The sequence below is a fragment of the Enhydra lutris genome, unplaced genomic scaffold (assembly GCF_002288905.1).
Source record: "Enhydra lutris kenyoni isolate GAN:26980312 unplaced genomic scaffold, ASM228890v2 scaffoldscaffold1, whole genome shotgun sequence".
NCBI lineage: Eukaryota > Metazoa > Chordata > Mammalia > Carnivora > Mustelidae > Enhydra > Enhydra lutris.
In genome coordinates, this window is record NW_019154085.1 from 62,596,010 (window position 1) to 62,884,367 (window position 288,358).

The window sequence follows — 288,358 nt, forward strand, 5'->3', positions numbered from 1 at the left end:
AGAATGCTTCTCAGTGCCTATGGAGACAATCTTATGATACGAAAATTATTCTGAAGACATTTCCCGAAAGTGTGTCCCATTCGTGGCTTAAGGAAGCTTTGCAGTGAGCGGTTTTTTCCTCCCTGCCAAACCATTAGCTGATAAAAACACCAGAGGCATGTCTTGCCCTGTTTAACTTTCTAGGAAGTGTTCTTGAAGCAAAATTAATAGATACAATGAATCACCATGTGTCTTTTTTTTTTTTTTTTCCCCCCAATTCAAGTTTGTGTGATTGGGAATGAAGGGAAAGATGACGAAAGCCCGGTAAATTCCACAGGTTCGGAGAACATGGAGCTTTCTCTGAATATACGACATAAAATTTCATGTGGTGTCTTTTAATATGTACAATACAGTGAATGGTTTAGGAAAATAATTTTTGCAGGTTGGAGACTTTAAGTGCTGCATTAGAATGAATGATTTCGTGTGCGTTTAAGCGATTTCATTGAACTTTCTGCTCTTGATAAATCTCATGCTAGAGTAATTGTATCATTTTATTTCGTAAATCGTAAGCTTAGGTGATGATAAAGCGACTCTATGTTTAGCAACATGCATAGGGCTGTTTTCATTTTAAAACCTCAGAAACCTGTTTGTGAAGGATTAAACATTGCTGTAAAAAATAGCATCTTAATAGGCAAATTTCATTGGCAGTTTCATTTATCAATCAAACATATCTAGATAAGGGTTCCTTCGCAGTATTTGTATTGTTGGTAATATCCCTAGGGCAATAGTTTTTTTTTGTTGTTGTTGTTTTGTTGTTTTTTTTTAAGAGCTCAGAAGTTAAGATTTTACTTCACCAGTTGCTTGTATCTCTTAATACTGTCTTTGATTTTCCCTTAGGGAAAATAGGCGAGAGTTCTAAAAATATACACTAAATGACACATTTACAGTAAAAAGAAGAAAAATAATTTTACTACAAGTCATTTACTTTTCTAGTTATTTTAATTCATAAACAGGGAGCAGTTAAGGGAGGAGGGAATCTAATTAAAATCAAGCTTCTTTTAAGAAATATTTCTACTGACCTGGGCACATTGGCAATCAATTAAGACTTGTCGATTATAATAAAAGTATTTCTCTGATGTAAATGGTATATTCAAGTATTTTAAAAATACTTCTTTTGAATAAATCACAAACTAACAGGAATGAATATGTATCATATCTATGAATTATTTTGATCTTTGCTTTTTGTTTTTGTTTGAGAAATGGGGTTTGGTTTTAAATGAGACAAATGCAAAATAGTTCTTGAAAAAATTACGAAAAGAGAAAGGGAGAAAAACTACTGAATATTTGGAAAAGATCATCTAAATGAATGGAGAACTAGCTTAAATTTCCTAAACATACTAAGTATAGCTAATAATATGTTTATATGCTTGTGTCTTATTGACCCAAGCAAATACACTTGCATGGTTTATTTTGAACTATTTCTGGATTTCAAGAATCATTACACGATACTGCGATGTTGCTATGTTTCTAATTATTGATGGAATCTTCTGATCTTGGTTTTTAAAACAAAATGATGATAGAAATTAATCTACCCCTAGATTGGAATTTAGGTGATATATAAGTCCAGAGAGTTCTCACCTCCTAAAATGTGTTAGAAAAAAATAAATCAAGGCAGTTATTTTTTTTGGAAATTATAAATTCTGAGTAAAGCTACCTCCAGGAATGAAGGGGAATTGATGAAAATTAGAGAGCAGAGTTCCACATGGTTTTAAATTATTCTGTTTCCTTGGAAACCAGCTGCTGCAGATGCATTTTGCTTTCTTTGGCTAAAAATATCATCGTTTTAATAATCGCTAAGGGAAAGGTTCTGAATAAAACCAGAGTATATTGTTGCTGCTTTTTATAATTTCCTTAATGGTTCACATATTTTGGATGAAAAGTAGATAAACCCTTTCTCAATCAGCGTTTCCTATCATCCACTGGCAGACGTCTGCATGAGGCGTCTGCATGAGACATCTCCATGAGATAACTATGGTAGCTTTTACTGCAGAGACTATAGGAAAAAAAGAGTGTGTGTTGGTGGTGGTGGTGGGGGGGGCAGGCATGTGCACTGGAGTGGAGGCAAGAGAGGAAAAAAAAAGCATGAAAGAAAACAGTTAAGAGCTTACTGTCCAAGTGAAGGATGAAACAAGGCAAATGAAAACCATGTAAGGCTGTTCTGTGAAATGACAAATGCAGTATCATTTGTTTTTTCCTTTAGAGCATTTTTAAGACTCAAATATAGGTTTTTACATGTTATGTGTTTATATGTTACATATGTTCCTTTTGCATAATACTTTCCTTTTTCTTTCTGTTTTTATGGTTAGTAGTATACTGAATGAGACAATAAAATGATGAAATATATTTTAGTGCATCAGTCATCTCAGTCATAGAAAGAAAAGCTTGAGATCTATGTTCAGGCTATGGATAGCAAAGATCAAATTCATATATTTTTTTTTTTTTAAAGATTTTACTTATTTATTTGACAGACAGAGATCACAAGTAGGCAGAGAAGCAGAGAGAGAGGAGAAAGCAGACACCCTGTGGAGCAGAGAGCCTGATGCGGGGCTCAATCCGAGGACCTTGGGATCATGACCTGAGCTGAAGGCAGAGGCCCTAACCCACTGAGCCACCCAGGCGCCCCTCAAATTCATATTTTGACAGATGAAGACTTTTTTAAACTTAATGTCCATACTGTTTCTATACTGCAGTCCTTTGTAATCTGATATATAAAAAATTACACAACTTAAAAACTTTAAATATTAATAACATAATGTGATCGAATTTTTAAAAGAATTATTATAAATACACCTTTTTTGTTTTGTTGGAAGGCTTTTGCTTTATTTGGAAATAAAATTTCACTCTATGTGGCTTTTCAAGATCAGAAGTAAAAAATCACAATTATCATATTTTACCTGAGGCAATTTCCTAAATTAAAACACATTCATTATAAAAATTTTTCTCTCAGCAAATTGTTGAGAGGGAAAATCATCATAAAGCTGTTATAGCTTTCCTATTATTTTATCATAATTGAAATAAGATTCCTAACTCTTTTACCTCTCACTTCAATGTTTTTGACATATTGTTTATTTTTGTAATAATAACTTTAGTCTATTAGATTTCTTGTTAGTAATACAGCAAATAAAATACCACATGCTTAAACTATATTTTAATGTATTTAATATCTAGCCAATACATTACTTAAATTAATATGGTACATCAGAACATTATTTTTCACAAAGAGGGTGATGGGAGGTGTTTAGTTTTCATCTATTAACATGAGCAAAGCCCTTCAGGGGCAACACATTCAGCCTAAAGACAGATGACCTTAAAAAGCACACTGACAACAAAGCAGATGGATGAGGAGATGGGTCAGGCAAGCTTTCCAGATAACCCTTATTGCAGGCACGATCAAAGTTTTCAAGCGCATTTCAAGTTCCTGAAAATAACGCATTGCCTAGGCTCACGCGCACCTGCAGATGATTTTAAAACACAGCTTGTTAGTAGTGGCTCTTGACTGCTCCGTGGTTCTTTATTTGCTGCAAGTGGCTTGCCAGATTCGTAGATAAGTTTGCATGGGTCTCTTAAGTCTCACAAAATGTATTCAGGAAAATGAAATATTACTAGCTGCTCCTATAATATAGGTAGACAATTTTATATCTGTCATGGAAGTATGCTAGTTTGTCAAATAACATTGCATTGCCGAGAATGGAAGGGTGGGATTTAAAAGAAATGGAAGTTACACCCAGGTAAGAAAGCTTGGGTCTGGTTTCCCAATGTTCAAGTTGTGCTAGGTACTCAGGTAATTAAAACAGATGAAGAATTGCTTTAGTGTTTGTACAATGGTAGGCCATAATTCAAAAATATTATTGATCAGAAGTCAGTTTTGCCTTAGTATATGTTTAATACTTGATAATATAAGATAGGGCCTATCTAGGTATGGAAGGGGGGTTGGTCTAAAGCAGCATAATTACTTTTTAATTACCACTTTGTACATCAGAAAGCAAGAACTGGATTTGATTATCAAGCTAATGATCACATTTGGATGTTTTCACATATTCAGTCAATCAGTTGGGCAGATCATTTGATTTGTCAGTCACCTATTCAGATCTGAGTTGCCATAATAGACTAAATAGTTTGACCTGAAAATTGCTAAATGTGTATACTCTGAGAATACAGACTCAACGTAACTTTTCAAGCATTTAATTCAAGATTATGATGACCTTGATAAATGTCAATAGTAATTCTAAGAATAACAGTCTAACAAAAAAAACACTTGAAAGGAGCTCAACTTTGCCATTCTTTTTAATCTTATGGCTAAGAGGGGAATAGAAACTATGTGATTTATTTCCAAAGACTTCCTACTTTAGTGAGATCAAGAGCCTAACACAAGGGCTCTTGAGTAGCTCAGTCGGTTAAATGTCTGCTTTAGGTTCAGGTCATGATCCCAGATTCTGGGATGGAGCCCCACATGGGGCTCTCAGCTCTGAGGGGAGCCTGCCTCTCCCTCTTCCCCTGCAGCATCCCCTGCTTATGTGCATGCTCTCTCTCTCAAATAAATAAAATAAAATCTTTATAAAAACAGAGCTTAACACAATAACTTCTAATTCAACAATAAATGGTGGTATACACATCTTAATATTTCTCCTGACTCGCATTGCACATTTGTACAAAAACCAACCACCACACACAAGTAGTTCTTTTGTGAATTTTTGTATCTTTAAAGAATATTGACTATAAAACCCTTTGGCAAATACTCATTTTATTTTCATGCATTCCCTTTGAATATTTTAGTCTTCTGTTACCCTAGAAACATGGGACTGGTCTGTAGAGATGGTTTCTTCCTGGATTGCTTGTTTTACCTATGAAGAAAGAAGGCACAGAGAGGGATTCCCACAGTGATATTTTAGTAAGAAACTGAGCATTTGCTTATGCAAAATAACAACAGCCAAACACTATGTGTTTGTATTAAATATTGGATATAATGCATTAAATACTGGATGCAAGAAAAGCATTCAGTTTAGGAGGACTTTGGAAGAAGGGGAAAAAGCATGTTGTGGCCAGATGGTCCACAAAGCATAACAGCACAGGAATTTTAGAGTTACATGGAACTCTTCACTTTAGACCTGCCCTGGTATCCTTTTACTGATCTCTTTGACTTACTGTCACAGTCTCCTTGACTTTTTGTGAGCTTGCTGTCATGGTAAAAAATACATTTTAGTTTTGTTCTCTAGTAAGGGTTGATACAGTTAGCTGCTGTCATGTTGTGAATGTATCACAATATATTTAATAAATGAAACAAATAATTTCCCAAACAGGACTCCTGAATGCATTTACAAAGATTTCCTTTTCTCTCCCAGGTTGGGCTAGCCACAGAAAATCAATATCTGTCATCAGTCATTACCCAGGTAATACTGGTTGTGATGCTGTCAGCATATTAAGCCAGAAAGACTCTAGAAAAGGTTTTTGAACATTATTTTAAAAATTCTTTTCTTTTTTTTTTTTTTTTTTTTTTTTTTTTTTTTTTTATATTTTTTTTTTTTTTTTTTTTTTAATTTTTTTTTTTTTTTTTTTTTTTTTTTTTTTTTTTTTTTTGCTTTTTCAAAATTCCTTTCTGGTAGCTCATAAAACTCATCCTTAAAGTTTGAGATTCTTTGCCTCCTGTTTTACCTAAATCAGTAAGCATCCCACGTAGACTCTCCTATGCACACAATGAAGTCCTCTAGGGCTCAGTGTCAGATGGGAAATTGAGCGTGGGCACTCCCCTTTTCAGTTTCTATATTCAGAGATCTCCACAGTACTTCTGGACAGAGTCGATGAAAACAACCTAGAACTGCCTCGGGCTTGTCCCGCACTTTCTACCAAGGCTTCTTGATGTGGTTTGACAGCCACTTTTTTGACCTCTTCATAAATTTTTATTCAGCTATCTTAACTATAATTCTTGGTGGCAGGGGTGTCCTTTGTCTCTATCAACAACATCTAGTATAATGCCTGATACACATCCTACATGCCAAATTGTTTTGCTAAGGGAATAATTGTGTCAGATAGTCCTCTTACCCTTGTCTTATACCCTCTCAGTGACACCCATTCCATTCTGAGATAGTACCCTCCTTCCATGGGCTTCTCTGTTAAGGCTTTTCAATCTAACAATGTCCATGCCATGTAAATGTTAAGCCATGCAAAATTACGTATTGCAGAAATATTATTGTGCAAATTCCATTTGAACTCACCTATCCTCACAAGGGATCTCTTCTGCATGCATTCTGCATCTCATAACTCCCTGTTCTATGCTGCTTCATTATCTGTTACTCTGTTTTTGACACACACACACACCCCATCATCATATAGTAAGTGAATGGATTCATTGTAAATTAACATAGTTAATTATAATTTTTGCATTAACATGTAATAAATATTAAATCATATTTGTATAAGAAAATGTAGTAATATGTATTTTAATTAATTTATTTTTTAAAATAAACATATAATGTATTTTTATCCCCAGAGGTACAGGTCTGTGAATCGCCAGGTTTACACATTTCACAGCACTCACCATAGCATATACCCTCCCCAATGTTCATACCCCCACCACCCTCTCCCATTCCCCCTTCCCCCAGCAACCCTCAGTTTGTTTTTTGAGATTGAGTCTTTTTTTTCTTTAAAGATTTTATTTATTTATTTGACAGACAGAGATCACAAGTAGGCAGAGAAGCAGGCAGAGAGAGGGGGGGAAGCAGGCTCCCTGCTGAGCAGAGAGCCTGATGTGGGGCTCGATCCCAGGACCCTGGGACCATGACCTGAGCTGAAGGCAGAGGCTTTAACCCACTGAGCCACCCAGGCACCCCGAGATTGAGTCTTTTATGGTTTGTCTCCCTCCCAATCCCATCTTCTTTCATTTTTTCTTTTCCTACCCCCCAACCCACCCACACTGCATCTCCACTTCCTCATATCAGGGAGATCATATGATAGTTGTCTTTCCCCGATTGACTTATTTCACTAAGCATAATACCCTCTAGTTCCATCCACGTCATCGCAAATGGCAAGATTTCATTTCTTTTGATGACTGCATAGTATTCCATTGTGTATATATACCACATCTTCTTTATCCATTCATCTGTTGATGGACATCTAGGTTCTTTCCATAGTTTGGCTATTGTGGACATTGCTGCTATAAACATTCGGGTGCACTTGCCCCTTCGGAGCACCACTGTAGTAATATGTATTTTACCAATCTCTGATTGTTCTTATACATATACTCTTATTCAAGTATTCTTCACTCTCTTGAATTAAGTTGTTCAGCAACAAGTTGATTAAAATAAGAATTGTTCACCAGTATTTTTCTTCTGCTCTGGGCCCTCACTCTGCCATTTATATTATGTTCTGGTGAACAAGTCTAAGCCATAATGTTTGGCAAGTGACAATGCTGAATCAACCTCAAAGAAATCAAAGTTGCATGCTGAGAGTTTATATATCCATTTTGCTGGAGTTTAATATGTCTCAAGGTAAAGGTAGGCAGATAATATAATACCAGTGGAAGTCCCACAGTCTACCACAGCCAGGTAGAACTGACCAAAAAGGAAAAAAAAAAAGAATGTTATGCCTTGATGTGGTGTCTGGGAGTTTCAAGAGAAAGATTGATTCCTAATATACCATTACTGTGCTCATTTATGTGGGAACTGTACTGTGGTATACATATATACCCCTTAAATGAATAATTTAGTCAGCCAGTCAGCATGCCGCCTTCTAGAAATGCATACATTGAGCTAATGGGGTATTTTAACTTCGGCTGGCCCATTAGTTTTTTAGGTGGTATAGTGTAATAATTGATGGGATGCATATTGGACTTTGCCATCAGGGTGACTGTCATTCAGCTCTTAGACATGCCATCTTACTGCCTCTGTAAATTTGGGAAAGTGACTTAAGTTACCTGAGCCTCTGCTGCCCTTTCTGTAAAATTCGGTTATCAACTTGGGTGATACTGTAAAGACTGATAGATATATGTTGAACACTTTTCACCACAGAATGTGGAACATAATACGGAATTGTGTGTAATTTTTATTGTTATTGTTAGTCATCCTTTTCTGTTTATAAGCTAAGAATTGGAAACTAGGAATGGAAGAATGGAGCCAAACAATACCCAGGGCTTTTAATGACCTAAGTATTATTCTTCATTAATGTATCAAAAACCCATAAAATTCCTTTTTTCCATTTTATTTTATTTTATTTCTTTTCAGTGTACCAAAATTCAGTGTTTATGCACCACACCCAGTGCTCCATGCAATAGGTGCCCTCCATAAGACCCACCACCATGCTCACCCAAACTCCCTGTTAGTTTTTTAGAGTCCACAGTCTCTCATGGTTTGTCTCCCCCTCCAATTTCCCCCATCTCACTTCTCTCCATCTCCCAGTGTCCTCTGTGTTATTCCTTATGCTCCACAAGTGAAGCCATATGATAATTGACTTTCTCTGCTTGACTTATTTCACTCAGCATAATCTCCTCCAGTCCCATCCATGTTGATACAAAAGTGGTATTCATACTTTCTGATGGAGGCATAATACTCCATTGTGTATATGGACCATATCTTCTTTATCCATTCGTCCATTGAAGGGCATCTTGGTTCTTTCCACAGTTTGGCAACCATGGCCATTGCTGCTATAAACATTGAGGTACAGATGGCCCATCTTTTCACTACATCTGTATCTTTGGGGTAAATACCTAGTAGTGCAATTGCAGGGTCATAGTGTAGCTCTATTTTTAATTTTTTGAGGAATCTCCACACTGTTTTCCAAAGTGGTTGCACCAACTTGCATTCCCACCAACAGTGTAAGAGGGTTACCCTTTCTCCATATCCTCTCCAACACATGTTGTTTACTGTCTTGTTAATTTTGGCCTTTCTAACTGATGTAAGGTGGTATCTCAATGTGGTTTTGATTTGAATCTCCCTGATTGCTAATGATTATGAACATTTTTTCATGTGTCTTTTAACCATTTGTATGTCTTCTTTGGAGAAGTGTCTGTTTATGTCTTCTGCCCATTTTTTGATGTAATTATCTGAAAAACCCATAAAATTCTTAATTTTGGGGTGCCTGGGTAGCTCAGTCAGTTAAGTGGCTGACTTCAGCTCAGTTCGTGATCTCAGGATCCTGGGATTGAGTCCCACATCAGGCTCCCTTCTCAGCAGGGAGCCTGCTTCTCCCTCTCCCTCTACCTGCTGTTCTACCTACTTGTGCTCTCTATCTCTCTGTCAAATAAATAAATAAAATCTTTTTAAAAATTCTTCTTCATTTTTAAAATATTTTTATTAACATATAATGTATTATTTGCTTTAGGGGTATAGGTCTGTGAATCATCAGGCTTACACAATTCACAACACTTACCATGGCACATACCCTCTCCAATGTCCATAACCCAGCCAGCCTATCCCTTCCCCCTCACCCCCCAGCAACCCTCACTTTGTTTCCTGAGATCAAGAGTCTCTTATGGTTTTTCTCCCTCCCCAGTCCCTTCTTGTTACATTTTTTCCCCTCCCTACCTCCCACGACCCCCCACCCTGCCTCTCAAATTCCTATCAGAGATATCATATGATAATTGTCTTTCTCTGATTGACTTATTTCCTTTAGCATAATACCCTCTAGTTCCATCCATGTTGTTGCAAGTGGCAAGATTTTTTTTTTGATGGCTGCATAGTATTGCATTGTTTTATATATCTATATATCTATATATCTATATATCTATATCTATATATCTATCTATATATATATATATATAAATTTTTTTTCCCCATATATAAACACATCTTCTTTATCCATTGGACATCTAGGTTCTTTCTATAGTTTGGCTATTGTGGACATTGCTGCTATAAACATTCGGGTACATGTGCCCCTTCGGATCACTACATTTGTATCTTTAGGGTAAATACCCAGTAGTGCGATTGCTGGGTTGTAGGGAAACTCTATTTTCAACTTTTTGAGGAACTTTCATACTGTTTTCCAGAGTGGTTACACCACCTTGTATTCCCACCAACAATGTAGGAGGGTTCCCCTTTCTCTGCATCCTCACCAACACCTGTCATTTCCTGATTGATTTATTTTAGCTATTCTGAATGGTGTGAGGTGATGTCTCACCGTGGTTTTGATTTGCATTTCCCTGATGCTGAGTGATGTTGAGCACTTTTTCATGTATCTGTTGGCCATTTGGACATCTTCTTTGCAAAAATGTCTGTTCATCTCTTTTGCCCATTTCTTGATTGGATTATTTGTTCTTTGGGTTTTGAGTTTGATAAGTTCTTTACAGATTTTGGATACTAGCCCTTTATCTGATAGGCCATTTGCAAATATCTTCTCCCATTATGTCAGTTGTCTTTTGGTTTTGTTGACGGTTTCCTTTGCTATGCAAAAGCTTGTGATTTTTTTTTTAAAGATTTTATTTATTTAACAGACAGAGATCACAAGTAGGCAGAGAGGCAGGCAGAGAGAGGAGGAAGCAGGCTCCCCACTGAGCAGAGAGCCCAATGCGGGGCTTGATCCCAGGACCCTGGGATCATGACCTGAGCCGAAGGCAGAGGCTTTAACCCACTGAGCCACCCAGGTGCCCCCAAAAGCTTGTGATCTTGATGAAGTCCCGATAGTTCATTTTTGCCCTTGCTTCCCTTGTCTTTGGTGATGTTTCTAGAAAGAAGTTGCTGTGGCTGAGGTGGAAAAGGTTGCTACCTGTGTTCTTCTCAAGGATTTTGATGGATTCTTGTCTCACATTGGGGTCTTTCATCCATTTTGAGTCCATTTTTGTGTGTGTATAAGGAAGTGGTCAAGTTTCATTCTTCTACATGTGACTATCCAATTTTCCCAACACCATTTGTTGAAGACACTGTCTTCGTTCTGTTGGACATTCTTTCCTGCTTTGTCAAAGGTTAGTTGACCGTAGAGTTGAGGGTCCATTTCTGGGCTCTCTGTTCTGTTCCATTGATCTGTGTGTCTGTTTTTGGCCAGTGCCATACTGTTCATGATTGCAGCTTTGTAATAGAGCCTAAGGTCTGGAATTGTGATGCTGCCAACTTTGGTTTTCTTTTTCAACATTCCTCTGGCTATTCAGGGTCTTTTCTGGTTCTATGTAAATTTTAGGATTATTTGTTCCATTTCTTTGAAAAACATTGATGATATTTTGATAGGGTTGCTTTAAATATATAGATTGCTTTAGGTAGCATAGACATTTTCACAATATTTGTTCTTCCAATCCATGAGCATGGAACATTTTTGCATTTCTTTGTGTCTTCCTCAGTTTCTTTCATGAGTACTTCATAGTTTTCTGAGTACAGATTCTTTACTTCCTCAGTTAGGTTTGTTCCTAGGTATCTTTTGGTTTTGGGTGGAATTGTAAATGGAATCGACTCCTTAATTTCTCTTTCTTCTGTCTTGCTGTTGGTATATAGAAATGCAACTGATTTCTGTGCATTGATTTTATATCCTGATGCTTTATTGAATTCCTGTATGAGTTCTAGCAGTTTTGGAGTGGAGTCTTTTGGGTTTTCCACATACAGTATGTCATCTGCAAAGAGTGAGAGATTGACTACTTCTTTGCTGATTTGGATGCCTTTTATTTCTTTTTGTTGTCTGATTGTTGAGGCTAGGATTTCTAGTACTATGTTGAAGAGCAGTGGTGATGGTGGACAGCCCTACTGTTTTCCTGACTTTAGGGGAAAAGTTCTCAGTTTTTCGCATTGAGAATGATATTCGCTGTGGGATTTTCATACATGGCTTTAATGATATGGGTATGTGCCCTTTATCTCTACACTGTGATGAGTTTTGATCAAGAAAGTGTGGTGTACTTTGTCAGATGCTTTTTCAGCATCTATTGAGTGTATCATATGGTTCTTGTTCTTTCTTTTATTAATGTATTTTATCACATTGATTGATTTGTGGATGTTGAACCAAACTTGCAGCCCAGAAATAAATCCCACTTGGTCGTGGTGAATAATCTTTTTAATGTACTGTTGGATCCTACTTGGTAGTGTTTTGGTGAGAACTTTTGCATCCGTGTTCATCAAGAATATTGGTCTGTAATTCTCCTTTTTGGTGGGGTGTTTGTCTGGTTTTGGGATCAAGGTAATGCTGGCCTCATAAAATGAATTTGGAAGTTTTCCTTCCATTTCTATTTTTTGGAACAGTTTTAGGAGACTAGGTATTAATTCTTCTTTAAGTTTGGTAGAATTCTCTTTGGAAGCTGTCTGGCCCTGAGGTCTTGTTTGTTGGGAGATTTTTGATGACTGCTTTAATCTCCTTACTGGTTATGGGTCTGTTCAGGTTTTCTATTTCTCCCTGGTTCAGTTTTGGTTGTTTATATGTCTCTAAGAATGCATCCATTTCTTCCATATTGTCAAATTTGCTGCTGTATAGTTGCTCATAACATGTTCTTATAATTGTATTTCTGTGGCGTTGGTTTTGATTTCTCCTCTTTCATTCATGATTTTATTAATATTGGTCCTTTCTCTTTTCTTTTTGATAAGTCTGGCCAGGGGTTTATCAATCTTAATTCTTTCAAAGAACCACCTCCTAATTTCATTGATGTGTTCTACTGTTCTTTTGGTTTTTATTTCATTGATTTCTTCTCTGATCTTTATTATTTCTCCTCTCTTGCTGGGTTTAGGCTTTCTTTGCTGTTCTTGCTCCAGCTCTTTTAGGTGTAGGGTTAGGTTGTATACTTGAGCCCTTTCTTGTTTCTTTTTTTTAACCCCTAAGATTCATCCATTTATTTCAGAGAGAGGGAGAGAGAGAGAGAGAACACAGGGAAGAGGGGTAGAGGGATTGGAGGAGAGAATCTTAAGCAGACTTCACTGATGGTGAAGTCCGACACAGGGCTTGATCTCACGATCCTGAGATACGACCTGAGCCAAAACTAAGAGCTGGACACTTAACTGACTGAGCAACCTAGGCACCCTGATACCTTTCTTGTTTCTTGAGAAAGGCTTGTATTGCTATGTACTTTCCTCTTAGGATTGCCTTTGCTGTGTCTCAAAGATTTTGAACAGTTTTGTTTTCATTTTCATTTGTATCCATGGATTTTTTTAAAACTCGTCTTTAATTTCCTGGTTGACCCATTCAGCCTTTAGTAGGACCTCCATGTATTTGAGTTCTTTCCAATTTTCTTCTTGTGGTTGAGTTCTAGTTTCAAAGCATTATGGTCTGAAAATATGCAATGAATGATCCCAGTCTTTTGGTATACCGGTTGAGACCTGATTTGTGACCCAGGATGTGATCTATTCTGGAGACTGTTCCATGTGCACTAGAGAAGAATGTGTCTTCTGTTGCTTTGCGATGGAGTGTTCTGAATATATCTGTGATGTCCATCTGGTCCAGCGTGTCATTTACATCCTTTATTTCCTTGTTGATCTTTTGCTTAGATAATCTGTCCATTTCAGTGAGGGGGGTGTTAAAGTTCCCTACTTTATTATTATATTATTGTTGATGTGTTTCTTTGATTTTGTTATTAATTGGCTTATATAATTGGCCGTTCCCATGTTAGGGGCATAGATATTTAAAATTGTTAAATCTTCTTGTTGGACAGACCCTTTAAGTTTGATATAGTTTCCTTCCTCATCTCTTATTATAGTCTTTGTCTTAAAATCTAATTTATCTGATATAAGGATTGCCACCTCAGCTTTCTTTTGATGTCTATTAGCATGGTAAATTGTTTTCCACCCCCTCATTTTAAATCTGGAGGTGTTTTTGGGTCTAAAATGAATTTCTTGCAGACAGCATATTGATTTTTTTTTTTCCCCCATTCTGATACCCTTTGTCTTTTGATTGGGGCTTTTAGCTCATTTACATTCAGGGTAACTATTGAAAGCTATGAATTTAGTGCCATTTTATTGCCTGTAAGATGACTGTTACTGTATATGTCTCTGTTCCTTTCTGGTCTGTTACTTTTAGGCTCTCTTTGCTTAGAGGACCCTTTTCAATATTTCCTGTAGGGCTGGTTTGGTGTTTGCAAATTATTTTAGTTTTTTTTTTGTCCTGGAAGCTTTTTATCTCCCCTTCTATTTTCAATGACAATCTAGCTGGATATAATATTCTTGGCTGCACATTTTTCTCGTTTATTACTCTGAATATATCATGCCAGTCCTTTCTGGCCTGCCAGGTCTTTGTGGATAGGTCTGATGCCAAACTAATATTTCTGCCATCGTATGTTACAGAGCTCTTGTCCTGAGCTGCTTTCAGGATTTTCTTTTTATCACTGAGACTTGTAAGTTTTACTATTAGATAACAGGGTGTTGTCCTATTTTTACTGATTTTGAGCGGGGTTCTTTGTGTCTCCTGGATTTTGATGCTTGTTCACTTCACCAAATTAGGGAAATTCTGTGCTATAATTTGCTCCAATATGCCTTCTGCCTCTCTCTCTTTTTTCTTCCTCTGGGATCGAATTATTCTAATATTGTTTCATCTTATGGTATCACTTAGCTTTTGAATTCTTCCCTCATGGCCCAGTAGTTGTTTATCTCATTTTCTAAGCTTCTTTATTCTTCATCATTTGGTCTTCTATATCACCAATTCTCTCTTCTGCCTCATTTATCCAGGCAGTAAGAGCCTTCATTTTTTTATTGTACCTCATTAAGAGCTTTTTTAAAAATTTCAACTTGGTTAGATTTTAATTCTTTTATTTTTCCAGAAAGGGATTTTATCTCTCCAGAAAGGGATTCTCTAGTATCCTCCATGCTTTTTTTGAGCCCAGGTAGCACCTTGATAATCATCATTCTGAACTCTAGATCTGACAGCTTACTAATGTCCATATTGATTAGGCTCCTAGCTGTTGGTAGTGCCTCTTGTTCTTTTGTGTGTGTGTGTGGTGAGTTTTTCTGCCTTGTCATTTTTATCCAGATAAGAATAGATGAATGAGAGAACAAAATACTAAAAGGGTAGCAACAACCCCAGAAAAAATATGCTCTAACCAAATCGGAAGAGACCCGAAATCAGGGGGTGCAGAAGAAAGAAAGGAGGGGGGAAATTATATATATGTATTTGACTGGTGAAAAGAACAGCCACACACTTGATTTTGGGTGTATTTTGGTCTGTTTGAAGAAACTGCCTTCCAAAATTTTAAAGAGAAAAACATTTATATTATATATACATATGGGTGAACATGACAAAGGGATGAAATAGGATTGTTAAATGACAATTTAAAAAGATTCTAAAAAGGGAATTGATAAGATAAGAAGTTGGTTGAAAAAAGGAAAAAAAAAGGAAAGAATGTGATTAGGCTGGAGAGTAGAACAAAGCCTATTTTGATCTGTTAGAAGAAACTGTATCCCCAAGTTTTAAAGAAAGAATAATCTATATGTATACAAAAAATAAGGCTAAATACAATGAAGGGATAGAATAGGAGTATAACAATGAAAGTTAAAGATTTTTAAAAAGGTATTGGTAAGCTAAAGTAGTTAAGAACATTTAAATAGGAAAGAGAAAAATTAATAGAATAAGAAAAAAATAAAATTAAAAATATTTAACGTTGAAAGACTAAAGAATCATGAGGGGAAAAGCCATGAATTCTATATGCTGTCCCCTGTAGCTCTGAAGTTTTGTTGTTCTCGTAGATCAGTGAACTTGGTCTTGGCTGGATGTTCTTGCTGATCTTCTGTGGGAGGGGACTGTTGCAGTGATTCTCAAATGTCTTTGCCAGAGGCAGAATTGTACCGTCCTTGCCAGGGGCCAGACTAAGTAATCTGCTCGGCTTTGCTCTTGGGAGCTTTTGTTCCTGAATGCTACATATAGCTTTGGAGGACAGGAAAGAAAATGGTGGCCTCCCAATCTCTGGCTGGGAGGAGCCGAGAACTTGGGCCCCTACTCCTCAGAAAGCAGTCAATCTCTCCTGTCTCCCTGGTCTCTGCTGCACTCTGAGCTCACCCGGCCTGTGACTGAGTGTTTCTATCTCAGGCACATGGCCCCGTTTGGAGTCTCCAAACCTAGCAGATTTCTGCAGCATGCTCCTGTACCACTCCTCCCAGAGAAGGAAGGAGGGGGTCTCCCAGTATCTACAGTTTGTGGGTTCTCTGCTCGAAGAGCATTGGCCCAACTGTGCCGCAGATCACAGTATTAGGTAATCCCGAGCTGAGAGCTCGCTCCTTGGCTCCATCTCTGTAGCCGGCTTCTCTGCTCTGATACCTGGCAACTCTGCCACACTCGGGCACCCCCAGTCTTTCTGTGACCCCGTGGGACCTGAGACCACACTGTCCCCTCAAGGGCTCTACCCTCCGCTTAACCTCTGGAGTGACATCCCTCAGTGGAGCAGACTTCTGAAAGTTTGGAATTTGTGCTCTGCTACTCTACCTCTTGCCAGGAGCCAGCCCCTCCCCCTGTGGTCTGTCTTCCCATATATCACTTCAGATTTACTTCTCTGCATGTCTTACCTTCCAGAAATTGGTTGCTTTTCTGTTCCTAGAATTGCTGTTCTTTTCTTTGATCTGTTGAGTTTGTAGGTGCTCAGAATGGTTTGATAAATAACTAGCTGAACTCCTGGGACTCAATGATATTTACGTCTCCTAATTCTCCACCATCTTGCTCCTCTTCCCATAAAATTCTTGATTGGCAAGTTTTTCTACTCTTCCACATTAACTGCAATTAGATCATTGGACATCAGCTAATTAAGTTAGTATTGTATGAGATAGTATTTTTCCATGTTTTCATAATGTTGAAAACAAATCCTAGAATCATTAATGGATAACAGTGGTAAGACTTTCAAAATAATAAACTGGTAAAGCATTTTTCAAAGTTCTGAGAAATGTTATTGAATATTCCATGAAAAAAATATTCTATGCTTATAGGGTGCCTGGGTGGCTCACTGGTTAAGTATCTGCCTTTGGCTCCAGTCATGATTCCAGTGTTCTGGAATCAAGCCCTGCACCAGGCTCCCTGCTCAGCATGAAGCTTGCTTCTCCCTCTCCCACTCGCCCTTCTTGTGTTCCCTCTCTCACTTTCTCTCTCTGTCAAATAAAGAAATAAAATCTTAAAAAAATAATTTCTATGCTTAAATAAGTTTGCAAGAATCTTGACCAAATTTAAACAATACCAACTTCTGTATAGCCTTTATTAGGCTAATACACAATGAGATTCTTCAAAAAGGGTATATAGTATTAAGAATTTTCAACTTATTTGATCATAGACTCCCTTTTTAACACAAAACTTCATCCATTAAAATTTTATAGCTCAAGCTTTGTATATGCTACATTAATCATTTTTAAGACAGATGTATACCTATAATCTCCCGAAGAATCTCTAACTCCAAGGTCGAAACATGTTTTAATATTTTTTTCAATATGAAAATAGTTCCCATGTTTCCAAAATAAAAACATTTCCAAAATTACTCCATGAATTGCATATTCTTCATAAGAGTAATATATTCAAATTTAAATTTCTCTTTTTTCCCCCATGGTTTGTTTTTAAATTTCTACAAAGTAGCATATGCACTTATGTTTCAAAATATTTGCTGTCACAAAGGAGCCTTATGTCCAAAATACATAAGTTACATATATTCTAAGCTTCATGTTGCCCAATGATAATAAAGCAACAATAATACTCATTTCAGAGTCAATTTATAAGTGCAAATGAGATAGCACATTCACAGAATTTAGTTTCTGGTACCAAGTAAGGACTCAGCCACATTATTATGATCCATTTTTTTTTTTTTTTAGAAGAAAAGCATTTTATTAATTAAGAAAAAATAGAACATAATGGACAGTATGAAGGAATCCCAATGAATTAAATTTAAATTCTAAAGAGGCACTTGGATGTAAAAGTGTTTATGACCTATTTCTTCTATAAACGTAATGTAAAAATATCAAAAATCCCAAGCCAGAGTATGCTCCTAATAGCTATAATAAAATGTCTCTAAACACAAACTTAATATATCCTTTATTGAGAAAAAATATGTTAAGTAACTTAGATAAATGCACACAATACAAACACACAGAAACCCAATAAGGAGGGAAAGAATGCACATGGGAAAAAATAGTTCTAACTCACAAATATGCAGAGAAAACCAATTTTGAGCAGTAAGATACCATCAATAGTCAAGAAAGAGTGGTGATTGAAAGTGTGATTCCAAGTGCCAAAATGCTTGGATTCGAATGCCTCCTCTAAAGACTAACTCTATGACCTTTGCCTAGTCACCTTTCTCTATGCTTTGTTTTTTCTTTGGAAAATGTCCTTAATAATGCCTACTTCATATATGCACAATGAAGATTAAATGAGATGATGATATACTAGTTTTTTATTACTATATAACAAAATTACCACAAATGTAGCAACTTAAAACAATGCCCATTTATTAGCATATAGGTCAGAAGTCCTGCACTGTGTGGCTAAGTTCCTTGGTCAGGATCTCACAAGGTGGAAACCAAGGTGTCCGTTTGGCTGAGTTCTTGTCTGGTAATTCTGGGGAGGAAAAATCTACCTCCCAGCTCATCCTTTTTGCCAGAATTCAGCTCCTCATGGTTGTAGACTGGGGCCCCTGTATCCTGCTTGCTGGGCTGGAGCTGCTCTCAGAGCTCCTAGAGTCTGCACACGTGCCATGTCATAGCACCCCTTCCCTCTTCAAAGTCAGCTACAGAGAATCTTACTTTAAATCCATAATCTCACCCTTAATTTCTTACCTCTAGATTTAAAGTGTTCATGTGATTAGGTCAGGCCCACCTCGATCATCTCTTATCAGGTCTCTGATACAGGACTCTAAGTATATATGCAAAATCCCTTTGCCTTGTGATGTGAACATAATTACAGGACTGATATCTCACCATATTTGCAATCCTAGAGGTATACAAGGTATGCACACTAGGGGATAGGGATGCCATTTTAGAATCCAGTCTAATATATATGTGAGATGCTAGAACAGTGCTGGCATATAGTAAATACTATATGTGTGTAGCCCTTGTTCTTATGGAGTATCTGAAATACTCACAGATATTTTATTTTATTTTATTTTTTATTTTTTTAAACATTTATTTATTAGAGAGAGAGGGAAAGCACGAGCAGGGGAAGGGGCAGAGGGAGAGAATATCCAAGCAGACTTCCACTGAGTGCGGAGCCTAACATGGAGCTGGAGCCTGACATAGGGCTCAGTTCCATGACCCATGATATCAGGACCCAAGCTGAAACCAAGAGTCAGATGCTTAACCAACTGAGCTACTCAGGCACCCCAAAAATCACAGATATTTAAAAAAAATAGTATTGTCATAGTCCTGGCAAGGGTATGGTAAAATGATATACCAATGCACCATAAAAGAAACAAATTGGTAGAATCCTCTGCCAGGTAATTTGATAATGTATGTTGAATGCCCAGTACTTCTACTTCTAGGGCTTTATTCTAAAGATATAATCAGAGTTATACACAAAGGTATGCAAAAGAAAAGTTAATTATACTTGATTTATAATAATAAACACTTAAAGAGAAACTAAACATCTCCCTTTAGAGTTTTAGTTAAATATTATAGCGTAGCTATTCAATGAAATGTTATGTAGCCTTAAGCACGAAAGTATAAATCAAATAAAACAAACGTATAGTTTTTGAAAAATATTGAATGAGAAGGAAACTCATGACAGAAGTGGAGAAATTATAGGTTAAGATTGCATAAGCAATATTAATCAACTCATGCTTTTCCCTAGAATGTTAGGTGGCCTTTTAGCAAAGCAAGTTCACTTGACAAGGGAGGGAACAGACCCTGACGTGACAGCTGTATGTACTAGGTTCCTAGAGACTTCTTATGGAGTTTCACATCCTTCCTAAAGTTTGAGGTAAGTTTTTGGCTAGACAGGGTTACTTGACAAGGAAGAGAACGTACTCAGATGTCTGTTTCGCCGTGTCCATCAATCAGAACAACATGGGTTGTAAAAAAAAAAAAAAAAAGAAAGAAAGAAAGAAAGAAAGCAAAGAACAACATGGGCATCCTCAGAAAAAGACTGCATCATCTCTCTCTCTCTCTCTCTCTCTCTCTCTCTCTCTTTTTTTTTTTTTTTGGTCCTGTTGACATTCAATGCCTCGAAATGCAAATAGTGTGGTTTGGTCGCTCATTCCTAATATATAGCCCTGTTTTATATTAAAGTGGCTAAATTACAGTCTCAGTCAGGATTTTAGAGAATGGTTTCTGTTTTGTTTCAGCTATAATGCAAGATTCTGCAATACGTAATAAAACATACCAATGGAGGAGGTAGATGTGAACAGTTTTGAGGAGAGCACTGTAGTGTTCATTCTACCACATTCTACCACTATACCACAGCTGTTAGCCCTGCTTCACAGGTGAGAAAACATCGGCTCAGAGAAATTAATGACTTGCTGAAAAACTCCTATTTACGAAATGGTGAAACCAAATTTTTAAGCAACTGGCTTCCGTCTTTTCATAATCCGTGATTCCTAATGGTTCCTGGGACTCTATTTTTTTTTTTAAAGATTTTATTTATTTATCTGGCAGACAGAGATCACAAGTAGGCAGAGAGGCAGGCAGAGAGAGACAGAGGAGGAAGCAGGCTCCCCGCTGAGCAGAGAGCCCGATGCGGGACTCAATCCCAGGACCCTGAGATCATGACCTGAGCCGAAGGCAGAGGCTTTAACCCACTGAGCCACCAGGCGCCCCTGGGACTCTATTTTTTAAGATAGCTTTTGGAAATGTTAATGATTAGCCTAGTTTAAATCTTCTGCAGTAAGTATCACTGCTTTACTGTACCTGAAGGCCAATTAGTGGTGACGGTAGCAACACAGATTGCTTTTTTCTCCTAAGCTTTTTCCAGTGCTGGCCTCTCAGATGTTCAATTTCAAAGTAACAGATGTGTTTTTAATTGGAGATCAAGATTATCACCACAAATTCAGATTAAAGAAATTCTTCCCAGTTCCTTATCAGCCCAACAAACGGCTCCATAATCTTTGGAACTAGCATTTCTCCAGACTCTACAGCCCATGGAGTTTCTACTACCTCTTGCTCTCCGCAGTTAAATCCTTGATAAGAATCAATGCCCGGATCTCTCAAGTCACTTACTTGTCCATTTCTCTTTTGGGGATTGCTTTCTGTCCTCTCAGACTCTTGTCCTTTGCCCTACTTTCCCTCCATATTCCCAGGACCTTCCATTCATTTTTATTCACCTTTATTATGTCTCCATCTCTAGCCCCAGCAACCTATCCCACTCTTGTTCTAGTACTTGTCAATTAACCTCACTAATCAACTCAAGCCTACAGTTGTATTCTAGCTCTATAGGAAGTGTCCTTATTGCAGAGGAAATAAAAAGAACATAAAAATACATTTCTGTGATTGTGGAGCTTTACTACTAAAATATTTGTGCTCACTGGTATTCATTATCCAATCAAAAAATCAACCATTGGGTATTTTGTTCTGTAAAGCTTGCCTAATCGCAACAAATATTTAAGTCTGTACGGGAGATCCACATAAACTCTAAACTATTATTTAAAAAAAAATTCCATTTGTAGAAAGGTCAATGTACCCAACATTCATAGTAGTTCTAACCTCAAAATGCAATATATTTTTATCTTTAAATTCTCTTAGCAATCTGTCTTCACTCGGTTACTTCTCATTACAACATAAATTGAATATAAAAATTAAGAACGTACAGTTTTCTTCTCTTAAATGCTAATAATATCTTGCCTTTTCAGGGTCTGGGTTTGTATTAAAGTATTAAACTGTTTCAAATATTTTAATTCAAAATCTGACTATTCTATTTGACAGATAAACAAATTGTAAGTTTTTTCATATTAGAAGCAGTGTTAAGAAAATTGTGTTTTATATGCTTCTAAAAAGGAATCATTGGGTATAGGATCAGTAATAATATAGTATTTCCATTAAGTAGACCAAGAAAACCCAGAGGAAGGAAGGAAGGAAGGAAGGGAAAGAGAGAAAGAGGGAGGAAAGAAGGAAGAGGAAAGAAAAAGAAAGGAAGGAAGAAAAAAGCCAACCAGCTTAAGAAAACTTTACTTTTTTTGACCTCAGAAATGCCTACCTTTTGGGGGATCCCGAAGTAGAATTATAAAACTTTGACTACTAACAAATATACAAAAAATAGCATGATCTTTTTGATGCTTGCAGGTTTAAATTAAGCCATCTGTACTTTGCTGTTTGCTAACATTTTCTTCTGGCCACATACTCTCAAAACAGTATTCTGTGTCTTAGGGGTGACTTAGTATTATTTAGGACTGCTTCCACTTGATTATGTGGATGGGGAAAACTCATCCAAGGACATTCATAACTTTTCTTTGGTCTTCCTTCCCACTTCTTCGTGCAGAAATCTGAATGGGGGAGCATCTTAAAGTCACAATTTAGCTTTTCCTGCTGATCTCATGTCTGTTGCCATGGAAATAATTGTAGTATTTCAGTTTTAGTCCTACAACCAAAGCACACTCCAGTGGGATCGGATTGGCAGACACAATCTGTAGGATGAAATCTCTCTTTCAACAAGTGTTTGTTATGCTTTAGGACATTTTTTCCCTCTACACTTCGTTTCTTTGTGTTTCCTCTGCTGTCGAGTTCTACAGTCCCATCTCTCTTCAATGACTTTGCCCAAGATTCTTCAGGGCCACGAGGACCTAAAAGCATAAATATGAGCAAATCCACATAAATTATTCATATTGATTTCATATCAGCAAAGGAAAAATTTCCAAATAGTTTCCTAGAACTAACAAACTTAAGTTTTATCAACATTTATTTTTTTAAAGTATTTTTTTATTTTTTAATCTTATTTTTTATTTTTTTTAAAGATTTTTATTTATTTATTTGACAGACAGAGATCACAAGTAGGCAGAGAGGCAGGCAGAAAGGAAGGGAAGCAGGCTTCCCGCTGAGCAGAGAGCCCGATGCGATGCGGGGCTTGATCCCAGGACCCTGTCATGACCTGAGCTGAAGGCAGAGGCTTTAACCTGCTGAGCCACCCAGGCACCCCTGGAGATTGACTTTTAAACAGATCCAGAGTCTTATAATTCCTGCAGCAGCAGGTGGTGGTTGTATATCTGACTTTTTAAAAATCTTGAAAAAGTAACTCTAGAAACGGTGGTGAATAAAATAGTTATTAACTCTTTGTCTCTGTTTTCCCATGTATAATAACCATTGTCCATTTATTCTCTCTTTTCTGCCATACTAAAAGAAATATTCCTGTAGAGTGATAAAGGAAAGCTTACTTTTTTATGGTTAATTTTTAAAAAATATTTTATTTATTTGTTTGACAGAGATCACAAGTAGGCAGAGAGGCAGGCAGAGAGAGAGAGGGAAGCAGGCCCTTTCTAAAGTTTTTTTTTTTTTTTCCTATGCTCTTTTTTTAATCATTGAATGGTAAGATAGTCACTAGTTCGTTATAGAAGCATCTACTGAGATGCCGCTACTGCAACAGGAGACTGTGAGGTCAGTGGGAGGCCCTAGGAGGGTAGCCAGTCCCAAGGTCGCTACATTTTTACCAAAGTTACTCTAGTTAGACTTGTCCCGTGTTACCAAAAGACGTAGATAGGCCTGCCATGCTGAGATAAAATGGCTTCAGATGTTACCTTTCCTTGGTAGCATATGTTGTGGAATGTCTTTTGTAAAATCAGTTTGTTCCTCCAGCTGATATTTTCTAGCAAAGGCATTTCTGGTATTGTGCCAGGTGACTGGAGAAGGGAATGTTTTTGATTTTTTAGTCTGTGAGCACTTTGGTATCACCTACCTGAACCATTCTTTGTCATTCTTCCTGAGCCAGTCCAAGTTGGGCTTTAAATTACAATGTAATCTAAAAATTGCTCTTCTAATTTTATAAACAAGATTAATAAGGGAAAGGGGGATGGGGAATGAAAACGTAAAAAGTAAAGACTGCTTCTGAAAGTGAATGGGACACTGGCCAACTATTAGAGCAGCTTCAGTGGGGAAGGCGTGGGGCTGAAATGATTGGACCTGAGTAGCCGCTTCCCCCTTCGGCCTGGCTGTGCATCCGGACTTCACCACAATTCATGCTACTTACTACCCGCTCTCTCGTTGGTTGGGAGGCCATTTATTATTGTGCCTGTGCTATCAGAGTGATGTGAGCTGGTGGGGACTGAGGACCCAGAGGGGTCCTGCAGGACTAGCCAAGACAGTCCTTGGCTTACAGGATAGAGATCAAATGTGCATCAAGAGGAAGGGAGAGCAGAGTTTATGGAGAGAGAGGGCGCATACAGGCAGAGCATCTGGGAGACTCAGAAAGACAGGAGAACGAGTCTTGTCTTTGCTTGGGGCCTGGGGTTTTTATTGGGAATGGTGGTCTGGTGCACATGTCTTCTCAGGCATCCAGGAACAAAGAAAAGGGTTTAAAAGTGACTCCAAGAGTCACTTAAGACCTAGAGCCAGGGATCTTGGTGAGCTAGTGGACTTGGAGAACCCTGCCCGGCCCCTCGTTAGATGTTTTCTACTATGCTGGAAGACTCCAAAGAAGTCATTAACTCTTTGACATTAACTCTTTGGCCTTGTAAAGGAGTACATACGTTATCTGTTCTATGAGGCATGTGTGACGTGGAGGGTTAGGTCCTAATAAGAATAGAAACAGGAAAAGGAGCAAAAACCCCTCCAGCTTTTCATGGTTTCCCTTTAATTTTCTTGTCTCAGTAGGGTAGAGGAATATTCCTTGATACCTTTGTTACAAGTAACAGTAGACAAAAAAGAAGACTGAAATGACTTCATGATTTTATTACATCTGACCCTCTTTACTCATCGAGGTTATCTGTCACCAGAGGAACCGCTGATCATCTTAAGTTACTCTGTAGCTATGAAGAAATTATTACTCTTGGAGGTTTAATGACTCATCTAAATTGACATTAACAAAATTTTTAAATACATCAGGCTACCTCTGACTGGCTTTCACTGACCATGCTGTTTCAGAGAGTGAGCAGTCTCAAATTAATATTTTATCCAGTAAAAGACTTAGGGACTGTGGTTCACTCTGCCTAAAATCTATTCAGCCAAACCTCCTTGGCATAGGACTCAGGTACTCCCTGCAGCTCTGCTGAATTGACTAGAAACATGATAAGGCATCTAAATTCTGCAGGTATAGCCAGCCATTCCTAGCAACCAATTTGATTTTTGACGGACAAAGAGCCCCAGGAAAATAGATGCCTTTGTACCCGAGAAAAAAGAAATCCCAAGCAAGATAGACATGCCCTAATCAGTATGCTCTGGGTATGACAGCATGCAAGTGAGTGATCTATTTTGTTCTGAGCTCTAGCTCTATCAATGACAGTACACGATTTGCTAGAACAAATCAAATAAGTGTAATGGACTCCTGTTTTGATGTTTCAAAACAGTGAACCCTATTTCCTTGTGCAGTGCCCTGATTCTACCTTCTTAATTTGGACTTTTTCTTATAAAATGCCATTGTCAGAAACGAGAACGCAAATAACAACGAATCAGGGTAGGATTGTTTTCAACGCTCTCAAACATTATGGGAGGAATAATTTCTGCACAGATACGATAATGGGGTGGATGTAGTTCAAAAAATTACAGCCTCAGAAAACGATTTGAAGACTTGGACTCTGCTGTGGTCAAACGTCTCAGGGCTCTGTTGTTCCCATTTCTGTTACAGGTACATGTGACAGCATTGCAGCTATGAGAGGAATTTTAAAGGGGAAGTTTGAAGAAATTGACGGCTCCTCACGCCACTCCTCTGTGCGGGAATCAGATGATGAAGTTTTTAGCTGTGACGGTGCTGACAGTGTTGATAGTGTCAATCCGTCCACCTGTAATCTTTTCACTGGTGAGTATCTGAAGCTCTGTTTCAGGCTGTACTCTAAATCGTGTTGGACAGTTGGTTCCTAGAGTTTCTCTCTTTATCCACTGCCTTATATCTGCTCCAAGTTTTTTGTCCTATCAGACTTATTTGTAAAATGTGATATCATTTTGGTTAATTAAATCTCAGTAGCATTCTTCTGTTCATCTCTATGGAGTGATTCTGAGAGGCAGAAATGAGTCCAATTTAAGGCAAGCAATTGAAAATGATTTCCTCTGCGTCTTCAGCTTTCTGAAATCCATCTTTTTGAAATCTGATCAGTTGAGCTTTTTTGAACTTCTAATAATACTGGATAATGAGTTATGGAATTAACAGCACTCAGTATAAAACGTTTATTTCCTAGGTGAGAAAATGATGTTTGTTTTTATTTTTTTATTTTATTTTAAAGATTTTATTTATTTATTTGACAGACAGAAATCACAAGTAGGCATAGAGGCAGGCAGAGAGAGAGGAGGAAGCAGGCTCCCCGCAGAGCAGACAGCCTGATGTGGGGCTCGATTCCAGGACCCTGAGATCATGACCTGAGCTAAAGGCAGAGGCTTTAACCCACTGAGCCACCCAGGTGCCCCTGATGTTTGTTTTTTAGAAGAATGCTGCTGTGAAATCAAAGCCTTGAAATCCCTCAGCTTCTGTCACTGTTTGAACACTGGTAAACTTCAGACTTGAGGCCAGGTTCATGCCCTATAGTAAGTGCCACTTTCTGTACATATATACCTTCCTGAGCAGTTAATATGAACAACAATATTTGCCTTAGTATGGTAGTAGGTTCTAACTTAAAATTCTAGGCTTCCAACCTGCCTTCTTTGTAACTAATACACATGTAACTGATTTTAGAATAGGTAAAAATTTCCAACATCCCTGTGTCCATTCAATCCCAGTCATTAAGGAAAGAGGGATCTCTAAATTAGTTTTAGAAGTTAATCATCCAAAGCAAAACTAAACAAGGTCAAATAAGGTCCCAGAAGATGATGGATATCAACTTCCTTTTAAAGCTCCATTCCAGAAGTAAAAGTACAAATTATCCAATAGAAAAGAGAAGTTTTACGGGTTTTTTTTCCCATAATAGTTTTTTCTATATTATTCTTTTGAGGCATTTATGTTTGGGGATTTTTACCAAACTTCCCAAAATAACCTTTTCAAATTCACACTGATGTTCATGCATCAGGGCTCTATGACGCCTGAAACTCCATCTTTCATAATCTTTCCTCCACTTCCAAGAATTTGGAAGTTTGTTTGATATTCATGAATTCTCCCTCATCCCTGTTAGAAGCATTTAGAATAAAAATAGGTATAATTTTATAAGACTGTTTAGCCTTTGTATCGTTTATCTCTAAACTCATACTTCTATGAACTTGTGGGACGTATAAAAAGTGAGGAGGAGATAAAGGAACACTTGGGAGAAGGGAGAAAGCAAGAGCTCTTTTGAGAATGGGATTCTCTAGTTATCCAGAAAGGTTATTGTGAGTCAGTGGGTCTGGGGGTAGGTTTGTTTGAGATTTATCTATAAATAAACCTTTCACCTCCTTCCTCTGAGCGACTGTTGCCCTGTGGAGGGCACACAACTTGCTGTCACCCAGAGTGCTGAAGAGTACTAAGCATTGAATGACGCTTAGACTTCTTTATTGAGTGATTAGATTAAAATTAGATAACTTTTTCCTTTTTTGTAATAGTTTCCTTCTTCGACAATAAACACGGTACATATTTAAGGTGTATAATATGATATTGTGTTACATGTATGCATTGTGAAATAATCAGCACAATCAAGCTAATTAATATTTCCATTACCTCACATAGTTAGTTTTCGTTATTAATGGTGAACACTTGAGATCTAATGTCTTAGCAAATTTCAAGTAGGCAATACATTATTTTTACAATTTCAAGCAGTTTTTAAAAGCCAGAGAGGACGAATCTACTGGCCGTCTTTATCCTTACTCTATATTTAAATTCAAGACCCTCAAGAATGCTATTGAATACCCTGCATGTGTACCTTGGAGAATTTTCCTTCTCCAAGCCCCAGAACACCGCAGGAGCTGCCTGGAATTTTTTTACTTTTTCCCTTTAGCCACTCCTGAAAAACATCATCAGTCTAGACTCTCTTTCTTTGAGATACCACCTCACCAGGGCAGCAATTTCCACATGCCTGTGTTGTTGTTTTTAAACCTTCAATATGCTTTCAACCTCCCTGGTGTCTATGTCTCTCCTAAAGTTACAAATTGACTCTCTCCTGGAAAAATCAATTGTAGGACACTCTATGCAAGACATCTATTGATTTCTATAGCTTGTGAGTTCACAAAGTACCTATAATGTTCATTTAAACACCATCAGATCTTACAGTTGTGGCTCAAGATGCTTTCCAGATGAAAGTGATGTTCTGGTGGCTTTGAGGAGTTTGAAAAATTATAGGTCAGGCACTTGATATGGGCACCTGAGCACCCCAGAAAGGGAAAAGTTTAGGGGAGAGTGGTTTTATTTGGATAAAATAAACTATTTGGACATCTGTTCACCAGTTTTCTCATTCATCCCAATTGTGAAAGTCTGTGGAGGAGGAGGCTCCAGGAGGAGAAGTCAGGCTGATGAAGAAAGTAGCTTCAAAAGTTTCATTAACTGCCTTGAGCACTGTTGCTAATGTACTCTTCTTAGTGAATCTCCGAGGGTTTTGAGGGAAATGTTTGCTGATGTAAGGAGATGGTGTGCATCACTGGACAACTTGTAATTGAATGCATGATCAGAACCATGACTTGAGATGAACAGTGGGGAGGAGGGTAAGAAAGAATGGTTGGAAAATATGACTTATGGATGGTTTCCTGTTATTGTGAGATTCTTAGCTTAATCATCAATATAAAGCTTACTGATATTTCATAAAATTGGGCAAGTGAAGGAAGAAAACCCATTTTAATTTCTTTTGAGAGGATCCAACACAATGTAATGGAATAAGACCAAAACAACAGTAAGGAATCAACGTCATTTTGAATTCAAAGAATGTTAGGTCTACTAGGACCTTTGAGAACATCTAGACTGTTTCTTATTTTTACAGATGTGGAGACTGAGGCCCAGTAAGAGTAACTAGAGAAGAATCCACATGTCAGCTATTGGCAGAGGACTTTATTGTAGAACCTTAGGGTCTACCTTTCAATGAGACTGATGCTGCTGCTCTCTGGTGGGTCTGTTTTATCACTGAATACTAAGTCAGACCCAAATCACCAAGAGAGAGATTGGTTTAGCTTTTGTGCCAGCTCCTCTTAGAAATGGAATGAGTCTTTTGGTGAAAGGGCAATTGGCATTTCATCTCTTGTCTTTTTTTTTTTTTTCCCTTTTCAGTTGGTTTCTAGTGAAAGTGCTAGTATCTCTTGGATGTAATATAGTGTCATTGATGAGTTTTATGAATAAATTCAATGAGCGAAAGAAATAGTGGACAGAGAATTCAATTTGAGTGGGAATGAGCACTTTCCCTTCCCCTTTTCTGTAAGTAAGTGACAGGGCAGACTGTTGAGACTTCCCTTGTATGTCACTGACATTGATGGAAATACCTTAGAGCAAACATGTTGTTTTACATTTCCGTGAAGGAAGTTGGTTTGTCTTGGTGACATAATGCTACTTGTGATAATGTGAAAATGCAACAATGAAAAGAAGATGAGATGAAGTATGCAGTGTGCATCTTTAACAGCAGCTAGCAAATAGAGGGTTATTTCATTTACCTTAAAAGTAAAACCTTTGTACATTCCACTTTTGCCAGAGGGGTGAATGGGCAGCCTGGACTCCCTAGGAAAAAAAAAAAAAAGATAATGATATCTTTCCATCCCTTGAACTCCAGGACCCTACATTACTTGTTCAATAATTCAAGACTTCAGAAACCCACTTACCTTGCATTTCGATTAGACTCACTTAGTCACAGCTTCTGGCTGAATGCAGTAATTATATTTCATTTTGCTGCCTAGGTACAGAATTGGCTTTTATATTTGCTTGTTTGTTTTAAGCCCTGAAAAACTTAAATTTGGCTTTAAACTTAAGCACAATTGGTCTGAATTTCAAATACGTTTTTATATATCACTGTCATAGTGAATCTAGAAAAACAATGCTTACTGCTTGTGGTTTTAACTCTCAGTTAGCAACCATGAAAAAACAGAATGTAAAGGTAGTTCCTCGTGGGGTTAATGGTACTATTTCTCACAGTATAGAAGTGATAAAGCCCTAGTAGGATGGGATCCAAAATATATCATAGCAAATCTTCCAATTTTCCACATCCATTATTTACTCAGAATGTCTATAGGTAGAATTGATAGGGTAGCTGTATTTCATGAGTATAAGAATTAGAGTTGCTATTAAATTTTAAAGACACTATCTTCACATTAGTGATCAGAATATTTTCATCTGATGATGTAATTTCTTTACAAATATTTCATAGAATATTTGCATGTTTTATAAACCTCTTGATAAGAATTACATCCTTATTTTGGGGTAACCTAGGAGTAGTCACAGGCAATAGATAGATGATTGCCTAACTGCAAAATATCATGACTTCAAAAATGGATCCAAATGAAATTGAGGTGATTCAAATTCTACTAACCGTTTTCAAAGCCCCATAATCTTTTGGCTTTGGTTTGAATACCAAAGGTTGACTGGCTTTATACTTGTTTATGATGGTGATGATGAAATAGTGCCTGAAGCAAATGTCCTTGTGTTTCTCAGAAGATTTTAAAATTCATCATGCAGATTAGGCAATCTGATGCTTTCTGACAGCTCGAGGGAAGTATATTTGTGTGCATGTGAATACAGAATAGAATTAAATCTGGTCTTGCTTTAAAAAAAAAAAAAAAAAGAGCCAGTTGGTGCTATTTCTGAATTGGCTGCGATATTTAACCATTTCACTCTGGAAAGTACATGTTTGTACTCTGAAAATGTTCCTTTTTTTTTGTCTGAGGAATTTGGGAGTAAACTGGGAATGTTTTAGGGCCACAGAATTGTTGTAGCATATGTCTTATATGTTCAGCTACAGTGATCTGGCATGAAATAGAATTGTTATATATCTCAAGTTTACTGAGTTCATTTGACAGTGGGATTAAGGTTAAAGTATAGTTTTTAAATGTAATGAAGAATGAGCAATCATAATAAGTATAGCAGAAGACAAATATTTGATTTTTGAAGGTCAACACAAAAAATTAGAAAAGCATTTTTTGAAGTAATAAATATTTAATGTTCAAGTAGAAAAGTATTGTGAATTAAAATTGAAATGGAGGCTCAGTTTGTTGTATTTGGTTTTATCTTATCTCACAGATATAATAATAGAAGAGTAATAAAGATTGATTTATGTAATTTAGAATTCTAGGACTTTGAATGAAATGTTACGAAACTTGATTTACATAATGAACTATTAAATCACTTTAAGATCATTAATGGATAGCTGCAGTGGTCTTAATTAGCGTGACAAAAAAAGCAAACTCTATTAAAACAATTTACAAAGCAACATGAAAGCTAGGGAAGATTGCTAGACAGAGTGCTAAAAGCACTAGATATTTCTGGCTGAAATGCAATAGTGAGTCCCATTAGTTGTGATATTGTGAAGACCTGAATTGCATGTAAGGCAACACATTTTTGCACAATGATTGCGTGATCATGGTAATGGATATATCTTTTAAGATTAAAAATGTAAATATTTAGTATTAAACCATCTTATTAATAAAATTGCTTTTAAATATTCACAAAGAATACTTAATATATTTCATCTTAAAATTCCTCTAATGGTTACAATGTTTACATTTGAAAAAACATGTATACTTTAAATTTTAACAATGCTAGGGTGTGCAATACTTAATTCCATCCCTGAGAAACTTGGTTTGGAAGAAATGATGACTAATTAATTTTAAATATGGTTAATTTTTCTAATATAGCCGTCCCATTTCACAATTTCTCCAAAGATTTTGTCCACTATTTTCTTGTTATGTCAGATCTGACTTTTTGCTGTTTGCTGTTTCTATGACAACCGCCATTTTAGCTTGGAGAAAGTAGTACCTATTTTAAATATCTCTCTATATTTCAGACACATACACACATACACACATACACACATTTTAAGAATTTTTTACTTACATGGGGCGCCTGGATGGCTCAGTGTGTTAAAGCCTCTGCCTTCTGCTCAGGTCATGATCTCAGGGTCCTGGGATCGAGCCCCGAGTTGGGCTCTCTCCTCAGCGGGGAGCCTGCTTCCTCCTCTCTCTGCCTGCCTCTCTGCCTACTTGTAATCTCTCTCTCTGTCAAATAAATAAATAAATAAATCTTTAAAAAAAAAAGAATTTTTTACTTACCAAAATAATTGATCATTAGGCTGACAGTTATCATGGTGATTAATCAATACTAAAATTGTTATGCTAATTAGATCATGGCTACATTAGGACATCTATATCTTACATTTGTCCTAGATTTTTTTAAAAATATGCATAAAGCTAGAGAGGCTGCAAAAGAAAATCTAAGTAAACTTAAGTAATTTATAGGCACTAATAAAGAAGTATATATACTTAGAAATTCCCCGTTAATATGACGTAAATAAAAGTTTTGATGAAAAACTAAAAAATGAATGGAATCCAAAAAGGATAAATGCACCTTAAATAAATTCTGTTATATTTCAAATAACTTCTTTTCTTTTAGCATTCACTAGCTTTTAGCCAGAATATGGAAAATGGTTGAAATTAATCATTATAATTATTTAAACTCCTTGAGGATAAGAGCTGCATCCCATATTCGCCCCACATTACTTAATGGTAATAATCACAACAAGCTTTATTGAACACATATAATTTGCCAGGCATTGTGCTAGATGTTTTAAACGAATTATTTCATTTCATTCTGATGTTGGTCTTAAATAAACTTATTTTCGATTGCCATGTTCACATCTTTTTTTGAAAAAGGAAATGCTTAATTGATTAAATGATTTGTCATTTTAAACATGACGTGAGACAACTGAAATAAGTTAACTAATTTTAGAGAAATTAAGAATTTTGGATACAATTGGGGTGAACTTCAACAGGTGCAGACTCATAGAAGAAAACATATTTCTATCAAATGTTCATAAAATTTCCAATTTATGCACACAATTTTGCCAGTATAAGTGAAATCCCTCTCCAACCTCTCTACATAGCTTTACCAACCTTTAAGCTTATTCATTAAGTCAGAATATTCTAAGATTAGAACATTGAAATACTTTGAATCAATATATTTAACATTTACTTATTACTTTCAAAAACTGAATGTAAGGGTGCCTGGGTGGCTCAGTGGGTTAAGCCTCTGCCTTCAGCTCAGGTCATGATCTCAGGGTCCTGGGATCAAGCTCCACATCAGGCTCTCTGCTCAGCAGGGAGCCTGCTTCCCCCACTCTCTCTGCCTGCTTCTCTGCCTACTTGTGATATCTCTCTCTCCCTGTCAAATATATAAATAAAATCTTTAAAAAAAAACTGAATGTATAAAAATTTTAGCTTTAACAATGGTTTTTGCAGTATTTATTCTTATGGTGAAAAATTATGTAGAACCTATATACCACACAATTGTTTAAATAATCTATGGAAAATCCATATAGTCAATTACTATGTGGCCAATAAAAACAGTTGAACGAATGTATCTATTAAATAAAAATATATTCACATTAATAAAGAAGTTTGCAAAATTATATTTTCCTCGCATTTATAAAACCTCCATTACATTTCTACTCCTATTTATAAAACCTCTCATATCTGTATGAGATATGTATAAAATAAGATCTAGAGGTAAAAAGAGAAATATTTTCTGTAGAAATATAGAAAACCTTAAGAGACATCTTCTCTGGATATTAAAATTATGGATAGTAAGTTTTGTTATTTACATATTTCTCAATTTTCACAATATCTATATATTTTCTCAATTTATTTTCATACATTTTTAGCTTAATAAGACTTGTGTTCATTCATTATGATAGCTTTCTAGATTTTTCACTAATATGATTATTGCTATCATGACATGCTTGTAGATAAATCTTAGAATAAATCCTTAAAAATGGAAATCATAGTTCAAAGAATATAATTTTAATTGCCGTCCAGAAAACTTTACCAATTTATATGCCTATTTTGAGTAATTGAGTGCCTATTGCCCCAACATCTTGCCACTTGGGCCCACATACACCTCTTGGCCAATCTGGTAGGTAAGAACTGATTCTACTGGTGTTTTAACTTGAATTTCTCTGAATACTAGGAAGCCGACTATTTATATATTTATTTATTTGCTTTTTTTTCTGTGTATATGAATGTTCTACTATTTTATTATTATCATGATTTCTCTTTCATTGTTTTATAATATTAAGGATTATTTGATTAACACATATGCAATAATGTCTTTCCTATTTTGCCATTTGTCTTTTCACTCTATGTTTGCCATAGAAATATGATTATGTGGTCAAATATATCATGGATTTGGCTTTTAGGAAATACTTAGGTGGAACTTCTCTGCTCCCAAGATTAATTGTATACAAATAATTTCTTCTAGAACTTTTGTAACTTTCTATTATATATTTAAATCTTCAGTTGAAAATTGTTGGCATATTGTGTGAAATATGTAATTTTCCAGTTTTCCAAAAATCATATACTGAATAATATAGTTTCTATTAATATGAAAGTGTATTCTTTTCTTGAACCAAATGCTTAAAAACAATAGGACTAGTGTCTGTGGTCTCCTTTCTGTTTCATGATCTGGATGGTTATTCCAAAACCAACAATAGTGTTATGTTATGACTCTATATTAAGTTTTACTATCTCACATAAGAGTTCCCAATTTTCCTTAACTAGACAGAAACACCACACACTACCATACTCTTTAAAGGCTTTATAAGCTATTTCACATGAACATTATTTGAATTTTAAAAGAATATTGCCAAGTTACCAAACAAACCATTGCTATGTCATGGGAATTACATTAAATTTGTAGGTTAATTTGGTTCACAAGGAAGGTTGGTGTCTTTGCCATATTGCTTTTCCATTTTAGGAATGCCAGATTTCGGGGTGCCTGGGTGGCTCAGTGGGTTAAAGCCTCTGCCTTCAGCTCAGGTCATGATCCCGGGGTCCTGGGATCGAGCCCCGAATCGGTCTCTCTGCTTGGCAGGGAGCCTGCTTCCACTTCTCTCTCTCTCTGCCTGCCTCTCTGCTACTTGTGATCTCTGCCTGTCAAATAAATAATGAATAAAATCTTAAAAAAAAAAAAAAAGGAATGCCAGATATCCTTTCATATTTATTTTGCCTATAGTAGAGTTTTGTGCTTTTCTTCTTGCTGTGCATTTTCCTTGCTGAATCCCCAAAGTTTTTTGACCCTATTATGAATGAGACTTTTTATATATGTTGTAACAGATTACTTTTGTTACTAAAAAGACATTGTTTTTCTTTTTTTAATGGAAATGTTCCCAGGTTATATCTTTAGCCATAGGATATTCTTTATCCTATATGAAGGAGGTATCCTTCCATTAAGAGTTTTTAATTAATAAGCACTATGAAGTTACATCGTATTCCTCATTAGTTCATATCAAAACAATCCCATTTTTTCTATGACCTGTTAATATTATAAACTGAAAAATATTTTTCCAAATATAAAACTATTATTACCTTTGACTCTTTTACATAATAAGGTAACTTAATCTCACATGAGGAAGGGTACCTGCATGGCTCAGTTGGTTAAGCGTCTGCCTTCTGCTCAGGTCATGATCCCAGGGCTCTGGGATCCAGTCCTGCATCAGGCTCCCTGCTCAGTGGGTAGTCTGCTTCTCCCTCTACCCTTCTTCCCCACTCATGAATGTGCACACTTGCTCGCTCTCTCTCTCGTAAAAATAAAAATAAATAAAATCTTTAATCCCACATGAGGATCAAATTTAGTCTGGCAATGTGTATGCATTAAAGGGCCCTTAGAAATGGCCAAGGTTAATTTAAAATTCACTTTAAAACGTGTTTCATTAAGAAAGAACAAAGCTGAAGGCAACATTCTTCCTGATTTCAAACTATATTATAAAACTGTAGTAATTAAAGCAAAATGGTACTGACATAAAAACAGATACATGGATCAGTGAAACAGAATAGAGACCCCAACATAAACTCATGCATATATAGCCAACCAATGATTCACAAAGGAGCCAAAATATGCCGTAGAGAAAAGTTAGTCTCTTTAATCAATGGTGTTTTAAAAACTAGATATTCACATACGAAAGAGCAAAACTGGATCCCTATCATACGCCATTCACAAAAATTTCATTTCAATTTTGAATGCCTTTGAATCACTATCTCATTTAATCCCCACAAGACAATCTATGACAAGAGTGAAGGTGGTGATCTTGGTGGAATTTCCATGTTACAGATAAGGAAACTGAGAAGAAGGTAGCATAAACATGCCTAAATTCACACAGTTTGTACATGCTGGTGCTGGAATTAAAACAAGCTCAAATGCCAGAGACAGCATTGTTAACCACTACACTCTGAGGTATGTTCTAAAATCCATAAAAAAATAAAAACAATCATTTTGTTTCCATGCCACGTAACAGATACTTTGTTTCAAAATCCTCAATTTTTGAAGAACTTTCTACATTAAAGACAAGTGGTTCTTCAGTCCTCCTTTACATTAATACTAGTGAGAATAAAATGAAATACAGTTGAAAGTGATAGAAATTGAGATTCTGGTCAAGTTTAACCCACCTATGCTGATTGCCACAAAAATTAGCTTTGTTAAATGCTGAACCTCTGGTGTTCCTGCCCCTGGTACCTCTAAGACTGAAGGGATATAAATTCTTCCCATATACCAAGAGTCTATTAAGATTCTGTTCGTAAAAGAGAATCAATGGAGATCACTGTGTGTAGAAGACTATGCTGGAGAGTAGGCAGAGTAAAAGCGTGCTCCTGCCCTGGGGAATATTCTCACTAGATGAATAGATGAGACTAATAGACATGAAACCATACTGAGAAATATCATTTTTATCTGAAAATTATGTAGAATGGAGAAAGATCAACTCTGATCTCTAGGAAACTTTGACCTAGAAGAAGATGCATCACTGAATGGAAACATGCTTTGGGGAAGGTGGGGGTTGTTTTAAGTTCTTCAAACAAAATTACTTATTGGCAAGTGAGATCTGACTCTTTGTTCTAGGTACTCAAAGCAAACAAACTGCTAACCACCTTTAGGTTTCTAAGGATTTCTATTCTATAAAGCAAAACCTTTTAATTTCTATTTTCCACTTGATTGAGGAGTAGTAAAAAGATAGTACATATATTGATTGCTGTGCAAGATGGAGAAGCTAGAAATGATAGTGTTCAGCACAAGTAAACAGATACGGTAGTGGACCAGCTCTCCTTTACCTTTTCTGCAAATGGGTTAAAGGATAAATCATTCACGTACATTATTAAAAAAATTCTCTCTTGAATTGTTGAAGTAGGATAAAAGAGGATGAAACTGCTCTGTTTAACATCCCACATATTATAGCTGCAGATTAACTTTAAATACATTTTTGTTTCTTTGTGGCCAATTTTTGTTTTGATAGCCCCCATCTGGCATTGATCTGGATTCCTTTTGTAGTCTGATTACCAGGCATGAATCAAAGAAATCAACCGGCTCCTCTGTCTTAAGAGGCTGGGGGAAATTACCTTTTTAGATTCCTTTTTTTCCCTGTATTTAAATTCCTTATTTAAGATAAAAGAGAAAGAGAATTCATTCACTATTATGTCAGCCAAGGCCTGTCAACATCACCATGTTCATTTAATTTCTTTTACTGGTAACCTATCCATTCTTTGATTTCTTTTTTTTTTTTTTTTTACTAGTAATATTCGGCGTTTGTCCTCGAACCTCTTTAAGATATTCAGTTAATGGTCATGGTTATGTTAGTCAAGACTCTTTATTACAAGGGAAAAAAAGCCCTATATAGCCTAGTTTAAACCAAAAAGAGACCTCTTAGTTCATGTAATCAAGAAAGACAGGGGTGAGGTCACATCGGGCAAAATGGATCTGGGGCTCACGTGGCAAACTCAGTGCTCTCCCCACCCCCACGACTTGGTTCTCTTCTCATTAGAAGAAGGCCTCATTTTCTCTGACCGATATGGGATTATGGGTTTCCCTAATCTGTGGAAGATATCTGCCTGCACATAGACATAGATGTCTTCCTAGCACTATGTTCTTGAAGGCAAGGAAAAAATCTCCTTTCCTGGCTCCAGCAACTTAGATGATGAAATATCCTTTCTCTGTGAGAATTATCTTGGTGTGTCAACTGTGTGCTCATTTGTTCTCAGTCTGCCCTTCCTCTGAAAATTGTACCTTGTCCATTGATTTCCAGATGGATTCAACAGAGGAGATGCACTGGTGGGACAATAGAGGGCAGGATGAAAGGATAAACCAGCGTATTCCCCTGCACTCATCCATGCCTCAGCTGATACTTCCAGTGGCCACTGCATCTCTACCATATTTCCAGCCTTTGCTGTAATGACCTTGCTTTTATGGTCACAGACTCCATGGAGCAGCCCTTCCTCATATCTTGCTCCCACAAGGTAGCACCAGGTTTTGAGTTCTGGTGACGTCCATTCTTCCTTTGTGCCTCCAGCTGAAGGAGTGTTAGCTTTTTCTTACTTATCTCCGAGTTCCTTTGTTTTCTGTTTTGTCTGGCATCTCAACTCTTAGAAAATTATTATAACCAGTTCACCATATGAAATTCCTTCCATTGAACCATCTAGCATTGCCTCTGTTTTCTGAATGGACCCTGCCTGATAACTCTAGCCTGCGTCACATGCCCTTCACTGAACAAGTCACTGTGGCCAAGGAATGAGGTTCTTTGTTTGGCTAGATCTTGTTCATTTATCCACTCTTGTGGTAATAAGAAAGGAGATGTAGAGTATGTTAAGAGAGAAAAAAAAAATAGAAGAAAGAAAAATATGTTGGGTCACCAATAATAATGGCTATCATACTAGTAATTCATTTTGATACCATAGTGAATAAACATGAAGATCTAAATCGCTTTTGTTTAAACAGCACTATACAAATAAATTGTGAATAGTGGAAATATGTCAGTTGTCTTTTAAATTTATAAATACTCTATCAAAATTCTGCTCTTTTGCATAAATTATCAAGAATAAATATAAAATAAATGAGAAAATTATGGGAGAGGAAAACAAGGTAAAAACAAGATTAAGTCAGGAGTAATGTTAGGTTACCCTTTTTAAAATTAAGAGAACTAAGGGACGCGTGGGTGGCTCAGTTGGTTAAAATTAAGAGAACTAATATGTTAAAGATCTGCTATTAGTCACATGTTGTTTTATTTATTTATTATTGTTATAATTTTTTAAAGATTTCGTTTATTTATTTGACAGAGAGAGATAGCGAGAACATGAACACCAGCAAGGAGAGTAGGAGAAAGAGAAACCGGCTTCCTGCTGAGCAGGGAGGCCGATGTGGGGTTTGATCCCAGGAATACTGTGATCATGACCTGAGCCAAAGGCAGACACTTAATGACTGAGCCACCTAGGCATCCCTCACATGTTGTTTTAAATGCCTTATTTATCTTTCCTGAAAAATATGAAATCAGAGTTTATATGCCCATTTAACAGATGAAGAAACTGATGTTAAGTAAATTGCCCAAAGTCATAAAGATGAGAGCATCAGCAAGATGTTAATGTCTGTGTTTTTGATCCTCGAGAGCCTGAGCACTTTATATTACATTATTATGTCACTTATATCTCCCTTCAACTGTATTGAATCAGCATTTCCCTACATATATATATATATTTTTTTTAAAGATTTTAATTTATTTATTTAACAGAGAGAGAGAGAGAGATTACAAGTAGGCAGAGCAGCAGGCAGAGAGGGGAGGAAGCAGGCTCCCTGCCGAGCAGAGAGCCCAATGCGGGGCTTGATCCCAGGACCCTGAGATCAATGCGGGGCTTGATCCCAGGACCCTGAGATCATGACCTGAGCCAAAGGCAGAGGCTTAACCCACTGAGCCACCCAGGTACCCCCCTACTTATATATTTTTTAAAAATCTTCATTCAGGGCTCATTTATATTCACCTTCTGGTAAAGTCACTTTATTATAGTCATCTATCAAGAAGTCCAACAACAGACTTCTATAACCAAATTCCCTCAGATAATATCCCGAATGAATCCCTCTTTCCTTTATCCATACTTCGTATTCAACATTGGCACAATGTGTAGCAACACGGTGTTAAAAGCGGACCAGTTTGTGACCAAGTTAATTACATAATCGTTTACCCCAATTCTGCCTGCCACAACATGCAATGTTTCTGAAATCTGAAGAAAGTACATCAGCATTTATGAAATAGTAGGTGCTGGACACTTCCAACAGGGGCATATTTGTGAGGCTCCTTATATCTTATTGTGGCAGAAAAGATGAGAACGTACTTTATAATACAATGTCTCTGATTTGTTCCTCATTGTTCTTCAAGGGAATGCCAGTTGTCAGGGCAGCCCAGCAACTATTCAGCTATTTATTTGGGTGTTCCTCCCCTGTGGGACAGTTACTGTGTGGTTTCCATGAGGGACAGTGCCCACTATAAAAATTAAAGCAGGGGCGCCTGGGTGGCTCAGTGGGTTAAGCCGCTGCCTTCGGCTCAGGTCATGATCTCAGAGTCCTGGGATCGATCCCCGCATCGGGCTCTCTGCTCTCTAGGGGAGCCTGCTTCCTCCTCTCTCTCTGCCTGCCTCTCTGCCTGCTTGTGATCTCTCTGTCAAATAAATAAATAAAATCTTTAAAAAAAAAAATTAAAGCAGATACCACAGGCTGCTTTGACAACTAAAAGTTCAGTGAACACATTCTGTAAAGTTCTTCCTCTTTTCTTCCTGTCCATAGATATTGCTTTTTCTTTTTTTAGGTTTGATTTCTATTTTCTGCCATACACTGAAAGTACACTGACTAACATAGGCTGCAATTTAGCTGTGTTCCTGGGACCATCTGTAAGAATTTATGCATTTCCTGGGAACCTGATCAATTCTAGCAGCAATCCTCTATTTTCTCTCTGAGATTAAGAAGACCTGCAATCAATTTTATATTTAAAAGTTGGTTTCTGCTTGAGAAAATTGGGGGCCCAATGTCCAAAAACCATTCTGTGCTTCAAAATGGAATCTCTGAATAATTCTCTTTCATACAGACACACATGCATTTTTATGTGAAGTCGTAAATACTGTTTCACAAAATTTACTTAATTTCCTTCCTTGCTCTTTCTTTTCTTTTCCTCCCTCCCTCCCTTCTTCCTCTCTATCTCTTTCTTTCTTCATGCTATTCCACAGCATAAGTTTACCCAATATAGTCATCCCTTCTCCTGCCAGTTGTTTTTTAAGTTGTTCTCATTTTTTTATATTAAAACCTATGTTGTTCTAAATATTCATGTACATAGTGCATGTTCAATTTTATACATTGTTCTATCGATTACTGTTGAATTATTTTCATGATATTTTCTGGTTCCAAGATAATCCACAAATAATTTAACTAAAATATAATCTTATTTTGAGCTCCCTCCCTCTCTCTCTCTTTCTTTTTCTTACCCGTTTCCTTCCCTCTCTCCTTCCTCCCTCTCTCTTTTCTTTCTTTTTATTTTGCTTGGTTTTTCCTTTCCCTTTTTTCTTTCTTTCTTTCTTTCTTTCTTTCTTTCTTTCTTTCTTTTTTTTTAAAGATTTTATTTATTTATTTGACAGAGAGAGACACAGAGAGAGAGGGAACACAAGCAGGTGGAGTGGGAGAGGGAGAAGCAGGCTCCCACTAAGCAGGGAGCCTAATGCAGGAGACCCGATCCCAGGACCCTGGGATCATGACCTAAGCCAAAGGCAGATGCTTAACTGACTGAGCCACCCAGGCGCCCTGGTTTTTCCTTTTTCTTCCTCTGCATTCTTCATCTATATTTCTAACTCCTGTAGGTAACTCTTATTGTCCTAGTTTATATCCTTTCATTTTTTTCAATATCAAATAATCATAAAGATATTGTCACAAAAGATTTTTTTGTCAAAAGTGGATTATTTTGTATACATTTTTCTTAATCCTGACTCTTTTCATTGAACAATACCTTATGAAAATTCCCCAACGTCCTTATCATAGCTCTATTTTATTCTTTTTGATGATTGCAAAATATTGGATATATTCTATTTTTTTCAGTCTTTCCCCTACGAGTGTTCATTTGTTTCAGCTTAGTTTTTATGCAGCAAAAGCAAGGCTATAATGCATATTCTTTTGAAGAAGTCCTTATATACTGGTGCTTTACTGGAAAAGATTGAGGGGGAGTGGGGAGAGAGAGAATCCCAAGCAGGCTCACACCCAGCATGGAGCCATCATGGGTTTTGATATCACAACCCTGAAATTAGGACCTGAGCTGAAATCAGTAGTTGGTTGCTTAACTGACTGAGCCATCCAGTTCCTCCAATGCTTTACTTTTGTTTCTCTAATAGATGTAGATATAGATATAGATGTAGATATATTTATTTGTTTATGGTAGGGAGGAGAAGGAGAGAATCCCAAGCAGACTCCACACTAAGCATAGAGCCCAAAGCGGGGCTCAATCACACCACCCTAAGATCAAGACCTGAGCTGAAATCAAGAGTCAGAGGCCCAACCAACTGCACCACCCAGGTGCCACCAGTGCTTTACTTTTTTGAGGATAGATTCTTAATAGTAGGGTTAGGGTTAGGCCATGTAATATCTGGAGTGAGAGGGGACTTCTAGAAAGAATGAAGAGCAGATGCAGACCATTGGCAAAGAGCTTGACACTTGTGTGCATGGGCAATGGGGAATCAATGGAGAAGACATTGACCAGGTGGGAAACCACTGTTGAGTGGTAGAAGTGAGAGATGTGGGATTTGGTGAGAAGTGCTCAGATTGACAATAAATCTTGAAGGTAGAGCTGATGGGAGATGCTGATGTTTAGATGTGAGGTTTAAGAAAAACAGATAAACATGAATAATTCTGAGGCTTTTAAATAACTTTATATTTTGGAATAATTTTAGATTCATGGCAAAGTTGTAAAAATAGCACAGAATTACCTAAATCCTTTGCTCAGCTTCCTCCAGTGTTAACATCTTACATAACCATGGTACATTTGTCCAGACAAAGAAATTAACATTGTTACCACTTATTATTATATTAACTAAACTACAGATTCTTTTCAGATGTATTCATGGATATCCTTTTTCTAATAAGATCTACTCAAGAATATCATGTCGAATTTAGTTATCATGTCTTCTTATTTTCCTCTGTTTTTTTCAGTCTTCTCTTGTTTTTTTAGGACCATTACTTTTTGAAGAGCATAGTTAGAATGTTCGGCAATTTTAGTTTTCTCTGGTGTTTTCTCATTACATGGGGGTTGTGGATCTGGAATAAGAAAGGCACAGAGAATGAAGTGCTCTTCCTGTCCAAATATATGAGGGACTAGATGATACTAACGTGCTGTGTCACTGGTGGTATTAATGTTTGTCATTTGGTTAAGATGATATCTGCTAAGTTTCTCCAACTTATCATTAGTTTTTTTTTTTTTCTTTTTTCCATATTTTATTCTTTGGAAGCAATTTATTTAAATACAGCTCACACTTAAGGTGGGAGTGAGGATCAAACTCCACTTCCTGAAAAAGGATCTACGTATATATTTTGGAATACTTGTAAGAAAGATTTGTTCCTTCTTCCCTACTTATTTATTTATTTACATGAGTATAGACTCATAGATATTTATTTTATTTCTTGGTTATAATCTAATACTGTCATTATTATTATTATTACTGTTATTATTATTATTTGCTTAAACTATTCCAACTTTGGTCATTGAAAGTTCTTTCAGGTTTATTCTTTTATCTTTTTGACATGCCTGTGCCTGTTTTTTCTTTCTCTTCCTTTCTTTCCATCACCATAAGATGCTTCAAGTTCATTTTTTGTTTTCCTTGCCTGAGTCCTAGAATCAGCCATTTCTCTAGGAGCTATGTTTTTATTATAAGTCACTGGGTAAATACGGATGTCATTTGCTGCACTGGGAAAGACTGGAGTAGGAGGAGGAGGAGGAGGAAGCCTGGAGTATGTTATTTTCTTTCTTTCTCTCCCTTCCATCTTTCCTTCCTTCGTTCTTTCCTTTATTTCTTCCTTCCTTTCTTTTTATTATCATTATTACTATTATTACTATTATATTAACATGTTAACTTTCAAAAGCATATTAGCCATTCAAGCAGAGCTGTGGAATAGACTGGATATCAGAATCTATAGCCCAGAGAAGGGGTTCAAGCTAAAAGCTAAATTGGGGATTCATTAATAAATGGTGGTATTTAAAGACATAGAACTGGATCTGCTTTTGTAAGAAAGAGTCAAATAGAGAAGAAATATCACATCTCAATCTACTAAAGGATTTCAGCGTCAGGAAGATGAGAAGAAATTAGGCAAAGAGATTAAGAAAGGGCAGCAGATGAGGTAGGAGAAAAGCCTACTTCGTGTATGATATCCTAGAAGCCAAGTTAAAAAAAAAAAAAAAAAAGTGATTATCTGAATCAAACTCTCTTGAGAGAAAATTTACCATTTGGTTTGTCAATATCTGAGTTCACTGCTGACCATGGGAAGTGCTACTTCAGTGGAGTTGTAAAAATGAAGCCTAATTTGGAGGCGTTCAATACTTCTCTGGGGAAGTTGCTATTAAATGGAATTGAGAAATAAAGTGATGAGATGGGGAACTGATGTAAAGGGATTTTTTTAAATTAAGTTTTTAATTTTATTCCAGAATAGGTAACATACAGTGTAATATTAGTTTCAGATGTACAGCGATTTAACAATTCTATACATTACTCAGTGCTCATCAAGATCAGTGCACTATTAATCCCCTCCACCTATTTCGCTCATCTCCCACCCACCTTTCTTCTGGTAACCATCTGTTCTCTATAGTCAAGAGTCTGTTTCCTGGTTTTTCTCTCCCTCTTTTCCTTTGCTCGTTTGTTTTGTTTCTTAAATTCCTCATATGAGTGAAACATCTGGTATTTGTCTTTTTCTGACTGACTTATTTCATTTAGCACAATACTCTCTAATTCCATCCATGTTGTAAATGGCAAGATTTCATTCCTTTTTATGGTTGAATCATATTCTACTGTGTATATATACCACATTTTCTTTATCCATTCATTTTTGATGGACACTTTGACTGCTTCTGTAATTTAGTCATTGTAAATAATGCTGCAATATCGGGGTGTATGTATCCTTTTGAATTAGTGTTTTTGTATTTTTTTGGGGTAGTGCAATTACTGGCTTGTAGGATAGTTCTGTTTTTAACTTGCTGAGGAATCTCCATACTGTTTTCCATGGTGCCTATACTACTTTGCCTTCTCACCAACAGTGCATAAGTGTTCCTTTTCCCCTCATCCTTTCCAACACTTGTTGTTTCTTGTGTTTTTGATTTTAGCCATTCTGACAGGTGTGAGGTCATATCTCATTGTGGTTTTCATTTGCATTTCCCTGATGATGAATGATGTTGAGCATCTTTTCATGTGTCTGCCAACCTTCTGGATGTCTTCTTTGGAGAAATGTCTGTTCATGTTTTCTGTCCATTTTTAAATTGGATTGTTTTTTGGGTGTTGATTTTATCAGTTTTTTAAGTATATTTTGGATACTAATCCTTTTTTGGATATGTCATTTGCAAATATCTCCTCTCATTTGGTAAGGTGACTTTTAGTTTTGTTGATTGTTTCCTTTGCTGTACAGAAGCTTTTTATTTTGATGTAGTCTCATTTTATTTTTGCTTTTTATTTTCTTAGCTTTGTAATTAGAAAAATAGTGCTGCAACTGATCTCAGAGAAATTACTGCCTGTGCTCTCTTCTAGGATTTTTATAGTTTCAGTTTTCACAGTTAAGTGTTCAATCCACTTTGGGTTTATTTGTGTGTATACTGTAAAAAAGTAGTACAGTTTCCTTCTTTTGCCTGTAGCTGTCCAGTTTTCCAGGCACCATTGGTTGAAGAGACTTCTTTTTTCCATTGTATATTCCTTTCCTCCTTTGTTGAAATTAATTGACCATATAACTGTGGGCTTATTTCTGGATTTTCTTTTTCCTTTTTTTTTTTAAAGATTTTATTTATTTATTTATTTGTAGATCACAAGTAGGCAGAGAAGAAGGGAGAGAGGGGGAAACAGGCTCCCTGCTGAGCAGAGAGCCCGATGTGGGGCATGATCCCAAGACCCTGAGATCATGACCTGAGCTGAAGGCAGAGGCTTAACTCACTGAGCCACCCAGGCGCCCCATGGATTTTCTATTCTATTCCATTGACCTATGTCTGTTTTTGTGCCAGTACTATATTGTTTTTATTACAATAGCTTTGTAACATAATATGGAGTCCAGAATTGTGATATCTCCAGTTCTGTTTTTTTATTTCAAGATTGCTTTGCCTATTTGGGGTCTTAGCGGTTCCATACTCATTTAGGATTGCTTGTTCCAGTTCTGTGAAAAATGCTGTAGGTATTTTGATAGGGATTGCATAAAATGTGTAGATTGCTTTTGGTAGTATATACACTTGAACAGTATTTGTTCTTCCAACCATGAGCATGGAATGTCTTTCAATTTCTATGTGTCATCTTTAGTTTCTTTCATCAGTGTTTTATAGTTTTCAGATTACAGGTCTTTCACCTCTTTGGTTAAGTTTGCAGACAGATGGGACTAATCCAGTAAAATGGGAGGGAAGGGGGAATGGTGATGCAGGAACATGAGGGAATAACTGAAGCAGCAAAGACCTAAAATTGGTGAGAGGAAATAGAATCCAAGAGAAAGGATTGATCTTAGGTGGGAGAGAAGTTTCTCCATTATAAGAGGATTGAAGGCTGACTATATGGGTATAAATATCAAGAGTATGTAGGATATAGATAAGAAGAGGAAATTAAATCATTCTTCCAATTTTCTTAGAAGCAGTATCATAAACTGAGAGGGGGAGATGGGAAGAAATGTTGGAGAGTTGCAAAGAAGCAAAGGTGCTTCTGTTGGCGGTGTCATTGGGTTGAAGTCTGTGATCATATATCAATAGTCTTGCCAGGGATGCAGTATCCTACATTTTCTCTAATCATAGTAATCTGTTCAGTGACTACTGGTAGTTTCATAGTAGGAGAGCTGAATTTAACCAAGTGATTTTTTTTTTTTTTTTCATCACGCTGATCCGAAGAGGAGAGAGAAAAGTCCTGGAGGTGAGTCTATATGAAAGGATAGTCTACCATGTTGAATAACAGACCCTACACTGGGTGAGTGGCAAGTGTGAACATGAGTGGGGGGAGTGAAAAATATGTAAAGGTTGAGAAACACCTTTGGTGGTGGAGTGTGTGCTCTAAGCAACTTGCAACCTTTTGTTATAAAGGTTCATTAAGGCTTCCCTGTAACCTGTTAACCCTAACTGCCCCTGTGATCATAGAGCCTGAAACACCTTTTTAATCTCTTTTAATCTGTTTTACCAAATTTGTATGTCTTTTTGGGTCAATTTCACTAATTGGAAATTTTCTGGAAAACTATGTAATTCTTTAGGTTTTAAAATTTTTACCTAAATTTTTACCTAGATTTTCTTACAATTTTTGCAAATTTCCCATAATTATCATTATATCTTTCTCCATGTGTTAAACAGTGATCCATCTGAACAGTTCTAAAGAAATGTGTGTAAACTTCCGAGCACAGCTGACTGAGTGGAAGATTCCCATGGTGACTACCTGATACATAAACAGCCCAATTAGGACTGATTTAATTTGTTTTGATAACTCTTATCCACTTTACTGAAATGGAATGACTTAAGTGTTATCATTTTAGGAAACTTTTTTGGACACGTGATACTACCTTATTATAGTTCAACACATGTTAGGAAGCACTGAAATTCACTTTTTGTTGTTTGGTAAATGAGTAGATGCTGCATGGGTTTTGATAACTGTACTTCAACATGTGTTTGTGAAGACACGAAATTAGAGTGATATTGTTACTTAAAGAATTCTAAGTAGAATCAATGTGTCTCTCCATGGGGTTTTGTTCTTTTGGAAAGATAGCTTCAAACTTTACATGGCAGATTGGTCTTTCCTGCTAGATTCTTCTGCCCTAGGCCCTTTGTGTCAAGAAGCAGTCCTTCAGAGAGAATGATGCTTTTGCTGGTTGCCGGCATATTAATTATGCAATACTATATTTTAAGATGCAGTTGCAAATGCAATTAAACTATTGCACTGAACTTATAAGTCTTATTGTCACCTTAGAAATAGGGAAGAGCAAATTCACATTTCTTCACTTGTGTTCACAAAGTGACATTTCCTTTTGACATACTGAAACTGACATGAAGCAGGCTTCCAGACATGAAGAAATGGTTGGTTTGGGGGTCCAAATTCTGTGATCCTGAGAGGGTTAAGTTTATTCTCAAAAACTTGGCATTTGGAAGAGTTTTTTTTTGAAGAGAGGAACAAGGTAAGAGTGTCTTAAGCAAGTTATATTTACTTATAGTTAATCAATGAATCATCCATTACAAATAATACAAGCTGATCTGATAGCTCAGTTAAGGCTACTACTGAGATGTGACCTTCAGTAACCTCAGTGAAGTCTGCCATGACTATTGATTGAAACACCAACATGAGCTTTGTGCCTCACTGACCTACTAAAGGTGCCCTTTAGAGAAAATGTTGACAAACACGGGAGAGTGCTTTTACCCTTGCCACTACATATGGCTGCTGGGATTGGTAGGATGGTTTGCAGTAATGTCCTCGGGCAACCTGAAAACTAAGGAACCTGACACAAGGAGAGGTGGTACTCACCATTCCCTCTAGCTCCGCAAGATTGCAGAAATTTCTAAAAGTGAAAAACTAGGTCTCAGAAAATTTCTTAATTGAATCCCAGGTATTAGAAAAGATCAGATGTGAATCATGAATGTTAGGTACACATTCCTAAATGATAACATGGTTTTATGTCAATATTATTTTTCATAGAACTTATAAACCGGGGTTCTTTAGATGACCACCACAAATATTTATGAAGACAAATCATGTTGCATTTACTTTAGTGTACATGTTCCTAGTCTTCCATAAACTTCACTCTCCTTGAATATTTTACTTAGTGCCTGGGATGGTTATATTTATCCACAAATCAGTCCCAGATGTCACTTGACACTGCTAAGGCCATCCGTAGGACTGGGATCCAACCCTAGTACAACTTTAACAGGGTATGCTAGGGGTGTTCACCTTGGGTTGTGATTTTTCAAAGACATAGCATTTCAGGAAAATGGCAGTCTCTACCAAACTTGTGAACATCACCACTGTTGTGCCCAGAGGGCTTGCAGAGGAAGAGTAACAGCCCCTGGATCTTTCTGAGATACGTTACTTAGGGATTATTCCTTTACAAATTTGCCTGGGTCTCAGGGTGAGTGCTATTGATCCACAGATCTTAGCACAACTCTTCAAATTCTCTCTCTCACGTAAGTGCACACATACTTCCTTACACAGTGTCATACAGCCCATGTCCCCAGGTCACATCCAGCGAACAAAGGTGCGGTGTTGGAATGGTTTCCTGCGATAACTATTGCATGTTGCACCCAGAATTAGCACTGATCCTCAGATGCCCAATCTTGGAAATTCACATTGAAAATTACTTGCTCTTCCAGAATTATTTTTCTTTTGTGATGAACTCCTCCCAGGGGCTTGACTGGCCTCAGTTTGGGTCAATCCTGTCCGTCAAATATATGCTTATTTATTTGACTTTCAAACAGGTCAAAGTTTGGGTTCCTTTTTTCCATTACCAAGGGTCCTTTGTCCTCTTTTTAAATTATAGGGTAATTGCAGGTGTGTAAATTTAAATACTTTTGCTTTTCTCAATAGACAACCCTCAATGACTATAAAAAGTCTTTTATTTGGTTGTAAAATACAATATGTTTTCAATTCCAGTTTTAACAATATTGGTCAAAAAATACTTCGTCTCTTACTTCAGAGTTATCTACATGTCAAATACATAGCAATAAGTTTTCATACTTATAAAATAGGGAGACTGAACCAGGTCACAGTTTCCCCATTTTTTTAAGAACAGTAAATAAAGTTTTTATTTTTAGGATAAAATCTTGAACAATACCTCAATAAATAAAAATGACACTTAAATACTATGGAATTCATTTTCATTAACAAGAAAGTTTGAGTTGAGATTATGAATGACATTTATAGACATACTCAACTCAGCATCTAACCTATTTTTGGTGCTTTGTTTTAATTGCAAATAATTTTTAAAGTCTTTATTCAGTGGACATACTACAAACTGGTAGATCTGTTAATATACTTATTGTTTTTAAATTACTCGACCTGCAATCTTAGAATATGTATATAGGTATATATGTATATATCATTAACAGAAGACAGAAAAAGTTGTACTCTGAAATATTCCTCAAAATGAGTGCAACAGGTGATAAAAGTAATTGTTTCAGTGTTCTTTAGTATGTCATCATTTGAGGGTATAATGTTCGCAACAGAGTTTAAGATATTTAAAATTATACTTAAAACAATTTTAAATCAATGTCTCCAGAATTTCTCAAGTTCTTCTGCTGAATCTACACTTCATCAGAACCAAGCTATACCCAATAACCTCTGCTTAACTCTGTAATTCTGACCATAATTTGATAACACTTGTGAGTGAGTACCGTGGATATTCTAGTCTGTTCTAAATCGATGGATACACACAGATGTACATAAAGTTAAAGGAAGAAAGAGGCTCCCAGAGATACAGTGTTCCTGTGATCTTTTTTTTTTTCCCTTAAAGATTTTTATGTTTTAAGCTTGTCTGAAAAACATCAGCCCATGTCGTTTGCTCGGGCTATTTCTTCATTCAAGTAACTCATGTACGGTATTTCCATACTACCTATTTTCATTGGCAATGGTCTATGATGGTTCATTTCTGGCTGTTGTGGAAATACTAAATGAACCACCCTTCACAAACTTCTCTACCCCATCTTTAAGGAAAACTTTTACATTTGTATATGACATAATGATTTACTTCAGCATGTTAGAAGGGAAGGTTCATTAATTCTTTAGAGAAAGTGATTATATACATTTTAGTTTGAGAAAAATACGAGTGTATAATTATTGTGAGAATTTCATTACCTTTTAAAATTATGGCACTAAAAATTTTGAATAATGGCACTATAGTTTTAAAAATAAGATTTTTCTTAAAGCATGTTTCTTTTAAAGAATAATTTGTTTAAATTATTTTCTTAAAGCCTAAGGTATCTTCAAACCAGGACATATAACTGTTTGAATTAATTTTATTATTAAATAGTTTCCTTTAAACAAATAAAAAAACATAATAAATATTCATTGTGATTGCTACCAACTATATAGCTATGACATTCTGGTTGATTTTCCTGGATTCTTATGTGTCTTGAAGATATGAATCTCCTGGAAACCAGAAAGTTATTGAATCTAGTGTAATGGTGATTAACAAGATGGAATATCTTTAACTTCTTACACATAGTAAAATTAGTTTATTGATTAGAAATTTGCTACTTTCTTCTAGGATGGATATTGTTTCTGCTAAATTATATACACTGTGAATATTGAGTTCTATATTTAATGCCTTGTTTGTATTCTAGGATTCCTATTGATTTTCCTGTGTCACGTTATATTTATATCATGTAGCTAGCTGTACTTTTTGCAAATATAACCTTATATGACATATTGAGGTATGTTTTCTTTTTTAAGGAAAAAATAAGGAGATATCAACAGACTGAAAACATGTTTTCAGAAGCATAGAGTCTTCAGGAAGATCCTGGAGTTCATGAGATCTCAAGGTTAGCAGTTCACATATTATTATTTTCATGCTTTTACAAATCTGAGATATAAACTGTTCCAAGTTCTTCCTGCTAATGTATAATTGGATTCTAAGGACACACAGTTACTTAAAATACATATTTTAACAAGATCTCTTCAAAATTTTTTAAAAAATTCATTTATACCAGAAATAATAATGTTTAGTTTAATCGGGGATGGTAAAAAGAAAATATTGTTTCAGTAGAAAACCATTGGTTATTAAAATTTGCTTTGCTTTTACAAAGGATAGCACGTTAAGATACAAAAAAATAAATATTTGGCATCCTTATAAAATTTTATTTATGATTTGTTAAGAAATGTACACCTACTTTGGAAATTTTTCATTTATTTTGTATCTTTGGCTGCAATGTATATGTATATACACAAATAGTTTAGAAGGATAGCTGATTATCATTCCTTCTACAATCCTTTGAATCCCACTCTCTGACTTTCCCTAAGCACAATCAAATAAATTATGTTTTTGTTGGAAAATGTGGTCTCAATAAAATGACAATTCATATGAATAAACGGAAACATATTTGAGGACCCTTTCTATCTTGTGTAAAGTCCTAAGTCTGGAAAAGCAAAGCAAAATAAAATAGCTTATTAAACAACTTACTATAATAATAGCCTAATGTAAAATGTTCATTTGGAAGTTTCAATTAGAATGTAGGTTGAAATAGTATTTCATGGGATAGCTTGAGAAAGTGGATGATTTCTGCCTTTTTTATTTTGTAGGACCCAATATCAAATATTCGTAATTTAAGATGAAAAGTATTACTGATCTTTTATTATGATTGCCTTAGTCACTGTTTTCTTCTACATCTTCTACATCTTTTCCTCATTCATCCAAGGATATATTTGTTCAAAATTTATTTAGGACTTACTGTATGCACTGCAATGGGTGAAGTGCTTTGGTTGTTTCAAAATGAGTAAGATACGGTTCCTGTTCTCAAGAATTGCCCAACCAATATGTTACTCAGAAACTAATTTTATTATTAACACAAACAACAGATAATTAAAAAGACAAACAGATTTAAAAAGGAATGTAATGAATTCTAAAATGCAATGAGAATTATTTGGGGATTATTCATATTTTCACTTTATGGCTTTTACTAACCTAACATAGTGAAAGTTTATACCAATGGGATTGTTGTTACTCTATTCCAACCCACACTGGATAGATGTTTTAAAAAAATAGCTCCTCAAGTATAACACAAGTAATATGAGACTTTAAAAAAGAAGCTTCTTTTTTGCTACAGCTGCAAATTTAATGCTGTAGAAAGTCGTTATGCAAACACCCATGAAAAGAACAAAGGTGAGCATTACCTACTTGGTGTTCTTTTTTTTATTCCAGTACATTTGACTTCTTTTATTTTTTATTTATTTTTTTTATTTTTTTTATTTGACAGACAGACACAAGTAGGCAGAGAGGCAGGCAGAGAGAGAGGGGAGGAGGAGGCAGGCTCCCGCTGAGCAGAAAGCCCGATGCGGGACTCGATCCCAGGACCCTGAGATCATGACCTGAGCCGAAGGCAGAGGCTTTAACCACTGAGCCACCCAGGTGCCCCTTGACTTCTTTATTAAGAGAATTAAATCATTTCCCCAATGACCTAGAAAGGCATATATGTAGGTTTGAAAAGGATTGATCCCCATAAACCCACATGTAAATAGTAGTTGGATGAGTAAAGAATTTGCAGTGGTGTGGGAGTCTAGACTGCTTGAAATGGCATTGTGCAGCACTGTACTCCTCACAAAAAGCTTTTTAAGAAGGTGATATGGGAAGATGTTAAAACAGATTAAGTCATTAAAAATAGTAAAATCGTTTTTTGAAAAGTCAGTGAGGACATCTCTTGCTTAATTGTGCCCTTAGACAAGTGGTTGGATTAATTTATATAACAACCACAATTATTCAACAAGTATTTATTTATCAAGTGCCTACTAGGTGCATGTGAGCAGCAACAGTGAATAGAATACACCAATAGGTATTAATTCTTCTTTAAATGTTTGGTAGAATTCCGCTGGGGCTGTCTGGCCCTGGGCTCTTGTTTGTTGGGAGATTTTTGATGACAGCTTCAATCTCTTACTGGTTATGGGTTTGTTCAGGTTTTCTATTTCTTCCTGGTTTGGTTTTGGTAGTTTATATGTCTCTAGGAATGCATCCATTTCTTCCAGATTACCAAATTTGCTGGTGTATAGTTGCTCATAACATGTTCTTATAATTGTTTGTATTTTTTTGGCGTTGGATGTGATCTCTCCTCTTCATGATTTTATTAATTTGGGTCCTTTCTTTTTTCTTTTTGATTAGTCTGGCCAGGGGTTTATCAATCTTTAAATTCTTTCAAAGAACCAGCTCCTAGTTTTGTTGATGTGTTCTGCTGTTCTTTTGGTTTTTATTTCATTGATTTCTGCTCATCTTTATTATTTCTCTTCTCCTGCTGGGTTTAGGCTTCATTTGCTGTTCTTTCTCCAGCTCCTTCAGGTGTAGGGTTAAGCTGTGTATTTGAGACCTTTCTTATTTCTTAAGAAAGGCTTGTATTGCTATATATTTTCCTCTTAGGACCACCTTTGCTGTGTCCCAAAGATTTTGAACAGTTGTGTTTTCATTTTCATTTGTTTCCATGAAGTTTTTAAATTCTTCTTTAATTTCCTGGTTGACCCATTCACTCTTTAGTAGATGCTCCTTAGCCTCCATGTATTTGAGTTCTTTCCAACTTTCTTCTTGTGGTTGAGTTCTAGTTTCAAAGTATTGTGGTCTGAAAATATGCAGGGAATGGTCCCAGTCTATTGGTACTGGTTGAGACCTGAATGTCCAATGGAAAAAAGATAGTCTCTTCAACAAATGGTGTTAGGAAAATTGGATAGCCACATGCAAAAGAATGAAACTGGACCATTTCCTTACACAACACACAAAAATAGACCCAAAATTGATGAAAGACATAAATGTGAGACAGGAATCCATCAAAATTCTTGAGGAGGACACAGACAACAACCTCTTCAACCTCAGCCGCAGCAACTTCTTCCTAGAAACATTGCCAAAGACAAGGGAAGCAAAGGCAAAAATGAACTATTGGGACTTCATCAAGATCTCAAGCTTTTGCACAGCAAAGGAAACAGTCAACAAAACCAAAAGACAACCAACAGAAGGAGAGAAGATACTTGCAAATGGCATATCAGATAAAGAGCTAGTATCCAAAATCTGTAAAGAACTTATCAAACTCAAAACCCAAAGAACAAATAATCCAATCAAGAAATGGGCAGAAGACATGAACAGACATTTCTGCAAAGACATCCAAATGGCCAACAGACACATGAAAAAGTGCTCAACATCACTCAGCATCAGAGAAATGCTAATCAAAACCCCTCACACCAGTGAGGCTAAATGAAGCTAAAGAATAGCTAAAATAAATCAGTCAGGAAATGACAGGAGTTGGTGAGGATGCAGAGAAAGGGGAACCCTCCTGCATTGTTGGTGGGAATAAAAGCTGGTGCAGCCACTCCAGAAAACAGTATAGAGGTTCCTCAAAAAGTTGAAAATAGAGCTATCCTATGACCCAGCAATTGCACTACTGGGTATTTACCCTAAAGATACAAATGTAGTAATCCGAAGGGGCACATGCACCTGAATGTTTATAGCAGCAATGTCCACAATAGCCAAACTATGGAAAGAATCTAGATGTCCATCAACAGATGAATGGATAAAGAAGATGTGGTATATATGTATACAATGGAATGCTATGCAGCCATCAAAAGAAATGAAATCTTGCCATCTGCAGTGATGTGGATGAAACTAGAGGGTATTATGCTAAGTGAAATAAGTCAATCAGAGAAAGACAATTACCATATGATCAGTGATATGAGGAAATTTAGAGGCAGGGCAGGGGATCTTGAGGGGAAGGGAGGGAAAAGTGAAAGAAGATGGGACTGGGGAGGGAGACAAACCATAAGAGACTCTTAATCTTGGGAAACAAACTGAGGGTTGCTGGAGGGGAGGGGGTTGGGGGGGTAATGTGGGTGGGTGGTGGACACTGGGGAGGGTGTGTGCTATGGTGAGTGCTATGAATTGTATAAGACTGTTGACACAGACCTGTACCCCTGAAACAAATAATACATTATATATTAATTAAAAAATAAAATAAAATTAAATTAAAATAAAAGACTTTGGTAGGGAAAAAAAAGAATACACCAAATCCTTGCCTCTGTGGAAATTATATTCTAGAGGGTGAAAATATATAAGCAATAAAAAAATTAATTATATATTATGTTACGTGGTTAGAGTGCTATGAAGAGAAAGAAAACAGGAAAGTGAATAGATAATGGAGAGGGATGCAATTTAAAATAAGCCCCGTGACTTAGTATTGCATAATTTACACAAAAGAGAGAGATACTAGCTTTGCCCAAATAGTGCCAACTGAGAATGAATATGATGAAATACGACACCTACTAATAAGTATTCCAAATCACCATTTGTTAAAGTAAATGTTGTTAATGTATATAAAATAATGAGTATGTGTCTTCCTTAATTTAACCAGAAGGAAAAGATGTATTTTTAAAATGATAATACACTTACTATATGTACATAAAATGTGGTCAAAATGTTTGCAATAAGGAAAGGTATAATTGAACATGGATTAGTCTAATCACTTACTAAAGGGGTGAAGACTATAACTATTTATCTGTGTATGGGAGAAAATTAATCAAATTTTTTTAATTGAATAAATATTATGAACTTAAAAGTAGTTATAGGTATCTATGACAATACATATAGATGACACATAGTGTTAAAAAGTTCTATATAATTATCTTTCTGTTGTTTCATTATCAGTCTTCTTATCATTTTAGGAGAGCTCTAAGTACTGGGACTATAGATAGAAGGGAGTTATTTAAGTACCATCTCATTCCCATAGTACTAATTTTTTAAAGGACACATGTCTTCTTTTGTACATTTAATAGAAGATACATGAAGATTTGAAAATTAAATTAATCTATTTGTGATCACCAGCAAATGAGTCATCAAGTTTCTTTTGATGGTGATCTGGTTGGAATTTTTCTGTGAAACGTTAAGAAACATAAAATACAGAGCACAGGAATCTGGAGGTGTGTATGGTCCAGATGACCTGGGCATTTTTTGCAACCCATCTGAACTATAGATGACCAGGGGTAGAATTTAGTGATTCATTAGTTGTTTATAACAAGAACTTCTCATGTAATGTCACTGTGTTAGAGATAAATTCTTTCCAAACCAATATTGACCTTTGTTTCATTCATTTGGAAACTTCAAAGGAAAGAGCTAGAAACTCTTTTGTTTAAGGGTAACTGAAATATGAATTTCAAAAGCAAGTGGAAAATTTAAACTCCCTTTCTTCCATCCTCCCTGTATTTGCTTTATAAAAAAGTTAAACCCAGGAATCGTTTACGAATTTGTACCACAAGTCCAGTTCCCCATGGACTGACTCTACCATCCTCTCTCAAACCACCACCCAGAAATATACATTTTTGAATCTCATGGTACCTGGCATGCTCATGCCTGGGTGGGTCTTCCTTCACCTTTCTTCAATGGTTCTCTAGATGATTTCCTACCATTCTCATTCTTCCATCAGTCTTATAAATAGTTTAATCCAGGTTTCTCAACCTCATCAATATCAATATTTTGATCAGATAATTCTTCGTTGTGTGGGCAATTTTGTGCATTGTGGGATGTTCAGTAGCATCTCTGGCACAAGACACCAGGGGTACTCCACCCTCCCCAACATTGGAAAAACCAAAAATGTCTCTAGACATTGCCTAGTATCTCCTTGGGATAAAATTATCCCAAGATGAGAACCACTGATCAAATCTGAACTTCCACAACCTCAATAAACATACATTGCATATCAACCACAAAGCCTCTTAACCACCTTTAGCATCTTTCAATTAAACCTCAACCAAGACACTTGACAGCTTCTCTTATCAAAGTGAAACTCACCTCTGTCTGATCATCTGTGTGGTTTTAGTTTCCTTTTATTTGCTTACGCCTGGCCTTTTACCTAAAATAATGCCCTGTGTTATTACAAAATAATGAGTGGATATAAAGCAAGTGAGGAAAATTAGGGAAAAGGAAAAATACGGTAAAAACAAAATTAAGTCAGGAGTGATACTATGTTACAAATGACATAAGCGTTGGGGCACCTGGGTGGCTCTGTTGTTAAGCGTCTGCCTTTGGCTCAGGTCATTATCCCTGGGATAGGGGATCGACCCTGCATCTGGCTCCCTGCTGGGCCGGAAACCCGCTTCTCCCTCTCCCTCTGCCCCCGCTTGTGTTCCTTCTCTAGCTGTGTTTCTCTCTGTCAACTAAATAAATAAAATCTTTAAAAATTTATTAAAAACAAATGACATAAGCCCTTTCTTTTCCTTTTTTTCTTGGATCTCACTGAGACTTGGATCTTTCCATGTTCTCTGAGTCTTTCTTGAAATTTAGCTTGGACACCAGCAGCTTACTGTCTACATTTCTACAGCCTGTCCTTTCTCACACAGTACCTGCAACTTTCAATCCAAAGTAGGGTGTACCTTCTCTTTTACACCAAGAGTGCTCCAGGAACAAATGATTCACTCTGCAGATTTATGGTTTTCTAATCCTCAATAGAGTCCACTAATCCTTCACTCTGACCATGGTCAGCCACTATTTCAAAAGTTTATCACCCCACTCCAGCCATACAATCTCTCCCCTTCATTCTCAGTGCACCTGGTATTTTAACAAGAAAATTGAGGTCATTGTGTGGAAACTATGCCTCCTTGCAATTCCCTCCAGCTTCAAACAGCTACATCTATCAACATTCTTACTTTCTTTCCTCCAATCTTAAATGATCAGGAATCCTTCCTATTCAAGGCCAAGCCCGTGTTTGATTGTATTCCCTCTCACTGATGCTGAGGCTTTGACCATTAGTTATTTCCTTTTTGTCCTTTATCTTCAACTTTTTCTCCCTTGCTCACTCTTTTCCTTCAACCTGTATACATTCTTCAGACTTCTATCCAAAAAAGTAAGTCAGCAAACAAAAACAAACTGACCTCTCTCTTCACTAGATTTTATGGGCACTACTATTCAATTTCTGTCCTCTCCAACCCATTCAGACTCTCCACACAGCAGTCTACATTTATTATCTCTGCTTTCTAAGATCCAGTCACTCCTCAGCAAAGGGCCATCTGATTTCTAACCCCATTTAACAGAGCACGCTCTCTCTAAAGGCATAGATGACCTGGCAGCCCGTATCTTGACTGGCTCTCTCAGGGGCATTTGACACTGTTAACTTCATTTTTCTGCTTCCACATCCTGGACTGTTGGGACAGCCCTCTCTCCTGGTTTGCCTCACACCTCGTAGACCCTTAGGGAAAGGCCCCTTTGACAGGTTCTGTGTTCCGCATTCTCTCACAAAGTCTCGGAATCACAAACTCATATACTGATAGGTGACCGTAGGTAATATAAATGAGTGAAGTCAAGCTGATTTAAAACAATAAACAATGTAGAGGCCAAATAACAGGCCCAGAAACATTCTTGAAATTTGACTCTTGTTCCAATCACAGTGCTCCCCAGAGACCCACCCTGAGCTCATTGTTCATCTATCCTCTCCACTGTCCCTGATCAAGCCAGACCACCCTTTCAATTTTATTAATTATAGAGATGGCAATGACTCCAACCTTTTTATTTGATTAGGTGACAGAATTATGTATCACACACACATGTCTACAAGATATCAATGCCTAACAAGGACACATACACAAATCATCAGAGCAATGAAATGGAGTAGGAAGTTCAAAAATAGACACTGTATACATGCAATCATAAAATGCAACAAAGAAATAATCATAAGTCAGTGGAGAGTCCCTTCAAGGAAATGCTATTAACACCCCAAGTGTCTGCTGAAGAGGATGTTTCAGATGGGGGAGGGGGAATACAGCAGAGAAGGACAAGAGCTTATTGATTAGAAGGTACTAGAATAATTTAACTACTTGGGGAAAAATAAAGTGTGGGCTACACATCATATCATATTAAAAAGATATTATTTTAAAGTATTTTAAATTATGTATTTTTCAACATTTAAAATATTAAACATTACATGTAATGTTTAATGTTAATGTTAATTCAATGGCTTTCAGATATTTATGTACCTTTGGTTTAAGAAAGCATTTAAATACTATAAAAAAGCAAAGAAAAATGAGAAATCATTTATTTAGCTTTATATTTATATAAAGTAAAATTCACTCTTTTTGGTTATAGTTTCATGAGATTTGGTAATTACACCGAGTCTTGTAATCTTTACCACAGTCAAGATACAGAACAGTTCTGTCATCCCCAAAGTAACCTTGAGCTGCTCCTTGCCAACTCCACGCTCCCCCTGAAATCCCTGGCAACTGATCTTCTCTGTGTCACTATAGTTTTGCCTTTTCCAGAATATCAGATCAATAGAAATATGCAGCATGTAATCTTCCACATCTGGTCTTTTTCAGTTATCATAATGCATTTGAGATTCATTCATGCTGTTACGTGTATCAATAGTTTGTCCCCCGTTATTGCTTAGTATTGTATTGTCTGCATGTACCACAGTTTGTTTATCCATTCACCCACTGAAGGACACTTGGTTGTTTAGTTCTTGATGTTTTGAATTGACCTGTAGTAACCATCCATGTAGACATTTTTGTGAGAAACTATGTTTTCATTTATCAGGAGTACATACCCTGGTGAGATTGTGTATCACATGTTAAGTGTATGTTTAACTTTCTAAGACACCATAAAACGCTTTTCTGGAATGGCTTATACCACCTTGCATTTCTACCAACAACGTATGAACATTCACTTTGCTCCACGCCTTCAGCAACATTTGATGTTATCAGTTTTTATTTTATTTCAACCATTGTAATTGTCATGGTGGTTTTTAATTTTCAGGTCTTTAAGGAATAATAATACGAGCAATTTTCCTTGTGCTTATTCACCACCTATGCCTTTATGAAGTGTGTGTTCAAATGTTTTGTCCAACTTCTCAAAAAGACTGTTTTTTTAAAGCAGTTTATTTAGATTCACAGCAAAATTGAGAAGAAGATAGGAAATTTTACAAATATTCCCTGCCTTGACATGTGTACAGTCTCCCCCATTATTAACAGCCTCTACCAGAGTGAGACATTTGTCATAATGGATGAACCTCCATTGACACATTCTAATCACTCTAAGTTCAGAGTTCACGTTAGGTTTCATTCCTGGTGTTGTATATTCAGCGGGCTTGGACAAATGTATAATGCCACCATTGTAGTGTATTTTCATTGTATCATCCTTGTAGAGTATTCTCACTGTCCCGAAAGCCTTTTGTGCTCCACCTATTCATCTTTTCTCTCTACCCCCACAATCCCCTCACAACTAATGTTTTTACTGTCTCCGTAGTTTTGTCCTTTTCAGAATGTTATATAGTTGGAATCATATAGTATGTAGACTTCTCAGATTGACTTTTTTCACTTTGTAATATGTTTTTAAGTTTTCTCCATGTCTTTTCTGTGGCTTGATAATCCATTCCCTTTTAGCACTAAAAAATATTTCATGGTCTGGATGTATCACACTATATATTTATCCATTCACACTACCTAAGGACATCTTGGTTGCATCTAAGTTTTGGCAGTTAGGAACAAATCCCCTAGAAACATTCATGTGCAGAACTTTTGCTTGGACCTGTTTTCAACTCCTTTAGGTAAATACCAAAGAGCATGATTGCTAAGTCATATGGTAAGAGTAGGTTTAGTTTTATAAGAACCCACCAAGCAAGGACCCCTGGGTGACTCCGTCAGTTAACCTTTGACTTTTGATTTTGGCTCAGGTCACGATCACAGGGTTCACCCAAGTGGGGTTCTGTGCTCAGCAGGGAGTCAACTTGGGATTCTCTTTCCCTCTCCCTCTGCTCCTCCCCTTAACCCACTCTCTCCCCCTCTCTCTCTCAAAAAGAAAAAAGTCCACCAAAATGTAGTGCCTATACCATTTTGCACTCCCAACAGTGAATGACAATCCTTCTTGCTTTTCATCCTCTCTAGCATTTTAGTAGTATTTTGGATTATGGCCAGGATAATAGTACCTGGTTTTAATTTGCATTTCCCTGATGACATATGATATGGAAATCTTTTCATATGCTCATTTGTCGTCTGTGTATCTTTTTTGGTGATGTGTTTGTGCAGGTCTTTGGCCATTTTTTAAATGCTTTGCTTCTTTTTGTTATGTTTTAAGAATTCTTTGTATATTTTATTTTGCTCTATTTTTATTGAGTTGCTTTCTATTGTTGAGTTTTGAGAGCTCTTCATAAATATTTTGTATAAAAATCTTTGAGGAAATGTGAAATTTATAAACTTTTCCCTTTTTATGTCTTGTTTTTTGTATTCTTTACTGTTTTGCATAGAGTGTTTTTGACTTTTATGAAGTCTTATCTATAAAATTTTTTGTTTTATGGGTTATGGTTTTGGTTTTGCATCAATAAATTCTTTGCCTAACCTAAAGTCACAAGGATTTCCCACTCTTCTTCTAAATATTTTATACTTTCACATTTTACTTTTAGGTATAGGACTAATTTTGTATAAATTTTTGAATAATGTAAAAAATTAAGGTTCAATATTTTGCATACAGACATCCAGCAGTTCTATCACCATTTTTAAAAAGACTATCTTTTCCCCATTAAATTGCCTCTGTCCCTTGGTCAAAAATAAGTCATATTTGTTTAGGTCTATCTCTGGTCTCTCTATTCTTTCCCACTGATGTATGTATTCATATGTTTCCCCATTATCACATTGTCTTGATTACTGTAGCTTTATAGTAAATCTTCAGATCAGATAGTGTGTATCCTCTTCTTTTTCAAAATTGCTTTGGTATTCTAACTCTTTGCCATGACCTATAAATTTTATCAGCTTGTTGATATCTGCAAAAAATCCTGCTGGGATGTTGATTGGAAAACTCATTGATGTATATTAGAGAATGCTCCAAATACAACTTACATAGGAAAAGACGCTTGAAAAAATATTCACAGCATATGTAAGTACAAGTGGTCAATATTATTAAAATATAGAGGGTTGTTAGATATCACTGAGAAAATATAAACTTCATTAGGATAATTGGCAAGGCATTGAGGGAACTTTTTACAAAAGGAATTCTGGTGACCTCTAAACTTGAAAAAGAAAGTGTTCAACATAACTGGTAATCAAAGACATTTGATAAATAATATTCACATAAACATATAAAACTTTGGGAAATAGTGTAACATACTGACAGAGAGCATCATTTTTAAGGTCAGACTGAACTTTGAGTTCATTTTCTACTTATCTGTGAGGTTTTAGGCAAACTTTTTTTTAAAGATTTTATTTATTTGAGAAAGAGAGAAAAAGAGCGAATGAACTCATGCATGAGTAGGAGGAGGGGCAGAAGAAGAGGAGAGAGAAAATCCAAAGCAGATTCCATGCTGACTGTGGAGCCTCATGCAGGGCTCAATCCCACAACCTTGAAATCAAGAGTCAGAAGCTTAACTGACTGAGCCACCCAGGAGCTCCAGGAGTTAGGCAAACTTTAACCTTTCTGATGTTAGATATTTTACCAGTAAAATAGATATAGAAACTGGCACATTGTAAACACACAAATGGATGCCATTATAAATATATCTAATATTGGTGAAGATGTGGAGAAATGAACCATGTCACGCTATAGGAATGGACAGGTAAATCGGTTCAATGTTTTTAGAAAGCAATTTGTTAATCTGTATAACTGGCCTTATTCTCTGTATACTCTTTGACCTAGGGATGCCAAATTTTTAAAAGCCTTGATGAAATAGTCAATTGTGAATACAGAGCTATATATACAAAATGTTCACTGAGATAATAATTAAATTAATGAGCATGAGAAACCTCTGCATGTCTGGAAATAATGAATGAATTAAATAAACTATTAAATATCCACTCAAAGTAATATTCTGAGGTGGTTAAAATGGAACACACTATATTTTATTATTGGACACCTAAGTGAAAAAGGAGGCTATAAAACAGCACTCACAGTGTGATGCCATTTATGCTCTCAAATGATGTGTAATTCAGGAGAGAGAGAATGATTATATAAATGCATATGTGGATATGTGTATGCACATGCACACACACATGTAATAAAACTGGTTATAACTGGGTGGGTAAGTGTAAAGTTAATTTATTGCCTTCCTGGTGTTTTTCAGTTATCTCCAAACTTCCCCAAAACACATCTTATTATTATAAGAAAAGTTAACTTAAATATGAAATATGAAAGGATAGAAAATCATTTACTACTATAAACTATAGAAAGATAAATAGCCAACTACTTAAAACATTATTTCATAGGTGACAGTGAAAAGTAATTACCCTTATTATTTAAGGAAATCCATAAATTAATAAGAGCATCAGTAAGACTTCATTAAAAAATGGGGTAAAAGAAATATAGTTAATTAACATATAAAGACATTTATCTTCAAAAGTACTCAAAGAAATGGGAATAAAATGTAATTTTATGCTTATCAAATGAGGAAATTTTTTTATTGCATATCTGTTTCACAGTCCTATACAATGGAAATAAGTTAGTGGCAAAATATGTCAAGAAACTTTCATATGCTTATGCTTTCTTTCTTTCTTTTTTTTTTCTTTTTTAAGATTTCTGTTTATTTATCTGACAGAGAGAGACACAGCAAGAGAGGGAACACAGTCAGGGGGAAGCGGGAGCAGAAGAAGCAGGCCTCCCGCCTAGCAGAGAGCCCGATGCAGAGCTTGATCCCATAACCCTGGGATCGTGACCTGAGCTGAAGGCAGACACTCAACAGCTGAGCCACCCAGGCACCCCTATGCTTATGCTTTCTTAACTTAAACAAACAGTAGATTTCCAGACAAGAGGAAATATATCATAGCATTATATATAATTGTTTGAAATATTGAAAATAACATACATGTTCTATATTAGGAGAATTGTTTTAAAAATTGTGGTACATCCAGAAGATACCACATTACACAGCTACTAAAATTTCATTTAGAGGAAATTTCAATGACATGAAATGTCACTAAATATGACATTTATTAGAATATGTTAGATGAGAAAAATAGGTATAAAGAAGTGGAGATAATATAAATTATATATACACAAAGGACCATTGAAGTAAATAAAGGATGGGAGAAATTAAATCAATCAAATGATTTACCAATATATTATAATAATGTAAATATTATAGTGTTTGAAATACAAAAATTTCCTTTCCAATGTAGAATGACAATGATTTGTTCTTTTTTTATTCATTTCTAAATCTTCACAATTTTTATGTAAATCTTAATTTAAAAAAGAAACTGCTTATCTCCTCCCTGGCCCAAATCTTTTCCTGCTACTGTGTTCACCATCTCAGTTATAAGTAGCTAGTCTTTGTCACATGTGTGTGGCTCATTCGGTTAAGTGACTGATTCTTGGTCCTGGCTGATGCCATGATCTCAGGGTCCTGAGATCATGTTCCATGTTGGGCTCTGTGCTCAGCGCAGTCTGATTCAGATCTCTCTCCCTCTCCCTCCCTCCAGCTTGCATGCTCGCTCTTTCTCTCTCTCTCTCGCTTTCTGTCTCTCAAATAAATAAGGAAAACCTTAAAAAGAAAAGAAAAGAAAAAAGAAGTAGCCAGTCATCTAAGTCAGGAAGCTAAAAAGTAACTAAGATTATTACTTCTTATTCACCAGCCACTTCCAGAAAATCATGCCTGATTTCTATGGAGTTTCTTCCTCATGCTGCTTTTCATTCCCTCCTGAGAGCTGCATTGTCACCGCTTTAATTCTGTGGCTCTTCCTCTCTCACCCACATAATGTGATAGCCTACTGATGAGTATCACAGGTTCTGTTTGTGCCTCTTCACATCCTTTCTCGATACAGCTGCCCAGAGGCTCAATCTGAAACAAACATCTGACCATGACCTTCAGTTACCTTCTTAAACTTCTTCAAAGATTTCCCATACATTGATAGGCTCCAAACTCTACCCCTGAGCCAGCCAGGGGCCCCATCACAATCTCCTCTTCATACAGACATGCTTAGATCTAGAGACTCTTTCAGGAAGCCTTTCTGTGTTCTAGCTCCTTGTGTTTATGTCTATCAGATAATGGCCCCTTTATTCAAATTATCTATCTACATGTTATCCTCCGCTCAAGACCAGTGAGCTCCAAAGTCTAATGCATGTATCCTCCTATGGGGTGAGCAAGATCTTTTGAGAAGAAAGTAAAAATATTAGTATTTATCTAGAATTTAAATAAAAATTTGGAAAAAAAGAGTTACATTTAACTTTGTGATTCCTATTATTTTTATTTTTCACTGAATATTATAATAAAAATTGTTGAAAAATAAAATAATCAACCAAATTGATTGAAAAAAATATAGTACCTATATTTATGATTATCATTTCTAACTTCTATGTCTAAATATTCATATAATTTAGATAATATATTTGTAGTAATATATTACACATAAATACATATACATATGTATACATTTACTACATATATGCATATATTTTGTGTGTGTGTGTGTGTGTGTGTGTGTAAAGTATATGCAAAAACTTTTTTTTTTTTACTGGTAGAGATATATAATTTAAAATGCATGAAGGCAGGGTGCCTGGATGGCTCAGTCAGTTAAGTATCTGGCTTCAGCTTGGGTCACGATCGCGGAATTCTGGGATCCAGCCCTACATGGTCTCCCTGCTCAGGGAGTCTGCTTCTCCCTCTGCACCTTACCCCACTCTCAGTCTGTCTTCATCAAATAAATACATTTTAGAAATCTTTAAAAAAAATAAAATGCAAGAAGATTGTTGCTCTGAACCTTCTCAAGAGCAAAGAATGCATTTTATTTATCCAGAGCATACAGCAAAGAGTTGGGCACATACAGACTCTCTGTGAACTTCCCTGAAATTAAAATTTTATCAAACTCCTATCCACATTTATGCAGTTAGTAGTGAAGTTATTAAAAATTTGAATTAAAGGTGGAAAATTCTCTCATTTACTAACCTGATGTGTATGACAGAATTTAAAAGAGAAAAATAGAAAGCAATAGAGGAAAAGTTCGTAGTAAAGTAATTTTCAGGATTACAAATGTTTTTAAATTATGAGCAATATAAAATTTGGGGGTTTTTTTTCAATATAAAGTTTTAATAGATGCATGCTTAGAGTATTTCAAAGGTAGTTAAAATAAAACAATGTTATAGACCAGAAGATCTATGGGGATTTATTTTAAAAAGTATACATTTTTGAAGCAAATGAAATTTTGAGGGTAGAGTATGTTTGTTGACCCCAACTCTACAAGCTCAGAACATGCAAGTCCTTTAAAATTCTTTTCAAGGAGCTGCCCAATTTATACAGTATGTACATATGCATGGGGATATCTGCCAACCAATTCCAATACTAATCTGATAGAAGAACCAATTCCAGTACTAATCTGATAGAAGAATTTGAATCCCATTCAAATAAGTTTGATTATCTTATGGTGAATGACTTTTTAAATTTTAATAAAATTGTACTTCCGGTTATGTATAATTCCAGGCAACAAGTGAAGGAAAAATGTAAAGAAAAGTCAACTTTTGGTTTTTATAAGAACAAATGGATACAAACGAATGAATAAAATATTTGAAAACTGTGCTCAGTGTTGTTTTCAGGGCAAAGTTGAAAGTCTATATCTAAATATAACATCGGATGTTGGAAAGGAATTTTTCTCTCTAATTAGTTTTTAAGAAACATTTTATGAACATGATGAATTTGGAGGCCCTCTCGTATTTTTTTTTCTATACAATATTGTAGCTCTGTGTTTTTCTGCCCCCTTTCTTTATTTTAAGCAGCGTTGATTCTACTTTAATTGTTTTTAGGTTTTTAGCATCAAGCCCAAAATAAGCATCTAAAATTTTGTATTACTCTTTGAAAATTCTGTTCTATTCTAAGGCATACATTTTCTGAAACAATGCTATTTTTATCCCCTCATGATTACCTTTAAGAATCAAAAGAAATGAATACATGGTATGAGATAGTTCTCATATGGCCTCATATAATAGAAAAAAATAAAAGTAACAGATGGAACCTATTTCAGAACCCCTAAAAAAATCCCTTAGTACTAAAGTTCTTTTATTTTCCAAAATGATTTTTCTTTTTTCAAAACAGGATAATATTTTATATTTTGAGCACAATCAGTTAAGGAATTGTTTTCAACACAGGTTTGATTTCCAGTTGTCAATACCACATAACTATTTTTTTTACACCCACCGGAGGTGGCAACTTTACCCTTTTCTTAAATATAAATCGGGAGTGTTGAGAAACAGCTATAATTTTATTCTTTATTTTATCTCTAGGTATTTTATTTTTCAGGTCTAAAGAAAGAAATATGGCATAAATAACAGCCCAAAATACAAAAGTACAATTAGAATTACATACTGACTCATTCCCAAGCTCTGCTTAATCATCATCACCCTCTTCTCAGACTGACTGAGGAAATATCTGCTTTGAAATCCATTTTTTTGATACATCCTGTAGCAATGAGAATCCTTTACTTGGCTCTCTCGGCTTGACAGTCTCATAAGGGTAAAGGGCATAACAAAGGGCTAAAAGAGGCCAAGCTGCCTCGTGTTCACATCGTGTGCTCTGTGTTGAAACTTCCAGAGGTTTATTGATGCATTGGGACTAGAAAAATGAGAACAAAACCAATTTTCTCCATGGCCTTCACCCTCTCTCACAGACCACAAGATAACCACTGTTATCAAAAGAAAACTAGAATTTTCCTCTTCTGTTTTTTTGCCAAGCTAAAATAATGGGATTTCTTTTTTTCTTTTAGAAGATGTTTTACGAGGTTAAATATCAATCTTAGCAGGGTATTGCTTATATTCGGGACAGGTAGTGTATTTCCATTTCTTTTCCTCTATTACTGATATGTGAATAATAGGAGTATTAAAATGATCTTACATTTACATTTAAAGATTTTATGCCAACTTAAGTTAGAAAATTTTATTTATGCACGAGCAAAATTATTTTTTTATGGTTTTCAGTGTATCATAAAAGGTTTGTGTTGATAAAATTGATACAATATATAATAAATCCTAAATATAGGAGAGAATGAATTTTTCTCATAACTATAAAATTTAAGAAAAACTATAAAGAAAGAAAATTAGGTTAAAATAAGATGTATATAGTGAAATTAGTTATTTCATCACAGATTATGCTCTTTTCTCTAGTAAAGGAAGATCTTGCTTTAAAATTAAAGAATCAGAGTGAGGTGTATTCCCCTGAGACAAAGCCTGAAAAAGCTGGCAGACTGAGAACTAAAGATGTGTTCTGTTTGTCCATTATAGTCCCCTTCCCATGCCAGTCAAATTTCCTGAATTTCCACTATTTCCCCTTTTCTTACTCTGTGCTCTTTCACATATTTTGTGATCTGTCCAGCCCTGAAGTCATCTGAATTTGTAACCCTCGCTTTAAAAAGTTATTGAGTGTTTTCCAAAACATTGATAAGTGTGTAGAACAGATTATCTTATGTATTATTGGTATACATGTAAATTCTTTACAACACCTTTGAGGGTATCTGGCAATATTTACCAAAACATTATATTCCTTTGATTCTTCTATCTCCCTGAAGTTATTCTACAGAAACACTCATATATGTGCATAAAGTGTGTTCACTGGTACATTGATAAAGTTAAAAATTAGAAACCTTCCCAGTACCTGTCAATAAGGTATTAGTTTAATAAATTCTAGTAAATCCACATAATCAAATATTACATAGCTCTTTAGTAAAAGAATGAAGTATTTCTAATATATATGGACATGGAAAGGTATTAAGTAAATATTAAGTAAAAGAAGAAAGTGGCAAAATATATTCATGTTTCTATGAAAAATTACGTCATTAAAACAGTAATACATTAGTATATTTCCTAATATATACCAAACTGGTATACCAAACCATATATTGGGTTGAGAATATAATATACTACTATAATATTTAAAGTAGTAGAACAAGCATATATGACACATAATAAATATCTAAACTATAGAATCCAAAACACTGAAACTTTCTATAAAAAATTATAAAAAATCATTTTCTTACATTTAAACCTGTGCCAGAGCTTGGCTATTGATACAGTAAGAATAATGGCATATAATATAGTTCAAATTGTAAACAATCCTTGGGTTATGTTTACTAAGCTTTTGCTACTTCTTGTCTTCTTATTCAAATGAATAAAGTGCATTTTTAGAGGTATAAGAAAATCATTAAATTTTAACTCATTCTTAGGAAGAAGAAAAACACTAAAATATTTAGGGACACATTTTTCACAGACATAAGAAGAGAAACATGTTTGGAGCTTCAAGGAAAGTGTTATGCTGGGGACCAGGTCTATACTGAATGTTTTAGATATCTCTTCTTCTGACTCACACTTTAAAATTCTGTAATAACCTGTTTTGGGAGGAAAGAAAGAGTATAATCCTCCTACTGTTGAGAAGAAAAATTTGTCATCTCTGACTTAATCATTACTAGGCAGTAAGTTACAAAATAAACTGGGCAAAATTTAGATGCCCTGTCCTTGTAAACCATTTGATCTACAAATGGACAGATGATATACAATATGACCTTCCTGTCATCAAGGATAGGATCAAGAATGAGGCCAGCTTGCATGCAGGAGAAGGAATTTGTGTGCTAGCCTTGGAAAATTTTATGTCTGACCTGATCTCAGTGACAGGTTTATTGCCATGATGAGAGAGAATTAAAACCTTGCTGGCCTAGAGAGGGACTTGAAAATAAAGAGGAGATCACAGTCTGGAAAATGAGATCATGGCTTGGACTATTATCATCATTATCAACAGCAAACATATACCAAGAACCTGCCAGATGAAAGGTATTGAATTATGTGTGATGAGTCTTCTGTGGTAAAACCCACGTGAGAAGCTGACAGAATGATACATACTTACACTGTTGACTTAATGGTGTATTTAGTTATTCTAGACATCATCAGAATTGGTAACATTTGAACATTTCCGTCTCCCCGAACACCACATCCCCTCTCAGAAAAATGCACACCAAAGTTTGTAGGTAAAATCGGAAGTTCATTCCTCCATAGATCCCTGGTTTTACTTTAAAATGAGATTCTTAGCTTAACACTCGAGATGGAAAAGACAATCTGGATTTGAATGCCAGGGTATATGTACATATGTGTGCCAATAATAAGCTTCCAAAATTTATTTTAATTAAATATTAACCAAATATGTCAATACAACCTCTTGGAGCGTTTGTCAGTTTAAACAGAAGATATCATATATTTTAGTTGCTTGTCAAATGGTAGTATTGTTTTCGTTGTTGTTGAGTTAATGTCGTTAGTTCAGGTGGCCTCAACGTTTTAAAATGCAGATTCATTTGGCCTCAAATAACTCTAACCTATTTATTATTAATCATGTGGAAACACTGGTTCAGAGTGCATCAGGGTATGCCTTTTCCTCCTTTCTTAAGAGTCAATGACTAAAGTTTCTACAATGTTGCCACAAATTTGCCATAAATTAAAGCTGAATATACTTTTCACATGATTCTACCCATCAATGAACGTGGCCATACCCAACGGCCACACGAACACTATACTTTTTCATTGAAAGCATTGGTTCAGTCAGGTGGCAAATAGAGAATAACTGTCTTCAAGACTTAGATATTTTTCTAGGTGTTTATCGACCTCACCTTTATGAAATTACTCTTAGGATTTTTGGAGTACATAATGTGAAACATGTGTCGAGCCCTTCAAATCAATATCGTGAACAGAAATGTGTATAAAATTGTTTGAGCTCTGACTCTGCCACAAGGATGCTGATACAAACACAGATTCCGGCAGAATCTGCTCATCTTTCCAAAAGTAATATTCAGTCATGAACCACTATATGTAATTATTGGATGCATTCAATATTATAGCCTAGGAGAACAAGATCTTAAAGTATGTTTTCAATTAAACAGGTGAATAGATAATATGCATTCATATTAATTAATATGTATTAATTAAGATGTGCTCCAAGTCTATATGTCGTTGTACTGGGTACAGCTATTGTTTCCATATCGTGTCAGATGTGTGATAGTCCCCAAAGGGAAATTGAAAACAGGATACATAAAGTGAACAATCAGATGGGAAACTCTGTCTTCCCTTTCCTCTCTGTCTCAATGGACCCTCCAAAAGAAGTGTAGGACCACTGCAGGTCCTACAGCTATTTTCACACCCCTCTATTGTCTCTGCTGCCCAGGACCAAAGATAAATCCACGTCTTAAAATGTCAGGAAAGAAGGACAGTGGATAACAAACCTCACTGCTACTGACACATTCAACTCCAGGCTGCTTTTTCATATTTGTGGCAAAGGGACGAAGCAAGGGGGAAAGTAACCACTTACTGGCGGTGGTGGTTTATTAACTTGGTGAAGACTGAGCTTTAGGGATCTGTTGGCCATACAGTAAAGATATTCAGATACTGAACAACAGGGGACCCAAAGGCCCTTAATCCTAGAAACTTCACCTTGAATTTTCCAAAAGAGAATAAACCTGGATCCTAAAAAAAAGAGCGGATATTTATCTGCTCTATTACATCAATGTTTTATTATGAGTAGCTGAAAGAAGTATTTTACCATCACCAATTAATAGTTTCTGTCAGTATTATAAGTATAAATGGGGAAAAGTTATTGCTAACTTTAGACTCATTTCTTATGAATTATTAGCAATTACACAGAATGTAACACTTACTCTCAATGAGCATATATATATATATATATATATATATACACACACACACATATATATTTAACATACATATATACATAACTTTTACATTTCATTTATGGTACCTCAAAGGAGCATCATTAAACTCTCTTTTCTGTGCCCTCTTGGTGTTTCCTTACTTCATTCTCTTGCTTTTCCTTTCCCCCACCTTCCCCTTTCTATTTTCTTCTCTTCTTATCGATCCTTGAGTTTCCTGCCCTCTACCTCTACCTTAATTACATGTATGACCTAGAACTGGTGCTTGCCTTCCATTTTTCTTTTTGATTTGTTCAGTTCAGAAAACATTTATTACCTACCATGTGTGCAAGCACTGAGCATTGTGAGTGAAAAAGAAATAGCTTCTGCCTTGAGGAAAATAGGGAGATTTTTTTCCCCTTCAGCTTCTAAGGAGGGATAAGAAAAGCAAAGCGAGAAGGTTTGAGGATAAAGGAAGAGGACAGAGTCAGCCTTCATTGTTAGAACTCTTAGCAAGGACCATTACTCCAGCGGTAACCTCAGTAGTTCAGCTGTGGTCACAGTTCCTTAAAGGGGCAAAAGCTTCCATTTGATGCTTATAGCAATGTCTATAAATACAAATACCCCTGAGAGAAATCTAGTTAATTAAACTCAACGTATTTGGGATTCCCATGGTGCATTGTTTAATTTCTTTTATTATTATTATCATTATACCATTCTGCCTCTAATTTTGCCATTTCCCCCAAACCAGCAGGAGAAAAGAGGGACAGGCCATTTTGAGACTCTGGGATTCTAATATCCAGTGATACTTTGATCCCTCTCACTAGCATTCTTGCTTCTTCAAAGATCATATTAGCTGCCTCTACATTCCCATATTCTTCATAAAGTAATTATCCTTGTGTTCTCTACGACTTACGTACTGCCCACACTTCTGTTCTATCTGTTCCTCTATAACTTGTAGGAAGGAGGAGTATGTCCAGTCTTTGATTATTTCCACGTAGTTTTAAGAACCATTTTCTGGAATTGCTTTTGGAATGGATCGTTGCCATTTTCAATGGCATTCCTCCTTAGTATCTTGCCTTGACATTTCTTCCATGTTTTTCATAATAGTCTCCAGGAATAGAAACAGATGTTCTATCTCTTTGCTTCAGTTGAAGTGTCCCCTTCCCCTTAATTAAAGAATAATGAAATGGCTTCCTTTTACACCGAGTCTTGACATATTTTCTGGAATGTGACAATACATTTGTGAATACTATTTTAGGGACATACTCCTCATTTATGAAGTATCTAGCATCTGTCACCATTGCCAGGTATCTGCCTTAGCAAATTCTCAAATAGCAAAAACTGCTATGTATAACATTTCTGCCACTTCTTACTTTTAAAATCACCCTAAATATATTTGGGGTTTTCCCCACATTTGTTAAAAGAACTTTTCTTAATGATGGTCTGGAGCAATCATGAGCTATCAAGGATTAGAGATTGAGAAAGTAAAATGTTATTTAAACAACCATGACCGGCTTAAGTTTTCCTTGAGTCTTGTCCTTTTTCTTTAGACTTCATGCAACTCTTTGCAGTCAACTCAATGACATATTTACATTGATTATAAAACAATAGGATGTTTTGATTACTTAAAGCATTTTCTCCAATGTGTTTGCAGTAAAACCATCAGATCAATATGCACTGTTTTTACTCTGTGGTTTTATGTTAAGTCCAACTTGCCTCCCCTGATGGGCAGGAACAGACAAGAATTTGCTTTTTCTTTTACCCTGCTCAACTAGGATAGAATTTTTATAGCTAACCTACCTGATTTTCTTCCTAGTCATGTATACCTCCACTTTTTCACTCACTCTTAAATAAGCTGACATTTCACCTGACATTATAAAAAAGCTTTGCTTATTTGTCCAATAATAATTTTTCCTGATGCTTATATATTTTAAGCATTTTTACATAACTCCTTCTAGATGTCTTTGATTAAGAACTCCAAGAGGACAAATGCTTTGTTCTTTTCTATAACTTACAGTGTGACTTGCACAGCTAATGTATAACAAGATGTTTAATAAATGCATTTGGATGATGATTTTTAAATTTATTTTCCACAGGTTCCTTTATATAACCTTGCCTGAACTAATGTGTATTTCTGTTGCACTCCAAGTGGTTCCCTGCCAGAGGCATGGTTAACAATAAGAAAGAAGTAGGCATTAACAGCAGTAAATGTTGATATCAAAATGGCACAAATTTTAAAAATTAATTTAACATGTAAGAGAATTTAATTTTTATTTGAGACTAGTTCTTAACTGAGGATGTCTGTTAGTGACTATATTGAGACAAGTTGTAAAAATCTTTCTTGACTTAAAACCAAAGGTACTAGAAATCAGAATAAATCTGCAGGTGAAGCCTAATCCTTGAACTTGAGAGATTAGCAGAGTTCCTGGTAATATGCCAATAAACCCGAAGGATGAAATGCCAGAAGTAATTGACCTGTAGCCCATCCCTAATAAAACAACATGAAATTACAATCCTCTGCAGCCCAAACATCTTACCTATTTCTATTCCTGGAAAGAAGAGTGCATTGTTTCACTGAGGCAAGGTGTCGGCAGGCAACCAGAGCGCTCTCTCTTTTTTGCTCGAAAATGCGTTGAATAGGCTGTTGAACTTGTTTATATTATTTGCTTCAGTGGCTTGCCTTGGCAAATTACTCCCTGTCTTTATTGTTAAATTCAGTGTACTGGTAGTGTTTTAATTTTAGTTTATAGCCTAGTGTTTAACGTTTCCACCAGTGTAAACAATATTGGATAAGTTGATATTCTCTGTGAGACAGAAGCTTATGCATTTTATCTCGTCCTCTGTTTGGTTGTCTTTTACTTGATCCCTAGGAAGTTTTTATTTTTTGCATTTGAAAGTATTTTAATTTTAAGGGAACCATAATTAATACCTATAATCTTGTCCTCTGCTCTGCTGCTAGGCAAAGCATTCTCTTCCTTATCTCCTTTGAATACTTAATGGCAAAGTCAGTTTCTCCCTGCCATTTTTTGCTCACTAAGCTCTGGAGACATACAGACTTCCCCCTCTATTCCACAAGACACCTCATTGATCTTTCCAGTTTTATCACACCAGTTCTTTGTTTTTCACAGGAATCCCTGCTGGCTTGTCCCTACAGGATTCTTGCTGTATTCTGAGTTACCTAATTAGTCTAAATCTCTAAACCTGAACTCTGGATTCTGTAACTCAGAGGGAGAACTTAGCTGCCTGGTCCTGCCTAGAAGAGACTGTCCATTTTCTACACTTGGTAGTTTGATAGTCCTTCTGTAATTATCTTTTTATAGTTTATCGGTATTAGTGTAATTTATGCATCTAGAAATAGGATCCCAGGAACATTTTGCTATATTTTAAAAAGCCAAATAATTTTATATGGCAGGGTTTTCTCTGAAAAGTATACATGTCCAAAGAAAATGTCAAATAATAACATATATATTGCCCTGACTGCTTGAATTTGGAGTTGTTCATGTTTCATCGAACAATCAACCTCTTTTGCTTGAATATCCATCTGAAGAGTCAGTTGCTGTTCAGAGTTCAAATTCTAGCTCAATCGGTATCTGGAATTTCTGGCCTCTCTCTCCCTCATTGCCTGGTAGGTAATCACATGCTTTCTACCGCATGGAGTTTTTCAGACTGTAAGTAAGGAAGGAGTGTCATGTTCTATTACTTATTATGTAACTCACATATTGAAGATTATAGTTTATAATCTTACTCTCTACCCGATGGCTTTTCCAATAGCTTCTAGATTTTTTGTTCTCAGTGACTCCATGAGCATTTTAGAGATTGTCCTAAGGCCTCTCCTTTGTCTTTAGCTACTTCAGGATGACCTTAAAATTGATGGTCTGCTTACCACAAAATGGGTGGTACCTCCCGCCAAAGTTTTCTGCCCATTTTATAGCACAGATCCTTCTCACACATCTGGAACACTGCAGGGCATCCAGCTCAACTGACATACACCGTGAGATACAAAGATGAATTAGGTCATCTTTGCCTACAGAAACTATGGATATTGACACAATAGCTGCTGAGCTCACATGTGGTCATGACAGATGTCACGCCCCTCAGCAACTCTTTCTACTCTAAGTACATAACCTAAGCCATTGTTTCCATCCCTCCATTGTGCACTCCATGAAGGCACAAGTCTCCACAAACCCCAGGTTTAGGGTACATGCTCACATTTACCAAGCTAGTGGGGCAGACAGTCAATTATTGTTTTCCACAATTTTTTTTTTCAGGTTGTTTATATAGTATCAGAAAATCAAGGTCACATAGATAGAAGGCAAAACTGCCTTCTTACCACTGAGGAAACGAGACTGTATGTGATCGAGTGATTTGTTCAAAGTCTTGGCCAGGTCTAGGACTTGGAAATCTGTTTACTACTGTAGTGTCCTTGCAGGCAGTTTTGAAATACAGCTATCACAGCCTTGGAACTGTGATTAAAGTTGTCAAAGACTATTTTTTCCCCAATTACCCATTCCCTTCCAGAACTTTCAATATTTCACCCTAACGCTTCTGACACTCTACTTCCTCTTTAGGAAAAATTAGTTAGCCTATTTCAGAGTATCCCTAACGGGGTTGTTCTATGTGAGTCAATGAAAGACTAGAAGTGTTGAAAACCAGGCTTTTGAGAATTAGATGAGCTTTCTTTAAGCACATATACACACATACACACACAAACCCATACCCACAAATTTTCGTATATAATTTCCTAAGACTTATGAATCTATTAAAGCTCATGATTACCACTTGGTGTTGATCTTGTTAGCATTTGTGAAAAAATATATATGATACATATTGTGAAATATATATACTGATACACAATAGATAATGTGTATGTATAGAAGACATTATGCATATAGACATGTAATACTTAAACCAAAAGACTCAAACAATTCATAATGTAACATTAGCTGCTTTTTTTAAGTTTTCAGTATATTCTGAACTTCTTTTCATATAAGCAAATATTCAATGACCTCATAAGTTTAATGGTTGAGTAATATCACACTGTATGGGTATATCATATTATGCTATCTAATACATATTGCACTGTGTTCTAAATAGCAAGGTTGTTTATATTTCCCTACATTCATAATGATCCTTAGAGTTAAATCTTTAAATCCATATATGATTTTTCTCTGTGCATAAATCTTAGAAATGAATTTCAAGACATTTGTGCAAAACACCAAATCAACGGACATTTATCTTACATAATTCTAATTGCAAGTGACTGTGGTATTCTCTCTTAGTAATAGATTGTTGTGTTGGAATAGACATGAATATTTAGAATGGTTATATCTTTTAAGATCTCTGATGACAAGTTTTTAGGGAGTATTCAGGAGTAAATTTGAATGATAGCTTTCTGATTTTATCAAGAATTTGTGCTTTAATATGTAGCAGTAGACTTTCAAACTCCCCTGAATCAAATGGAACAACTGGTTGGCTCTTATTGGCAGTTGAGATATGTTGTGTGGCTGTGTCCTCTCTTGAATAGGCTGAGGGTGGCAGTTACCTGGCTTCCTGGAATGCCTGAAACATCAGCTGATTCACATTTTATCTGAGGCCTTGGGATTTTCTTCTACCTGCACCAGACCGGGCTATCCCATCCATCTTCCCTGACTATATCAGACATCTATCTGGACTGCAGAGCTTCAGCTGCTCTTATCCCTAAGGTCTTCCTAGTTTCTTATATTTGTTAACTTTTTCATTAATGAAATTTGTGTCTAATTGGTTGGCTTTTTAAAATTAATAGAATAAAATGCTTGTTGCAAAAGACATACAACTTAAATTATATTTAGCTCGTAAATATAGAAATAAAAATTAGTTGAAATGATTTACCTAAGATCTTGTGAACATTTAAATTATATTTTAATCAGAATTTGAAACTGGAAATGCAGTTGTTTTTTTTTTTTTTTTTAAGTGAACCCCATGCCCAGCATGGGCTTTAACTCATGACCTCAGATCAAGAGTCACATGCTCTACCAACTGAGCCAGTCAGGTGCCCTTACATGTGCAATTATTACCATATTTTCAACATCATTTAGTTACAGCTTAAAAAGGTCAAATATATGATTTTCTGTTTATATATGTTTTAAAAAGCTGATTTACCTGGAGGAGGGACAGAGACATCTCAGTCATTTAAATACAATTATTTTCGTTCTATTCAGGATTGTGTTGATTCTTCTAATGAAGGTAGAGTTGATCAGAATAGTAGGATTTAGGGGACGCTTGAGTGGCTCAGTTGGTTAAGCGGCTGCCTTCGGCTCAGGTCATGATCCCAGCGTCCTGGGATCGAGTCCCGCATCGGGCTCCTTGCTCAGCAGGAAGCCTGCTTCTCCCTCTGCCTCTGCCTGTGCTCACTCTCTCTGACAAAAGACAAAAAAAAAAAAAAAAAAAAAAAAAAAAGAATAGTAGGATTTAGTCTATTTTAAACTTGCAAAACATCAGTAATTTTAAACCATTCATTGAATAAATATTGATGAAGCTTCTACTTCAATGTGCGAGTATTCTAAGGCCTTGAACATATCAATGAATAAAAAAGATCGAAATACCTGCCTTCCAGGAGCTTATTTTCTAGTGAAAGAAGACATAGGATTAGGAACTAATATAATATTATGTTATGTTTCTATATTATATATACGTATTGTGTGTACATATTACATAAAATATCATGTATACATACTCTATGAAAATATATGGCATATTAGAAAGTGATATGGACAAAAGAAAAATAGACCTGGGGAAATGGGATCTGAAATACAGACTAGGGAGCAGACTGTAGTATTAAATAAAGTAGATAGTTTAGGCTTTACTGAAAGGGAAAAAAAATGGAAAGAAGTAGAGGAGGTAGCCCAGGGTCACCTGGGGTATTAATGTTCCAGGCAGAAGAGCCAGCCAGAATGGAGGCTCTTGGTGGGAGGTAGCTCCCTTGACCACAGTACAACAGGGAGGCTATGAGTGGCTGAGGTGATGAAGAATGATGAAGGGAAACATTGTAGGTGATGGTAGAGTCAGAGCAGTAAAGGGGTTTGTTTATTTAGGTGATTTTAGTTCATGAAAGACTTTATCACTCTGAGTAAATGGGAGCCCATGAAGGGTTTTGAGAGGAGGGTGGCATCATCTGACCTAGAGATTTAAAAGGATCCTCCAGGCTGCTATGTTAAAAAATTTCTTGTACAAGAGAAGGAAGGTAGAACATGGAGACCTATTAGGCAGTTTAGACTGGGTGACAGCAATGGAGGTGAAAAAAGGGGTCTAATTTTGGATATGCTTTGAAAGCAGTTCCAATGGGATTTATTGGCAGTTTGCATGTGCTACATAAAGAGAAGAGACCAAGATAATAGAGCAACTGGGAGCAAAATACAGGTAGCAAGACTCAGCGGAAAATCAGAAGTTCAGGTGAGGACATAGTAAATTTAAAATATCTGTTAGGGGTGCCTGGTTGGTTTAGTCAGTTAAATGTCAGAATCTTGATTTTGGCTCCAGGCATAATCTCAAGGTCATGAGATGGCGCTTCCCTTAGGCTCTGCACTGGGTGTGGGATTCTCTATCTCTCCCTCTGCCCCTCCCACTCCCTCTTTCTCTCTCTGCCTCTATAAATAAATAAATAAATAAATCCGTTATATATTCAAGTGGAGATATTGAGAGGGGCAGCTAAATACCAGGGCATGGAGTTCATAACCGAATACATGGGTTTGGGAATCTTCAGGCTGGAGATGACGTGTAAAACCTTGAGGAAGCATGAAATCACAAAGACAGTAAATATAAATTTAAAAAAGAGCCAAGATTTGAGATCTGACCCTCTCCAATTTAGTTAAGATGTGGGAGAGAAGAGTACCAGACCAGAGGAAACTGAGAAAGACCAATCAGTGAAGTAGGATTGAAACCCAAAAGATGTGGATCCGTGGGTCGCGAGTGAACAATGGGCATCATTGAGAAGGAAGTGATTGGTTTTGTTAATTGCTTCTGATGGGCCAAGCAAAAGGCAGATTAAGACTTGGCCAGTGCATTTAACATCGTGGAGACTACTGATGGCTTTGATGAGAGCAGTTTTAGTGTGCTGGTGGGATTAAAGCCCTATTTAGGAGTGTTTAAGAGAGGATGGGTAGAGAAGATTTAGTGTGTGCATAGATAATTATTTCAAGGAGTTGTGCCACAAAAGGGAGCAAAGAATGCGACAGTAACTCGAGGGGAGATGGTGTCAGGAGAAGGTTGTTATTTTTTTAATCAAAGAGATAACATCATATTTACATGAAAGTAATCCAATGGGAAGTGAGAAATTAATAACGTCAGAGAAGTAAAGAATTATTGCTTCGGTGTCCTTGAGCAAGTAAGATGGGATGGGATCTAGTGCATAGAGAAGAGGAAGATATTGGAGAGATTTTAATATACTTTGACAATGTATAATGTCAGGGGGTCATTCTAAATAGTTCAAGGAGTCCAAGATTCAGAGTGGAGGTTGGGGGCACGTGGATAGGTATCTGGGGTGTTATCACTCTTTGTCTAGGTTATTAATTTTTTTAGCTTTTAAACAGTGGCCATGAGGATACTGACCAAATCTACTTGATCTATGCTGTGTGTCTTGTGCCTACACTGGGTCTTGGCATAGTAAATAGGTACTTACTAAAGTTTCCAATTGATTATATGAGGTGGATATTTTCTTCTCTTCTCTTTTGCCATATTTCTTAAAATCAAGCGAAGTGCAACATTTGAAAAATAGTCTACCTTGGGTGATTTGTTAAATACTGCATAATTGTGAACCAAAATTAAATAATATGCATGGATGCCAATAATGTGGTAGGGATTTACATTTATGTTGTAAGAAATTATAATCAGCTCCGTTTTACAGATGAGAGAACAGATGTTAAGTAACTTGCCTGACATCACAATGTGCATTGAAGACCCAGACTCATTCCGGCTGCCTGACTCCCTGCTCTTTTCACTCAATCCCCTACTTCACAAATCTGTCTATTGCAATGTTGGTACCCTGCATAAAAATATTACCCAAATGCCTCATGCAATATTTTCTTCGAATCAGAATCATTCTAAGCAGTTTCTTCACCACAAAAATTCAGAACTGGCTGTTTTATCCTGGCTTAAGGGATATTTTAAATTATTGGCCTTTTAAGAGATGTAAATGCACATTTGAAGGAGTTCAGAGCATTGTCCTCAGATAACATAATGTGTAGCCAGATTGTGTTTTATGGTAGGTACCTATCTTTATTACCCAAGGGGAGCAAGGGGGGGAGAAGCAGCTTATAGTATTGAAATCCACCCATAATTTGGGACCCTGGAAAACAATAAAGCAGAAAGTGACTTACTTGTGTTTTTTTCCAAAAGTGGAATGCCAACTGACTGAGAGAAGTACAGAACTTAAGTCAATTTTAGCTATGTTCTGATTTTTAAAAAATTTGAGGTATAAAAATCCTTTCAAATAACATTAAGTATATTAAGCAAAAAGTGACAGTTTCCTCTGTATCTGACTCTGATTTACTCCCCTTGTAATTCATAAGTCCAGTCTATGCTGACCATGCATCCTCTTAAAACTTTTTTCTGTGAGGGACACCTGGGTGGCTCAGTTGGTTAAGCCACTGCCTTCGGCTCAGGTCATGATCCCAGGGTCCTGGGATTGAGTCCTGCTTCAGGGCTCCTTGCTCAGCGAGAAGCCTGCTTCTCTCTCCACCTCTGCCTGCCACTCTGCCTGCTTGTGCGTGCGTTCTCTCTCTCTTTCTCTCTCTGACAAATAAATAAAATCTAAAAAAAAAAACCCCACCTTTTTCTGTGAACAGTTAAAAAAAAAACAACAAACCCACATTCTTAGTGTTCTCTTCTTTGGAATGTACCAATGAACCACATTCATGTTAACACCTGCAGAGTGTATCATATTATGAATGTGTCGTTACTCATTTAACTACTTCTATATAGAAGGACATTGGAGAGTCTTTCCAAAATTTCACTATTATAAATATTGGTACAACAATCACCTATTATTTCCAAAGAATATGTTCCTAGTAAAATTACTAATGGAAAGTTTTGGACATTTGAAAATTTTGACAAATAATGCCAAATTACTGAACAAAAAACTGTTTCCTCAACAATGTAAGTAGAAGCTTGCTATCATAGCCCTTTGCCAACACTGGATATTGTCAGTCTTAAAATCTGCCAGTCTGGTGTGTGTGTGTGTGTGTGTGTGTGTGTGTGTGTGTGTGTTATTGGTGTCTGAAATTTGTTGTTTTGGGTGCCTGGGTTTTAATTTGCATTTTTTCTGATTATGGGAGAGGTTGAGCATCCTTTCATATATATATTGGCAGTTGGTATATCTTTTCTCTACAAAGTACCTGAATAGAATTCAAAATATGTTCAGCTTCTCAATGTTCTTCTTTTAATTTTTACTGAAATATTCCAGAGAGTACCTGAATTTCACCCAGAAAAATAATAGTATATGTGTGTCCAGGTCATTATTTTCAAAATAGAAAGTATTTCTTTTTGCGGAATCTTTTCTTGACTATAAAAGTAAATTACAATAATGGTAAGAAAAAAAAGATCCAGGTGTGCAGAAAACTATTTAAAAAACTATTAAGAAAAATGTTAAAATACTTACAATAACAACAGGAGTAGCCACTACTAACATTTAGGTTAATATCTATATATGCTTAACATGATTTTGTAGTACACCATTTAAAGAGTGACAAAAGATTACACATACCATTTTGAAACCTGAAGGATTATTTTAAATTTTAATTTTATTGTGAAAATAATGCACACTCATTATAAAGTATGCAAATACATAGAAATGACATGGAACACAAAGGTTTCTGCTGTGCCCTGCCTTGGTAATTTTTTGGTTTGCTAAATTACTTCCTTAAAACCTGCCTTACTATAGTGGCATTCAGACTCATATAGAAAGCCTACTTAAACAAGAGTGAGGTAGAAATGCCCTCAAAATAGGCACTGACAACTAATCTATAATTTTGCTTTTCCTGAAGTTTCATGGATAAAACATAGTCTTGGAGTTTGAAGACATGATTGGAGTCCCATTTCTGCTATTTACAGCATTAAAAACTGCTTCTTTCCTCCTCAGTTGTAAAATGAGATTAGCAACACATACCTCTCCAAGATACTCTGAGTTAAACGACAATACTGCCTGACACATGGGGAAGTGCCCAATAAATTTGATTTGGTTTTGAATTATTCAAACTATTCTATCTAACTGTATTTATCTTATAACTATATTTATACAGGAAATGGTGTTATGTTCACCTCATTTATTCATACCCAAAGTCTGTCTTATCACAAAGATGGCAAAGAAGATTTCTTTTTAAGTATTGTGTCATAAAACTTAAGGACTTCATCAGGTCATAATATTTATAAGTTTCAAGCAAAGGGAGTCTAAACGGTTTTGAAATCACTTATGTCCTCAAAATTAAGAGATGCACAAGTATGCACAAGCACATAAAACCTACAAGTAGCTTCTGGTTTTGTTGTTGTTCTTGTTTTTACTGACATGAGAGTGACATATTTAATCATGATATCTTAATATTTCTGTGAAGCATCTATTGTGAATAGGGTAGTCTCTAAATAAAAGGTTTAGCCAGAGTGATGTCAACAATTAATATAATCCATATTCATGACATTTTTCAGAACTACTCCTTTAGGAATTTCTGTTCCAGTCTAAATAAAAGGGGAATTAGCTTTTAAAAATATTTTCCCACTACTTACTTTCCTATCCTTTTAACTTTTCAAAAATTGTTTTACTGAGGTAATGTCTATAATTTTTTTTTTTTTAAAGTAAAGACTTTTATGGCTTACTTAAGGGAAACTACTTTTGCATTCTTGATTTTTTGAATCTGGCTACTTAATATACTCTTAGTTATACTGAGATTGCAGAAAAGTCCTTGAAGGAATAATTTTGAGCTACTGTTTCCTATTGTGAAGGTGTTTCTATTAACATATAATGTATTATTTACCCCAGGGGTACAGGTCTGTGAATCATCAGGTTTACACATTTCACAGTACTCACCATATCACGTACCCTCCCCAATGTCCATAACCCAACCACCCTCTCCATACCCCTCTCCCCCAGCAACCCTCAGTTTGTTTTGTGAGACTAAGAGTCTCTTATGGTTTGTCTCTCTCCCAATCCCTCTTGTTTCATTTTTTCCTTCCCTACCCCCCACGACCCTCCCACCCTGCTTCTCAGATTTCTCATATCAGAGAGATCATATGACAATTGTCTTTCTCTGACTGACTTATTTCGCTCAGCATAATACCCTCTAGTTCCATCCACATCATAGCAAATGGCAAGATTTCATTTCTTTTGATGGCTACATAGTATTCCATTGTATATATATACCACAGTTCAGCTGTTAATGGACATCTAGGTTCTTTCCATAGTTTGGCTGTTGTGGACATTGCTGCTATAAACATTGAGGTGCACATGCCCCTACATTTGTATCTTTAGGGTAAATACCTAGCAGTTAAACTGCTGGGTCATAGGGTAGCTCTTGTGAAGGTGTTTCTATTTATAATCTGTTCTAATAGGGACTGCATTGTTATGAAGTCTACATCTTGGAACTCTATTAGATCAGGTAAGGACCAGAAATGATTGTCATTTTTTTTCAGTGTGAAAAATATGGTAGTGTTTCCAAGACTCAAAACTAAAATCTATTAATTTAATTGGGAGGGTTGAAAGTCAGGGTTAAATTTAAACTAATGTGACCAATTTGAAACTTTGCATCTATAGTGTACTGATCTGAAGTAATGGCTATGCTTTGGATGGCTAGTCTGCTTATGAAACTAGGCTAATAATGTAGATAGTGCTGGGATTCAGTCAATTCTTTACTTGAAAAATATACCCTAGTTACTTACCCAACCTTAATTTAAGCTTAGATGTGGTAGTTCTCAGTCACATATTGCATTATTATTCTTAAAGAGCTGTTAGATTTTTATTCTATGTTATTCCATTTAAATCTTTGCAAAATTGCAAAAAAATGGAAGACACTTTTCTTCACTAGCACTCAAATTGGGAAGAAGTGAAGGGGTGGGGAATGTGGCAATCTAGCATGACAAGGACCTAGAGACCGTATTTTTCCCTCCCCATTAAAACCCCCTACAAGGCCACACAGGCTCTAGAGTACAATGAAGATTCATTGTTATGGCTGCCTGAAGGAGCTATCAGTTTTTCTGTAGTCCATATGGTACAGATGATGTGTCTTTTCACATTTGTATTGACGTCTAGAGATAATCATCAAAATGACCTTGGAAATGTGCAGAGGAAAAAGAAAAGAAAAAAAAAAAAGAACAGCCTAGCCCATGGTTTTCCTGTAGTCTGTGGCTCTCCTCACTGAAGTATCCTAATATTTTAGAGTGGGAAACATATCAAATCTTTAGCAATAAAATTGTTATTACATGTGTACAACCGTGAGTAGTCTAAGATCTGGCTAAATAATCCTGGCTTCAGCAAGGAATTCAACATGTAGTAAAGTAATAAACATTCTTCCCAGACTATGCTGATCATTGTTCATGATTTGAGGACAAAAACAAGGACATTAATAATCATTTTTTTAAAAACACCAAATTTTCAAATGTCACTGGCGATGCATGAGCAAAAACAGAAAAGAGAAAGAAAGAAATGCAAGCCAACTGAAAGAAAGCAAAACATTACTCTGATATTGTAGAATGTTCCTGAAAATAAGACATTCCTTTAGAGAGCCATTTCATCGATCTGTGAGCCTGACGATGAATTATGATGTGGTCCTAGGGGAGAGAGAAGATCAAGGGGAACAGAGTGGACGATTTATTTTGAGTAGAGAGGGGATGGTATTAACAGCTCAATTAAGTGCCAACAGTTTAGAATTAGCCAAGAGTCATTGTCTTCCTGGGACAGATAAATTCTAGCTGTTCTAACTTGCTTTATGTTTCACATAAATGTGGACGAAAATGTGCTTACGTTGTTCCTGTTGGCAGCAGAACAAACCAAGAAAGGCTGCATTTGGTGAGAAGACATGAAGATTCATCCATCCTTGTTCTCTAGATCATTGTCAAGACATAAATTCTTTTACGTTCCTATATTTAGATTAATGTAGCTACATTTCCACTGGAGAAATCTGGCCCAACCTATTCTGAATCTTCCCCATTCCTACCTGTCCTACTTTCTCCTTCTGTCTCCAGCGCTTGTCACTGGCTGGCTGTCTTGGGAGGTCACCATCACTCTGTAGGTGAATAATGTTTTTTCATCAGTTCTGTACAGCGTTCAGGGCTCTGGCAAGAACAATTGTTTGATAAAACAGCAGAGGTCAGTTTTTCCTCAAACACAGTTTTTCTGTGTTTTTCCTTTTATCACGTAATCTTGCTTTTTCCACCTCACCTCCTGAAGACTTGTTTCTCTTTACCTCTGAAGTCACTCCTTCAGGTCTACCTTCTCTTATATTCTCTATCATTTGTTTTCAAAGCTAGATAGCTTTTACGCTTCCTTCCTGAGCTACCACTCTCTGATTCCAGATCTGCCTGAGCTCGAAACATAATCTTAGTCATTTCCACACAGAGTGTTCAAGTTCTTGTTTCACACTTGCTAGATCAACCTAATACCCCTCGTCAGTTCATCTTCATTCAGAGCCCAAGGATAGACATACTGTTATGTGTTGTCCCCACCTGATACAAACTCTGTAAAAGAATATTGAAACAGACATTTTGAAAGATCCTACCAAGAGAAAATGAAATATCCTTCACACCTTATTTCCATAGCGCTCTATCTCTTTCTCCCCTAATCTTTTAGTCTCCTCCAGTACCCAAGAGAATAGTGGGAACCCCTGCTGTCTGTCTGTTTGCCCCTCATCTTTCTCTTTCTCTCTTGTTCCTAAGTGCTAAATCACAAGAGGGGATGGAGAAATTACACATTAAAAACTCTCTTCTGTACCCAGCAATGGCAGAAGTCAGTTTCAAAAGCCCCTGCAGATCTTGATAATAACTATTTCTTTCTAATTCTAGCTGTTCATTGTTCAAATAGAAAGCTGGGAGCAGAACAAAGTTGTATTTCCAGAGGAATCTAACTGGTAGCCCTTTGTAACAAACTAAAAATTACGCTGATTTATAAACTATGACTATATCGTAAAATACTGGGTTACCACTCTGGATCTGGTAGCAAAACATTTGAAGGGAAACAAACCATAACAGACTCTTAATCTCACAAAACAAACTGAGGGTTGCTAGGGGGTGGAGGGGTAGGGATAGGGTGGCTGGGTTATGAACATTGTGGAGGTTATGTGTATGGTGAGTGCTGTGAAATGTTTAAGTCTGATGGTTCACAGACCTTTACTCCTGGGGCAAATAATACATTATATGTTAATAATAATAAAAAAAAGAATATGTGGATAATTTCAAAAGAATAGCTCAGAACCCCCTACAAGTTTAAGCTGTAGTGTCACCCTATCTTCAAATGAGCCAGATATATAGAGGGAAATCTTAAAGAGTATTTGAACAGTCACAGAAATTCAACAAATATGAAAAATGTGAAAAAGCAATCATGTTTATTTCTAATGAAGAGTCTAGCTTATTAATTCTTATGACATGATGATAAATCAATTAGAGCCTACATCCTTGGTTTAGGAAGAATTTATAAAGAATACTGTCCTCCAAAGTATGGAAAATTCACTTTCCTGGGAAAGCCAGAGTCCTCACATAGAATCTCTGATCACTCCCTTTGCCCCACATCTTTCATTTATAATCATGTTGGTCAGGGTCACTCAAAGAAAATTTAATTAAAAGAGGAAAAAGCCATTAGTTTGTCTGTAAATGGGTAAATCATTAATTATGTGGAATTCCTTATTAATATAAGATTATACACTAAAATAGTCTCATCACAGGGATTCCACTTCTTGGTGCTCTTAAGCTCACTCCTACTACAAACCCCTGCAACCGTCTTGATCAGTAATCTGTAGAGAACCAAACCAAAGGTCACTTGGAACACAAAGCTCATCCAGTCAGTCAGTATTAAGGTGAGTCATGCTTTGGTGTTGGCAACATAGTTGTCAGCTGTAGACAGGGTAGGATAATATTGGTATTTATTGAGTTCACCATGGACTGGTTACTCTGTTCATCACTTTATGTTCATATCTCCTTTCATCTGCAGCAACCTGAAAGGTATGAACTATCTTTATCTTCCTATAGAGTTATCTACAGACCCAGTATCACTCCTTCCTTCCCTGAAGATTGTAGCACTTATTTCACTGTTACTCTCCCTAATATCATGCCTTCGTAATTCTTGGATTATATGAAAATCCATATAGATGATATCCAGTAGTAACGTCACGACTACCTTCTCCAGTAGTGTTACCTTTTCCTTCCCTTCTGTGTACAAACCATACAACTTTTTATAACCAATAACTGCAATCATTCTATGATCTTGATCTCAGGGAGCCCATTCTCCAGCCACTAATTCCTATCTTTCCAGGTCCTTCCCTCTAGTAATCTGATTCTCATAATTCTTCAACCCCATTAGGACCTACCATACATTGATCTCACCATCTTTCCATTCATGCTTTCCTTTCTTCCTGAAATAATCTAGATTCCTTGGTCCATCATTTTAATTACTTTCTTAAATTTACCCTCAACTTCCTTTGTCTACCTCCCTTGCTGGCATGACCCTAGCCCAGGTTCACAGTCTGCCTATTTCATACCTATTTCTAGCTGAACATGGCTAGAAAAAAAATGCAACTATTTATTAAAACATTTAAATTCGTAACTACTAATTTCAACTGAACCTTGTTGGTAGCCACTAATCCTGTCTTATTTTCCAAGTCCACCCGGTTCCTTCCTATCTACAACCTCCCTTCTTATAACAAAATTTTAACACTTTCCCCACCATCTTCAAGATCAGTTTATGATCTTGTTTTCTATTTCACTGAAAAGATAGAAGCAGAAGAGAACTTTCATTGGTTTTCTCCCTGCCTACCCATATCTCTACCTTCTATTTGTCATTAAGGATAAACTATTTATGTTTCTATTCAAGACCAGATATTAACTCGTGTACTAGCTCTCATTCTTCATTGCTTACTCAAAGGTATTTCTCCAGTAGACACCCCTCTCTGCTGTATAATCAATATCTCCCTCTACTATGATCTCTATGATCTCTATCAGCATCTGAGTATACTTTTTTCTTTAAGAGTGATAATATATTTTCTCCCACCTTACCTTCTACCCACTGCCTCATTTCTATCCACTCACTCAGCACAGCTCATTGAAGGAGCTGTTTACACTTTCTGGTCAGGCTTTGCCCCTACCACTTTATCAAAACCGTTGTCAAGGTCATATGGCCCTCCATGTTTCTAAATCTAATTGCAGATCCTCAGTCTTCCACTTACTTGACCCATCAGTAGATTTTTGAGAGATGTGATCACTCCCTTTGGCACATTCCCCACTCCCACACCTTTTTTTTTTTTTTTTTTTTTTTTTTTTTTAAAGCTTCTTTACTTTGCTGGCAGGAAAACCACACTTTCCTGGTTTCCTCCTACCAGTTTTGCTGCCTCTTCTCAGTTTCCTTTACTGGTTCTTCCTCATTTCCCCAGTCACTACCCACTGGAGTACCCAGGGCTCAGTCCTCAGATTGTCTCTCTTCTCTGTTTACAGTCTAGAGGCTTTAAATATTTGTTCAATGGAAAATTTGTATCTTTAGCTTAAAATCCTTCCACAAACTTCAGCTCATCTAGATCGATAGGTAGATAGAGCTACCTATTTGACTTCTCTACCTCAATAGATAATAGACATCTCAAAGTTAATTTGGCTGAACCTGAACTCCTGTTCTTATCCATCCTTTGGAAAACTTTTGTAGGCTTTTCCAGCACTAAGTTTTAACACCCTCCTTGAAACTGCACAAGTGAGAATCCTTAGAGTCAAGCTGTCTCTTCTCTTTTCTCTCACTCAACATTCAGCAAATCCTTTTGACTCTACTCTAAAGTATTTTCAGAATAAACCATGTTTGACCATATTCACTTTATCCAAGCCACCATTATCCATCATCCAGATTATAGTAATGGCCTCCTAGCATGTCCTTCTTTCAACCCTTGCTCTGCTACAGTGTATTTTCAACACCGCAGCCTGAATCATCTTGAACCTTAATCAGATCATTGATTCCTCTGTTTTGGACCTTCCTGTGACTCTTTATTTCCACATAGAATAAAAATCAAAGGCCTTAAGATGGGCCAGAAATGCTAGCACTGTCTCCTGCTCTTCTTACTCCCTGATCACCTTGCCAATATCTCTGGTCTTATCTCCTCTTTCTCCCTCCCTTGCTTAGTATTCTCCAACATTTTGCTTCCATGTTATTCCTGGAACATGCCAGAGACTTCACCATTACTATTTCTTTCTGGAATTTTCTTCACCCTAGCTATTCTCAAGGCCCGTTTCCTCGCTTCCTTCAGGTCTTTGTTCAAATATCACCTTTGAGTGGGGCCTTCTCTGTTCACTCTGTTTAAAATTTGCCAGCCACGTGCTCGCTTCGGCAGCACATATACTAAAATTGGAACGATACAGAGAAGATTAGCATGGCCCCTGTGCAAGGATGACACGCAAATTCGTGAAGCGTTCCATATTTTTAAAAATATATGTTTATAAATTTTATTGAACATAAAGTGTAATATTAATTAAAAAAAAAAATTTGCCAGCCACTTCCTATGTTTCACTTTATTCCCCATCCCTTGTGCAGTTATCTCTCTATAACATACTATGTATTTTATTTAGTTGTTTTCTTTTTACCTACTTATTTTGTCTCTTCCATCACCTACTTCCACTAGAATGAAAGTTCCTAGAAAGTGAAAAAAAATTTTTTTTGTCTAGAAGAATGCCTGGAACATAGTATAGGTTTAATAAGTACTTTTTTCAAGAATGAATTTAGTTTCCAGTTTAAAGATGAGGCTTAGAAAGTCTAAGCTCAAGACCATAGAGAAAGTATGCTTGGCTTTGCCAAGTTCTTCATTTCGGCCTGAATATCAGATACTGGAGAAGGAGCTGGAGTGGCAATGACAAACGACAAATCCTACCTTGTTTACTCAATAATGATGAAGCCGAGACAGTTACAGAAGAAAGAAGTTGTATCTTCAATACAGTTTTGTAAATCAAATGGAAACAATGAAGAAAGGCTCTTACACATTCAGAGGCTGAATCTTAATAGATGAATAGGCATTAGCTAGATGAAGAAAAGAAATAGTCTGGTGATAGGAATAGCAGGTACAAGACACGAGGTATATAGTTGTATTTTATGTTCAGTTTTCTATTCCTGGAGGATAATAATAATTAAAACACACACACACAGGATTTGATAGAAGATAAGACTGAAGCAGGAAGCAGAGTCCAAGTGGAGAAGACTCTTGTCGCCATGCTAAGCATCGTGACAGTGAGTCACGCTGGAGTTCATTAGGGGAGTTCCTTGATTACACTTGTTTTAGATTGCCCACCTGGTGGTAGTGTGAAGGGAGGAGACCAGAAACTAGACCAGTGCAATAGTCCAGTTCAGCAAAGAAGCTCTGGGCTAGGACAGCAGCAGTAGGGATGCTGCTGAAGAGGCAGAAGAAAGAAACATTTGGAAGGAAAGTCAGCTATTCATAGTACCTAATTAAGAGGAACTAGGAGTGACAGCGGGAAAGCATTGAGGATGATTCCAAGTTTCTTGACTTCAGCAGCAGGGGTGGTGTTACTGGATGAAGACACAGGATGTAAGAGAAAGATGTCTGGTGGTAATAGTACAGGTTCATTGTTGGACACACTGACTTTGAGATGCCTCAGGGAAATCTAAGTGTTGAAACATGAGTCTGACTATCTAGTGAGATGTCAAGATCGGAGACACAGACATGAAGTCACCTGCATAAAAGTTGAAAATCACACCCTGAAAATAGATCAAGCTGGCAAGGCACAAACAGAGTATAGGAAGCAGTGGGTCGGGAACGTTGGGGAATCCCGCTTGGGCAGGGTTGTAGGAAGGAGGGTTAGATGAGAAGGAGCTACCATGGCAGTCAAGAATCAAGAGAGGTGGAAAATAACTAGGGGAATTTAATGCAAGTGACGGAAGTAGAATATTTTCAAAAGGGGAAAAGATAAAGGGAAAGTGTCTTCTGGAAAGGTCGGTTCTAAAGGAATGGTGGGAGCACATACCTTACTAAAGAGCAGACTGAGAGATTTTAAATTGGAATAATTTCCAAAAATACTGGCTATAAAGAGGAGAGAACAGGGGCAATATCAAGATGGAAGCACAAGAAGAGTTTTCTTTCATTCTTTGAATGAGATAAGAAACCTATGATCTGGGCTGATATTTATACCAAGATCACCCACTAATTTTTTTTCTTAAATATTTATTTATTTATTTCAGAGACAGAGAGCATGCAGCAGGTGGGGAAGGGCAGAGGGAGAGAGGGAGGGAGGGAGAATCCAAGAAGACTCTGTGCTGAGCATGGAGCCCGATGTGGGGCTCCATCTTACGAGCCTGAGATCACGACCTGAGCCAAAACCGAGAGTTGGACGCTTCACTGACTACACCACCAGGTGCCCCAAGCCACTAGATTTTATGGCTGGCACCAGGTCTGGTTGGCTGGTTTATCTATTCTGTATGGTCAGAACCCAGAGTCATTAGGCAATGCCCATAGTCCCTGCTAAATATTTTTAATATTTTCTTTTTAAGTATTTTTAACATTCCCTTGACTATAGGCTGAGGGGAAGAAAATAGAAAAGAGGAATGGCAATCTTTTATAGCAGAGGTCAGCAAACTTAAGGCTAAGGGCCAAATTTGGCCACTACCTCTTCTTATATGGCCCTCAAAGAAGGATTCTTAAGCGATTGAAAAAACAAAGGTAACAACATCTCACAGCACATAACAATTTTATGAAACTCGAATTGTGGTGTCCGTATATAAAGTTTTATCTGAACATGGACACATCCATATGTTTACATATTAGCGGCATCTTACATTAAGCGGCTTAACCCATTGTCTACAGCTGTTTTCACATTCCAGTAACAGAGTTGAGTAGTTGTGACACCCGCCATATGTCTTATGAAAGCCTAAAATATTTAGTATCCGGTCTATTACAGAGAAGACTTGTTGACTACTGAATTTTAGTGCAATTTCCAAAAAGAGAAAGGAAGGTGGGATCAAGCACACAGAGTGGTATTGGCCTCAAACAAGGAAAAGGATCCTTGATCCTATGAAGTGGGGAAAGGGTGAGTGGACTGTGCAAATACAAACAAGTTAGTAGCTAGAGGAGAAAGAGGAGGGAGCCCCAGACCACATCCACCTCACACTGTAAATAAAAGGTGTTGGCTGCCATCAGCCATGACATTCTGGAGGACAAAAACTGTGTCGTGTTCATCTATCTCTCCCACAGCGTTCGCTTTCAGTCGCTCTCACTAAATATTTAATTGAATCCCAGGTGAAACTCTATTATAAGTGCATTCCTAGAAACCTCTGCCCTTAGGGCCTTGCATTTAATTCTCTTACTCTCTGGGCCCACATTTATTCCAGTTTGATGTTATGTTTAGAGGTGTGAAGAGCATGGAAACCGGCTTCTTATTTAGTTAATTTCCAGTTCGCTAAATGGAGGCAATATAGTCAGAGAGTTCATATTCTTATTCAAATTGGCCCGTTTTCCCCCTTTTTTCAGCCTGAATAGTTCCATATATCACTAAGGGACTTTGAGACTAAAACTAGTATTTATTAAGCTACTAACAATGAAAAAAAAAAAAAAGGAACCGTAGGAGACTTGAAAAAGTTTTGGGGGGGGATTATTACAGAATACAATATATGGCAACCCTTAGTTATTTTTGTTAGCCAGCATGCTGAGTTTTAAGAGTTTGAATTTTAACACCCTTGGCTATACACTACTCATTCAGAATTCACAGTCTCACACCTGCTCATACAAATATATTGCCAGCCTGGACCTGAGAAGTACTTAAATTTGCTAATGAAGAGTTATCTGAAAACATAAAAACATTCCAGATGACCAGTTTGAGTTTAGTTTTATTATGACCTATTATGTGCACACACACATACATATATTGTTCATATCAGTATACATATATCTGCCCCAATCACCCAAATCACCAGATCACTCCTGTTCACTTAAAAAGTAAGAGCATGCCCATGGTAATCATATCACAACAGATAAATATATCAAACCAACACTGTTGTGCACCTTAAGCTTATACAATATTATATATGTCAATTACAACTCAATAAATTAAGAAACATCAAAATAAAAAAAAGCATGTGAAATTCTCTGTACTTTTTCCTATTCATCTATTATGAATGGAAAAATTAATTTTTCAAGCACTCAGTTATCTAATGTTCTTTTTTCCCTTCAATAAATCTTTGCATCTCCAAAGGGAGTTACACATGGGATGACCTATAATGCTATTCATCTTGCCATGATCTTCCTTGTCATTAATCTTCTAGTAAGGCACAGATTGCTGAAAGGAATACTCCAAAGTGACTGATGATAGCAAGAATGTATCTTTGTGTGCAAGCTAATAGTAATAGGCACATTTTCATACTCCCATACCACACAGCTTCTGATCTACAGACTAACTTATCTATAGTATAGCATCAACTTACAGAAAGCAATGTGTCAGAAGCTGTTAAGAGACAGAGAATGAAAAAAAAAATGTGTAAAGCAAAAGAAAGCAAAATATGTTCCCTGTTAATTTATATGGGAATTGGAATATAAGGAGTGTTAGTTTCGTCTTTCCAAATGCATTATTTTCAACATATACAAAATTTTGTTTCTTTGCCACTTTCTTCAAAAAAAAAAAAAAAAAAAATCAGTCTGGTACCAGAAGAAAAAGCAGTGTTTGGTCTGTGAAGGTGAGAGAAAACAGCAATAAAAATACAATCTGTCAACTGTTGATTTCTACTGATAGAAGTGTACCACTAAGATCACTTGTTCTAAATGGTATTAAACTCATAAATAAAGGCTAGGGGAAACAGGGTATGGTCATCTGTTGTGCATGTTTTTTACTAAATATCTTATTTTAGGCTTTCTAACTGAGCAACATTTAAATGCACTGGACCAAGATAAATGTTGGAAAGCTGACTTTTTTTAAAAAAATGAACTAAACATAATTTATTAGTAGACTATTCTTTGGAAGGTGTCCCAGAGTCATCCACGAGTAAAGAAAAGGGATATAAAATAGAACTAATAGTTGTACTAATGAGAAAAATCAGGTTCTATTGCTACCATTTAGCTTTGACACATTAGAATTTAAGGGAATATAACTAAATTAAGAGATCTGTAGGAACTAATAGAAAAAATATTAAATTTGTATTTTTAAGTCATCTTTATACTGTCCTATTTGTCCTATATTATGGAATTACTCTCTATGTCATACTTTTAAAAAACAAATGGACCATTTTTTATTTATCCTTAATCTAAGGACTAAAGGTTATAGTTGAGACGCTCACAAACCCTTTTATTATTTTACTTGGGAAATATCCCCCTTGTTAAATGATGGAGGAATGGAATTTTTTCCTGAAAATATTTTTTGAATAGGAATATCAGATTTAAATAGTTTACCTGTACACCTTCTACAGGCAGAGGATGTTGTTCAGTGACTTCTGTAAATCCATTCTGAGAATGACCCATGGTTGTGAACTGTGTAGTAAGAGTACCAGATAGTTATAACCCCTTGGCAGCCCTCTTCTTGACCACACTTTTCATAATCTTCTGCGAACAATGCTTACCTACCTATCTCCTTTCCTCTATCCTCTTCTATTTGCTTGGGGTTCTTAAAGAATGATTCTGACTGCTCCACACTTTCTCATCTCCTTGAGCGGCTACCAAACCACCAGAAGCCTGACTGCCATATTGTAGCATTTGCTACCAGGCTGAGTTTGAGTTACTTAGGTCATTATGTTTTTCACAGTAGGAAAGCAATACAGTAATCAGGTGATAAGGTACTATTTAAAAGCAAAATCAAAAGATTTATGTATAATTTGGTGAACTACTCATTCAGATATGAAATGCAGGTCCGTACATCAACCAGATGTTGTCCCTTTATGGACTTGGCCTATAGATCTCGTGTTTCAGTGATCTGTGTTTCATCTCTAAACTATTTGTTTCACTAGTGTTCATGATGTGGATTGGTTTCCTAAAGCTTAAACATTCAAGAGACCAAAAAACGCTATTATTTTTATATTTAACTGTCCACTTTGGCACAGTGTGTTTAAGACCAGGAAACATCCGTTTAAACACTATCCATTCATCTAACATATAAAAGGAAATACCTTAATTCCTTATATTAGTTACTAAGGACTACCACTTGTCAAATACATTCCTGCAGTTAAATAATAAAAAAGGCAGAGTACTTGAATGAAAAAAGCATTTCTCTAAGCTAAGAAAATGGCCACTTGAAATATTTATGCCTTACTTTTCCTGTCGGTAAAGAAGGATAAAGTTACAAGTGATCTTTCTACTTGCGCGGCAGCTTAATGTTGAAAAAAACTGTTTAAAACATCTCAGGAGAAAATTCAAGTCCTTCCAAAGGTTGAACAAATTCAAGTTAGGCAGCACAAACCCCCTAAAAGGCCATAGGAAATTGGACTTATAAAGAGAGAATGGTTGAGATCTTTTTTCTTCCTCTCCAAGAATAATTTCTTACTTTTCCAATTCAATAATAATTCTTCTGTTTGTTCTGTGTTCTTGATATTCTACAAAAAGTCATTTCAATTTTGGCAATATAGTCACTGAATCCAAAAATGGACTGTTCATTTGGATTTTATTTTCTCTGCAAATATTATAAAATTACATTTACTCTCTCTTCTATGAATTTAATGCCAATGTTTATGAAATTGGTGCAATATAGGGCACATTAAAATCTCTTTTGTCCTGTGAAATTCTCTGTAACTAAATTGAAATCTGACTATTTTCCATAGCACTTGCCTGAAGAGGAAAGAATAGACAGTTGTGATAGACAGAAACTTAGGAAGGAATTTCTGCTTTGTAAACCCTTTTTCTTTCTGGTCCATCTGTTGTAGGTTTGAGGGCAGAGAGGGACAGCTCATTATCAATCAATGTCAGAGCAAATATTTCTTATGTTAATGACTATTGAGGTCCAGTGAAATTAATGCTGAGTGAATACAAATGAAAAGTTCTTCTATATGTAATATTAACACATGGACATTTTAATTTAGCTTACATAGTTTTATTTAACCCATGTCACGAATTGACAGAACCCTCTGTGGACAGAAATAGTATTCTTAAAATGTCTTACATATTGGCAGATGTGTTGATCCAAAACATGAAAATGTTTGCAAAGGCTCATTAGCAAAGCCTTAATCCCTCTTGCTATGCACGTGTCAGTAGTCTAAAAGAAATCTACCTAGGACTTCAAAGAGACTGTGTTAGGTAAGTAAGTGTGTGCAAAATAGAAGGGCAAAAGCACATTTTTTCTGTATTTGAAGGTGAAGAAGGGAAGGGAAAAAATTATTGGCAAAAGGAATAGTAATGTTGGTTGATATTTGAGAAAAAGGCTCAAGAAGGTTTATCAACAGGAGGAATTTTTAACAAAGCTGAAAATGTTGTTACCACCTATGGAATGGCTATAAGAGGAGACAAATTGCAAGTTATCCTGTCTGATCTAATTTTCCTAACTGTTGTGGGGGGGTAGGAGAGGAAGGTTGTGCTAGATCTCCATCTTTTCATCATTTTTTTTTTTATATTTAGGCAACTCCAAAAACATACACTGGAAATGAGTGTTAAACAATAATCCTGTCCTCCGTATAACAGCTTGCATGTTATCAGCATTATCAGACATTCTAAAAACAGCTTTCTAAAGGGCTGTGTACACTTTATATTCTAAAAACACATTCACAAGAACTTGTTCGACAGCACTGAGCATCTCTAATGTGAAAGGCTTGCGGCAAGCTCTAAGGATATAAATATGAATATGACAGAGCCTTTGTCTTGAGAGCCCAGTTTATTGGTATCTTTCTAGAATGCAAACACATTAATACAGTATGATGTTATAAAATGTATAGTAGACTAATAAACATGGAAGAGAGAGAAAGGAATGGCCTCTTTCTCCCCCATGGGCAAAAGATCTGGAGATAGGCTTTAGGACGGCACCTTTGAAGTGAGACTTGAGAGAGACTCAGAGTTCACCTGATGAAGAGAGGAAGAGAGTATAAGAAATCAGAATCCATCTTACAATTAATACTGTACTGTGGACTATAAATGGGCTTCTATTCCAAACTCTGCCATTTATAGCCTAACATTCATTGGTCCATGCAGATTAAAAGTTGCCCCTCACGTTGTTTCCTAGTAAACATTCTCAGACTCTATTATTGTTGGTTCTTGCCAATATACAATTAATAACTGTACCCAGATTCACTGACAATGTGCCTAGGTTCAGATGTCTCAGCATCACTGAGCATCTCTCTGGGAGAGCAAGAAAGCAAGAGTTCAGTTGCTGGACTTTCGCTTTGCAAGCACTCTCCAAGCCTAAGGAAGACTCAGTATGAAGACACTAATATTTTCCCAATTCAGCATTTCACTCCCGGCCTTCTACTTCTTCTGTTGTTAAACTTCTACTGGAGCTACATAAAGTCCTGCTACAGATTTTTTTTTTTTTTTAATTCTTAAGCTCTTTCTCCATTTTAAACATGTATCAGGTTCCTCTAGTGCCCTTACTCTTTTTGTTATAATATAATCTCTTTCCTCCAAGCAAGTAAAGTAACTCACCCCAATGTAGGGCTCCGTAGCTGGGTCAGAAGTAAGAGTACTCACTGACACTTCATTGTGCCACCTGCAGTCACCCCCTTGGGTCCCTTGCCACTTAGACAGAGGGTGGGAGTAGATATGTGAACCTCCTCACAGTGCCTCCACAGTGAACTGAGAAAAAAACAATACAGTGTGTGGTTACTCAAAGAAAGTGTTGGGAAGCTGTCTGTTCATCAATCAAAAGTAATCATGTCTTAAGGGAGCCTCATAGACAGGATGGCATCAAGCACCAATCTAGCCTGAGGGTGAAATATGGAGACAGAGTTCAATTTCCCCGCTATCTAAAAGCTTAAACATACAGCAGCTGAAATCATTTGAACAATATTCTTATTTTGAAATGCTTTTCTTATTATTGAACTAATTCTAGCATAATTAAATTCAATACAACAATTTTAATATTATTACATTTTACATTGTATTACTAGTAACAGAAAAAAAAGAACACTCGTGAAATGTTCAAACAGCCAAAATAAAAAATCAAAATCATCTATTACCTAACATCCAAGAGATAACTATTTTTATGATTTTGATTCTATTTTTCCAATTATTTTATACTTACATAATATTTAAAATATTGATCTCAAAGTGTGTGTGTTGCTTTGTAGTCACACATACTCCCTTAAGACCTTTAGTTTCCCTCCAGTCTTTTTCCATACATCTTAGTCATAATAGTATTTGGTAGAATTTTTGGTAAAATTTTTCACTAATTTTGTACACATTTTTTATTGTTTTTCTATAGTCATAATGATACTGATTTTAGGAGCAGTCTCAAATTCCACCACATTAATCTATATTTAGTACATATAGATGATTTCAAGTTTTAATTATTCTAAGTATGCTATCCTGAAATATCTCTGTCTTTAAAAGCCTTATTCTTTCTGTAGTCCATGAACCCATAAATTTATTGCTGCCACCTGGCTCTGTAGTGGCTGCAGAACACAGTAAATTAGACTAAGTTGCTAGTGGAGAAATGTCCCCATCAGCTTTCTAGGTCAGAGACACACTATATAAATACAATGTAACAAACATAAACAGACAAGGTTAGAGTCACCTCCCTGTGAATGGCTGGAAAACAGTAGCAATAGGACGCTCCATTCTTTTTCTCAGCCATCATAATTGCGTGTTCCATAGATAACTATCAGTAATTAAAGAGGCAAAGATCCCAGTCATGCTAAGGCATCTGAAGAGTAGCAATTGCTACAGTATCCATGGTTGTCAACTAAAGTTATCACGGATCGTAATATTCAAATAAAATGTGTCTATCCCTCTTTCTATTCTTAATCCAACATGGTTTGCTAGTGACATAAGAAATTCTTAGAATATCTAGATAGAGTTTCTTAAGACTATGATCAAAACTTGTTTTTCCCAGTTTATATACCAGACTGATGGCTCCCCACCCCCACTGGCATGTTGCTATTCTAAACTAAAACAGGTGTGAAAAGAATATCTGTCCTTTAGCTTGACCATCCAAATTAAGTGGCACCACCTTCAAATACAAAGGGACATGTACATACTATGAACACATATGTCCATAACAATCATATTCCAGTATAGTAAGGGTGTTTAATTTTCTTCCCTCCACAGATAAAAATGAGAGCCAAACATGCTTGGATCATGGTTTCATGTAATCGTGCTCTTTGATAAAAATAGACATGAATAATGAATACTAAAGAGGAAGCTGACTATATGAATAAGAAAGAAAATGCATGTCTCATTTCAAAGAAGCCAGTCACTAGCATTAATAGCAAGCCACAGGATTAAGCTCGTTAAAACATTTGCCTAAAGGAGAAATCTAATTTATTTCTTGTATTTCTTCATGTTGTATGATTACTAGAAAGCATGGAAGTGGATTTTGTGATCTGGATTGTGATTTTAATCTGCACAAAACACTTTTATATAGTTTTGGTGGTGTTGTTGTTTTTTAATGTATGACCACCACAATTAAGTTGAATTGATGGTATTCCAGACTTAAAGTTTTATTGTGGAAAAGTCAGTCTTTGTTCTTTTTTAACCTTTAATCAGTTCACAGAGAGAAATGCTATACCTTCACAAGTTATCTGTGATAGAGGGAATTGTGTATTTAGGGCACAGGTTTTGTCTGTGAGCTCCTCTGACAGGCATTGAGCACTCAGGGGCCAAAATGGCATCTTTGTATCTTTAAAACTTTATACTCTTGCCTGGTGCATGGTAGGCTTTCCGTGTTTACTGCAGAATGACTTCACATCTAAACTTTTTTCGCTATTTCTAAACATGGCTAGTGTTGTCTTCATCTGTGCTGTCTCCCATATTGAAATTCCTGGATTCAGGGTTCTTCCTCACCTCCAGCTTAAATATCTGTTGATTTACTTTCTCAATATGTTTTTCTCAGTTCCCAGGCGTGCCACTGTCTTCATTTAGAGCTTTGTAACTATTTTCTGGGATATTACAGCAGTCTCATTTGGTCTCCCTTCTTCTAGCCCCTCTCGCCAATTCATTTTCCAGAGTTACCTAATAAATCACAAGCAAGACATTTAAACATCCCTGTGAGTACAAACTGACACCAAGGTGAGTTCGAAACATTCCAGCATCCCAAATGCATAATCCCATGAAGATCAAATAACCTTATCATTCTCATGGTGAAATTTTTAGTTTCCTTCATACGTATATTAGTCATGTCTCAGAATCTATATACTCCAACCCTGCTGCGTAGAATACACTTCTCCTTTTCCACAAAAGAAATTCTGCACATCCTTTAAGATTTATTTCCCATGTCACCCCTTCTGTGAAGACCACCCTGATTGCCTTAGGAAACATGCTCCCAGTGGAGCCGCACTGCATTAAAGCCATACTCCTGAGTTTGGATACTGATTGTCACATTGGCAAGTCATTTAACCAGTCTGGGCCTCAGTGGTTTCATCCATGAAGTAGAGATGGTGAAAGTAGCTATTTCATAGGTTTTTGCAGTGGTCCTATGAGTTAATTAATACATACACAGTAAAGCACTTAGGTCTTAGTAAGTGCTTAATAACTTTTAGCTATTTTTATATAGTATTAATCACTCCTGCCTTGATGTTCCTACTATTCAATTACAGAACTTACCCCATTAGACAATAACTTTTTATGTCTCTAGGTGGAGAGCTACTTAGTTTGTAGACTGTGACTCATTCATCTCTTTCAACTATCAGAGCCCTGAACCGGGTTCTGAGCATAGAGTACTCAATGAGTGTGCAATGAAAAACTGTATGAATGAATGAATGAATGAATGGACAAACTCACATAAATAATATGCCAAAGCTGTCTCTATATGACTCTGTAATACAAGTTGTAGTAGATTCCATCCATCAGCTGATTCTTTGGATGAAATAAAATATAGGAAATCTTTTTGTGTACCTTACCCCAAATGCAGCCCTTTCAGTTATGGTGTGCGCTTCCCATTGAAAAGGAAAAGCTGCCGGTCCTATTAAATTATTCTTTTTTCTTTTTTTACCTGCTCAGTTCATGTTTGGTTTTTGTGTATGCTGTTTGATTCCATATTTTTTGTCCCAGGTTAGACATCTAATTCAGCATAAGAAGAAATCACTGTAATTAACTTTGATGGTTACTAAGAAATAAATGTATTCTTTGTGTTCTCAGGGAGGAGGTTTGCTTCATTTACTCTTTTCTCTTGATAAATGCTGTTTTTTAATGCCTTTGTGGTGGTAAAGAGATTGAAGGGCAGGGGGGAATCTGGATACTTTCTTCTCTGGGTCACTTTGCATAAAGACTTCTTTCCAGCCATGTTCCCATGATTTATGTACATATTGTATGTGCAGTAGCAGCAATTACAGAGCTATTCCTGCCATTTTACCTGCCTCATTCTGAGTGGCCATTCACTGGCCACTTAACTTCCCCTTTGGTATCCTAATATCCAGATAGAATGATGATTCAAAAGGATCATCTGTGTGTGTGTGTGTGTGTGTGTTGTTTTAGTTCCCATTCTCCAAAAAAAATTTTTTTTTATAATCTTTGCAGAACTGGGGTGTATTTGTCTTTTCCCTACAGTGTTTTCCTGTCTTAGGAATCAGACAACAGGAAGAAACCTAAGTGCTGTCCTCTACATAGTTTATTTAGGGAAGATCCTGCTGTTTTAGTCTTTTGCAGCCTCCCAAACAGAGAACATTAACAATGTTTGATAGGAACAAATTTTCACAATATCTGAAGGTTGACAAACTGAGCCCAATACAAGTGAAAATACCTGTGAAATTAGTAAATCTGTCTAACAAAATCAGTTTAATGTTCTCCAGTTGTCATATGTCACTGGTAACTGATTGGTTGAACTGTTGACTTTCATGCTGTAAGAAGATCAGAGACTGGTTCATCCAACCCATTTGAAATTCTGTCTTTCTTCATGATGAATCCCTTTCTTCTCATTCCTCACTCAGTACCTTTAGTTCAGATGCTCATCATTTCTTCCCATCTCCTCTTCATCAGCCTCCCTCTACTGCCTCAGAGCCCCATGGTCTAGCCACTTTCCCATTGTTAGAGTTGCCTTCTTAGCCACATTGACCACACCTCTTTTCTTATGTCTTGGAGACTTCTGAGCATCCATGTTGCAAAATCTTCTCATCTCAAGCTTCAGAGCACTCTCAGAAGGATCATTAGACTTCTTGTTTTTCTTTCAACCTCCCATCACTTGTCTGTCATCCAAATTTCCTCAAAATTCCTCTCACAGTTAAGCTCTTCCTCTTGTTTCTGGGCTTTTTCCCAAGTACCATCTTGCAAATGGGAATTCCTCTTCTCTGGGCTAGTTATGCAGTTGATCTCCTGTTTGTTCAGAAATCCCTTTCCTTCAGCACAGTCTTCTCAGATAACTCAGTCCTTCTTTGCTTTGAATACTCCTTGAATGTTTTTGCTTCTCTTTTTTCACTCTCCCAAGTTGTATTTCCTTTAATAAACCCATTCAGTGCATTCATTTTATTGAATGAAATTCCTTGCTTTCATTGAATATGTGTATCAGCTTGCAGTTTCATGTACTTTAGGTTATTGTATTGTCTCTGCCATACATGTCAATATGTTCTCGTTAGTAATTGCCAGGTAACTACCACAACACTTAGTGACTTAAAATAGCAACCATTTTATTATATCTTACGAATTCGGGAGGACAAAAATTTGAGAGAAGCTCAACTAAGTGATTCTCTTCCACATAGTGACAACTAGGATCATTTTTTTTTTTTTTTTTTTTTGTGTCCATTTGGTGGATGGGTAGGTTCCAAGGGTCCAAGATAGCACTTTATACATGTGTCAGGCATCAGAATGGCTAAAATGTTGGGCTCAGTTGGGGCTGTTGACCCGAGAACCTATAGGCGGCTTCACCCTGGCAGTCTTGTGGTAGTCAGTCATTTTATGTGGCAGTCAAGGCTCCTGGAGTGAGCGTTCCAAGAGGTTCAGGTGGAAATGGCAACATTTTTTAGCACCTAGCCTCAGAATCTCCAAAACATCGATTTTGCAGTCTCTCTTGTTTAAGCAAATCATTAATACTAGCTTACATAAAGGTGAGTGAAATAAGATTCAACCTCCTGATGACAAGTATAGCATAGAATTTGCAGCCATCAGGTATGTGTGTGTGTATTTGATAGATGATTTTTAATTACAATAATGATTTTCTGATTTTAGGAAACAATACTGAAAATGTAGAAATTGTATTGATTATACATAAAATGCATGTTAAGTCAATAAAATATTCAAACTTTTAAAAACATGTCCATACTTTACTACCCGTCCATAACATGGCTCAGCAATTTATTTCTTCTTATTTATTTATTAGCTAGAAAGGCTATAATCTTCTTAGGAACAGTCTATATTTCATTTTTTATATCCCTACCAACTGTTTCAGAGCTTCATTCATAGTAACCTCTCGATAAAGTTTTGTTGAATTGAATTGAATTAGTCTTGGATTTTGAGGCTGACATGGGCAACTTATTGACTTCTCTGAATGTGTTATAAGGGAGGTGAAATGTAGCAAGAAAATCCCACCTGATCAAGGGTAAATCCAACAGGAAGTGCTGGTATATATATGCCACTTAATACAGTTACAGGAAACACAAGTGATGGTATAAGTAATTTTCCTCTGTCTTCCTGTATGTTCAAAGGATCATCCAATTAGTATGTTTCTGCCCCAGTTACTGCATGAGCTGGATAGCATCCATTTTGGGTTACTTCCGATAAGCTTTGGTTATTTTGTAGAAAAGGGCAGGGGGCAGAAGAAATGATTCTAGGATGTGTCTTTCCCATTAGAGAAAAACCAACTAATAAGAGTCAATAGTAAGAAACAAGTATCTTTTTTTCAATTCACAGTCTTTAGTGTAACAAAGTAAATTAAAACATCTTTTTAATCTTGGATGGGATTTGCTCCTTTAAGTTCTGATCTTGTGTTTCTCTGTTAATTTCAAATTTTAAGAATTCTTGGCTGATGAGACTGTTATATAAGCAGAGACACCATTGTTCATTGTGTAATGTGAGAATCAGATGCTCTGCTGAAATTCCCTTGTCATGTCACTGACAGAGAGTTCCAGAATTTTGATTGGAAAGATGGGTATATTTTGCAATTTGTTTTAATCCTGAGACAATTTTATGAGTGTTGTCTTAAATTAGTTACTAAATTTATTTCTATTTTTTTCTGCATTTATTAGGAAAAAAAAAATCACTTCCTGCTTCCAAAAGTCCTGTTTGTCTCTGTTATTAGGATACTGTGTTTAAAAATTCTTTTAAACAATCATTAGGATTTTACCTCATCTTCTTATTTTATTAATGTTAATTGACAATTCTTGGTCAAAGCCAATTTAGAGAACTAAACTATAAAAATATTGCTATGTATTTCCATGACATGCTTTCCAAAGACTTTGCTGTTCCTGTTTTGCAGACTTAAAAACTAAAGCAGGAGATGCTAGAGTAATTCATCAAATGACCGAGGTCATTTAAGACAATAGCAGACCTGGAAAGGTTATTACTATTTCATGATCATTCTGTCCTTTTCTAGATCTTTTCTAGCTCTGTCATCCACCTTTAAATACTTTTTTAAAAAAAAATAATAATGGACTTAATGGGCCTTTACATTTAATATATACTAAGTTTATAGACTATAGTCTTTCTGTGGGACACTCCTTATTTTACTGGTATTTGTTTTAATTGCTAGCTATTTCTATATTCCTTGTGTTTATTTATTTTCCTTATTGTAAATTATTTCTTTACATCCATTCATTCAAACTTTACATACATGTAGTTTTTATTTTCCAATTTCACACCCCTTGCCCTCCCTCTTTCAAGAATTTGGAAGTAATTTGGTTTTCTGCTGATTCTTTCCTTCCATTTGGCAACCATTTTATTTCACTGTTTTTGAAGTGATGCAGTAAAAGAAAAATGGCTGCCTTTTGTTTATTTCCTTGTACATTAACATGATGACATCATCAAGGATATTAACTAGAATGTACATATCTTTAAAAACCTAGAGGCATGCTATAATACATGAGCACTCTGTTTCCCTTTTTCCTTTAATGCCCCAAGGTTTTGTAGCTTTAGCGTAGCTCTTGTGTGCAGAGGAAAAAAATGAACATGAGCATTTTGGAACAAATGCATTAAAATGGTGGCATTTAAAACATATCTGAATAGTTTTCAATGTTAAGAAAAGTCCACCAATAGGCATTTATTTAAGTCATAAGACATTCTAAATCAATATTAGCCCAACAAAAATATACTGTAAAGAACGATGTTAGGTCATTGTATTTAGGGACTGGGCTATTTAGCTACAGTTACTTAATCTGGCTTAAACTTATTTTTAAAAAATTTCAATTGACACCAAAAATTTTAAGTTGTAATTGTTTCCAGAAAATAATTTCTTATTAATGGAAGGCTTAAACAGGTATATATGTTTACTATTTTTAAGATTACTGAATTATTTACAAACACTATTAAAATGTACTGTATGTCTATACAGAAAATTTATTTTCTGGTCTTCATTTATGGTGCTTCTGCCTTTTCTGTCTGTGCTCTTTGTTGCACTTTGCATGTATTTGTCATAAAATTTCAACTGAGATTAACAAGCAACAAGCTTTTAATTATCAATTCAATGTAGACAGATTATTAAAGAGATAAGAAATCAATTTTTTTCATCAAGTTCCAATAACTAGGCAGCTTTTTCATTTGGAGATCCACAATCCATTTTTGAATGTGAAGAAATGATTTGGGGCAATTATTTAATTATTGAAACATTTTAAAAATGTTAATCTGATATATGTATGTACATGTGTAGACACGTATGTACATACACACATGTGGGTATAGATATTAACTTAATATCTATAGAGCAGAAAATTCCTGTAAATGTTAAAGAGTCAGCTCTGAAACTACTTGTTAACACTGAAATCAGATAAGGTAAACCATATGCTTTATTGAGGTTAGCTGTCTAGAATAAGTTACTGCATTTTAAGAATTAATATGAAACACATGTCCTTTAGATCTTTAAATTGAAATCTTCATTGTTCTTTTAAGTCAGCTGTTCTAGGAATGTGTCATCTTTTGAGAAGATAAATTAATCACCTACCTCATTTATATACATCAATAAGAGACTCACCCTCTTATCTACTTTATCAAAAGTAATTAGAATAACTCTATTTTTATTCACATATAGTATCTATGAGGGATTGAGATTTTCTATTGAGGAGATTTTGAGGGAAACAGCCACTTATCCTTTTAGAAAATAACCTCCTCCAAGAAAAAGAAACCCCAGCAATCTAAAGGTTAAAACACACTGTCAAATCATTCAGTTGAGCAAGGCTCTTTACTAACATTTATACAAAAGTACTTTCAGAAAGCAGAAGGTAGAAAACCGCTTTTTGCTAGTTCCCTTTCCTTAAATTATTATTCAGCCTCTTATTAAAATAAAATCTAGTTAACTTCTTTTGAATGCCTGCTCAAACATTTTCCATAATAATAATAATAAAAAAAAATCTTGTGAAAGGATTTCCATAAGTCGGGCTGCATTAATGACTTAGAGCAGCTTCATAATCTGTTATTCCTTCCTCCTAGCAGACCTCAGCTGATAAAAATATCCATAGACACAGTGAAGTCAGTGGCATGCCTGGCTTTCTCAGACAAAACTCCCATGTGATCACATATAGGCAGCCTCAGTGAGGCTGATGCCGTGCAGCGAGCAGTAGGTAATGAGTCTTTGTGCAGAGTGAGGCTCTTGTCGCTGAACAATAAAGCATACGGTACCAGCAATAAAACACAGGGCTGGCAAATTTAAGAAGATTCCGCTGAACCAGGAAGAACAGTGCCTTCGGTGATGCTGACACATATTATAAAATGATAATCAATTTATTTTGGATTCTAATGAATAAAGAGTGCAAGGACTAAGACTACAGCTATTTGAACAGGTCAGTGATTTTATAAATGACTCCAACCCTTCCTTGTGTTGGACTGGATTTAAATTAGGATGGGCTAGTGTGTGTTTTCCCTTAAACAAAACTTTGCAAGGCATTTGCAGTGTGTAATATGAAGGATGCACTTGAATTGACCCAATGTGATTAAATTGTTGCTGTAGTCAGATGTGTTAGAGAAATGTTTATATGATTATAGTAAACCGAAAAGTTATTTATCCTATTTAAAAATTTATGGGTAAGAAAAAAATGCATCCGATGATTTCTAATCTTCTATATATGCAGAAATAATATAAATCAGAATGCTACTAATAAATTGCTCAAATAAAAAGCTTCACATTTATTTTTCCAGTGTTAAAAAATCCTGTATTATAATAGTTCACATGTCTTATAAATTTATGATGTATCATTCAGATTTTTATTGATGCCTTTCTGTACACTGCAAGAGGAAGGTTTGGCATATTTAGTTATTTAAATGAAAAATTTTTAAATAAGAGAATTTTAAAACGTTAATAATGCTACTGTTAGAACAATGCATTTTATATTTAACTATAGTAATATATATCTATGTTAGTTGGTTGTGTGCCTGTTATTTTTCATTTTATGTATCTTTTGATAGGTGGAAAATACTTCATAAAACCTTTTATTTTATACATATCATTCACTCACTAATGGAGAAAAACAAATTAGCTTAATTTTCAGAAAAAGAATGGGTTAATTTTGTGATGATGCGTATTTCCATTGACTCACCATTTAGAAAAGAATGTGTGCCTTCATGTATATTTATAAAAATATGCACACACATGACCTTCTGTATCTAGAAAATAACCGCTTCTTGGGTTTATGAGCAGTAGAGAAGTTTATGTTTGAAATAGCGAGATTGCTGTGTGTAGGAAGACAAGGGAAGAAATAACTCTAGCAAATAATAGCACAACACTGAACATCCTTGCCAAAGACAGACAAGCATTCCTGCTACATGAATCTTTACATTTCAATACCTAGTTTAACTTTGCTCTACATTTTTACTGCCGTATTGTTTGAAAGGCATCTTGGGAGCTAAATTCTTAACAATTAATTTCTCGAACACCATTTAGGATGATTGTCTTTAAGACACTAGGGCACATTTAACATTTTATAGATTTACTATAGTGACTTCGTGTATGTATACAGTAACTAAAAGATATTTATGCCTGTAAAATGCTGTTTAAACCATCACCACCTCCACAAGACAAAATACCCCATGTCCCTAATTATGCCGGCAATATGTATGCCAATGGGAAAGAAAATAGCTATGTTTCAAAAACAAGAGAAGTTAATGAAATTTTTAAATTGGTTTTCCACATGTATTTAAATGAAGTATTTGACTATTTGGGTTTCCTTGGTTACCATAGTTGCTGCTGACAGCTTCTTTTGGTGGGGAGGGGGGAAAAGCAGGACTCTAAAACAAAGAGTTAAAAACACTTATCCATTAATAGACATGGGGTCTGTGATGCTGGCAGCCCAGAGAAGTCCGTGCCCACTCCCCATCGCCTGTTCCAGCCCTCTGGTGATTCAGGTATTGGGCACAACTGCGGTTCCACATTTCCTTACCCAGCATTCCGTTTCAGCTGCTGGAGGGCTGCCTGAGCCTTATGCAAATGAGACCAGCTCTGAGGCTTTGACTGCAGAAGCGAGGGTGGGGGAGTGGGGGGGGCAGAAGGGAGTTCAAAGGTCACAGGGCTGGTGGAAGGCTGGATCAGTTGCCCGAAAAAAATGCACTGGGCTTCTCTGCAGCAGTGTTTTGCAGCAGTTAAATGAAGTGTGCTTTATTTCTCAGAGGGAAGATTTTACAGCGTGTGCCGTAGTCGTTTAAAGTGCACGCAGGTACGGTGACAGATTTCATGATGCGCCTAATTTTATTTCTATAAAAGACACTGATGAGGACTGGCTATTTTAATTCATTGTGGAAATTGGCAAGGCGTTCTCGGTATTCAGCTTCCCTTAAGTAGTTTATTAAATCGTCTTAATGTTGTTTTCTTTTTTTCCATTGGAAACATGGGTGTTTTGTTCCAATGGGATAATTTTATGTGAGGAAAACACTGAATTGGGGCTTCTAAATAATTTTTATTTTTTGGAAAGTTTTTGATGGCAGAGAGATGTCTGGGTTGAGACATCTAGATAAATAAATAGCAAGACTTACAACTTTTACGGAATTTTCCCATTTTTAAAAAATGTATTTTAAAATTAGACCTGGGTTCATAGCCTAAGATTCTAGTGAGGTGTCTCCAATTAAATAATGTAATTCTTTTGTTCCTATCCCACAAGACATCATAAGGACAGTTTTAATAAGTTGTATTTTCATTTCATTTTAAGAGAGAGTTTTGGTTTTGATGGTGTTCATTCTACATTTTATTGCTAAAGGATTTCTTATTTGGGGGCTATATTTTTTAAATGCTTCTGTAATTTTTCTAGTTGTAACTAATTTTCTTTGGGACTTTTTAGACAATGCTATTTTGAACTCAACATGTTCAACTTCCTATGACTTTTCCCTTCAGTTAAGTCTGGATTGTAAAGTGATTCTCATAAATGTCACAGGCAGGACAAAAGTCCTCTTTTTCCATGCACTAAATATCACACTTTGGTAAAATGTGTGATTACATCATAGTAAAGTCTGACCTGTACCAAACAAATGTGTACTCACTTTATTGTTCATAATGTTTTTTTATTTCCAAAACATATTTTTAAAAAAACTTAATTAAAGCAGCATGATCAGACGTTTATCCATATCATTAAAAATTTTAAATATATCAACTCAGCAGTTAAAATGTTGATGGGGGAAAAATGTTACCTAATTTGCATCAAGCGTGCATCTGTCTATATTACAGGTTGTATGTGTATGAAAATTTATGTTGGAAAGATGAAGAGACAAAATAATATTTAGTCATGAAATTACTGCTTTATGCTTTTTTATTTGCATAAGATTTTAAAATGAATTCTATGAAGCTTACATACAAAGAGCTAATACATATTTAGATAAACTTAATTACTTTCTTTGCACTGAAAAGAGGGCGTTAATTTTATTATAATGATTAAGGCTTAGTAGTTTGGCAACAATATCTTTTATTTAAAAATGGGGGGTGGGTGGATAGAGGGTAGACCAAAACAGGAGGATAGCTGTTTTAAATAGTGAAGGACAATTATTTCAAATATTTATGAAATGCCTTTGTGGTAGTCACTTAGGGCCTAATTCTTAGCCTTTATCACTTTGTGGGGACATTATGACATTTATCCTGGATCCTGAGGTTAATTTGGGAAAAGGAATTCATATTTTGTGTGAGTTTTTTGTAAAGGCAAAAACTGCCATTTTCTTCTAAACTCTTTCTCTTTTGAAACTTTCAGTAATGACTGCAACTAAAAGGGTATATTTTAAATAATTTCCTTCTTATATTGAATGGAATATGCTGTCCTCTGGCCCAAACAACATATTTGTAGACTTTTGTTTTACATATATATAAATGTGTATGTGTGTGTGTGTGTGTGTATAAAGTTATATATCATGAAATAAATATGTGTAGATGCATTTTGTATATGTTATCTATTATATATTATGTCTATAGTGTATATTATAATACATATATATTATATACATGCATAGCCAAATAAAATCTTTCTTGTGGTTAACCATATTTAATTGAACAATTCTGAAACACAAAAATTTTCATTTTACTTTTACCTCAGATCATGCCCACAGTTTGTCTACTAACCTCTGTGTGTGTTCTAGGCAGAGCACAGTGAGAAGGGAAGGGCCCAGCATAAATTCATTGAGGCAGTCCAATACTGTTAACTTTCAAGTGCAACCAGTATCAGGTAGCACATTCTGAATATAGAAATAAAAACAGTATGGGCCAAAGAAGAAACCCTGTAAAGGTTCTTGGAGAAAACCTGGTAACAGACAAATGTGAAATAAAGAGAATTGTGCTTCCATAAGCCACGAGAGAGCTATGTATGTCCTGCAGCAAATTTATGGCTTTGAATATCCTGGATAATTTATGTCTCTATGCAAATTCAGTCAAAACTTTGAAGTCTTTTTTACATTAGCTTGAGCATATTACTTCCGTACAAATCTCAGCAGCACGGACATAGTAGGTTCATGGACTGGATATTTAAACATATGTAGGAAAATGTGCTTTGTGTCAATGCAGTTCAAATCAAAATTTTAAAGTAGAAGAATAAATAGAGTAAAATAGAACAAATCATTGAAGGATATGCAGTTAGTGGACTTGAAGAAATGGTGTTATATCAGATTCCAAAGAAATCTTTAATGATTTTTCAAAAATTAATTTCCTGCTTTCTGATTACCAGTCTGTCTTTGTCATCACTCAAAACTAGAGACCATATTGTGAGCTTGGAAAAGATTTTAGGGCAAATATGTTTTACTCAGTCTAGCAGTATGGAACGTAGTCTAAAATCTACAAATAACTGTTGTCATCTTAAAATCACATGTGTAAGTTTTAGGTTGTATTATCACTGTATATGTCCCTTTCCTGAAGTTCTGGTTTCTATAAAATAGAAATAAGAGCAAAATGACTTATTATGTATAAAAGGAAAATGTCCAAAATAATTGAGTATTCAAAACAACCACATTTATTTCTTTTAACCTGACATTTCTTAGGAAACAAGCAAAATAAATGATTGCATTTTTTAGTTACCTATTCTGGAATTGAAATAGAATTATATTCATTTTATAGAAAAGTATAATAAGATTATAAAGTGATCTTAAAGACTTACTTTTATTCCATATTATTAAACGCATGACAATGCTATAGTAATACTTTGTCTAGAACAGTTGGGAAATAATCTGCACTAAATAAACCAGTTTTCCAAATAGGTGAAGTTTATAACCTTAGTGGCCAGTTTTTTAAAATATTACTTGCTTTCAGGGACACAAAGTATAGAACGTATCATTGTGCTTTGTTGAGCAAGTAGAGATCAGTTTAGGCTTTTCTTCACAGTTTAAGGATCATTATTTCCACCATTACATTGGACTTACTGGAAAAGATAAAACTGCTTCCCAACTGTTTCCTAACACCAAATGGTGTTGCTATTATATGTTTTTGGTATACAATTATATATGCTTTTTATATATTTTATATGCTTTTTATAATTTTACTCTTTTCTCATGTTATTACTTTTTATTTTTTAATACAGTTAATCATTGCTCTTTATCTGAGAACAATTTAAAAATCAAGTTTATACGCTCTGTCTTACATTAAATTCTAAATCTTTTAGGCTTTGGAGGGCAAAGGGAAGGAGATAAACATCCCTCCTTACTTTTCCTTTGTACTGAACTTCTGGTCCATGTGTATACACAGTATTGTAACCACGGGGACATAAAAATAAAATTTATCTTAGTTTTTCTTATGTTCAGGATATTGAAAACCATGTTTGAACTCCAGTTCTCATTACTGCAGTGAGAATCTGGCATATTATATCATCCACAGGAACTTGAAACTGCTTTGCTTAAGAGGGAAATGAGGAATCTCTAACAGGTATACCAAAGAAAACACACGGACCAATTTTTTTTCTGGCATTTGAGAAAACAGTGATGCCACATACCTATTCTTACCAACTTTAGAGGCTGTGGTCTATTTCATTCTCAAATCCTGGGGCTCTGAAATTTACTACCTCCTACCACCATGCTAGTTAGGAAGAGTTATTGCTTGAACAATCTTTTATCTCCATGCAAGTTTATGAACCCACATATTGATGCAGAACGGTATGTCGTGTGTGTGTGTGTGTGTGTGTACGAACGTGCATTTTCTCTAATCACATACAGAAAAAGTAAGACAGCTGAGCCATCAATCTTCATTTCTTTGAATATTCACTAATACAATGTATGTGTTAAGATATACAAAGTAGCTAATGCCAGGCTAGCAGGCCAGGATTCTTAGTTCTCAAGTTTTCTATAAAAACCACTGCAGCGTTCGTTCTTATGCGGTAACATCATCCTACAGGAGGGGGAAAACTGTTCTATTCAAAACAACTCACCAGGTTCTGACAAATAACAAAGAACAACATGAGGCTGCAATTTGAGAAGGGAAATAAACTGAGTGCAGAAGAATCATACAATTAAATTAAATGGTATCCCTGAAAATAAGCAATGATTTCAAAACCCACAAGTAGAGGGGAGACCTCGGTACTTATTTTTTTTAAATGTTCATTAAGCTCCAATAATTGTTTACTGCCATCTTTATCTGTAGTCATGCTGAGTAAAGCTATAGCTAAATGGAAGTTAAAGTGCATTCACGAGGTGTTAGTGTTTACATATCCTCTTCAGTCTCTCAGAGAAAGCAAAGGTAACTACAAATAGCACTCTGCCAGAAACTGGCTTCTTGATCGATGGTGTCGCTTTAGCACACAATGTACTGGTTCATTCTAAAGTGATCACAGCTGTTGATGACAAGAGGCTTTGTATTCTTATATGGTACATCTTTTGGTACATGTGAAGCAAGGTTGTTGTTGGTTTTTTTTTTTTTGGTTTTTATTTTTGTCTGTTTGTTTGTTTTGTTTTTATGTTAACTGTTCTCAGACACTTTGGAGTTACTGTCATCCTTCCCATTTCCGTTAGGTCCATAGATGGTCTCATACACTCTGAAGTGCTTTGAAGATGTGAAGGAATGTTGGTTCCATGAACTTGGTGTCAAAAGATACTCTGTAAGAATGAAAGCGAGTCCAAAGTACTGGGGGAAAAATGCTTCCTATTCTGGTCTTCTTTTCCCCATTAGCATTTTAAACAAACCTCAACAAATCTGGGTAATTTTGTTTAATACAGAAGTGCCTTATAAATTTAGGGCAATTCATGAGCAACCAAACAACCAGGAAAAATATTATGTTGTTTTCTTGATAGGTAAATGCCTTTATTATGTAGTTTCTTGGATATGTGAGTTCAAAGTATGATGAAGAGTGTGAAGAAGCTGAGTAGGAGAGTGGTTAAGGGCTAAGGCTTAAATTCCAACCCTGTGTCACTTCTAAGACATGGTCTGCCACTCAGAATCCATGTGGCTGTGGACATGATATTGAAATCTGTAAGCCTCGTCTTCATCTGCACAGTGGGGTACATCATCTCGATGGTTTTTATGAAAATGAAATGGCATGATGCATGCCTGGCACATAATAAGAACCTTGTAAATGATAGCTAATACTACTATTTTTCAACCCAAAGGAGTTGATTCCCTGATGCTGATAAGGCAAGTTCTGCTTAAGCCTATAGTTACAGAGACTCTTAATGAAACATCTTAGATTTCAGCAGATGAGGAAGAGACCTGTTTTCCAAAAATAGGAACTCATGAGCAATTTATTGGTGGCCATACCTCCCTGGTACCATCTTGTATTCAGATGCAGCAAATAGAGAAGACAGTACCACAGTGATCAAAGTTCAAACTATACGTGGCTTCGGAGATACCTTGAATCTTGCCAACTGGAAGCATAGTCTCCACAAAAATCCTCACATATGTTGTGGCAATATGTACTTCCATAAGCTCTCATTTTATATCCTTTATTGCTTTAAAAATCTTCATCTACGTGTCTTTGCTCTACTTTTTTTCTCCATTTCCATGTTGACTACAACTAAGGTGTTAGTCATTCATCTGTCTGCTCCATCCAGATTTCCTGTCTCATCCATAGACTATGAACTTCTCAATTATAGAGAGCTCCTGGCACATAGTAGATGCCCAAGAAAGGTTTGCTGATCCAATGTTGTAAGGCAACGTGAAGAGTCTGATCCTAGCTAATGAGTTAAAAGGGCTAATTTCTCTGAATCATGAAACAGTCACAGGTTTGCTGTTTTAAAGTTCCTCAAGACCAGAAGGATGTTTAGAAATATTCTTTCAATTGATGTAGTCATAAGGTTTTTCAAAAGAAATTTAGTAGTGTTCCTAGAGGGGCTTTTTGATAAACATACGTGGGTAACAAATGATGGATAAATTGATGGGGAGCAGGATCATGGGTCTTGCTTTTGTAAACTTGTTTGAATGGTGGAACTTATCTAAATAATGAGTTTCCAGGAGATTGTATGAGTTTGATGTGACTTCTATTGTGAACCAATTTTAATCTGTGCCAGTCGAACCTTCCATTGAGACCTGAAAACCCAGGTATTTAATCTTACATTCTATATTATTTTTACTAATTGCTCCATAATGTAATGTTAGCTAAAAGTTAAGTAACTTGTTCTGTGTTCTAGGTAGTAAAAATCTAGATCTTGTCTAAGGTGGTAATTCATTTTTAAAGAATGTCCAAAGTACTTTTTTCTACTTATTCCAATTTTTAAAATCTCCTTTATTTTTTACACAATATCCTTGGCAAGATCATAGTGTTTGGATGGGTACGGTCTTAAAGTGTGGCCATATATTACCCTGATGTCCACTTCAGAGTACTTGATGAGGAAAATGTTTTCAAGGTTCCTTTCCCTTTGGACTATTCTGATGCTTGTTGTGAAGGAAAAGGATATCATATCTCTTAAATACCCTTTGATCTACACTGGCTAGTCGACTTTATTATTTAATCAGAAGCTTTCTAAAAGCCTGACGAGAAACTTCTTAAGTGCTAAGGAGGAAAAAAAATGTTGTCTTTCAGTGTTGCAGTTATAATTCTAAATTCTTCTACTCTGTGAGGTCTTTTTTTCTCCCTTAATGCAGTAAGCCTTGCTATTCGCCCATGGAATTAGGCTAAGTACTGTTCTGTAGTCTTAATAGCAAGAACATAAAATAAATTTTTCATTGACACTTTTCTTAGAGTAGGAAAAATAGGCTTACAATGGACACTTGATCAATTCTCAACAGTTTTAAAAGCCTTATCATGTTCTTGGTTAGTTTTTTCTGCTCTTGCTAAGTAAAAGAGTTAACCTGGAAATTGACTTTAGGGAAGGACATAGGCTTCTAATTCACATGTGTTCTAGTATGCCATCTTGCCAAATAGCAACTAGTGATCAATGTTTAGGGTTAAGAGGCATTAAAAACCAATTTCCATCTTTCTTATATTGGTACTAATCTTAATGGCAGGTAAAGTGGAAAACTTCTTGGGGTCCCTCCCTGCCAGCCAAATAGAGTCATAAAGAACACTTTTACCCTTAGTAATGGTGGAGGACCATTCATCAGCAAGGCCTTTATCAGCAAAGCCTAAGTCAATTTAGCCTTTGGCATTTGCACACAGTGAGGGAGGAGGGTATGGACAATTAAGAGGCACCCATCTTTGATGGAGGCCATGGTTCTTATCATTTAACTGCCAGGTAGTGGGTAATGCATTGTATCAGAGCCTGTTCTTACCAGTTATGTCTGCCCCCTTATTTTGACAGAAGTGGAAATTGAGACCCAAGGAGATAATCCTCTTACTTAAAATTAGGCCACTTGTGAGTAGCTGATCCAGGATTAGACTCCAATTTGATGACCATTCATTTACTGAGCAAGCACTAGAGTACATATTCAGTCCAGGAGGAACCTTACAGTGAAGTGTTAGAATATGGCAGGTCAGCCAGCAATTATGATACAGTTTGAAATGTACCACATGCTGGTACTTAACCTACAATGCAGTGCTGGCCATGGAATACTTTTCAGAGAAGTTTGGATCAGACCTCTTGGGTAAATGATCTAGATTTCTGAAATCTCAGTTTCCTTTTTTCAAATTACCTTGCAGGATTGGGAAAACAATTGCATAGAGAGAATTGGTGCAAAGGGTCTAGCCCATAGTAGGTGTTCACTAAAAGCTCTGACTGGTATTATAAATGGAACCAGGCAATCTAATTATCTTTTAGGAAAGACAGACGCTGTTTGGGGGATGTCGTCCTGCAACCCAGAACCATTCACCAAGCTGCAAATTTCCAGAGGAGGTCAGTTTGGTTTCGGGTAGTTGTTTTAGAGTAGTAGGTAGTGGCCAAGAGAACAGTGAAGAAAGGAGCCCCTAAAATTGGTATGGAATGTCCCCTTGAGATTCAGTGGGCCCCCTTAGGACAGATGGCAGAAGGACCTGAGAGACCTGGAAGGACCCCTGCCCTCGGCAGTGGATGACCCTCGTGGTAAAAGGAACAGGAGGCAACAGATTCTCAAACTTCTTTGATGCTTTGAACTAATGTGTTCACAATGAATCATTTCTCCCGAGTTCTGGATATCCACCAAAGCTGGAGAAATGGTATAAATCACCAGAGTTGAGGTCCTTAACCAGAGTCCATGGATAGATGGCATGCATTTGTGCTTATGTGCACTTTTTTCCTGGGGAAAGCTTTCATTTCTTTCATCAAATTCTCAGGCTACAAATCAGCAAACTGCAAACATTTGGAGATCCAAAGCACATAAAATAATTCAGACCTTTAACTCAAGGTCACAGGCAACTCTGGCACAAGGCATTCATACATAATTGGGGAACCCTGCAATCATTTCTCCAACAAAAATATTCATTAGACAGGAGTGACCCCAGGGTTCTTGGCTTAAGCAGGCACCTGGGCAAGAGAGGTGTATTTGGCCAACTTGCGCTTCCCACACTGGCAAACCACCAGCAGCATTTTTCACATTGGTGGTGCCCCATGGAAACACCTTGCAGGATTTTACCTTGTGAAATCATTGCCAAATCCCTATCCTCTTGATGGCAGATATGTTCATTTCTTGCCAAATGGGTTAAAGCAGAAACTGTCCTAGTTTGTGGAAGAAGATAGCCTATCTCTCTCTCTCTCTCTCTCTCTCTCTCTCTCTCTTTCTTTTTAAATAAGAGAAATGCAGGTACAACATCTGATGCCAACTTTTTAAAATGATGATTTTCTTATTCAGCAGAGACTTAAGTCCATAATCAGTATTCGATGAATACAACAGTGTCAGGGCTGTAGTGTGGAACATCACAGATTACAGATTACTCAAAGTCATGGTTTAAAAAAAAAAAAATGGGGGATGAAAAGGATTTGATGCAAACTAACTTGATTAAAACTGTGTCCCAATAGTTAGGGACACATCTAGATAACTAAAGATAGTCCACCGAAGAATTCAAAATAACACAATATGATTTTTCTTAGCTAAGCTCTGCTTTCCTAAATACTGGAATAAAACCTCTTCACCATTAATTGAGCAACTGTCCTCTTCATCTTCTATCTGGCCCAGTAACAATCTGGCTGATGAAGTGTGACATTGTGAATAATCTTGCTTTTGCCAGCTAGACTTTTCCCACCTGCTCTCCCAGATGAGCCACACACCAGCATTTTTGTCAACCTGTTTGCAGTGCTGCTCAGCTCATCATTAATTTGGTGAAGCAACCAGAAGAAACATCAAAACTGCTTTCCATTCTGAGAGAAAGTAAAGGAAGCTTCTTTTTCTATGCAACTTAATCCTCACACTGGTGTTTCCTGGGCCCCAGGCCTATCGCTGATTGAAGTCAACAGCCTCCCCTTATCGAAGTCACTGGAGTAGAATTTTGTCGTAGTTTCATAGCTTCTTAAGCTTGTTGGAAGAATTCAATGAGATCATAAAATAAATGATTTTGTTCTTCGATAAATCACAAAGAGATGTCCTCCCTGTCGTGTCGTAATGCAAGGTAACATGCCCCTTGATGTATGCCAAGACACCAAGTGTCCTTGTGAATGACACTCGCAGTTAAAAAAGAGCCGCACTTGGGCTAACTACAAAATTAGCAAGGAAGCAATGTGAAGGATAAGCCCAGACCCCCAGGAAGAACTGAACAGAGGGGTTCCATGTGTATCCCTTTTCTCCTAGGAGTGCCATGTGAGGCTTCTGGTCTCAGCAGCCTCCACAGAATAAGGACCTATTGGGTTGGATGAACTGGGAGCTCACAGCTTACCACTCTTTTTTTTTTTTATCCCCACCAGGCGAGAGAAGAGACAGCATCTCACTAAAATAAACCTCCTCATTCTTGTAGAAGGAAATTCTTGTCTTGCCAGAATTACTTCCTTTTAAATTCATTTCTTCCTGTGCCAGTGATAGGCCAGGCCTGCCCTTAACCTGCTCACCACTACCAACCTCCTCACCTTTTTTTAGTTGTTTGATAAACTCATGATTCACCGTAATGACCTCTCAAGTCTTACTGAGTTTCATCTGATGGGTAAAAGGCAGAAATACTCATGTATGACCACTCCAGGTAGTGGTGGTGAGGGGAGCATTTATTTAGATGTTTTTTTGTTCACTTCATAGTCATTCGTCTTTCTCCTCAAGAGCTAAGAGCACAAATAAACACAGATAAACAACATAATTAGTATAAATAGATCTTGAAGGTGATTTTTTTTTTTAATCTAAAAGTCAAATGTAACTGGGTGTCCTATATTTTTATTTGCTAACCTTGGCAAGCCTGAAGTGTTTCTGCAAATCAGATCACCCACTCCTCAGAATTTGGTTACCAATGATATTCTTGAGGCATATTGTCTGTGGTCATTTCCTTACAATACATAGCAAAGTATTATGAAATCAGGACAGAATGAAAGGAGAAAACAGGATTAAACAATAGATGAGTATAAGTGGGATAGTAAGAACTCAATGAGCTACCTATGAAAGTTATGAAATTTTTACACTGTCAGAAGAGAGTGATATGAACCAGATTCCAACAAATACTCAAAGTTAGTTTCAGTCATTTTTTCCAAATGCATTAAAATGTACATTTCTATCCAGCTTCTTGATTTGGCATTCTTAACGAAGCTCTCCCACTTACTTCAGTCTGCATCCTTCTGGCTTCTGATATTTTTTCCAGAAATACATTAAACAAAAGAATTGCACTTATAACCATAGAACATCTAAGTGTAGCTCCTTGGCATTCTTTTTTTTTTTTTTTTTTTTTTTTTTTTTTGGTGGACAAGTTGGAAAACATTTATATTTCTTTACTACTTTTTCATTAAATGTGCTCAGAGGCTTCTGAGCAATGGTTACATCTAATAAAAATTTGAGAGCAGTGGTATATGTTAGTCAAGAATAGTGGATATCCCAAGACCACAAGATGCTTATTAGAGTTTTATAACAAAGTGGTTATTAATTAAACTTGGCAATAGAAAGGACATGAAGGGGCAGGGAGAGGGGAAGTTGTCCAAGTGGTGAATTCACAGACTATATTAATAAATGAAAAAAATAAGATAAATCAGTGTTAGACAAGGAGAAAACATTGGCTTTGAAATGAAGTTTAACTTATTGAGGTCTCTGAGTGAGATTCTCTGGAGTAGTACCTAGTTGAGTGGCTGTTTGCTTTCTGGCTGTGCAATTGAGTGATCAAAGGGCTGACTTCTGACCCAAGATGGGCTAAAATGTTACTTACTCCTTAGAACATTAAACTTGAACTGCAAGAAAGAGAGAAGTTGCTGGGCTTAAACCTGGTAACTGTGGTATTCTAGAGGGAAGATCAAGGAATTTCTACAGTCATAATCCTGGAAGATATCCTTATTCCTGCCTTCCTTTGATTTTGGATTTCAGCTCGATCTTAGATTGCATGAACTAGTTCAGTATTTTTCCAACAGATGTCTCTGTGCTTAAGTTAGCTAGAATTTGCTTTTGGGTTGCTTGCAAGCAAAAAAGAAAAAAAAAATTGTATGACGTTTTGAGGTCAATTTCGTCTTCATTTTGATTCTCATTCAATCAAAAATGCCAGATATTTTGTTAGTAAGAGGCAGAGTGGTGAATAAGATGAACATGAGTTTTATTTCATGAAGCTTTCAGTCTAGCAGAGAAAACAGACACTGATAAAGTAGTTAAAGTATAGAAATGGAAGGTTTTTATTTATCCATCAACAGCCGTTTGTTAAGCACCTATTTACTAAGCACCTATAATATTTAAGGCACTGTTCTAGACTGTTGGTACATTGGTAAAGAAGACAAAGACCCTTCCGTTGCATCTCTTAGCAGGGGATGAACTCGATAAGCAGTAAACATCGAAATATATAAATAAATAACATGGATTTCAAAGATGGTTAAGTGCTATGGGAAAAGACATTAGAAAGGAAATTGGAAAGAATGGTATATCAAAAGGCCGGGAGGCCAGAGACAAATGGCAGGTTGGAGAAACGGAGATTATTAGAGCTAAAATAGTGACAACAAGGCAGTGGCTCAAAATGATGATGAAGAGGTTAGCCAAAGTCAATTGTTAAGGACATTATAAGCTATTTTGAGGATTTTGGACTCATCCTAAGACAATCCAAAGCCACTTAAGAGTTTTAAGCTATTGACATGATCACATTTGCATTTTAGATTTATCATTCTGCCTGCAACCTGGAAAACACATCGAAAGCAAACAGTAGTGGATGGGAGAGAATATTTAGGAAGCTCTTGTCCTAGTCCAAATGAGAAATGGTGATGTTTTTGACTAGCATATGTTTCATGAATTGGAAAACAGTGCCGTGTTAAAATGGCTGTTATGGAGGCTTAGACTTTCTGCTTCGCATATTTAGAACAAATTAATGCCTGTCCAGATTTATCTTCTGTTTGCTGGGCTTTGATGCTATATAAAGCCAATCTGAAATGTTGACCACTTTTTCTTTGGCTTCATATCCATGAAGTTTAATTATGCCTCATCTTTAGGAACAAAAATATGATAAGTGGATATTTAAGGAGCCATGGCAGCCATAAGACAGGTGTTCATTCTACTCCCTTGTATCTGCACCTAACTAGCCACGTATCGTCATTCTCGAATTCTGAGAGAACCAGTACAGGATAGAAGCAAACCAGGTCTATGCATCTCCTTTATTAAAAGGGCCTTCCCCCTAAATTCTCGTGTTCTTTTCCACCCCAGTGAGATAGTGTAGATGATGTAGGAGAAAACCACTTGTTCTATTTACCACCCCACCTTTGGGTTTAGATGGGGTTTACCTTCCTATAAACAATGGGTCATTTGACCCTCATAATTTGTTGTGACATCTTGTTACACTCACGCAGTATTTTTTAAAGACAATGAAACTAAGTAACCACTATGCTTGCTTGTTGCACTTAACAAGACTGGTTCAGCACTGAACCAGCATCATGGGTGTATGTGAAAGTTATGCCCCTTTGTAATTGTTTCAGTTTTTAATTTCCAGCTCATATACTAATCCCAGACTAAATTTTGGTCAGACATTTCTTCGTTCCTTTGCTCTGTGTCTAGCTCAGGCTCTTTCAGTCTCAAATATGTAGACAGAAATTGTATCCAGCCTTCAACTCCCTTGCTTACCAGTCCCAAATATAAGAGCAAAAAGAAAGAGAGACTTCTCAGTTTCCTTATCATCCCTCCAAAAATTTCCCCTCTCATTCCTGAGAAGAGTACCAAGTCCCACTTTTTATCATACTGGAACATGGTTCCCTGTGGTCCAATTGAATGACCTTGGTTCTTAAGAAATCTGCCTTTCCTAAGGAAGCTGGGAGAGATGGGATGGAGAAATGCAGCTAAAGGATATTGTTTTTAACTGTTCCCACTGCAGTACCTTATTATAAAAATGTACTTTTTAAACATGGGTTTCCATCTTGTATTACTTTGTGTCTTGGAGTCTCTCCCTCATAAATTACTTTGCATCTTGTTTGAAGTGAACCATTTTAAAATTTATATCCTGTCCTACTTTTATTTCAAGAACTTTATTTAAAATATCTTTTTTTCTCTTGCCCTGCTCAGATATGCATGAACATTTTATGCATTTCACACTCTTTAAGATAGAGAAAATAATATGCTAATTTGAATAGTGGTAAAATCAGAGTCAGAATAGAGATTTTATTCTCAGGGAGTGGACAGTGCAATACCTTCTTATGACTATCAGTTATCTCCATCGTTAATATAAGTCATGTAAAAGACATGGATTAGTCAAACAAGACCGTAGAAGACGAATGTGGGAGTCCTCTCAGTTGGATGGAGGCAGCATGGTGAATGTTTGCTCCTCGAGGGCACGTAACATGTCCTACTCCCTTTCACCTATTCCACTGAAGGAGTCAAGCATATACATACCAGTTACTCACCATGAAGTTAGATGTGCAAATGGAAATAAATGATAAATACTTATGAGACATCTAGTACTGTACTTAATTTTACTAGAAATCATACAAGGGATGGTGAAAGAAGAGGTTTTGACTAGGTTTTGAGTACTGGGTTATGTCCCTCTAGGGTGGGTATGCCGACACCCCCAATGAAGGAAAAACCCAGGAAGGGAGCTGCTGGAGAGCGGACTAGAAATCAGACAAATGGTCCTCCGATTTGAGTGCATAGGCACCGAGGCATGGCCTCCTGGGAGTTTCTGATCCAACAGATCTGAAGTGGGGCCCAAGAATTTGCCTTTCTCACAGTTTCCCTCCCAGGTGATGCTGATGCTGCTAACCCAAGTAGCCCACTTAAGAAACCACAGAATGAGATCTTGGAGAGCTGGCTCAGCTGAAGGGACCTGGACAGGCTGTTGCTGTGTGATCTGCACGGGGTGGGGGGGGGGGGGGGGGGATTTCAGACGTGTCTCAGGGCGGTATCTAGAATAGTTTTAAGTCTTGCTTCCTCTCAGTCAATAGGACTGGTGGCTACACTCTGGCAGGAAAAGGAGAGGTTTCACGAACTCAAATGAGAGTTAAAATCAGCAAACGTAAATAAGATGGAAGAAGGGATATGTGGAATCAACTTAGTAATACTTTCAGGGAAGTTAACCTAATTTGGCAATGTAAGACCATGTACATGTATATCTAAGCTAATTTTTATATAGGTTTTTCCCTGAAATATCCTTACACTGCAAGGAAAGTTTATGCTCTTTAGCTGACTGTGCATACATCAAGGTAAATGGGGAAGGTGGAAAAAGGGCAGCCCAAGGAGAGAGGAAAGCCCATTCATCCTAGGAAAGCATTTAGGAGAAACCACTCCCATCCCCCCCCTCCTTCCCACTCAGCAGGGTCTCTCAGGTCATTAGCCTTAGGAAGTTCCTGCAACAGTGGCAAGGGCTTCAGTGTCCAGGCATCGTCCTGGGAACACATCTCATCTTATTGCAATATTGAAATGGAAACTACCTAAAATTTAGAACCGATTTCATAGGCTTTGTTGTATTCAGCTAATTGGGTTCTTGCATTTTAAAACTCGACTCTGAAGTTTTTGCGTACTTATCTGTGTTTCTTCCAGATGAATTTTGTATAAGGCAGGAATCATTTAGGACTCTGGGGGACGTTGGCATTTTTTCATTACACAACTTCATGGACTCAGGTGGATATTCTCAATTTGCCAACAAAAAGAATAGAGATAGTACATTAAAATGAACTGTGTGTTTAACAAAATGATAGAATTTGGTAACCAAATGGGCAGTTGCTCATATTTAATTTAATTCTTGTTAATTTGAAAATATTAAAAAAAAATAAAACTGCTTACTGAGCCTTTCAAAGAAAGGCTCAGTTCATGTTTTCAAAAAACCACAGAAAAATGACTCTGGAGACCTTGGCTACACATCTCGCGGTCAAATATTTCAATGCTTTGTTGCTCTCATTCCTGTTACAGATACATGTGACAGTGTTGCAGCTATGAGTGGAATTTTAAAGAGGAAGTTTGAAGAAGTTGACGGCTCATCACCCTGCTCCTCTGTGCGGGAATCAGACGATGACGTTTCCAGCAGTGAAAGTGCTGACAGTGGGGACAGTGTCAATCCGTCCACTTCTAATCATTTTCCCCGTGAGTACAGAAACCATACCTGAAGCTGCTTGTCTGATTCTGCAGTGAAAATAATTGTATCATCTTGGGCCCTTTTTTTAAACCCTTATTATTAGTTTTGTTTTGTTTTTGTAATTGATCTGAAAACAAAACACGGTTAATTAAAATTAAGTCTCTTTGAGGTAGCGGTAGAGTTTTGTATTTGGATTCTTTCGGCAGTGGATTATTTGGTAGTGTTAATCAACTGACTCAGTGAAAACAAGAGTATTTTATTGTTATTAATTTTAATAAGCACCCTCCTGAGAGTAGATGGGGAAAGACAAGTCCAGGCACAAAAATGCATCCTCCCATAGCTGAAATGGTATTCTGGGTTGGTAGGGGAAAAAATGGATGTATTTGGGAGTGGAAGGTCTAGGATATGATGAGAAAGAGCTCACCAGCCATGTGTGAAGAGATGAGAAGCCTGCAAAACTCTCCCAGATGTGCAAGTGCATTGCAGTTTATACTTCTTTCCACTCATTCTTTTATCCCATCCCTAAGGAAAATATGTAAAGCCCACAAGGAAAAAATAAAGAGATGTATGCCTTTTCCTGGATTCCTTTTTCTGCCGCACTGTAGCATTAGTGCTCCCTGTCATGAAAGGTATTGTGAAGATTGCAGGACTGATGAGAAAGAATTCTTAAAGTGATACAATCTATAAGCTAAAAGAAACTGACTAGTAATAGCTAAAAAATCTTCTTAAGTTTATGTTTCCAACAGGAAGATTTTACTATATCATGATACCATGGTAGAAAACTAGTCTTAGTTTTTCCATTTTTCAATTCAGTGGCTGGTTTTATTAATATATGATTCTAGAACATAGAATTTATTTCAGAAATGTGACAACTCAGAAAACCGAAAGAATTAATAATAGTTTTAAGAGGGTATTAAGGAGCTCAATAAAACAGTTGAGTATGAACCAAACACTAAAATCAAAAGCATTGCTTAAAACAGGCAAAACTAGGGGCACCTGGGTGGCTCAGTTGTTAAGCATCTGCCTTCGGCTCAGGTCATGATCCCAGGGTTCTGGGATTGAGCCCCACATCGGGCTCCCTATTCAGCAGGAAGCCTGCTTCTCCCTCTCCCACTCTCCTTACTTGTATTCCCTCTCTTGCTGTCTCTCTCTCTCTGTCAAATAAATAAATAAAATATTAAAAAAAAATAACAAACAGGCAAAACTAATATAAAATATAATGAAGGGGCAATTAAATGATCATAACAGATTAAAAAACCATAAAATATTCAGGGACAAGGTTATTGTGTAATGTTGGAGATCTACAAATACATTTACCTATGTCATGATGATATGAGATGAGCTTGTGTTTTTTATTTAAAAGGAGATACATGTATACCTATTTGGTCTTAGTATTAATAGTGATCATAGCAACAACATGATCATCTGGTGGAGTTTTGTGACGATCAACAGCACAAGTGAGATAATATACATGAAAGAACTTGGTAAAATATTAAGTACTAAGCACATGTTATATTGGAAATTATGATCATAGCTAACATTTCTTGGATACATAAATGCGCCAATAGCTTTGTATGCATTTTCCCTACTCTGTGTCAATTCTGAAAATACTACTACCTTCAGTTTAAGAGGAAATATCTGAGGCTCAGAGACCAAGCATCTTGCCCAAGATCACACATGATTGGAGCCTGGTACATGTGTGTATGTGCATATCTCGCCCCATAGTCTTTGTTTTTTCCATTACCTCATGCTGCCTCTTAATTGTATAATATTGGACATATCTTTAAAATGTTGTTCATTGAGAATTACAAAAGAATTAGGTGAATTAGTAAAGAGATAAGTTATGTTTCTGGATTTAAAGATAAATAAAGTTATCAAAGCCTTCCACACTAATTTATATATATGAGTATAATATTAATAAAATCCTCAAATGCATTTTCTTAAAAGGAGATAGAATGATAAAAATCTGTTTGGGAAAATAATGAGAATAAAGGTATATTTTTAAAAAGAAACTCTAAATGTTGAAAAGCCATTACAGATCTCAAGTCATAATATAAAATTATATAATTTCTTTTTTGATACTCTGCTAGATCTAGGAAAGTATAGAAAAATCTCAACATGTTATATATAAGGTTTAATGTATAAGAATAGAGCATTATGGAGCAATGGCAAAGGGAAGAAGTATTTAATAAATTGTTGGGGTATTAGAGTTTGAAAAAAAAGTAATTTAGATACTCATCCACAATACATTCCAGATGGATTAAATAGATAATTTTTTAAAAATCCAATTATGGGGATATTGTTTATTTATCAGACATTGGTAGGATCATTACCTGAGCTTGGCAGTAAAAAAAAAAAAAAAAAGTCACATTGCAAAATACTTACAATAAATATATTATTTATTATATTTAATTTAATAAAAAATACATGTAAATTTTTTTGAAACCCCCAAAAACCCCCAAAGACAAACACTATAGGAAATATGATTAGCAAACATTGGAAAGCATTTAACAATAGTAATAACAATGCAGATTAAAATAATACTAATGAGATTCCATTAGTATGAAATTACAGAAATTTCATCTCTGTGAAATTAGTACCCCTCTCTCCAGTAGAAACTACTGATACCTAAGTGCTGGTGAAAGTCACAGTATCAATTGTAGGTACATACATTGTGACTGATGGCAGTGAAATTTAGAAAGCCCTGAGTTAATACAAGAGCCATAATAATATTCATATCTATTTGTCTGTACTTCAGATAATTTACCTGAAGGAGGAAACATCAAAAACAAGGGGAAAACTGCGTAAGTGAAAATGGTGGTGGTTAACGGTAGTACCAAAGAATGGGGGTTTAAAAAAAATGGGGGTTAGAGGTAGAGAAGAGAAAGATAACATGGCTCAGAGCAGGAAAATGCTCCATTAAGTTATGGTGACTTGTACAATTTACTTTTATGATAATTATGAGGACCTTACGACAATTATGTAAAATGCTCATGAGATAATGTTAAGAAAAATCAAACACCAAATCTTACTTACATTGCCAGGGAAAATCTAGTATTCATAAAGGCAAGGAATGGTATGGCACCCTGAGCACTGAAAATGATTTGATTTTTTGAGGTTTTAAAAAGATGGGTGAATTTTCATATTTATTAATTTAAAACAAACAAGTTTTAAATTTAAACTAAAATGATGACTATAGTTCAAATTGTGTTTATGTATGTGGACAGCAGATTGAAATGGCGTGATCAGCAAAATCATGCAATACTGTAGCTAACTAGGAAAAGCTTTTATAAGTTAGAGAAATGATTTTTCCCATTAAAGAAAATAGACCTATTTTATGATGTCCAACAAGTCATCAAAATGGGAGTGCCTTGCTGGCTCACTCAGTAGAGCATGCAATGTTTGATCTCGGGGTTGTGAGTTTGAGCTCCACATTGGGTGTAGAAATTACTTAAAAATAAAATCTTAAAAAAATTAAAATACATAATATAAAAAAGAAGTTAGCAGAATGTTTCAACTCATTGTTTATTATCTATGGTAGTTGGCAATATGTTAATTTACTAAATTGCTGATTTAACTATATGAAGTGAAATCTGACAGATTTTTCATAATTTTTAAAGGTAGTTAGATTATTAATTTAATTAAAAAGTGCCCTTTACATTGAATAATAGTCTGCATAGTTCACCATATTTACATTATGGAGAGAAAAAGTGGGAGGAAACAGCACAGAATCAAGAGATAAAAATTCTACCTAGAATATTTATTGTATGAAAGGCCTGAGCATGTTGATTAATGTGAGAGGGGTAGTTGAAAGGCTTTCTTGTTTCTAGAAATATATTTCAGATTTTTCACCTGTCCAAAAATTTACTATGTACACGTTTTTAGAAAATGTTTTTTCAAATTTTTTATTTTTTTATAAACGTATAATGTATTATTAGCCCCAGAGGTAGAGGTCTGTGAATCGCCAGGTTTACACACTTCACAGCACTCACCATAGCACATACCAATGTCCATAACCCCACCACCCTCTCCCTACCACCCCCCCCGGGCCCCCTTCAGTTTGTTTTGTGACATTAAGAGTCTCTTATGGTTTGTCTCCCTCCCTATCCCACCTTGTTTCAAGAAAACGGTTTTTTAAAAAAATACCCATTAAAGTATGTACTTAGCGGCAGTGGTCTTATCTACATGTGAATCTACGGATATAAACTTTTAGGAATGTTATCATTGATGAATCCTGTTTCTTTAATATGTATCTCTCCTTTCCAAAAAAACCTGTCTTAGAGTAAAGAAGGACTTTTGATGACTATCAAATTTGTGTAGCATTAGGAAACCAAATTTAGTTTCACATTGAGAGTTTTTAAAATGCGGTTATTTAAATCTCACCCATCATGAGCTCATCTTTCAAATTAAAAATATCCCATGTACTCAGTGCTTTATAGGCATTACCATATTGTGTAACATAACATTTTGTTGTCATTACAGATAGAGACATTGATAAGATTGTTTGGTACTTGTCAGCAGCTATGGTAGTAAAAAATTCCATGCTATTCTAAGCTTTCTCTAAAGATATTCAATTTGCCACATATCACATTATGATAACAAAAGCTTCAAAATATAAATCAATAAGGAAATTATGCCTTTTTCTTGGACTTTTGAGCTTTGCTAGGCAATTCGCATGCTTACCAGTGATCAACCAAGGTCATGTCTTATACTTCCCTTGAGAGAGAAGCATCTGGATTCTGTACTGCTGTGGAACTCTTTGTTTCATCACATCCCTGTGGTTCCACAGCCAATCAGCCTGTACTGGAGTGCTGTTGAAAGGAAAGCTGCAAGAACCTAGAGAGGAAGGATTTTTTTTCCTGCCCTCTCCAAGGTTCTTGGTACTTCATACCGGTAATGAGAAGCTGTGTGATGAAACATCCTCCCCAAAGGAACACATTATTTTTCCTGAAACAGAGCGTTTCTACAAATAAATGTACAGTATTTAGGAAGTGGAAATATCAAGAGGTAGGGTTTTAGATCTAAACTGTGAGTGAGAGCAGGTAGTCAATGTCTCACATAGAGATACTGTTTTCTAATTGATAGAACACTTCCACCTTCTTGAGTTCATTTGATATCCCAGAATTGTTGTGTGATTAGAAGCTATTATTTTAACCATTATATAAAAGAAATTACCATTCATTATATAAAAGAAATTACCAGAGATGTATTCCTAATTTACCCAAGGGCTAAGATTATAATGTTTCCCTCTCTCCCTCTTTCTTTTCTTTCTCATGTCCCTCCCTTTTCTCTCTGAACCCACACAGGGCAAAAGTATGCTACCATACACACCCAAATAGACTGTTTCTCCAATGTCATTTCCCTCCCACAGACTGCACATTTCTTAATGGGATTAGAGATAAAGAATTCACAGAAAACAGATTTTGCCATGAAACTTTGTACTGGAAGTCCAAAACATACCTATTCTCTTACCCAAGCAGTTAAAATGCACTGAAGATTTAGATTCAGTTCCAACAAATAGAGTGTATCTTATGTTCCAGGCTCTGGGTAGGTGCTTTCAGACATGACAAAATGATAGATTACAAGTAGTAAATACAACTTAAATATACAGAAGCAGATCATGTCTACCCAGCACTGTGGTTTACTTTGAGAATTTACTATGCCAAAGATAAATGTAGCAAGCTACCTCTGAGTCTTTGATGTTTCAAACAATGGAGGAGTGTTCGGGCAGAAACCTAACAGAAGAGTTTTAAAGGAAGTCTTTGATTAAGCAGGAGGTGGGATCACATGACCCTCAAAATCTCCTTTCTTTGTGATAATATGATTCTAAGAACAGGGATCAAAATAACATCTTAGGTTAGAGCTGAGACCAAGTAAGAAAAGGTAAGCAGCGTAAGTCAAGAAAAGTTACTATTAAAATTAAAAGATCTCCAGACCTTCTGCATTCCCTTATATTGAAGAAGGACAGTTAGCATGCCCCTTGTCAGGTCAGGCCCGGAACCAGCTGCAGATGTACTCACACTAGGCCAGTGTCCCTATCTGAACACAAGATAAGGACCAGGTGAATCATCAGGTATTTAGTTGGTTGAGGATAGGGGATATAATTTAGAGTGGAGGAAGATATGAGTTAGTGGTCCATTTAGAAAATACTCATTTGAACCCACTGTAAAGTCCAATTCCAATGCAATGGAATTGTTTTCAGATCGTCTCATCTGAGAGAGGTGAGAGATCTAGTGTGATGAGCAGGAGATGATGCCTCTATTACTGCCTCTTCTGACCTTACTCAGACCATCCTTCAGGCTGAAATGTCTTCTCTGCCCCCGGTCTCTAGGAAGTTCATTACCTGCTTTAAGGTTCACATCAAATATTTCTTTCTCCATGAAAACTTTACCAAGTCTCTCATTTTACTCTGCTCTTTACCTGAATCTTGTGGTATTTTGCCAACATTCAAAAACTTTGACAGTGGTTTTGTGTTTTCTTTCTATCCCAGTATGTCCCCTCCGAAACCATGATGTCAGTAGCCATGTGAGGGCTCATTGAATACTTGGCCTTCTATTTCCTTGACCACCTGTATTCTGAAGTCTTTATTTCTATCCCATTTCTGTCCTTTACCTCCAATCCATTCAGCTACTTATGTCCACAGCCTCACCTAGAATATTGTTACAAACTAGAACAGCCCTACGCCCCAAAAATTAAATTTCAGTGTTCCAAACTCAGACCACAACCACTTATCTTTCCATGGCCTTCCTCCCCAACCACTTTTTTACCTCATCCTCTTGTTCTCCCCAATATAGCACCCATCTCTTGTTTTTACATATCTTTCTACTTGTTACCATTTGCCCCATTATTTCTGGGATTTTTTTTTTTTTTTTTGAAACCAGGACTCTTCACTGTTTTCCTCTTGTATTCTCCACTCCAAATTCCCCTTTTTTCTCAAATATCTGAAAACTTGAAAGAAGATTAAAGAAAACAGCAAAAACTGTGTTTTAAGACTCAGCATTCATGGCTGCCACGCTGCCATCCTGCTAGGTGCCCAGGGCCAGCTTTGTCTCCCATCTCACAGCACAGAGCATGTCAGACTCCTGTCACTCCACCTCCGACCTCGTATGCAGCAGACCTTTCCTTCTCAGGTGGATATTGCCTTCAATATTTGTCCTTCTCCCTTTAGGTAGGGCACTCAAAATGAGTTTTGAAGGAATGAGTGTAAGCTGATCAAAGGCAGGAACTAAGTCTTTGTATGCCCAGCTTTTTAGAAAGCCCTTAAAGAATATTTGCATAAATGGATGAAGGAATGGATGCTCATTAAGCACGTGCTGTTTGCCATTCACTGCACAAGTAGGAGGAGCTAGAACTATAAAAGTACCTGAGACATGATTCAGCTTCTGTAGAACCTCACAGTCTAAAAGCACTGAAGCCCGTCTCCAGCACTGCCAAATTCTGTTTTCCATTATGGTTACTGGTGCACCCATCTTATCTTTTCTGGAGATTTACAGAGCTCAGACTTGTGTTCTTCTCAGTGCTTAGACTGGTGCAAGTTCAATTACTGTTAAGTACTTGATAAATAACGGTTAGCTTTGTAGAGAGTGGTCTTTTTTTAGTACAACTAAACCATACAAAGAAAAAAAAAGAATGCTTTTATTGTAGGACTTTATAAGGGCATGGACATCAGTGGGAATAAATACCAATTTACAAGCTAACTCTGTAATTTATGATTTTGATGGGTGTCATTGTGATAGACCAGGATCCTGATTTAACAGTTATTATATCCAAATGCATGTAATGGTGAACCATGTTTTAAATAGGGCCCTGCTGTAATTACGTATTCCTAACATGTACCTTGCTGGCTCCATTTGCTTATATATAGATTTTCCAGGCAGAAACATCACTGTTTAATTGGATGCTGTGCAGCTCTTTATGCAGTCGCTGTATAACACACTTGAGGGAATCCAAGTTGCTTTCCCCTTCACCATGCTTTGAATCAGCTCGGGGGGAAAAAAAAAAGGCATTACCAAGTCAGATCACTAACACATTATATAAATATAGTTCGTTTAGTTGTTGTTTGATTTGGTTTAAATTCGTCAGCAGGACTTCAGATCTAGCCTTAATAAATGGTAACATTAGATTTACCTCTTCATTCTAGTTGATCAGAAACTCTGTTATTGTTTCCTTATTTGCTCTTCCTCCCCCAGTCATATGTTATATAAATATGTCTCAAATCTGTCCACGTCCCTTCGTTCGCATTGCCACCCAAGCACGTCTGACTTTCTCTCCCCTGGACTCCTGCAGGAGCCTTCCAGCTGTTTTCTGCTTCCTCTCATGCCAGAGCCTCAGTCTTATCTCTATGTAGGAGTCCATTGGCTGTCACCACTTTCCTACTTAAATCCTGGAGTTGTTCATTACTGTGGCCTCCGAAACGCTGTGCAGCCCCATGACTGAGCCTTTGCTCTCCTCTCCAGCCTCCCACCTCCCTCCATATCCAAAATATGGTCACACTGATCTTGACTCAGTTTTTTTTTTTTTATGTTTTTATTTAAATTCCAGTTAGCAAACATACCATGTAATATTCATCTCAGGTATAACATAACAAACCTTTCTTGCTCTAAGATCCTCCCTGGAACATTCTTCGCATGACTGAGATCCTTTATATTTTAGGTTCAGCTTAGATATCAGTTCTCTCCTGGAAGCTGTCCCTGATCACCCATCCAAAGTAGGCAGGTCCCAAGTCCTCATCTCTTAGAGATGTATGTGGAAGTTTTACAGGAAACATGACAGATATCTTGGAGTTACTTCCAAATAACCTGTGGGAAAAGAGAAAGAGAGAGAGAGAATATGAGATGAAAAAATATCTATATTACTCTATATTTTTATATAATTAACACTTTACATAATTTATTTTAAAAATATGTAGATCCAACTTAACCTAAAATTACTGTGAAAGGGCCAATGACTAAAAAATGACCAAGTAAAGTTTTGAAAAAGAATAAGGAAAAGGGAAAGCATACTGACCCTTACAGATTTTAATTCTTCAAATGCTAAAATAGTTAAAACACATAAAATTAGCTCAGACAGACTGCACATGGAAGAAATAGAGAGCTTAGAAACAGACCCACATTTAAATGGCAACTTGGTATGTGACAGAGGATACTGCAGATGAGTTGGGAAAGGAGAGACTACTCTGATAAATGACCTTTTAACAACTGGTCAGTCACATTAAAAAAAGATAAAATTAGTGGGGTGCCTGGGTGGCTCAGTGGGTTGAGCATCAATTCTTGATTTTGACCTAGGTCGTGATCTCAGAAGCCTCTTCAGGCTCCATGCTCAGCTTGTTTAAAGATTTTCTCTCTGACTCTCCCTCTGTCCCTTCCCCCCAGCTCATGTGCACATGCATTCTCTCTCTGTAAAAAAAACAAAAACAAAACCAAAAAAACAAAATAAAATTAGATCCCTACCTCATACCATATGTGAAAATTAATTCCCAGTGGACTAAATGCCTCGATGTAAAAAACAAATGAAAACTATAAAACTTGTAGAAAAAAATAGGAAAATATCTTTATGTTGCATATGAGGCAAAGAAGACAAAGTGTAAGAAAACATACTTGAATATATTAAACTTGTTTATATCATCAGTTATGCCATCAAGAAAGTGAAAAAGTGAGCTACAGACCGGAAAAAAAATATTTGCAATTCATTAACTGACAAGGAATTAGTATTTGAATCCAAAAGGAACTCTTACAAAAACAAAGAAGAGCCAATGCAATAAAAAATAGTTATAGAATATGAACAGATAATACACAGAAAAAAAGGTTAATACAATCATGAACAGAAGTTCAATTCTGTTAATAATTAGGGAAATTAAAATTGAAAGAAGATACCATATCACATGTATTATATCTCAGATGGGCAAAATTTTAAAATTTGACAATATCATGTATTGACAAGTGTGTGCTGAAGCAGGATCTCTCATAATACCAGTGTGAGCATCAGATGGTTCAATCACCTAGAAAATCCCGTAGTGAAAGGTAAAAGAAACATTAACTGTGCATCAGCATCGGATTGGACAATTGTAGTTTGCTCATATAATGATAAATTTTGCTCATATAACGATAACTCTGAACCAGATAGTCAAGTTTACATGTATGTATTGTTGAGTGACATCGGCAAACCGCAAAACTCTGTATGATACACTTACATAATGAAAATGAGAAGAGCAACACTATTATTTTATTTTATTTTATTTTTTTTTAATTTATTTATTTGACAGACAGAGATCACAAGCAGGCAGACAGGCAGGCAGAGAGAGAGGAGGAAGCAGGCTCCCCGCTGAGCAGAGAGCCCGATGTGGGGCTCAATCCCAGGACCCTGGGATCACGACCTGAGCCAAAAGCAGAGGCCTTAACCCACTGAGCCACCCAGGTGCCCCAACACTATATTTTATAGAAGTAAAGATATGCATAGGAAGGAACAATAAACAGCAATGTGGGGATTGGTTCTCATAGAGATGAAGAGTATAAAAATAGGGGATAGGTGCTTACCTGTACTTTCACACTTTTGTTTATATTTTAAAAGTAGTAATCTTAAGTAAAAATAGTAAAATATTAACATCCATTAAATATGGATAGTAAGTTCCTATTATTTCTGGAAGTTTGGAATATTTTATAACTTTTGATAAGTTCTATATACCTTTCACTAGAGATTAAAGTCTGTGGATTATCCCATCATTTTCTTTCCCATCATTTTCTTTCTCAGCACCCTTTTTTCCCCCTTCACAGACAATTTGCAACTATTTTGTAGTATATTTGTTTTGGTTTGTTTTTTTGAGAGAGGTGTGGAGAGAGAGAGGGAGAGAGAGAGAGAGCATGTGCGCACAAGCGTAAGTAGGGGGAAGGGGAGAGGAAGAGAAAGAATCCCAAGCAGCTCCATGCCCAGCATGAGCCTCAATCTTGCCACCCTGAGATCATGACCAGAGCCAAAATCAAGGGTCAGATGCTTAACCAACTGAAGCAATCCAGGTGTCCCATCATATTTGTTTATACTTGTGTATTTTTATATTTGTTTACATTTGCGCAGCTGTTTTGTTTGGCATTGTATTCCTATTAGGAAAAGGCAGAAGAGCCCTGTAGCACAGTAGAAACTTCCAGGCCAAATTAGGTCATTAAGTAGAACTAAATTTAATATATTCATTGAGAGTCTTCATCTTGCCACAGTGATAGCCAAGTGATATTGCCAAATGTTTCCCCGAAATCCCTTCATACAATTCATTGCCTAAGTCCTAAAATGTAGGGAGCCATATCTTCCCCAGGTGTTGGGCTCTAGGATGCACAGTGACATTTAGAAAAATTTCCATTGGAAATTGCTTTTTGTGCTTATAAAATACACTATCCACTGTTGCACTATATATACAGTAAGTCCCACATGACATTTTACCCCCTGTGGTGTTAAGGTAGAATATTGTTTCTTTAGTTGATCATCAGTGAGTATTTGCTGTGTTTGGGAGCCATTGAGAGAGAAAAATATTTAGGTTTGCTGTGATTTTTCTTTCCCTAGTGCATCAGTTAAATTTGTGAAAATGGGACTCTTAGAAATTCCTTCAGTTTGTTAAAATTGGAAAATCCACAATCAAGGAGCCATGAGATCCTCAATCTAGTTTCAGTTCTGTTACAAGTAGCTCTGACTGTAGTTAAATCATTTAACCTGTTTCTTCATTTGGAAAATGTGAGAATAGATTGATTTCCAAAGTATGGAAATTTGCATAAGTTTCAGGTAATCCTCTTTCCCTCTGAATATAATATGCTACTGATAATCCCTTACGCTTGGGTTAGTTATATCGTATTTGAGGTTATCCTTGTGTTTTCAAAGTTTATGCTGTGTACCATTGCAATACTTATATACAAGCCCAATAGAATATTCCAGTTGGTGATTTTAGCTTGTAATTTCCATATAAAGAAGTGAAAATCATGTGAATTATTTTAATTGATTTGTTTTGGGATGTCTTGATTAAGTACATAATTACTCAAAGCAGAGTGTATTAGAACCATTAAAAAAAAAGAACAGTTTAGTAATATAGGATTGAGTAAAAATAAATGATGATATTTAGAGTAAGGGGTTTTACATGTTGGTCTGTTGGCAGAGAGATATTGGAGAAATAAATAGAATATTCATGTGGCTAATGATTTTTAAAAATTATTTTCAAAGCTGTCCTTAGCTGAAATGTGTAAGTGAACACTCTGCACTATCTCATTACCACAAAGGAATATTCTAACTGAAAATTTCTAAAGAAAGTCACAAAAGGATGAAGGATTATCAGAAATGATTTATCTGGAATATTTTTAAAATGCATAGTCATTTGATATCATGAAACTATTTATAACTGCATATCCACATTTGTCTCATTTATGTGCTAATTGTGTTTTAATATTGGGGAGGTCAACCCTGCTTGTGAACAGACTGAGTGGGCGTTTAGGCAGTATATTTTAAGAGGCATTTCTGTCCTAAAATATCTTCTACCATGTGACTGAAAATTTCATCATGAATGTAATCTCTTTGGGATGACTATATTAAAATCTACATATACACGGCCTATCTAGTAGTTTAAAATGTGGTGTCTAGACTGAAATTTCCTAGATTCTCACTCAAGATTCTCTACTCAGAGGCAGGTAATGTAATATCTCTGATACTTAGTTCCCTCATCTATAATACCAAGAGAAAACAATACTAGTTACATTGTAAGTTTGATGGTAGCTTAAATGAGTGAATATTGCTTTATACTACAACTTGATATTTACTGAATGCCCAAACGGTATTAGCTATGCTAATGATGATTCCAATGATGGACAACACGAATTTATTTTTTTTTTAATTTTTAAATATTTTATTTATTTATTTGAGAGAGAGCATAAGCAGGCAGAGCAGCAGGCAGAGGGAGAGGGAGAAGCAGACTCCCCACAGAGCAGAGAGCCAGGTGTGGGACTCAATCCCAGGACCCTGGGATCTTGACTTCTGAACCAAGGCAGATGCTTAACCGACTGAGCCACCCAGGTGCCCCAACACAAATTTTATTAATAGTTATTCGGGAACACTACCTATATAGACATTAGGTCTCCAGAGATAAGAGAAATTCTTTGGTTATGTTTTTGGTAGAGTGGGAGAAATGCCTGGAAATCTCTAGATTACAGATGTAAATCCTGGATCTTCAGATCTAGGCAAGTCATGTAACTGTGAGAAGGAAACCAGGTGTATGACAAGAGGGAATGGTGGACCTAGAATGTAGCTTCCTAAAAGGCTTTATATTTAATAATAATAATAATAAGAAGAAGAAGAAACCTATCTAATCCAGTGAAATTCTTGTTCAAGCTATTATCAGTTTACCATCTACCTGTTTGCTAATCCTGGTTTAGGCAGTGGAACATTATTCAGAGGACATCATGAGATTCAATCACTAGCTGCTGCAGAAGGAATAATTTCCAGTGTACTCTCACCATTCTTGCCTGCATAGTCCTAAAACATTGTAAGGGTTCAGAATAATAATCCTAGCAATAATAACTGACATTTATTAAACTTTCATTAAACGTTTGACGCTAAGAACTGCACTCACATTTTATGTGCGTTCTCTTATTTAATTAGCACAACCTATGAAGCGTCTGATGCTGATTTTTAGTAGGCGCCTAGAATTACAAAGCTAATAAGCTTGTGATCTTTGCATCATTCCGACTCTCAATCCCATGCTTTATACACTGTTTCCTGTAATTAATGTTGAAGCCAGCATCACCGATCTTTCTCTTGCTAGCATCACTTTTCAGACTTCCGAAAACATCTCCTGACAGTTGGCATCCAATTCTGAAAATATAGTAAAGTCTACTGATTACTTGAGTAGCCTGTAGATTCCATTTTAAATGAGAGAAGCTCAATATAGTGTACGGGTTGAGTTCAAGGACGATAAACACGATTTGCTTCCTAAGTCTTGCATGCATCCAGCTTTTTGCGCTGGTATCATACACCTTTGTATTCAAATGCCATGATCCGTAGGACTTCACCCACTTAGATTTTTCTGAAGCTGAATCACTTAGTCTCTTTTGAGTGGTGTTTTCTTTTCCAAGTAAAAGGAGTGGGGAAGAAGAGGTGCTGACATTGTTATGACTGGGGAGGTAAGACTGGGCATTGGGGCACCTCCCAGCCAGGCCCACTTCCCTGCAGGGAGTGCTTCAGAGCTGCAGGGAAAGGGGTGGGGGCATCCTGGCAGCTGCCTCCCCTTTGATTGACCACATCAGGCTTTAAAAACATCTATGGGTTCATTAGCATCAGCCATTTGCGGAGCTCTTCTCTTGACCATCTTAATGGAAACATGGGAGAGCTTTTATGAGTGTACTCCAAGATAGGATTTATGGGAAATAGTCACAGCAATGTTCGATGTCTTTTGGACTTAATCTCCTAAACTCTAGGCACCATCAGTACATCAATAAAGCACGACTTTTGTGTAAATATCAGGACAGAGAAGTAAGTGTTGGCACAAGTATTTCTGGAAATTTTTCTATAACAGTTATCAAGGACAATTTACTAGAAGAAATGGATAGTAACTTGAGACTCTAAAGTCAAGCAGAGGGAAGAAAAGGAGGGAGGGAGGAGGGAGAGAAGATAATGCAGCGGGTTAGACTGAAGATTTATACATATATGCTCAGAATATGGAATTAGGAAAGGCAAGGGGTAGTGAGCAGGAAATCCATTGCAGAACGGAGGGCTGTGTGCTTGCTTAAGCACACAGCACAGATAGCAAGCTCATGGGTGTAAATAAACATATGCATTATAACCCTCGTCATTACTCTTCCAGTTAGCGTCTCTCCAAGTTTTCAGGTAAGAGACAGAAATCTGCTGCTACCTCCTAAAAAGGGTGGGCTTCTTCTGAAATGGTAAAAGAAATGTGAGGTTTTAATAAAATATTTACTACTACACTTTACATGCATTAATGCATGTAAGCGTTACAGCAATCCTAGGCAATGCATATTATTTTTAATCCTAGTTATACAGATAATAAAATGGGAGTCCAGAGGTTAGTGACTTTTCCAGAGTCCTCCTGTTCATAAGGGGTAGAACAGGATTCCAACCTTGGCCAGCCTCACTCTGGTGTTTGACCCTTTAAACATACAGCTTCTTATGGAAACCTCAAAGGACCTGCTCAGTGAAAACTTCAGTTCTAATCCAGGCTTAATCTAGGCTTTGTAGAAATCTATGGGAGTGTGATTTAATTTTCTAAGCAGAAAATAAAATCATTGTCAAATGATCTCATTTTAAAAGTCTTCATTGTACAGCTTTGATTTGTATTGCCTACAAAGTAAAAACATCTATAATTTAACGTATTTGCTCTTGCCATTAACTCTTTTTTGTAACAATCATGTTCATACTGTCTAGGAAATATTTATAAAACAACAAGATGCTTACCAAAGTGTTAAATGCTATTTGCATTCCTTAAAAACATTGTTTTTATTGTTTTTCTTGGTAATCAATTTGTTCTCCAATCTTTAAAGTTGTATTTTGTATAGAGTAGCAAAATTAATTACTTTAGAATTGCTGAACAATAAAACTATGCATATGCGAAAGAGAGTGAGAGTACTATATGACTTCCATTTATTTTTTCACAGTATTATTAAGGATATATGGGTGGAAGTATTAGTTGTAACCATCAAAACAGTGAAATTCCAAAAAGGTTGTTTCACATATATCAAACAGCTCTGTTTTGTTTTGTTTTGTTTTCATGCTTATTTTGTACTTTGAATCACTCCCATAAAATTATAATATAAAATTATATTAACTTAATTTTTCAGCCATGGTGTGGATATTTGTACCAGGGAAATTGGCAAACTACGCATCAGAATGGTCAATTTATTGTTTTGTAGATTGTGTAGACTTAAGAAAGCGATGAGATAAAATGTGAACACATATGCATGGTACATAGCATAAAAAGATAAAAAAAATACTCTTCTAGTAGTCTAAAGTTATCCTACCTACCAAGGAAGTCATTATGTCATGGGTGAACGAGCTGTCTCAATATGCCTTCAATGCTTCATTTTTCTTTTACTCACTTACTTAAATGAAAATGTCAACCAATATTTATATCTAAACCACACTTTTCTGTCAGTTGCAACCAGAGTTTGATGATAGATACATAAGTTAAGAAAAATCAATTGACAGTTGATTCTATGAGAACCAGTTGACTAAATGGAATTACAATAGAGTATTTATATTTTATTATTATTTTTAAATCTCGGGCTGTGCATTCTTTATATAAGTAAAATTTATAATAAATGTATGTATTTTTGTGGAGAACCAATTTTTAATCATATTCCAGAGCACCACTGGGTTCACTCTATGATTATATTTAAACTCACTAGTTTTTTGTGTTTTTAAATTTTTCTGTACTTTTGTTCCTTTGAATGCTCTGGGTATAAAATTTTAGTGTTTTTTAACCAACAAAATATCAACTCTCATAAATATTAACTCATTACAAATTCTTTTTTTTTTTTTAAGATTTTATTTTTTATTTATTTGACAGACAAGAGATCACAAGTAGGCAGAGAGGTAAGCGGAGAGAGAGGAAGGGAAGCAAGCTCCCCACTGAGCAGAGAGCCCAGTGCGGGGCTCGATCGCAGGACCCTGGGACCACGACCCGAGCCTAAGGCAGAGGCTTTAACCCACTGAGCCACCCAGGCGCCCCTCATTACAAATTCTTAAAACTATAGAAATTTGGGCGGGGGGGAGAATTACATGCCATTCATTACAATGAAATGAAAAAAATTATTTGGGTGATAATTTATAGATATTTTTCATTTAAGTATTTAAAAAAAAACCAGCTTTTCTTTTCTGTTTCTCAACTGTTTCTAGTCCTCTTTTGTAACAAGGTTTTGTCTGATTTGTGGTCACTTAGTTAGAATTTGAATGTTAATATCAAGCTCAGCCCCAGACTGACTGCTGGGTCAGCTTCATTTCCTCCACTGACACAGGTTAACCTTAATTCTGATCAGATAGCTACAATGTCTATTTTTCAGTACCGAAGAAACTAGCTAGAAGATAAGTAAGTAAATGAAAACCTATCACAGTAACAGAAAAACACATTCAAAATGTGTGTGCTAGAAGATTTTGTATACAGACCATAGTCCTCAAGGTCAACAAAAATATCCATCTCTGACTTTACAACACAGTTGTGGCAGGTCTTTTTACTTTGCTGTCTTCAAGCAGTTGCTTAAAAAGCCATGAGTCTTTTTCCTCCCTCTTGGAAATTGAAGTGTATCATCTTATTAACATAACTGTCATTGCCATCAACATTAGTTAACATTAATACCCAAATGGTACTGTCATTTAATTGGACTCTATGAAATTCACAAAGTTAGACACCCTTGCTATTTAAGAGCAATTGTAGCAAGAAGACAGTATGAACCAAGAACTAAACAAATTGCCATTTACACAAATTATACCATTTATATAATTGTGTACCCAGGATTAGGAAATCTTCGCTATGCGTTTACCCCTTCCCCCTGTCCATAGACCATACAGAGCAAATTATGTATGCGGAAGGATTATAAAGTGCTAGAATAACAGCTGTCACAGGGCTGGGAAATCCTCTGAGGTTTTTTGTTTTGTTTTGTTTTCATTTTTGTTTTAATACAGGGTTTATTAGAAGAACCAAATTTTGAGTTGGACTTAAAGAATGATGTGATAATGTATTAGAGGTTAGAAAAAGAAATATATAGCAAAATTGAACAAGATTATCCTTATGAATGCTATTATTATTTATATGGTGTGAGTTTGGGAGGCTATTAAAAAATGCTGTGTAACATGTTAGGAGCACATTCCTTTTTATTTAGATCCACTTTTTTCATTCTCTTTGGGGAGATAGTTAATATTAGTGCTTAATGTTACAAACCGTTCAGGCACACCCAAGGTAGTGTGAGTGACTTCGTTTCTAATAGAAGGTATATGGGGTTCCTAGCAGTGTTCTGTGTATCTGAATAACAGAAGAACTACAGTAAAATCAAGAAAAAGAACAAGAAAAGAGAACTAAAGCCAAATCTCCTCTACTTTATAATTTTACTTAAAATTGTTCCTAATAGAATACAGAGTAGATGAGAGATTTATTATAGGAAAATCTCCTCTTTTATATCTTAATTTTCTGTTTGTTGGATTGTGAAATTAAAAATCACATGGTACGGGGTGCCTGGGTGGCTCAGTGGGTTAAAGCCTCTGCCTTCGGCTCAGGTCATGATCTCAGGGTCCTGGGATTGAGCCCCGCATCCAGCTCTCTGCTGAGCAGGGAGCCTGCTTCCTCCTCTCTCTCTCTCTCTGCCTGACTCTCCGCCTACTTGTGATCTCTGTCGGTCAAATAAATAAAGTATTTTTTAAAAATCACATGGTATTTTTTTCTTCCTATTTAAGGTTTTTTTTCTTTTTTGGAGTCAAATTGTAATCTGCAGATCCCATTGACTCTTGGCTACCCCAATAATTTCATTACATTAGTAGTGAGCCTAGGGAGCAAACAGTGCTTTGTGGTGAGTTGAGTTGTTGATAGCCACATGGGATCGCCCCCACCCACACACCCATATTGTATATCATAGCTGCTGGCAAAATCAAGAAAGTGACAGAAATATCAAGAGAGAACATGTCAGAGAGAGAGAACATGTCTTTTTAAATGAATTATAAAGTTCTGCACATACAATGTGTAGAGCATTATCAAAAAGAAGAGTTGGAAGCTCAGAAATTCTTGCCTTGTATCCTAGAATTTATTTGCTGACAGATCCTACTCTAGGTCATTTTTGTTTGTTTGTTTGTTTATTTTGTTTTTAAAGATTTCATTTATTTATTTGAGAGAGAGAGAGAGAGAGTAGGCGGAGAATGAGAAGCAGGTTCTCCACTGATCAGGGAGCCCAATGCTGGCTCCATCCCAGGACCCTGGGATCATGACCTGAGCCAAAGGCAGCCTCTTAACTGACTGAGCCACCCAGCGCCCCTCTAGGTCATTTTGATCGAGGGTATTTCCCTACTAGATCAATCTGAAAAAGTTACTGAATTGCTTTACAGCCATGAAGTCAAGAAGACTTAGAAATTCAAGGATAACGAGTTTAAAGAGTTCTTTAAAACTTAAGAGTGAAGTCATTCATTTAATTACCAATTAAGCTAAGCTTTTTACTTCGGTTGGAAGAATAGCCTCTTCCTAAGGGTAAGGACTGGAAATCAAAGAAAAATTCTCAAATGAAGGACATATCTGAAGTGGGCACCCAAAGGAAATGCACCTTTTTTCTTCTCTTATTTCTTGGGATTTTATACAGTGGACCCTTGAACAATGTGAAGGTTAGGGGTGCTGACCCTCTGTCAGTTGAAACTCCACGTATGACTGTTGACTCCCCCAAAACTTAATTACTAATAGCCTACCATTGACCAGAAGCTTTATTGATAACGTACAGTAGATTAGCACATATTTTGTATGTCATATGTATTACATACTGTATTATTACAATAAAATAAACTAGAGAAAAGAAGGAAGAGGAAACACATTTGCAGAACTGTACTGTATTTATAAAAAAACCCATGATGTGTGCAGTTCAAAACTGTGTTGTTTAAAGGTCAACTATAAATCACATGAGCAAAAATATTTTATTGCAAAATTTTTTTAAAAGTTGAATTATAGGCAACTTTGAAGTTAATAATTACTGGTAATATGGTTTTCTATAAATGTTACAGGATAAACCATTTAAGCAATTTAAAGTTTTACAGTTTTTCCTTTTGATCAATTTGATCCAGCCAGAGTTTATGCCTGTATAAACCTTCCAAAAATTATATAAGGTATCTGATCGTCTACTGTTCAAAAAAAGAAAAAAAAAAAAAAAGGAACATTATCTGCAAAGTGAATAAATATTTGTAATTTTCTAATTTGGGGGAAAATCTATGCAAATGCTATTATGTATAGTTAAATAAAACATATTCAGTTAAACTAATTACAAGTCCAAAGTAGCTTTTCTTTTCATATATTTTTCAATTAAAAGGTAATGTGGGGTGGACGCCTGGGTGGTTCACTTGGTTAAGCGACTGCCTTTGGCTCAGGTCATGATCCCGGAGTTCTGGGGTCGAGTCTCACATCAGGCTCCCAGCTCAATGGAGAATCTGCTTCTCCTGCTGACCTTCTCCCCTCTACTGCTCTCACTCTCTCTCTCTCTCTCTCTCTCAAATAAATAAATAAAATATTGTTGTTGTTGTTTTTTTTAAGTAATGTGGGGGATGCCTGGGTGGCTTAGTGGGTTAAACCTCTGCCTTCAGCTCAGGTCATGATCCCAGGGTCCTGAGATCAGGTCCTGCATCAGTTTCTCTGCTCATTAGGGAGCCTGCTTCTCCATCTACCTGCCACTCCCCCTGCTTGTGCTCTCTCTCTCTCTCTCTGTGATAAATAAATAAAATTTATTATTTAATAATAAATGATAATAATAAATATATAAATCTATAAATATTAATATATTAATATATAATAAAATCATATATAAATGTATAAATATATAAATAAATAAAAATAATAAATGATAAATGAATAATAGAATCTTTAAAAATAAAAAATAAAAATAAAAGATAATATGGGGGAGTGGTAATTGTGATAGTAAAAGGGAGCCTCAGTCTTGAAAACATTGAAAAAAACCATTGCTGTATATATTAAAATAGGATTTAATCAGAAATAAGGATATGTCCAAGGGGGGTTCATAAGGTAGACCATTCAACACTTACTAGTTTCTCATAGATATCTCTATTACTTCCTGAAGATTACTTTGTCTAAATTAACACTACATAAATATTTAAGAATTGTGTAGGTTAATAAAGCAGAAAAGTTTTTAAATTTTGCCATAGAATTTGTGAAATATTATAAACATGCCCTTCATAACTTATGACTGCCTTCCTACTATATTCTGTAATATTAGCCCACAGTGGGTACTGTTAGTATTGGTATCCCATAATTGCAGTGGCTGAAATCTTCAACTTGGTTTTATAAGGTGCCTCCTCATTCAATGGCTGCTCACATAGACTCACAGAAGGAGCTTATCTGAAGGATATTACACTATAATTCTTTCCTACAACCAAAATGTCGATGTTGCCTATGGATTAAATGGCCTCAAATTTTGTTTACCATCCCCTAATTTCATCCTTTCATGTGTGTGTATGTGAGATAGGATTACAGATAATATTAAATGCATATAATTTATTATCAATATGCATAATATAATAAACATCTTTTATATATATATATATATATATATAATGATCAGTTCTTTAACTGACCTCTTTCTACTCTGCTTTTCTTTTTAAGAGAAATGACCACCACATAGTAACCTCACTTTCTTACCATTATTTTACTTTCTGTCCTCACTGTAAAAGAACATAAAGGTACAGTCACAGTATGATACCCTTTAAGCTGGAAACCAGAAGGCAAACTAAAGAGATAGCAGTTCTTGGTAAGAGGTCTTGGACCATGGTAGTCCTGGGTGTTATGCTGAGTCTTGTCTGACCACAGCTGTTCTTGGTAGCTTTCACTGCCGGCTTCCTACCAAAATATTATTATCTGTGTTCTGCTTGCCTCCTTCAGTCCTTTGTTTGAAATACCATTGACGCCAACTCCGGCTCTCTTTTCTGGCTTTTCATCTCACTTTCCTTCCAGCAGGCACAATTTTCCTCAAGTATTCTTCCATTTGATATGCTAAGAATGGAAGACACAAAGAAATAAAATGTGGCCAGGCCCTTGCAGAACTCCCAGTTTCAGTGATGGAAAAAGAAGACGCAAACAGTTTTCAGCAGAGCAGAAAAGGAGTCGGTAAAAACAAGGGGAAATCTGTGAAACAGCACAGAAACAGAGTGTGTTACTGATTAAGAGGGCTATGCATGGAGGAAGTCTTACAGATAAGGGGATATTGGAACCTTTTTGTGTTCTTTAATGGCAAATCATCATTTCTGTGTTAAAGTGAAGTTAGAGTGAAGGTCTCGTCATTGTTCCTCTCTATCTTTCCTTGGTCCTAATACAGTTTTTATCATTGAAAAAAAAAAATCAACCTATTTTAAAAAGTCTCTCCACATTTTGTCTTCTTACCTGTGTGTGTGCATCTCACAGACACCTCACACACACTTGGTCTTGCATCCCCTATTTTGGCCTCATTTTTTCCTTGCCTTCCTACTTTACATTTTGCCTTCCCACTTGATATTTCTACCTATGTGTGATATTGAATGTTTCTACAGATGAGAATGCTTAGTTTGTCCTTCAGAACCTTCAGTTTTACTACTTAGAGGATTTTCTTCGGCTCATTTAACATGTCTCCCTATGCTTACAACTCTCAAAACCAGGCAGAGCTTTCCCCCTTGTGCTGGTCTTTCAATTCTACTTTGAAACGTCTCTTTTCTAATTCAACTCTTGCTCTATTTCTGCTGTATTTTCCACATGGAAAAATGATTTCTGAGTTATGGTGGCAGTCAGAAATTCAGAAATTCTCGAACTGAATTAAAAAAAATTCTTGAACTGAATTTGAAAAATTCTTCTTCCTTACAAATAAATATTTTAAAGTCTAGCAGCCCATTTCCCTTCTTTCATATGTGTATTTTCCCACCGTATTACTATCCAGCAAAGCCTCCCTAATTCTCATTTGGATTTATAGATCTCTTGACAGATTAGGTCTGGATCTGTACTTTTTTGTAAGAGTAAAAATAAGTACTTTAAAAAAAAGAATGTAGTAAAGAGAGGCATGTATTTAAATCACTTTTTCTTTGGTATCTGTGTATTAGTTTGGCTGCTGTAACAAAATAATAGTAGTTTTAGCTACATTGTAGGATATAGCTTATACTCAAGTGTATTATGTAGTTTAACAAAATGGAGGCTTTACTTCTCTCTAAGCATAAGGGTCTACTCATAAATAGCCCACTGCCATATGGCAGCTCCCTGGTTTTAGGAACTCAGGTTTCTTCTATCTTCTTGATCTACCATGCTTAATGCAGTTTCCGTGTTATATTTAAGATTGCTGTTTGGTCCCCCACCACCATCGTTCACATTCCGGCCAGTGAAGAGAAAGAAAAAAAGGCGGGGTGGGGGGGAGATACTTCCTTTAAAAATAAGATCCAGAAGTTGCACATACTGTTTTTTACTCATACATATTAGTCAGAATCTAGTCACTTCATGACCCCACTTAAGGGCCAGTTAAGTGAAGTGGGTAACCAGCTTAAAATGGTATGACTAGAGAAGAAGTCAAGATGTTGGGGAAAAGAGCTACCAGTCTCTATGACAATGTACATGCATACATTCTACTTTCCTTTCCAACTCAAACTTCGGGTCTTTAAATCCATTGGTACTCCGCCTTTCTGACGAGTCTTTGTGCCTTTTGATACAATAGGCTCTTGTGCTACATTTACATTTATTGGTTCTTGGATGTCCCTATGCAGCAACGTCTTCAGCCCTCTAATATTTTCTGGGTGTGCAGTCACAAATGGGCACTTACCCTTCCTCCTGAATTCCCCCTTCTGAGACTTGGATTCTACTTCTCTCTGGCTGTTGTCTAAGCTTGTTGTCCCCCGCCACTACTTTTTCTTTTCTTTTCTTTATTTAATTTTATTTTTTCAGTGTTCCAAGATTCATTGTTTATGCACCACACCCAGTGCTCCATGTAATACGTAATACCTTGTTAATACCCACCACCAGACTCACCCATCCTCCCACCCCTCCAAAACCCTCTGTTTCTCAGAGTCCACAGTCTCTGATGGTTTGTCTCCCCCTCCAATTTCCCCCAACTCATTTCTCCGCTCCATCTCCCAATGTCTTCTGTGTTATTCCTTATGCTCCACAAGTAAGTGAAACCATATGATACTTGACTCTCTCTGCTTGACTTATTTCACTCAGCATAATCTCCTCCAGTCCTGTCCGTGTTGATACGAAAGTGGTATTCATCCTTTCTGATGGAGGCATAATATTCCATTGTATATATGGACCATATCTTCTTTATCCATTCATCTGTCGAAGGGCATCTCAGCTCTTTCCACAGTTTAGTGACTGTGGCCATTGCTGCTATGAACATTGGGGTACATATGGCCCTTTTTTTCACTTTATTTGTATCTTTGGTGTAAATACCCAGTAATACAATTGCAGGGTCATAGAGTAGCTCTATTTTAAATTTCTTAAGGAATCTCCACACTGTTCTCCAAAGTGGCTGCACCAACTTGCATTCCCACCAACAGTGGAAGAGGGTTCCCCTTTCTCCACATCCTCTCCAACACTTGTTTACTGTCTTGTTAATTTTGGCCATTGTAACTGGTGTAAGGTGGTTATGATTTGAATCTCCCTGATTGCTAATGATGATGAACATTTTTCATATGTCTGTTAGCCATTTGGATGTCTTCTTTGGAGAAGTGTCTGTTTATGTCTTCTGCACATTTTTTGACGTGATTATCTCTTTTGTGTGTGTTGAATTTGAGGAGTTTTTTATAGATCTTGGATATCAGCCCTTTGTCTGTAGTGTCATTTGCGAATATCTTCTCCCATTCCGTGGGTTACCTCTTTGTTTTGTTGACTGTTTCCTTTGCTGTGCAGAAGCTTTTGATCTTGATGAAGTCCCAAAAGTTCATTTTCGCTTTTGTTTCCTTTGTCTTTGGAGACATGTCTTAAAAGAAGTTGCTGTGGCCGATGTCGAAGAGGTTACTGCCTGTGTTCTCCTCTAGGATTCTGATGGATTCCTGCCTCACGTTGAGGTCTTTTATTCATTTCGAGTTTATCTTTTTGCCACTACTTTTTCTAATGCTCTTCTCTTCCCTTTTCTAGGACCCTCAAGCTGGGTGACTCTTGCATGTCTCCTTCTCTCCACAAAGACAGCTGTCTCCTTGTCTGGCTTCCTCTGGCTCCTCTTCTCCCAGCAGCATGGGAGGTCTGTCACCTTCATTTTTCCATTCTTCTCTGGATTTTCCTCTTGCCACCCCAATCCCTACATACACTAGCAAGAGTCCCAGCTACCCTGTGCACTCAGTCCTGCTCAGTTACCTTGTTGTTTTCTTTCATTCTGGATGATAAACAAGATTCAGGAAAACTATCCTGGAATGTTGAGGGGAAAGAAGGAAATTAGCCCTTAATTTACATGACTTTGAATTTTTAATAAAGGAATTTTATTATTTTTATTTTTTAAGCTTTTCCGTATATATTTGGAAGCTAAAGGGTAAAATAATCCTTATCAAAACACAGGTCCAGGTTTGGATTCTGAATATGTACGCCCTACCCTGGTTCCGTGGGGCCTCCTGGGGGAAGGAACAAAAGCTCCAGGGCCTGCTCTATAGAATCGCCATGGAGAGCTTCCATCAGGCTGGTCCTTTTTTCTTCCTGAAACCTCCTCCAAAGTCAGTCTTTTTTTTTTTTTTTTTTCCTTTGATGTAAGCTTACAATTTCCTCACTTTCAGGGATTTAAATTACTACAAATGTTCTGTAGTTTCAACCATTTTTTTCTCCTTGAATTTTTTTTTGAGGTGAAAGTCACATAAAATTAACATATTGAAAATGTGTAATTATATATATATATATATTTCAAAGAATATATTTTTAAATTAACCTTGATTTTCTTCATTTATCATGAAAGATCAAGACACATGTTTCATTATTATTTTTTAACAAAAATGTACACATTTAAGGCATATAATGATTACTACAGTCAAGCCAAACACCCATCTCCACATCATTACCATTTGTGTGTGTGTGTTGTGTATGTGTGTTAAGGGGTGGTGGTGAGAGCACCTGAAATCTAGTCTTCTTAGTAAATTTCCAGTTTATGGTACAGTATTATTAGTAGTATTACAGTATTACGAGAGTTGTCATGTGCACATTATCTCCGTAGGGTTTTTCATCCTACATAACTACAACTTTTAAGGGTTCATCCATTTTGAGGTACCACGGTCCCTGCAGAGTCCCTTGCTGGCCAGTTGCTCTCATCCATTGTTAAACTGGCGCCTCATAAATTTCCCCTTGGAGCTCCTTTCTCTTCATAAAAGCTGCCTGGGTTTTGTTCTCTTAACTAAGAAGCCTTCTGTTCGTCCCACAGCCCTCGAGGAAAGCCAAATATATTTTGGAAAGCCAAAGTTCTCACCTTTCCTTCCCCTGCCTCTCCATATTTCCTCCTTTTTCCTAACACCTTATTCCTTTATTTATTCTGTCCACTCCGGTGGTGTCACCTACCATTCACTAGGATTCACTTAGGAGCCAGATGTTATACTTGTTAATCTCCACAACCCCGTGGGGAAGATATTCTCATGTTACAAAGAGGAAACAGGCATAGAGAGGTTACAAAGTCTCAAGAAGGTGGGAAACTAAATAGTGGCTGAGCCAGGATGGAAATCCCACTGTGACCCTCAAGCCAACACTATGTCACCCTGCCCTTTGGACATATTTGTCATGTCATGTTTTCAGAGAGGTCATGCAGAATAATTGAAACAATGCGACCGTCCAAAAGATCCAATTTCAAATCCCGATTCCGTCATTTGGTTGTATCCTAGGCAAATCACTGCACATCTGAGTCATTTCCTCACCTGCAAAATGGGACTAGTGATCCATTCTTTTGTCCAGTAAATATTTACTGAGCACCTCTTTTGTGCCAGCCATTGTTCTGGGCATTTAGAGGATGGTAGTGGATAAGACCAACACTTCTGTTCTCAAAAAACCAAGGTGTTAGTGGGGAGACATATAGTAAGTACACGTATCATGTATTGTAAGGGCTCTAAAGAAAAATAAGACAAGGAAAGAAAGGGTAAGGAAAGGCTTTTCCACGAAGGGGAAATTTAGACAGGGATGTGAAATAAGTACACTTGGGGGGGATAAACATGAATAGAGATAAGAATATTCTAGGCAATAGGAATAGTGCAAAAACCTCAGGGCCGAATTTAGTAGTAACTCACTCAAAAGCTGTTGACAATTAAGTTGATCTTTACAGTATCTATAAATTGGTATATTTCAGGTGCATTAATGTCTTCTTTCTCCCTTCAAAGTTTCCATGTATTGCTAACGCTTAGTATTTCCTTAACCAAAGCTTATTTGAGCGCTAAATACATCTAAAAACCTACTGTTTTGCCTCATTGCTCTGACATGCAGGAACAGTCACCAGCCCCCAAACAGGTCAGCCCAGAGGGGCTGCTGCTGCCGCTTGCGTCCTGCGCCTTCCATCCTGCTGGGCTCTCCTTTTTGTACCCAGTGAGCAAGTGGCTTCACCGCAGTGTGGACCAGTCTCTCCCGCAGGTGAAAATGTTTGCTGCTTCCAGGCTTTTTAACATCGAGTTACTTATATTAGTCTCACGCCAGAGAAAATGCCTACTCCACGCCCTCAATTACGTCCCATTTCCCCCACGAACACAATGAACAGATGCTTTTTCCCTTTTCTAGCCGCACTTCCTTCACCAAGGGGCAGGCCTGTCACCTGCCTCCTTCCCCATGTGATACAGGGGTGTTTTGTGGCCTTATGCTTTAGAGAAGGTTATTTCTTCAGGGCGTCCTTTGAACTCCTTCACCTCCTATGTCACTGTTCTCTTCTGGTCGCTGCTGGTTACCCCGGCTCTTCCCTTTTTTTTTTTTTTTTTAAAGATATATTTATTTATTTATTTGACAGAGAGAGAGAGAGAGAGAGATCACAAGCAGGCAGAGAGGGGGAAGCAGACTCCCCACTGAGCAGAGAGCCCGATGTGGGGCTCGATCCCAGGACCCCAGGACCATGACCCAAGCCGAAGGCAGAGGCTTAACCCACTGAGCCACCCAGGCGCCCACCCTGGCTCTTCTCTTAATGATTCTCCTTCCTGCGCAGTATTTGACCACCCGAGATATTGTGGGAACCATTGAACCGGGCTTGATGTTCCCCCTCGATATTCTCCTTCCACTCCAAGGCTGAGAAGACCTTTACCTGTGACGCAAGTCCACCAATTGCCTGTCTTCAGTGGGTCTAATAATTTTCCTTTCATTGTCTTGATTCCCCATTGTGTCTACTGAGCTAGTTTGTTTGGATTTCCACCACCTGAAATCCTTTGCCGTTTTCCCTGCAAGCCCTTTTTTTTTTTTTAAGATTTTATTTTATTTTATTTGACAGATAGAGATCACAAGTAGGCAGAGAGGCAGGCAGAGAGAGAGAGAGGAGGAAGCAGGCTCCCTGCCGAGCAGAGAGCCCGATGCAGGGCTCGATCCCAGGATCCTGGGACCATGACCTGAGCCGAAGGCAGAGGCTTTAATCCACTGAGCCACCCAGGCACCCCCCTGCAAGCCCTTTTGCACTAGCTGCCTTTTCCCTTATGGCCACAAGTAGCTCTTTGGAGCTCTGTCCTTTTTCACTCTGGACCCTTGAAGTAGGCATAGCCTAGATTTACTGAGAAGTGATTTGTGCTGGTCTGTTTGAAATAGCTCGCTCTATCTCTTTTAAAAAAGAATGCACTGATAGTCTCTCTCCAGTGAAACCCCACTTTTCCCTTCACATTGCAATGTTTACTTGAACCACACCAAACGATATTTTTGGTGCCCTCCTTTATTAGTTACAAGCACTTTCTATCTAAAAGAAAAAGTTCCAGTAAGGAACACTTTTTTTGCTCTTGGTCATACGACCTGACTTAATTTTTATACATATTGCCCCACCCATGAGTAAATACAATTGAATAAATACCTTTATTTTATCCTCATCACCCAGGGACATGGTCAGGGTATGACACTTGTTCTTCCATGGATGAAAAACTATGATCTGAGTGGTTGTGCAATTCCACAGCATCCCCCAAGTACACAGCCAATAAACAGCTGCCACTCGGACCCTGCCTCTCCGGCGCCCCATGACACATGCCCCAGCAAATTGCACTGGAGCTGTCAATGCCTTACACTGTTTGCTGAAACCAACTAGCGAACTAATAGGTTCTCTTGGGGCGGTTGTTGAATACCTAAAGAGCTTGGTAGTTCTTAGCCTCAACCTATTTCATGCAATCACTTCAAAATGTTTCCTGCTGCTCTACTCTGGTATCATTTTATTTGTAAGCCTTACCCTTCAATTTCCGGGGGGGCGGGGGTTTACCTCTCTTCTTGTTTAGCTGGTTCCCATTACCATTCAGCCCTGGGGGATGTGCTCCAGATATGTCCCTACCCCTAACCACAAACATAGTCTTCTTTCTGGTCTACTTTATTCTCGAGACACCATGTTCAGCCCTTTACCCCTATTGTACTTCTCTTGCCCTCTTGGCTTATCAGTGTGCCACCACTTATCAACTACCTTCTGTTCATGCCCCTCATTCACTCAGAAAACGAAAGTGCCCAAGATTTTCAAAACGCTATGAATTCTGGAGGGCACGTATGCTCTCCCTATCTCCATGAAGCTGCTGAAACACCACAGATAGGTGACTTGTCCAAGGTCTTTCGGTGACTTGTCAAGTCACGTGAGAAGGTGGAATCTGAGGCAGAGTGTCAGCTTCTCCCTTCAGCATCACTCCTGAAATATCCAACCAAGTGACAAATGAAGATCTCTCTAGATGTGTTCGTTTCTGATTAGTAAATATGAAACTCCGGTACCATCAAATTACTGTTTGGGAAAACCCAAAGCAGTGGCCCAGCATTAATCCTATTCGATCACCCTCTTTTCTCCCCTTTAAATGTTCTCGTCTTTATTTATCTTCATTTTGCATTCTACCTTTCATTGATTTCCTCTTTTATCCCTGGATGCTCTGCCTGCAGCATTCAGTAAACCATTCCTTCTCTCAGATCTAGAGGACCCCACGCTGATTTCCTGCGGTTCGGTTCTCAACCACTTAAAAGAAAGGTTGCAGCTTTCCTTTTGTAGTCAGGTGAATTTGATTGTTTAAAACAAGCTTGCTTTCAAAGAATCTCAAAAGATTCTACAAAAGCTTAATCATCATTTCTGTACATAGACTAAAATAAGACCTAGGGCACACCACCCAAGGGTGCCTGTTCTTTGATTTTTGAAGAAATAAAAAAAGCTCCTTTTTGTCTCCTCCTTTGCCTGAAAAATTAAATTCTAGTATTCTTAGTGAACAATGTATTAATCCTAAAAGCATGGATATGCATTTTGAATTGGTCTTTTCATTTTTCTAAGACAGCATTTATAATTGTGATTCTTATTTCTTCTACACATAATCTGACTGCCTTCCTCCAATGGTTTATTCATCCTGCCTTCTCCTTAATGACGTCCACCATATTTCCTGCTCTCTGTTCCCCCACCCCTCTGGTGCCCGAAGGGAGTTAACTCCAGCGAGCCGTGGGTATCTTTTGGGTACCCATGGGAGCCTGTCCCGGAGCTCTGCCCCTTCAGCCGGATGCTAACAGCTCTCCGGCCTGGGGCTCCGGGGTCTCTCATTGCATCTCCTTCTCTCCCAGACATAAAATAGACACTTTATGTTTACTCTGTACACTTATGTATCTCTCACTGTAGTAAACTTTAACACCACTTGAGGAAATACTGACCTTGTTTAGCTCTCCTCGTGGGAATTTTATCAGATATTCTTTCATTTCTCATATCATAAAATTGCTTATATTCCACATGTTCCAAGTCAGCCCTCCAATTCTTCAGAGCTGATGGAGCCAAGGCACATTGCCCTCATTCACTCAACACACATTTATTAAAAGCCTACCCAGGACATGTGAATGCCCCAGGGAGGCTAATTATTTGTTCAACGTTTTCTTATTAGGGCCAGGGTTTTCAATTATTTGTGTACCTTTTTCATTATGTTCAAAATGAGAGATTTATCACCTACACTAAACATTATGTAACATTATGACTTAATTGTAATTGTCTCGCTATTGCAATTTTCTGAACCAGATAACTTCTGAGGAGGCATAGAAGAGGGTTTTAAATTGAAATGATAAAATAAATCACACATTCCCCGTAAGCAGCAGTTACGCCATGCGTCTTGCCCTGTGAGAATTTCAGCTGCCAGGGACAGCGACCTGAGGTGGCGGACTCAGGCCAGGGACAGCCTGCGTGTGGGAACTCGGTGGTTCCTCCTGTTGCTGCAGGGAGGGGCGAGCTATGCCCCGCCGTGTGCATCCGCAACAGAGATGAGTGATGCCAGTGAAGGCTTTTTATATTCTCACTCCTGGGAGCTGTTAACTTTGGTGGGAACAAGACCAATTTATACGTTGCCAGTTTTCCGGGGGAAATCCAGGTTTACTGGCACATATCTTTTATTTATTCCAGTGATATTTCCGTAACCCATGACGGATGCCCGGTATAGAAGCCCTTTACCACTGCCCAGTGAGCCTGCACCTAATGGATTAGAGAGATAAAAGAAAAGCAAGATGCCCTCCCTGCCCCAAAAGACCTCAGGCGAGCAGACAAGGAAAGGGATAAATTACGCAAATCAGTAATTAGACAACCAGAATATGTCCCGGTGTTTGGATTCTATTTTTATAGCAACAATCTGTTTTAGAGCTTTCAGCAAAACTTCAGCCCTCACAGGCCAAACCCATCCTGACATCCTGTTTTGTAAGTAAAGTTTTATTAGAAGGCAACTAGTCTCATTCGTTTGCATATTGCACATATGGACCGTGGCCGCCCTTATACTAGAATGGCAGGGCTGAAGCGCTGCGAGAGACCGAATGGTCCACAAAACCAAAATGCTTACCATCTGGCCCTTTAGAGACAAAGTGGGTTGACCCCTGCAATCAAATATGTATGAACCTGTTTCAAAGGGCTGGGTTCAAATACTGCTGGCATTTAAAACATCGCCTCAGGACTTGCTTGTAGTGCTTCCACAGTTTCTGTGCTGCGAGGCCAGGCCTAGAAACAAAATGACATATGACCCTCATACACTAATGATCATAGGAAACCATTAAACAGCTCATGAGTTCTTAGAATACAACCTGGGTATTGATTCTGAATTTAGCAAGGAAATACTCTTTATTTTCTTACCAATGTCGCAAAGCTGTCATCTTTTTAAGAAAAAAAAGTGAGAGGCTACCTGGGTGGCTCAGTGGGTTAAGCCTCTGCCTTCGGCTCAGGTCATGATCTCAGGGTCCTGGGATCGAGTCCCGCATCGGGCTCTCTGCTGGGCGGGGAGCCTGCTTCCTCCTCCCTCTCTCTCTCTCTCTCCCTCTCTGCCTACTTGTGATCTCTCTCTGTCAAATAAATAAAATCTTTAAAAAAAAAAAAAAGTGAGATAAATCAAATGTTGTTGCCTCTCTCTTCATTAATAGTCTATCCTTGCATTGGGCTCTTAGAGCCTACTCTAAGATCTACACTTCTTAAATCTATATCTAGAAATCAATAAATATACATCTTTTATATTTTAGTAAGTTTTTCACCAGATTTTCTCATTTTGATGCATAAAGAAAAATCTTGGATTAAATGAATATTCTTCCATGGGATACTTCCAACAAGTATACTTATGGTCTACCCCATGGTTCACCCACATCTTTATTTTGCTCCTGTTTTTATCAGAACTTTGCACTCTCAAGATTGGTTGAACAACAACTAAACTAAGCAGCTTACCAGCTGTCAATTTTCATTTTGCATCTGCAAAAGAGAAATCCTTGATCTTATTTGTAGGGTTGTGCCAAGAATTAATGAAACAAATTTGAAAAATGCTTTGCACTCTGGTAGACATGTGAAAATGTTAGCTCCCTTCCCTTTTCTGATGTATTCTGTAATATTTGAGCAACTTTATGTCATATTTAACACAAATGTTCTTGTCACCTTAAACTTAGGAGAAGGACCACCTTAGTGAACCAGACAATGATTACAGGGTTAAGGTTATTTAATGTCTCTTAAAGCATTCATCCTAGTCATTACCAGATAATACCACCAAGTGATTTAAATTTAGGGATGGCCTACTCCAGAGGACTGATAATGCAATAATATTGTGCAAAGGAAGGCAGTCAGGACTGTCCTTCTCTGTTTCTTTCTATCATTTAAATCACCCACAACTGTTGGATGGACTAGGAACATTAACCTCCCGCCAGCCAGCAGGTTTTGAGTCTCTATCTTCAAGAAAGAATGTACCAGCTTATCACAAAGCCTCAAACTCTGCCATTAATAATATTTTGATCTTGTTTTTTTTTTTTCCAGGATTTCCTATGAACCTGCATGGGAAATGTTCAGATACTTTTTTAATTAAAAAAAAGAAAGCAATCCCTTCGGAGATTTGCAGCTTCCTGGGTCTTGCTTTATTCAACATTCTAATGCCTTTCTTTGTTTTCCACGTAATAACTCCAATCCCCCAGCTTGCTAGCTTCCCGAGACTCCCCACAGAGCACAGAATAAAATCCAGCCTCCGGACTGCAAGATTTAAACTTAGATCCGAACTAGCCTGTTTACCCATTTCCTCTTGAATACCAGGTCTTGTTTCTTATGCCTTTGTTCATTTCCTCAGTGCTGAGAATAGTGCTTGACACATAGTAGGTGCTCAGTAAATACCTGTTAATTGAACTAGTAAGTGAAGTCTAAGCAGACTGTCCTTGGCAAGCACCCACCAATGGTACAGTAGTGAGTTAGATTGAGAAAGGCCCCATTCTCACAAAGCTTATATACTGATGGTCAAGGTGGGTAATAGACTGATACATAATGTCAGGCAGGGATAGGGACTCTGACAAAAAATGAAAGAGGGAAAGGATGGGCAGGTGGCTTTTTCCCACAGGGAAGTTGGTGATGGCCTCTGGGAGTAAAAACATTGATTGTGTGAGGAAGTAGCTAGGTCTTGTGCTAGGGGCCAAGGATATAGTGACCAGTGAAGCCTTTTCCTTGCTCACAATGTCGTGAAGAGACCTGCTTGTTAGGTGACAATGATTGCATTCTAGCATGTGGAAAGAACACTAACCAGCCTGGGAAGGAAAGCCATTCTAACACTGTTATGATGGCCTTGCTATTTTATGTGCTTCTGTGTTCTTTATTGTAATCTCGTCCAAACCCTTGTGCTGCTCGTCGTGATATGTCCCAGGATGCTTACAGTCCCGCTGTGTGCTAGGCCCAGCAGGCTGTTGGATTCAGCCCCTGCATCCTGAGGAGAGCCGTCCCAGCACTTAAGCTGGCCCTGGGGGAGGGGCGGCCTGGCCCTCCTGTCTTGGTGTTCTCAACAGAGGGAGCTGAATGGTCTCCCCCTGTGAATCACTGTACACACTGAGAAGCCCTGTGGCAGCACAGCTAATCAGTGGGAGAGTTGCCAAAGCAGTGCTGCTGGCCGGGGCCCCTGGGGTGCCCGTGAGGTCATCCTCTTCTGCTTGAAAAGCTTGCTGTGATCATAGTGGAGATGAGTGGGCAGAACCTGTGTAAACTCATTCTCTTCTCTCCGTGTATGTCAAAAATGGACCCCAGTGCCACCCAGGACATTTTAATTCATCTTGGTTGACAAAAGCCCGCCTCTATTTTCCTCCCAGGGAAAGAGGGAATTTTAAGTGGCAATTTTAAATTACAAAGTCTTCAGAAACTCATTCTCAGAGACACATTTTGAGACTTGACTCTTGGGGATAATCAGCTGCTTTAATAAGGGGCTGGTATTGGGTGAGGCAGAAAGGAAGAGACCAAGTGAGGAAGGGCAATGAGTGATTTGTGCTCAGGTAAGAGCATGGCATCATAGAATATTCGTACACACAGGACAAAGGCCTATTTTACATCCCTAATATTATTCATATATGATTGACATAGGAGACAATACTGTCTTGTTTATACACAGTCTCTTACCTAATGGTATGACTGATCTAGGCTGGTCTAAATTTTGTGTTAGATGATAGTAGTCATCTAAATGTTGTGGCCAGGGCCCAGTGCAGCTCACCAGGATTGCAAACCAGAATTACATGATTCTGTAGAATTGAAGATTGATTTCAGAGTCATGGGTAATCATTCCATAATGAAACATGCAACCTTCCTCTGGCTCCGTCCATGACTCTACTTTTCCTCACTTACAGCCGTTCTCTTCCCTCCAGAATTGGCTGCCCTGAGAGCTGCAAGTCACTTCCTTCCGTTATGCAGAGCCCTTTTGCTCCCTCTAGCTTCTGCTCCCAAACTCACATACCCAAACACAACATGGGGAGTAGCAGACTCAGGGTAAAACAAACAAACAAACAAAGAAATAAAACCCTGATTTTTTCATTGTAACTCTGTTCCCTGAATCTATGTAAGCACATGACATTGCTTTAATAGTATTCCTATTAACATTGAGAACAACAGTGCCTTCTGTTGGGCCAAATGAACTTACTTCTTCTTATCAGATGTGGCCGGTGACAAACTCCTACGTAAGCAGATTGACAATTTATGCAGAAGCCACCTAGAAATTGCTGGGTTATAGATGCTTAATAGATATTTACTCAGTGAGGGAATAAATATAAATCATACATTCATAATCAGATGCATAAATTAGGAGTGTGTAGGTGAAGAGCTCTTTGAAAGAGTGAGTAGCATAGGAAGATAGTCTCTGTGTTTTTAGAGATCTGTGTATGAGGACAATTTTTCTAATTCCATCGATAAGATGTGTCTTGTGATGTTTTCCCAGGAACATTGATGTTTTTAATGTTATTCAAATACCTCTCTCCCATCAAGTTCTCATAACTAATAGCGTTGATGTGCAAAACAGGCAGGTGACTGCTATCACCATGTATAACCTTGGCTTCAAGAGGATCAAATTAGAGAATTAACCAGTTATACTTATCATAAATGGGCATATGACTGTATAATATAAATATGTAATATCTCTATATGTAAGTCACATGCATATTTAAATTTTAGAGAACTTAGATTTTATGGATAATCTCCCACCCCTTCCAAAATCCCATCATGCTAATACTGCTACATTTTTTTCCCTAGATTTTTAAAGATTAGGGTATTAAGCATTAGCTACTCATTAGCCTAAAATGCTTGGGGGGAGCTTTTATCCATGCTGGAACAGAGCACACAGAGATTTGGGTGAATTGGGACTGAGGGCAATTACTGGGCAGTAGGATTTACCCCCATGGAAGATGACGAGCAGTCCTATTCACAATGCTGCAGGAGATATGGCATACTGGGTTCTGATCTAAGACAATTTTCTAGGGTTTGTTTGTTTTTTTGTTTTTTTGTTTGTTTGTTTGTTTAGGTAAAATGTCTTATGTGGTGGAGAGAAGTATGGCAGAAAGTATGGCTTGGTGAAGGAAATAGGCAGTCTACAAAGCTGTGATTTTAGGATGATTTGACAAAGCAATAGCAGGAACTCATATATTAGCTTGGAATTAGAGGAACAAGACCAAGTCCTAAGCAGGATGAAAGGGGTGAAAGAGACTAGCACACTTACCTTCTTCAAACTGTCTGGGTTTTTATATACGGATTTAGCAGAAATACTACTATCCAGTGGATGTGAGTATGCCCCGAGAAAAAGAACGGGCTAACTGTGTACCTGGCACAGTAATGGAGATGGATTATTAATGTATTTCCAGGCTCATTCTCATTGGCTCACATTAGTACTTACAGTTGGTCATGATAGGACAGGCAAGGAATGACACATTCATAGCCATTACGGGCTGGTTTAGGCTCTTGAACATACTTTATAGAATTCTATATATCAGTGCTTGTACCCATGTTTAATGGAATTTTGAAAATGGGAAACATACGGTTATAAGTGCCAGGGTATAAGGTGACCCATTATAGTAATGCCACTTCATAAATGTATTAAACAATTTTATTGTGTTATGTTCAGAAAGCTATAGAAGTGTTTCTTTTTTTTTAAGATTTTATTTATTTATTAGTCAGAGAGAGAGAGAGAGAGAGAGCAAGCACAGGCAGACAGAGTGGCAGGCAGAGGCAGAGGGCAAAGCAGGCTCCCGCTGAGCAAGGAGCCCGATGCGGGACTCGATCCCAGGACGCTGGGATCATGACCTGAGCCGAAGGCAGCCGCTCAACCAACTGAGCCACCCAGGCGCCCCTACAGAAGTGTTTCTTAAAATATAAAACGGAGAGCCTAGAGTCTGAGAACTTTCAACTCTTTGTGATGATAATTGTATAAAAGTTGGAAAATTCAAAACGGTGAAAAGAAGCAGATTTAAAAATACATATATAATCCTATCACTCTGAAACAACCAATATTAGCATTTTAGTGTACTGTCCTAATATTTCCTTTGTGTATTATAGATAGTTACTACATGTTGTTCAGCAATTTTTTCTAATCTGCTATTTTTTCCACTGGATGCTATAGCAGGCAATATCTAGTATTTTGTTAAAAATCTGCTAAACTTTCTTAATTTTATTAGCTACAATAATATCTCTTCATATTGATAGAACCTCATCTTACTCAACCATTTCTATGGTCTCGAGCATTTAGGTGGTTTTCGATTTGTAAGAATTATGCATAAGTTAACGATGGACATGCTTGGAGATAAATAATTTTCTAAAGCTCTGATTATGTCCTTAAGGCTTATTCCTAGATTCAAAATTGTTTTTATTCAAAAAAGATGAAGATTTTCTAAGGTTCTTGGCAAAACTGAGAAATTGCTTTCTGAAAATGTATAATGGTATAGAAAAGTACTTGTTTCTTTGTACTACTGCCACAATTTAAGATTGTTCTGATTCCTTATTATTTACTAAGTAGATGGGAGAATCTTGAACTTTATTATTATCTTGATTTTTATTTATTTATTAGTGAGGTTGATCACTTTATATGTTTTAAACATTTGAATATCATTTTATGTCACCTTTCTATTAACTTCACTTTCAATCAATTGTTAGAAAAATGACCACAAAGAGAAAGAGTACGTACAGTTGATTCCCATTCTCATGGTGGTTATGTTCTACAAGGTTACTGAACCACTGCTATCCTAGGGGAAATACAGGGTTAGGTTTCTGGGTGCTTCTGGTCATAATGTTTTCATCCACTGATCAATACATACCTTGTTGAGCGTATTTCTGTCTTGAAGACTCCTTATTTAATACATATTGTTGATTGATTAACGTTGTACTCGTGGCCAACAGCATTGTGACTCACGTTTGAACAAACCTTATCTAACACATCTATTTTCTCAAGAAGACACATCACAGTCTTCTCACGCTTGGGAACACAAGGCAGCATTTTAACACTACGCTGTGGGGCCATTTTAAAAAACAAAATGACCAAGAGAAAGCCCAAAAGTGCAAATAATGTGGCACTAAACATACCACCTACAGGATGCTCTTTACACTAGAAGAGCTGAAACAAGAAGGCAGGCAGTCACCTTGTTTGATCTCAGCTGGGAATGTGAGGCTAGTTGAGTTTTTCAGTGCTCTGGGCCTGTCCGTGAATGACCATGAAAGTGCTACGAATATTGATTTGGGGGTTACAAATAAGTTTTAGAAAGTAGGCAAATTTATAAACATAGAATCCATGAATAATGAGGATTGACTATATCTCCCTATCTTAGCAGTCTGGCTGCAGGTGAATGGTGTGGAATATGGGCGAGTAAAGAAATGAATGAATGACAGATGAATGCAAATCAGTTCATTTTAAAGGGAATGAGTAAAAATAAGTGTCCTTCAAGTCCCATAATTTTGAAATATAGACAGGAATTGCCATACCCACAGCAGGGAAAGTGCAAAACTGAGACTGGCAAAGTCAATATGCTGACACCTGGAGAGAAACAGCCCACGGGGAAATGCAAAAGGCTCCCACCTGAAGGCAGAGTTGGATGTGAGCTTTTGACCTTGGTGAGAACACACTCTGAGCCTCCATTTTCTTCTCCACAAAATCAATGTTAACATATCCTCCTTAGACTACATGTCTCCTAAGGGTATATTTTATCTCTTTTCACAGTTACAACCCTAGAATTTTGCAAAATTCTATACACACACACACACACACACACACACACACATACACACACACACACACATATTTACAGTATACACACACATTAATTATCTGTCAGGTATATCTGTCAGATACTCAATGCCAAAATGTACCCAAATGAATGCAAAAGCCTCCCTAAAAAAGTTTTTAAATTACAGAATGTTGTAGATTTAAAATACTGAATAAGGGGCGCCTGGGTGGCTCAGTGGGTTAAAACCTCTGCCTTCAGCTCGGGTCATGATCCCAGGGTCCTGGGATCGAGCCCCGCATCGGGCTCTCTGCTCCGCGGAGAGTCTGCTTCCTCCTCTCTCTCTGCCTGCCTCTCTGCCTACTTGTGATCTCTCTCTGTGTCAAATAAATAAATAAATAAATAAATCTTAAAAAAAAAAAAAAGACTTTATAAAAAAAATAAATAAAATACTGAATAAAACACTTGTATTGTAAAGCCCTAGTCATGTGGGACCAGTCCCTGTCAATATATAGTTTAAACATATTGATCGTTCTATATCAGACACTCTACTGCCTTATATAAATGATTTATGTGAATCCAAATTATATGAATGATTTATTGATTTCTTTATTTTTATTTAACAAACACTTATATAGCAGTATGCACCAAGCATTGTTTAACACTTCATAAATATTAATTTACAGTCCTTGTAACAACACTATGCAGTAGGCATTATTATTATTATAACCATTTTATGACATGAGGTGTAGAAAGAGTAAGTAGACTGCCCAAGGTCACACAGCAAGTGAATGGCAGTCCCTGGATTTGGACTAAGTGCTTTGGCTGCAGAGTTCATGTTTATAACCTCTACTTCTTTGCAATAGCCCTAGGATGTTCCAGACAAGGAAACAGGGGTTAAGCAACTGACCCAAGGTGGCAATGAACCTACTGGTGTGTCTGATTCCAAAGCCTGTGCCTAGGATTTATGGCTCCAGGCTACTAGCTGTCTGGCAATAAAACACCAGAGGTCCACAATGGTTTTCTTCTAATGCTGCTTCTAACTGCTTCTAAGACCCAGGCGACTTGCTTTCTCTCTTTCTCTTTTCTTTTATTTTTTAAAAAATTTTTAAAAGATTTTATTTATTTATTTGACAGAGAGAGAGATCACAAGTAGGCAGAGAGACAGGCAGAGAGAGAGGCAGACACAGGCTCCCTGCTGAGCAGAGAGCCCAGTGCAGGCTCCATCCCAGTACCCTGAGATCATGACCTGAACCGAAGGCAGGGGTTTAACCCACTGAGCCACCCAGGCGCCCCACCTTTCTCTTTTCTTAATAACACAGTTAGATTATCATTGCCATAATTCTGGATTTTGGGGGTCGTGGGAGCAGGTGTTCATGGAATGTAAGAAAGAGTATTAGCCTATTCTAGAACTAAGAAAGGGAGGCAGTATATTGTCAAGATTAACAGCTTAGTCAAGACACTGTTTGCATTCAAATCAGGCTGCTCTGCTACTAGCTGTGAAGTTTTGGTCAATTCCTTCACCTCTCTGGACCTCACCTTCATTTACAAAATTGATAAAGTTCTACCCATTCAAACCATGAATGCATTGATTTGGGGATTCAGTGAATGAATACCTCTAAAGCAATGAGAAAAGTCTTTGGCACATGCTAAACATACAAATAAAATTTCACTGATGGATGCAATACCTTCAAAGTGCCCAATTTTGTCTTTTAGACAGTTTAGTGTCTTGTGTACTGGTAGTTTCCCAAATTTTTGTGGTCACACCTCCATCAGCGCAACTGGCATGTTTACCAACATCCTTATTTTATGTATAAATTATGGAAATTGTATTGCTGTAGTAATGGATTTCCTGCCATTTTGTTTATTTTTTTTTTAAAGATTTTATTTATTTATTTGACAGAAAGAGATCACAAGCAGGCAGAGAGGCCAGCAGAGAGAGAGAGAGGAGGAGGCAGGCTTCCCGCCAAGCAGAGAGCCCAGTGTGGGACTTGATCCCAGGACCCTGAGATCATAACCTGAGCCGAAGGCAGAGGCTTGACCTACTGAGCCACCCAGGCATCCCTTTCCTGCCATTTTAAACTAGACCACAGGTTCTTTCATCTTTCCCCAGTACCCACAAGCTGCCCTGGGGCACCCTTGGATTGTTGCTCCTCCCTTCCCCAAAGAATTCTTTGTTCAAAGCTACCTCCAGCCTCCTCCAGTCTTTCTCAATTCCCACGACTTACTAAAGAAAAGGAGTAGCTCTTGAAGGAAAGTAATTCTATCTATTGCCATCTGGGAATAGTAGTAGTCCCTCAACCCTCCCAAGATTAGTCACACACTCAAAAAACATCCCGTGTCATCCTTACTGAATCCTTCACCAAAGACCAGAAGTCTGGGGGCCAAGACAGGGTCGCCCTTAAATTGATTCTGCTTCTCATTTTCGTTCTCCAACTCAAAACTCCAAGAGCCCCTTTGGTTTTTGCCATGGTCTCTGGCGAGGTCAATGATAAATATTTCGGTGGTGTAAATCACTTAAAAATTGAACTCAGAGACACTGAAGACCATATCTATGTGAGAACAAAGTCAAAGGAACTGGTCGGTGGAGAATGCTGAGAACCAGGTTTTGGAATTTGAGTTTTGTCCAGACGACAAATCTGAAGTCATTGAGAAGTGATGCTCTTTAAAGGTAGCAGAGGTCGATTCCTGCTTTTGTAAAAGGCAGTATACTCATTACTCTGCTGAGTTTTTATTTCCATCCCTAGAAATATAAACTCTTAAAATGTAGAAGGAAAAGAAACCTCATTTTTCTTTCCCTCCTTCCTTATATAGTCCAAACCTGAGATTACATTTGGCTTTGGAAAAACAAAATATATTTCTTGTAACAAATAACCCACAAGTCATAAGAGTAGAAAAAAAAAGGGCAAACATGGATCCTTTGGGATTGCTATGCACACAGGAGATACCTAAGGGGGGGGGGAAATATATATATATATATGTATATATAGTTCTAAAGATCTTTGGACTGATTTTCTCCTTCGGCAAGATATTCATGAAGGGAAGTATATCTGAGCTATGAAGGGACCTAGGGAAAAAATGTTCTACTTAATAGGAATAAAAATACCTCAGTAAGCATTCTTCAAGAAACTCTTTAGTTCATAGACACTTTGCAGGAAAGATTGTTTCTTTGTGTGTTAGGAATATCACTTTTGCATACTAAGTGGTAGTTACAATATGCATGCCTGTGAAATGATCATTTCGCAAGAATTACAGTGTTTAATAAGAGTGAAAGCCTATCAATAAATCCAACTCGTCCCATTAAACAGCTAGGTACTGAGTATCTACTGTATGCCAGACCCTATTCCAGGTGCTTGGGATATATGAATGAACAAAATCAATAAGAATTCTGTTGGGAAACACTCCTCCATAGGTTTTTGCCTTCCTTTGTGTCTTTCTGAGGATGTCAAGGATGTGCTGCCTTGACCCCCCTTTCCTAGGGCCATTTCTCAGTGTTGGGATTGTAGGAAGCAAACTCAAGGGATGAGGTTATGTCTCCTCCTGGGACAAAGAAAAGGATTGCTTATTGAAGGCTAAAAACCAGTGGGTTCTCAAGCTCGTTAGGCCTTTGGTACAGTGCACACCTACTATGTATAGCATTTCTCTGGTCCCTCCATATTGCCTCTGTGGACAATCTGAGGACAAGGAAATACCAACAGAGACATGATGCTCATGCTATCTACTGTGCTATGAACAGTAAAGTTTGTTTTGGACCCAGGAGTCTCCTGTCTTTACTCCCATCCATGAAAATCAACAGGATAGCTCTTTAGCTTTAGGGTAAAAATCAGTCCCACACATGACAGATTTCTGCCCTCATTCCGCTTCTATTCTAACCCATATTGTTTTGGTTCTTCCTTGTTTCTATTATTTTAACAAAAATTTAGAATTCTGCTTGCTCATTTCTGCTCCTTGTCTCAGGAAGTCATCTGGGCCTTTCACTTATGTCTCATTGCCACTCCCACCAAAAAGAGAAAAATTATCTGTCTTACAACATGGCATATATTATAAAATTTCATAGGAAATTAATACATTTTGAGCAATATGATTTTATTTTTACAGGACAGTACTGCTCTGAGGCAAAGATGGCAATTTAAATACTAAGAATCATTTTGTAGATCTATAACTAAGGGACTGCTAAAGGCAAGAATTTCGGTCATGTTTTTGCTGGAGGTCAATATTAATTAGTCGATATTTTATCAGCAGGATTTCTCTTTCAAAATCATATTATAATACTCAGGTGACTCTTCTCCCTACCAACTGCTTGCTATTTGTAGAGTCGGATTTACAAGCTCATTATTGATGGATTGTTTAGAGGTTTATTATGATGCCAGAGTTGGTTTGTTATATTAGATCTTCTGATATCTAAAATGTAGTATATTTCAAATGGTTTCTAATACAAAAGTTATGTGTACCCTCGAGCCATGAGGGTGATGTGTCCTCTCTTCAATATACATTTTTGCACTGAAAAGTACCTCAGGAATATAAAGTGACTAGAAAGAAGGCAGGCAGGCAGGCAGGCAGGCAGGCAGGCAGGAGCGTTAACCCTGGCTGGAGCTTCAGGGGAAAGCTGTTACATGTCACCTTACCATTTAAAATTAAGGAAAACATGTTTAGGAAATGTAAATATGTGCTTGTCCCAGAGTTCAGTTATTCATTCATCTAATTTAGTTAAACAAACACTAATCGAGGAAGTCCTAGGTGCCCAGCAGTGTGTTGGTGTGTTGTAAGCTGAGAGGTCCCCAGGAAGTAAGGTATGGTCCTTGTACGCCTCGTCCAAAGCTGGTAGTAGAGTAGAAACACTCATATTATCAGTACCAAGGCAGAAATGATCTGAAAATGTGTGGAAAGAGCACTCACCTCTTTCTTAGGGGGTCCATGAAAGGCTTTCTGGAGTTGACATTTGAGATGAGTCTTAATTTTATTCTTCTAGTAGATACTGGATGATAATTCTTGCCAGACATTATGCTGAAGTAATTCATAGCTTTTAAAAATATTTAAAGCAGACAACAAGGGCAATATTAAAAACCTGAAGCATATGCTCAAAATGTACATTTATATGTACATTTATAGAAAAAAATCATAGTTAAAAGTCCCCCCCCTCCTTTTTTTTTTATGTTTACAATCCTCCCCAATCACTCATTGACAGCCAGGAAATAACAGCTCCATAACCACAGCCGCCCCTCCCTTTGCATTCCCAGCCTCATCTTTCCTTCCAACTTCGCAGCCCTCCATCTCTTTTTTAAACTTAGATTTCTGACATATGCAACCAGGAATACAGCATTGATGAATTTCTTCTTTCTCTGTTTCTCAGTGGTTTGGATTTCTATTTGGGATAAATATAGTAAAGGCTGTTTAGTCTAACATATTAAAAAAAAAATGTTTCCAGATTTCATCCTTCCTGGCAAAGGTCAAAGTTCAGCATATAATCTTTGATCCAGTGTTGCTTTCCTGAATGACTGGATCTTAGAAAAGTTTTGTTGTCTTCTGTTTGAAGGTTTGGTTTTGGTTTGTTTTCGTTATTGTTCAGTGATGTTCTGACCTGTATTATCATGATATATTAGGCTTGATGGGGCTATATTGTTGGAACAGATGAGGTACTGTGTGGGAAAATCATTGAGCAGGTGGAAAGTGCTGTTTAATTTTTCCAACAGGAAAGGCTCATGGTGATGCTGAGAAAATGTAAAAAGCAGCAAAACAGGTTCGAAAAGCCGAAGAACAGCGAATGTCTCCTCTGTCATTGTGTGCAAATTTTAATCAAATGGCCTGCCTCATGCAGCGTTATTCTGCATTGAGATATTCCATGTCCCCCAAATATTTCTCCGATGGTGGTAATGAATTGCATTGCCCTCTCGGTTGTAAGAGTACGGGTATTCTGCTGTGGAGCCATATGGTTCCCATTTATTTTAATGTGTCTTTGACATCAGGAGAATTGCTGAGGCAGCAGAGGAAAGTGCTCACATCTTGGACTGCAGCCAGAGCTACGATTATTTATGTGGAGTAACAACTACCTTTTCCCCAGTAAGAAACAGTATGGTCTTAAGATGGTATCCATGTTGAGATTTTAATAAAATGAGAGTATAAGTTTATATATTTTGGAAATGGCTGTTACCTAGTAGTAGTGAAATGTGTTTCCTAAGTATGACGTTTTAAGGTTTAATTGCACATATGAGAAATTAAGGAAACAAGCTGGGGAGTAGGTGGTCCTTATTTTCTCACTGATAATAAAGGGATATTCTTTTGATTTGGTTTAACAGCATCACCAAAATAGTCCTCTGCACATATAATACTTTCCATCTGTGATTCTTAAGGCTTTTAATAAAGGTAATTATTCCTGGTAATATTCCTTGGAGGTAGATAAACATAATTCTGAAGATATTAATGGAAGAACTGAGAAATGCAGATCTCACAGATGTAATCTATACAATGGATCTTAGCAATTATTAGAATTCATATTTTTAATTGATTACATTATTTAACAATTTATTGTTTTCCACGTCCCAGGACAGGATAATGTTTTCTCTAACTCATTAGTAATAGGACATGCTTGCCCTCAAGAAATATCCTTTAAAAATGTGAAGACAAACAAAGACCTCCGTAACAATGATGGTCCGTATATTCCACGTGTAAATGTTAACACCGACTATAGAGATCTTCAAGATCCCTTGAAAAATGTTAATATTATCTAAAGAAATGTATATAGTGTGAAAAGAGAAAAGAGATGATCTGGTCCAAATTCTGTAAAAATAGCTCTTACTGGTAACAATGTCAAATGCCTAAATGAGCATGTGGATCAGGGGAGAAAAGTTCCCCATTTCCAGTCTGCTCTGGGCAAAAGTGAGCGGAATACGGGACCTAGATTTAGCAAAACACTATCCTGGAACATTGTGTTTCAAATATTTTAGCAAGGATTTTGAACTTACAAATTTTATTTAAGTGATGTCTTACATAAAGACAAAATGGAACCAGAAGGAAGACTGCACACCAAACAACAAAATTCATGATACTAGTCACTGTAAATTTATGGGTTATTTGGTAGAAAAGGAAAATTAGAATGAAAATCAGTAGATCATTCAGTTAGTGGTATATTCCACGTATCGTCTGATCTAAATCTGTTTTAGTTTGGCAGTTCACCATTCCCAATATGAGTCACATTCCGGTGATGGCTAGGGCACTCTGCGGTCATCGCATATTTGCATTAGAACATCAGATTAATGCAAGGGGGATGAGGGTCGATGTTAAGTCAATTATATATTAAGGTTTTCTACATAAAAGAGAACAAGATTTCTTTTTAAAATTTTTGACCTTTCAATTTTTCAATTTCAATTTTATGAATTTAAAATATAGTATTTATTCCTTCTATCTCAATACGTATGAGAACAAATGATTCCTCCCCATTCCCCCTTTTTTTATTCCCAGGAATTAGGGGAAAGTGCAGGGAACATCTATAATAACATAGAAATGTGTACATGAAAAAGAGCTAATTCTTTGTGAGTTAATCATTTTAATTATTTATGACATCAAAGCTGAGAGGTCAAAGTTTATACCTAGACTTAATTTTTGTATGCAACTTTCTGAATTCACATTAAAATCTTGGGTGGTAAATCTGATTTTTTTTTCTAAGCTGAGAATTGCAAATAGATGATTATGCTCTGAAGGCACCCCTATACTGTCGAATCCGGTTTGCAGCATTGGAGCTGCATGGGCTGGAGCTGTCTGGAGAGGCTCAGGAGAGAGCTCGTCCCGTCTGTGCATTTCCCTCGCTTGCTTGTGTGGACGAAGCCGACAGACTGAGTGGATGACGACGTGACATGCATGTTCATGATCCAAAACAAAGCTCTAGTCATCCAGCCTCAAGGGTCATCTTTTTATACTATTTCTATTTTTGCTGATTTTTTTTTTGTTTGTTTAATTGCATGTGCAGGATTTGGACGTTATCTTGGTAGAATACTTACTGCACACAGTGTTAGATGAGAAGGTTTTTGTTTTGTTTTGGTTTGGTTTTGCAAACTGGTGATTTAAACAAAAGGGTGTCATCTTGAATTTTTTTCACTTAGAAGCTGCAGTTCACAAAAGACGTGATTAGTCTTGAGGGCAATCCGTTGTGAATATTTTCAACTTAATATTAGAATGGAAAATACGTGTAGCTAAATGATTAAAGGATCTAATCTTGCCTAAAAATTATAAAACTATTCCTCCTCTACAGAAGGACTGAAATCAGAAGGATGGCTGGTTCTTATGTATGTTTATCATATTTATATGGTGCAAGTCTGTTTGCCCCTTCACCAGCACACGAGTTGTTTGGTTGGTTGAAGACGGGGGAAGAGTGACATTTAGAGCCTTGGGAGAGAGATGTGCTACAATTTTAAAAGCATTTGGAGCTATCATTTACACTGTAGGGAGCCAAATACAAACTTGGATTTACCATCACGAACATCCCTGTGAGTGGGAGCTATTTTTCCTTGATTTTTGTTTTTGAGTGCTATTTCAGAGTAAAAGAGCAGTAATACAAGGGGAGGGGAAAAAACCCTGATTTGCCGTCTATTTGGAGGATTCTAACATTTTCTTGCATTTATTGGTTCTGTCTCAGTTCTGATTACTTTTTTGGAAATGCAGAGCACTCTGATTCTAAACTATTGGGTAGACCCCAGTATTGCCTGCCTAGTCGCTTGGGAGATCCTCGTCCTTTTGTCTGTGACTGTGTGTATGCATTTTATACCCTTCATAATTGAGTGTAAAATAACAAACTGAGCACACAATAATGTAACATTGATTTAGCCGTAGATAATAGATGGCTTTACATGCCACCCTTAAGGTAATTTGGATTTTGTTCGTGGTCGGAAAGAAAATATCCCCAATTAGTCTTTACTTTTGTCTTGCCTCTCGTTCACTCATGCCCCAAGATAGTTCCTTATTATCAATCTTGTGGAGTTTGTCCCACTTGAATGATTTACTACTGTCCTAAATACCTTACTTGAGCAAAATAATGAAAGACACAACTGCGGCAAGTATGTTCAGGAAACCTGAGGATGTAACTTAAAAGAATAAAAGGGGAGAATTAGAACGAGGAAGGATTGCTTTTAATAGGCTTCATTTTCAAAGAAACTCCTCCTCTATTTCTTGGTTGCTGGATCCATTTTCACTCCTATGGTTAAGATCTGAGACCGTGTTGTTGACACCTGATTAAGAAGGGCCAACCTGGACAACCATAGCAAGCTGGAAAGGACACGAGACTATGACCACAGGCCATTTGCAAAGACTAGGGCATATTTTGTATTAATCCTAGTAACTTTAACCATTGGAAATTGACGTGATACCTGAGCTATGAGGCTAAATTTTATACAAAATATTTTCTGGTAAAACTGGATTTTCTGTTTGTAAGCTAGGCTTCATGACTTCATCACTGATTTGATCTTGATTTGTTCTTCAAAAGGTAAGAAACAGCATGCACACTTCCTGAGCCCCTGATTAATTTGGTGTGTATGTTTTAAAAAACAAGAGTTTTTATTGCCCAGGATTTACCATATAAACAAGTTAATTTCAGTAATTTCATTTTGCTTAAACCAAATTTCCCCAAAATAAGTGACAAATAAACTCAAAATTTGGACTTACAAATCATCTGGCATTTTCCTTTTGAGCACAGTACATAGGAGAGAGAAGTTTATTATTGACTTGAGACCCCCATGGTAGAATTAATATTGTCCATAATTTGCCCCTTGTTTGACATCAGACTGGACCACAAAATCTCAACCACCATGTTCCAAATTTAGTGCCAAAAAATATAGCTCTGTTTACTGCTCTCTGCCTGTCAAGCTATGCCAGTGCTTTGCTGATAGCCGTTGACACTAAAAAGAACAAGTGCCTTGAGAGGGTCACTGGCTTGCTGCTCAAGCATTATTAGCTCTGGAGTGCTGCACTATGGTGGCATCAATGGTCTAAGATCTGGTCTTCAATTTTATGGGCGCAGAGACAGAATGGTCTCTTGCCTGCAGAGAAGGCAGTCTCAGATGGAATGACACATACCACATTCAGAAATGACTGACTTATACATCTGAAGCAAATCTGAATATTTTCAGCAAGAGATAAAATTAATGAGTCAACTGAATAGTCTTGTTGATCTGAGGATATATTCCAATTTGTGTGAACATGTTGGTTGATGAGTGTGGAAGTGGAGCAGAGTCAGATGAATTTTCTTAGAGCTTAATTTGATTGTCCCATCAAAGCATTGGCTTCCCAGGATGGTCTTAGAAACACGTGCCCAACTTTTAGTTTTGGCTTCCATTTCTAATCCACTCTGTTCGTGAAATCTTGATGTAATTTATGGCACAGATTATTTTATTTTATCCACTTACATTCTTATCCTGGCATTGTGAATTAGGCAATTTCTCAGTTCTCTTCCCCATTCACTTCTAAAGCATTATTTTAGGAAGGCTATATTCTGCAGATAACTAACATCAGTCACTCTGTGCTCTTTATTCCTTTAGTTTACCGAGATCGATTTTGTCGCCATAATATGTGATCATTTTACAGTAGCACCAGTGTACCCTGGTGGGAACCATAATGGTGTTCTCAGGAGCTGTGTCCTGGGCAGTATACATAGTGCCGTGGCATTTAGACACTTCTGCTTCAGAGTGGTAACAGTGAATGGCATAAAAGAAATTGGGATGAAAGACACGAAAAAAATCCAGTATCATGTATGAAAACAGACTAATTATTTTTCAAAGAAGTAGTGAAAGACACCTTCACCCCTTTTCTACTTGCTCTTGACCTCACAGTGGTAACGTAAATTCTGAACTCTGTAGAGACACAAAGTGGAGTTCAATCCCTCTGCAAATGGCACAAATTGCGAGGTAGGCATATGAGGGAGGTTTCAGATTCCCTAAGGTAGATGTGCTGAGTGAATCTGGCCTGTTTTCCCCAGGCTTGAGGAACACAGACTCTTTTTTATGACTTCATTTTGGGATGTTAGTCAAAATGGGGCCTGGAGACAGGAGATAGCCCATAAAGGCCCATTCTAGTTCTCCAATTCAATCATCAGAAGAGAGTTGTGGGTGGCTCCTATATTCAGAAAAGCCACTGTTTAAAATACCTCCCACAAGGCTGATCTTATAGTATTTCAAAGCTTTCCTTTTAAATATATTCCATAGGCATTTTGGTCATTGTTTTTACGAGCTATTTATAATATGCAAATTCTAGGACAAGGATAAGCACAGGTTTGAATTATAAACCTTGGTGGATAGGAACTGATACCAATCCAACCCTAACACACTTTGACCATGTTAGTTAGCAATGCCAAGAGCCCAGGGGAAGGGACTCGACAGTCTGCCACTATCATTATCCTCAGAGCCTTAGAAAACTGTCTCTAAACTATGTCTTTCTGGGAAAAGGTAATCTGGCTTTTTGGGAAGTGGTAGATTCATATCACAATAGATTCAACCAGAAGGTTGAAGAGTTCTTCTAATCTAAACGTACAGGTACAAATCTAAATAAATGTTAAAAAGAAAATTTGTCTAGCCTACCATGAATTACCTAAAAAAAAAGTAATAAGGTCATTCATGAGAGATTTTTATAATAATTATTTTAAATGAGTTCATTAAAATCTTTTTGTTTTAATCTGTAAAGTCATGGCCTTGAAAGCTAACGTCTTAAGGGCATCATTCTATGATATCAAGAGTGAAAAAGGTTGAAGGTTATCACCCCAAAACCAGAGGCTCTCGCCTGCCATAAGGTAGTGACAGATGAGACTGTCAGATAGGATGGCAGATTACTAGGCAGGTTGTTGAATTTTTCCTTCGACGGTAATCTTTTACATTTTGACAAATTCTTCCCTGTTTTGAGATGATTTAAACGTACCGTTATGAAGCAGTTCAGAGCTTTTAAATCAAAGTTGAAAATTGTCTCTGCTGTCAGGAGTACAAGTATGCGCAGTGAACATATACATAAATAAAATGGGAAAATTGTGTACACGTTTGAAAGCCTTTGCTTTCTGGCAATCTCCTCTGGAGAAGTGAAGCAGTAGAGAAGAGAAGAAGTTGGGAAAATGAAATTCTTGCCCAAATGTCATATTTCACTTAACTCTGTAAACTTCTGAATCTGTTCATTCTGTCTGCATTTCTCATTCCTGGAAATGGAGGCTCCATGGGGGCAGGAATCCCCATCTGCTTTTTTCACTGATATATCCAATCATCTGGAAGGTGCTTGGCACATGGTAGGCCCTTGGTTTATAGTTATTGAATTAACCAATTCGTGCAATGAGATGAATCATAACAGCCTCTGTGTTTTTGGTTGGAAGGCTTCATGAGGCGGGGCGGGTGGCATATGAGACAAAGGAACTTGAACCTCTTTGGAAGAAGAGTCTTCTATAAATTCAAAGTGATACTATGGTCCCTTTACTCTCAATGCTTATACAGCCTTATACAGCCTTCTAAATTAAAATCCTCTTTGAAGGCCGGAGAAGCTGACATCTACCAGAAGTAGTATGACACTGAGTCTCAGCCTCGTTCAACTCCCTTAGGGTGGCTTCAGCTGTCTGTGTGACATGGTGGTTAAGAGCCTGGACCCTGGAATGATGAATCCCAGCTTCACTACTGGTTTCATGACTTTGACAATGTCATTTAACCTTTAGTGACTTGGTTTCCTCAACTGGAGACATGGATAATACCAACCCAAGGAGATGTAAGGATAAAATGAGATAATTCATGTAAAATTCTTTTCATGGTATAGCACTTGGGAAGCACGCCATAAATGTTAGCTTATAATTATCTGTTGCTGTCCAGGGATTTTTCCTCAATTTATTGTTTCTGTCTAATTTTCTACTTGAACATGTGTATTAGTTTAGAAACAAAGGACCAATAACTCAGTGGCTTAGCACGACAGAAATTTCTTGTCCCACTGTTCTAGAGACTAGATTGAAATCAACATGTTAGCAGAACCATGCTCTCTCAGAAAGCTGTAGCTTTCCTGGCATTGCCAGCTTCTGGTAGCCCTAGGAATCCCTTAGCTTTCGGCACACACTCCCAATCTCTGTGTCCATCTTCACATGGACTTCTCCCTTTGTCTCTTTATATCATCCCTCCGTGCATGTGTGTTTACATTTTCCCTTTTTATATGGACACCAGTTGTACTGGACTAACACCTACCCTAATGACCTCATCTCGACTTGATCACTTATATAAGGACCTCATTCCCTAATAAGGTTATATCCTGCGGTATTGAAGGTTAGAACTTCAACATAGTGGTGGAGTGGGGCGGGGGCGGGGGGGAATGATATATATAAGAGCATAGTTCTGTATTTTACTCCTCAATTCAGTGAACTTTTCTTTCCCCAGTGGAGAAGCATCATATAATATGGCACCACATTGTGGGCTTTTAGGTTTAAGTTTAACTTTGTCACTAAGTATATGCATTGCAAAAACTCGCTGAAATTCTGCAAGTCTGGCCTACTTCATAAAATAGAAGGACTGCATTAGATGATGTCTAGCATGCCTTCCAACTCCAAAAAGGTCATGTTTATAATGTGTGTCTCTCTTTTCCTCAACTACAGTGTGTATATCAGACTTCTATGATGTTCGATGCATCTTAGTGTCCCTGTAACTAATAATAAGGTTCTGATATATTTCATGATCATCTTCAATTGTCTTAGTGTATCCTCGTAATAAAATCTTGCTATCTGTAATGCTATTTAAGTGTGGTTCTTATCAAATGAAAGCTTTGTTAGATTTAGGTTGTAAAAATGTCTTAATAGGGCCACTGAGCCTTTTTTGTGAGTTTGTATTGCTTTTTTAAATTTTCTAAAATTTGTAAATAGACACTTTTCTATGCCAAGTGCCCTCGATATAAAAATAAGATCCAGAACATAAGAGTCTGTAGTGCGTCTTTTCTGACTAGAGTGTGATGCAACTCATATGAAAACCATAAAACCAAAACTTAAGATGTTAAGGGAAATAAAATTAAATTCTGCCACTGATTCATAGACTACTGGCAACTTTCCTGAAAGTTTGCTTAGATAGCCATTATAGAAGACTTAGAAGTCTACTCCACTACAGCTAGAAGAATATTTAAGAAAGGAAATAGAAATCAGCGCCTGCTCTCAGATATAACATTTTTAGTGTCTCCTAGCCAAAAAGGGCTGACCATAGATTCAATACCATCAAATGGTACTTTCTAATTCTCCACCTCATCTGAAAAATGCTGCCCTGGTATTCACTGAATTGTTCCTTTCTCTTTCAGCTTCCTCCATCCTCAAAAGAGAGAAGCGGCTAAGGACTAAGAATGTGCATTTTAGTTGTGTCACCGTGTACTACTTCACCAGGAGGCAAGGCTTCACGAGCGTGCCCAGTCAAGGGGGCAGCACCTTGGGCATGTCCAGCCGCCATAACAGCGTGCGCCAGTACACTCTTGGTGAATTTGCAAGAGAACAAGAGAGGCTCCACCGGGAGATGCTGAGAGAACACCTCAGGGAGGAAAAGCTGAACTCTTTAAAACTAAAGGTAAAAAAAAAAAAAATAATTTTTTTTTTTTTTTTTTTTTTTTTTTTTTTTGCAAAACCTCATATCCTTACCTTGACTTGGTTGAATTAACCATTTTCATACTTGTATTCATAGACCAAACTGGACATTTTACACAACAGACCACCTGCAAGGCTTTCTTTTTCTTTTAAGCAAAGATAGCAAAGTGTCTTCACTGAAAGCAATGTGGAAAACCTGACACCATTTGTTTATTCATTCCATAAATATTTGTTGTTAAGTACTATCACATTGTAGACCCTATGCGTGGGCTGGGCTAACTGGAGTCAAAAATAGATGTTGTCCCTTCTCTTCTAGAACTTTCTTAGTAGTAGGAAAGAAAAATATCCGTCATGTAGACAAAATCAAATCATAGCTTCATTAAGTGCTATAAAGGAGAGTTGCAAGGGGTTATGAAAGTATGTAACCGAGAATTGGTATGGTCCAGAGGTCAAGGCGGGTTTCTTTAAGGAAGCGACAACTGAACTGAAATCTGAACAACTAACTAGGCCAAAGGGTTGGCCAGAGGGCCTCGGGCAGCAGCAAGAGCCAGACTGCCTTATGCTGTAGGAAGCACAGTGAGCACACAAAGTCTAGGGGGGCTGGAACAGGGACAGAAAAAATAGGTTATTCATAAAGTAGATTATACATGAAGGAGGCAGGATGGGGCTATGTAGATCATGTTAAGGCATTTTTTTTTTCCTCTTCATCCTCAGAGCATCAAAAGTCATCCAAGAGTTTTGAGCATGGGGTCCGGGTGGTAGAATAACATGATCGGGTTCATGCTATGATGTGAGGATAATTTGGGGGTAAGGGCTGCCATGCTGGTGGGAGACATACAAGGTCAGACCAGTTAAGAAGCTATCACAGCATTCCAGGAGAGAGATGATGGGAAGTTAGACAGACCTGTGGTAGGGGAGATGAGGAGAAATGGACAGAGGGAGAAGTGTAGGAAGTAAAATTAAATAGTTCCTGATGACAGGCTGGATTTGAAAGGAAAGGAAGAATCTGGTTAAGAATGAGTCCTAAATTTCTGGCTTACAAAACTGGACAGGTTGTGGGTAATAGTGCTTTTCTCTTTGAGGAGGATATGGCAAGGAATTCAGGAAGAGGAGCAGGTTAGGGCTGGGACTGGAAGGGAAGGGATAGCTAATGAGATTATTTTTGGACAGCACTGATTGGGAGAGGATTTTGACTTACTAAAGAGATGTGGAGGAGGTGTCCAGGCCACATTAGAGATTAAGTGGAGAGAAACACAGCTCAGAAAACGTCTTTCATCCAGCAAAGACGATCTTTAAATATGTACGGATCCATCGACCTCTCAATATATAGGAAACGCTCTCTCATTATTAGCTAATGACAAAGGAAATGTTTTTTAGGTTGTCCATGATATTGAACATAGGGAGCTCTTACTAAATAGCTGAAGCACCAATAAGCTTGTGTTACCTGTAACTTCAGTTCCCAGTACACAGTCAGCCAGTGGAGGTGTGCTGTGTGTTTTAAAGCACCTTGTTTTTATGTATTTTGCAATTTATCTATCTGCCTTTTTCCCAACTATGTAAGAAGGCAGTTGCTTAAATTAAGCTGGGAACAACCTAGCCCAGAACATGTCTCATATTTCCTTTGGTGATATTTTTGGCAAATTTCATTGGAAGTCTCCTAAGATTTTTTTGGTAGCAATCCACTATTATTGTTGTGTTTCATGATTGCTTTGCCTATCGCTTGATTTAATAATAATTCTTAGATTTGCTTCTGAAATCCACCCTCTGCCTTCCTAGCCCACTGTAAAACAATTCTATGCCCAGTCCAAGAACAGAGTCACACTCCAAACTCAATATTGGCAAAACAATAGTAAGGGCTGCCATTCATTAAGTGATTTTTATTTGCCAGGCATTCTGTAAACTTTATTCAATTTACTCTTAACAAAGACCCAGTGGGATAGGTAAATTATGAGACCATGTGTGCTGAAGAAAAAGAAGCACAGTGATGTTAAACACTGACTCACTCAATAGAAAACTGATTATATTATCCTGTTACTTCCTATTCTAAAATTAATTGATTATCCCTCCTAGGCATTGGGAAAGACAATCTCTGTACCTATAGGGAGTCGTACCTTTCTGGAGTTTGGTACTGTGTGCAATGGTTTTTAACAGCTGGGAGACTATAATTCTATCTGAGAACCAGAAGATTTATTGTGGTGAACTTTGAGGCACATTATACATGTGATGAATGTTAGGAACAGCCGCACACCTACAGGAACCTTCTATGTGAGGCAGTGATATATTCTGATACTGTAATTTTTATTCAGCTACTTTTATGCTTTTTCTTTAATAAGCTGAAGAAGAAAAGAAGAAGCAAAAAAAAAAAAGCATTCTCCTATTGATTCATTCTTTTTTTTTTTTTTTTTATTGTGCTTAGTGTTGGAAGTTGGAGAGGCAGTCATTCGAGTGGGTGTCATGGCTTGGTTTGTCACTGATAAGTGAAAACATGCAACTTTCCCTTTTGGTGAAGATATAAACAGAAGACATTTGGATATCATTGCTCCTTTCAAATGAATACCAAGCAAAAACATAATGGGATTCTAAGGTGATCTGATCTTAGCCTCTCTGTACTGAAAATATTTAGAAACTCAGAAATATGTCACAGGAACCTAATTAAAGAATCATAGCAATGTGGACCAGTTTGCTAAAAAAAAATCTGGGAAGACCAAATGAAGAAACAGTTGTATATTTTAATTATAATTCCTCTAGTATATTAACTTTTATGATTTTTAAAATATCATTGGCTATACTTGTCTAAGGTTTAGCTCTCCAAAAATCTGAAATTAGCTATCCCAAAACATTAGCTATCCAAAAATAATCACTCGGATACTTGAAATTTCACTTTTAATGTAACATTTGTCTTGAAATATTAATATCTCTGGAGTAAGTAATAAAATAAATGTAGTTAGATTGATTCCATTATTTTGACTGGGGCCATAGGAGGGTCGCTGGCACAGAGAGGAGTCAAAAGAGGAAAACAAGGAGTGTTACAAACTTCATTTTGGCTTTGACTGGAGGAGGTCCTCTGTGAGTGGCAGTGAACTATCTATTGAGTAAGAAGAGAGAAGGTAGCATCAGTCAAGACACTTTCCAAAGTCCTCCCCATGGATATCATATACAACACCACAGCAAACTCATTGGACATGGATCTTAGTAGTTTTCTTTTTCCTTATTTGAGAACAAGCAGCCTAGAAGTTTCTCTTTCCACTGCATCTCCAAGTCATTCCAGGGTGTTTCTCTAGGTTCCAAATAGAGAACTCGCTTATGCAATGGCACCCTTTCTGATGGGGCCTTCCTAGTGAGAGATTAGTAAACAGAAACATACACTACCCTCTTCTTGATGTTCCCTTATGATAAATATTTTGGAAACAAAAAAGAATAGGAATTTAGTTTCTCATTGTAAAATTGCTTCTTATTGAGTAATCTGCCTCTTAATCAAATTATGAGTTAGACACATTGGAAAGTAGTACATACAATTAGATGTGTAGAAGAAGTCCAATTCTATTTGGGGGTTCAGGTGTCTTTTTTGTTGGTGGAGTTGGGTGTTCCAAACTTTGTCAAAAAAACAATCAATAGAGAAAGCTAAATGAATAAAATGCTTGTTCCTAGAAGAAATAGCTAGCTTTAGATTTCTGAATTACAGAGAATAGTCCGTTTTCCCTGTCAAGCCCATTCAAACATGTCATACTCTTCACAGTAATCAAGGCAGTCATCTTAATACTATACTCTTTTCCAAATTAAGTGCTTAGATTTCATCATCTGCACCACATTGTTGAACAATTACATTAGGCTTTATTCCCATTTCACGTATATCTGTAAAACGCATTAGGCAGCCACTTCTGTTTGAAAGAGCCTTGGCATTTCAGTTGCCTCTGGGTTATATCTCCCTGGCTTCTACTACCTTGTTCTAGGAAATTTAATTTAGCTTTCACAGCTTTGACTGGCTCTCCATCTCAACGTTTTTTCAACCTTGATTGTTCTCTTTCTTCTTTCTGAGATCAAGGGTCTGTCTCCACTCTGGCACCATTTACAATTACTTCCCAGAGTTATATAGTTTTCCCAATTTTTCAGTCATGAAGGTGTTTCTTGAGTGATGCTTGGTTGTTTGCTCTCTGTCCTCATAAAACAAGAGTTGCCAGGTGGTAACTCTTCCTTTAATGATCAACCTTTTAAAAAATATCTATCTAAATTTTCTTCGCCTGAAATCTTGTGTTTATGGTCATGCTTTATTCACTTAGTGACTCACCCATGGGATATAAGTCTCCACCTTCACCTCCCACCATGTTCCTCATATCCCTTCAACAGTCTTGTGATTTACTAACCTCTAGGTGACTATCCCAAATGCTCTAGAAGATATAAAGGATTGAGGGTTTGTGAGAGATGGTTGACACAGGCTGTTATCTCAAATCTACAGTTTCCAAACTTTTGGAATGTGTCTTTTAACTATTTTGTCGCACTATAGTTCTTTATTAGATGGGTCAGAGTCTGGGCGTCATGGTATTTTTTTAACCCCATTTATCCCTACAGAACTTTTCTGTTAGACTCTGGAGAGATTGCTCAAAAGCATGGTGAGTGCAAGTGCTTCTGGAAAGTATCCCTAAATGGAGTCCTGCTCCAAAGCCAAATGAAAAATTTTGATATTTGCCAAATACTTGTCATGACATCTGCACAACCCATTTTGACAAGCATAGAAAAAAGACACCTAACTGTAGTGATGGAGACTAAGAGACCGTGCTTTAGCCCTAGGGCAAATGCAATACAGTTAAGAATATGTTCTTTCAAAATACTGCTGGTATTTTAATTGTAATGGAACAATTAAACATGTGTAGCCAAACATTTACATTCTTCCTATGCAATATACTTTGATCCTCTGATTTCAGAGAAGTTGATTGAACTGATTCTCCTGATTAAACTAGAGAGTGCATCAACTCATAAAAGTTGCTCACTAAGGTATATTGTGCATGTATCTTCTCAATGGTAGCCTGAAATCAGCCGTGATGAAACTATTTACATCATGGAACTTGACAAACACAACAGATTAGAACCCCCCCCCTTTTTTTTTTCAGACACACCATTGTTAAATATTTGCCGGCACATTGTTGGATTCATTTGGCTTAACAACCATCAATAAAAGATGCAGTGCTGGTCTAAACCAGAGGGAGGATAACAGAATATATGAAAGTTTATATGTCTTATATGTTGATATCATCCTTTCTGGTGACTTTGGTGGTGATACGCAAGCCACAGACACATTATAAATTCAGGTTGTTAAAATTCTTACAGGTTGACAAAACAGGCAAATCTGCCTGGTTCTTGGAGGATATAATTAAATTGGTTCCAATTTGCCATCTGCAATTAACAACTAATGAACAGAGAGTGATACAATAAGATTTGACAGAATAGCAAAAGAATATGAATATTTTTCTTTATTTTGCCAGAGAATGAGTGACTAGATTGTCTATGCAACTTATAGCACAAAACCATGTCCAATACAAAGCCATTTACTGCACATCTTTGATGACCCAGAGCACATTGCTTTTTGAGAGAGCCAATTCTATTTAGCCAGCTCTAATTGTTAGAAATTTCTTCTTTACATTGACCAGAATGTTGCCATCTATTTCTAACTTTTAACCCTAATTCTGCCCTCTAGGCACACAGAATAAAACCTGCCCCTGTTCTCCAAACTCCCAAGTGTTTGAAAGCAATGGTGATGGCTCTGCCAATATTTGACAAGTGGGTTATGTGGGCTCCATATGTTTCTTTCTGTAGGATTAGACATCCTCAGTTCTTCCCATTAATCCTCCTAAGGCATGGTTTTCTAACATTTTTCACTCCTGTTACATTCCTCTGGATATAGTGGTGTTTGTTGATGTCTACCTCAAAATGTGGTATTTGATCTGGACATTGTACTCCAGATGGGACTGTTCCGGTATATAGGAATGTGTTACATTATCCCCTCCCAGGTTGTGGTTGCTCTATCCCTGAGTATACACTAAAGATACAGTAGCTTTTTGGAACTTGATCATTTTGTGTGTTCATATTAACTAAGTAAAAGTAGGTAAAAGAGCAACAACAACAAGCAAGCAAATAGGGGCACCTGGGTGACTCAGTGGATTAAGCCTCTGCCTTCGGCTCAGGTCATGATCCCAGAGTCCTGGGATCGAGCCCCGTGTCAGGCTCTCTGTTTCTGTCTGCCTGCCTCTCTGCTTACTTGTAATCTCTCTCTCTGTCAAATAAATAAAATCTTTAAAAAAAAAAAAAAAGGCAAGCAAACAAACAAAGTCCGGGTAAATCGGGTCAGCATCATCACACACCTTAAATCTTTATACATCTCCAGGCAAGAATCCTGTTTAGTGCTGGACAGGACACACAGAGAGTGATCAATAAAATCTGTTCTTTAATTTGAATAAACCTGATCTTGTCATCCTGAAATATGATAGGCCCATCCCTTAGTCTTCATCCAAGATTAAAAATTGTAGTTAACAAGACAGGGTCAAATTCAGGGTATCCTCTCAGAGCAGTGATCCTCAAGAGGAGAAGAGGACTCTCCCCTTCATCATCCCACCATGACCTCCGATGAGACTTGTTGGTGTATGTGCCACACTCTGCTTCCCAGTCTCACCAGTGGTGAGAAAGAACTGAGCATTCCTGTTATTCCCTGTTATTAGAGACATTTTCAACTCTTCAAATAACTAAACATTCAAGTATCCAACCATACTTATTAATCAGTTTGCATTTTCCCTTTTTATGTAAAGAGCATGATAAATTTTGCCTGAGAATCACAGGATTAGATTAATGGTTTTCTAGTTATGTTCCAAGAGGTCACGGCTCTATACCTTATTCCTGCTTTCGTCTGTTGTATAGTTTGGGGTTCTGCGTGGAGCTTAATTTGACAAATGGACATTCTCACTTTAGTGAACTCAGACGTAGCTCCAGTAGTCACTACTCTCTTTCTTCAAATGTACAGAGACCATCTGTTTAAATAATTCTAGAGTATTACCTAGAATTAGTTTTTCTTTTTAAACAATTCACTCCCATTTTTTTTTTTTTAAAGATTTATTTGACAGAGAGAGATCACAGGTAGGCAGAGAGGCAGGCACAGAGAGAGGGGGAAGCAGGCTCCCTGCTGAGCAGGGAGCCCGATGCGGGGCTCGATCCCAGGACCTGAGATCATGACCCGAGCTGAAGGCAGAGGCTTAACCCACTGAGCCACCCAGGCGCCCCCACTCCCATTTTTTTTAACTTTTTTTTTTAAGATTGTATTTATTTATTTGACAGAGAGCGAGAGTGGGAGAGAGAGAAGCAGGCTTCCCGCTGAGTAGGGAGCCTGACATGGGGCCTGATCCCAGGACTCTGGAATCATGACCTGAGCTGAAGGCAGACGCCCAACCGACTAAGCCACTCAGGTGTCCCATTCACTCCCATTTTGATCATCTTTTGATTCCTTTCCCCATAGCACTTCACACATATTAGACTGACCAACCATAGCTTCAAGCTTTTTCATTGCTCGAGAGCATGAATGGCCTGGGCCTGGGGATTCTTACAGAAAACAGCTGAGAACTATCTCACTGTCTCCCCACCTCTTTTTTATATGTTAAATCCTTACTAACATATCTTTTCTCCCATTTCTGGTTTGAAGGTTTTCTCCTCGAGAGTGCCCATGGAATCAGAAGAGGAACTAAATAACTCTTCTTCCTGTCTTTGTCTCTAGCCTTCCATTTCACTTGTCTATCATTTCCTCCTCCCTGCTGCTTCTATAACTTGCATACATATTTCGTTGCTCTTCCCACACTATATCACATTTATTGCATGGTTATCTCTCCACCAGGCTAGAAGCCCTTTAGATGCCAGAACTGTCACAGATCTGTAAATTCTGACTCTTGGTACAATGGCAGCAGTATGGTGATTAATCATGCATTCATTCACTCACTCATTTTTTCAAAAATATATGTTAATCAATTACTGTCGGACTGCAGTTAACAAAGGGCTGGGGAGGGATGCCTGGGTGGCTCAGTGGGTTAAGCCTCTGCCTTCGGCTCAGGTCATGATCTCAGGGTCCTGGGATCGAGTACCGCATCAGGCTCTCTGCTCCACGGGGAGCCTCTTCCTCCTCTCTCTCTGCCTGCCTCTCTGCCTACTTGTGATCTCTGTCAAATAAATAAAATCTTTAAAAACAACAACAACAACAAAAAAAAACAAAGGGCTGGGGACACAGTATCAGACTTAGTCTCTGTTCTCAATGCATGCACATTATGTTGGGGGAAATATACGTGAAGCTAATCACCAAAAATATTATGTTATTACAAAATTAGACAGCATACTGTGCTAATTAATTGCAGGCCAGGGAACATGAGTTGGAAGTTGGCTGGGAAAGTTCAACAGTAGTAGCTATCACTTGGACCAGCTTCTTCTGCTGCCATCTCCATTAGAAAGTCCGCCATCACATGCTCACAAAATGGGTGCCCAGAGAAATGTCATTATCTTCAGGTTGCTTCCTCTTATCTTCTGTTCTGAGCTCTACTCCTCTGTGTCTGAATCATATTTTTCATTTCTGAATGAGCTAAGTCTAAGGACACTTATACTGCTCTTTTGTCTACTACACCATAGCGCTGGGATCAGTGCTTGGAATGTGGCTGCAGCCATATCCCTTTTTTCCTTCTGTATAGAGTTCTACTGTTCCCCTAAGAATTCTTACTCTAAACTGCTCTCAAGAGCCTGGCTTTAGCTCTGAGGTCAAATAGAGCTGAGTTTGATTCTCAGTATAATCACTAGCGAGACTTTGGCAAATTATCTTCTCAAGGCTCCTGTTTTCTCAACTATTAGAAAAATTTTTTCCTAAGATTGTTGTACAAATTAGATGAGATAATTTATATAAAGCATAGAGCCTAGTTACTGGTTTTCAATATATGGTAGCTTGGGTCATTCTCAACATCATTATCATCACTGTAATAGGCAGTAATCTGTGTTTGTGGAATTGAATTATTTTCACATTCTTATTTCTTTCCACTATCATTTTTACATGTGCTAATAACTCTTTAATAACCAGGAGACTTTATTACTAAGAATACCTTTTAACTGCTGGAAGGGAGTGGTTTTATTTTTGTGGTTTTATTTTTCTTGTTTTTAGCATTTTAGTCAATCCATATTTTCAGTAGTGTTTCCCTCTCCATAATCACCTTGCAATGAAATAGGTCTTTCAAGTAACTAATTCATCCAAAATTTCATTTCATTGGAATTTATGGTGGAATTCATCTCTACATGACATGGAAAAAAAAAAAAAAAAAAAAGAGGCAGGGGAGTGAATACTGACTTTCAAATTTGAGCCCCTCTTGCTTTGTACTTGACCTAAAGCAGTCTGAGAATCATTCCACTGCTCCTGACAGTAATGTATCCCATCCTTTAAGTGTATTTAGCTGGCAAAGGTTTTACTCTATTGGGCTTATGAAATATTTGTTCATACTTTTTGGTACAAATCAAATAGATTTGCAGAATTAAGGTGTTCGAATTCTATGTAAAGAAAGTTATAGTCCTTTCAACTATAGAATGAGTCTGGGCAAGTTTATATAGTGACTCAAGAACTAAGTTTTATCTTAATTATCATTCTGGAACAAAGCAAGTACACACACACACACACACACACACACATACACTCTAGAGTCTTTGACCTTGATATCCTTCTAATATACATAAATAAATGCACACACATGTAGGATAAATCTAAAGATCAAAAATCAAATCATGAGTTAGGTCATTACTTATCACCTCTAAAGTGACTAAAGCAGGGGAACAGAGGAGCTACTCTCTGGAGGCCTATAATTTATTTACTTTTTGTTCTTTGCTTATGGACCAAGACAGGAAGTGGTCCTGTGTAAATCTAGTCATCTGAATAATTAGTAGGCCATTAAAAACACCATGCTTTGTTCCATCTCAGACCTTTGAAACTATATTCTTGCTGAGTGTGGAATGTTTTTTCCTCCAGTTGGTCATCTCACTACTACTCCATCTTCAGAGTTAAGCTTAGATGTGGAAGTCTTCCCTTCTCACCCCACCGCCAGCCCCCCACTAGGTGCCCTGTTTTCACTCTCAGCTAGAAAATTCCTATGAACTGGATTAAAATTACTAGATTCCTCATCTCTTTCCTCCAACCCATTGAGATCAACACCTGCATCTTGTGCTCTGACATAGCTAATGCTTACACACTAAGTAAGCACAAAGACTATTCAATATACTTTAATATATAAAAGTATATATATAAGTGTATATATAGTATATATTATATGTAAGTGTATATATGTAATATCGTGGCAATTAAGAGCGCAAGCTGTGGAGTCAAATATCTAAGTTTGTGACTTGCTGCCCACCCTATTTCTTGTGACCTTGGACAAGTTATTTAGCACCCTGTGCCTCAGTTTCCGCATCAGCTAAATAAGTACAATAATATCTACCTAATGAGTTTTTGTGATGCTCAATGAGTTCATGCAGGTAAAGTGCTTAGAGCAACACCAGGCACTCAGAGTCAAAAACTGCTCTTATTAATATCGTTGCTCTCATCCCATCTCTCTCCCACCTCCCTCTCATCCTCAGCTCAAGCCCTCTCTCTCTCCTTTTACACACACATGCACACAGAAGCAAAAGCAGGTTTGAGGACCAGCATTATTTGGTAGTTAACCACAGTGTAATTAAACCACATTTTGGCAAGTTTTGTTTTGTTTTGTTTTGTTTGTTTTGTTTTTTGGGTTTTGGGGTTTTTGTTGTTGTTGTTGTTTTGTTTTTTTTTAGTTCTTGTTCCCAACATTACTTTGGGAAAAGAGTTACTGAAATGGAAGTGGTCCACATCCCAGACTCTCTTCTAAGGTATCTATCTCAAAAAAGAGCATTCCTTTGAATGTGCTCGTTAATCTGTATGCATTTTTTTTTTTTGGTATGCATTTTTTTTATAAACAGGATAGGTTTTTGGATATATTGTGTTTAATTTTATGTACAAGTTCTAGCACTGCCTTGTCTACCATCAGAAACTTGGAACCTAGAAGTACAGGGAAAAGCATATTAAATAGGGGTCAGGGAATTAAGTACTAAAGCATGTTTTGGAGAGGTCACACAATTAATCTGGACCTCATTACTGTATAAAATAAGGAAGGACCATCTGATGAACTGAAGCCTGAGAATTCAATGAATCTATTTTGAGATAGAGAAAAGACATTTAAAGGTAGCACTCATGTTGACAGAGAGATAAATATTATATAAGGATCTTATGGAATCTTATCCAACCATGAGATATCCTGCCATTTGCAACAAACGGATGGACCTTGAAGGCATTGTGCTAAGTGAAGTAACTCAGAGAAAGACAAATGCAGTCTAACAGCACTGATATGTGGAACCTAAAAAAGCAGAACTCCTAGAAATAGAGAGTAGAATAGTGGTTGCCAGGACCTGGAAAGTAAGGGAAATGGGGAGATGTTGGTCAAAGGCTATAAACTTACAGTTACAAGATGAATACGTTCTGGAGAGCTCATGTACAGCATGGTGATTGTGGCTTACAATACTGTGTTACACACTTGAAGGTTGTCAAGAGAGTGCATCTGAAATGGTGCCATCACAAAAAAGAAGTGGTCATTATGTGGTACGATGGTAAGAACAGCTAATGCTACAGTGGTGATCATTCCACAGTATATAAGTGTATTAAATCGACACATACAACTTAAGCTTACACAATGTCATATGTCAATTATGTTTCAATAAATTTGGGGGGAAGAGAAAGAAATGTACAAAATGAATTTCTTGTGAAGATGGGTAGTAGAGTAAAGAAGTCAGGAGAAGTAGGTGAGGCAATCTTGAAGACTTTCTGGCTTCTTTGGGCCAGATCTTGAGAGCATGATGGATATGAGTTATGCTCACTGATTTTTTTCCCTATTGCCCTAATATAAGATGCTTTTGAAAATAATCTATGTAATGCACTGATTTTAAATAGCATTTAAAGTTAGTAGGTTTGGCCTGGGTTTTAAAGGAACAAATGGGCACAGACTGCAGGAGGGACCGGGGAGGTAAAGAATCTCTCTCAGTGGCTACCACACCAGAAACTGTGAGGAAGGGGAGAAAAGGCAACTGACTAGGATGAACACAAATATTTCCAGTCTTCATTAGAAATGGCAGAGATGGGGCGCTTGGGTGGCTCAGTGGGTTAAAGCCTCTGCCTTCGGCTCGGGTCATGATCCCAGGGTTCTGGGATCGAGCCCCGCATCAGGCTCTCTGCTCAGCAGGGAGCCTGCTTCCTCCTCTCTCTCTCTCTGCCTGCCTCTCTGCCTACTTGTGATCTCTGTCTGTCAAATAAATAAACAAAATCTTAAAAAAAAAAAAGAAAGAAAGAAAGAAAGAAATGGCAGAGATGAGGGGTGCCTAGGTGGCTTGTTGGTTAAGCATCTGACTCTTGATTTCGGCTCAGGTCATGATCTCAGCATCCTGAGATCGAGCCCCACATGAGGCACGGCCCTCAGCAGTGAGTCTGCTTGGGATTCTCTCACTCCCTCTGCCCCTCCCCCTGCTTGCATTCTTCCTCAAATAAAATAAATAAATAAATAAAACTTTAAAAATGATGGCAAAAGTGTTAGTGGGGAGGTGAAGAGGAAACCTTGCCAGATCACCTCAATGTTAACGTGAGATTTTGCAATCTGGATTAGGCCCCTGGCGGGTTCCTAAAACAAGAATGAAAACAGTATGGAGCTCTGCGTGAAGAGTTTTTAGATTCTTAATTGAATTTTTATCTTGAAATGAAATTGTTTATCGTAATTTAAATATGTGGGAATAAGAGGTGCAGATTGTATTTCTAAGAGCACTTATATTTGGAATAAGCATCATCTCTAATTTATTTGAGGTAGCTTTTTTTAAAGTTTTTAGATGCCAATTGGTAATTCATATTTCCCTAACAATTTTCACTAATATGTGAGTAGCTTTTTATTTTATTTTTTTTTTTGAAATCAAGCCCTGTTGATATAAAATGGAGAGTTTTGTTTTGTGATGTTACCGGTTGCTTGAGGGAGCATAAATATAGAACATGGAGATTAAGTAGAAAGAAATATTAAAAATGAACCATGCTCTCCAAGTCCTGGCTGTTCTGTGTGAGCTATGGAGTCAGACCTTGACACAGCTCACATAGGTCAAGAATTAATGAAAACAAATCATAATGCCACAAAGGTGACAAGGTGGGAAAGGTAATGCTTCCTATTTGTTAGTGCAGCTTTACCTATCACAGAGGATTGAGTATGTGCTAGGTAATTACACACCTGAATTTCCTGGAAAATCAGATCTTCACAGATAGAAAGATGCTTATGCTTCTATGAGCAAATGAGAATTAACAAAAATGATAACAGCAATCAATCAAAGTAACATCCTAGTAGTGGACATCACAGAAACGTGGAAACAGGTCAGCCAATACGGCATAAAGAAATGCCAACAAAGGAAATGCATTGCAGATCCCACTGAGAAGCAAAACCCCATAAAGGGGAAGGCCCATTGTTGCAAGAACACAGACTTAAGGCTCTGAATTATTAAAAAAATATAATTTAGTGGCTCTTGAAAATGCAGTTCAGAGGCCCTCTGTAATACATTTTAATGTACACTTCCTACTGTATTGTTTCCTCTTCTTGAGAGTGAAGACCAGTCTTCTATTTGTTTTCCAATGTATTCAGAGTTTTCCGTTTGAGGTTTTGGTCAATAATAAATATTTTTATCTAAATGTTGGACTTTCTCCTACGAAGATCAAAGAATGAAGTCTGATGTCTGAGTATTTTAATTGTGTAGTAACTGAACTGTTATTAAGATAAAAAAAAATAGCACGGGGGTGCCTGGGTGGCTCCATTGGTTAAGCGTCTGCCTTCAGCTCAGGTCATATCTCCGGGTCCTGGGATTGAGCCCCACATTGGGCTCCCTGCTCAGCGAGGAGTCTGCTTCTCCCTTTGCCTCCACGCCCCCCCCTTCCCCCACCCGGCTCTCTCTATCAAATAAATATTTTTTTTTAAATAGCCTGGTAATAATTACAATTAATGAAGTTTATGAAGTAACAACTTTACAAATTAAAGAATCAAAACGGTGTCTATATTTAGAGCAGGCCCTAACGGAGGTTCTACATTTATTCCTGTGCTGCTTCTCAGGATGGGTTCCTTGCTCATACTCAGAGAAAACGCCTCTCAGTGCTTTTTTATGAAGGAAACATAATATGTGCTGGTGTAACAGTAAGAAGTGAGCTACTGACTCAGGGTTTACTGATGGATGAAATTAATTTAGAAAGAAATATAAATAGAAGCACATAGTCGTAAGTAGATGAGACGTAACTGTCCACAGGAGCTATGACACAGACGCTATTGCTTGGGGCACAGGTTCAGGTGAAGTCCTCTGAGGGCTGGGTTTATTGTTTGGCTGCCCGTTGGCGAGAGCCTGCCAGCGCTGCCCTCTATTCCCCATCTTTCTGACAGCACACTGGCCTGACTGATTACTTCATATCCAGCCCTCATTCTTGGAATGTTCTGTAGGGTAACCATGTTTGTAGTCCCAACAGCACAGTGCAGCACGATGTTATTTCCTAGTTCATGGTTTTGCCCGCGTCCCAAAAGACAGAGTGATTATTTCAAGGACATGTTTGCTGATTTACGCGGGGGTGGCTTCTGCTCAGATGCTGTCACCTCTGAACAAGGACACATTTATTCCACCATCAGAGCTGCCCATCACGAACTGAGTCTAAAGATAGCTTTCACTGATGGGCATGGTCACCTTTGGCCTTTTTCACATCGCACTGGCTAAAAACTCTAACTCCTTACATTACGGGGTTAAGAGTTCCAATTAAGTCTTCAGTTACCAGTGCATGTAAAAGCCTATCATTTTGATGCCTTCCTTTTTCTTTCCTGCGACTTCTCCAAAGAGAAAAATAAATGGAAATAATAGGACCCACAGACACTCTGGATTATGGGACATGATGTTTTATAATAGTTTTAAGCATCGAAGTCGGGATTTGAGACCCTGCCGATGCTAAGTCCGTTTGCTGCTTCGTGTTTCTAGATGACCAAGAACGGCACAGTGGAATCTGAAGAGGCGAGCACTCTTACCGTGGATGACATTTCGGATGACGATATTGATTTAGACAACACGGAGGTAGACGAATACTTCTTTCTACAACCCCTGCCGACGAAGAAAAGGAGAGCACTGCTGCGGGCCTCGGGGGTGAAAAAGATTGATGTGGAAGAAAAGCATGAGCTGCGCGCCATCCGCCTGTCGAGAGAGGACTGCGGCTGCGACTGCCGAGTGTTCTGTGATCCAGAAACGTGTACCTGCAGCCTGGCAGGCATTAAGTGTCAGGTAAGGATTTGGGTTTCAAGGACTCCAAAGAGGAGACCTCACACACACTCTCCCTCCCCTCCTCCCACCATGCGGCAGAGAAAGAAGTTTCTCCCATACAGGAAGAAGCTTTGCAGCAAGACAAGACCTGTGGTTCAAGAAGAGAGAGATACTAAGTCAGGGGCATTTCTGGGTGTACATAGTACGCTGATACCTGCACGATACGTGGGAGAGGCAGCCCTAGCTGTAGCTTAGTCCGTCAGAATCACGTCCTCTTGGATTCGTGTATTGTACCAGCTTGTTGTGGGTTTTTACAAGCATTCAGGGAGATCGTCACATCTCTGACATGGGAGTTTGTGTTTTCGGATCCATCTATGGGGTACGAAATGACGACAGGTTAGAGGTGGCACGCACGGGTGTGAAAATGACAGGACTGGGACTTAAGAAAATGGAATTCTACTCCTGGCTCTGCTTTCTGCCAGCTGTGTGAAATTGGCAAGTCAGGTAAGCTTTCTGGGCTCAGTTTCCTTATCTCAGAAATGAAAGGGCTGGACTGGATCGGCGGTTGGCAAACTGTGGTTCACAGGACAAATCTGGCCTGCCACCTGTCCCTGTAACTAACACTTTAGTGAAGCCCAGTCATTTTGCGTCTCTTTGTTTGTCTGTTTTGGTGTCATCCGTGGTTGCTGTCATGATGTTACGGCAGCAATGAGTAGTTGCCAGGGACACTGTAGGGCCAACAAAGACTAAAATATTTCTTTTCTGGCCCTTTACCCAAAACAAAACAAAACAAAACAAAAAAAAAAAGGAAAAAGGAAGGAAGAGTTTACCAACCCTTGGACTAGATGATCTTCAAGTCCCCATTCATCTCTGTGATTTATGCTCTAAGATTAGTGAAATGTCATTATTTTATGAGGAAACTTGCCTTTTTTTATAAAGATAGCCACTCAGGCAGGCCAAAAAAGAGGATCGTTCTCATCAGTTAAACATTTGCTTAAAGTGGATTAATAGAAAAGGGATTAATGAGTCAGAAAGCAGCTATAGATTCGGGCTCTGGCCTCTGCCCCTACTTTTTACTGAAACCAGGAGACAGGGCTGGAGTGTGCCTTCTCCTTTGTGGCAGAGGAAAGTCCCTGTGCCTGGGTAAGGCGGCAAGTAGAGCCAGTTCTTTCTGGATGCCTGCGCTCTGGTCTGCATACAGCTGAATTGGTAGCAATTAGCAAATGTCTTAGGAGGGCCCTTGGATTGCCGTGAATTCCACCTATTATCACCTGAGTGACGAGTTCAGTCCCATGACACTTGGTGAACCCAAACACTCTGCTGACGGAGCCCAGTCGCTCTAATTCTGGGGTATGGTGACATGAACATCCCTTTCCCTCAAGAAGCTTGTAGTCTCCTGGAGTAAGGAGGGGGAAGGGGAGAGCCAGAACCTAAATGCATGGGTCCACCAAGCAGAGTCATAAATGGGCACTGCTGTCCCAGCCCTGCAGGACACATACATGCATCGTGGACCAGGGATCCAAACAAATGGAAGGAAAACCAACGTGGACAAACTACTAGGCTTCATGAGACCAAGGGGTGTCAATGTGGCCATGTCAGGCAAAAGGTTCGTTTTATAATAAGCCAAGAAGATGGGGTTGGCCAGTATGGAAAATGTCATCTAATTTAGCTTAAACATAGCAGGCAAGGGATGGGGGCAGTAAGTTGGTGTTTAAAATCGGGCGTGTGAGCCCTCATGCAGTGGAAGTGAAGGGAGCCTGGGGGAAGGAGCGACTTTGAAATCATGGGAGCAAAAGACGGGGGGACGGTAGAAAGAAAGAAGAAAGCACAGGAAGGGGGTCAGTGAACTAAAACTCCATACTTAGAGCCGGAACTCATTTTTAATTTGAATACAGGTTTTAAACCCCGGTTGACTCCCTCGTTTGAAGTCTTCACTTCCCCTCTTGGTTTCTCTGCAGCCTGCTTGTCATTTGCTCTGGCGCAAGTGGGATTAAGTCATCCCAGACTCAGAGGGGTTGCGGAGCGGTACTGGCGTTTTCCGTGGTCGGTGAGAGTTCCACGGGGCTAATCTGTGTTCTTCCTTCCAAGGTGGACCGAATGTCTTTCCCTTGCGGCTGCACTAAAGAAGGATGTAGTAACACAGCAGGTAGAATTGAATTTAATCCGATCCGTGTCCGGACTCACTTTTTGCACACAATCATGAAACTTGAACTGGAGAAAAACCGGGAGCAGCAAATCCCCACGCTGAACGGCTGCCACGGCGAGATAAGCGCTCACAGCAGCTCCATGGGCCCCGTGGCGCACTCCGTGGAATACTCCATCGCAGACAATTTCGAGATCGAAACGGAGCCCCAGGCGGCGGTGCTGCACCTGCAGTCGGCCGAGGAGTTAGATTGCCAAGGCGAGGAGGAGGAGGAGGAGGAGGACGGCAGCAGCTTCTGCAGCGGGGTCACGGATTCCAGCACGCAGAGCCTGGCGCCCAGCGAGTCAGACGAGGAGGAGGAGGAAGAGGAGGAGGAGGAAGAGGAGGAGGAGGAGGACGACGAGGACGACGAGAAGGGGGACAGCTTCGTGGAAGGTTTGGGTCCCCGTGCGGAGGTCGTCCCTCTGCCTTCCGTCCTCTGTTATTCCGACGGCACGGCCGTCCACGAGAGCCACGCGAAGAATGCTTCTTTTTACGCCAACTCTTCGACTCTGTATTACCAAATCGATAGCCACCTTCCGGGAACGCCTAGCCAGATCTCCGAGAGCTACTCCGAGAGAGATCCTGTGAAGAGCGGTACCCTCTCGCTGGTGCCTTACACCATGACCCCGGAGCAGTTCGTGGACTACGCCCGCCAAGCTGAGGAGGCCTACGGCGCCTCCCACTACCCCGCTGCCAACCCCTCTGTCATCGTCTGCTGCTCCTCTGCCGAAAACGACAGCGGCGTCCCCTGCAGTAGCTTATACCCCGAGCACAGGTCCAACCACCCTCAAGTGGAATTCCACTCCTACTTGAAAGGCCCCTCCCAGGAAGGGTTTGTCTCCACGTTGAATGGTGACAGTCGCATTTCAGAGCACCCTGCGGAAAATTCTTTGAGTCTGGCAGAAAAGAGCAGATTGCACGAAGAGTGCATCAAATCACCCGTGGTTGAGACGGTCCCCGTGTAGTAGCCTAAATGCTTCTGGGACCGCCTCTTCTCTCATGGAAAGCACTGTATTTCATCGGATTTCCTGGGCCCCGTGGTGGTTTAAACTGAGGACCAAGAAAAACCCGGACTGTGGTGAATCTTCCTGACTGTATTTTGTTTTCTCCTTTCTAGCTGCGTGACTGTGGCATTGCACAAATACAGTCTCTATGAGGATTTTAAAAGATTTCCGACTGTTTTGATAGAAAAATGCTAATTTAAAAAAAAAAAGCCTATCTCGCAGTTGCCTACCTGTCAAACTGTGTGAAACCTGTCAAGCTGTGTAGATCAGAGCTCCAAGTTTTGGATTATCGGGCCTGTGCAAGATTGTTAACTAAGACTGGGAAAGAGTAAGATTTAGAGTCCTAATTTTCGATAAATCTGAAGATGACGGTGACTTTTTACTGTAAAAGTAATTATTGTAAGAAAAAGATTTAACCGTTCCATGTGTATTTTATTTATGGTAGCTAGAAGTCACGTTTTGATGAAAATGAACAGCAGCATGTTCTTTTAAGCTGAAGACACACATTACCACCGAGCACGCCCACATGGATTGCCTCTGGAATCCATTCACGTTTTTATGATCATGACTGATCAGATTTGCAAATACTTTCTTAAGGGTGAAATAGGCCTATTTTTGCTATTTTGGACAAATAAATGAGTCTATATGTGCAGGTCCTTACACAGTTTTCTCTAAAGTTAAGAGTTAGGACAATCCTCTGGTGAGGGTCCAGTCATTGCCCTCCCTCAGTTGACTCCACAGAGATGGAGGTAGAAGGAATTGCCTTTCTTTTTTAAACGGCATCATCTTGGTTCTTAGCTTGGACAGCACCTTTAAACTCTACTCCCCTACATCCAAATGCACTTTAGTGCCCCTTCATGGTACCTTGTGAGGGGTGGGGACTGAGAACCCTTTGAGATGAAAATTTAAAAAAAAAAAATTTTTTTTTAAATCTGTAACTAGTATAAGGTTCATATAATTAATATAGAGGAATCATCCAATGATACTTTATGAAGGAAAAATGACCTATTTTCCTTCGCCACTCTGAAGACCTAACTCGGTAAAAGCAGAGGAGGCAGAGGAAACCTCGAAGAGACACATCCTCAGCGACCAGCCTTTTCTACAGCGTGATCAATCCATCTCTACAAAATGAATATATAAGGAGATTTCCTTTTAGTGACTAGCTGATTGAAGGGGGGGCCTCTACCCAAATACTCAACTAGGCCTTACTTTTCTGAAGCGTTTTGATTTCTCTTGCCTGGGACAATTAGCAGAACAGTCCAGAATGCATTGAATACTTTCTAATTACCTCATGTTCTCTTATTAAAGGGGACAGATAGAAATTAAAAACATGCACTCCCCACCTTTAGATTATCTGCACTTGGTTCGTCGGAGGACTTCTAAGATCCCGTTTTCCTGTACATTAATTTACCTAAATAGTGTGTTCGACCTTTTTTCCCCCCAACGCAATATGACTATGCTAAGTCTGTTTCCTATTTTCGACCTTCTGTTGTTCTATCATTTCACATTTTATACCTCTTTGAAATGTGGACATGCCTTGCTATTTAGTGACTGCATCGCTAATTTTTATGTCTTTTAGACTTAGGTGTTTAGAAATATGGATATAAATATATTGTAGATCTCAATTCCTTAAAAAATACTATTTTGTTTCATTGAGCTTAAAAATGTTTGATCTCGAGAAAGTCCTCCAATGGAAACGTTTCTACTAAAACTTGACTTGGGGAAAACATGTTTCTTTGGCAGCTCTTCCACTGTGCATTTGGTTCCTGCCCTGTCCCTACCCCTCCAGGGGGCCAAATTTATAACCATGAGTGTTAACATTAAAGGAGCTTTGGATTTGTCCTTATGGAAGTAGCAGTAATGAGGGCAAGGATGTGACACTTGAATGATAAGCCCTTCGGGTTAATCAGATTAGGGTTTTGCTCAAATCTCCGTAGTATATCTCATGTTGTCTACAAAGTTACACTTTTTAGTGCTTGATTTCCAAAATTGTTTCCCTTATCAATACAATCTAAAGAGCACAGGCCCAAAGAAAAGTGACAAGAGGCTACTTACTGATCCTTCATTTAGGCATGTGAAAAAAATCACATGTGCCCTATTTGCGGGACTGTTACAAGCCCTTGAAGTATTAACTCGTGAAGCAGTCAGCATATCTTGGAACACAGACTGTGGCAGTGGTAGGGCAGGGGGAGAAGTGACCCTGGCTGGGGCAAAGTTGAAGGGTAGAATGTTCGCCCAGTTTCTGCAAGGATAGATACTTAATTTGGTTCAGCTTTGTATTCTCAAGAAGGTTGATGCCTACTTGTTCGTTTGGCTAGGTCTCTATTTTGTAGCTTCATTTCCAAAAGGATGCTTAACCTAGAAACAGGCAAACAAAAAAATCAGAGCTCTTTCCCCTATCTGTCCGATTGGGGTTGAAAGTCACTGTGCACAGAAAGATTAACCTTCCAAACACGATTTCCATTCCAAATTTTCATACATATAATCTAACCCCTAAACATCTCCCACAAACTACATATACAAATTACCTATTAAAATACTCCCATAACACACACACACACACACACACACAAAATGTGTACCACACCCTGGTGAATGACAGATTTTAGGCAACGGCCATTAATAAATACTGTATTTTTCCCCACCCTAGAACTTGATTGGGTTTTATGATAAAAAAAAAAAATAAGGTCTATAAAAGAGGATAATTTGTAAAGCTATAGTCTGAAAATGTTGGGTCAAAGTTGCAAATAATATTAATGATGGATTCATTTCTTTGTTACTTCCTTTCCCAGAAACGCTGAAGAGAGCACAGTGTTCCATCTGACAATTTTTTCCCCCTTAATAGCCCTTCTATTCAACAAAAACTGCCCACATACCAGGAGAGCTCCACAGTTTATCTAAGCTTTTGAAAATGGGGGTCAAGCTGGATGCAGTCGGTTGGGGTAGTTAAGATCTTTATGCTGAGACACAGCGACACCTGACCTGCAGCTGCTGTGTTGTCCCCATAGTATATCTAACCAAATTATTTATTTTTTTTTTTCCTGACGCACAGCTTTGTAGTCCTTCACTGCCCATGGCAGAGCTTCCTGCTTTGGTCCCTGTTGTTTTAACACCGGCCCTATACTTTTTACTGGGACGTAATTCCCAGTTAGAATCCAGACCAGATTGATTTGCAAGTCAAGTGGCTAGAGCAGCTTGCATTTCCTTTGTCATTCTAGGTTTCCTTTGGGAGAAAGAAGTCAACGAAAGAGATTTACTTAAGTACCCCCCCTCAACGTTTAATCACGGATTATTAAGACATAAGGAAAACTTGTTCCACTCATGTCTTTTGTTAGCTGAATAATACAGTTACTTTAAAAAGTCAACCTTTTATTTGTGATAAAACTATGTTTTCCCCAGTGTCCCAGCCACATGTAAAATGTAAAAATAATATTGAGTCATAAAATCTTCACAATCATCTATGGCCCAGCAATAGCCATTCCCACCCCCCCACCGCCCCCGCAGGTGGTGGGGGGGAACACTGTGAATTACAGAAACACTGGCCACAAAATAATCAAGAAAAAAAGAGATTATAAGTGATTATGTTCTCTTTTTTTACACTCTAACAGATGATGTCTCGGCAAAATTCTGGTTTGGTTATCATTAAACAGGGAAATAGATATGATTTATTTGCTATAAATTGACATGTCACTGCTTCTCTGATTAAACTTCTGATACTGTATAAGTTTTTAATTCTTTGGTCTTGATATTTAGAATTTACTAAATATCAACTCTATCTACAACTATTTATAGAACACCTACTCTTTTAGAGGAAGTAATAAAAAGAGGAGGTAAACACTGCACATTCTAAGGGATTGTGATGATGAAGAGTGGCATGAAATAGTCAAGCCTCACTGTAATTCTTCTAACTGGTGATTTTATACCATGAACTAGAAAAAGTGACATCAATCCTTGTCTAATTACATGCGAACTGTAACGAAAAGGATACTTCTTTTCCCTAAATTAATGAAATTCACTGGATGCTCTTTTTCTCCTCTCTCCTATCCAGAATTTCTGAATTAAATCTAGACTTAGAGGAACTGAATCGAATGAAGAGATTTTCAGCTAATTGCTTCTTCAGTGTTAGATCTATATAAGTAATGCTAAATTTATACTAGCAAACTCCTACCAGAGAGTTTCTAAAGCTGGTTGCCTCATGTATAAACCAGGAAACATTTCAGGAAAACTTTAAAACAATGATATGGAACATAGTCCCTCTTACTTCTATTTATAAACAAACAGCATAAAAAATTAGCTAAACCATAGTTCCAAGTTCCAAAGTCATTATTGCCCTGTAGCCTGTAGAAAACAGAGGTCCTTCGGGCCACCTCACTTTTCCCTGGTGTTACAAAACCATCAAATGAGCGGGTGGAAAATGGACATTCTCAGAAGTTAGATAGAGACCGTTTTTTTAAAAGGTGCCAAGAAGCCTTCCACCTCTCCAAACACGACTTCCCCTTCCTCTTGAAAAATGGCATCTGCTCCTTATTCTCTCACAGAGTTTAGAGAGTCATTACCCTAACCAGTGTAGAAAATACCAACCTTAAGTGGAAGTACCTTCTTACTTTCAAAGGCAAGACTTGGGTGTAACTTGAAACCAGAACTATCTGTGTATCTTTACCACAACTAACATGGAAAGCTTAAAGCCTTAATCCCTCTCCGTTCTAACACAAATTCGCCACTTCTGATGATATTATTCTGAGATCTGCTAATTCGTGCTCAAGTAACTTAAATGTCGAAGCCACTTGCCACAGCTTCGCACAAATAGCACAGCTCAACAGATGTCTTCTGTCGCATTAAGGAATTTAATTGACTTAATTTAACTGAATATCCGCAATTGAAAAGCCCACTAAAATTAGGGAGGTGTCAGGGTGGGTCGAGGACGGAATCTAAGTGTAATAAGTGGTAGTGTCTCCTGGGGAACCGGAACGTTTCAGCAGAGCTGAACACCTAGAATGTTCCTGGGAAAAACTAGATTTACAAGGGGCAGCCCGAAACCTAGAAGGGGCAGTGACAATGCTGAAACGCGGAGCCCTGTTGGTGTTCCCATCTGCTGCCCACCGTCCACATCAATTACGTCTTACTCTCTAAAAATCATCTGATGCTTGCTTTGAAAAATGAAAAAACACCGAGCTCCAACATGCTAAGGAGACTATTTTTAAGATTTAGACACATTTCATATTAAAGTGACTGACAGACTGTTGTCAAAAGTGATGAATATGGGAATAAAAGAGCTTTTTAATATTTTACCTGTCAAATCTGCATATTTAATGTGACTTTTTAAAATAGTCACTTCTAAGTTTTACTTCAACTCCTCTCAGCTTTTCAGCTAGACCATGAGACCCCCTTCCAACCAACCAGTGCTGGTGGGGTTTTTTGTTTATTTTCTTTCCTATCAGAAATATTCAGACTCAAAGCTTGATACGACCTGGGTTTTACCTGGTCAGTGGTCCTGCAGTTGGTCTAACTTTGGGCTGTCTGGAGAATAGACAGAATGCCTTGGGTCTTTGATCTTTGACAGTAGTAATTCAGACAAAATAATCAGAAGCAGGAAGGTGAATATAACCAGATTCAAAGCCTAAACCAGCCCATTCTTTATATGCAGCTACTGTAATCTAATTAACAGATAGCCTGGAATTTTAGTAAATACAGGTACATGTTACATTTGTGGAAAATGAAGTAATTTCAAAGATTTAAGTCATATTGTTGACTACTTTCTTTCACTTGTGATAAATATATCACTCTACAGGGTAATTGTTTCTTAGTTGCTACTTTATACCTGCTTATAATTCAAGAAAAGTCAGCTCTAGTGTGTCATTTTATTTCATCTCATAAGTTGCTGGCAGAACTCAAGTTTCAAGAGAATATGATAGAATTTATTTTGGACAACATTCGCATTTAATGTGCTAATGATGACATTCCTTTCTTTGCATTACTTATTACCATGGTGATAATCAAATCATTTCGGTAACTCTCATTTTAGTGACATGTATGAGGCCATTTCAGTATTTTAAGATAATGTATATTGATTCAGAGGATTTAGGAAAAGACAAATTTATGGTAGAAATTAGCCTTGCCTTGGTCTAAGTGAATTTATGTGGCCTGATTGAATGGTTTTAGTGGAGATTTTGGAATAACTGTTTTGCTAGGTATGCCTTTCCTTCTATTTTGGCTTTTCCCTAATATTTTTATCTTGCTTGGGGTATTTTTAAAAGTTACTTACTGGTGAGTATTTGGGAGGGCATTGATTTAGAAAATATCTCTTTAAAACTTACCTAAGCTCCTCTATCACCAGAGAACTTTATCAGGTCTTACTGCCATGCTATATAAGACCAGAAACCCTACGTCAGGAATGTGCCCTCCCAATATGGTTTTGCTGTTGTCTCTACATAGGAAGCCTATTCAAAATTAAATGTGAATTTTAAACTTTGTAACTTAATTTATCCAATTTTGGTTTACTTCTCTTTTTTTATCTTGGTCAGCAAGTTTTTCCCTTAGCCATAAAGAAAGCCACCCATCTTTAAAACAAATTCAAAGGAATTTGAAATTTTACTTATTTATTTTTAGAAATTCTATTTCAATATTTAAAAAAAAAAAAAAGGAAGGAAGGAAATAAAATCAAAATCTGAGTTCTCCCAAAGAGGAAAAACCTAAATATCTAAGCCTAAGAAATAAATTGCCTGAGGTTATTGGTTTTTTTTTTAATTAAGTGTTGTTCCTTGGATGCTTTATTGATATCCAAATAATATCTGAACTTGATAGCCTGTAAATTTTAGTAGTTGGCACAGTCATTTCCTTTGTACTATAATTAAATAGGGTCCCCTGCCAAAGGTTACACTCTGAATCTTGATTCATTAGGTGCTAGTCATCCCAAACGGGTATCTTAGACTAGTTTAATCTTTTCACGGATTCTCAGAATGGCCAACTGTGTGTGAATAATGAAAAGTTTGAGATTCTTGTGTATTCTTCAAATTTTATAGTCCTGAGACTAGAAGAGATCTCCAGAGGTCATCAGCCTCATCCATCTATCTCCAGGGAGGGCTGTCATTCAGAGACACCCAACAGGAGAGATACCCATCTATTCTTAACATCTCTAGGGAAAGTGGTTTCCTTGGCAACACAATCCAGTTCTCTTGGGTTTTTCTCCCAATAAAAAAATATCTTGGCCAGTCTTTGTGGGCTAGGCACCTGGCAACAGTTGTGGTGATTTGGGCTATTGTCCCGGCAGACTCAAAAGACACTGAGTTCCCTCTTACTTAGATGATTATTGTATTTGATGAAAATAAGTCTCCTAAGAAATTAGATTCTTAAAAAATAAAGATGTGAGTATTGAGACCATGTTCAATAACACAACCTGCTTTCAACAACCATGAAGGTAGGTTTTTTTTACATTTTTATTTTTCATTTGTGTTCACCAGTGCTGTAATATCAAGAGGTAATGTCAAGAAAGGTGACTGTTTCAGAACCCCAGTGACAGACATCAGAGTTAGGATCAAGTGACTTGACTTGCTCAATTTTCTGAGAAGTGACAATGACATAAAGTGAGCATTTTCTAACTTCTTGCTTCTAAATAAGTACCTTCTCATTAATCTTTCTTTACCCTAAGATGACAAATGAGAATCTCAAGCTTTTCCACTCCTTCTGGGGAAGATGTGACTAGTTTTGGAGAGTCTGCTGTGTAATAAAACAACTCCAGAGAATTAGTCAGCCACCATTCCATCCCAGCCTTTGTCCCCATGTTATTTAAACAATGGCTGCCTGCCTTCTCAGGGATCAGCAGAATGATTTGAAAATTTGTCATCTTGACAAGGCCTGAAATCGAAGGGAGGAGTCTGGGAGGATGGTGACCCCCCCCCACCCACCCCATTCCATCACTTGACCTAAGCACCCCCTGCAGCTTTCAGAGCATTTTCTGTTTGCTCAGAGTTGCTTCCAGCTCTGAGTCAGAACTAACCGGAAGATGAGGAGCACTCCTAAAATCAAGGTTTCCTTTCTCCATGGGATTTTTTTCCAATCTAGATACAGCTGCTTATCTCCCCAACTCAGATGTTCTTGGTGAAATGACAGCCACATCAGTGTGGTTGTTCCCCACAAATAACACTGGGGGAAATAACCCTTTTTGCTTTAAAAAAAAAAAAAAAAAAAGCTATAGAATGTTTATGTAAAGAATGTTGAATAATTTGGCCCATGTTTTAATTGACTCTAGACACCTCTATGGAAATAAGTCTGAGGCGTAGTTTGTGAAACATGTTTCAAAAGTGTTTGATGTAAAATAAATGCTAGACATTTACAGTACAGACATAGTTAAAAAAATTAAAAACCTGTAGATTACAACTCTGTTCCTAAGAACCTCAGCCTTTATTGTGTCTTAGTAAAGTTGATCTGCTTTCATTTTAGTTTATTGCATTTCTGGTGTAATAGCCTCTTAAGATAGAACTATTAATACATATGTACTGGTTAATGCCTGTTAATGCAGAAAATGGCACTTTGTTATTTCAATGTGTTTCCCTCAATGTCACAGGGTATATCAATTTGATAGGAAAAGGTCATTTGACACTGGTCAAAAATGCATTTTCCCCATTTAAAATATGTATGTATAATTGGTTGCATAGACAAATGGCACCTTTTGCAGTATCTTTATCTTGATCATAGTCTTAGATGTCAACTGTGTCTCCACTCTCCAGCTGCCATAAAATTCGGAACATTTGCAAATTCTGGTGAAATCAAGTGAGCTGAATGTAATGGTAGATCAAAGAATCCAAAGGACTTGAGTGTTATCCTTCAGTCTATGTTGAACCATTCAGATGTTGGGAATGGTCTTTACACAAGGGAAGTCTTTTGAGAGTGTTCTTTTGTTTTGTTTTGGTTGGATTTTTTGGTTTGTTTTTTGCTGACAAAAAAAGTAATTTAAAAACCCAGTGAGATAAACTCACTGTAACATTTTTTTGACACTGTGCTTGGTTTTATCTCTTAGTTGATTTCTGTTCTTACTTTTTACTCAATTTCAGCAGTATTTCAATAGACCTTTTCTTATTGTTATGTTCAATATAATCACTCAGAAAGAGTGGAAAGGGAAGAAAATCAAACAACAGTTCATACATACAATCACTTTACACTAAAACGTCATATTGTATGTCACACAGTTTCTAGATTGATTTCTCTTGTGTATAAGTTATAACATCAAAGATGCCAAAGGGTATATAAAATAAGCTACAATAATATTCAACAGAACTTAACCTGGATCTTATGTTGTAATAATTTATTCATATTAGATGTAGTCTTCTGTATTTATATTTTCAGTATTTATTATGAATGACATGGAAATTCGTGTATTTATTGTGGCTTTTTATTGCAGTGTGTATATATATATAAATCACAAATAAGCATTTTTAAGTCTTATCCTTAAGTTTCTTTTATTAGTGGCACTTGTATTATGCTGTACTTTTTATTATATATTGTACAATATCTTGTCCATTTGTTTGCAGCAGAGTAAAACCGGTTTCTAAGTTGTATCTATTGTTGCCTTCTTTTGTATTTTGTGTAAATCTTTTGTTCTCACATACCAAGCAGTCACAAAACACGCAGGAATACCTCCCTCCCTCTGTGTAACAGATAGAGTCTTAAAACAGTGTGTGAAACCAGCTCCTGTGAATGACTTATTACATTATCATCTCAAAGACGTGTTAACTTTGTTATGATTGATCCCTGAGTGGAGACGCTGTTAACATTTCCCTTCCTCAACTGTTCAACTCCTTCATCAAGTAATGATGTGTGAACAAATATGAGGGCCAGAGAGGAACTCCCTATTCAAATGAATTTGGGAGGATATTTTGAAGAAGACAGATCCAATCTCTTGTGAATGGTATCCTGTAATACACCTGACTAGTAGTATTTTTGTTTTGCTCTGCTTAACACAGACTCTATGTGATTTGGTGCTTAGAATACATGCGTACACAGAGCACAGATAAAAGCTTACCTGTCTGGTAATGCTGAATTAAGGTAACCTTTTATTGGCAATAGAACAAAGAGAAAATGGATCCTTCCTCATCTCCTATTATATACAAGTCACTGTCTTCAAACAACTTGTTTTCCTACTCTTGGGACGCTAGATTTCTATCTTTGTCAGTGCTGTCATAATACGTGATTGTGTGAACATACTACAACTCCAATTTGATCATGTTGCTCTCTCCTCTGATAGTCCTTCCTCACTGACAACAAGATAAAATCCAAATTCTGAGATGCCCCACAAGATCGCCCAAGATCTGGGCACAGCAAACATTTCCAGCCTTTGTGTTCATCAAGCTGTGTCTTTGTTTCGCATGTCCTCCTTTGCCCACAAGACAGACTGCTTAGACCTTGCCCACTACTCCATTTTTCACCGCTTCTGTTCGGCATGCCCCTTTCAGAACACACACCCCACAACCCTGTTCTAGCGGCACAACTCTAAGGACCGTCTGCCCGTTTTTCAAGAGAAAACTCAAATGTCTCTTCCTTTAAGTTGCCTTTCTGATTCTCCTAAAACTGGATTACCTGCTCTTCTATACCTAGTCGGGACATTTCCCTTCACTTTCTGCCGCACTCACTTATTTAGGTACTTAACTCCCTCTACAGGACTCCCTGAGAACAGAAAATGTGTCTTTACTCTTCATATTCTTGGCATCCATCCATTTAGTGCCTGGAACAGAGCAGACACACAAAATGTTTGCTGATATATTTGCAGTACAAGAAGGAAGGGTACATTTACAGGAGTCCAGATGAGGGAAAGATGGCCGGCTGAAAAGGAGGAGAAGTCAGACTCAAGGGGATGGAGAATTTCACCTGGTAGAGGACATTCCATATTCCACTTTATGGATGAGCTTGAGGAGAGTCTGAGTCAGGACCAAGTCATCCCCTTCTGCGCAGTGCAGAGGGACGTTGATAAGAGCAGATGATTTACCTTTGGAACAAATGAGCAATCAGCCAAGAATCAATTCAGATACTGCAAAGTTCTGAGAACCAGTCCAAAGAATCTGACTTGTACCCTTAGGGAAATAGGGAGATCCCAAAGACATCATGAATCAGAGTAGTTGCAGTGTTTGGCAAGATGAGAATGCCACAGTAAAAATCTTCACTGTAGCTATTGCAATCACTATTCTTTCAAAATAATAAAATAATAATAATAATAATAATTGCAGAGAGCCTACTGTTTAGAACACTGTACTAGACAATGAGAGGGGAGTGGTACACAAGACAGGCCGGACCCCCTCCCCACCCAGACCAGCCAGAATAGGGGTCTGGGTGATTATGGCAAAGAAAAGGTCAGTTATTTGAAGCTCTACTGAGGTGTGAGAGATTAACAGTAATGACAAGAGGGGTGCCTTTGAACTGCAATGCAGATCTGACAAGGCCTCAGGCCAACTCGCAGGGAGCCCCAGAGCGGATATTGCCCACTGGAGTTGTCCCCTAGTGAGCCAAAAATGTCAGATCTTTAGGTCCCCACCATGACCAGTCACTGGGTGTGAATACCCCAGGTAGGTCATGCTTTTGAGCGAGACATCTCTCTGCAGCTGAGGCCATCCCCAAAGGAGAAGTTTGCTCTGATATCAATTTGGGTGGTACAGCTCCACGTCAATCACATCAGAAGAAGAAATGAAGACATGTAACAGTTATGAGATCAACGTAAAGTTTTGAACTTAGATTGGGGGGCGGGGGGATGAACACATATATTTACCAGTACTATAGTTGGGAATTCTCTTTGTTGGAATCTCTCAACAAAGTCTCCGCTAATGCTTTCTCCTAGATGGTTTCCATGCACAAGCCCCCTTTATTACCACCACCCTGTCAGGATGGAACAGCCTCTGCTTCTTTGTCAAGTTTTCACTGGTAAAGCAAAGCAGCAAGCCAATTACTGAGATCATTCAGATGAAAATTTTACTTTTGCCTGAATTAGCCAGAGAATTGAAGCATAAATAGACCTTTTCACTTGACTGATTGAGATAATTGCCTCACTTTTCTAGGGGAGACCTATAGCTGGGAGGCTGTGTTTGGTCACCAAAACATGTTTGTAATATGCATTATTGACTTTTCTTGAAACAACTATGCTTGGCTCGGTGCCACACAAACGCTTGCCCTCATGAAACAACACACAGTAATACCATACCTGGAAATACTCAAGGCTTGGAGTCTTTCATTTGGGGCCAGCCCCAAAACACACCAGCTCGGACCTCCAGAAGTAAAATGGCATCTAGGGGGCTCTGGGAGGAGGCGGCAGAGCAGGGGGTTGGCTCGGTGGCTAAGATTCAGGAAGTGAGAATTAGCTCCAGGTGCATTTGAACAAATGGCCTTTCCTGAAAGGAGTGGGTAGGTGGACTTGAAAGGAACATGTAATTTCCATTTATTATTGGAGGGGTGAGAGGAATTCATAAAGAGACCTGAGTAAGGGCAGACATTAGAGCAACAGCAGGACTCAGATCACAGCCTTCGGCCTGGCTCCTGTGGAACAGAAGCTTTCTCTAGCAGCGTGGGATGCGGGGAAAGAGAGATTCCAAAGAAACAGCACCGCGTCTGAGGTTTCCGCAGCATGGACTATCTGGTGGCCTGCCGTTTCCACCACACGGTCAGCGATGACCTAGAAAATTCACTGAAGAGCAAGATACGCATCAGAAAACCCCTCACATACTTGAATTCTAGGAGAAATAGTTGGCATGTGTCTGTAATTACTTTGGGATGGCTCCCCTTGCTGGTCGACTGGCAGAACGTCTTAGATCCTGAATATGCATGGGAGGACATCCCCGCTGAGGCACCCTATGGAACTTCTAAGTTCTCTGCACTTAAAAAAGAAAAAAAAAAAAGTGCTAAAGTAGATTTTATTTTCTGAGTATCAAGGTAAACGAAGGGAAATCTCAGCCATAGAATTTATAAAATCCAGCGGAATTATTTTCTGATTTCTCTATTTCTTTATCTTCAGTGGATGTTTAAAGGGCTCGGTGTTAGGATTTGTGATTATAAAATAATGACTGCTTTAAATCTTTCAATTTTTTAAACTTTTATAGCACATCTAAGGGTTTGAGGTGATAGATGAGATATGCAGAGGGCACGCACACACACACACACACATTAGGACTATTATATCTAAATGAGCTGCCTTTTTTAAGGAGACACAATAGGGAGGCTGCTATTGTTCAAAGCTATCTTGAATTTCATTTAAAAATTGCTTGGAATATAGCTTTAATTGTGACAACTCTTAATACTTCAGAAATTTATTTGGCTTTTTTTAATATCCACGTCATTCAGAATCAATTATGTGGAACCACGGGTGAACTAGTAAAGTTAAACCATTTATGTAAAATAATAAAAATAGGGGTGCCTCGGTGGCTCATCCAGTTAAGTGTCTCTTGATCTCAGCTCATGTCTTGATCTCAGGGTTGTGAGTTCAAGCCCCACAGTGGGCTCCGTGCTGGGTGTGAAACCTACTGAAATAAAATAAAATAATAACAAAATACGTATCTTCCAAATTTTTCCCCAGGATTCCCCCACAAAATGATATTAAAAATGTCAGATAACTGTACTAAGTGTATGTCAGCCACTTTCCCGTAGTTTTTGTATGTGGCTATTTATTAGAATATAAGAACTGGTATAGTCTCTTAAAATTTTTAAAAACAATTTTATATATAGGTATCATCAAAATTTTTTATGTACATTTTGTCATCAAGAGATCTAAGAAGACTAATTCAGTCGCCAGTACAGGGCTAATTTTTTGCTTTGATCTAAGCCAAGATTAACAAATCTTGCTTACAAGACAAAAGATCCTGGCTGGGGTGGGGGGAACAAACCTTTAACTGATCATTTTATTTAAGCCGATCCTACAATAGATAGGATATTCTTGAAATTAACACATTCCCACTCTTTCGGTTTTATTTTTATTTACGTTTATTTTAGCATACCCGCTGTATTAGTTAAAAGATTCTAACATATGCTATGTTTAGAGGCAAAAGGGCCTCTTAAATCTCCACGGTTTATCTTAAATGGGTGAGGCAGTGGCGCGAAGCTGACCTGAGGGTGTCTCGAGTCTGGGGGAGGCTCCACCCTTCGAATCGTCGCGGCCTGCGGGAGGGAATGTGGCTAATCGGGCGCTGCTTCTTTAAGGTTTCTAGCTAGAAGTAACACATACCACTTCCCTGCCCTTGCATTGCTCAAAATAAATCATACGGACAGAAAGAGAATTGCATTTTACTTCCTATCGTCTTACCTGATTCCCAACAAAGGTACTTGGATTATTAAAAAAGGGGAGGGGCTGGGTAATGCCTCCTACTAGGTGCTTGGAAGAATGGAAACGTGACGGGCACCCGCAACCACCAATAGCATTCAAGAAATGAGGAACTTTCTCTCGATGCCGAGAAAGGGGACAGTGCTTCTTAGCTGGGAAATCAAACACAGCAACAGGATCTAGTACGATTTAAAATGTATACTTTGATTTTCTTTTCTGTTAACAGCAAGAGGCCTAACATTGCATTTGCCGATTAGGTTTTAACATCTGAATTTCTTTCCAGGTCCTACTTTTTACTGCAATAAATTGCGCCTAACTAGAGCTCTCTGGGGATTTCACAGTGATTAATGAGACCGTGGGTAGGGCCGCTCAGGATGGCTGGGAGGAGAGGGGCAGCGGCGTGAGAGCGGCTGCTGTCACGGCTCCCACCTCAAGCTTGAGCGTTGCCATGGTGACAGCTGCCGCGGGAACCCACTGGGAGCCCAGCAGGCACACTAGCGGCCAGACCTTTGTACCAGACAGGGTACTACCCCCAGCCTTCCAGAATCAGCATAATGAACTCAGCAGCCAGGGTGTTTCTGCTCACTAACCTAGGGGACAGTCTATTCTTGTTTGAACTGTCACTCCCCAGATGTCAATTTAGAAAGTCTATTTTCTCTTTCTTCCTGTCCTCTTCCTCTCAGCTTATTTTCATATCACACCCCGTCATTTTTTTCCCTCACGTTATTGTTATATCAGTAACAGTTATTAATAGAGCAATTCACAGATTTAGATATAATGGAAAATCCAAAGAAACAAACAGAGCCTGTCACACGGCGCTGACCCATAGAACTTTCTGTGATGATGGAAATGTTCCAAATCCGTGCCTTTCAATGCATTAGCCTCTGGTCACATCCGGCTACTTAGCACTTACAGGCTAGATGGTACAACTGAGTAAATTTCAAAATTTCTTTCATTTAATTCCTTTTAAAGATTTTATTTACTTACTTGACAGAGATCACAAGTAGGCAGAGAGGCAGGCAGAGAGAGAGGAGGAAGCAGGCTCCCCGCTGAGCCAGATAGCAGGGCTCAATCCCAGGACCCTGGGATCATGACCTGAGCTGAAGGCAGAGGCTTTAACCCACTGAGCCATCCAGGCGCCCCTAATTCCTTTTAATTTTAATTGAAATAGCTGCATGTTAGTTAGGCTAGGACTATCCTACTGAACAGCACAGTTCTAGAATTGTATTTCAGCCCCGTGAGTTGTGCCGCCTACAGCTGGTCAGGGAGGAACCATCCTGATCGGCGTCCTTGCACTTGAAGTAGTGTGTTTATTATCTTCTCTAAAACATATTATTGTTATTGCCACATAAGGTATGCCTTGGCCTGTGCTAACCGCTTCTTGTAAATTTAATTATGCAGCTGAAGAAAGATGAGGAGAAGGAGACGTGATGATTTGGGTCATTACAGGTAATAATCATCTAGAAACAACACTTAAGGGGTAAGATGTTACTGTTTCTAAATAATGTATTAGCAACTTTACTGTGATTCTGCAAAAGAACCAGATCCTAACTAGAACTCACCAGTTCTAGTCCCAGATTTTATGCTAGTTCACTGTGTTACTTAGAAAAGACACACAGCAGAGGGGTTTTTTTGGCCTAAAAATTGTTTTCTGTTTGAAAAGGGAGACAATAATATTCACCATGTGCTTACTAATATGACAGGCAGAGACTTTAAGTCTCATTTATTCCTTTTAACAAATTCGTAAAGTAGGGATTTTTATGTACATTCCACAGAGGTGGAAATTGAAGCTTAGGAGGGGTGAGGGGTCAACACTTCCCAGTAGTAATTGGAAGAACCAAAAGTCATTCAACCCTGAGTCTGTCTCCAAAGGCCAAGCTGTGCCTACAGAATCTCATTAGAAGGTCTGACATCACTCCGAATTCTCATCCCTGAAGTGAGGGCCAAAGTTAACATATTGAATGAACTTTGCAAACATCTAACTGTAGAATTCTTGACTGTACTCCATTTTTAAAAACATAATAATGACTGTAATTCTCAGCAACTTCTTAACCTACACCCATCTGCGGTGCCCTAATTCGGGGGTATTGAACCCTGGCTTCACATTAGAATTATTTGGAGAGTTTTTAAAAATTCTAATGCCGGGGATCCTTCTCGAAACCAATAAAATCAGAATCTCCAGGAGGAATAGGTCCCAAGGATAATCTGTTTTAAGACCCTGAAGTAAGGGGCGCCTGGATGGCTCAGTCGGTTAAGCATCTGCCTTCAGCTCAGGTCATAATCGCAGGGTCTTGGGACCAAGTCCCACATGGGGATCCCTGCTCGGTGGACAGTCTACTTCTCCCCTTGCTCTGCCCCCCACCACCCGAGCTCACGCTTGCACTCATGCTCTTTGTCTGAAATAAATAAATAAAATCTTAAAAAAAAAAAAAAAAGAGGCCCTCAAGTGATTCCAGTGTACACTTGGGGCTGAGAACTGATGTAACAGATGTTACAGAAACCCAGTGGCAGAAACCTGGCTCCTCTGAGACACCTGCTAGATCTTCATGGACCCGCTTCCAGGAGAAAGCCCTTTGGTATCTTTTTTTTTTTTAAAGGGAGCAAATTTGTGGGTTTTTTTTTTTTAACATTTTATTTAATTATTTGAGAGAGACAGAGATAGTGAGAAAGAGCAGGAGCAGAAAGGAGGGGGAGAAGCAGACACCCCACTGAGCACGGACCCTGATGTGGGGCTCGATCCCAGGACACTGGGATCATGACCTGAGTCGAAGGCAGACGCTTAACCTTAACTGAGCTGCCCAGGTGCCCTAGCTCTTTGGTATCTTAGTATGTTTCATTCGTGGACACATGCTGGAAGAAACTCTCAAGCTAAGATGGGAAAGCCATCTCACACAAGCTTCTTCTGACTATTGACTAACCATGGAGCCAAAGGAATTTTTCATTCGAAGCCTCTAGGCTCAGAAGCTTTTGTCAAATGCAAAACCGGAGGGAAAGCAGTGCAAAGAGCATAATTATCTGACAGGAGAAGGAAGGACATGCCAGCTTGGTTCTTAATTCCTCTCCATGTGCATGGGTGCTGTAGTGATGCATGTCTACATTCCCATCGATTCAGGGTTTGAAAGGCTTCCCAGCTGGCAGGTAATGCCATAGGAAAGCCAGTATTCTGAAGCAGGATTCTCCCAAAGAGCAAAGGAGTTTAGGGTGCCTGGGTGGCTCAGTGGGTTAAAGCCTCTGCCTTCGGCTCAGGTCATGATCTCAGGGTCCTGGGATCGAGGCCCGCATCGGGCTCTCTGCTCAGCAGGGAACCTGCTACCTCCTCTCTGCCTACTTGTGATCTCTCTCTCTCTCTCTCTGTCAAATAAATAAATTAAAAAAAAATCTTTAAAAAAAAAAGAGTAAAAGAGTTTAATAAGTAAGGTGGTTCATAGACTAGCAAAGCAGGCTTGCCCATACTCTCATACCTAAACCAACTGCCTTTTGTTTTTCTTTGATCCAAGTTCTAAGCAGAATTTTCTCTTACCAAAAAAAAAAAAAAAGCAATTATACACCAAGTATTCAGTAGCCCTCAACACAGCTTAACTCTCACGTGATTTTAAAGAGCTCAAAGTTTATGTCAATATACTGTTTTACTAATTTCACTCCTCTACTCATCCTCAAAAATCTTAAGTGACAATGCCTTTCTCAACAGCAGCAATTCACAGACTTGGAGGGTCTTGTTGGAAATGCACATTCCTGGGGTCCAAGGGTGGCTCAGTGGGTTAAGCCTCTGCCTTTGGCTCAGGTCATCATCTCAGGGTCCTGGGATCGAGCCCCACATTGAGCTCTCTGCTCAGTGGGGAGCCTGCTTCTCCCTCTCTCTCTGCCTGTCTCTCTGCCTACTTGTGATCTCTCTCTCTGTCAAATAAATAAATAAAATCTTTATTTATAAATAAGTAAGTAAGTAAGTAAATAAATAAATAAATAAAATGCGCATTCCTGGGATGCCTGAGTGGCTCAGTCCATTAAGCATCTGCCTTCAGCTCACGTCATGATCCCAGGGTCCTGGGATCGAGTCCCTCATCCGCTTCCTTGCTCAGCAGGAATCATGCTTCTCCCTCTGCCTGCATCTCTCCTTGCTTGTGCTTGTGTATTCTCTCTCTCTCTGACAAATAAATTAAATTAAATTAAATTTTAAAAATACTAAAATGCATATTCTTGGACCCCACTCCTGGAGGTCTAAAAAGGGACTCGATGAAATCTGTATTTTAGGGATTCCAGTAAACTCTGATAGGTGCTTGTGGCAGGCTCAATCGTGTTCCTCTAAAGATGTCCCTACTGTAACCTTCAGAACCTGTGAATAAATTGGCTTAAATGGCAAATGGATCTTTGCAGATGTCATGAAATAAGGATTTTGAGATGGGAAGATTATCCTGGTTCTCTCTGTGAGCCCAGTGATCCCAAGGGCCCTCATCAGAGGGAGCAGGAGGGTCAAAGTCAAAAGAAGGCAATGTCACATGGGGACCAGTGGTGGCAGTGCTGTACTCTGATGATGGAGGAAGGAGCCATGAGCCAAAGAATATAGATAGTCTCTAGAAGCTGAAAAAGGCAAGGAGACAGATTCTCAGATCGTCTCCTGAAGCCTCTGGAAGAAATGCTGTTTTGCTAGCATTTCTTGATTTTAGACTTCTGAGCTCTAGAACTGTAAAAATAATAAATTTATATTGCTTTAAGCTCCTAAATCTGTAGTCATTTGTTACAGCAGTAATAGGAAACTAATACAGTGATCCAGGAAATTCAACATTAACCCAGATAAGACACTTGGTATAGAAATCAAGTTCAAAGCCTCTTTTTCTATAATGAACAGGAACCTAGAACAGGAAGGGTGAAGGAAATTATCCAACATCACTCAGACTTGGGGAAAGTCCAGGATAAAAGTGGTTCTTAGTTTGGTTCTACTCTATCCTGGCATTCAAGTTGTCCTCTTGGATCTAGCCCAGCCTCTCCTGCACGTTCCTCTTCTTCCTCTAGCCTTGTTCCTATGGACAAAGCAAACTAGTAGTAGATACATTTTCCCCCCTGAATAAGCCACATAATATGCATTTCACTACCTTGGTATACATACTTCCCTCCTTAAGTCCTTGCATTCTTGAGCGATGAGGTTCCTTCAGGGTCAGTCCTGCCTCTCCCCGAGCTATTCTGCATCAGAGGAGCACTGACTTCCAACCTCTTTGGTGTTGGTGCAACTGCTCTTTAGAGATCGGGTTGAAGAATCCCCAGCGAATGTATTAATTCCTCAGTCTGATGATCTGATTAGCCCTGGGCTTGCCGGTTTTCCCTAAAGTAACAGTGAGGCAGGAATGGATGACTAAAGAACTTTAGTTTAGGTCAAGTGCCTCGATTTTTAGGTCTACATCTTTATGAATTATCTTTAACTTATTTTAACAGCTTTTAAATAATAAATTTGAATTATTTTTTTTTGTATAAGTAGATACCTTCCTTGTTCAACAATTAAATTCTTGGGGTACCTGGGGGCCTCAGTTGGTTAAGCATCAGACTCCTGGTTTCAGCTCAGGTCATGATCTCAGGGACGTAAGATCGAGCCCCATGTTGGTCTCTGCCCTGGGCACAGAGCCTGCTTGGGTTTCTCTCTCTTCTCCCTCTGCCCCTCCACGCTCTGTCTTCCTCTCTCTAAAAACAAAACAAAACAAAACAAAACAAAATGAAAACAACAACAACAACAAACACAGTTACTTGATTTATAGATGGCATCTCAGTGCCATCTCAGTGGAGTAAGACTTTTTGACACATATTCTCTATTGAGACATAATCCACAAACCATAAAATTCACCATTATAAAGTTGTTTTCAATACATTTACAGAGTTGTGCAACCATCACCACTCATTCCAGGACATTTTCAGTACCTCCCAAAAAATCCTTGAACCATTAATAGACACTCCCTATTCTCCCTGCTTCCCAGCCCTGCCCCAGCCCCTGACAACCACTAATCAATTTTATCTCTCTATGGACTTGTCTGTTCCATGTAAATTAAGTCATTCAGTAAGAGGTCTTTGTGGCTGGCTTGTTTTACTAAGCTTGATGTTTTTAAAGTTCATCCATAAATGTATCAGAATCTCATTTTTTGTTATGATTGAATAATACACTCCTAAATGGATATACCACATTTTTTAATCCATTCATCAGGTGACAATTATTTGGGTAGTTTCCACTTATTAGGTAATATGAATAATGTTGCTATAAACATTTGTGCACCAGTTTTTTGGGGGTGTGTGAAAATATGTTTTCAATTCTGTTTGGTATATACCTAGGAGTAGAATTGTTGGAGCTTACAAAAACCTATACTAACTTTTTGAGGTATGATCAAACTGTTTTTCCATTGTTTTGTTGACTATGCCATTTTACATTCCCACCAGAAATATACAAGGATTTCAATTTCTCCATATCTTTGTCAACACTTGTTATTTTCCTTTTTTATTCTAATTATAGCCTTTCTTGTGGGTATGTAGTGGTGTCTCATTATGGTTTAGATTTGCATTTCCCTAGTAGACAATGATGCTGAGCCTCTTTTCTTGTGCTTTATTGACAATTTATTCATCTTTAAAGAAATGTCTATTCAAATTTTTGCCTATTTTTTAGTTGGGTTGTCTTTTTTATTGTAGAGAACAGTCTCTTAGATTAATGTAAGGGTCCAGAATTTGGAGTACACCTCCCAGACATTAACCAGCATCTTTCTCCTTTTCATAGATTCATTTGTGTACTTTAGGTCATCAGTCCCACTACGGCATCCTCTCCCTCACAGCAACCAACTTTAGGACCAAGAAATGAGTGGAGAAATCACAGCTCCAAAGAAGTTTGGAGGGACGGTTGAATGGTGGCCTTCTTGCCACTCAGATCTCTGAGAGTCTTTGTTAGACCCTCCAATCCACGCCATTCACTTTCTACTTACATTACTTTGTTTCACATTTTTGTGAAATATGAAAAAAAACTACCTAAGAACTTTCCAGAAGGATTGTTAGGTTGTCTAGTATCAGAACCCCTGGATAGCCTCTTTATTTTGTTTCCTGTTTTTAAGAAAATCTGGCAAACCACAAATATACTCATACTCAATAGAAATTATCAGAAGTAATTCACATTCTAGAAACTAACTCAATGAATGTGGTAAACTAGCTTAAGGTTAAATCAGGAAAAAAAATTCTTCCTGCCTCGGTAAATGAATAGTGAATATTTCATGCTCAGTTCTTGCATAATTTCAAGTTTGTCATATGTGTTTATTTTATTGCTACAACAGAGAGAAAAGAGGGTCTGAATGTACATCGCTCCCCAGAAAACAGCATTTTAGCAGCATTTATCAGTAGTCTCATACATCTAAATTCAAATCCTAGCTCTGCCACTCACCTCAATAGAACCTTGGCAAAATGATGAACTTACCTTAGTCCCTCTCCCCTCTTTGGGAAAATGGGGATAATAATACAATCTTATCGAAGAGTTTTAGGATTGAAAAGAGTATTGTATCTAATACTGCATTTCTTACAATAGGTGATCAGTAAATGTTAGCTGCTTTCCTCTCTTTAAATGTTTGTTTCATCTACAGCTTTGTTATGGTAGGTAGGAGAGAGAGAAATCAGGTAAAAGATTACCAAAAGAAAGGACATTAAGGCAAATAAGCCAAATAAGGCTCATCATTGATTTGGATATGAAGGTCCACTCCAGGTAGGAACCAGATGATCTCCATGTTAACAAGCTCCCCAAGGATCCTAGTGATTGGCTAAAATAGCCAGTTGTGTCACCTAGGTGGCTCAGTCAGTTAAGCATCCAACCCTTGGTTTCAGCTCAGGCTGTGATCTGAGGGTCCTGAGATCGAGCCCCAAGTCTGGCTCCATGCTCAGTGGGGAATCTGCTTGAGATTCTCTTCCTTTCCCACTTCTCCTGCTCCTGTACCTCTCTCTTGAATAATAAACCTTTAAAAATAACAGAAAACTGATGTTATATCTTTTATTTCTTTCCCAGAAAAACTAACAAAGCTCAAAGTTGAACATTAAAAATAGCCAAATTGCAGTTGGCTTAACTACTGTGATAGAGATGATGCTAAATAACAGAGACTTTTGTCAGGACTGTAAGAATGGGCTGCTAATGACCTATTGTATCAAGCACGGGGAAGGCAAAGATTTGCTGAGGACACATGCAATCAAATGCTATTGCCTATGGGACATGAAATTCAAGCCTCCCAATTCCTAGCCAAGATAAGTTTTCCTCTTCTGTAGCTGTACCTAATTGAGTTTGTGCAAAACGGAAAGTTATTTTAATTCAAAAGTAAAAATGCATAACACATTTCTTAGTTTACATCTTTGTTCCCAAAGTTAGCTCTAGACTAGCTGCTTAGAACTACATAAATATCTTTTAAGAGCTATAGTAATTGGTGCAAATGGTTAATATACTTTTAGATTTTTGTAGCATATTAAATATCTATTTGAAATAACATAGCAGAACAGTTCAAATAGACCAATCTTAAGTTCTGGAAATAGAAGGCCATGGAAAGAATGCAGCAAACACAAAGAGGTGAGAAAAGGGGAAACAAAGGGAAAGTGTGTTTCCTCTTCTTATCTGAATGTGGGGTTTACCATAACAACAATGTGTTTTCATCTTGCACTGATGTTCTCCCCCACTCCCCGCTGGTCTGCAGTGTCCTCAGAGTTCTACCGCAAGAAGGCCAACCCTAACCCAGTCAAGGTTCTCCTCTACTTAGCAAACACACTCCCTGTACCTCCAGTACATGCAAAAGTCCCAGTTCAGCTCAGAAGGAAAATCTTGATCTCATACATTATCCTTTTAGCATTGCCATGGAACCTACCATGTTTTATGGGGCTGTCATCCAAGATAGATAGAATATACATAACTTATGGAACAGTAGGTGACACAAAACAGTGAAGAACAACAACAATAACAACAGTGAAGTTTGGCTATCGGCAGGAATGCAAGGGCCTCTAGTTTTAACCCAGTTTTCAAAAAAACTTGAGGGGTACCATTGCTGGTAGTATCTGTCCTGTTAGAAATGTGAAATTGTCTGTGGAGTCTTAAAAGTCTCGAATTTCTTTCATTCGTGGATAGTCCCAATTCTCTTAAATAGGCGGCACTTAAAATAATTTAAGTTACCAAAATCTCAGTAACACTCAGCTTTTCTTCACATGTATATTATTTATTTATTTATTTAAGAGAGAGTGCACGAGCGAGAGGGGGAAGGGCAGAGGGAGAGAATCTCAAGCAGACCCTCCATCGAGTGCGGAGCCCATGTGGGGCTCCATTCCAGGACCCCAATATCACAACTCAGAGATCACAGCCTGGGCAGAAACCAAGAATCAGACCCTTAACCCTTAACCCATGTGCCACGCAGATGTCCCACCCAGATTTTCATAATACACTAGGTAAAGAGACATGGAGATAATCTTTGACTTAAATTCTTTGTGTCACAATGTTTTCATCAAGCTAAGCAGAAAAGTAGAGTCAAAATGGAGATTCACTGTTCTTTTTTCATTGTGTCCTCTTTTTAGGATGTTGTAGCAGTTTTCTTTTAATTTTTAATTGTTACATAATTCCACATTATAGAAAAGTTTCAAGAGTGTGACCAAAAATTTCCATATTCCTTTTACCCAGATGTTAAATTTTACTGTCTTTGCTCTATCTCTCAGACACTCCCCACCCTGCACCTCCCAAAAGTTTGGCGGTATGTTGAAGAAATGATGTCCTTTCACTGCTAAATCCTTCAGGGTTCTACAGTGATTTGGACCCTCTGTGCTTGCCCAGTGAATCTGCACACCCTCTGAGGCACACAGATGGGAAGGTTAGAATGCCTCTCTCCCAAGACTCAGATCAACATTAGAACCAAGGATCTATTGACTGGAACATCCTCTCAGGAAATTTGGAGCAGCTTCTGGAGCCTCTTGAGAAAAAGAGGGCAGTAACTATTGTCTTTCCTGTCAGGCCCTCTGCTTTCTAACGCTTTTCGACCTCCAAAGCTGTTCCAGTATTTAAAAAAAAATACTATTCCCCTCCCACCTTAGCTGCTGACCTAATTCAGCTGAACACACCCTATTAAATATTTACTAAACATCAGTTCGTGGAAGCACTATATCAAGTGGGTACACAAGGGCAATGCCCACTGGGCAGGTTTCCAGTAAATCAAAAAGAACAGTTCTGAATTAGGAACTGATGCTCTGGGAAGAATAAGTGTGTAACAGGCATTTGACTGTTTGGAAAAACGGTTCGACACAATGGCTGGAAGTAGAAAAAGATACATTCTAAATCAGAACCAGAAACATCAGAAGGATAGCATCAGAGAAGCTACGTATCTTCCTGTGTTGATATGGAAAGAATCTTCCTTCATTGATTGTGGGCCTTTCACATTTGCAATTGCTCATTTTCTTGAGCACCAAGTGCAGAGCTAAGTGTTGTGGCTGCTGATGCTTTTACAGTTCAGGGGTTTCTTATTATGAAAATAAACATAAGATTATGCACATAAAGTCCCAAGGTAAATATATCTATAGAGAGAATTTTTTTTAAGATTTTATTTATTTATTTGACAGACAGAGATCACAAGTAGGCAGAGAGGCAGGCAGAGAGAAAGGGGGAAGCAGGCTCCCCGCTGTGCAGAGAGCCCCATGAGGGGCTCGATCCTAGGACCCTGAGATCATGACCTGAGCTGAAGGCAGAGGCTTTAACCCACTGAGCCACCCAAGTGCCCCTCTACAGAGACAATTTAAACCCAACAAATAAGCAGATTTTGAGGGGCTGACAAATAGCATAAATATCACAAAATCAATAGAAATAACAGACTAGATTTATTAATTAACATGCTGTTATGATACTTCTCCTGCATTTTTTGGCAGCATGCTCTCTTCATATGATTTTGTAATGTCATTTTCTACATGGAGAATACAAAAGTAATTCCCTCTTGGGGCACCTGGGTGGCTCAGTGGGTTAGGTGACTAACTCTTGGTTTTGGCTCAGGTCAGGATCTCATTGGGAGGTGGAGCCCTGCATGGGGCTGCGAGCTCAGTGGGAAATCTGTTTGACATTCTTTCCCCTTCCTTCTGCCCCTCCCCCACCCCACACCTCCTCTTTCAAATAATTAAATAAATAAATAAATAAAAATTTAAAAAATAATAATTCTCTCTCAATTCTACCATGATTGGATAAAATTTCTATAAAAAATAAATAAGTTGAGTAACACCTGGGTGGCTCAGTCAGTTAAGTGTCTGTCTTTGGCTCAGGTCATGATCTCAGGGTCCTGGGACTGATCCCACATTGGACTCCCAGCTCAGCAGGAGCTGAGCTTCTCCCTTTCCCTCTGCTGTTTCCCCTGCTTGTGCTTTCTTTCTCTCTCGCTCTCTGATAAAATAAATAAATAAAATCTTAAACAAAAAAATGAATGACTCTTTTATTGCTGCCAATTTTAAACAATGGTTTAAACTTCTCTTTCTAATTACATCCTTCATCTTGTGGATGGTGCAGGCAAAATTGTTCTGTAATAAGTAACAGGGTGGGAGTGAGGAACTTCTCAGAGCCTTTCCAAATGTGGAACCTTTGGCTAGAGGGAGGGAGGAAGAACAAGAGGAGCTTGGGATGTGGCAGGGTGGGGGTGGTGGAGAGAAAGGACAATGAAAAAGGACAAGAGCAGAGACGAGGAAGCAGAAAGCAGAGCTGGGGAGACCAGGCTGAAGTCATTTTTCCTGGACCCTGACTCATAAGGCCTTCCCTAACTTTTTCTCTTTTCCTATCACAAAGTGAATGGCAATGCCGAGGGGCAGGCGGGCTTCTATTGTTGAGAGAAACGGATCTAAAAATAAGTAAGGAGCAGACACGAACGAGTGACGACCACGATGAGCACTGTGGGGTCCACTTTGCAGTGAACTATAAAAAGATGCTAAGCACAGATGGGGGAGGACAGTTTATCTTTGCTGCGAGGCTTGAAAAATAAAGACCAGAAATATAAATGCCATCAAAAATGTTGACTCTTCTCAAACCAGAAATTTTGGTTTCACATTCAAAGCCATGCCCGTTTAGAAGAAAAAACACATTCATTTGGGTTTTGTGGTTTGGGAAAAGGACTGCCAGAGAAGAGGGGGCGGCCGCCACCGAGCATTCCTGGACAATCCGCGGCAGGCCCGGGTGATCACCAGGCCGGCGGCTCCCGCTCCGTGTGAGTCCAAAGAGCAACAGGACCACAAATAATTCAAAGCCTGAAACATTTTCTTCCCTCCAGTTCAAACTCTCCTGCTTCTATCCGCTGGCTCCAGCCATCCCGCCCCCGCTACAGAACCTTTCTTCCCTGACCCGGTGAGAGCTCGCTTTGAACCCTATCTAAACACACAATTCCCATGACTCCCTTATAACCCCAGTAAATGCACTTGCTCTCTGCGGGCAGCATGATGCAAATCCTTTTATGCTGCATTTGTTCAATGTTCATTGCTTTGGCTTTTCAGCCGTCGAATTCGGGGAGCTCTTCTAAAGTATTGTAGGTTCCACATCTAATTCATAAAGCATTTTCCTTAGCAAAAGCTCTTCTACAGATAAACGAATATTTATAATTCATGCTCGGTGATAAATTAGAGACGAGGCCATTTTAGAGAGAATAAGGATCAAATAATGGTCAGCAAAGCAAACCATCCTGGTGAGTGATGGGTATGCCTCCTTCCACACACCCCCTCCTCCCCCACCATCTTCAAGCCCCTGCTTTTTTCATCTAACCTTTTTTTCTTTTAATTACGAAATGCTTCGTGTACACCCAAGACCACATAAAATATAAATCTTCATTTTCAAGAATAATAATAAGATGAACACCTGTGCACCCACCTTAAGAAATGGAATGTGCCTTAGACATTCCTTGCGGGTCCCTTCCCAACCACATCCCTGTCCTTCCACATTCCAAGGTAACCACAATCCCAGCTTTTGTGTTAACCACTGACTTTTGAATTAATCTGGACTTTTGCTATTCTTTCTCTCTAACAATACATCATTTAGTGTTAAAACTGTAACAATCACAGGCCCATCTGTGTAAGAAAAAAGAAATCAATATTGCCACTGATAGAAGACATCTCCTGGCAGAAAATATGCCGACAAAGGGCTCTCCATCCTAGCATGGCCTCTGTTTCCCTGGGAGTCTGCATAAGGCATTGATATGGAAGCAGAGGGAAATAGACTGGGAAAGTGGGACTGCCAAGGTTAGGGCATCTAGGGGGTGAGTCTGGAGTTGGAGGTCTGGTGGTGATAGGTCAGGACAGAGGGCAGCTCTGTTTTCTCTGCTTCTTGGTTCACCATGGCCCACTCCCTGCCCTCAAGAGGAAGTGAAAGATCACCCTCTTTTGTCCCACCCAAAGAATAAACTCCAGATTACTGGTGGGAAGCTGAAAGGCAGTCAGTCTGGCCATGTCTAAGTTGTCCTTCCAAGTACAGCTCACAGTCATGTCTTCCACTAAAGTTTCCCTGAAGTCCCCATGGTGATTTCTCCTTGCCTTCTCTTGGCTTCAGGTATGTCACATCTCAGGCAGATACTCCCATGACTGGGTCACTTGGACAGGTAACGAGACCTTTCTACAGTGATACATGTGAAATAAAGGTGTTAAAAAATATTTTTCACCTTGATGTATCCCTAAAACCAAACACATGTGTAATTGAGTACTAAATAAATTAAAACTTGATTTTCTCATATCCTTCTACTTTTTAATAGCACAGCTAGAAGTTGTTTTACTTTCATAATTTAGAGGTTGAACAGTAGATGAACAAAATATTAAGAATGCTACTACCTTTTAAATAAGCTTTTCTAACTATAGCTTTCAATGATGAAGTACCTTTACTCTATTAACTAAGCCTTAAAAAATTAGTAAAAAGAAAACATCCAGATTATCAGATACTGTCTATCACCCAGAATTAAACACGTTACATTGCTATATATCCTTCCAGGTTTAATATATCTTTTTTCCACAAAAAAACTTAGATAATCCTGATTATGCTGTTTTTCAACCTGATTTTTTTTCATTCAGTATACCCTGGGTTTCTTCTCATCTCAATAAATGTACTTCTAAAGCAGTAATATTTAATGTCTGTAAATGAATCTATACATGTTAATAAAATCATAATAAAAGACAAGGGAAAATGAACACAAAATTCAGAAAATTGGGTGTTTTTATTGAAAGGGGATTGGATTTGAGAAGATTCTAGCCACAATTTTGAAGACATGAATATTTTTCATTATTTTTTTTACCATCTATATTATTTATAAAACTTTTACACAAAGAGACTATTTATAATATAGAATACATCCAAATTCATTCAAGCAACCTCCTTCCAGTAAGCATTTATATTTTTCCAATCTTTCACTAAACAAAACTGATGAATATTCTTGCATTAAACCATATTACAAATACCATTATAGTTATCCTCTTGTTGAGTCAAATGGTTTGCACAATTTTAAGGTCATTAGTATATATTGCTGAACTGCCATCCAGAAGGTTTTGCCAATTTGAATGCTCACCAGGAATGCATGAGGGTCCTTCTCTTTCCTAACCGATACTAACCATTATTATGAAAAAAACAAAATCTCTGCCAACTTGATTAGTGAAAACTTGTCTTTGATATTTCCTCTAATTTGAATTTCTTTAATTACCGGTGTAATCAAACATAAGTTTTGTTTTGAGTTTTGAGTCATTTCTACTTTTTCCTTTATTAAATACTTGTGAATATTTTTTGCTAATTTTTCTGATAGAACATTATTATTATTATTGATTTCTAAGATTTACTTATATAAAGATGTTAACCTTTTGTCCATCTTACGCTGTGGTAGGCAGAATAATAGCCTCCCCCAAATCTTCACCTCCTAGTATCCTCGAACCTCTGAATATGTTGTGTTATATGTCAAAAAAGGAATTAAAGTTGTTGGTGGAACTAAATTTGCTAATCAACTGACCTTAAAACAGGGAGATGATCCCGGATTATCCAGTGAACCCATAATGTAATCATAAGAGGTTGTAGAAGTGGAAGAGAGTGACAAAGGCGGGACCAGAGTCGAGAGAGATTTAAAGATGCTACATTGTTGCCTTTGATGAGCCAGAAACAAAGAATGTGGGTGGCCTCTAGAGGCTGGAAAAGGCAAGGAACTAGATTCTTTCCCAGAGATTCCAGAAGAAACACAGCCCAAGCAGCAGCTTGTTTTTGGCCCGGTGAGACCCATTTCAGATTTCTGATCTCTTAAACTATAAGGCAATAAATCTGTATTGTTTTAAACCACCAAGTGTCTGGTAATTTGTTACAGCAGCAATAGGAAACAGATACACACATTGCAAATGTTTTCCCAATTTTTTATACACAGACTCTTTACAAAGCTGTCAAACCGTGTTTTTAAAAATGTATTCACTATGTTCCTTCTATTCTCAATTACAGTGAAACAATAAAATCTGATAAAAAATGCAAGTGGTCTAGTTTGGCCTCAAATATATATACATTTTTCTGTTTTGAGAAGTGTTTAATCCTCTCTTTTTCCTTTCCCTTCTTGTGGAGGTGGCTGGGGGCTGAGGAAGTTAGAAGGGCAAGGAGGAAATGGCATTGCTAGGGGCTGAGGAGATGATGGTGGGAATGGCAGCCAAGAAGGGTCATGGCATAGTCAGGAGGCTGCCCACCTGCAGGGAGATTGAGCTAATAAGTAAATACACTGAAGACAATGGGAGCCAGGTTTCTCATGGTGGTAGAAGGGATTTATAAAAATGGAAATGGGGAAGGCTAAGGTATTGGACTGCAACTGAGAGATAGATATATGGTAATAAATAAAGAAGTATGTACAGATATACAATAAAATAACATAGATATATAAACATACCTCTGTCTGCCAAGAGAGCAAGAAGTAATAATACCCTACCAGTAAGGAACACACTGAGCACCCAGATACTGATTTCTACGTGGCTCAACAAAAAAGGAACCAAATTCCATGGAGAAATGGTCAATTCCAAGGCTGGGACAGAGAAAACACAAAATGAGTCAGATAGCTCAGAAATTCTCAAACAATGACAGGAACATGCTAAAAAGACAACACAGGAGTTAGCTTGAAGAGGCTTCAATAGCCAAATTTGGGACAATCAGAGCATCAGAATAAATAATGCTAGTCATTAGATTATAATCCATTGAATAAAGCAAAAATCCATCAGGCCAGAAGAAAAGAATGGATTAGAAAGGAAGGCTTTTTCTTTTAGTATAATGCCAACCAATGTGTGGAGAAGGAATGATGACACTTGCCACAGTGGAGTCATCAGTTTATGCTAAAGCCAGTTGGTAGTAGCTTCATGAAGAATTATACCTTTGCATAGTCTTGGAGTTTCTCTTATCAAAGCCCACCCACAAAGGGGAAAATCATGACCTTATGGCTTAGGAATCTGGAAGTTGCCAACTCGAACGGGTTATCAAGGTTAAAATCTCCAGTGGTAGGAAGGATCTACACGGAAGGACTCTTGATGTAATACTGTAAGGACAACATCATCTCTGTGCTCTTCCTGTTAAGAATGAATGGACTGAGTCTAGCCATTTGGAAATATCACAAGGCCTTATGTTGATTAGGATTCTTTATACTCTAAAACTGGAACTACATGAAAGTCAGGGAAAGACCAATGGAGACGCTCCAGTCTAAAGGAGACTAAAGAAATATGAGAACTAAATGCAATGAATGATCCGGGATTAGTCCTTAATATGTCTTTCAGAAAATAAAGGAGGAGAAAATAACTTCCCAGTTTCACGAGACTAGCATGAAATAACGCCCAGATAACGAAACCTGACAAAGCCATTACGAGAAAATTCCAAACCAATGTCTTTCCTGAACACAGAAACAAAATCCCCAACAAAGTATTGGCCAATTTAATCTTTCAAAAAAGAACTAATAAACAAGTCCAGCAAGTATGTAGGATACACGGTAATGCAAATGCAAATACAAGATACAAAAGCAAATGCAAAGAAACTAGAATAGTCAAAACACTCTTAAAAAAATAATGAAGTTGAGCAACTTATTCCACAGGATTTCAAAACATGCTACAAAACTACAATTATCAACACAGAGTTGTATTGCCAAGAAAGGCACGTAGACCAATAAAATAGAGTCTAGAAAGAAACACACAGCATCCGTTCATTTTCAACAAGGACACCAGTGCGGTTCTTTTGGGAAAGAAAGATCACAAATGGTATCAGAACAATTAGAACAACCAGAACAACTCAACCTCCATGTCACTCCAAACATTACTGCAAGATAAGAATTATTTCAAGATTTACCCAAAATAAAATCTAGAAGAGCATTTAGAAGACATATAGAAATACAGCTTCACATCCTTGGAGCAGACAAAGATTTCTCAGTATGTAGAAATCACTAAACATAAAATAAAATGTGACAAATTATACTTCATTAAAAATTAGGAGTTCTACACATTAAAATACATCATTAAGAAAATAAAAAGTCATACCTCAGACTGGAAGAAAATAGTTACATATGTCTAACAAAGGGCTTGTATTCATAATATATAAAGATCTTCTACAAATCAGTAATAAAGAAATCTACCCAATAAAATGCACAGAAACTTAAAGCACTTTACAAAAAAGACATATGACTGTCCAACAGGGACATGAAAAGATGTTCATTACTCATCAGAGAAAGAAGAACAAAAACCACCGTAAGATACTGTTCTACACTCACTAGAATGCCTAAGATCAGAGACTGAAAATATCAGAGGCTGCAGAGCCCCTGGGAACTCTCATGGGCTACCAGTGGGAATATAAACTATTAAAACAATTAAAACAACAACAACAACACATGGGGCAGTAGATTTCAAACACTCATCAATTCTGTAAACCTATTCCTAGGTTTCAATTTAAGAGAAGTAAAACTATACCTTTACAGAAAGACTTATACTTGGGACATTTGGGTGGCTCAGTCAGGTGAGCAGCTGCCTTCAGCTCAGGTCGTGATCTTAGGGTTCTGGGATGGAGTCCCACATCGGGCTCCCTGCCCAGAGGGGAGCCTGCTTCTCCCTCTGTCTGCTGCTTGCCCTGATTGTGCTCACTGCCTCTTTCTCTCTCTCTGACAAATAAATAGGTAACCCCCCCAAAAGACTTATACTTGAATGTTTATAGCACTCTTATTCAAAGGAGCTCAAAACTTGGAACTCAAATGTCCATCAGTGAAAGATGAACAAATTGTGGTATATCCATACATGGAATATTACACAGCAATAAATAGACACACAAAACTTCATGGATGGACCTCAAAAATAGTGTGATAAACAAGAAACGGGTACAAAAGGATATATAATGTATGATCTCATTTATATAAAGTGGAAAAAAATCAAAATGAATTCATGCAGCTAGAAATCAGAAAGTGGTCGTTTCCTGGGTTGAAAGTTTGAGTGGAAGGAGACACAAGGGCACTTTCTGGTGTGATGGAAATATTTCATATCTACTTTTGGGTGGTGGTTACAAGGATGTCTGTAAGCCAAAACCATCAAACCAAACCCTTAAGATTTGTGCCATGTATTGTCTATTAATTACATCTTGATAAAGTTAATTTTCTAAAACAAACAAAAACTTGTTGCTGCAAGAAAACATGAATTATGATATCTAACTCTGCGGTACAGAAATTTAAAATACTTCGACCTAATTGAGAGGCAAAAAACAGTGAGAACGTTCACAATATAATGGATTAAATGGAAGCATGTTCATATATACTCTATGCATAGCCATTTAAATGTGTTTTACACTTTAAAGCAAAAGATAGTAAGGAAAGAATGCAAATCATGTTATAGTTTACAAATCCTAGGATTTGTACTAAAGTCATTTGCATTTTTTTAAGCTTCCTGGCATCTGAACTCTTCTCCTAAGTCTGTGAGATGTCTGTCCTCTACTGCAGAGCCCCAGAGCTGGCTCCTGGCCTTCAGAGGCTCTGGTGCTTGGAGGAGAGGGCGCATGAAGAGGTTCAGTCCATCTGCATCCAGCTGGAGATTGATTTGGGAGCTGTTAAGAAGAGAAGCTGGCTGTGGGAATTCATTCTGGCAGCGGCAGCAGGTTGGAGGGTACGCTCATAGCTCCGGCAGCAGGAGGGGCATCCTGTAGCCAGTGTCGGCAGTGGGCAATGCCACCGCCAGAGGAAATCAGGTGCAAACCATTCATCTGGTGTTTGGTGACGGCGGGAGCAGAGTTCTCACCAGATGAGTTCTACTGCTAAAGGATCACTTCAGAGCTGCATGCTCTGCTTTCTCCTGGCCATTTTTCTAGCCTTTTCTCCGGTGTTCCAGATGATTCTATAATCTATTCAATACCCTTTCAAAAAATTCCCTTTTCACCGAAATCATTCAGAGTTAATTTTTATTGCTGGCAATAGGACCCTGTTGGAAAAATGATAAAAACACTCTAATATAGAATAACAACAGAAATCATGCTCCTTCCAGTTATCAGAGATTTTACAAATAAGTAGAAGTTATTTGGTCTTTAAAAACAATTTTTTAAGTCATTTCAATAATTTAACATCCTGAGTTCAATTCATGCTTCCAAAGTATTTTTCACAGTTAATGTTATGCTTTAAAAGAGGAGACATTTTCAAAATATCCCTGGCAAAAAACTAGACTATTCCCACAATAATTTACATAGTGGATGACTGAGATTCTAAAGGAAAACCTTAAAGTTAAAAAAAGTTGTTAAGTAAAAACAAATACTCACATAGCTAACATTCAAGGGAGTATTCTGTCTGTGCTGTAGTACTCAAGAGATATGTTTGGGAGGATCCTGTTGTCCTCTGTGTCACTCTAAGAGCTTCGAGACATGCTAAGCATCCTTCCTTTCCTTATCAATTGTGAATTTATCAGCCATCAATTTACTGACTATATTTCATATTTACTCAAAATTTCCACCTACATAAACTCTCTAGGTAAAGAGTTTTGTGGAGTCACTCTTTGCTATGTGAATTAGTACTTCTATGTTTTGGTTCTATTACTCTTATACTACAGAATTTTATAAATAAATCTGCAACTCTGTAAAATACCTTTTGAAGAAATAATACATAAACTCAGAGAATTTGTTCCATTAATTTTTTTAACTTGGATCTGTCTTCATCAGTCAAAGTAAAATCCCTTTTTTATATTGTTCTCTCTTTCTTCCCCCATTTTTCCTGTTCACCTTCCATTCCTGTGCTCATGGACTTTCCCCACTGCCACACATTCTGCGTTTAATATAAGCATTCTTGACAAATACAGAGTTGTTTCATGTACAAGTATACTGAATTACCTAAATTTTAATGTGACATGAATATTGCTGCTTCCATTTTAGTGGAGACAAAAGACAAGTTCACACATAAAATAAGACAATCATTTTAGGTATGGTAAATTTAATAAAGGAAATGCATGGGGTAGTGCAGTAATGATTCAGTTACATTATAAAAAGTGGTCCCTTTTGAGAATGTCATTGAGCTGAAACCTGAAACATAAAAATACTGGGAGGAAGAGCATCCAAAGAAGACATAGACTCTGAAGCAAGAACAAACTTGACATATGAGATGAATAGAAGAGATAACTGCTATGTCTGGAGCACAGTGAGCCAGAGAAAAAGTGGTCATAGATGAGGCAGGAGAAATAGGCAAGGAATGGGTCACCCAGCTTGCAACCTAAAGCCAGGAAAACGATCTTCCAAGGAAGAGTTTCCAAGGAAGATCTAAGAACGATCTTCCAAGGAAGCTCTTGGAAGATTACAATGGCAAGGAGGCAATGTGTCTTTTATTTAAAGAACAAACTTCAGTTTCTATGGAGGCAAAAAATCAGCTAATGAAATGAGAAAAAAGCAGGGGAAATTAGTTAAGAGACCATCTTGATCCATGTGAGATATGATGGTTTGGAGAAGAGCCTGACAGGAGATAGGAGCTTGTGGTGCCATAGAAGCCCAGGGAGGAGAGAGTTTCAAAAACTTCAAAAATGAGATTGCAGTCAATCACTTAAAATGCTGCAGAGCTTAGATATTTGAGGACAGGAAAAAGAATATTGGATTTGACAACTTGGGAGTTGTTAGTGACAGAGATAGATTAGAGGTCATTGAAGAATGAATGGAGGGCTCTGTTTTTGGTTTTATTCAGAATGCCAGATTCAACACTCATTTTCTTCTGGTCCCTTCCAAAATTCCATGAAAATGATAATAGAGATAAAACAAAAATTCACAAATTCATAAGGAGAAAGAACAGGAGCAGTTCAATAACAACATTTGGGAGTTTGGAGTTTGAAAAACAAACTCAGTTAGTAGTGAATGTCAACAGAATGAAGAAAGGTTTATCCGAAGCTCGTAGTGGAGCAAGCGGGGCAGTAATCAATCCATTTTGCACTGCAAGACCATTAAAAATATCAAGAACTGGTGGAAACAGGTGCCTCTGGAAGTGAGGGAGAAAATGGAGTTGGGAGAGGAGGACTAGTTACCATTCTACCAGTCTGATACCCAAGAAGAAATCTAGAGAGTCATTCACTGGAGAGTGTAAAACAAGAGGGTCTCTAGAACAGGGAATATCAAGCACAGTTGAGGACAGGAGTCATACTGAAAGCCTCTCCCAATGGCAGTTAGGTTTATATCCTCCAGAAAAGTGACTGGAAGATTCTCTGGATTTATCTAGTTGTTTTGTTTCCCGGTATAAGGGGCGCATCAGGTCACCCTAAAAGACAGACCACAGTCAACAAGTCTTCCCCACACTACAGAAATTTCCAATAAGCATTCAATACTCCTCTGATAAGCAGGCAAGAATCACCAGACAATTGAGGAAAGTATCTATTGTGAAATGCAGAGAGTAAAACAGGTCAGAGGGAACAGTCCATGCAAATAGATGATAAATTAGATGCAAATAGATACAATTTTTAAAAATCTATCATTAATGTTCCTACAAAGATGAAGGAAAAAATTGCATTCATGTAGTATAACAAAATCTTATGCAAGAAGCATTCAGAGAATAAGAACGTGCTCATGAGAATTATAAATGGTAGAAATTTAAAAACTTACTAGAAGGCTCAGAATAATACATCAAGAATAGCTCCTAGAAAATAGAATAGGCAAAGACATGGGATGAAGTAAGCAAAGTGCCCTTCCAAATATATTAGAAGATCAATATATTAGAGGTCTGATAAAATAAGATTTCCAGAAAGAAACGAAGAATAGAAAAAGATAAAATTAAGAAACATTTAGAAAATTTCTCAGAATTGAAAGGCCTAAGTATGTAAGGAACACAGAAATATGTAAATCAATGTAACACTCCCTCTGAAGTTTCAGAACATTGAGGCAAATAGAACACCTGTGGGTTTTCAGAGAGAAAAAAATAAGATTACTAACAAAGGATCAAACGTCAAAAATGCATTGGATTTTTCAGTATGGGAATTTAGAAGAAGATGGAACAATACTTTCAAACTATCAACTAATGATTTCCAACCAAGAAATCAATCCTCTGGCAACCTATTAAATATGAGGGTAGAATAAAGAAATGACCTATAGATTTATAACTGACAACAACTAGAAAAGGTGGAGGATAATACATCCACGCGGCATGGTCTTCATGGGGCATTTTTGTAGAAAGGGCACACCTACTTCAAATCCTTAGTTTGAAGCCCAAGAAGAACATTAGAAAACCAAAAACAACAGTCCTTAGATAGGAATAAGAAGAAGTATCCATATATGTCCAGCTTAAGTTAAGGCAAGACAGAGAATAGAACTTTCAGATGAGGCTGTTGACATAAGGGAGTTTTCTGATCAAAGAGCCCCAGTAGGGGCGCCTGGGTGGCTCAGTGGGTTAAAGCCTCTGCCTTCGGCTCAGGTCATGATCCCAGGGTCCTGGGATCGAGACCTACATCAGGCTCTCTGCTCAGCGGGGAGTCTACATCCCCCTCTCTTTCTGCCTGCCTCTCTGCCTACTTGTGATCTCTGTCTGTCAAATAAATAAATTAAAAAACAAAACAAAATAAAAAAGAGCCCCAGTAGAAGCAGGCAGAGTAGAAGGCAATATACAAGGTGGGGGAGTTGACCAAGCTAGGGAAATACACAAGATGTGGGAATTGCCAGAGAACCATAATGGCAACAAAGGACAACAGAGAGCACTGTTTTACGGTGATGCCTGAAATAATCAGGATGTAAAACATAACCGAAGTCACTGCGATAGTCTCAAAGAATCCCAGGCATTGGTTCTCTGAGCAGTCTTTCTACTCAAAGTGTGGTTTCATGACCAACAGCCTCGGCCTCATCTAAGAGCTTATTAGAAACACAGAATTTTAAAAAAAGAAAGAGAAAAAAGAAGTACAGAATCCTAGGTTCTACCCAGATGTAATGAATCAGAATCTGCATTTTAATAAGACCAGCGTGCACAATAAAGTTTGAGAAGCATTTCTCTAGCTATTTACCTCTAAAATACAAGGCACTGTTCTTCTCTTCTTGTTCCTGGCAATGGACTCACTGTAGGCTGAAGGTGTTTCTTTCCAAAATACTGTTGTCAATCATTACTAGACTGCAAACTTCTTAAAGATAAGGACCATTTTGTGTATCATTAGTCTCTGATGCCTACTACAGTCACGAAAACACCAATGATATTTCCTAAATATTGTTGAATATTGAACAGCAATAGTGACTACACACATGCAGAAAAAGCTCCCCTCCAATGCAGTCGGACTGATAAATGACTAATAATTTGAAAAATATAGTTAAAACAGAAAGGCATAAGAAGAAGATATGTATCGAATACTTTCAACTTAAAGCACACACATTCATTCCTACGCTTGTATATACATTGATTTCTTCACAAACATTCTATTGAAAGGCCAAGGCCTTTTGAGTATGAATCAGTTTATGAGAATTATGCAACATCTTTCCTGCACAAACCACAGTAAAAATGCATTGTCTGAAGATCCTTTGTTTTGCTTTTTTAAAAAGTAAATTGGAAGCAATTTGAGTGCAGAATCTTCTGAGATATTTGTTTTCTCTTTTAAAGTTCTCATCCAGGGCGCCTGGGTGGCTCAGTGGGTTAAGCCTCTGCCTTCAGCTCAGGTCATGGTCCCGGCGTCCTGGGATCAAGCCCCGCATCAGGCTCTCTGCTCAGGGAGCCTGCTTCCCTTCCTTTCTCTCTGCCTGCCTCTCTGCCTACTTGTGATCTCTCTCTGTCAAATAAATTAATAAAAATCTTTAAAAAAAATCATTTAAAGTTCTCATCCACACATAACTTAGCATTTTTTAAAAAATAATTTGACATCTGTTGTTGTCCCAAAGCATCCAACCTTGTTTTCTCAGAAATAACAACTCCTTGTATTTTTGCATTTATATTTTGATGGCTTACGTAGTATTTAATTAAATTGTCTAACAGGAAGGCCAATTACCTGGCAATATAGGGACTTAATAGTTCGTCATTATTGGTTGTAAGAATAGGCCATTTTAGTATATTGTTTATTTTCTCTTGTGGCTAGTCACATCCAGTGCTCAGTGAGCCCACCCGTCAGGTTAACCCTAGCAGGTCTGGCAGCGTAGCTTACCCATCGAAAGTTCTCAGGACTGAGTCCTCTGCAATGAAGGCAACGTGTCAGGTCTTGTGAAGCAATTAGACCATTTGCTATGGTCGCTTGAAATTGAGCAAGGGCTCCACAATTTCATACTTGCATGTATTCAGATCTCTCAGGTAGATGGCAACTAGACTCCATAAACAGATTCCTTTTAGCATTGTTTCAAAATTCAGACTCAAAAGATACTACCTCTATCCAGAAGGGTAAATCCCTAACGAAATGAGTTACGTTACACTTGAACTGAGGCTCCGAAATCAGGTAAGAAGGACCCTACCTTGATGCATTTACTACTGCTATAATAAAACCAACTAATCTGAAGAGATTTGAGGTTGAATCTTGACATGATAATGCATGCCTAATACACAGACGGCATTCGAATTTTTTTTTAAATATTTTTATTTACAAAATATCTTTGAGGATTTGTTTTGTGAGATATAATGAACTCTAAGAGCAGTATTTGCTCCTGGATGTTTACTCTAGAGTAACAAATTGAGAAACAGAAATTGTGCACGTGCGTGGGCACCAGTGTATATTTCACAATACATATTAGTATTTAGCTGTAGTAATAAAAATATCTTATTAAAGAAATATCACACACGAATAAGCTGTCATGTCATGAAATTAAATCATAATGTTACTACGCTATTTCAAAAAAATTTTTAGAGATTTTATTTGAGAGAGCGAGCGGGCCCACAAGTGTTGGGGAGGGACAGGGGAGAGGGAGAAGCAGATTTCCCGCTGAGCAGGGAGCCCGACCTAGGGCTGGATCCCAGGACCCTGAGCTTAACAGGGTCCTGGCAGACGCTTAACCAACTGAGCCACCCAGGCGCCCCTATGAAAATCATTTGTCTCTCTGCTCCATAAGATCTAAGCTCAAAGACAATATAAGACTCATTCTGCCTCCCATAACTTTGGCACGTTAGACATATAATAAATATTAGTTGAATTGAAATAAATATTGGCACTATAAAAAATTAAAGAATGCAGGTCTTTTTTTTTTTTTTTTAATCTCATTTATTTGAGAGAGAGAGAGGGAGGGAACGCAAGTGAGTTGGGGAGGAGCCGAGGGGAAGGGAGGAAAGGAAAAAATCTTCAGCAGACTCGGCACTGAGTGCAGAGCCTGACATTGGAAGTTAGTGATGCTCAACCTCAGAACCAGAGATCATGACCCCAAGATTGTGACCAGAGCAGAAACCGAGAGTCAGTCGCCTAACCAACTAAGCCACCCAGGTGCCACAAGTCCCCAAGAATGCAGGTCTTTTGATGCAAGTTTAAAGTTACAAACAATGAGGTGATAGGGCCAATGATTTAAAAATATTTTCTTTTGTACAACTGAGGATCAGCAACATTTAAAATATGAAGCCAATCATACTTTAGTTCTTAGATAAGAATACAAGAGCTCTCTATATAAAATGGACCAAAAAGAAAAGTGTTAAATCTATGTAGGCATCACATTTTAAAAAAATTACTCCATCATATGCTCAAGGAATATCAGAAATTAGTACAAAATTTTCAAAATATCTAACACACAAAATCTTCTCCATTCCCCATCTTTTATTCCATCATCACAAAATACTTGAGTATTCCTTAAGAAATATCTGATGGCTCTACAGTAGGTACTTAAATTAAGTATACAAAATTCATGCTCCCCCCATTTAATAGGAATTATATATTTTATCCAAAAGAGGAAAGAAATTTAAATTAAAAAGTTACAACAGTGATAAGGATTCATTTTATTGTGTTTTCCACATAGAAGATTTTTTTGATGAAAAAAATTCTTTACAAAGATGATCTAAATTGAATCAGTAACAAACAAAATTTAGCTTTTAAATGAGTCAAGTATTCTGCATTTGAAATTCAATTCCACAAACACTCAAGATTAGTGAATTTTGGTAAGGAAAAAGGACTAGCAGAAAGGAAAAAGACATCTTTTCAACAGATAGTACTTTATAGTTTTTTTTTTTAATTGCTTTGGGAAAACACACAGTATAGTTATTTAAGAAATATATTTTAAGCAAGATTTAAGTGCTTTAAGTCAAGTGGACTTCAGACTAAAAAATATTTTAAAATTTGCCAAGTTACTGAAGTGTTAAAAATATTCTTATTCATTTAATTTCGTGTTTAAGGAAACCTATGACAGATAAGAAAACAAAAGGCAAAAAAGTTTACCTGCATTTTTATATAATAAATTCTAGATCTATAAAAATTTCCTGGTTTATACACAAAGGCCAATGCTTGACCTTCATTGATCCACTTCTATGTAGTTAAAAAAATACAGTATCAAATCTTTCTCCCTCCCCCCCAAAAACTAGAAGAAATATTTTAAAGTGTGAGTGTGTGAATGTAGCTATGCATATCTTTAAGTGTACAAACACACAAATATCACTTTACTTAGAAAATTATTTTCATCATACTGTAAACATCTCTTCCCCTACATCTGGACATTTCAAAATAGTCTTTGGTATTATTAGTTATTGTGCTTTGAAATGGAAACTTAAAAGATTTCTGTAGCAATGCTACATAGATATTTTAAGACATAAATAAGAAAGATGCACTTGGAATAAGTTACAATTAGCTGCTTTTGCATAATTTTCAAAAACTACAGTGTATGCCTAGTCACAGTTTTATGAGGAAGAATATCTCCTTTTTCAACTCCTTAATTTTAAGGAACACTTAATCATTTTGGCTAAAAATCCATTTTTGGAGTGGATCTGATGGATTGCATGACACCAAGCTCGGATGCTCTCCATTTGCTGAAAGGCACATTTTTAAGAATGGATTATATAGAAGAAGTTGATCCTAGAAAAAAAGGAAACACAACATACATTAAATTTCAAGACTCATGATTAACTGATAAATATGAAAACTAAATCATAGTCTCATCGAAGCTAAAGGACACTCACAACCAAATGTACACAGTTGACTTTTAATCTTTCTCAGATCAACCTTGTCTGATAAAATCTTTCTGGTTTCTGGTGTAAACCATATCATTTATGCCACTACTGTTTGATTCACAGGAGGTATTAGATAAATAAAGAGATGTATAGAGAGTAAGGTCTCAATCAAGTTTTCAAATAAGAACCATTCCATTGTTATATCCATAAGTGACAAACTCTTTAAAAAATTATGTTATAAAAATTGGTCTTTTAGTATTTTAGTAAGGTACAAAACAATTTTCAGGTAAGGACTGATATGTTCTAGCTAAGCTTTAATACATATATTTAAAAACAGCAAAGATTTTTTATGTATTCTCTCAATTCTAAATTCATTTAAAAAAGCACAAAAACAGGAGAAATGAATCACTTTAGGGATGAAAAAGATAATGATTTTTTTCTCTCGGCCATGATAAAAAAAAAAAAAAGCGACTATTGCCAGAAGCATTGTAAGAAACTCTAAAAAGACAAACATGAGCAACTATTATTAATAATTCACAAAAGTGTTGACGGTATAAATCATGCTTTCATTAAGCAACTTGTTCCTACGAGTATTTAATTCATAGAAACATTCTCTCATCACATTGGTAGACAGACACAATAACAAAGTTAACAAAGAGAAATACTGACAGATCACATTACTATGCTATGTTTCATGCATTTTCCCAGATAAGCAACTCGTGCTAATCAAAATAATTATGGGAAGGGGTGAATTAATTGCACTGAGGTACCTTCTGGATCTCCCATATCTGTTCTCCGCTGGCCACTGTCCTGTGACCTTTGTAGGCACACGCTCTCAGCTGAACAAGACCTTGAGCAGCATGAAGACATAATTCCCTCTGGATGTTATGCCGAATTTCATGTTGAGCTGAGTATTCAAAATACTGTGAAAAGAAGAATGTTGTTACTGACCTGTATCCTCAGCTGCAAAATAATGGTCCAATAATAATAATTTAAGAAAATCAGTAATTTGCTGAATAATGAAGTCCTGTGTACTCAACAAAATAATACAATAAAAATAGGTGTTAGAAATATGAGTTTCATGACGGAAGATGCTATAACCCCTTCCCAGCCTATCCCCAGCAGGTAGTTACATAACAAGGTACTGTCTTCCTCCCATGTCAGAAACGGGAAGTAAGTCAGGTGGAATGGAGGTTAGCCAGGACAGGTATGCCACAGAAAAGGACCTGGAAACTTCTAGTAAGCACATTAACTGCCTCTTCTTCCTCTCCACAAGTGTTCCTTCTCTCCTATTCCTCTCAATTAATGGCATTTCCACTTACACTAGGAACAATTAAATGAGGTAATCTCCATGTCTCAGTTTCCTTCCCTGTAAAATGGGTGATTTTATAGTTTTCCTGCCCCACAGGGTTATGAGGCTAAGAGGGCTAATCTATGTAGAACACTCAAAACAATAACTGGTACATGGTAAGCTTTTAATTCATCTTAGCTGCTATTACTAGGATTAATGTTTCTCTCTCCCCGTATGTCCAATGTATTAATCAGCCCCTTAGCTCTACTGAATTTCCCTCTCAGATGTCACCATTGCACTTTGCTCTGTACCTCACTTCTCTTATTGCAGCACTCAGAACCTCCACTGTAATACTTCCAGCTACCTGCAATTTCCGCAATTTCACTCTGCTGAGCTGGTCTTTCATAACACTGATTTGATGCCCTACCTCCCTTCCTCGAGTGAGTAACTACTGCTGCTAAGAGGAAGTTCACACTCCTTAATAAGTACATGAACTCCTCCATTTTCAATCTTACATCAACCACTGCCTGAACCGTACACCATGTTCTTCTCACACAATTTTACCAATGTAGAGTATATGCACCCGTAAGTCTAAGACTGCTTTACTGTGCTCCGCCTGGAATATCCTTCCAGATCCTTCTCTGCCTAGCTAATTCCTGTTTTTATCCTTGTAAAGCCAATTGAAATGTTACTTTGCTTCTTTAATTTCCCTGAGGTTGTCCTACTGAACTAAATCACACCCTTTTCAGGCTTCCTATAGTACATCAGAAATAACTTTTATAGCATTCTATTGGAATTGTGCGTGTAGCTAGCTGGCTTCACCACAGACCAAAGTCAGGCAGTGTATCTAGTAATAACATCCCTCACAAATCAAATACTCCATAATGTTGACATTCCAAAGATAAAATAGGTGAACATAATGGATGTTCAATAATGAAGTAATTAGTCTTAGCACTAATATTTATTGAGCCCTTCTTATGTGCTAAGCAGGGTTTTTTCTAAACCCTTTATGTGTATCAGAGTAGGCACTCCACAAACATTAGCTGAATTAATCTTGAGTTCCCCTGGTCTTGGCCTCATGCTTAATTTAGCTCCTTCCACAAATATATCCATCATTTTTATAACTGATAGTTCTTCAGATGAAGACGCTGAATGAAAATGAGTGTAGATCATGAAAACAGCGTTTTGGCTATACTTTTTGAAGAGAGATAAGTCTTAGGATCTCAAAGATGGTAGGAAAGTCTGTCCAATATTTTACTTCACATACATCATTATTTTTTTTTAAATCATTAAAAGTCAAGTTATAAGGAATAGGAAATAGTTGAAGATACTTTGGCAAGCAAAATGAATATGCAATTAGCTACCTGGAAACACTGGAGAAACATAACCTAGAATCAGGACAAATACCCTGGAATAAGAAGCACAGGAACAAAGCCCAGTGTTACAAAGCCATAATTACTTACACGGCACTGCACCAGTATATTGATCAATATAGCCACATTATCAACATATTTACTTTTAGTTGGCATATAATATACTGTTACAATGGAGTTTTATGTTATACAAAGATCATTATCTGGTCAAAACAGTAAAAGGGCACATAAAGAAATGGTCAGGTTAGATGATAACTCAAAACGCTTAGCACTCAAGGAACTAAAATTTGCAAAGTAGTTTAAATGCAGTGCTTGACTGAAAAAAAATTTAAAGGAAATAAACTAAAATAAAATTGATGGCTATATTACAGTGCTAGAAATCAGAGTCATTTTCTTAAAATATAAACTGGGAAATAGTATCCTCCTGCTCAAAACCTTCATATGGCTTCTGTCAAACTGAGAATTAAATCCAAGTTCCTAGGGAAGGCCTACAAAGCCTTCTATGACCAGGCTTCTTATTGATGTCTCTGACTTTGTTTCCCACCCTGTCTGCCCAGACCACTCTGCTGCAGCCACACACTGGCTTTCTGACTGCTCCACTGACCGCCCCTAGTTTCTAGCCTTGCACCCCCTCTGCCAGGACACTCCCCTCCTGGAACATGGCTCCTCTCCAACTCCTTCAGGCCTCTGTTCCAAGGCGGCCTTCTCAGAGAGGTCTTCCTGAACCTCCAAAAACAAACCCCTCTCCCACTCCCCAGGTTCACATTATCCACCTATCCTGCTTCATTTTTCTTTATGCCCAAAATTACTCTTTTTCCCCTTCTCCTTGAAAAAGACAAGCTCCACAAGGTAGAGATTTTTCCTTTTTCACTACTGTAGCAGTGCAAGTGACATTATAGACATTATAGACAAATATTTATTGAAAGAATATGTGAACTACTTCCTCATTCCCAATGGAATTTTTAAAAAAGACAGCTATGTTGTATTTATAATTCACAAGTTTTTAAAAAATATATTTATTATTTATTTGACAGAGAGAGAGAAAGATCACAAGCAGGCAGAGAGGCAGGCAGAGAGAGAGGGGGAAGCAGGCTCCCCGCTGAGCAGAGATTCCCCCCCCCAATGTGGGCCTTGATCCCAGGACCCTGAGATCATGACCTGAGCTGAAGGCAGAGGCTTAACCCCCTGAGCCACCCAGCCACCCTACAAATTCTTTTAGAGATAAGACTATAAAAACATCTTTATGGCAATGAAAAGAGAAAAACATATAAAACAACATATAAGATATTTTCAACTTTTATGATAAAATAAATGTAATGATAGAGGAAGACTGAGGAAAATCTGTGATTAGACTTTTACAAATGACAAAATACTTTTCATTGTCCAAAAACTTAATTTTAACTAGCACAGTGTTATTTCCAAAAGAATGCAATTATTTATATAATTATTTTTCTTCTAATATATAGAAGGAAAATTTAAAAATATATATATAAATGTATTTATATATGTATTTATAATTGTATTTACACATATACATATTTTATTTTTTAAAAGATTTTATTTTTATTTATTTGACAGAGAGAGATCACAAGTAGGCAGAGAAGCAGGCAGACAGAGAGGGGGGAAGCAGGCTCCTCACTGAGCAGAGAGCTCGATATGGGGCTCGATCTCAGGACCCTGAGATCATGACCTGAGCCAAAGGCAGAGGCTTAACCCACTGAGCCACCCAGGTGCTCCTGTATATACATATTTTAAATTTTCCTATATATACACACATATACACATGTGTAGATATATATGTATCTAGATATATAGATACATATGCTTGTGTGGGTATCTGTGTATGTGTATCTCCATCCCATTTCAGAATTACAGCTTAATCATCCAGCAGTGGATCCTGTTCACTAGCTATGGCTTCTGGGCATCTGTGCCACCTACCCTTGGTAGACTGGTTCATTTGGATGAGTAGGGATTGGAACTAAACTTAGCTGAGGCTAATGAGTAGGAAGAAACATGGAAGATGATAGACCAGGAGGTAAATGGACTCTTCTTAAAACTGACATCACTAAAGTTCCATCCTACTAAAATAGGACATCATGAGTATTTAATATTGTAAAAATCCTCCATACACATCTTGGACTCCCTCCCCAAATACCTGCAATTCACAGAAAAAAAAAAGACATACCAGCTCCTCTCCTTTGTAACCCCCTCTTCACACTCTTCTCATCCTGTTCTCATTCCAACCAGCTACCTCGCTAACTCCTACGCACCTTCCAAAAAATGTTTTCAAATGTCTGCTTTCCAAGGAAAATGTATGGGCACCCAGTCTAATTCATTCAGATGCCCTCCTTCATACTCTTGAAGCGCTCTGAAGGATTTATTCCAGACCTGCCCATGCTGACTGTGACCACTGGCTTTGAAATGTAGATTTCCTGAAGGAGTTAGAATCTAAGTTGCTTGAACCCAGCAGAATATCTGTCTGGCATGCAGGGGTTACTCAGTGAATTTGTTGAATGAACAAATGAGAGGGTCCAATCTTTCCAGGAGAAAACTTGTAAAAGGCAAGGCAAGGAAGCTAAATACTAGAAATGTTATTTTTGTAAGTTCTGTACCCATGGCAGGCCAAATACTCACACGTAACATTTGAGCAGGTATACCAGTGAAGGGTAATCAAGAACATGCCCTTATTCAACAACATATTGAAACAATATCATGACTCACAAAGATAACTTCTAATGATAACTTCTAATACTACTCTTTTGGTATTTACACTTAATTTGCTACTGAATGCAGTTAAGTAAATATGGCCTTTACGTATAGTTTTGCAAAATCATCTTGCCAGTAGTCCCCCAACATCAAAGATCCACATAGAAGATCCTGTTTTTAAATTTCAAATAGCTTTATTCTATTACTTTTTCATTTGCCTTTCTACTGAGTAAGTGAGCCACTTCAAATTGTTTTCAGAACCAGAATGGGAGTCAAAATCAAGCACTCAGAGACTTTAATATTAATTGCCAAACTTAACCTTAAACACCCGTTTACCTGAATACAAAGGTGATCTGGGACTTCTGACAACCTACTCATGTTTGCGTCAGCGAGAAGGGAGGACTTTTAGTGCAGGGCTCACCTGGTTTCCCCCGAGTCCGTGACACGTGTACAAAATTAATGGTTTGCCTCCTTGGTTATTTTCTCCAACATCCAGACACAGAGGCTGACCAACGCTTTTAATCTAAAGGAAAATTTTCAAGTTATAAAAAAAAATGTAATCTATGTGGTTGATATATATTTTCTTCAATTCATTTCAGGAAGCAGTATTAATAAATAGTTCATGTAAAATCTCAAAAGCCATAAGCCAGAAAGTATGTCAGAAATTTTCCCTGGACGACATAAATGTTTGTGGCAAAGGCATATATACCAAGCAAAAAGGAGCCAGAAAATACTCACATATCCAGATATAACAGGATTAAGGTCTGGCACATATGCTTCTGGATAAATAGTGTTCAGGTACCATGTAAAGTTTTTACATTGAAGGCGGTGCTTTATTTCAAATCTCTTTGAAAGATCACCAAATGATTTCTGGAGAAAGATGAGAAGTAAAACGAATGCTTAATCAAAACAGCACTAGTAAAAGAGTTCAAATGGGGGCGCCTGGGTGGCTCAGTGGGTTAAGCCGCTGCCTTCGGCTCAGGTCATGATCTCAGGATCCTGGGATCGAGCCCCACATCGGGCTCTCTGCTCAGCAGGGAACCTGCTTCCCTTCCTCTCTCTCTGCCTGCCTCTCTGCCTACTTGTGATCTCTCCGTCAGATAAATAAATAAAATCTTTAAAAAAAAAAAAAAAGAGTTCAAATGTTTTGTATTTATATTTGGGCCAGAAAAAAATTCTGGCCAAAATGCAAGATGCACTTTAACTGAATTCACTGTTTATTTAGGCAATAAGTACGCCTCCCTGCTTGTTTCTTCCTTGAAAGAGAACCAAGTTACCAGCGCGGGCGGTGACATAATGCTATTTTATTCTTTCTTTGTGCTACCAAACCTCCCTCACTGGGGCAAAGATCTCTAGAGAAATGGTAGTGGGAGAATCCAAAATTGATTCTAATTTTACACCTAAGAATGATCTGTGAAATGAGGTGTGAGGAAGCAGGTATAAAGAAACAGTTGCTAGGGCACCTGGGTGGCTCAGTCAGCTAAGCATGACTCTTTTTTTTTTTTTTTTGGTTAAGATTTTATTTACTTATTTGACAGGGAGAGAGATAACAAATAGGTAGAGAGGCAGGCAGAGAGATGGGGGAAGCAGGCTTTCCGCTAAGCAGAGAGTCTGATGCGTGGCTTGATCCCAGGACCCTGAGATCATGACCTGAGCTGAAGGCAGAGGCTTTAACCCACTGAGCCACCCAGGCGCCCCTAAGCATGACTCTTGATTTTAGCTCAGGTCATGATCTCAGGGTCAGGGGATCAGATCAGGTCCACCTTGGGACTGAAGCTGGCAGAGAAAATATTTACCTTAATTGAAATGACGAGCTTAAGTATTTAAACTACTTACATATTTTATATATATTCTCCCTCTCCCTCTGTCCCTGGCCTCCCTCACTCTCTTTCTCAAAAAAGTTAAATAAAGAAATAAAAAGACGGTTGCCAATACAGTCTAATTTATATCTTTTCTCTAGTCAAGACTACAAAAGACAACACAGTTGGGCATAAGTTTTTTCTAGTTTTAAGAGTGTCACTTACACCTTAACAATAACAATGTATTAGCAGAAAAAGGCAAGTTTTTAATCAATTGCATTTTATTTTCCTTTATTTTATTTTATTTTTTTTTAAATATTTTATTTATTTATTTGACAGAGAGAGATCACAGGTAGGCAGAGAGGCAGGCAGAGAGAGAGAGGAAGGGAAGCAGGCTCCCCGTTGAGCAGAGAGCCTGATGGCGGGGCTCGATCCCAGGGCTCTGGGATCATGACTCAAGCCGAAGGCAGAGGCTTCAACCCACTGAGCCACCCAGGCGACCCATTTTCCTTTATTTTAAAAAGACTAAGAAAAAAAATTTTTTAGAGAACACTATTAAACTGAAAAGGTATTGGGTCCATAGGCAAAATTTTAAAGAAAAACTATATTTGGTACCTAAATATATGAAAAGTTTAAACACTTGAGCTCACTATTTCAGTTAAGGTAAATATTTTCTCTGCCAACACCAATGTCTTGAATCCAGGGGTTTTAGCAAAAAGTGTAAAACTCTAAAGGACTTCTGGCTAAGTTACGTATTTTATAACAAGATCCGTTTGCCCTGTGGTAAAAACAAGGGTTTACTGGCTTGCTTGCCGCTTTGTGGGTGACAAAGGAGTATAAGCTGCGGTCAGCACACACCTGCCTGCTCAGCCACGTACCCATGTGCAGTACACAGTCTGCCCAATTTGTACTGGTGGCCTCAGATAAAAAGATATCAAGCTAATCCACTAGTGCTCCGACTTTGCATCTTACTAACATGTTGCAGGGAGATACTGGAGACCAAAGAAAAGCTGAAAAGAGGTAACCAGACCTTTTGTTGTAACAGTCAAAATGTTCACACCCTTTAATCTCAATATATACCCCCTGCAAATCAGCACTTTTCTTCCAAAGGGTTGGGGGCCATTCACTGAGGCACACTCCTAAAATGTCTAGCTCATTTACCACAACCAGTACTGAACCTGTTGGACCTCAGGGCCAGTGTATTAAGCATCACAATTCTGCAGAGCTTTTATCCATGACAGGTCAGTAACAACAGTGCCATACATTTGTGAACACTTACTTCTTTATTTCATGACTACTCTGGGAGACATGCAAGTATGTCCTCTCTCAAGATGGAGAAGCAGAGGGAAGAAGGTTGGCTGAGCATACACCCCATGCTGGGCCAACCTCTCAACCACCATATGAAGTGTCATCCCATTCTACGTTTCAAAGGGGCTTTGCCAGGGAACCCCTTCCAGAAAGCAGTGGAACTAGAACTTGGAAAAAAAAAAAAAAGCACTTGGGGCAGCTGGGTGGCTCAGTAGGTTAAGTGTCTGTCTTTGGCTCAGGTCATGATTGCGGGGGTCTGGGGATCAAGCACTGCATAGGGCTCCCTACTCAGCAGGGATTCTGCTTCTCCCTCTGCCTCTGCCTCTCCCCTCTGCTCATTCTCATGCTCTCTCTCTGTCCTCTCTCTCTCAAATAAATAAATAAAATCTTAAAAAAAAATTTTTTTTTAAAAGCCTTGGTATTCCTGGTTTATTCTCCTGCCACATTCTGACACTGTCTCCATCCCCAGTTCAAAAAGCCACTTAGCACCTTTCTTTGGGTGTTAATCGCATCACCTCAAACCAGTTACAAGTGGTTCCACTGAATCTTATTTTTCTTTGAGGAATATCCTGAACCAAGGCAGTTACAAAAACTAAGTATCTTCCATATTTAAAGAGTAACATCAAGTGGAATGCCTAAATATTTAAAAAAGCCACTTACTTCATTTTTTTCCTTAAAAAGAGAAAAAACTGGCATCAACAAGTTATATATTTTGAGTTTAAAAACCAACTTCAGAAATAATTTTTTACAATGTTTTATACTTGAACTGACTCAAGTAAGTAAAAGAATATGAGAACTTGGTGTGGATTTTTGTCATGATTTAATTATTTAGCTCTAACTTACTTGTTTAACAATTTTTGCTGCATCTGTGTTTCTCCTATAAAATATTTCCTTGTATTCATCCATCCAGACTTCTGCAAGGCGAACTTGGTTGCGAGCAATCACCTGAGTGCCTTTTGGAAAGGTATGAGGGCTTTTGCTGCGAAAAACATGTCCAACAACAGAGCAAGGCATAATCTCCAACTGCCCACCACATTGCCATACCTGATAATTAATGATATTTGTTTAATTTACAGTATATTTACAAAACCAAGTGTTGCTTTTAAATTCATCTTTAAGGTACTAATAAAAACAAAATATAGAAAAGAAATTTATTAAAACTACAAATAGTCTCTGTTCTTGGCCAGTTCAACTTAAATTCTTAAATATAAAAAAAACAATTTTATGAAATGGTACAAAAACTAAATACAACAAGGACATATTTTCAGAAAGTAATTTAACAAAATAGTGATTTTGAATCCTTCATAAAAACCAAATCCCACATTTCTTTTTTTGCAAACAATTATGCCAGCACTCTAATGTATACCAAAGACCAAAGGCTCTTTTGTATTTGACTTCTATCTTCTTATATAAGATACGTGACCAGTTCACTTGAAACAAAGATTCTCTCTTCTACGGCAGGAACTAGCAGTCTTGGAGTAAGTGGACCCAGACTATATTTACCCCTTGCATGTTCAGTTTTGTAATTAAGAAAATAATTCCAGATAATACCCAAGTACAATCTTGTGAAGTAGTTGGTCATTGTTTAAAAATACTCATACCTATTTAGAGATAGTGGGTCAAAAAACTTATCTGGGAAATTATTAAATCAATACCTATTCACTTAAATATCTTGGCAATCAGTTCTGCCACAGTCACTAAGCAAAAAACCTAAAATGAAGACATGTTTAATAGTCTGTGCTAGTATTAGGGCAAGAGGTCACATTCTCTCTTTTTTTAAACAAATCAGAAAACTCAGTGGTATTTTTAATTCAACAAATTGTGCCTGAAATCTAACATGTGTTAGGGGTTGGGAAGACTTAAGTGAATAAAGAAAGGCCCTTCCCTTGAGCAGCTCAAATTTGGCTAAGATCATCATTGTCATTCTGTGTTGGAGCCAGAGCTAAAACGTAAATCTTCTAGTCCTAGTTCAGTTCTTTTCCTACTACATTCCAGCCTAATAGATGAAAAATGAATGATAGCATCATTGCAGAAAATGTACTCATGAAATCAAATAAGTATATTGGAGACCATCCAAAGTTTTTGTTTTGTTTCTCATATTAACTTTTAATACGCATAGGAAAAAAGGAGCTCATTTAATGCAAAGAGTTAATGTCTTTTAAAAATTATACATAAATGGTTTTCCATTCTGACTCCCTTGATAATCAACCCATTTCCTGAAGCACTAGATTGAATTATATTTATCTTGGCTGGAATTCAGTAGCTACAAGTGCATTAACTGGTGCTATTGGCTGGACACAGGCGTTTAACTGATTCCTCTTGTTACATTGGCAGCAACAAGTAAATATATTAAGTTACATGTTAAGAGAAATACCCTTATTCTAAAATTTCTAGCAATTAAATTTTAGAAAGCACAAAAAGTAAAGACTGCACACTTCTATGACAATCTGTAGCAGCCAGTCAGGATGAAATGTGTATTTTATTGTTCAATATGTACTATATTTATAAACTTACTCTGAAAGACATTTCTATATTTTCACCTCCCCAGATTTCCATTTCTTCATCGTAAGTTCCAATATATTCAAAATATTCTTTTGATATGGAAAAAAGGCCTCCTGCAAAAGTGGGTGTTCTGAAAAATAATCCATTGTCAAACTTTGTTAAAAAAATTAAATAAGAAAAAAGAACTTACTTAAAGAGCCAACTGAAATAAATTCCCCCCAAAATTAAAGAGAGATCACAATTTCAAAGGTCTTACATAGATTAATAAAAACGAAAAATGCTATCTTCAGAGTCAAGTTTTGCAGGGGCACAGGGAAGTAGTTTAAATATCCTCTCCCAGCAGAATAAAATTATGAAGTGTCTTCTAACCAAGCCTTAAAATTCTGAAGTAATGATTATGAGGAAGACAAAAGACCTCACGTACTTCTAATTCCGACTTGGTAATATCATGTGTAAGTAAGTATATATATATATATATATATATATATATATATATATATATATATACATAAATGACTTTTTTTATTCCCTACATAGAATGTGTGTGTTCTTTGTTAGTGTGAATGACCTTGGAGGCAAAAACTGTAAAAAGCAAAGAGTGAATACGTATTTAAATAACTGAACTGCATATACAACTTTGAGAGCAATCATCTTACTTAATTGGGTAGGTTTCATCTTTCCTTCTTTGCTTCTCATGATCAGGAAGTGATTCCCAGCCAAATGAAAGACTCCAGTCAAAGTTTCCACGGTTGTGATTACTTCCATAAGGAGAAGGTTTGTTGAACTCAAACGTGTTTAGATCTATGGATGCAATATCCGGACTCACCACGGCCGTGTAGTTCTCAGCGATTCTGGCCAACAAAGGTTCTAACCAGCCATAGAAACACTCACCTGGAATGAACACAATTCTAATCAAGCCAATGAAAACACTGAGGGTTTTCTATTTTGTTTTTTGAAGACAGTATAGAGAAACAAATAATAGTCGATTGTATTTTGAGCATTGAACATTGAGGAGATTTCTTTTTTCTTTTTCTTTTTTTTCTTTTTTAGATTTTTTATTTATTTGACAGAGAGAGATCACAAGTAGGCAGAGAGGCAGGCAGAGAGAAAGGGGGAAGCAGGATCCCTGATGAGCAGAGAGCCCGATGCAGGGCTCGATCCTGGGACCCTGAGACCATGATCTGAAAGGAAGGCAGAGGCTTAACCCACTGAGCCACCCAGGCACCCCGAGGAGATTTCTTAAAGGTTTCTGTGATGAGATGAGGGTAGAGTGAAAAAGGTTAAGCAAAATTCAGCATAGTTAGGAAAGTTTATTTATAGGAGATGATTTTTTTTTTTTTTTTAAATCTTAGTGAGGAGGTAAAATGACACTGGAGTATTTAAGTTTCAGATCTGTGTTTCCCTCTGAAATGGGCTATGAGTCAAAGGTAACTATTTGGTGATTCACGCCACCTAACCCCATAAGTGTTCTGATTTACTTAAACTTGTCTCCCTAAGTAAGGTATAGTAATCAAAATCCTCGTTTCTCTGAGCCTTAGGAGAAAATAAGTCAAGGAGTCAAAATTATTTTATTTTAGCAGTTGGAGAAGGACCATTCAAACCTGCCCCAGCCCTAATGGAAAGTGGGGGCAAAAGAATGCTATAAAAAAGTCTGGGCCCTGGTTGTGGGCCAGGCTCACTTAACACACAGAATTCAGGAGAGTCAGTCCTACCCAGGTCTCCCCATCAGGAGAATTTGGCAGTTATTAGGAGGACCACTTGGCATCAAGGAGATACATCAGATACATTTGCCTGAGAGGAAGAATGCCCAGTCTGACATAATTGTAATTTTGGACCATAAGAGGCAATATTGGAGAATGAACCATTTCCTTTTAAAACACCTCTCTTGGATTACCTTCAGACCTCTCTGTTCATTTAAGAGCCAGGTATTAAGAGAGTACTGAATTTGAGAGCTCTAAAGAGACTCAGCAAATCCAAAAGCCCCCTCTGTAAAAACTAGCATATAACAAAACCATTTGCCAGGTCAAACATAATCGAAGGGCTAGCCAACTCAATTCAAAACTAAATACTCATACAAAGAGCATAACCCACTAAACTCACAGCTGGGGGACTAACTGACATTTTAGTAATTCCTAACATGCACTTTAAATATGGAATCCAAAAATGCTATATGCTATATATTTTATTTAAAATCATTGACACTGGAGAACAAAACCATTAAAAATAAAAGGGAAAGAAACAGTAGCAATAAAATAAAAACTGATCATATTCATTAAAAAATGCCAGAAGAAGTTGGAAGGGGTACCCCTAATGTAGCACAAGAGAAGTGCACAAATCTTTGAAAAAAGAAAATACAGAAATTGAAAGTATCAGGACCAGAACAAAGTTTAAAGATAGAATTCATTGCACTTAAAACTTTCATTCATTTTAAACTGTAAGAATCAAGAATAATAAGGAAAAACATTTTTTTTTTCTGACAGACCGTGCATCTGAAAAAAATGCCCAGGCAAGGATAACTTGCCGGGGAAGTTGGTCACTGAAGGATATTGGAGTTGAGGAGCCCAAAACACAGAGGCGGTAAGAACTCCATGTTAAGTTAAAGGAGGTCCCTACCCAGAGCTGTAATCTGCTTCAGACATCATTGCTATAATCACCAGTTGAAAATGATGTTAAAGAAAATATAATTAGTCATCTAAAGAAAAGTCTTCCTCACTTTTTAAACTATAAGGAAGCAGAGGGAAAATGTTACAACTATGTCTATACATACATACTTACAGTGAGCATCTAAAAATGTGAGCGTTTCAGCTGTTGCAACTGTTGCTCCTAGCAACCTTGCAGTGATCAGACCTTTTCTCTCTCTTTGTCTGACTATTTTTACTATTGAAAATTGTTTTATATATTCTTCTAGTTTATCATGTAAGTACTCTGTAAGAAAAAAAATCAGGATTAATTCTTCCTAAGTTTATATTCATATATAACATATGAAAGCTAATAAACCACAGAGCAATGATATCTCTACATTCATCATCTCAACAGTTGCACACATTCTTCCATTAAGATGAAAATTGTATCTTTAGCTCTTTAATGAAAAAATAGCCATATACACAAATCTTAACTTCTGAACTACTATAACACAAAATGTTATAACACAGACTTATCCTGTACATGCAATATCAATAAATATATTTGGGGGAAAGCAAAGACTTTAAATGGAGTAGACCCCAGGAGTTAAAAAGACCCCAGTTCATTTAGGGGTCTAAGAACATCAGTTAAGGGAGTGAGGGAAACTGAATTTGGCCAAAAACATTTGACACTTTTTAAAACTGGGATTTAAATCTGGAAATTTCAAGAAAAATGACAAGTATCAAAGGATTCTCTGATACTTAGTGATCAAAATAATTTAAAACCAAAACATTAAGGAAAATGGCAAATAGCAAAGTCCAAGGTTATAACAGTTGGAAATATTTTTACAAAGAGTCAGCATAAAATTTTTTGAAAGCTCTGGAGTCCCCTGACACAAAAGACTAAATTTTTAACCATCTTCTAAGTACCTCAGAATTAATTCTCTGAAAGACAAGCAGGATTGTAATTTGTCTTAAAATATAAATCATGGGGGCGCCTGGGTGGCTCAGTGGGTTAAGCCTCTGCCTTCGGCTCAGGTCATGATCTCAGGGTCCTGGGATCGAGGCCCGCATTGGGCTCTCTGCTCAGCGGGGAGCCTGCTTTCTCCTCTCTCTCTATGCCTGCCTCTCTGCATACTTGTGATCTCTCTCTCTCTCTGTTTCAAATAAATAAATAAAATCTTTAAAAAATATATATATAAATCATGGATTTTCCTGTTTTAACCATAGACTTGACTTGTAAAACAGAAACATATAAAAACATTTCAAAGGCCTTAATGGAGATTGATTTTTTTTAATGGAGTCACTACAGATTCCTTTAGTGAACTGTCCCATTGTTTGATTTGTTAAGGCATTTTTTATTTACCCACAACTTCTGAACTTCCTATAAATTTTTACCTGCCCCTTAAATTTAATCCCGGTCCATAACCATCTTTCTGTGAGGTTAAGAGTGCAAAGCTGTGAAATCAGATCTCCTGGGTTTATCTATTTATAGCACCCATTACTTTTAGCTGTGTGACTTTAGGTAAGTTATTTTATTTTACCTATACCTCAGTTTATCTCTAATATGGGGATAATAACATCCTCACCAGGGATTGCTGGGAAGATAAAATGAAAGACTGCTATACAAATAAAGCATTTAAGACAGGGCTTACCACATGGTCTCTGCTCTGAAAATGCTGATTATTTTTTGTTTTACTATCGTTGGGACTTACCTATCTCTGTCACTTGATTATCCACATATTTTTGCTGCTTTTCCCTAAACCAACTGAAATCAGGGATTATTGTTTCTACCTCACACACTTCTTTAGACTAGGGATACATTTTCCACAGTGGGTACTCATCATTACACCATTTATTCAATAAGACAAATTAATTACATTAGTATGCAAAGATATCCCTCATCAAGAAAACGGTTGCAAATTTATTATTAATTATAATAAAGAATTATAAAAAATATCCAGGCCCTTTGACTAAGTAGTCTAACTTACCTAAAGACACAATTCAAATAGAGGAAAATAACATGAGCACAAGGATATTTATTTTACAGTATGATATATACTAACACTGTGGAGCAAGTAAAGGTGAATGGTTAAGTGAAATGCATCTAGTCCATCATGGTCATCAAAAATAAAGTTCTGAAAGTGAACGAAATGGGCTAATAAGAATATTACATGAAAATGTCAGATTTCAAAATTGGTTTCTTACATGGATATAATTAGATAAACATACATTTATTTAGGCAGTGATTAAGAGAAATAGAAAAATTAAAATGAAATAGGAAGATTATGACTGGCTATCACTTTTCTTTTTTTTTTTTAAATAATTTTATTTATTTGAGGGAGAGCACATGCGAGAGAGAGCATGGGCCAGGAAAGGGACAGAGGGAGAAGCACGCTCCCCCTCAAAGCAGGGAGCCCGATGCTGGGCTGGATCCCAGGACCTTGGGATCGTGACCTGACCCAAAGGCAGATCCTTAACTAACTGAGGCATCTAAGGTCCCCACCTTTCTTTCTGATTTCCTTTAAGTCTACTAATTTTATTTTATAGTTAAATTTATAAATTAAATTTATAATTTTATAAAAAATATAAATTAAATTTATAATTAAATAACAGAAGTTACTTTCGACTAAAGGCTTACTACAAGTAGCCTTAATGTGGCCCTAATTTCTCACTGCTTGAAAAATCAAACAAAATAAAAATCACTGGAGAAGAAAGCTCACAAAACCAAAGCAGGAATTTTTAAATTTTTTTTTTAATGATAAAACGTATCAGAGACGTTCAGAACTTTAATCTCTTAAAACTCTATGGACTGCAGACCAAGTAGAAAGAATTGGAACAAATTCAGAATACCGTAGGCAGTAAAGAAATTCATTGATTACAATTAAGTGGTGATATAACCTGGGTAAAAAGACTAGAAATTCAAGTCAGATTTCTGTATGTAGTGTTATCCATAAAGAGGAGACTTAAATTAAAAAACTTGCCCATTTGGTGACTAGGTTTCACATCCAGATCAACAATCTCTGGTGATAAGCAATCTTAGTCCACCTAGATGCTAATGTAACTTCAAAACATAATCTCAGTTCATTCATGGTATTTTGAAATTATAGAAATGTTGAGGATTGTATGAAGAAATAATTAAATAAATCAAGTTAATAATCTTACACTCTACTCACTTATTATCATTTCATAAGTCTGGATAAATCTTGTTATTGGTGACATGTCACTTAATAAGCAGTAACTTTTTCTTTTTTCATAGTACATAAAATAATGGTTTATCTTAAAATAGACGTTGCTTTGGATTTGATGAAAGAGTATTACTATTCCCTTTTTATAGATGAGGAAATAGCTAGTTAGAATTGGAGTTGGAATTTGACCTTCAAGAATTTGGATCCAAACCCAGCTCATTCAGGAATAAATTTTGTGACCATTGAAATAATCTGTATCTGATTGGTATTTAAAATACTTGTAATGTTTGAAAATTTAGCAACTTAGGGTATTTGATTAGCTTTGTGATTCCAGTTGAAAATGTATAATTTAGTAACTGACAATTGACTTATAATTTTTTTTAAAGATTTTATTTATTTATTTGACAGAAATCACAAGTAGGCAGAGAGAGGGAGAAGCAGGCTCCCTGCTGAGCAGAGAACCCGATGTGGGGCTCGATCCCAGGACCCTGAGATCATGACCTGAGCTGAAGGCAGAGGCTTAACCCTCTGAGCCACCCAGGCGCCCGACTTATAATTTTAAGTATAAATGCATTAAAGAATCTAGCTAACTTTGCTAACAATATTGGAATATTTAGCAGCCAAAATAGAATGTAGTGACTCTTTAATGATTTTTATCTACTCATTTATATTACTAATTAATGTATTATTTATATTAACTCATCTTATCTTCAAAACAACCCCAGGACTTACTCATTACTTATGTATTTCATCACTCCTAAGCTGAGCAATTGGATACTTCTTATAATCAATGGCATCTTTGCTTAATTGGCTGTGTTTTTTATTCAAGTGGTAAACAAACTAATGATGTATTATACAATAAATTTGATGAAATATGGCATTTTCCCCATTTTAAAGAAAAAGAAACTGAGGCATAGAGGGATTAAGTAATTTGCCCAAATTACAAAGCTGATTAGGACCAGAGCTGGGATTCAAGCCAAAGCGGCCTGAGTCAAGGCTCAAGTTTGTGTTCTTAACCACTACGCCTTACAATAAAAGTCTTACACTGAGGACTACAAAGTTATGGATCATGGTACTTCATACATTTCTGAACTCTAAAATATTTAAATATGGACACCCTTAGATTCTACTTTCATCCATCATACCTACCATTTAGGGTATTATACTCAAGTTCTGAGGTGGCATACAGAGAGTACAATATAATAAAATAGACTTTGGACAGCATCACATGGATTTACTTGGGAAACAATCTAAATTTGCATGTGCTTTCTTACCATCTACACTAGCATCATCCACCAAAATGATTTCCTTCAGCAGTATGGCAGGGGAAGAATAAAGCACACTGTGGACAGTTCTAAGCAGCGTGGACCAGGCTTCATTATGAAAAACTATTATGACACTGGTGGTAGGCAGGGGAGGACAGCGCTTAAATTTTTGTTCAATACATCTAGAAGAAGTCAAAGAAGTAGAAAAACAATTATGAATTTTATTACTTTATTTCACAGCTATGTCATTACTAATATCATCATTATTTAGCCTTTATCAGCATAGAAACAATAGTGGATAAATTTTTTCTATGTAAGTTCATCTTAATGTTATGTAAATATAAATAGATCACAACAAATTTTTCTACACAGAGATCATATCCACTGATACAGACAACATGTCAAAAATTAAAATATGCTATTGTAAGTTTTCTCAACAAGATAATCCTAAAACACAAATAGTATTTTATAAAAAAGTAAAATAACCTACAAGTGAGACAACCTGTAAAAATAGCAAATACTTGTAATTGCTCAAATAAAAACTAAGTTTTTCTCCTTCCTTGTAGAAATCATTCATTTTTCTCATTACTTGCAATTTTTTAAACAGTGCAACTTTATTAAATGAATATATATCTTTGCAGAGATTCTTGTTTTCCTAAGTATGTAATACTTTTCAAGTTTTTAAAATCAATTTAATCTATTTTTTCCCAAAAGGGAAAAAAATGGCTTACCATATAATCTATGTTCATGATTCAGCAAGACTTATTAAGTTGCTACCATATGCCATGCTGTGTTAAAGATTTTGCTCCAATAATCTGATCGATCCATAGTTTACTTGACTAAGACCTAGCATCTTAAAATACTAAACTTAAGAATTTTATATAAAAATCCCAAGTCCATGTTAAAAATCCTGTGATCCTGTTGTCTTATGAAACATTGATAGGCACAAGGAGAGCGATCATAAATAGTTTTTGACTGATTAATGGTATTACCCCCATTAGTTAAACACATTAGTTACAAATTGATCTTGAACTCATTTTTATAATAACCTCTTCCTCAAAGAAAATAATCTTCATATGAAGCCACTGGGTGTGGATGGCTCTGTATGGTCTCCAGCCTTTGAGACTGAAGCTGACCACAGTCCCTCACCTAGAGTTGGAAATGAGATCAAAAGATTTAACATACAGCAGAGGGCTTCAGACCACTATAAAACCAAAGAAAGTGACCCTGGGACACAAAAGATGTGTGGTCTATGGTAAAGATAAATAAAATAACTATCTTTAAGTTCACTTAAAAATCATAAATGGTGGGGCACCTGGGTGGCTCAGTAGGTTAAGCCTCTGCCTTCGGCCAGGGTTATGATCTCAGGGTCCTGGGATTGAGCCCCACATCGGGCTCTCTGCTCAGCGGGAAGCCCACTTCCCCCTCTCTCTCTGCCTGCTTCTCTGCCTGCCTCTCTGCCTACTTGTGATCTCTCTCTCTGTCAAATAAATATTTAAAAAAAAATCATAAATGGTTGTACAATTTTAAACAGAGTATAAAATCCTCCTGCACAGTCAAAAGGTACAACAAATAGAGTGTGTGAACAATCCAATGGTGCTGTTCAAGCCCAAAGATAAGGATGTAAATCATTCACTTACGGAGGTAAGAGCCTAGCACACTTCAAATGCTCTGTGAGGGTCAATGGAGAAACCAGAACCCCCACTATGATACCAGAGGCCTGGGAAAGCTACCCTGAGAGAGATATCCTATAAACTCTCATGAATCACTCTCACAGCCATACCTCAATATGAATGTGTTTCAGATCCTTTTCTGAGAAGAGGTCTTTAGGGTGGAATATTTGTAGTGATAAAAAAAGGAGTTAGATTGAAGATAAAGTTATTAACAGAGTATGTCAACACTGCTGAGTAAGAAAAGGAAAGGAAGGTTATAAGTGAAAGTGATTTTGCTCTCTCATGCTTTCATGATTTCAAATAAATATGCATAGTCAGAAGCAAATAACCACATTCATCCTCACTGACAGATGAAAGCAAATGATTTATTTTAGATTGAATTTTGGATAAACTCAATTAGAAATAAAGTCCAAACACAAACTACCTATTCATAATTACTCTTGACTCACAATTACACAGAAACAAATGACTAAATATAAGCTTGTATTTTTAGGACATAAAGGTTTACAAACCAATATAAAGTAAAAGTAAAAATTATTAAAAACTCCATGCTATTTTCCTTAAAAAAAAAAAACAAAAACCCTTATGACTTAATTGTCTTATAAGCATTTTGGGAAGGGAGTTTTGGGATTAAAAAAGAAATTCCCCTATATTTACTTGTCATGTGACTAATTAATATACTAATTGAGAATTACAAAAAGGCTTTGAAATTTTAAATATAAAACCTCACAAAAATTCACATAAAATATGATCACTTTACTCTTACAAGGCTTCCCCTCTGTTTAAGCTAGGATTTATCTGCTTAACTGATAACTACTAATATCAAGTAAAGGTGTCATGTTATACCATTAATGCAAGTGATAATAAAATTTCACAGTATGATTTCATAAACCCCAATTACTCCAAAACAATAAAAAAAAAGCATGTTAAACTTATGCTTTAGACATTTTTTCACATGTCATTTAAAGTAGTGAAATCAAATAACTTGCCAAACTGACTGCATATTCCCAGTCAAACCATTTGGAAAATTTGGGATATAGATGGGTGCTTAAATTATCAATTACAGGAACATCTGCCTTGGGGAGACCCTGGATCTATACTTTTAACGAGCACGGAAAAGAGCAGCAATTCTTCAGAAAATGTGTTCCTTATATAGGTTAAATTTAAAGTAAGAAAGTGTTAAATCTTCACCAATTCTTCACAGTTTTAGGTATCCAGTTTCTACCCCAAAAAAGGTTGTTTTGAGTGCTTAGTTGTTTTTCACTTAAAACGATTTCATTAATTAATATTATTGTAGCTCCTCATGCTTTATTGGAGGGGGAAAAAACTTATCTTGAGCTGACATTGTCACATCAAAGAATAAAAATTGTGCTTCTTAATTTGTGATGTGGATTGCTTTTCATTAAGACCTCTCCCCAAATCAGTCAAATGCAATACTGCATTTTAACTATTAACATAAGAAAGAAACTATTCTGTGCCTTGTTATAAAGGCAGAATATTTTATAGATATTCATTGTTTCTTCACACTTGATTTAAAAATGATGAGCAACTTAACTTTGAATCACACAGGTTAGAATAGAGAGAAGTATAAAGTACACAACTTCAATATTGAGGTATTCATAGTGAGAATGAGAGGGTCTCTCACCAGGTATTCATGATCATAAATCTAGAAAAATATGAGTGAAGCCATAGACTTAAGTCTATAAAAGTTCTTTTCTTCAGGTTCACTTCCAAATATAATTCTACCATAAGCAGAAAGCAAATATGCGGGCATCACTTGTAGTTTGTCTACCTTACACTTTCAACAAATCAACAGGTGATTTGAAAGTGGTAGAATTTATCTTAGCCTATTTGAATTCAAATAGAGCATTTGAACACTACCTCAAAGATAAGTAAGGAGAGCATAGTAGGATCTGGAGGGAAACCATAGTAAAAATACTGTGTACTTGAGATAACATGGAAGTAGTGTTGGCCTCTCAGAAGCTAAAGGGAGACAATTCTATACATAAGATACTCAACAAAACGCTAGAGGAAAAAAAATCATAATTGAATGCACAATTTAACAATACTGTTCCTTAAAAGAAAGGTTACAAAATGTTACACGGCATTGTGAAATACAATTACAATATTGAAAGTAGCCACAAAGTCTGTGACTTACTTCATATAATATTCTTATCTAATAGCTCCAAAGTCTTGACATTTTTTTAAACATTTCTATTTATTTCATAACAATACACAGAGGAACAGAAACAGCTCCTCTGCCTCCCACATTTCCTGTAAAATTGCCCCCTATTCCCTACTAAATAGATCAGAAAACTAAAGCATTTAAGAATAGAGGATTTCTATGCGGCTCTACAGAAATCAGATCTAAAATTTAGTTTTCCAGTTTGTAAGGTAACAAATTCTCACATCTACAGTGCCTCATCGAGCATAGGTATGGACAACCTCAATAATAAGGAAAAGCATAATTAGGCAAATTAAACAGCAATTGCTGATATTTTGCCTCGGCATGGCTGAAAAACAAGCACATTCCTTAGTTAATCCCCCTCTCCTGAAACCTCAATTTTAAACAATAAACAAAAAATATTCTTCAACATACTCAGGAGGTCGAGTGTCTGGTCCAAGATCTCGGTGTAAAGAAATCCTGTCACTTGCAAAAGCATTAAAACAGTGTTTTGCTTCTCCACGTTCTTTTTCCTTCTGTTCTTCAACACTTAAATTGGTTGTTTTGAACGCTTTACCAGAAGCACCAGGTGCATTGGAATCCTGAGGTGGGCGGTCAAGAACCGGTTTCAATTCTGCTGCTGTGTAATATCCTTGCAAACAGGGTCTCTCACCAGCATCCATGTTCTGCCTGACAGGTGCTCCTATTTGCATTTTTGGCATTGCATCTTTAATATTGTTTACAGCTTCTAACATTAAATCAAACACCTTGTTTTTGTTTATATTTCTTTCCATCCTTGATTCCTCTTTGGAATATTGAACACTTACTTCTCTTTGCATTAAAATCAAAAATATTATAAAGAAAACAATTACTGCACCAAGCTTCCAGAACTTTTTATGATAATGTCTTTTAAGATGGAATTTTACTAGTCGTTTTACGTGAGCCATTCTGACATTAAAAGCTTGCCACTTGACAAGTAACAGTTATAGTTTCTTCTGTAACTTATATTTTTTACCATAGATTTGCTCGCAAGAAGATTTCATTAAAGGGTAATACCTATAAACAGAAATGATAAATGGCATTAGCAGCTATTCATTCCTATAGGCATAGCTCAATTCATTCATTCAACCAACAACTAAACATAAGCTATAAACAATGTATTCTTACGGTTAACAAAAATACAAAGATATCTTGCCCTCAAGAAAATTACATTTTTGGAAGAACACATTGCTATAATTAGCTATAATCTACTGACTTTATAAAATATTAGGGATTTCTCTCCAGTTTAAAAAAAAAAACAACCTTGTAAACTGTGGTTAATATCTATTATGTGATAGGCATACAATTATTTTTATAAACAAATTTAGAGTATTTTTAAAAAGATATCTTAACTCAATGACCAAGGGGCCAAAGGACTTCACTGAATTGATTATAAAGAAAGGGGGAAATCCATAAGAAAGCAAAAGTATATAGGTAGTGTTAGGCATACATCTAAAATAGTGGCTTTTATTTTATGGAATTTGCCCTCAACTTCTGAACCTCTACTCCAAATGAATCAGTTAAGATTACAAAGTAACTTCAAAAACTCATAAACAGGCATGTTCTCAAATTTGTTCACCTGATAATACTTGTGAATCCTGACAGAACCAATAAAGACTAGAAAATTAAAAGCATCTATCTCATTGTTATTCCACAGCTATTTTCAACAGCTCACACAAATACAAAATCTAACAGCAAAAAGAAGATGGCACTAAGCTTTACTTGAAATGACTCTAAAGAGGCAACAGAGATTTGCCTTACTTTGAGTTACAAAAGCAGTATCTGGTTTAATAAAATACTGCTTGCAGTTGACCCTAAGAACAGAGCAACATGTTTATTAAACTCTAATATGGGCCACCAGAAATGAAAGAAAGAAAAAGAAAAAAGAGAACATTGATGACAGCCTGAGTCACAGATAAAGCTGATTTTCTTTACAATGATCTTTAAAAAAAAGGTATATGGAAGGGTTTCAGTATATAATTACATACTATGCACCATTATACTCAATCAAATTTGCAGGGCAAAGGGGAAGGAAAATGACTTTTCCCCTAAACCCTAAACATATTTAAGGTATTTTAAGTCAAATTTAATTTAAATAAGTGAAAACTACATTTGACACTTTATTCAGTTTCCACAGATATTGCTAAATTATAATTAAAAAGCCAAGTTTTATGATGGATTCTCTGGTAAGACATTTTAAGCTAAATAAATAAAATAAGCAGAACTTAGTTCTATACACTGCTTCTATTTGGAAACACACATGTATGTATGTATGTATGTATGTATAGAATAGACATTTTGGCTTCAAAAGATAATTATAATGTATATTGCTCATAAAAATGAGATTTTAACATTTCTGAGTTTCTGTTGCTTTAGGAGACTCATGTAAGAATTAAATTGGCCTGGTAAGCTTTTTACATTACTTGAAGACATAATATAAATCGTTTCAGAACCACGCAATGGTTGCTGTGTAATTTCTTATGTAGCAAATGTTGTGCTAGGCTCTGGCTACCAAATTAACGACAGTTCTTACTCTCAAGGAGCAGAGATTAGTATGAAATACGGCATGTCAACATGCAACCACAAAACAGTGTGACATGTGCTAAGATGGAAGACTATGAAAGCAATATGGGAGGTAAACAGAAATGTTAGGGAATTTTTGCCAAAGATAACACTGGTGAGCAGTATCCTAAAAGATAAGCAATTTTTAGGCAGATGGACAAGAGAGAAGAGAGAGAGAGAGAGAGAGACTGATGCAAAGACATAAAAAGCAAGACAAGACACGGGCAGTCCAAGTGGAAGACACAGAGAGGAAATAGCAGGAGGGGACACTGGGACGTCACTTAAAAACCAGCACACAAAATGAGACTGGAATCCACCAATTTTATTCTGAGTGAAAGGAAATGGATGATTTTAAGGAAGACTCATAACCATATTTATGTTTTAGATAAGTCAGTTTCCTCAGCACTGGTAAAGGCGATGAATACCAAAGAAATGAGGAAGGTAAGGATGGAGCCCAGGAAGTAGAATCAAATAGAAGTTGGTGAGAGAAAGCGAAGAATGGAAGGTGGATGGCTGACGTGATGACATTAACAGAGGCAGGGATTACAGGAAGAAGGGTAGACTTGGGGGTGGGAATTCGATAATCGGTTCTGTTTGGGAGACAAATTTGAGATGCTGATAAGCATTCAAAGGTGAGTTCTCATGAGCAAAAAGATATACAGGACTGGAAATCGGAGAAAAACTCTGTGCTAGAGATGAAAATGTGGGAGTCAGTCTTGGGATATAGAAGAGTTCACCTACAGTATATACAGTAAAGAGGCCAGAGAAATAGCTACATTTAAGGGATAGGTGGGAAAAGGATAAACTGGAAAGAAAGAGCAAGGGGATTATAAAAACAAAATAGAGGACAGTCAAGGGAAAACAGGTTAATAGATAAAGTATCCATGTCAAGTGGATATAGACTCTACAACTTGCAGTTAACCCTTTAGAGATGTTAATTCCTTGACAGTTGGTTCATCTTTAGAAGTAAACTGCACTAGACCTAGTCCAATGGGCTTTAGTGCAACACCAGGAATGAACCTTGGCAGAGAATCCACTAGACTCGTTACAGTCTTGCCTCCAATATCTAGGGCTTAGGACCTAGGGTGCATTCAGACTAATGGGGCAACAACCTGTTCTAAGAGATTCTAGGAAGATAAGAACAGGCAAAAGTTGAAGCTTCATAGGATAATTGTCACCTATGAATTACTACGTGATCATCTTTAACCACAGTTTGATAAATAGATATAAATCAGCCTATGTTCACCCTCCTTCCTATCCCTGAGTCAACACCAAAAATCCTCTTCTGCAGTGCTGCTAGTGATACTAGATCTCCTGAGCAACCAGATGTAAACTAGATCAGGAATTAGACAAGGAATGAGCTGTTCTCCCTAGGATGTTTCAACAACACATAAACCAGGAAAGGGTGCAGAGAAAGTATAGAGTAAAGGGAGATGACAGAACTATATACTTCTGTAACAGTGATGGTTTTCCCAAAACATATGGCAGATATCATATTCGTGGGTAGGGTGGGGAATGAGAAAGAAGGATGGAATTAATGAGGTAGTTGGAAGAAAGTTCTTTTTTAGGAATAAATTATAAACTAGAGAAGTTCTTTACCAATAGGGCAAATAATCCTATCATTGTGTGTGTTTGTCTATCTAAGGAAGTCACTCAATTAGTCTTAGTTTAGGATGCATCCAATGAGGGAGTCAAGAAAAGCTCATGTAGGACACAAACAGTGTCTCCCTTTTTCATGGTTGTTTCTCTGGTACTTACCAGAATGTTGGTGACACAGTGAATACCCAGTATAGATTTGACTAGAAAAGGAAGAAGAAGGACCAGGATTTCATATATTATTAGAAATAATAAAACAATAACTCATTTTTGTTAAATGTTGATTAGGTCCCTGATACCTTAACATTACACAGGTTCTCACGTAGTCCTCCAACAATCTTGTGAAGTCATTCCCATTTTACTGACAAACACGGAGAGTCAAACAGATTAAGGGGCCTGGCCAATGCCATTCTTTTAAGTGGAATGGTAGCATTCTCCCAACTGTGTTCAAATTTGATCTAAATTACTAAGCTTTTAACTGAAGTTATCTGAAATAAGACCTTTAAGGGTCAAAAATTGATATTCTAGGGACTCCTAGGTGGCTCAGTCAGTGAGGGAGCTGACTTTTGATTTCGGCTCAGGTTGTGATCTTGGGGTCTTGGGATTGAGGCCTGAGTCAGGCTCTGCACTCAGTGGGAAGCATGCTTGAGGATTCTCTCTTTCCCTCTCTCTCTGCCCCAACCCTGCTCGCATGCTCTCTCTCTAAAATAAATAAATCAATCTCAAAAAATTTTTGATACTCTAAATGTAAGGACATAAGGGAAAAACCTAAGGAAAAAACTACAAATAGCTTCATATCAGGTAAGGTTTTCTGGACAAATGAGTTAAAAAGGGAGGGGGGGGGGAACTGTTTCCAGAGCATATTTTTAGAAATAAAGATTCAGGATGAGACTGTGGATTTTAACAATGGAGGATTCACAGATTGAGACCTTTGAGTAGCAAGAGTCTACTAAAGTTGGAACAGGATGCTTTCCTCTTTTCAGATTATTTCAGAAGGGAAAAGTCTACTTTTATCAGTTGCTGATCACTTGAGGATTCCAACATAAATCTCCCAGGAATTTTTATAGGACTTTTCTGCCCTTTATTGCTAATGTGTACTATTAGGCTTCCATTAATGAAAATTATACTCCACATCAAGCATCTCTATCAGTGGTCTTCAACTCTGAGTACACAGTAGCAGAAAGCTCTTTAAAAAGAGTGTCTCAGACTTCCCTTCTAGAGAGTTTGATTTAATTGTTTGAGGGGCAGGGCATAGGGCCTGTTTTTGTTGTTATTTTAGGCTCTCTAGATAATTCTAAAGGGCAGCAGGTGCTAAGAATCACTGGTCTAGGTCAGAAGACTTTGGGCAAATCAAACTAGCACCTGAAAAGAAAAGGTCTACGTCTATCCTAAGGCAACCACAACCACACTATTAATTTCTAATATTCCAAGGACAGGTTTTTCAAAATAGATCCTTGATATAAAATGAGCAAGAGTGGGGTGCCTGGGTGGCTCGGTTGGTTAAGCGACTGCTTTCAGCTCAGGTCATGATCCTGGAGTCCTGGGATGGAGTCACAAATTGGGCTCCCTGTTCAGCAGGGAGTCTGCTTCTCCCTCTGATCCTCTCCCTTTTCATGCTCTCTCATTTTCTCTCTCTCTTAAGTAAATAAAAATATTTTTTAAAAAATAAAAAAATAAAATGAGCAAAAGTTATTTTGACTTAGAGAGATTAGATGAAATCCAAAGCACAAATAACCCAAAGTTTCCTGAAAAGGCTTATTAGAGATTAATGCTGATATAAATGAGGCACTGAGGTTTTACTGCAAACTATGGTGCTGTAAAATCATTTTTCCCATCAGACTCTGAACAATAAAACACATAATACAACACAATAAAGGAATGAATTAAAGAAGACCAGGATTCTTAATTCCCATTCCTGGGAATAACATCATGTTCCTAGACCTCACTACTTAGCAAATTTGAAGACCTTTGTGAAAACAGCCAGTGAAACAAAACAAATTTCTCCTAGAATCAACTTCCAATTAAACTCAGAAGTTTCAGAGATGAAAAAACAAAAATCAGCACAACAGCAATTTCAGGATATAGAAATGATTAGCAGGTGAAGGTCTTGTTCTTATTGTACGTTCTAAACCTTTAAATACAGCTATCTAAAATGGTCATTTGCTAATTATAAAATATCAGATTCACAGGAGATAGGAATACCATGAAATCATTTTTTAAAACTAGAAAAAAAATTAATTTAAATTCAAAGACCTTCTAAATTCCAAAGTATAAATGTCTAAAATTAGAAAAAAAAATTCCGAGGCCTCTGCTCTTAAGGAATATCAATCTATATCCTAATATTATATGTAGACATTACAAGAGGGCATTAATAATAAATAAAAATATCCACAAAATGATATTTTAAAAGGCTAAAACAGTATGCATGAATCTGACAGTCTGTGGAGACTGGGTTAAAAATCAATGGATTATTCTTGGGGTAAAAATATCTTTCTCTCTGAACAGAAAGAACTGAAATATCACAAATTAAAATAACTACAAAGCTGTGGCTACCAGTTCGGTAGACTATGGTTTCTCAAACTCTACTGTAACAATGAATCACCTGAGGATGTTGTTTAAATACAGATTCAAATAGGAAAAGATCAAGATAAAATCCATCTTTAGTCTCTGTTGTCTCTTCCGGGTGGAAAGGACACATTGCAAACATTAGTTGTTAGTTTAATTTAAAAATTCCAACTGAACCCTAAAGATACAAACATAGTGATCCGAACGGGCACGTGCACCTGAATGTTTATAGCAGCAATGTCTACAATAGCCAAACTATGGAAAGAACCTAGATGTCCATCAACAGACGAATGGATAAAGAAGATGTGGTATATATACACAATGGAATACTATGCCAAATACTATGCCAAAGAAATGAAATCTTGCCATTTGCGACGACATGGATGGAACTAGAGGGTATTATGCTTAGCGAAATAACTCAATCGGAGAAAGACAACTATCATATGATCTCCTGATATGAGGGAGAGGAGATGCAACATGGGCGGTTAAGGGGGTAGGAGAAGAGTAAATGAAACAAGATGGGATTGGGAGGGAGACAAACCATAAGTGACTCTTAATCTCACAAAACAAACTGAGGGTTGATGGGGGGAGGGGGGTTTGGAGAGGGGGGGTGGGGTTATGGACATTGGGGAGGGTATGTGCTATGGTGAGTGCTGTGAAGTGTGTAAACCTGGCGATTCACAGACCTGTACCCCTGGGGATAAAAATATATTATATGTTTATAAAAAATAAAAAAAAAATTCCAACTGAAGCAATCTCCTAAAGCAGTGGAAACAGAACATTTCATAACTGCACATGAAAGTAACATTTAATAAAAGAAGAGGAAAGTGTTTCTTTCCATTTCTTGTTCCTATATTCCTGACAATAAACCTTTTTTTTTTACATACTTAGGGATTTAGGGTCTGGTTCCAGGTGACTTTAACTAGCACAAAGCCTAATTGGTATATGAAACTTGCTTGCTACCGCATGAATGAAAGCATGTTATAAAGGGTTAAGTTATAACGTTACAAAAGAGCAAAAAATTACAAAACTCTATACCTATAATGTAGTATAGATTATAGATTAAGAAAAGTATACCATTGCAAAATTAATACATATTGGATCATTGCCACACATTATCATCTAGATTTCCTAATCAAATTAAAACAAAACAAAACAAAACAACAACAACAAAAAACTTGCCCTAATAAACCTTACGTGCTTGGGCAGAAATTTTATTAAGTGCCCTCATCTGCTGGTTAGGGAAGGGAGGAGTGGCAGGAAGTCATTCTGCTTGTATTCATTGTTAAAATCAAATTTCACGGTGACTTGCTGTTGTGGTTTGTTAGTTTTGATTCTGTTTAAGTCCGTGTCCACATCCTTGTCTGCAGTTCTTCTGAGCAGGCAGTGACTTGTGGATATATGACAGGTGACAAACACTGACGCTAAGCAAATTGCACTGAGATGGCTACGTGCTGCCTCCCAGGAGGAGGAGGAGGCAGAAATACCCCAAAGCTCCCAGCTAAAGACAAAGCAGAGTTGCTCTGGCTGGCTGGAAAATGCCACGAACAGACAGCTAACTGCATGTAATTGTCATAGAGGAGGATGACTTTCTGAACAGTCGTCTCTGCAGGTTGTGTGACAAATAGCCTAGTGACAGAGCCAACTGCCAATAACTTAGAGGCACAGGTTTTAATATAGAAAAGTGTGTGGTCAAACATCCAACCTCTCAGCTAAACCTGGTCAGATAAGCATCTCCATTAGCAATGTTATCTTTGGAGGTAAAAGGTTATAGAAAGGTTCTTGATTTCTGGACCAGCCAATTCTACCTTTACAGCTTGGAGCAACAAGTAATTATGGAATTATAATACTCTTTGGGGAGAGGGCAGGATGATGGTGAAGGGGAGCTCACTTACTCTCCAGCTACTGTGAATGAATCTGCAGCTATGAAAGCTATATACTGATAATTTATGGCATAGTAGATAGTAATTTTGAGGAGTGATTTGAGTGGTCCTACAGATTACCCACTTACCTAGTACTTCCCCTGGACAGAAGGACTACATTTTAAAAGATTTGTCTGTGTATTTACTTTGTAAGCATAATAGATGGCCCTCAGATTAGTAAGGAGACAGAAACTACATAGTGATTTGAAAAAGGAAAGTTTAATCTATCATTAAGAGAGGACTGGAGTAACAGGGAATTGGTTAGTGAGTGAAAGAGAATTCTAAATAATATAGTAGTAGACATAAGGAGCAACCACTATCCACAAGGCTGAGATGAGGGCCCAAGGAAGAACCCTCCCCTCACCAGCACTGAGAACCAGAGATCTCTATCGAGAGAGCACAGTGTTGGCTTCCTGATGGTGGAAAACTGACAGATGTGTCTCACTAGTGAAACTCATCCAAAAAATCTGCCCTCTGGAGTTCCAGAAGAAGCCATTCATAGGGAGGTATCAAACCCTGGAACTTGCTATGTGCTGAGGATAACTGTTGGCTTCTGGGTGCGGATGGCCCCTGGAGTTAAAAAGCTGTCCCCTACAGTCTAATGCACTTTCATGTATAGCCTGGGCCAATATGGTGCCAAACTGGTCCCTGGAATAAAATTTGGGAAGCAGGCTCCCTGGATACCCAGTTTTGTGGGGCCCCCAGTGTGCACATGTGTGGGGCTAAACAGAGAGTGTCAGGATCAGTGACTTAGGCTAGGGAACAGGCCCATGATATCTATGATCCCAGGGTACAACATTACTGCCCAAGTCAAGCTCTGGAGAAAGTGGACGGGCCAGGAGTGTGCCAGCTCTAGAGAAAGATGCACCATGCAATTACCTAACACTAAAGAAAACTATGTGGAGGCTGAGAAGTAGAGAAAAAGTATGCCCAGAGAGAGCCTAACCAGGAAGCCACCCTGAAACCAGGAAGGGAAACACCTTTTACTTTCAGTGTCCCTCCAGTGCCCTCTATTGATAAGGCTTAACATCAATGCCAGGCAGCAAAGGAGAAATATCTACAGGGCCCTCATCCATTACTGTAGAGCAGAAGAGAATAAATTTGGAACTGAGCGACAATAAATTGATAATAGCGTAGTCTACCCTTTTGACTACTCAGTTTCCATATGCACACACTTTCTCACACATTTGAACTCCTGTACAATTACAAAACAACTCTATATTCCACCAAACAAGATGCAAGGATCCTCCTTACAAGTGCAGAGGAAACCTCAAAATGAGATGCAGAGTGCCAACAGCCATTGTACCCATTACTATGACAATATGAATTACTTTTCAAATTCGGTCACAATCCCACCAAATATTTTTACCTAAAGACTAAATTATAAACTTAAAATCTAACAACGTCAGTGTAAATATTTGTTAAAAAAAAAAAGAAAGAAAGAAAGAAAATGGGAAGGAGAAAAGAAAATGTTGCCTCCAAAAATAAAGGTCTCTTAAGTATAGTAACAACTGAATAACCAGAAATGTTACTGAAGTGCTCCCAAATTTCTGTGGGTCTGATTATCCTCTGGTTTTCATATACTTCACAAAGACATCTAAAGTACTTGCTACTTCCTGTTCATCAGATACAATCAATATAATATTATCAACATAGCAAATCAAAGTGATATTTTGTGGATTGTTGGGATAATTGAGATTTCTAGGACAGGAGAACTGACCTGGCGTTGGCTCTGCTAGATAAAAGCCAATTGCCTTTGGTGGCCCTTGTAAATTGGTACGGAGAAAAATCAATTAACCAAGTCAATAGCTACACACCAAATGCCAGAGGCTGTGTTGATTATATCAAGTAAAGATAATATATCTGGGACAGCAGGCACACTTGGAATCATCCAATGATTAAGTTTACAATAGTCCATTTATTCTCTAAGATTCATCCAACTTCTGCACAGGCCAAATAAGGGAGTTAAATGAGATATGATAGGTATCTCAAGTCTTATTTCGAAGATTTGATGGTGGCCCTGATCTCAACAATTCCCTTGGGGAAACAGTATTATTTCTGATTTACTATCTTAGAAGGAGGAGAAGTTCTAAGGTCTTCCACTTAGCTCTCCTATCACAATGGTCCTCTATCTATGACTTAGAGAACTGATATAGGGATTCTGCCAGTCATCCAGAATGTCTACCCCAATTATACATTAAGGAAATGGGGAAATAGGCACAGGGTAGATCTCTGACAGCTAAAGCCCCTATCAGTCAGACTTGAGTGAAGACTCCATCTATTACCTAACTACTGTAATTCCCCATTATGATGAGAGGGCCACAAATGGTATTTTGGCTCCCTAGGAATTGGTATGAAAGGTCTGAGTATTTTCTTCTCCCCAAAGCATGGCTACAGGTCCATCTGGAGAAGGCTTTTGAGGAAGATCTGTGTTGTATGCTTGAAGCAGTTGTGGATCCTTCCTCAAGACTAGGCCTCAAATTCAATCGAAGGGCTCTGGGCCTGAGGACCGACTTACATTTGGTGATGACACTTATCGGGTGAGAGGTAATGATGCTCAACCGTGGCAACTAAAGTCAATGTTTCTGCCACCACCCCTAGAGTTTTTTCTGTATATACACAAAGTGATACTGTGGTACTGTCCATTTATTTCATTCATCCCATTTGCAAAACAAATGCCTTCTGATTACAACTCTGTCCCTGATTTCTATTATTGTATATATCCCTATTTTGTCTTTGGTGATTAAATAAATGCTGCTACTTGTCTTCTGCTACTATGGTATCCCACCATCTCCACTGAAACCAGGGAGCCAATCTTAATGGCCTACAAAGGAGAACAACCACAGATTTTTTTTTTTTTTTTTCCCACTAATGCAGGCACTTCCCTCACTGATCACTGATGTTTTTCTCATATCTTAGCAAAGGGAGAGTGTACTGGGCCTTGTCATGGAACATAGTTAGAGGATGGGGATGCAGGTTCCACACAATAAGTTCATTGAACATTCATTTTTTGAAGGAGTCCCAAAACTCACAAGTAGTACACAATTTGTATCTACTCATTCTCCCTTTCGAGGCCTCAGAATTTTAAGGGAGAGAGGAATGCAGGAGCAAGTGAGTGAGACTGCTTGCTGCTTGATGGTTGTCACTTAGCACTCACTTTCTACAAGCTTATCTACAACTCAGTGGGTCCTCATCCTCCACCTCTCAGCTTCCATCCCTCTAGAAAAAGTGTCAGCAAGCTTTCTACAAAGGCCTAAATAGTAAATGTGTTTTATTTGGTGGACTGGGTGGTCTCTATTACAACTACCCAACTCTATTTTTGTTTTGCAAAAGCAATCATACAAAATACACACATGAATGGGCACAGCTAGTTCCAATAAGATTTTGTTTATAAAAACAGGTGGTGGATAGAATTTGGCTCAAAGGCTGTAGTTTGCCAACTCCTGGTCTAGAAATCCAAAAAGGCTTCAACCTGAAATTTACATATTTCCCTATACTTACCTAGTCTCCATTAACTTTCACATCCCCAGATGTAAAAGAACTAAATAGTCCTTCATAAATCCATAACATCATTTAAAAAAATAGGCATAAAAGCAATGTCTGCCTTTGAGATTAGGTGATTTTGCACCTATTCTAAAACATACAATATCCCCCCACTTATCTAGTCACCATCTGAAATTCCTACATTACCCACCCCTCATAGGGAAAGAATGAAAAAGTCTTATTAAAACATGTTTCAGATGGAAATAAACCAGTGACAGACTAAACTTTAATTCTTTTCTCAAAAGCCAACCTCAGGCAGAATAATTTTCCTCAGGACTATACACAGACAATTACATAGTGAGGCTAATAAGAATGCTGAATGCCAAGCTCCATATAGGGAAGAGAGGGGTACCTAATTCTGTGGGATTTGTACTTAATTCTTTAGGTAAAGGGGAGAGGCACTGAGGGATTTCAAGTAAGGTGATGACCTAATTCCACAACTGAAGTTTAAAATGGTTATTCTCGAAGCTGTGCTGAATTTGGATTTTGGGGGAAAAGGGAGGCATGCCAGAAAGAAGACTGAAGGTGGTTAGGAGACTATGAAAAGTAAACCATGTGAGAAATTGAATAGGAGTGGTGTGGAGTCTTGAGAAGAGATCTAGAAGTTAGGGTTAGCCGACTTCAGCAAATGAATCAATGTGAAGCCTCAGAAGGTCCTTAATGGTGAAGTATGTGAAGATGGGTTCCTGACTTGTGTGTTCTCTGTTCTAGATTATCTGCAGAGGAAGACCTGGAGCTAAAATAACAGGGCAAGAGGCCACGAATGCTAAAAATGGTAATGATAGAGGGTAATGAGTATGAGAAGGAGACTGAGGTAATGACAGCAACAAGTCTTAACGAGTTCAAAATGATGGGTCATATCTGAAAAAAGGTCATGGTCAAAAAGCTCAAATAAAACAAAGAAAATAATAATTTGCATCAGAAGCCCTCTCTGCACTATTAACGGTCCCTGGAAGGACCCACCGTGCCACCAGGTATTTAGTATCAGGTGTTCTTTTACACTTTCCCCAACCCATCTGACTCCAAACTTTCAAGATCTCATACTACTTGCCTCCATCAATGTATCAATCAGGTGTAAGGATAACGTCTAGAAATTTACCCCACAGATATGCTAATATGCTAGTATCCAACATCAAAATGCTGGAACAACTGACAACTTTACCAATAGAAGAATAAATTGCAATAGATAAATAAATCATGGTAGGTTCATATGATGGAATATTATGCCAGGTTAAAAACAAAGAAAGCGGGGCGCCTGGGTGGCTCAGTGGGTTAAGCCTCTGCCTTCGGCTCAGGTCATGATCCCAGGGTCCTGGGATCGAGTCCCGCACCAGGCTCTCTGCTCAGCGGGCAGCCTGCTTCCTCCTCCTCCTCTCTCTCTCTCTCTGACTGCCTCTCTGCCTACTTGTGATCTCTCTCTGTCAAATAAAAAAAATAAAATCATTTAAAAAAGGCACTTTATATGCTGATATGAGGGTATCTCCACAATAAGTTAAATTAAAAAAAGATTGATTTGCATTTTTATGTATGCAACTTATATATATTATATATATACACATATGCACACATATATAAAGAAAGCATTGTTTGCTCACAGGGAGGAAAACCAGGTGTCAGAGGGCAACAGCAAAAGGAAGACTTATCATATACACCTCCTTATTTTTTTTTTTTTTAATTTTGGACCATCTGAATAGAGTAACTACTTAAAAAATAAGCTGGAAAAAAATTGAAGGTAGAATAAACATTTTCTGACATACAATATCTCAAATTTCTTAATTCCATTCATCATTTCTCAAGAAGCTACTGGGGAATGTATTCCATCCATATGAAAAAGTAAATAAACAACAAATTCACCCATATCTAAGAAATAGGGACTCCATCAGAAATGTCAGTGAAGAGAAATCCCAAACAACTGCTGTGGAACAGGTCTAGAAAGCAATAGTCCAAATTCAAACAAGAGGATAGAGAGCTTCAGAAGAAGCCAATAAATTGGTGTGATTATGTAGAAAAATCATACTGAGATGATGTGGGAGTATATAGAAATAGAAATTGATATGTGGAAAAACCAAACTATCTTTTTCTTAAATGGATTATTAACTCCATGATTAAAAAAATTTTACTCAGACTCACAATACACTCATGTAATTAATTAGCAAACAAAATGTACATAATAATCACAAGTAAATACTAAAATGGAAACAAAAATGTGAGAATTTTATTGGGAGATGGAAGAAGGGAGACCAAGGGTTATGTGTGTAAAAGAGCTAGATATTTACCTATTTTAATGGGAAGTCAGTAGATAATATAAAATATTGATAAATTAAGAAATAGCAGTATATGCATATTGTTGCAAAGGGCAAATACTGGAAGAAACACCTAAAAGAGTTTAAAGTTGTTGCCTGGAGGCAGCAGGACTGGGGAAGATGAGAGCTGACTGGATTTTTAAAATTTTCTTTTCTTAATTTTTTTAGAAGATTTATTTATTTGAGAGAGTGACTGAGAGAGCGGGAGGGGAGGAGGCAAGGCAGAGGGAAAGGGAGAAGCCACTGAGCTCCCCACTGAGCAGGGAACCCAACACTGGGATCCTGGGGATCCCACAGATATGTTAGTATGCTAGTAGAATGATAACCTGTAACTCTGCACACTAAAGCATCATTTTTATCTCCACAATAAGTTAAATAAAAAAAAAAAAAGAGTTGACTGAATTTTTGTTGCTGTTGCTGTTGCTGTTGTAAGCCTTTTAATAATTCTTTCTAATTTTATTTACATATAAGTAGGATACAAGTACAGGATTTGGAATCAGACAGCTTGGATTTGAATACTGGCTCCGACATTTCACTGGCCTTGTAGACAGAGGCAAATTACTTAATCTCTCAATTTTCCTGTCTCTAAGATAGGGAGAAAAACAGCATGTACCTCATTAAGTGGCTTTGAAGATTAAATGTTTAATTCATGTAAATTGCTTAAAATATGCCTGGCACATAAGTGCTCATAGTAAAATAGTAAATAAGTGCTAAAACTTATTAAGACAACAGATATTAACTTTTGTTACTTAATAAAAAATATGAAGACATTAACGACTAAATTCTAATTTTAAAAACATGAACCACATATTAAAGTCTGCTCCCTTTGTGAGAAAACTCACAAAGTTAACACTCCCAGGTACTAAGTCGGACTTTTTCTTGAGCCTACAGTCTTCACTTTAATCTGCAGCTAGGGGAAGACTGGTGAAAAATTCTACTTAGTACTGGAAAGGGGAAGTTCAAACTGAAATCTGAAAGATGAGTTTTAGCTAGATAGGCCGAAAGAGGAGAGAAGAGAGTCCCAGGAAGGGACAGTGACACTCGAAGAAAAGACAAAGGCAGGAGGAACATGGTAATAAAAAAAGGCAAGCAGAGCCAGAACAGAGAGTAACATGGCAGAGGTGTGCACACTAACACAGGAGTAAAATCGTGCCAGGCCTTTAGGCTGAGTCAAGGAATTTGCCTTATCCTAAGGTAATGAAGAGCTTTAAGCAGTTTTGAATATTTTGAAAAGCTCTCTCTGGGTATAGCATGGGGAACCAATCAGGAAGAATTCAGATAATCAATAGGGAGGCCATTTGCAAAAGTCCAGGCAAGAGATGATGGTAGTGACAGGAAACAGGAATGGAGAAAAGAAGAGAGATCTGAAAAGTATTTATATAAGAGGTAAAACTGGCAGAGAGCCTTTTTTTTTTTTTCTGGTCTAGTCTGATTATGATTTAAGTAAAAGCTCCCCCTTTAACTCCTCACCAGTAGCAATATTCTTAGTTGTAAAACATTCATAAACAAAAACTATAAGACATTCCAATCACAAAGTTAACTCTTCACTTCTAAATGGTAAAACCCAGGTCTTGGAACAAAACCAAAAGGCACAAAAATAATATTGAATTCAAAGGAATAAGATGGAAATAACAGCAATCTAAATTCAATAGGCTAAGTACATGAAACAAGTTTCCTAACTCCTCAATTTCTGTGGTTGTTGCCCATGAAAAAGCAAATATCCTGCTTGCCCGATGTCACTCCCCTCTCTGGGCCACTTTTCCCCGAATATATATATATATATATATATATATATATTTAAAGATTTTATTTATTTAACAGAGAGAGAGATCACAAGTAAGCAGAGAGGGGGGGGGGGGGGGGGGGGGGGGGGGGGGAAGGAGCAGGTCCCCTGCTGAGCAGACCCCCCCCCCCCCCGCCCCAATGCAGGGCTCAATCCCAGGACCCTGGGATCATGACCTGAGCAGAAGGTAGAGGCTTGACCCACTAAGCCACCCAGGAACCCTTCCCCTAATATTTTTACTTCACAATAGGCTTAGAGGAAAGAGAAATATTCCATGCTTTGCAAATATCTAAGGGTGTGTGTGTATGTATGTGTGTGTGTGTGTGTACAGGCACAAAAGCAGACTATATTAAATCATATATGTAAAGTGCATGACAGAATTATGCATAGGACATCTCCCCCCAGCTCAGGTGTATGTTGAGGTGTGTGTGTGGCGGGGGGGTTACAATTTCCTAAGTGATGTGAGAACTGAGTCTTAAGAATCAGATTTATAGAGCTAAAGATAAAAGGAAGGTATCTCAGAAGGGGGGATTAACAAGAGAAAAGCACACAGGAAAAAACAATGAAATCTGTTGTTGGAATATAAAATTTTGGTTCACAGAGGACAGATCCAGAGTTAAGCAAGGGTCAGATTTTGTGGGACCATTTTGAGGGCCATGTGTTCTATCCTGAGCAATGAGAAGTTATTAAAAGATCTGGGGTACCTGGGTGGCTCAGTGGGTTAAGCCTCTGCCTTTGGCTCAGGTCATGATCTCAGGGTCCTGGGATCGAGCCCCACATCGGGCTCTCTGCTCAGCGGGGAGCCTGCTCCCCACCCCACCGCCTGCCTCTCTGCCTACTTGTGATCTCGCTCTCTCCATCAAATAAAGAAATAAAATCTTTTAAAAAAAAAAGAATTAAGCAGAGGAAAGAGAAATTCAGGTTTATATTTTGAGAGATCATTAGCTGAGGGGTTCTGCTGAGGATGGATTTGAGCTTAATGCCATCTGCTAAGATATTAGGTAGCAGGTGGCTACGGTACCCCAGTTAAAAGTTGATAAGACCCTGAACTAGAGCAGAAGTAGAATTTGTGGGGGAAGGAAAGGCAGAAAATGTTAACAGATTCAGTGATCTGATAGTTGTGGAAGTTAAAAAAAAAAAAAAAGTAAAAAAATGACCTCTGAATTTCTGCCATGACAGTTGGATAGTGGTACCGATCCATAAGCCATTCTCCAAAAATCCCTGGAGCCAAATACATTTTAAAACTCAGAATACTGGGGCACCTGGGTGGCTCAGGTCATGATCCCAGAGTCCTGGGATCGAGAGTCCTGAGATCGAGCCCCGCATCGGGCTCTCTGCTTAGCGGGGAGCCTGCTTCCCTCTTTCTCTCTGCCTGCCTCTCTGCCTACTTGTGATTTCTGTCTGTCAAATAAATAAATAAAATCTTAAAAAAAAAAAGTCCTATCATTTAAAAAAAATAAAAAAATAAAACTCAGAATATTTTGAAAAAAAAAAAAAAAACCCAGAATATTTTGGATGTTAGAAAGGAGATATGGTTTACATACCCAATATAACAGTGTACCCTCAGCAGTGCCTGGAACAGTACCATGTAATCAAATATAGCAGTGTATCTGTAGCAAGACACATTCCACCAAGTGGAATAGATGATAAATATCTTCCTGACAGTGCATTTAGTTTTCGTAGCAAATTGAGTTCAAGTTTTGCTGATAAATGAGTTACCAAAACATTTTGGTTTTCAGGGATTTTTTTTTCGGGGACGGGGGGGAGGTTGGAATTATGGATATGAAATGTTAAAAGTAGTAACACCTATAAATAAAATATAGGAAGTAAAATAGGTTGTTTTTGTTTTCGTCTTTGATGGGATGAAGGTTCTGGTTTACTCATGTATAATCTCCGATAATTATGACATCTTAAAGATGTCCTGTGGACAATGGGATAGATGAACAAACTGGTTGGTACAGTTTAAAACTAAAACAATCATAGGGAAAATGTACTCTAGGGGAAATATTCTCTATTTGGTGCCAAAAATATGAGCCCAACTCAGAGAATGACTCAAGGAAACTTCATCTGTCAACAGTCACTAATGACCTACAATTCAGAGTCCTACCTGTCTCTGCTTTACGACATAAATTAATGCATTTGAGGCTCTTGCCATTGCTGGCATTGATTTGAGTTCAATGTTGCTATTAGCAGTACATCAATTATGTTAAAATTACTCAAATTACAGAAAATGAATTATTCTGATATTAACTAGATGCATAATTAGGTGATTGATAATACATCCTTCTCAATCAGATTTTCTAGTCATAAAAGATCTGTCATAATAAATGCATTTCTACAATTTATGAACCAGAGAACTGAATATGTTCTCAAGATGATTTGGGCATTGATCATTTGCAAAATATTAAATATACTAATTCTCTTTTGGAAAAAAATTCCTTCTATCAGGAGTGAAAATTAAAAGCTTCTATGGAAGGCTTAATCATCCCATCAGAGTTTCCAATCTCTCAATCTCCCAGTCTAGTCTTTTTAGGGGCTAGGAGTCTAATTCCTAGAATTTGTCTCTTATATCTGTTTCACAGTAAAAGAAAAATATATAAAAAATATATATAAAATGTTAACAGACTCTGTTAACAGACTACAAACGAACTGGCTTATGTTTACTCAAATAATTTTTTTTAACATCCCATCTAAGCACTATTAACATGCCATAAAATTTAGGACTTAGAACAGAGCTGGAAAGAATTATTTTTCTCTCAAACTTTCACTTGATAATTGTTACCATCAAAATCCCCTGAGAAAAACCCTTCCAGTTTTCCCTGTCCAAACATACTAAATGAGTTTGAAGGATCCATTTAAAATACGCTAATGTACAGTGAAGTTTCATGCAGTTCCTATGTTTGAGAGATTTAGTCTAGCATCAGGTCCTAGAGTCTCCAGCCCTAAATGTTTCATGAGGATTATAATTTTATATTTTTAAAAATGTACAGCTTGGTTTTCTTTCTTTCAAATATGTGTATGTATATGACGCAGTATGCTAATAGAAAAATCAGCCTTCAAAATTCTAATTCAATAGAATGCTGTAATTCGCAATGTAGGTTCCAGCCCATTTGTGGTCATAAAAAATCAATCCAGTGTGTTGAGACCAGAATTTTTTAAAATAATAGAGAAAATCCACATTGTGAGGTTAAATATTGTTTTGTAAGCCTTGTTACACACACACACACACACACACACACACACACATATACTGCACTGAAGCAGTTTCTTAATGAGGATTGCAGTCCAAAAAGAAGTTTTAAAAATACTAATGTTTAAGTGTGCTTGCCAGTCAAAAATCTAGAGTGTTGCCAATGGAAGGATGACCCTGGGTTGCTGCCTCATAAAATATATTTTAAGCCAATATAATAAAAGATCAGAGGACTAAATTATGTTGTCTGTGTTGACTCAAAAATTAACTGTGGCTCTGAAATATCAAGGAAGGATTAAACATCTTAATCCACATGGCATCTTCCATACGCATGTGGTCCACAGTAAGAGAAGAACGACATCCTCGTCATCTGGACAAGTTGAAATTAAGGTAAATCAGAGCTGGACAAAGAACAACGGACTTTTCTGTACCCATAAAGGTCTTACAAACTGTATGAAAATCAAAAAGATAAACGTCTTATGATAAGTGGGATTAAGGGTGGTCAAAGAATAACACGGGCCTTGAGTCAAGTCTCTGGAATAATAATGCCATGTCTACCGCTAACTTGCTGGCTGAACTGCCGTTAGAATCTCTATCTCAGCCTTGGTTTGTCACCAACTGATTGGACTGACTGAGTATCCAAAGTGAGAAGGGGATCTTGATAATACTAGGACAGGAGGAGATTCCTGACTTAAGGCCTCATTAACTTAATCTAGGGAAGTTTTTTGTTTTTGTTTTTGTTTTTTCTATTTTACAGATAGTTTAACAGAGGCACACTGTTACTCTAATGTAAACATGTTACATTTCTTCTTTAAGAGTAAAGATAGTGTAATAACATCTGGCTCAATAATCCATGAAGTTTAAATTAATACCCTAAGCTCGAGGAACAACGCTTACCTCTAATTATTAAATAGTATTTAACATATGTATTTCTCTGAATGGAGATAAGATTAGGAGGGCCAGATAGGCTCTTTTGACAAAAGCAGAAAGCATTGGTTGAAAATATCATTAATAATTTGGGGCGCCTGGGTGGCTCAGTCATTAAGTGTCTGCCTTTGGCTCAGGTCATGATCCCGGGGTCCTGGATTCCAGCCCCACATTGGGCTCCCTGCTCAGGGGGAAGCCTGCTTCTCCCTCTCCCACTCCCTCTGCTTGTGTTCTCTCTCACTGTGTCTCTCTCTGTCAAATAAATAAATAAAATCTTTTTTAAAAAATGTTAGAAAAATAATTACACCCTGTTTGTGTGGTTGACTTTTTACCTTTAATTGCACATTAAAAAATAAATAAATAAAAATAAATAAGACAAAAACAACAAGAGAGGGAGGCAAACCATAAGTTTTTTCTTAACTATGGAAAACAAACTGAGGGTTGCTGAAGGGGTGGGGGTGGGTGATGGGGTAACTGGGTGATGGGCATTAAGGAGGGCACATGATGTGATGAGTACTGAGTGTTATATATATAAGACTGATGAATCACTGAACTCTACCTCTGAAACTAATAATACCGTATATGTTAATTAATTGAATTTAAACAAAAAATTTAATAAAAACGATAATAAGCTATAGGATTTGCCTAAGACATTTTGTTAAATGTGCAATTTAAAACTTTTTTTAAATGAGCAAATATAGCAGTAAACAAATGTAGGCTCTGGACTTGCCATTTATTATTAGAAATCTCTATGTAAAAATGCTGTAGTTAAAGCAATATAAAAAGAAAGATGCTTGGTACAAATAAACTGTCAGAATGTTTAAACTAATATGTATGCTAGACATCAGGTATTAAAAGCAAAAGTTAAATTTAAAGAAATTCTAATTGTAGAATTGATGACTTTATGACTTTAACCTCATGTCTTTTAGCCACAGACTCAAAGAAAATGTATACAGTAAAAGAAACAACATACTTTCTTACAACCAGAAATTCTTCAAATGAAAATACAGCAACTGTCTTATTTTCTAACAACAGAATTTGAATTTAAATGTCTTCATTATGTAGTATAACTTTATAGCAAGTTACATTGGCTTAATAACATTTTTCTAAAAATCAGAAAAATAGTTAACTCTATGGGGTTCTAAAAACAGAAATAGTTATTTGATGAGTTTGAAGTGGTTTTGATCAGTTTTGAGAGAGAAGGAAATAAAAGGCTAAGGTAAGGACCAGTTTCATCCTCATTTCTTAAGCTTCAAAAGCCTAATTAGGCAGGGAAAGGAATTTGGCCTGGCACACCCAGGTTCAGTCGTGGCAGGATCCCGAAACAAAAGTTTTTCTGAACCTTTGAGTCATATGCCACGGGCAAACCAGAGCCGCGATATACAGGTCGTTAAGTCAACAGGTCCTTTAACGAGATGGTGTGCGGTTGGTGAGTGGCAGTTGGATTTCTTCCTGCCACGAAGAAAATAACTCTTCTCGATCAAACCGGAAAGTGGGCGCTGCTCTGGTTTAGGGAGTGCACCCGGAAAAGTGTAGAGATCAGAAAGAAGGAGAGGGAGAGAGAGAGGGATGTCCGCGTCCCGACCACAGAGCGCTTTCCAAACCACTCGGAAACCATTTAAACGGCTCAGGCGGCCGCGGTTTCCAGCCTAGGACTGTCTGGGGTCCGGCTGGGAAAGTTGCCTGGCAAAGCCATGCCCTTTCCCGTCGCGGACTTGCCCCCCCCCCCCCCCGCCAACCATCCCCCCCGCCCGCCCCGGCACAGGGACGAGAGGAGACCAGCAACCTGTTAGCACGCGTGGAAACGCGGCCGTCTCTCGCCTACCCAGCCCCTGAGACCCCCACTCTGAGACTCTCCCAGGGTCAAGCTGCGGACCACCGGGACTTCTGCCTGGGTCCGGCTCCTCGGGGGCCTCCCTACAGAGACTGCCAGGGGCGACAGGGCTACCCCCGGAGCGCCACCTGCCCCGGCCTGGGGCTCCCCTCTCGGCGTCTCGGGAGGGGCAACTGAAACACTGCTCTCGAGACCACCTCCAACCGGCCGCTAGGACCGTACCCTCTCCCCACCACGTGAACCTCGGAGTCCGTCCTACCGCCTCCTCCGACGCTGCCCAGGGTCTACTGGCCCCCCTCCCGTGGCCCGAGCGCCGGCCCGCCCGCTTACCTGGCGGGTGGGCACGGCAGGACGGCGGGAAGCAGCCGCCGGGCGGGCGCTGGACTTGGGCCGGGAGCCAGGTGCAGGTGGTGGCGGCGGCGGCGCCTCTGGTTGCTGTCGCTACAGTTGCCGCTCAGTCCAGCTCCTCCTCCGCCGCCGCCGCCTCCTGCCTTCCCGCTGGGCCTCCTGCGTTGCCAGGAGAGGCCGAACCGAGGCTCCGCTTCCTCTTGGAGTCTCCCAGGTGAGCTCCAGCCTGCGACGTCGGCAGGGGCAAGGCCCCCGTCCCGCGCCTGCGCGCCAGCCTCCTGCCCCGCCCAAGCCCTACCTGAGCGCTCCAGGTAAGGACCCAGCGCGCCGCGCGCTGGGTAGGGGCGCCGTCAGGGCGGAGCGCAGCCGCCGCGCTCCTTCTGTCTCCGCGGACACGGGGGCTGGTTCTCCAAGCGAGGCGCGCCTCCGCCCGTCTACATTTGAGGAGTCCTGCACTGACCGGGTGGCAGTGGTCGCCTTGTAGCCAGAACTCAGTCTGGGTTCTTGGGGAACCAGAAGTCTGTATTTCCCTCACACACTTCTGCCTTTCTCTGCGGTTCTCCAAAATAAAGGAGTGCGCTGCCCGGAGACTGGGGGGCCCAGTGCCCCCGAGAACCACCTCATGACGGCTGCAACTGTTAGCTCGTATGGTTTCCTCGAGCAAGGTTCAGCAGCTTCTGTCACCAGTTAGGTTCGCGAGCTATTGGGTGAGCTTCCTTCCCGTGTACTAGTCTTGATCTCATCACTTGACTCACTTCGGCACCGCTAGTGGTTTCCGTTTCTGTAAGCGCGCGCTCTGGTAGGGGCGCCTCACGTCCAAAGGAGGAGCCTCCGTCTTCCAAAGAAGAGCCTCTGGTATTTGGCAGAGCCCTGCTAACTTGGGGCGCACCACCCCCTCCTGGGTTGCTATCGGAAGGGAAACCAATTTCCAGACGAGAGAGAAAGCAGCGACAATAGAAAGAAACCTGCTGTCCTTGTTTGGAAAGACACTGGCTTCCTGGAGAGGTTTTCCTTCTACTGTAGGTTTGCTTGAAAGCTCCCCATCCATTGGGAGGGTGATAATGCAGACTCTAGGGAAACAGGGGGTTTTGCCACTGTTTTTAAAGACAGATTTTTTTCAACAGTATTTTTTCCTTTTATGATATTTACAAGCTTGTTTCGGCCGTCCTTCTGTTACGACAAACACTGACACACCCAAAATCAGGACTTAAAAATGACCTTTATACCTTCCTATAAACTCATTCACTATTTGGCTCTATCTTCAATGTATATAGAAATACAAATAGAAAAATAGCCAAAAATGTTTTAGTAGCATGCTTAATTACATGATGGTAGGTTTTTCCATAAAGTTTAGCTGTGGTCTTCCTCCTGTATTTTGACACATACACTTATGGTTTCTTTTTATTGGTATATTAGTGTTATGTGACACCTAAAATTAAAATTTGAAAATACTGGTTAGTATAGTATCAATAGGTGTAACTTTAGAACTTGGCTAGTCTGACATTGGTTTTAGCATCTGCAATAATATTCCTTTTTTAAAAAAGATTTTATTTATTTATTTGAGAGAAAGAGAGCACAAGTGGAGGAGAAAGGCAGAGGGAGAGGGACAAGCAGACTTGTGCTGAAGGGAGCCTGCTGCAGGGCTCCATCCCAGGACTCTGAGATCAAGACCTGAGCCAAGACAGACACTTATCTGACTTGAGCCACCCAGGTGCCCCCTACCACAGCTCATTCATATCACACCTGTGTATCAGCTTTAAAATTTCGGTTAGTTGCTTGTATTGTATTTGTTTTGCAAGCATCAAGGAACCTTTTTGTGTTTGTGACATTTTAATATCACTACCCACAAACAATTTTTAAGCTTTCCCTCTCTCCTCCCCTGCAAAAAGTTCAGGACCTACTTATGTGTATAACCATACTAACTTGATAATATTTGTTCTTAGGTCCAGAACTGAAAATACCACCTACCTAAATCCACCTACCACCCCCTCCTTTTTTTGAGGTTCTGCTGCTTTCTTTGTTGTTTGCCTCTAGATGGAGATTAGAGTCTCAGTCTTTGGGAAATTTGGGAGAAATCCTAAATGTATAACCACAGAATCTGTATCCCATGTCTTGCGTCACCCATCTCTGAATGAGGCAGGAACCAAAGATTATCAGTTTTGAGGTCCCACCAGGCAAAAACAACAATTTTGCTGACAAGAGCAGAACAGAGCAAATGGATATAGAATAGCAATTTGGAATCCAAGGACTGAGATGCACTGGCAGCAAGACAAGTGAAGTCAAGTAATAACTGGAAAAAGAAGCTAGGACAGACTACAAAAAGAGAGCAAGCAAATAGGACCAAAATGGTGCATGAAGGGTAAAAAGAGAACAGAGCAAATATAAGAATCAGAAGTTACTAAAAATTGCCAGTTTTACAATAGCGACAGATAATTTAAACAAGGAAAACAGCATTTTGGGGTCTGTCATACCTACCAGCATTTCATTCTGAAAGCAAAGTCTTAAAATTAATAAAAATTTTTACTTAACAGTAAACTCAAAATGCTGCAGGCCCAGAAGAAAAGTATTATGCTACAATCTTTAATGCCCTAAATCTAATGAGCTAGAGAGTTTTTGGAAGTATCATCCTATTGGAGATTATGAAATAAAGAATTTGTGTTATAAAGGGGAAATTAGTATTTCTTTATGAAATAAAAATAAAACCCAGGAATTTTAGTTTAGACATGCTTCTCAGAAACAAGCCTATATCAATACTGCATGTTTGGCATGAAATGGCAGCTAAAATAGAAAATTAAGAAGATTTCACACAGGAAAGAAGAAACTTACCTATCTACACACAGAGAGAGGGGAGAGAGACACAGAGAGAGAACTAGCCAAAAAAAAAAAAAAAAGCTTATTTATATAAATTTAAAATAATATTCACTATTTAATAATATTTGTTAACATTTAAATTAATGCCAAGACCAGTATCTAACACTTAGTAAGTACTCAATAAATATTTGTTAAATTAATAAGTTGATGCTTAAGTACCACGAAAAAACCATTATGCATAATGTCTTAGGCCGAATACAAATTCAAAGAATGGTTTTACCAAATAATATGGAGAAATAATCTAAGGCAAGTAAGAGTAATAGACTAAGAATTTGAGGGACAAGCATCTAATAACAACAGCTATCAGTTATCATGTACTGATATTTCAAAAGGCACTATGCAAAACAACTTAAACTCCTACACGTTACTTTACTTTTGGGCTTAAATTTCCTCTTCCCCAAAATATAATACTGGTACAAGGTGATCACCAAGTTCCTTTACACACTGATTCATGTAAACTCCATGATGAGATAATGGTCATGCAAAAAACATCCTCTGGATATAGGAATAGCAATTAATAGAAAACAAGGATGAAGGAATGGGAATTACTTAACTAAAATAGAAACTCAAATTCATAAAATCAATTATAACATATAATGTAACTAGTTAAATTATTCAGATTCACTATGTCCAACTTTAAATGTTTTAGTTGTTAATTGTTTAGTTGTTGGTTATCCAGAGCTTAGCAACTTTAGCTTGAAACTTACTGCCTGCCTGGCTTAGCCTTTAAAAACAACTTTGCCTTATGTGGAAACTGGAACCTCCAGTCAGATCTCAAAGTCGAATTGAGAGCTTGGCTCAAAGACTAAACAGATTGAAATAATTTCTACTAAAAAAATTGAAAGGCTATTGATTTAAAAGGAGAGTAGTGTTGGTATCATAGTGAAGAGCCACAAATATGTGGGTATTTTTTATAACTATCCAGCATAATGCTACATTGTGTTTAAAATATTAAGAGTTAAAACAGTAAAAACATGAATAGATTATTTTTAGTATGAACTTTTTTGGCCAGTGTCTTATATGAAGATTGCTTATTAGGGTTTTCCCCCCCTAAGAATATCAATAGAACAACCATCTGTGACTTTCAAAGAAGTACAGATTTCTGTGAGTGTGCTTATTGACTTAAAAGGCAACAGAACTATGTCTTGTTAATCTTGTACCCTTAATGCTTGGCGCATAGTAGGTGCTCAATAAATATTTGATGAAATGGATTGAGTAGACTGCAGTGTTTCAAGCTTTTAAGCATTAGCATAAGAGCAGTAAGAAATACCATGCTGAGTCAGGCTAATATTCAATCTAGCTAGCTCTAAATTCTGACAGTGGCATCAAATGCTTTCTTCTGGGAAAAGATGGTGATAGTCTTGCATGATATTGACCTC

The 288,358-nt window shown here is 37.5% G+C and overlaps 2 protein-coding genes across 2 annotated transcripts; one reads left to right on the forward strand and one right to left on the reverse strand.

Moving 5' to 3' along the window:
* Window positions 1-46,910: 46,910 nt before the first annotated feature.
* Window positions 46,911-197,825, forward strand: LOC111157950 (cysteine and serine rich nuclear protein 3). The gene is made up of 6 exons (XM_022520105.1): window positions 46,911-46,931; window positions 51,438-51,526; window positions 125,880-126,050; window positions 179,039-179,298; window positions 194,400-194,696; window positions 196,764-197,825. The coding sequence occupies exons 2-6, from the start codon at window positions 51,514-51,516 to the stop codon at window positions 197,823-197,825; spliced, it is 1,803 nt and encodes a 600-aa protein (XP_022375813.1). The 5' UTR covers window positions 46,911-46,931; window positions 51,438-51,513.
* Window positions 197,826-238,421: 40,596 nt separating this feature from the next.
* LOC111157228 (polypeptide N-acetylgalactosaminyltransferase 3) lies at window positions 238,422-284,444 on the reverse strand. The gene is made up of 11 exons (XM_022518892.1): window positions 284,091-284,444; window positions 261,932-262,552; window positions 257,669-257,841; window positions 253,361-253,510; window positions 251,242-251,476; window positions 250,598-250,715; window positions 248,927-249,127; window positions 245,715-245,846; window positions 245,398-245,499; window positions 240,377-240,529; window positions 238,422-239,511 (listed from the first exon to the last, which is right to left on the reverse strand). The coding sequence occupies exons 2-11, from the start codon at window positions 262,441-262,443 to the stop codon at window positions 239,386-239,388; spliced, it is 1,902 nt and encodes a 633-aa protein (XP_022374600.1). The 5' UTR covers window positions 262,444-262,552; window positions 284,091-284,444; the 3' UTR covers window positions 238,422-239,385.
* Between the last annotated feature and the right edge of the window lie 3,914 nt (window positions 284,445-288,358).

Bases quoted from the DNA above. Each gene is read 5' to 3' on its own strand.
- LOC111157950 (XM_022520105.1), top strand. The intron at 126,051-179,038 runs GTGAGTACAGAA...TTTCTCTTTCAG, and splicing joins CACTTCTAATCATTTTCCCC to CTTCCTCCATCCTCAAAAGA. The intron at 194,697-196,763 runs GTAAGGATTTGG...CTTCCTTCCAAG, and splicing joins TGGCAGGCATTAAGTGTCAG to GTGGACCGAATGTCTTTCCC.
- LOC111157228 (XM_022518892.1), bottom strand. From the start codon at position 262,443: ATGGCTCACGTAAAACGACTAGTAAAATTCCATCTTAAAAGACATTAT. The intron at 253,511-257,668 runs GTAAGAAAGCAC...TTTTTCTTACAG, and splicing joins GGATGATGCTAGTGTAGATG to AGTACTTACATGATAAACTA. The intron at 245,500-245,714 runs GTGAGTATTTTC...ATTTTCCTTTAG, and splicing joins ATCCTGTTATATCTGGATAT to ATTAAAAGCGTTGGTCAGCC.